We start from the raw sequence: 260,188 nt of genomic DNA, 5'->3' as shown, positions 1-260,188 counted from the left end.
AGCTCAAGGACAACATTCGTGAAGAAATAGCCGCTATTCCGGCCGAAATGTTGGCAAAAACGATGGAAAATGCAGCAAAAAGGGCACAATACGTCATCAACGCCAGAGGCGGCCATTTGAGAGATATCATATTCAAAAATTGATGTAAACAAATCTACTTGGAACAAATAAAATGATGAACATTGCCGCCAAATTTTTATTTTTTTCTTTGATTAAAAAAAAAATATGGGTCCGTCGAATATATATACCTGTATATACCTTCTATAGCCATATGACTGAGGATATAATCAAAATTTGTTAGCCAAAAAGTTGTTGAATAACCTTAGAGTCGCGATTCTTTGAAAGAGAGAGAACAAAAAAAATTTACCTGAAACAAATCAAAGACTGTGAACCATCTGGCGATCAATGTTATTGAAAAATATTACGATGTACCAAGATTCGTCCAAAATCGTATACTCCCTTATTTAAGTTATCGTGCCCCTGACATACGGATATAACGACATCGACTCCAAAGTCCTGAAACAGATTTCATATAAAGAGACCGAGGTCCGAGGACTTCTCAAATTTTATATTCTTTGTTGCTAAAGGCTGGAAGTATAGAATATGTCTACAATTTTTTACCCACTGAAAAACTAAGGTGTTAAAATTGAGCCAGATAAGAAATTCGTACTTTACATTTCTACTTTGCAAGGACTAATTTACTCGCTGACGGTTGCTTTCCTTTGAAAGTTTTCAAAAATTGTCCTCCCCGTCTATACTCTAGTTCAACCATGTTTGTATGATGAACCTAATATGCCATCCAGTTTATTAAAGAAAAACAAAACGGCTCACAGACAGACAACAGAGTGCGATGCACTTTCATATTTTGTGTTTCTCGAGCGAAGCGATTTTATGTAAATTTTGAATGAATGCCTTTCATGTTTTTTTGTTTTCATTTGGTTTAATGCAGATGTGTGATGTCAATGTGCGGCGCTGCGCTGCAAAGACACAACTTTCAAGAAGACAATTATTTTTATGTTCAAAATCGTTGTTTGTGTGTGAGCGCGCGTCCTTGCATGCGTCTGTCAGTCTGGCGAGTTCAGATCAGTTTGCATTCGCTTTTTCTTTTTCTTCTCTTTTTTTTAATAATTTAAGCATATTTGGTTTTGTGCCATCACAAATTATGACAATGCATTTTTTCGTAGCATTTTTTTGTCTTTACATTCTTTGGGAGTCAAGTAGACAAAAACAAAAAAAAAAAAACAACAGAGACAAACAAGAAAACAAAATAAAACGTCATGAATTCGCTTGTCGTTATGTTTTACAACTTCTTTCTGCCAAATCGGTTACATCAGCAGCCAAAGCAGTTCATCCACTTCAAACGTGGCAAGGATGAAGCGATGCTATACGATTTCTGTGCTCTGCAGTAATGATTGACACGATGTTCCCAGCTAGAGCTGCAATTTAAATTAATGACAACTCCATGAAATGACAAAAAAGAGAGACAGGGTGTTAAAACTACTAGCTTAATGAAGGAATGAGCGTTTTACTATTGCGTCCCATTAGAATACAATGTTTTGTTTGTGGTATGCAAAATATGCGGATATGAGCAGAAATATAATAAAAATTAACACTACATTTAATGTGAAGAGAAAAATTATATTTTTTAATTTTATAGGTTTTAACAATAATGATATGCTTCAATAGTAATCTACTCGTATCTCGTTAAAAAGGCTTTAATTCGAACTAGAAACAAAAATTTTGAAATGAAGAAAAAAACTAGAATATGAGTCAATTTGGAGGCAGATATATAACCCCAACCTTTCACAATTTATGCAAGTATTTTGAATACTCTTAAATAAAACAAGGACTTGTTACCGAGCTGGCCTTAAAGAAGTTTCAATAAAAAAACTTCTCAATTTAAGGTCAAAAATTTTTTTTGAATTAATTTAGGCTTATGTTTTTTAGAAACATCCTTATCCCGGAATTTTCTAAAATTCGAAAATTTTCTGCATATATACAAGACTTCTTGCCATAAAGTTCTTCCGAAAATTTGTGAAAAATTCACACGGCTTTTGCCTGAAAGTCGTTGTAAATATGTTTTTAAAAACGTCCATATTTTTTTAATTAAGTCCCTGAAATATCCACTATTTTTGGCAAGAAAAGCATAACAATTTTGTTAAGAAATTTACGACGTTCGGTCAGAAAGTCCTTGAAAATTTTTTCTTAAAAAAGGAACGATAATTGGTCCAGAAAGGCCTTGTTAGAAATATCATGGATATCGTGGATCGGGAATATTTAAAAAAAATTGAAAATTTTCATTCTTGACCAGCAGGTCCTTGCAGAATATTTTACAAACGTACTTTCTATGATTATTTTGATAATTTGTTTAAGTATTGTGAGAAAACTACCCAAAGAAGTGAATAGTTATTGTTCATCCTTGAAGTCGATATAATTTTGATATATACGTTAGGAAATGTTAAATTTGGACTAAAGTGAATCCTTTCTTCGCGAATTTTTTGTGATCACCAGCCTAACGCATGGAAGGATGGACAGATATTGCTAAATCCACTATAAATTCCTGAATTAGTTTTCCTCCAAACTGTAAGACCGTTATTTCGATGAGGTACATTTTGATTTATATGATACTAGCTGGCCCGGTCCGCGTTGCCGGCCCGTAGTTTTAGTCTTTAATGCAAATTTTGCATAGCATAATATTTCACAAATCTAGCTCATAAAGGTGAACAAATTTTAATATAAATATTGATTCGACTAAATAGAAATAAATAACTATGGAAGGAGGGCAAAATAATTTCTGAATAGTCAAAGTTAATTACGCTTTTACACCCATTACCATAGCACCTCAAATTGCGCATTAGAGTCCCCAAAAGTCTATGTTCTTGTTCATGGTAAAATTCAATAACGATTAAACAATACCCGCGTTGTTATCCGCCAATCGGTAAACATCACTATAGATCGGCGGGCCTGGGGACTATATGGTGACTGTACCAAAATATTTACGTATGTTGACATTTTTCTGTAAGATGGTTCTCTACTCACAAAGTAGCCTAAATACAGCAAATAATGGCCAAATCAGTTGAAAAACGTGGCCAAGACCACGGTCACAGCTGTCAGGTCAGGGATACATTTATATAAGGGTTATACCAAAACGTGGCCCAACCAATATTCTCTTGGGGGTTACAAATTCAATAGAAAACAACATTTTTTTTCTGACCACCAATTAGATGTGAAAGTGGACTTGGGAATACGCCAATGTGGGGACTTTACTTAAATAAATTCCTATGTGGCAATTATCTGTATGATGGTTCCCTACCCAAGAGTAGCATAAATACAACCTTTAGCCAAGTCAATTAATGAATGTGGTCAAGACCAAAATGGGCCCTACTCTGAAAATTTCAAACTTTATGCGAATAGGTTCTCTACCTCCTTAGAAACAAAAATGCCAAATAATGGCTAAAATATTAAAAAAGTGACCAAGACACCAAAAATAGCTTAAATCATACGATGGTCATATAAATATGAAATCGGGTTGTCCCTTATCCGTGAGTTATGATCGATATCATGACCTATCTTGAATGTTTGGGAAGAATTTCTGGAAGGATAGAAATCTTTATCTTACTAAAAGTCCCATTCGCTCTACTATTTTCCACCCTTTATATTTGGTATTTTTCTGATTGTACATTGGACGGATTATTGTGACAGGAAAGAAGTAGTTCCACGCTTTGAAATGATCCCCATTAGGCTTTTTCGGCAATTTTTGTTTGTTCAAATGTGTTCGCATCTTCCAGCTGAACCACGATGTCGGCCCTGGAGTTGAAAGGTAGATGTCAGTTGACATCGTATTTCCCACTTATTTCATTTTTTGGTGAAAATTTGTATATAGTGAAAAATTATTCTTTATTTTGTTCGCAAAAAATTTACTGAATTCAATTAGATAATACAAATTGAAAAAAAAATTGACAAAAGAAGAATAACACATTGAAAAAATCTTCAACTTGTTCGCTGATTTTTTTACAGCAAATGTTTAAAGATCCTTATATAGTTTGTCAATAGAATGTACTTCTATTTTAAAATTCGATTCCATTAAATTATTTCGACATCATCTATTCCGTTTCGCCACCACATAATTCGGTACTACGCTTCCATGTAACTCGCCATCAATTTCATTTCTCAAGAAATCAAGTCAATTAAATAAATTGGTATTAATATTTGAATTAAAAAAAAAAAATATATAAAAAACACTACAAATGTACATTAGAAAAAAGTAAGTAAAAATGGAAAAAAATCATGCAAAATAAAACATTACTATTGTACATTTCAAAAGTCAAAATGAAAATGTTAAAATATCACATTTTTACGCGATTTTTTGGATATTATCCTTTTCGGAGAGGAGAAAATTCCGAATTTGTTTGAATCGTTAAAATCAGTCCAGCGGTTCTTAAGTTATAAGCGTAGTAACTAACACAACTTTCTTTTATATATATAGATAGATATAAAGTCAGGAATATGTGCAAACAAATATGGGGTGCCCTGAAGACATGTTGATTAAGGACCAAGATTTTTGTTCAGTAAGACTTAGCAAAAATTTCTTTTCAAAAGTCCGTAATTCTAGGAATTTACGAAAATATTTATAAACCACGATTTTTGGCATGGAAGTCCTGGCACCTTTTTTAAAATCTACGATTTTTTAGTGGGAAATATACTTTTTGTGAATTCCACGATTCTTTAATCCAAATTCTGAAAATATTATTTTAAAAATCTGCGATTCTTGACTCTTAGCTAGGAATTCCTGAAAAAAAAAAACACTTTACTTTGACCACGAAACCCTGCGAATTTTAGATTTTTAAATCCACGATTCTTGGCCGGAAAGTCTTGTAAAATATAAATATAAAGTCCAGAAATATATAAAGTCCAGAAATCTTTATCAGAAACTCATCTACATTTTTTTTTGAAAAACCTATAAAACACCAGGCAGTCCGGAAAGAATGGCTTGGAATATATTTAACAAAAAATTCACGATTATTATTACAATTATTATCAAAAAATCTTATAAAATATTTTTCAAAAATACCACGATTCATGGCAAGGATGCTATTCTCCTGAAAATCATTGAATATTTTTTAAAATACTTTATATTACGTCCTTCAAAATATTTTTTTAAATCAAAAATTCTTCGCCAAGAAATCCTAGATGAAGAAATTCACGATTGTTGTACAGAAACCTACAGGAAATATATTTTTAAGAAACCCATGATTTTTGGCCAGATTGTCCCGGAAAGTATAGTTTAAAAATTTCCTATTTATGACCAGGAAATTTCTGAATTAAATAAAACTAAAATTCTTTTGGAAAGTCTTCTATTCTACTTCGTTCAGGTTGAACGAAAGCATAACCAGTGGAGAAAGATGTATATGTTTATAAGTGCGGTTGTAAGATTTAGAAGACTTTCCAAAAGAATTTTAGTTTTATTTAATTCTTTGGTTCCTCTTCTATTGAGCTTACGATCTCGTCACTTGGGTAAAAAATGCTTTTTGTCATAGAAGTTATTTTTAAAATAACTTCTGGGGAGAATATCCCAGACAAAAAACAAGGGAACTGATGAGGATTGGTGGCTCTTTCCGAAACCTAGGTATTCCCTGCCTTACCCCCTGGTAAACATTACCATCGTTCTCCACTAATAAACAAACGTTGTTTTATAAAAACAACAAAAAAGGGATAAAGCCTGACCATTTTGCAACAACAAAATACTGCGGTATCCCGAACAAACAAGCCACGCTGTTCTTTCTTAATTCCTATTTTTTGTTTTTGTCAAAAAGGCTGAAAACTTTTTCTAAAAAAATGAATGATTCTTGACTAGGGAAGTTCCGGAAAAAATATACTTAAAATTCCATGAAAAATATTTTTTTAAACCATGGCATGGAAGTCCTTGAAAACATTTTTAAACAAATTCACAATTCTTGGTCCTGACTTGAAAAATACCTTTTTTTCAAATCACCTTTTCCTGAACAGGAAGTCCTGGAAATTGAAAAAATCAGGATAAAGAAAGTCTTGAAAAGTATTATTTAAAAAATTCAAGATTCCTGGCCAGAAACCACTTGGTTTGGTTTGACTTAAGGATGCCCAGTTACACAGGAGTCGGCAACTGTTTCACTCGAACCTTTGATACCAAGAAGAATAAAGTTGTTTTGTGACCGGAGCGATAATGACAGAGAAGTAAGAGTTTATAGAGAAGAGTATAGTAAGCAGGGTGGTCTGCTTAGTCAGAGAATACTTTTAGCGATCTTGTAGGTGATTATGGGATCTAAGTTTTATTGAAGTGGTAGAGTGGGCGAAAACTTCCATTTTTACATGATATAGTTGAGAGAAATAGTTGGATATACCAAGTTTAAAAAAATCGCTGAATCGCAAGTATGAAAGAAAAAAAATTTAAAATTACGATACTTCGTGGGGCAGGTATCAGATGGTGGGCGGATAACAATTATCTTCAAACCAGATCTTATTATGACGTGTTAAATTTAAAGAGAATCGGATGTTTGTTTCGCATTTTATGGCCGTTGACCCCTTGTGGGAGAGGTACCAGAAGGAGGGAACCAATATATTCCACTTTTACGCCAGACCATGTTTTAGTAGAAATATTGGGACGTGCGACATTTGAAGAGAATCCGATGCTTATTTTGCATTTTATGTGAGAGGTAATTATTTAAAATTTTGACCCGTTGTGGGGAAAGTACCTAAAGGACTAGTCCGACATATTCCATCTTCATAGCAGATCTTGTGTTGATAGAAAAGCTGAGATGTGCCAAATTTGAAAATAATCGGATGCGTTTAATGAGCTTCATGGTTATTCAAAAGGTTGAGGCTTTATGGGGGAGGTACAAGAAGGAGTAGATCGTTATCTACCACCTTCACACCAGATTATGTTAGTAGTAATATTGGTATGTATGAAATTTGAAGAAAATCGGGTGCTTATTTCGCATTCTATGTGAGATATAATTATTTAAAATTTATACTCTTTGTGGGGGAGTTACATGATTGAGTGGACCAGATAAAATAAAATGGGGACTTTAATAATCTTGTTGGTAATGGTAAACTATAATTCTACACCAAAATTCCACTTGTCGTTTTTGACAGGAATAAATTGAGTGGCACAAAGTGAATGAGAATTATTCCTTGTAAATAAAATAATTTTTGCCTAGTAATCTGACTCAATGGCTATTATTATTACATTCTGAAATTGTTGTTGATGTAATTTGAAGAGGTAACATTTATAAAACATTAATAAAAACACACGACACAATGACACAAAGTAAATGAGAATTATTCCCTGCAAATTAAGTATTAACAGTCTCATAATCTACATAAATTACTTATAGCAATTAGGGTAAATGTACCAGTAGTCGGCACTTTTAGAATTTTCGCTTTTTCAATCTTTCAATATTCTGAGTAAAATCTTTCAATTGCAGAAAACTAAAGTTGTTTGGATTCCAAATTTTGTTTAGTTTTGGAAATAATAAACAAAAATTTAATTTGTTTTTAGTAAATTGGTAAAATTTGCAATTTTACTAAAACAGTGGTTTTTTGCCAGTAGTCGGCACCATTTTCCAATGCTCGGCATGTCTATTTGCCAGTAGTCGGCATATTGTATTTCAATAAAGAAAATATTATTTTTTATATTATTTTTTATTTCAAATAGTACAAAACAATTATATATTACTAATTCACAGTTTAATCTAGAATTTGAAATAGTATGGTTACCTTTAGTAAATGGATTTTTAATTAAAATAAAAATGAGATAAAAGAAAAAAAGAATAAATTTAATATTTGGAGTTTATTTTGTCTTTTAACCTAGTTACTGTTTTTAATTCATTTTGGTTTAACTTAAACTTAAACATTAGGAATAAAATAAGTTAATTCACAGGTGCATTGGTATCAGTCTTCCACATCACTGTCAAGTTCTTCGTTGAAAGAACTACGCTTTTCCCTTTTCTTTCCTCTTTTATTTTTTCTTATTTTTTCTAATTTCTCCAATTTTCGTTTCTGGCGTTCCAGTTTTCGCTCTTGTACTGCGTTTGCCTTGGCAATTTTTTCATTTTCTACTGCTTGAATATGCTCCCTCCATGCAAGTGCAGAAATTGCACTTGGAGGCTTGATTCTCGAGTTGGGTTTTACTGCTGATGTCAATCTAGGGAATTGAATATGGCTTTTAAACGATTTTGACACAGACCCTTCTTCGTTTTGTAAAAACTTGGAAGAACCTAGTTAGAAAAAGAAAAAGTGTATACTGGCATTATACCTGGGCACTACAGAATATATGCACGTTTGTATAGATTACCTGGTTTGGATAAGTTAACGGGACTTAAAACATTTCTAATAAGTGCGCTAGTTACTGATGATTTAGGTGAATCTTTCGTTGGTTTTAACGACAATTCTACATTTCTGGATGTAGTGGGAGACGAACAAAAAGTCAATATCGGTGCATTATTTTCATTTAATGGAGATGAAGAGCGTAGCCGGGTTTCTTTTTCCAAAATCCAGTCTTTATTGACTATACATGAACTGGGCTGCACGGTTACGTTGGCTAATAATTCAATATCTTGTTCGCCTTCAGAGTTTTTCAGAGACTCAATCTCTTCAACAACTATGTTAGCGTCAATTCCCCGAGAATTAAGCCTTGAACTTATTAGGTTTATTACTTGAATTGCTTTGTCGAAGTCCATTAAATGTAAACCATTATTTGCATCGCTCCTATTTGTCATTCTTTCCAAATTGTTTCTTACACACTTTGTATAATCGACGTTCTCAGGGTTAAACGGATAAAGTCCACATTTCCGGAACCCATTCTTAATGGTGTCTTCCAAATCTATTGCTGACAGCACGGAATGCAACAGAGGACAAAAAGTGCATTTTGAAAGGACTTTGTTAATATTTTCCGTTTTATTTTGCCATTCCCTCAATGTATTTTTCCACTCAGATTTCAACGGCTTAAAAACACTGACGTCCGCTGGTTGCATTATATGTGTTGTATTGGGAGGAAGTGCGTACAATATAATTTTATTATTCTCACAGAATTCACTAAGTTCCATAGTCATATGAGACTTATGACCGTCGACAAATAGCAAAACTGGCCTAGGGACTTGATTTCTTCTAACCATTTATGGACACAATTAGCAATGTATTCAAAGAACACGTCACTGATCATCCATCCGGTTTCCGATTTTCCGAGGAACCAGGTCTCCGGGAGACTGTTCACTACATCCTTGGGAACTCTTTTAAATGGAAAAACAACCATTGGATTAACAGTTTTACCATTAGCGGAAAAGACTAATAGTACTGTCACTGTTTCTTTTTCGTTTCCTTTTTGTATTGAATACACATTTCTGTAACCCTTTGGCGCTAAAACTTTTCCAGTTTTCGGGCACATAGAAAAACTGGTTTCATCCCCATTAAAAATCCTGGATGGATCCTCCAAGATATCTGTAGCATTCTGCTCTTCTAAAAACGTTTTTAAATCGGAAAACCATTTTCTTATAGTCTCCTCCGTTACTATGGCTCTCCCCTTTGTAATTCCCTCGGACTCCCGAATGCTTAAATCAGGATGTCGTCTTAAAAATGCGTTAAACCATTTTCTGCCAGGTCGACTGTCTTTAAAAGGAGTAACTCTTTTATCCTCATTTAAAATTTTTTGTACGGTGTTTAACAATTCGTCAATTTTTATCGGAAATCCACATTTGGCCAAATCTAGACACCACTTTTTTAAATGCTCTTCTTCGGCAGTTGTTAATATTGTAGGAGGTCCCATCTTTCTTGGGCCTTCAGGAGCTCTACCAGACAGTTTGTCCTGCAAAGTTGCCCTGGGAACACCATACTTTTTACTGGCACCCAAAATTGATATATCGCCTCTTCTTATGGCATTTAGTGCGTCGTTCAGGGCGTTTTCCGTATATTTGTGAAATGATCTTTTTCCTTTTGGAGGCATCTTTGAAAAAAAATGTTGGCTATCTGAAACGTCAAATAGCTTCTTTAAAAAACCTACTTAACTTAGAAAAGTTGGTCAAAAAACACAAATAAAAGCGACTGCCGACTTAAGGACCATAGTTATGTCGAATACTGTGTAAATCCACTCAAAAATATTTTTTTTATTTGAGTAGTTTTTGGATTATTTTTTAATACTTCTCTCAAATTTTGGTGAAATTTGTCAAAAATGATATTTTTCTAGTAATTGGCAACCCCTGCCGACTATTGGCAAATCTCTTTTTTTCCTGTCCCTAATGTCGGCATTAAAAATATAACAGAAAAATGATTAATTTGTATTTTTTAAAGTTATAAAATGATCTTTAGACTGTTATTTACTATTATAAAATATTTCTGATTTCAAAAGTATTAATTTTAATATACTTACATAGATTATTAAGTTGACGCCACCACTAATTTTTTCTTTACAAACAGCACTATCGCACGTGTTGGAAGACACTCACTGACAAAAACCGTTATTCTCTCGTAATAAATGATCGATGCTCATTGTTTTTTTTTTACAGAAAGAGAGCAGAGATCAGTGTTGATGTTTTTTGCAATTATTTCATTATTTGGTCACTTCTATTCTTAGTTATTTAAGTTTATATTTCAAAACTGCCGACTACTGGGACATGCCGAACTTAGGCGCACTTACCCTATATTCTCGATTTTTTTTGTTGTTATCACTGGGTGAAACATGCCTAACAAATATCAAATCTTACCTGTTCCCAAAATGACTTCATCAAGAAAAAAAAAATTGATGAGAATCCGAATCCCATCTGAAATAATTAATAGACCCCATGATAGATTTATTACAATTGACGATAAATGAGATTTCCATTCCATGCGTTGGAAATTTTTATTAGAACAACAATTTTCTGATATCAAAAGGAAACATCAAATAAAACTGCTCATAAACAATCCAATAAAGCAACGATAATTCCTCACTGTCACATCTGCCGCTGCTGCTGCTGCAGCCATTGAATCAAGTCAAGGTCAACACAGAACTACTGAAGTCGGCACAGCCATTCCATTAGAAATCGATTGAAATAATTAATTTAAATTTTTTGTTTATCGATTCCCGCTCTCATCGCAATCCAGCCATAAATCATGCTCGTCTTTCGGCAGCTATGCCATGATTGTTCGTGTGGTGCAACATCAAAGGAGCACGACCTTGAAGTGTTTCTGAAGTGTGCGAGCGAGCGATGGAATGTGTGTGTGTATGTTTCGTATTTATTCCCCCAATAGATTTTCAAATATTTTGAACTTCATTTCATTAAAAAAAGAATAAAACAATAACCACAAATGCATAAACATTTGTATGAATATTATGGAGTGACCTCCCTCCCCACTTAAACACTGCCCCCGCCCCATGGTAATTTGGAACAAAAAACCATTAAAAATGTTGCTTGGGAAAATTTAATGTTTTGTAAATAATTTCAAATTCTTGTGCATGTAAATGATCTCAAATCGGAACACATGTGGGAATTTATTGAGATTTTTTTTTTTTTTTTGGAAATTTATTTCTGGAAATCCACACTGCAATGCCTGACTGGAACTGGCATAGAATTATTCATTTTTTGAAGGCCATCGAACAAATCGAGTGTGGGTTACTAAATTTTTATGTTTTCTGTTTTCGAGGAGAATTTCTACAAAATTTTGAAAACATTTGTGAAGTGTTCGTTCTTTGCTTCGTTTAAGAATTTAATTTTAGTTCTGTGTAGTCTTAATTTCAGCATATCCAAAATAAAAAAAAAAAACATTTTTTGTTGCTACTACATCTCCCCCACCCCCACATGGAACTGCCACCACTGGCCCGCCTATGCCGCCTGTGTAAATCGCCTGGGCATATCTTTATGATTTAAAATCGCCTATTTCATGAGGCGCAAAAATGTGCAAACCATTTGTTGCACGCTCTCCCGCAATAATAGCATAATTTCGGAAGCATGTTTTCGCTCAATTAGCAACAACATTTGTGAAATTCCAATCCATTTCCTTTGGAGGAATTCCTTTGAACACTGGAGGAATTTGCTTCAACTATTTTTTCGGCCTAAAAAATATTAAAATAATTGAAACTATTAACAAAAAGAATTTGAGAGAGTGAGAAATATTTCAAATGAAATTTTCGAAACAGATTTATGGCTAATCAGATTTTTAAAAATCTGACTCATTTTATGTGATTCATAGCGGGGAGAAAGATGTGTATTGGTTACATTTTCCAAGCGAAGTGATTATTTCGATTCGATGGAATCTCAAACATTATATACTGAACAAAAATGGAAACATTTTTGGAAAAAAAATCTTTAAAATCCAAAATTTGGTTAAATACACATACATATTAAAAATCGGCGGGTCTACATTGGCAATTGTTTACAAGAAGGATTAACTAAGAAACGCCAAACTACTGTAGACATTGTTGAAAATGCAACTGAACCCTTCTATATCCTTTTAATTACGATCGCAGCTCCGAAATGTTCGGTCCGAGTCGAGAGTGAAAATCCCTCGAATTCGAGCTGGAGTTTTCCTGAGGGTAAACAAGTAAAAACGCAGCCTTTAAAGGAACTTGAAAAATTTCAAAATAATTCCGTAAAAGAATACCTCTCAAATGGTACCCCCTATATGGAGGCTATACGAAGATGTGCTCCATCATAAGTAATTTTTTGTCATAGGCTGTAGTACCAATTACGAACTTCAATTACGAAATTCGAAACAATTGTGGTGAATTATGTTCTTAAAATCATCAAATATTAGGAGCTATGGAGATATACGAAAACGTGGACCTGCATACTCGATTTTTTGTTACAGGTTGTAGTACTCATTACGAACTTTAAATACAAAATTTAAAAAAAAGGTAAAAATGTCCTAAAAATCATCGAAATTCCGAATTTTGGGAGGTACCGTTATATGGGTGGGCTACACGAAGAAGTGGACCTGCATAGACACATTTATGTCATACATTGTTGCCCATATTCGACGGACCCATCTGGCAACGCCATTACTTTTGACAGAGATGTCACATCGCTTAATGACATACCGCGTTTGAAGCGTCAGTCCAAGCAGATTTTAAAACATTAAAATATGTGAGAAGTGCGCCTTTTAAGAACACCATTAAGCGCTTATACGAAAAATTTTCGACTGGTAAGGCTCTTTCTAATCCGAAGAGGCCATATAAAAGTCGACCAAGGCGATCGGCCGAGAATATCGCTGCCGTAGGAGTCAGTGTTGAGAGGTCCTCAAGAACATCCCAAAAACGCCGTTCTAGGCAGTTGGGCATGGCTCGGTCAACTTTACAACGGATTATTTGCATTGATTTGCATTTGATCCAGTACAAAATTCAATTGATGCAAAGAATGTTGCCTGCGGACAAGCCTCGTCGATTGGAATGGGCCCAAAGGGCCCTAAAGTCCGTCGAATATGGGCAACCCTGTAGTACCCATAACGAACGGGAACTACGAAATTTGAAACAATTCCGGTTAATAATGTTGCTAAAATCATCAAATTATCGAATATGGAGAAGTATCATTATATGTGGGCTTTACGAAGACGTGGACCTGCATACGCGATTACTTGTCATTGGTTGTAGTACTCATTACGAAGTTTAAATACGAAAAATAATTCCGGTAAAAAATATCGCTAAATTAATCATCAAATGCCGAATATTGGGAGATACCGTTGTATGGGGGCTATATGAAAACGTGAATCTGCATGACCCATTTACGAACTTAATGTAAATTTTAGCCTTCTATCTCAATTCGCTTGTAAAAAAGGATGATCAAAAATATAACAGGGTGAAATAAAACACTGCAACAAAGTCAAACGCCAGTATTTTTACTTTTTTTTTAAATTATTTTGAACGGAAGCAAAAAAAAATCGGAAATAGCATGAAATTTTAGAATAAGTTTAGATTTGTTCGAATAGGTCACATTTGCCACCAATTATGGCCTTCAAACGGCCAATGAAACCATCACACGCTGTCCGAATGGTGCTCCGCGGTATTTTGGTCCATTCCCGGCGAAGCGCTTGCTTGAGGTGATCGACACTTTGGTATTTTTTAGTGCCAACCTAGCTTTCCAAAATACACCAGACACAATAGTCCAACGAATTGGTATCCGAAGATTTTGGTGGCCATTGTGCGGTGGCAATGAAGGGAGGAACCTCATTTTGTAACCATTCTTGGATGGCGCGTGCTTAGTGCGATGGTGCTGAGTCCTGTTGGAATGTCCTTGGTCTGCGGCCAAAATATTTGCGTGCCCATGGCATTAATACACCCTCCAGAATATTTTCGCAATAATATTCGGCATTTTTTCTGATGTCACGGTCGATTAATACGAGCGGAGAGCGACCATCGGCTGTTATGGCGGCCCACACCATCACCATGGCCGCCGCTTGAGTTCAGCTGATCTCTTTGGCAAGTAAACACGGTAATTTTGTTTGTTTACGAATTACTGGACAACGAATGTTTTTCCATCGGAGACGGAGAAAACCAAATTCGTCAGTTCACCACTTTCGGCCAAGCGAAGCAACTCCTTAGCTCTTTTGAGTCTATTTTCTTTCTGCTGCGGTGTAAGTTCTTGCACTTTTTGGAATTTCAGTGGCTTTACCCCGAGCTCATTTTTCAATATTTGCCGAATGGGGAATATTGCGATATGTTCCGAGCCATTTTTAGGCCACTGCGAAGCGGTTTTCTATCAAGTCACTTCTTTACTTTTCGAACCATTTCTGCTGATGTTGCTGTTTTCTTCCGTCCAATTCCTTGACGTCGAGCTACACTACCAGTCTCACGGTAACGAGCGATGGTACGAGACACCAAAGATTTATTCACATTTAAATGCTGGAGTGCTCTATCTGTAGCCACCTGTGGTTTTCCAGCCAAATATAAAGAAATCACACTATCACGCTTGAATTCCATCACGAATAACTTTTTTTCTGGGAGATTCTCACTAAAAAGCTTTTGTACGCGTGTAAACAATATAGTGAGTTGTCACTGGAATAATTTTAACAGCTGTCGAACGAGTGGCTTGGAAATGACTGTAGGTCTGAAGTTGGTTCCAGTTTTTTTCATCTCACCCTGTATATGCACAAAAATGTACTATATAAAGTACAATTTATATTTGGGCGAACCAACCCTAAAATTTGGAATTGGGATTACTGTGTAGAGTGTAAAATTGGGGTATGTAGGAAGCTTTGGAAGTTCGTACTTATGTGTACTAAATGGTACTAAATTTGGTACAAATTGGAATTGTAATGAACCGATTGAGCTGGAAATGTGTACTACAAGTGCACGAAAAGTCTTAATAGTACTACGTTTGGTACAGTTTAGCTTTGGGTGAACAGATAGTGCTTGAAATCTGAAATTTCGCATTCGGATTGCTGTTCATGTGTAGCCTGGGCATATGGAAGTGATTGTGGAAATGTGTATGTTAATTGTACGAAAAATACAGGATGGTGCTACATTTGGTATTGGGTGAAGGTATAGAGAAATTTGATATCTAGATTGCTGATGGAATTTGTGTTCAAAATTTGGCGATGGCTTGACAATTCGGCCTAAATTTGTACGAAAAATACTAAATGGTACTAAATTTGATTTTGAAGTATCTGTTGGTATCTGAGATTGAGATACGGAGGTGGTTGTCGAAGTATGTACTATAATTGCACGAAAAGTACTAAATAGTACTAAATTTTGTATTGGGTGAAGGAATAGATCTGAAATCCTAAAATTTGAAATGGATGTCACTGTTGGCGTCCTATATTCGTACTAAATGAAACAAAATTTGGTATTGGGATAGGGTGGGAATTCTCAAATTTGATATTGAGGATGGGCTTTGGAAATGTGTACTATTATTATTTTAAATTATTTGGTATTCGGTAAAGAGGATAGGGCTGCAAACTCGAAATTTGATATTAAGGTCTCTGTTGGTTTCTGAGATTGAGATATGGAGGTGGTTGTGGAAACATTTGCTATAATTATACTAAAAGAACTACATTGTACCTAACTTGGTATTGTCTGAAGGAATAGAGCTAAAATTCTAAAATTTGATATAAATGTCACTATTGGGGCCTATTGTTCAGGTATGGAGGTGGGTTTGGAAATGCTTACTATATTTGTTCCAAAAGTTCTAAATTGAAATAAATTTTGTAATGGGGGAAGTTAAAGAACTGAAATCCTGAAGTTTGAAATGGTTGTCACTCTTGGTGTCTGTACTAAAGTTAGTACTAAATGTTACTAAATTTGTAACTGAGACAGAGGTGAAATTCTGAAATTTGCTATTGAGACGTTGAAATAGTTTTGGACAGAAAAAATGGATGTGGGTCTATTCTGCAATGGTTTGACTACTATCCGACTCGGTCAACTTTAAAATGAAAGATTTTGAAGACCTTTGGGGAAAAAGGTGAACATATCCTTTAAGTCTTTCTTAGAAAGGAAAAAATGGATTTAGTACGGTTTATGAAGTATGATTAAGAAATGTTGTTAAACTGAATAAATTCTGCATTTTGAGTACTGAACAGACCTTGTTAAGGTGGACTTTTCGCTGAAGAAGTAGCGATCACTTTCTAGTTAAAATATATACAGGATGAGATGAAAAAACTGCAACCAACTTCAGACTGCTGTCATTTCTAAGCCACCACGCTTCATTTCCAGCGCACAATGGCCACCAGAATCACCGGATATCAATCCGTTGGACTATTGCATCTGGGGTATTTTGGAAAGCAAGGTTGGCACTAAAAAATACCAAAGAGTCACCTCAAGCAAGCGCTTCGCCGGGAATGGGCCAAAATACCGCAGAGCAACATTCGGGCAGCGTGTGACGGTTTTATTGGCCATAATTCGTGCCAAAGGTGGCCAATTCGAACAAATTTAAACTTATTTAAAATTTGATGCTATTTCCGACATTTTTTGCTTTCATTCAATAAAATTTAAAAAAAAATGTAAAAATTATGCATATATACCCTCAGTAGCCACAAGAATGAGTGTACACAGTATGCACATTTTGGCATACATCAGCACCCTTCAGAACCATTTGTCTTTTTCCTCGATTTTAAATATTGCAAATTCATCGAACGTCCCGTTAATATAAACCTCATAAAAGTACTGTTGGTTGAAAAAACGTACTTTACCTGCTATAGAAATTCGGTTTCCCATTCGGTGTTAAAAATTGGAATATGTGTATCTAGATCACTCCATTTGATACGAAATCTGAAATAAAAATAAAACATGATTAATCCTTATATGGATGAGCAACATATTGGGGGCTCTTCATCTCAGGTTCATATGCTAAGGGTTATAAAAAGTTTGGTCCGATAACTCAAAAACCTTTTGAGATCTTCTCCTCGAACCTATTAGCATCAGCCAAAATTAGAATTTCTGGACTCAGGCCGCACCTAAATCTAAACCTTTTTTTTAGATCTCAAATTTAACCTTAGAACCTTTTCTTATCCTTTCCTTATTATATTTCCATTATTTTCTCATTATCTCATTTTGCCTTTTCTTTTAAAGGCCCCCAGATTTATTTCACGCCTAATCTCCCTCCTTCATCACAAAAATTAATAAAACAGAATTTAATGACTCGTTTAGTTGAAATTCTTTTGTAATATGACATTGCAATTATCTTGTCGTTGTCATTAACAAAAACCATATCAAAAAGACATTCCTCTCACTTCAATTGTCCACAACAGCAAAAAAAAATCAAAAGAAAACTTCAAATTTCAAAATTCGAAAAAAAAACCAAAGGAGTATATTTTTGTCTGCAAATGAAGAGACAAACCCGGAAAACAAAGTTCTGTCTATTTTGGAAAATGACCGACAATCGTGCCACCGTTATGAGCACTCTTTGCAAACATCCATTCTGTTCACAGGCCGACGCTTCGGCTGATTATCTTCAACGATATTGGCATCCAACGCCCAGCATAAAAGCCAAAATGGCAGCCAGTTGGCCAGACAGAAATGCCAAAACTTGCTGGTGTTGTTGTGGCGTCTGTCACTGCCAACGCTGCTGCTGCCGTTGGAAGACTCCACACTAGACGAGGTCACACTGTTGGTCTTGTTGTTGTGCCTGATATTCATACCCCAGTCAAGTGGTTACAATAACAACAACAAACCGCAGCAGCCCAAAAAAAATGTTGCTCCATCACATGGCCACTACCACGGAAGGAGCATTGCAGCGCATTAGGTGTTGGATTATCTGCCCAAAAAAAATTGAAATGAAAAAAATTAACAAAAGCAGAGCAACAAAACAGCCATTGAAGTGTTTTCTTTGTAGGTCCCCTCTTTTGCCAGAGATAAAAATCAGATTTTTTACACTTTTTTTTTTTTGAAAAAAGGCCAAACCGCTTGCACGCACTCCTCCGTGTCGGAACCACAATGCCGCAAGTCAGTACACTCTTTTTGGGCGATGCACTTGCATTGATGAAGTTATAAGGCGGAGCACTGTGGGTGCGTACAAATATTTTTGATAATTGGAGGATTATTGAAGGACTTTATCCGAAGATTTTTAAAGTATATTTTTGAAGAGCAAAAAGAGTCCTTAATCGCGTAAAATACACATTAAGGACTATCAAACGATTATATTTAAAAACTATTACTATTTTAAATATTTCTATAATAGCCTTTTATTAGAAAGGTTCTAAAAGAAATCTCGTGAATTAAAAGAAAAAATAATTTAAGGACAATGAGAGGTCTTCTGTCTTGGACTCTTAAAAATACTACAAGAATTGGAGATTTTTTTTCAAGGACCTATCAGGCAGCTTTGATAGATGGATTTTCAATATATTTTTAAAGGACCTGCTAAAGACTACATGCCTGGAATTTATCCATTTTAAACTATCATGGCAAGAATAAATCGTTGATTTTTATATATTTTTTCAAGGATCCTACAGGATAACAAATGAGGATTTTTGAACAATTTTTTCAAGGACTAAATAATAAAAACAAATTTCTAGGACAATCAAAAGACCATCAAAGGACTTTAAACGTGGATTTTTAAATAATTTTACAAGGTCTAACAAAGGAATTTAAACGTGGTTTTTTTCAAGGACCATCAAAGGACTTTAGACGTGGATTTTTAAATAATTTTTCAAGGACCATCAAAGGCTTTAGACGTGGATTTTTAAATAAATTTTCAAGGACCACCAAAGGACTTTAGACATTGATTTTTAAATCATTTTCCAGTACTTTTAGCGTGGATTTTTTAAATAAATTTTCAAGCATTATCAAAGGACTTTAGACGTGAATTTTTAAATCAGTTTTCAAGGACCATAGGCGTAGATTTTTAAATCAGTTTTCAAGGACCATAGGCGTAGATTTTTAAATTATTTTTCAAGGACCATCAAATTACTTTAGACGTGGATTTTTGAATAATTTTTCAAGGACCAACGATTTTAGGACTGGATTTTTAAATTAAATATTTTTTCAAGGACTATCAGAAGACCTTAGGAGTGGAATATTAAATAATTTTTCGAGGACTATCAAAGGACTTTAGATGTGGATTTTTAAATAATTTTCTCTGTACCATCAAACGATTTTAGGCGTGGATTTTTAAATCATTCTTTAAACAATTTCTCAAGACCATCAAAGGATTTTAGGCGTGAACTTTTAAATCATTTTTTCAGGACAATCAAAGGAATTTAGAATGGATTTTTAAAACCCTTAGACGCGGACTTTTAAATAATTTTTCAAGGACCGTCAAAGGACTTTAGAAGGGATTTTTAAAGTCCTTAGACGTGGACTTTAAAATCATTTTTCAAGGACCGCCAAAGGACTTTAGAAGGGATTTTTAAAGTCCTTAAACGTGGATTTTTAAATCATTTTTCAAGGACCGCCAAAGGACTTTAGAAGGGATTTTTAAAGTCCTCAAACGTGGATTTTTAAATCATTTTTCAAGGACCATCCAAGGTTTTTAGAACGGATTTTAAAAGTCCTTAGACGTGGACTTTTATATCATTTTTCTTTTTCACTTTAGATGTGGAGTTATAAATCATTTTTCACGGACCTTAGTCATGTATTTTAAGATTGAATCTTCAAGGACTTCCAAGATGAAACTTTAAAGAAGTTTTCTAGGACTTCAAGGATGAATTTTTAAAGAAATGTTCAAGGACTTCCACAGTGAATCTTAAAGAAATATAAAAGGACTTTCAGGGTGAATATTTAAGGACATTTTCAAGGACGTTCAGAGTGAATCCCTAAGGTAATATTAAGGGCCCTCCAGGGTGAATCTTTAAGGAAATATTAATGGAATTCCACGGTGTATTTTTAAAGACATTTTCAAGGACTTTTAGAGTGAAGTGGTATTAGAGGCGTGAATCTTTAAGGTTATGTTAAAGGGCTTTAAAGGTGAATCTTAAAGGAGTTCTATCTTTAGGAAAATGTTAAAGGGCTTCGAGAGTGAATCTGAAAGGATTTACAGTGCAAATCTTTAGGGAAGCCTTCCAGGACTTCCAGAGAGAATTTTTAAGCAAATGTTCAAGGACATCCAGAGCAAAACTTTAAGGAAACGTTCCAGGACTTCGAGAGTGAATTTTTAAGTGATAACTTGTAATTTTTTATTTATCAAGGGCACCCAACGTGGACTATAGGAAATTTTTAAGGACTCAACGTAATTTTTGAGAATATTAGAAGAAAAAAAGATTAAAATATGAAATAAATGTGGAATTTTTTTTTGTTTTCTTTTGAGAATACCAACTTTAATTTTTAAAGAAAATTTCCAGGACTAGCAGTGTGTATTTTCTATTTCTATAAAATTAAGAAATGTGTTCAAGATTTTCTGGGATCTGAGGATTTATAGAATCCTTCGAGGATCAACGTATGGTTTTATTTAAAAATATTTTCGAGAACTTAAAACTTGGTACTTTGGAGTCTGGGATTTTTAAAAAATTCTTCAAAGACTAAAATTTAGTATTTTAAAGAAAGGACCATCAGAAGACTAAAATTCTGCCACAATCGTCGCATTTTCAAGAGTTTTTTTTTTTTTTTTTTTGATTTATAAAGAATTTTTCAAAGACAATCAAAAGACCACATTTGTGAATTAAAATAAATTTGGATTATTTTCAAGGACAAATTTGTGGATTTAATAATGGAAACTACATAAGTTATATTAACTTTTGGCTTTTGAAGGATTTTTAAATGTTTTAAATCATTATTCATTTAAAATATTTTTCAAAATTCGATGAGACAAAATGAAATTTCTCAAAATTTCAACCCATTTCGGATAAACATGATACACAAATACGAAATTCTCCCATACATATGTATGTATATGCAAGTACAGGAATTTCAGGAATTCAGCATAATTTGCATTTGAGATTTTCCGCAGACAAATTTAGAATTCCGATTTTCTAGCAAAGCGTAAAGAAATATCTTAATATGCAATAATTATCAACACGAGTCGTCTACAACCAGCGGCAACGATGGGGGCGGGGTGCTTAGAATAATTTCTTTTCATTTTGAAATTCATGCCACACAGCCTTCAAAATATTACAGACACTTGTTGCTCCATTGTGGGATCGCGCTTTAATCAAAATGTTATTGATAGGCTGCCTGCTGGCTAGGCAGCAGTCAACGTAGAGCTACGACGACGACGACGAATGACTGGGTTACTAGTTCGTCGATGATTTTTTCATCATTATTTTTATTTGAATTTTGTTTTTCATTTTGCTTAAGCATTTATGACATCATCATCGTTTTGTTGGTCCTATGGCGTAACTGAAACTTACAGCTATAATTAAAATATACAATTTGCAGTGTTTGTCTGTATGTCTGTATGTATGTTGGATGTACATTGGGTAAGTGGCTAGTATGGCTAGCACTTTGCATACAAGCAAGATGTTTACCACCCATAGATAACGTCATCATCGTCATCATTGCCATTCAACAACATCACAGCCACAACAACAGCTACAATAGCCATTGATTGTTAATTTCGATTCAGTCTACAACGATTTAGTCATTCATTCTTGCATTTCAGAACACTTGATTGTCGACAGACAGCTAATTCAGTTGGTTATCAAACAGTTGACTGGTATTCCATATTTCTTAACTGGCATTCAGTCGTTCAGTCATCCATCCATTCATTTTTTTTTATTCATTCACTTACACCTGAAGTGACGTATTATTAATACTGCCAAGGCAACAACTTTGCTTTAGATAAGTAACATATGGTAAATTTGAAACACTTTTTGCCATTTATGGCTGAGGTTGGTGTTTTTGGGTCAGAACTGGTTAATTGAAAAATAAAGCTAATTATACGCTCAGCCAAATGGATACAGAGGATATAAATCATTTCATATGGCCAAAACGTGCCTTGTCGAAATAACGGTTCTAGACCCTAGGACTCTTTGGACCAAATCCCTTTCAGGATATTTGGAATAGAGATAGGGGTGTCCTTCTATCTGCCCGGCTGGCCAGCAGATGCGCACGTTAAGTAAGTATTGGATTTGGTTCAAACTTAGTGAATCGTAATATTATTATCAAACATAGATCTAGTTCGGAGATAGGCAGTTTCGGTCCACTCCTTCTGGTACCTCCCCCACAAAAGGCCTAAAATGTCAAAGAAAATAATTTTCCTTAAAGGACTATCCAATTTTGTGCAATCCTCATATTTTCATCATTGCAAGGTTAGGTGCGAAAATAGACAATATCGCCAAACTCCTACAAGTACCTTCTCCACAAAGGGTTAAAATGTTAAATAATTAAGACGCCCATACTATGTGAAACGTTTCTTGCTACTTTTGATTACTCTAGTTCAGGTTTCCTTAATAAATTATTTCGATTGGTGGGAAGGACAGATGAAATTTTAAATTAGGACAGTTATGAAAATAAATTCAAGGATTATTGAGAGAAGTTCTAGAGGGATCGAGGATTTTTTAAAATATTTTTCAAAGACTTACGGAGGATGAAAATAAGTTTTATGAAGTACTAGCAAATGCTCGATACTTCGTCAGCGAAAAGACCAACTTAACATTTTAGATTCATTCCAACAGTTCGTGTTAGGCCTTCTTAGTACTCAAAATACACAATTTGTTCAGTTTGATGAGATTTTGAAATCAAAACATCATACATCGTACTAAATTTTCAGACTTCCAAAATTTTGTATATTGTTCAAGTTTTTGTTTGTTCGGAAAGAGTAACAGGAAAATGTTTACCTTTTAAATTTAAAAATCTTCAAAATCTATATTTGTATGCCTACCGAGGAGGATATTAGTAAAACCATTGCACAAATGACCCACATCCTCTTTTTTTTGCCCATAACTATTTTAACATCTCCATAAGTAAACAAAACCACCTCCATATCTCAATTCCAGACACCAACGAAGTCATCAATGCCAAATTTCAGGCTTCCTGTACCCAATACCAAATTTAGGACTTTTCGTACAAATTTAGGACGAATTAGCAAAACCACCACCAGATACCAACAGAGACCTCAATATCACATTTAAGAACCCCAGTTCTATTCCTTCACCCTATACCGAATTCAGTACCATATAGCACAATTATAGTACGCATATACCCAACTAGCTCCTTCTCTCTACCACAGCACCAACAGTGACATCCATACATATAAAATTTCAGGATTTTAGCTATATTCCTTCACCAAATACCAGAATAATTACTATATAGTACTTTTCGTACAATTACAGTACAAATCTCTAAAACCAACTCCATATCTCAGTCCCAGAAATCTTTGGGGTTTAGTTTATTATCATTTGGTACTTTTCGAGAAATATAGAACGCATTTCCAAACCTTTGCCAATTTTAAAAATTCAGATACAATCAGTAATCTAAATATCAAATTTCATAATTGTATCTCTATCCCTTCACCCAAAATCAAAATAGTACCCAAAATAGTACCATCCAGTACTTTTCGTACAATTATAGTACACATTTCTGAAACCATCCCACATTTCCAGGCTACACATGAACAACGACTCTAATAGCAAATTTTCAGGCACGTTCTGTTTACCTAACACCAAATTGTACCTTATATAGTACCATTTTGAACTTTTCGTGCACTAGTACTAATCATTTCCAAAACTGCTTCTTTATCACAAACCTACCACCAACAGGGACCCAAATACAAAATTTTAAAATTCTACCATCATCCGTTAAACCTAAGCCAAAACTGTTCCGAATTTAGTACAGTTCGCACACTTAGTACACATTTCCAAAACCACTCATTTCCAACCTTCATTCTCACACCAAATTTCAAGTTTTTAGTTCTATCCGTCCACAGAATATAAAATGGCCCTATTTTAGAAGTCTAGTACCATTTCAGAACTTTTCGTAACCTTAAAGTTGGAATTTGTAAAAACCCTTTGGTACATCTATCCTGTTCATTCTCCAAACGTTTCAATATGGATCAGATTGCAGCCATATATGATACGGATGTCTGGACGGTCTGGGTAAAAGATGGATGGCATATTCTGTGTTAACCAAATTATTAAACTCCCTCTTATATATTTTCCATCATCACTAATACTTTCTAGGGCGAACACAATGGACCAATGGTCTCCAAGTAAAGCTGCTGCTGACTCCAGTGTAACTGCGCATCCTGTAACCTAACCTAACAATAATGGATTTTTTTAAATAAATGACAGACCTGCAATTTCAAGGAGTAGCTGAAGACTATAATAATACTACTTATGAGGATTTGGACCAACATGACGAATTTTTGCGAACGAATCAGTGCTGAAGTGTAATGCAAACTTCCAATATACGATTGAAATATCCTACAGATCTTTAAGATCTTCAGTGTGTCAATGCATTAAACTTCTCTGTGAAATTACCCAAGCAAAGCCCACATCCCAAAACCCATTTTTTGCATTTCAAAAGTACTAAAAAAATAATTGCAACACAAACTTCCCATCCCTGGCATAGGGCATCACTTAAATGTTTCCACTGCCTAACATAGCATATTTTTATTTGAAATCCAAAAAATTTCTTATTATCAAAAATCCATAAAAATATTTAACTGCATATTAATTTTTTTATTATTAACATTTTTTTAAATATTTTAATTATTATTGTCTGCGAAATGGCAGCAGCATGCCGTTGCTTTTTTTAATAAGCCTTCATATTCGAATAAACTGTGAACAATTTATGTCGGAATATCAACTAGAATGGGGTAGCAATAACTGCCACCCACTGCTGCTCAGATGAGAATCAAGGTGTTGGCTGGCTGCCTTGGTGGCTGATTGGCTGGCTGACGTACCCTGCCGACGACCTGGGTGGCTAATAACTAAAGACCCAAAGGTGGAAAATTAGCAAAAACAAAAAATTGAATATCAACAAAAAAATAGACTGTGAAACAAAATTCTTAAAAAACAAATAATAATGAGCTGCATGAAATAATCCACCAGACAGACGGCGGTACCTCCCACACATGATAACGCACTTGAAGATGATCTCAGTTCGACAGAAGTATAATAACATGTTCTATGTTGCGGTATAGTGTCGTTTTCGTATTCAAATTGTAATGCCGCCAGATCACTGATCTCTTCCTTAGAAACAATTGTCTTACATTGAATTGCAGAATGATGTATGGAAATTATCTGATAATGTTACAAGGTAATTTTACAGAGGTTGTTGAAATTCAAGAGGGTGGAAATTTATTGAAAAATCTCAAAATATACAACAGAATGGAAAATTGTGAAACTTGCAAATGCAATTTTAGGTTAAAGTTCTTTTGCCTAGGTTGTCATCTCAATGGTACGAAGTAACATGTCGTTCCTACTTTTCTTTTTTCCAGAATACTGTTATCTGTCTTTTTATACCCTCCACCATAGTATGTTTGCCGTTTGAACACCTTGAAATATACATTTTAGACCCCACAAAGTGTATATATTCTTGATCAGCATAAAATTCTATGTCGATTTAGCCATGTCAGCCCGTTTGTCCGTCTGTGGAAATCACTCTAGCTTTCGAACGAAATGAAGTAGGTTGATAAAATTTCACTCAAATGTGTATTATGTCTGCAGGACTTTTGGTATTGAAAATGAGCCATGTAGGTCCACGTCTTCGTATAGCCCCCATATAACGGTACCTCCCGATATGCGGTATTTTGATGATTTTAGCGACATTATTTACCGGAACTATTTCAAATTTGGTATTTGAATTTCGTAATGAATACCGCAGCCTATAACAGAAATTGTCTGTGCAGGTCCACGTCTTCGTATATCCCCCATATAACGGTACCCCCCGATATTCGGTATTTTGATGATTTTAGCGACATTATCCACAGAATTATTTCAAATTTTGTATTGGAAGTTCGTAATGGATACTACAGCCTATGACAGAGAATTGTCTGTGCAGGTCCACGTCTTCGTATATCCCCCATATAACGGTACCCCCAGATATTCGGTATTTTGATGATTTTAGCGACATTATCCACAGAATTATTTCAAATTTTGTATTGGAAGTTCGTAATGGATGCTACAGCCTATGGCAGAGAATTGTCTGTACAGCTCCAGGTTTTATAACCCCCATGGTACCTCCCTCTATTCGGTGTTTTGATGATTTTAGCTACATTATAAACAGATTTTTTCAAGTTTCGCGTTTGAATATTGTAATAGCTTGGGACAATAGTTGCCTATGCACGTCCACGTCGTCGTATAGTCCCTAATATATGGCTACATTCGGTATTTTTTTAGATTTTAATAGAATTTTTAACGGATTTTTTTTTTTTTTTTTTTTTTTTTTTGAAAATTGCCAAATTTGTAACAAGTGCAGGAGGGTATTAAAGGAACGGCCTGGCCAAACTTACAGCTTTTTTTACTTGTTATGAATTAATAGTTCACCTATTCCATGCCAATTAAAACGATTTTCATTTTAAATAATTCAAATTGAAGATAACAAATTTTACCCTCCTCTTCCCTACCTTGATTTTGATTTGCTGACATTCTATTATTATGACTTTCAGCGGCGATTTGATATATCAATTTCTGGCATTACAAACATTTACAAATATTTTTCAATAATTTATTCCATTTTTTTTTTTTTTTTGTTTGATTCATGTCTCAAAACACTTGAAGTGCAACTTGCAGAGTTGCGAAAGGAAATTTTGATTAATTGCAACAATTGAATCGTAGCCGCCACAAAGTGTGTCGTCGTTTTGCCAAGATTTATGTAGATTTGTCAGTTTTTGTAATGGCTGTCATTAAAAAATCATTAACAAATTAATGGCAACCTTATCGACAGCGTAATTGTTTTAAATAAATCAGAAGTATGTCTGTCCGCTTAAAAATTGAGGCGTGCGATCGTTTAAATTAAAAAAAAATGATAAAATGCATAATTTGCAGTATTGATTTGCTATTTATTTTAATTTTTAAATTAATTTACATTCAAAATCAATTATATGTGTAAATGCCGGTCGCACGAAGAATTCCGGAAAAATAAACTTAAGTCCCATTGAGCAAATCTTTGAGCTTCCCAAAAGTCTGGTGATATCTCGAAACAACATAAATAGTGAGCATATAAAGCCAATAAAGCAGGTCTAAAAGGTATTCACACTGGTGTAGGTAAGATCACAAATTGGTTCCCCAACACAATGTCCTCCTCCCAAAATGTAGTTAGGTAATCTACCAGAACTTAGGATTTTTTCACACAAATTCGATTCTTAAGCCACCAACATTGTCGCAGGAATAGATAATTAGTGAAGAAAGATAGTAATGTTTACCAGGTCGTAAGACAGGGAATACTATAGTATCGGAATGAGCCGCAAATGTTCATCAGTTGCCTCGTTTCTTGTCCAGGGACTTTCCCCTAATATGGCTTGGGTTTGGCTCAAAAGACTTCTAGATCTTATCTGAGAAGATCGGAAAATCTTCTTTCAAAAGAATTCCTTACCTTTACTCAGAAGATCTTTAGATATTCTCTCTGAGAAAATCTGTAGACCTTCCATAGAAGATGTTCGACCTTCTCTCAGAAGATCAGTAGATCTTCTCTCAGAAGATCAGTAGATCTTCTCTCAGAAGATCAGTAGATCTTCTCTCAGAAGATCAGTAGATCTTCTCATAGAAGATCTGTAGATCTTCTCGTAGAAGATCTGTAGATCTTCTCCTAGAAGATCTGTAGATCTCCTATCTGAAAATCTGTAGATCTTTTCTTAGAAGATCTGTAGATCTTTTCTTAGAAGATCAGTAGATCTTCTCATAGAAGATCTGTAGACTTCTCATAGAAGATCTGTAGATCTTCTCATAGAAGATCTGTAGATCTTCTCATAGAAGATCTGTAGATCTTCTCATAGAAGATCTGTAGATCTTCTCTTAGAAAATCTATAGATCTTCTCCTAGATAATATATAGACCTTCTGTTAGAAGATATGTAGATCTTCTCTTAGAAGGTCTGTAGATTTTCTCATAGAAGACCTGTAGATCTTCTCATAGAAGTTCTGTAGATCTTCTCATAGAAGTTCTGTAGATCTTCTCATACAAGATTTGTAGACCTTCTCATATAAGATTTGTAGATCTTCTCTCAGAAGATCTCTGGAATTTCTCATAGAAGATCTGTAGATCTTCTCATGGAAGATCTATAGATCTTCTCATAGAAGATCTGTAGATCTTCTCATAGAAGATCTGTAGATCTTCTCATGGAAGATCTATAGATCTTCTCATAGAAGATCTGTAGATCTTCTCATAGAAGATCTGTAGACCTTCTCATAGAAGATCTGTAGATCTTCTCCTAGAAAATCTATAGATCTTCTCCTGGATAATCTATAGAGATTCTCTTAGAAGATCTGTAGATCTTCTCTTAGAAGTTCTGTAGATTTTCTCTCAGAGGATCTTTGATCTTTTTTCAGAAAATCGGTGACCTTCTTTCACAAGAGAACATCTGCAGATCTTCTCTTAGAAGATCTGTTGATCTTCTTTTAGATCTTCTAGTAGAAGATCAGTAATCAGTAGATCTTCCCTTACAACTTTTTTTCAGAGGTCTGCAAAAATTCTTACAGAAGATCCGAAGATTTTCTCAACGAATACGTGTAGATCTTCCTATAAAATTTGTGCATAAACTCTCCAGATCATCTTAAAATCATCTAAGAAATGATATCAAGATCGGTAGATCTTCTAATAGAAGACCGATTGATTTTCTTATAGACTATCTCTAGATCTTCTCACAATCTTCTCACAAGATTATTGATCTCCTATTGGACGGAGACCTGGAAATTTTCCCTTCTTTTAAAAATTAGAGATACATCAGTGCAAAAAATTGGCATTGAAAATAATATTAGCTAGAACCAATATCATAATAATTAATAAAATACTTGCCACCGCCCTACATTTATATAGTACCTCATCCGAAAAATATGTTAGCCTGTGATAAATGTACCATTCCTCTAAACATCTCATAAACCTAACTAACACTCGAATGCCAAAAAAAAGAACAAATGAAAAATCTGTTTACTCTAACATGGTGTTGGCTGTTCCAAGTTTATTTTTCTCCGACTTTTCGCCTTACTATTGCAAAGCAAAACCAAATCACAACCACAATCAGCCATAGGAATGCGTACGAATGTATCTGGAACTACAGCGGAACATTCATCAGATATGGAAAATGTATGGCAGTTGGACAAACTGAATATTGAAATAAATGGAAAACCACCATCGCCATCATTGGGCGAAACTAGAAAATTTCCAAACGTGCAACAATAACATCGCCACACGAAAAACATAAAAAACATCGTTTTCATAGTTTGCAATGGGAAAATGTGTGTGTGCGTATGTGGGTGGCTGGGTGGTGGAGAAGAGGGAAACGTATAATTTGGGGTAAAACAAGTAGAACACATGTGGACCATGTGCCCCACAAGTTGTTATGATTTTGCATTTCGGACCATGTTCTCTACTCGACCGGACCGAGGCATAAATGCAAACATTTACAGTGAATGTCGAATGTTTGCAATCGCAGGCAAAAAAAAAAAAACAACCGGACTTTTTTCCTCTCTTTTGTTTCGAATTTCACACCACACAAGATACAACATCTTTGCAGGCATATTAAAATCCACAAAACTATTCCATGACACCCACAATTTCGACGATCAAACATGTCTACTATTTCTCATTTGATGATGTAAAGGCAGTCCAGGGAAAGAGGGCTCTGAAAATGTTTGAAGATTATTAAATAATGTCAAAATGAAGATATTAACATTTTAATTTCGAAATTTCACAACACAGTTATTAACATGTTGTTTATTCCGCAACAGTCCTTATTGGGTTAGCAGATGTGTATGCCTTTAGTTTTAATGGTTATGATTTCTTTATTTCAATATTTACAACATTCATAATTTGCCAAAAGGCCAACAAGCCAGCGAGCCAGCCAGCGAGCCAGCCAACATCTCCCAACCAATTCAATTCATGAACAAATAATAGTTTTCAAAATTTGCCAATAATTTGGTTCAATTAAAAGTCTGTTGTACGAGTTTTGTGTTTTGAAAAAAAAACTGCAGAAATAAATGAAATTGTTCATAAATTCATTAACGGGGGAAAACACACAACAGCCCCAACAACAGAAAAAAAAAAAAACAAATATATTTTATGACATTTTTAGGAAGTAAACACAAAACTAAAATCTATTTTGTTAATTGATGATGCCATGGTCTTTCAATTATTATTTAGTTTCCGAAAAATTGGTGCAGATAATAGATCTGCTTATTTATTTAGGTAATACATTTTAATTCCAAATTTTAAGATAAATATGCAGGAGAAATTGGGTCATTGTTTTCAAAGTATCTCATTACCAGACAATCCGTTTTTATACCCTCAGCCATATGGCTAGAGAGGGCTATGCCATTTGATACGCCAAACTGTGTCTCATGGAAATAACGGTTTTATACCCTAGGTTTCTTTTTACCAAATCAGTTTCAGGACATTTGGATTCGATCTAGCGATGTCCGTCCATCTGTCCGTCTATCTGGCTGATGCGCACGATAACTCTCGAAAGAAGTACCCGAATTGGTCCAAACTTAGTATCACGTAATATTATTATCAAATTTAGATCAAATTCGGAGATGGGCAATGTAGGTCCGCTCCTTCGGGTACCTCCCCCACAAAAGATCGAAATTTTCAAAGAAAGTGAAAGGATGATCCGATTTTGCTCCAACTTTGCACATCCTAATATTTGCAAGAGTGCTAGGTCACTGAGGGTCAACATTTTGAATAATTAAAATTTTCTTAAAAACTAGGGTGTAAGTGTTCGATTGTCTTCGAATTTCACACACCAATATTTTTATTAGCCCCTGGTCTGGAGTGAAGATGGAATACATCGGTCCACTTCCTCTGGTACCTCCCCTCATAAAGGGTCAACTTTTTGAACAGTTACAACTCTTATAAAATAGGTTATCAAAGTCCGATTGTCTTTAAATTTCACATGTCTCAATATTTATATTAACCCAAGGTCTGGTGTGAAACCTGGATATATCGGTCCACTCCTTCTAGTACCTCCCCACAAAAGGTCAACATATTGAATATCCAGGAAGCTCAAAAAACGAGAAATTAACATCCGATTTCATTTAGACTTGGCACATCTCAATTTTTCTATCAACACAGGACCTGTTATAAAGATGGTAGAGATCGAATTATTCCTTCTGGTACCTCCCCCACAAAGCGTCAATGTTTCTAATAACTAAAACGTTTATAAAATCCGAAATAAACATCCGGTTCTCTTCATATTTCATACATCACATTATTTCTACAAACACAAGATCAGCTGTGAGGATGGGATATATCGGTCCACTCCTTCTGGTACCTCCCCCACCAAGGGTCAACATTTTGAATATCAATGAAGCTCATAAAACGCGAAATTAACATCCAATTCTATTCAGATTTCACACATCCAAATATTTCCATCAACGCAAGATCTGTCATAAAGGTGGTAGAGATGGGACCATTTCTCCTGTTACCTCCCCCACATAAGGTTCAAGATTTTCAAAAACAAAACGCTCAAAGCGAAATAAACATCCAACTCTTTTCAAATTTCAAACATCCTAATAATAGTGCTAACGCAGGATGTGTTGTGAAGATGACATATACAGGGTGGGATGATAAAACTGCAAACGAAATTCAGACTGCTGTCATTACTAAGCCACTGGTCCGACAGCTGTTAAAATTATTCCAATGACAGCTCATCATATTGTATACAAGAGTACAAAAGCAATTTGGTGAGAATTTTCCAGAAAAAAGTTATTCGTGATGGAATTCAAGCGTGATTGTGTGATTTCTTAATATTTGGCTGGAAAATCACAAGTGACTATCGTTAGAGAACTCCGGCATTTAAATGTGAATAAATCTTTTGTGTCTCGTACCATTGCTCGTTACCGCGACACTGGTCCGACGCCAAGAAAGCGGACGGAAGAAAACAACAATATCAGCAGAAATGGTTCGAAAAATAAAGAAGCGAAATAAAGAAGCGAAAGAAGCAAAATGGCTAGTGAGCTAAACATATCGCAATATTCCATTCGGCAAATATTGAAAAATGAGCTCGGGGTAAAGCCATTGAAATTCCAAAAGTACGAGAACTTACACCGCAACAGAAAGAAAATAGACTCAAAAGAGCTAAAGAGTTGCTTCGCTTGGCCGAAAGTGGTGAACTGCCGAATTTGGTTTTCTCCGATGAGAAAACATTCGTTGTCCAGCAGTTTGTAAACGAACAAAATGATCGTGTTTACTTGCCAAAGAGGTCAGCTGAAAGTGTGCACCTTCGGTTGGCCACCAGAACTCAAGCGCCGGTCATGGTGATGGTGTGGTCCGCCATAACAGCCGATGGTCGCTCTCCGCTCGTATTAATTGACCGTGGCATCAGAATAAATGCCGAATATTATCAAACATTATTAGCAAACATTTTGGCCGCAAACCTTGAACATTTCAACAGGACTCAGCACCACCGCACTCAGCACGAGCCACCCAAGAATGGTTACAAAATGAGGTTCCTCACTTCATTTTCAACGCACAATGGCCACCAGATACCAATCCGTTGGACTATTGTGTTTGAAGTATTTTGGAAAGCAATGTTGGCACTAAAAAATACCCAAGTGTCGATCACCTCAAGCAAGTGCTTCGCCGTGAATGGGCCAAAATACCGCAGAGCAACATTCGGGCAGGGTGTGACGGTTTCATTGGCCGTTTGAAGGCCATAATTCGTGCCAAAGGTGACCAACTCGAACAAATCTAAACTTATTCTAAAATTTGATGCTATTTCCGACATTTTTTGCTTTCATTCAAAATAATTTAAAACAAGTTAAACAGCAGTAAGTTCGGCCGGTCCGAACTTTGAACACCCTCCACCATTTGGAACGAATTTGGAAATTTTCAAAAAAATAAAATCCTTAAAGAATTCTATTAAAATGTTAAAAATACCGAATATAGCCGTTATATTGGGGTCTATACAACGTGGACCTACGTAGGCATTGTTTGTCATGAGCCATTACCATATTAAAATTCAAAACTTGAAATAAACGGTGAATCATCAAAAGTATCGTATATAGAGAGGTACCGTTATATCGGAGCTTTGCGAAGACCTGGACCAGCATAGACAATTTTTTGTCACAGGCTGTAGCATCCATTACGAACTAAAAATACGACATCTCAAACAATTTGTACCTAAACTCGTCAAAATACCGAATATAGGGAGGTACTGATATATGAGGCCTATACGAAGAATTGGACCTGCATAGACAATTTTCTGCCACAGATTGTAGTTCTCATTAAGAACTCTAAATACGTAATTTGAAACAATTCACCGAATTCACCAAAATACCGGATATTGGGAGGTACCGTTATATGGGGGCTATACGAAGACGTGGACCTGCACAGACAAATTTCTGTCTTAGGCTGTAGTATCTATTACGAACTTTAAATACCAATTTTGAAACAATTCCGGTAAATAATGTCGCTAAAATCATCGAATATCGGAGGGTACCGTTATATGGGGGCTATACGAAGACGTGGACTTACATGGCCCATTTTCAATACCAAAAGTCCTGCAGACATAATATACATTTGAGTAAAGTTTTATCAATCTACTTCAATTTGTTCGGAAGCTAGAGTGATTTTTACAGACCGACGGACATTGCCAAATTGACATAGAATTTTATGCTGATCAATAATATATTTACTTTGTAGGGTCTAAAATGTAAATTTCGATGTGTTACTAACGGAGTGACAAACTTAATATAACCTCCATACTATGTTGGAGAGTATACAAATTTCGTAAGCAGGTCCACGTCTTCGTGTAGCCTCCATATAACAGTTTTCATGTGAGTGGTAGCTTCCGGAAGTTTTTTTGAAAAATTTTCAAGTTCCTTCCAAATGGTGAAGGGTATTTAAAGTTCGGCCCGACCGAACTAAACTGCTTTTTTACTCTTTTTAATTTTTAGATTTTTTTAAGAAAAATGTTGAATTCCCAGTAAAGAATTTGGAGCGCAATGTCATTTAAGAATTCTCTAGCCAAAGAGTCAAGGACTTTTTATTGTCAAAAATTTATTTGACAAAAATTTATGGACATTTGTATGCTGAGGGTATATATCTGTCGGCAAATTGATTGATACTTTTTAATTAGTTTTATTTGCATTTAAATGCTTAAATTAAGTGGCACCGAAGAAAGTGACAAACTGCAAATTTATGTTATTGCATCATATTTGAGCGACCAATTAAACATCTGGCATTGGGAATACCATAGAAACATGTGTTTGTAACATATGTACAATTCATACTAAAGCATTCAAGAAAAATTCAAAATAATATTAATACCCGTAATTTAGGAATTTTGGCAATCTTCAAAACTAGGTTAACTCTAGGTGGAACATAATTTAAGGATGCAAGGATTAACAGCTGTTTTACAAAAATTTTCTCTCTCTCTCTTACGATTTTTTCTCGAATTAACACTTTAGCAACCCATTATGTCTTTGCTTTCATAATACGCTTTGGCCCCCATGTGATGATAAATTTCACAAAAATTATTAATATCATTATTTCCTGTCACACAAAAATTGTCAGAAAATTAGTCACAAAGGCGACTGACCGAATACGTTTTCTGCATCTGCTTTTTTCTTTTTTTGTTTCTAGATCTATATCAAATATATATTTCAAAAATGTTTGGTTTTTTGCAAATATATTTCGACTATTTAAAAACTAATAATGAATGCTTGTTAAATAGTTCTGACAATCCGTGTGTGAAATATTTGTTTTCATTTCAAATTTACCGGCACGAAGAAGTGTGTCAAAACAAAACAGAGATGTCTGCCAATTTCTGTTGATCAAAAGATTTTTGAGATGGCAAAACACACAGACACCGCTCACCGCACCCAGCCAGCATCGCATCACATGGCTCATGACAATTTATGGCCAATCATTAACCCAAGTGAATATATATTTATTTTCTATTGTGTGGTTCTAATTTAGCAGCTAATAGTAAATATATTATTAGGAGGTGGTTGGTATTATCGCAGGCAACAAAATAAATTTTTTGAAATAGTGCCAAGTTCACTAATAGAAATATATATTTAAAGCATTCTCCATATTCGAGTCATTTGAAATTTATTTCGGATGATCTGCAAAATAATATTATATGCAACAATTTGTTGAAATAATTTGCACCAAATCTAGATATGAATAATGATTGGAATATGTCTGAATAAACCTTATTTAGGGAGAAATGTGAAAATGTCCCCTCAGTTTCGGGGATTTCCAATTTTATAGAGTTCAGAACGTGTTGTTTTGGGAATTTCGTGTTCTTACAAAAATTTCGTTAAAAATATAATTTAATGGAATAATTATATGTGTTGTTTCCATGATTGATACTTGATTCCATTATTCTTCTTTGGAAATAGAGATTAATTCACCACCAACTAAAAAAAATTCTGAGTAAATACACACACCCAAACAATTGAGAACATTTTCCAAAAAATGAAATTTTAAAATGAAAATAGAATAATTTTAGGAAATTTTAAAACTCTTCCGGAAAAATAGAAATTATGAATGAAAAACAAAACAAATTGAAAAGTATCAATCGGGTTTTGCCGTTTTTGTATAAATGGCTCCAATTTCCTCTTGAGGTTTGGGTCGTCATCGGCTTTTTCGCGTAAACCATCGACTTTAAAAACTATCTAAACCTAAAAGTGTTAACGAATTTGGAACGAATTTCAAATGGAATAAAGGGTGAATAATTTAACAAAAATCATCAAAATATCGTATATAGGGAGGTACCGTTATATCGGAGCCGTGCGAAGGCCTGGACCAGCATAGACACATTTCTGTCATAGGCTGTAGCACCCATTACGAACTTCAAATACGACATCTCAAACAATTCCGTTGAGTATTGCACCTACAATCGTCAAAATACCGGATATACCGGTACTGATATATGAGGACTATACGAGAACCTGGACCTACATAGACAATTTTCTGTCACAGACTGTAGTTCCCATTGCGAACTTCAAATACGACACCTCAAACAATTTTGGTGATTATTGTACCTAAACTCGTCAAAATACCGAATATAGGGAGGTACTGGTATATGGGGCCTATACGAAGACCTGGACCTGCATAGACAATTTTCTGTCTTAGGCTGTAGTATCCATTTCGAACTTCAAATACCAAATTTGAAACAATTCCAGTGAATAATGTCGCTAAAATCATCAAAATACCGAATATCGGGAGGTACCGTTATATGGGGCTATATGAAAACGTGGACCTACATGGTCCATTTTTTGTTTTATATTGCAGTATCTATTGCGAACTTCAAATACCAAATTTGGATCGATTCACTTAAATAATGTCGCTAAAATCATCGAAATACCGAATATCGGGGGGTACGGTATATGTGGGCTATACGAAGACGTGGACCTACATGGCCCATTTTCTGTTTTGTGCTGCAGTATCTATTACGAACTTCAAATACCAAATTTGGAACGATTCAGTTAAATAATGTCGCTAAAATCATCAAAATACCGAATATGGTTGGGGGGGGCTCCGTTATATGGGGGCTAAATGAAGACGTGGACATACATGGCTCATTTTTTGACTTAGGATGTAGTATCCATTACGAACTTCAAATACCAAATTTGAAACAATTCCGGTTAATAATGTCGCTAAAATCATCAAATGTTATATGGGGGCTATACGAAGACGTGGACCTGTACAGGCAATTTTCTGTCTTAGGCTGTTGTAACCATTTCGAACTTCAAATACCAAATTTGAAACAATTCCATTGAATAATGTCGCTAAATTAATCAAAATACCGAATATCGGAAGGTACCTTTTTATGGGAGCTATAAACGTGCACATACATAGCCCATTTATGAACTTAACCTGCCTACTGGAAAAATAAACATGTGTGCAAAATTTTAGCCATCTATCTCAATTCATTCGAAAGATAGCGTGATTACAACAGATAGACGGACATCGCTAAATCGACTTAGAATTTTACGCTGATCACGAATATATATACTTTGTTGAGTCTCACATGAGTATTTCGAGGAGTTACAAACGGAATGACAAAGTATGGTGGAGGGTATAAAAATGTCGGAAATAGCATCAAATTTTAGAATAAGTTTTGAATGGTTCGAACTGATCACGTTTGACACGAATTATGGCCTTCAAACGGCCAATGACACCTTCACACGCTGCCCGAATATTGCTCTGAGGTATTTTGGCCCATTGCCGGCGAAGCGCATGCTTGAGGTGATTGTCACTTAGGTATTTTTAAGTGCCAACCTTGCTTTCCAAAATACTCCAGACACAATAGTCCAACGGATTGGTATCCGGAGATTTTGGTGGCCATTGTGCGCTGGAAATGAAGCGAGGAAGCTCATTTTGTAACCATTCTTGGGAGGCGCGTGCTGAGTGCGATGGTTCTGAGTCCTGCTGGAATGTACAAGGTCTGCGGCCTAAAATTTTTGCGTGCCCAAAGCTATAATACACCCTCAAGAATATTTTCGCGATAATATTCGGCATTTATTCTGATGCCACGATCGATTAATACGAGCGGAGAGCGACCATCGGCTGTTATGGTGGCTCACACCATCGCCATGGCCGGCGCTTGAATTCTGGAGGCCAACCGAAGGTGCACATTTTCAGCTGACCTCTTTGGTATGTCAACACGATCATTTTGTTTGTTTACAAACTGCTGGACAACGAATGTTTTCTCATCGGAGACGGAGAAAACCTCATTCGACAGTTCACCACTTTCGGCCAAGCGAAGCAACTCTTTAGCTCTTTTGAGTCCATTTTCTTTCTGTTAAGGTATAAGTTCTTGCTCTTTTTGGAATATCAATGGCTTTACCGAGCTCATTTTTCAATATTTGCCGAATGGAATATTGCATTATGTTCAGCTCACGAACCATTTTTCGGCAACTGCGACGAGGGTTTCGATCAAGCCCCCTTTAGTTCTTTTCGAACCATTTCTGCTGATGTTGCTAATGTTTCGTTCCGTCCACTTCCTTGACGTCGGGCTACGCTACCAGTATCACAGTAACGAGCGATGGTACGAGGCACAAAAGTTTTATTCACATTTTAATGCTGGAGTGCCCTGACGGTTTTCTTGTGGTTTTCCAGCCAAATATAAAGAAATCACACCATCACGCCGGAATTCCATCACGAAAACTTTTTTTCTGGAAAATTCTCCCCTAAATGCTTTTGTACGCTTGTAAACAATATAATGAGCTGTCAATGGAATAATTTTAACAGCTGCCGGACGAGTGGCTTCGAAATGACAGCAGAGTGAAGTTGGTTGCAGTTTTTCATCTCACCCTGTAATTTATATCTGACCTAGTATAAAATAATACGTTGTGCCATCATGTCTTATGATAACATCATTTGAGGCTAAGGCTAAATTTTTCCAAACATGGAAATGACATCACGTTTTGAATTTAGAACTTCAACAGTTATGTTACTATGCGGTAGAACCCTGTTCCAATTTCTAATGGCACATCATTAAATTCATATGCATGCCAAGATTCAATAGAAAATTTAAAAATTGCCAATAATTGAAGAGACAGACATACACGTACGGAAAGGTCCACTTTTTGGTTTGTCAATTTAATTGAGTAATATTGATTGAAAAACATTTCCAAAATGCTTTGCCTAATGGACAATCCATCATAATAACAATAGCAATTTCATTTTTTATTATTGGCAATAAATAGATTGACAAACAAACGGAATTTAAAAAATAAAATAAATATTGAATGGCAACTGTTTTAATCAAAAGTAGATTCTGTGACAGATATGTCTACGGAAATTTTATTTATTTTCTGCTCTCTTCTCTCGCCTGAAATAGTCACAAATCATCATTAATGAAACTTTGATGAAGATAAAATGCCAGTGTTTTAATGTTTTTCGTTTGTTTTATTTTTCGTTTCGACGTTTTATTTTCGGATCATCGCGCTACACACCTCAGTCGTCATCGCGTTAAAAATGACAATGAACATCAACACTTTTCAATTTGCGGACAGCAGCAGCCTGTCACTGCCTTGACAATATCAAATTGTTGAAATTGTTTTACAGTTTTCGATTTTGTTTTGCTTTTTCACTTTCTTTTATTTTCATTTTCTTTTTGCACTTTTCCCACTTTTGCATGTGACTTTTCCCCCATTATCTTTCACTCCTACATTCAATATGTGTTGTTTTTCTTGGGTGCCACATAAGAAACGTGAGCTGTGTATTTTTGGTGATATTTGTAACCACCGGTGGACAGTCCGTCGGTCCCTCTGTCTGATGGCGTCATTTTTATTAATTTTATTCGTATTTTTCGGTATCCAAATTAATTGGCAGACATAAAGAAAGCGACAAGATGCCAATTTACGGTTATTGCATCACACATTTAAGGAGGCAATTAAACAGTTGGCAATGACAAGACCTTGGATACATGTGTGAGTACATACATAAACATGTATGTGTGCGGTATTGAATTTAATTTTCAAAGCTGTAAAAATAAGTGAAAACAATTTATGGATACTAAAAAAAATTGGTATTGGAGGGTTTTAAAATGGATCTAGGCCTCAGAGATTTCCCGAACCTTTACACCACGGATAGTACACAAAATAGTGAATAATATAATTTTCGAAACGCAGAGATTCAGATTCCATAGGTCCATGTTAATTAAAGTCAAGTCGATAGGAAAACATGCTAGTGGTTTAATACCCTTTTATACACCGAAATTACAGTTTTCGACCCTAGGTCTCTTTGGGCCAAATCCGTTTCAGTACATTTAGAGTCGATCTAGGGGTGTCCTTCCGTCCGCCTGTCTATCAGTTCTTTTTTATCTCATCCTATATCGGAAAAAGAAAAACCCAGAAATAGTATACCGAAAAAAACTTAGAAACCCATAACTCAAAAAATCTAAAATAGTGCATGACACCAACGATTTAGAGCTTTCGTCAAAAGATGTGGAGGGATATTGTCCATCTTTCAACAATATAACATTGTGCTAAAAATGTTGCTATGAGAAATAATTAATCCAAATCGGAAATTCCTATCGAATTTATGAGATTTATGATTTCTGTCAATTGATACTTTGCTGCATTCAAAAATATTAACTAAAAATTATTTCCTCTTTAGAAAAACGATTTTCACACCATATGGCAACGGAAACCTAATTCCTGGTGAAAAATGGTTTCCTTACAAAAATTTTACAAGTTGTGAAAAATTCGATTAATTCATCATCTATTTTACAAATGTATGACCGGCAAGTGATCTGCTTTTCGTGTTTTTCTTTTCTAGCATCCATCATTGTCACTTGCATCATTTCTAACATCTTGTTCTCGGTGCCGGTTGGCGCTCAATGATTAATAAAATAAATAAATAAAACAAAAATAAAAAACACCATCTCTCCATCAACATTTAATAACAATTAAAAAAAAAAACACAAGTATAAAATTTTATTGTATTTCCTGTTAAAAAAGATATAAAGACCACAACAGCAGCAACAATAAAAATGAAGTACAGAATTCCTAGAAAATAAACAAATTTTCATTAAATAAAAAAAACTAAGGCAGATTCAGCAGCAACAATTTGATCAGCAATAAAATTGCCGACCTTAATGCAATCTTCTCGGCTCACCAACTGAATGTCCCAAAGACACAGAAATAAAAACTGCGAGAGAGAGAGAGAGAGAGAGAGAGAGAGAGAGGGAAGGAGAGAAAAGAGTGATGAGCTATGATAAATGAAAACTAAAATAAATGAATGAACCGACGGATGGATGGATGGCTGGCTAGCTTGCGGGCGTTGGGATCGATGGGTGTTAAATGAATGAAAGATGCCACACACTTTTGTGACAGCGCCGATGCTCCCGCTACAACTGCTGCCAATGATGTTGTTGCTAACGACGATGACAAACAACAATACAAACGACGGCTGCCTGCCAGCCAACCAAAGAAATGATATCATTTATTTGCGAAAAAAAAACTAAAACTATGTGAATTGAATGAAATTGGTTTATAAATGAAATTGATTAAAAATGATGAATGAATGATCAACAACAACAACAAGAGCAAAAGCATCGAGAAACTATTTTGAGGAAAAAAAAAATGCAACAAAGTGTTTAAGAAAAAGTTGCTACATTCAATTAAAAACGTCATTAGTGCAAACTTTTAAATGTCGATAATGGGAACGAAAAGAGTATTTGGTTTTTCTATCAGTTTGACAAACCCCCCCCCCCCCCCCACACACACACACACACCTCCGTTATTAATTTTTTTACTAACATACTCTTATATTAGAAGACATCTGCACATCTTAACCACAGACACCAAAGGAGATACCTAACTAACAAATTTCGGGATTCCAGCCTTATTCCTTTACCCAATACCAAACTCAGTATCACTTAGTAGTTTTCGTAGAAATATGAGACACACTTCCAAAACCAGCTTCAGATCTTATCCACAGACACAAACAGAGACCTAAATAATAAATTTCGGAATTTCAGCCTTATTCGTTCCTTCCATATCAAATTTTGTATCATTTAGTAGTTTTTGTACAAATATTGGACGCATTTCCAAAACAAGTCTCACATCTTAACCGCAGACACCAAATACACCTAAATAACAGATTTCGGAATTCCAGACTTATTCCTTCACCCAATACCAAATTAAGTATCATATTTAGTATGATTTAGTAGTTTTCGTAGAAATATAGACGCACTTCCAAACCAAGCTCCAGGTCTTAAACACAGACACAAACAGAGTCATCTAAAATGTGTTATTTGTTATTTGAGCCTTTAAAGTCATCAAATACCTCCAATAGATATGTGGCTCGTCCGTAGGTTTGGGCCACAAAGTAATTCGCAGTTATATTTCCCTCCATAGAAAGTCCCAATTTTGTAACAATTATCTCTAAAATTTTGGTAGGACTCCAAAATATGTCAATTTTAAAAATTCGGGAGTGGTTGCTAATTTAATTTCTTATCTAAAAAATATGTTTTTTTATTAATTTCTGGAGAAAGTAAGAGGTATGTTTAGGAAACTATTATGCCTATATGATAACACTGTGCAACATAAAAAATAATTATGGGAAAACTCATTCGATTACGAAAGTAAGACCAACAAGTTAAAAAGTATCAGTCGGTTTTGCCGATAGATGTATACCCTCCGCCAATATTCGATTATTGAGATATATTTTGACTTATGTTATGATTATTCAAACTGTTGACCGTCTATGGAGTGGGTTCTGAAGGAATGGGCCAATAATGTCCATTTCTTATCGGACCTAAATAAATATGATAAATATTGTGACGTGCCAGATTTGGACTATATCGACTACATCCTTCACTTAACATGAAAATATGCGCACGTTTTGCGTGAGGAAATATTTCATTTTCATATATTATCTACGGCAGAAAATATAATGGTATAGGCAAAATTACAAAAAAATCGAACATTTATATCTAATTTGATGAGAAATCGAAAATTCCATATTCATCTTAGGTTTTTGTTTGAGAAAAAAAATAAGTTCGAAAGAATCGCTGACTTGTTTCGCTATTTATGACAGATAAAAATATTGACAACTGTGACCATTTATGGGTTTGATCTACAAACAGAATGCCGTCAAGTTGACTTGGTGGAATTTTAAGATAAATTTCATACCCTAATCCATATGGCTAGGGGGGATATATATCATTTGATACGGCCAAAACGTGACTCATCGAAATAAGAGACCTTTGGTCTCTTTGGATCAAATCCAAACAGATCTTGCGTTGATGGAAGTAATGAGATGTGCCAAGTCTGAATGGAATCGGATGTTAATTTCGTTTTATGCTCTTCATGAATATTCAAAAATTTGACCCCTTGTGGGGGAACGATATTGCCCATGTTCGTACCTAACCTAGCACTGATGCAAATATTAGGATTAGTTGGAGCATAATCGGATTAACGTTTCACTTTCTGTGCAGACAACATTTTTTGAAAATTTCGATTTTTTATGGAGAAGGTACCAGAAGGAGTGGACTCGATCTAAGTTTGACAATAATATTACGACGAACCTAGTTGTTCCCTTTCGCTGAGGGAAATATTCGGCTTATTTGGGTGTTTCAGCATGACAATGATCCCAAACATGTATCAAAACTTGTCAAAGATTGGTTGCGGGAGTCAAAAATCTGTGTTTTATCATGGCCGGCACAATCACCTGACCTAAACCCCATAGAAAACCTTTAGAGTATCGTAGACAGAAGGATGAACAACAAACTTCTGAAATGCGAAAAGTTCATCGGATTACCACGAGCCAACAACACTTCCGAGACGCGAGAAAACCACTCGAATACATCCCAACCGATAAAAACTCAAATAAATATATTTTATAGTCTTACGGTCTGTTATCTCAAAAAGACCTATTAAATGTCTTCTATATGAGAACTTTAAACAAATTTCTACCAATATAAGAGATGTTTAACGTGTTCTATCCAAAGAAGACCCTTCAAAAATATTGTATCACCTTAGAAATCCTCTTAAAATAGTCTAGCCACAGGAGACCTTTTAACCATATATGGTTTTTTAACAGTATTTCATCCCTGGAGGACTTACAAAAGGTATGCTATCTAAATATAGTGCCCGTGAAGGTTAATTTTAAAATATAATAGCAAAGACACAAACCACTTGAATTTTGTGTTGGTACACAATGGGTTAATTAAACCAGTAAGGAAAAGTCAAAAGTCAGGCGGCCTAATATATATAATACCCTACACCACTATTTATGTTTGGTAGATCATACCATCTATCAACCTTTGGTTTTAGAGCAGTTACAATTTGGTTTGGTTTGGCATATCCAATTCTGAATCGATTTTCACTACATCTGACTGAGATATTTTTATCTTCTAAACCAAATAACATTGCTATAGAGTGATATCACTTCGAGAATGATTATATTAAAAAATATAAAAAAATATATACAAAACGGATGAAACGTGTATACATACATGACACATATATATGGGAGCTATAGCTATATCTGAACCGATTTTCATCAAATTTGATGTACTTGCTTTTGCACTGAATTCGGTCGGATGTGCCATCTATATCTAAATTTGAACCAATTCTCACAATTTCATTTGGGTTCTTTCTTGGGCCAAAGAAATATTGTTCGGGAAATTTCATCTCAAAGATAATAAATGCGACTTGCATTTTGTTAACAAGAATGAAAGAAGAAATCGAGTCAGAAAGTAATTCTATGAAGATCCTCAAAAGTAACTATGGGTCTATCCGGCTTTCTTTTCCATATTACGAACAAATGCACAAAGACATAATACCCTCGCCACTATGTGGTGTGTAAATAGTTTTTTTAATAGCTGCTTTATTGAGGCGAGCCTCAAGTGAGAGGTCTCGAAGAGTACTTTCTGTGTATATAAATGGCTTATATTCCCAAATGATTTCAGATAATCGAGTTTTTCAGATTTAGTAACGGTTGGCGGTAGGGAAACTGCACGGGAAATGCTCAACGGGTCCCTAGCCCTTGCAATAGCAATAACACCCAAAACAGCAGATAAATATTTTTTTCGATTACACTCTTAGAGTAAACTTTTACCCTATTTGGAACATTTCGACACCCACTCTAATTTTTCAAACAGAAGTAACTCGCGAGAGCTCTCACATTAAACAAAAGAATCAAGCTAATTCAAGCTAATTATTCTCGCCAGTAAAATGAAGCAAATCTGAGCCCTGCATAAGAGTAGATGGTCATCTTTCTACTTGCACAGGAGATTATATTGGTAGGATATCGCTTAAGTGAAATGTATCTGCATAATAATTCCCATACGTTACATAAAAGACCTTTTAGATATCATCCATCCACAGATGGCCTCTTAAACTTAAGTATACAGAAAAAAAACTCTTAAAGGCCTCCTTGAGATCTTCACTCAATATTGCATATCTTTAAAATATTTTACTTTCATATTTAGCTTTTGTCCATTAGAATGTGGGGTGATTATGATTCGAATCGACCAGATCTTTCTCCAGTGACAATTAATTGAATAGTTTTAGAATAATATATAATTGTTTTTATATTGTTTGTTTTTATAAAAACAACAATAATGGGATTTTGCCTGACGATTTTGCAACAACAAAATACTATGGTATCCCAAACAAGCAAGCCAAACACTGTTCTATTAATAGACACAGGCACGGTCGACGAAGGGGTTTTTGTTGTAACAGACAAAACAAACTTACATGGTTATGTTACTTCGTTCAGGTTGAACGAAAGCATAACAAGTGGAGAAAGATGTAAATGTTTATAAGTGCGGTTGTAAGATTTAGAAGATTTTCCAAAAGAATTTTAGTTTTATGTAATTCTTTTGTTCCTCTTCTATTGAGCTTACGATCTCGTCACTTGGGTAAAAAATGTTTTTTGTCATAGAAGTTATTTTTTAAAATAACTTCTGGGGAGAGTATCCCAGACAAGAAACAAGGGAACTGATGAGGATTGGTGGCTCTTTCCGAAACCTAGGTATTCCCTGCCTTACCCCCTGGTAAACATTACCATCGTTCTCCACTCATAAACAAACGTTGTTTTTATAAAAACAGCAATAATGGGATTTTGCCTGACGACTTTGCAACAACAAAAAAAGTTTTAGAATAATTTAAAAAGTCTTTTGCCAAGGCACGTTTCCCAATTCTCAAGTTTTATTCCCAGAAAAAAAAAATTCTGGACATTTTGGCACCCATGCGAGACTAGGAGAAAAAGAAGCCATTAATGAAAATCATCCTCAAAGCAAGTGATTCCATCAACGAGCAGACATAAAGACAAATTTATATTCATTTTAAATCAATTAAGAATCTCTCAAGGAGTCAACAGATCATTAGATGGAGACTTCTTCTTATTTTTTTTTTCTTTCAGTTGAACTTCAAAGGTTCTGATGTTTGGCAACTCATAAAAATGTTTCTTAAATAAACCACAAAAAAATCATAGATTGTTTTTTAAGCAATAATTAGGTGGCATAGTTTTTAGATCAAGCTGTTTTATTTAATTTGTTTTTTTTTTTCTTTCGTGGAGGCTATTTGTTTGCTTTCCACTCTTTGTTATTAGTTTCTTTACACATTTAGCCAATAGTTTTGGTTTTTTTTTCTCTCAGTTTTTCTTTTATTTCTTCGCACTTGAAACGAGCTGTTGAGTTGTTAACATTTGATTGGCATCGCCATCAAAAGGTTACACTGTCAGCACGGCTATCATTCGAAGAACAGTGCGGTAAAATTAAATAGTGAAAATGTTTTGTGAAAAAAAAACAATTGAATTGATTATATAGCAAATTTGTTTCTCCTTCAGCTATTTTGCTGTTTTAGCTAATTATCACCTTCGTTTTCAAAGAGATTTTTTTGCTATGAGAGTCATTATTATTTCCAAGGTATGAAAATGGATTTTTATTAATAGATTTGTTATATTTAAGAATATTTGAATAAATAAAAATAAAATATTATTCAAGAATTTATCATTAAATTTTAAATCATTACTTTAATTTAAACAAATTAAAAAAATTATTTTTATTCGAATTTGAAAAATTTACGCAGCTATGACTTTTTCATTGACTTAGCACTTGATTTCTTACACCATCAACAATATGGCTACAGAGGAAATACAGGGTAAGATAAAAAAATACTGCAACAAAATCAAACACCATAATTTTATTTTTTTTTTTTTTTTTAATTTTATTGAATGAAAGCAAAATATGTCGGAAATAGCATCAAATTTTAGAATAATATTTGATTTGTTCGAATTGGTCACCTTAGGCACGAATTATGGCCTTCAAACGTTCAATGAAACCGTCTCACGCTGCCCGAATGTTGTTCTGCGGTATTTTGGCCCATTCCCGGCGAAGCACTTGCTTGAGTTCATCGACACTTTGGTATTTTTTAGTGCCAACCTTGCTTTTCAAAATACTCCAGACACAATAGTCCAACGGATTGGTATCCGTAGATTTTGATGGCCATTGTGCGCTGGAAATGAAGCGAGGAACCTAGGAAACACCCCATTCTTGGGTGGCGCGTGCTGAGTGCGATGGTGCTGAGTCCTGTTGGAATGTGCAGGATCTGCGGCCAAAATGTTTGCGTGCCCGATTCGCGATAATATTCGGCATTTATTCTGATGCCACGGTCGATTAATACGAGCGGAGAGCGATCATCGGCTGTTATGGCGGCCCACACCATCGCTTGAGCGCTTGAGTTTTGGTGGCCAACCGAAGGTGCACACTTTCAGCCGACCTCTTTGGCAAGTAAACACGATAATTTTGTTTTTTTTTTTACAAACTCCTCGAGAAAGAATGTTTTCTCATCGGAGACGGAGAAACCCAAATTCGGCAGTTCACCACTTTCGGCCAAACGTCTATTTTTTCCTGTTGCGGTGTAAGTTCTTGAACTTTTTGGAATTTCAATGGATTTACCCCGAGCTCATTTTTCAATATTTGCCGAATGGAATATTGCGATATGTTCAGCTCACGAGCCACGAGCCGAAAGGCCAATGCGACGCGGGTATCGATCAAATCGCTGCTTAACTTTTCGAACCATTTCTGATGATGTTGCTGTTTTCTTCCGTCCACTTCCTTGACGTCGGACTACGATACCAGTATTACGGTAACGAGACACAAAAGATTTATTCACATTTAAATGCTGGAGTGCTCAAACAATAGCCACGCTTGAATTGCATCACGAGAAAAATTCTCACCACAACGCACTGTTGGTTCTCACAAAAGAAACTATTGAAAAAACTCCAAGTTCGCAAATCTTTTAATCCCTGAAAAAAAATCGTTCAAAATCCACGTTTGGTTCTTGAAAAAGTATTTCTAAGCTATTTACTTTCACATCTTTTTGGTTTTTGAAAAAATCTTCTGTTCCTAGCTCAGTAAGTTCTTGGAAAAAATATACTGAAAAGAAAAAAATTTACATTTCTCTGCGCTTTTAAGAAAAAATTTTAAAGTAGCCCTGGTGGTCCTTTAAAAAATTTTAAAATATTCCTGTAATATTTAGTTTTGGTATTAAGAATATATTTCTGAAAAGCAGCTCATTTTAAGAAAATATATCTCCAAACAGGTGTAGCTTTCTTAACCCCCTTTTTCAAGTAAACAATTGTTATTTCAATGCAATTAAATATTTATTAGTTTCTGCCTTACTTTGTATTGACTTATTTGCCAGCCATTGTTTATATTTGTTTTAGGCCAAACTGTGTGAATACAGAAAACAAAAACGAAAAAAATAACACAAATAAATATTTTATTGTTTTAGACACATTTTCCGCCAGTTTTTACGAGAATTGAAAATAGCCGGCAAATGCACATTTGTTTTCCCACTCTCGCGACGGGTGGTGAGTCAGTCTTGTTAATGCAGTCATCATCAAATGTTTATATGCGAATATCCAAATGTGGGCCTATAGAACCTTTTTCGTTTTGTTTTGAAATTTGACATTTATTTTTATTTCTATGAAAATCGCATGACTCGCTTGGATATTTTCTGCTAAATGAAAGATTTCGAACAAATGTCATACAACATTTTGTGTGTGGTTTTTATTTGCAACATGTTGCGCATAAATATCTATAATTTATTTATATTTTACAAAAATAATTTTGAAACATAAATAAAAAACAATTTAAAAGTTATGCGAGAAATCAAATAAAATATTTAAAAGTAAGGATATTTTTAGATCACTTTTATACTACAATAATGTTTTATACCAAAAAATAATGTTTGGTACCATTTTCAAAATACGTGTCAATTTCTTTTTACTTTAAAAAAAATCGGAACCAATCAAAATCTATAAATTTGAATTTTCGTGAATATTCTTCAAATCGATATCCGAAATATCAAGGTGTAAATTTAATAAATATTTGCTATGAATGGGGTTGTTTTGGGAATATTTTTGAGGGACTAAACGAAAGTTGTACGTGGATGTTAAAAAAATATAGATCAACAGAGTAATGTACCTGGATTTTTTTTGAACAAAAAAATTAATTGAAATTCTTTTCTTGAAAATTGTTCAAGGATGTTTTTTTTATTAAAGACCACCTAAGCCGAAGACGTTCATTTTTAAAAATAAGGTCTAATTAAGCTACGATCGAGAAATGATTAAGGGTATTTTCTATCATTAATTAACATGGATGATTGATTTGTGAGTATTTCTTAAAGACTAACGGGACTCTGAACGTGGATTCTTGAAAACAATTTTGTTCAAGAACAAATTAAATTTTTTAAAACGAAATTTCCAAGACCTGAAAAAATATGAACCTAGATTTTTAATAAGAAAGCTATTATCTTAAATATTTTGAAAATAATTTCCATGATCCCAAAGATTGTATCGTGGATTTTCGAGGATATTTTTCAAGGATAAACAAAGCTTGTTCTTAGCTAGAGACTTTTAAAATAGTTTTTCAAGAACCAACAGATTCTTAGAAAAGTTTTGAGGGACCATAACGGATATAAAAAAATAATGGGACCAGCAGAGTTGGCTCTTTATAGAATAGATTTTCAAAGACCCACAGAACTTTGAACAACGTGGATTAAGGAATAACTGAGCTGAAACTATTTTTTTAGGAATATTATTTTTTGGAAATTATTTGAAGGACCCACCGAAGTAACAGTGTGGACTATTAAGACGATTTTTAATGGACTTACTCATATACGAACGTGATTTTTTTTAAATTTCTTTCAAGGACCATCAAAGGGTGTTATTTTAAGATATCTCAAAACCCAAAAACTTGGATTATAAAGAATATTTTTCAAAAACCAACAGAGCTAGATAATGTTTTGAAAATATTGGTTTGGGGACCAAGTTGACTGTTTTAATTTTTTTTAGTATTTTTAAATTTTTAAAGAATTTTTTTCTGGGTCTAATAGAGCTATCAACGAGAATTTTAGGAACATTTTTTCCAAAACTAGTGAAGTTATAAAAATGGATTTTAAGAATATTTTTCAAAAATCCGCAGGGCTATAAATTAAAATTTATAAAAATATATAAGCACTGACAGAGCTAAAGTTTACTTAATTTTTTTTTTCAAGCACCCAAAGAGGTGACAACTTAGGGTTTTTAGAAACAAGTTTTTAATCAACACAAAGTTATCGACGTGAATTTTCAAATAATATTTTTAAGGACCTACAGCGCCATTTTTAAAGAACATTTTCTTAAGGACCAATGAGAATTTTGGAACTGGATTTCGTAAGAACACATTTAAGAACTGATCCTTGATTTTCCAAATAAGTTTTTTTTGAGGGACAAACTGAGACATCGACTGGGGATTTTTGAATGTTTTTAAAAAGCCAACTGAGCTATCAGTGGCAATTTTTTGAAATATTTTGGAAGTACTAACTGAGCTTCCGAACTGGCTTTTGTAAAATATTTTTTCTACAATGTAGATTTTTATAAAAAAATTAAGACCCTATTTCACTTTGGACCAGATTCCTTTCAAATCATTTTGATCCAGGGTTGTTAGTCCTCCCGTCCGTCTGTCTGGGTAGCCAGTGCGCACGATAACTCTCGAAGGGTGTATCCAATTCAATTCTAACTTGGGACGACGTTACCACATACATAATATCCTTAGATCGAGTTCGGAGATGGGCGATATATGTTCCTGGTACCATCCCCAAAAAATGTCAAAATTCTAGATCAGGGGCGAATATGGACAATATCGGCCCACTCCATCAGGTTCCTCTCCTACAAATGGTCAAAATTTTGAATAATTTAAATTATTATAAATGTAAAATAAGAGTCCGATTGTCTTCGAATTTAGCACATCTCAACATTTCTACCAACACAAGATCTGGTGTAAAGAATGTATAGAACGGACCACTCTCTCTGGCACCTCACCAACAATGGGTCATAATTTTGGAAAAACGACAAAACTCAAAAAATGCGAAAAAAAAAACATCTGATTCTCTTCAAATTTCCCACACATCAATGTTAATCCTAACACATAACAGTGAAAGGATATTGGTCCACAGCTAGATCCATCAATTATGGTACATCCCCCACAAAGGGTCACAATTTCCAATTCTATTAACAATTATTCGCATAAAATTGGAAATAAATGTTCGATTAACGTGGATTTTTTTCAATATCGACGTAGATCTCTTTGAACACACTTCATTAGTACGTCACACGTTGCATAATGGCCTTCTGTTTGAAAATTCCAAATATTTTCCCCCAAAATTAGTTTTCTGTCAAATTAAAACATTTTTGTGTTTTGTTGGTAAATTTGTTTAACCCTGCCTTTTTTTTATTATTGAACTATGTTTCTTTCTGTGTTTGACAAACCCTCCAAACAATGTGTCAACATTGTCATTGTTTTTTTGGTGTCGACAATTGAAATTTCATCGACCATGACCTGTTTGTTCGGCACAGTGCTGTAACAATGACATTCATGACCACAGACCATGGACAGACTCTGTGTTTCAGAATTAAATCAAATTAACACCAGAATTGCTATAAAACAAGACACCAATGATGAACCACTCACTGTGTGAAATATTCTCTGCCTCGCTGGTGGGGAGGGGTCATTAATTGACTTAATTAAAAATAAAATATTACAAAGAAAATAAAGTTCTTAAAAATTGTACGAATGTCTGTTTGTGTGTCTGAATTTGTTGTAATTAATTGAGTCAATTTGAGTTTCCATTGTGATTGACGCAAAGACATCTTGAGTGGCACTTATTTGCTGAAGGGGTTCTTTCGTGAGGGATTCTGTGAAAGAGTGACACTATAGGAGTTGGATATGTCAGAGATATGATGCATGTAAGGAATGAAGAATTATTAATATTTCAGATATCTTTAGGAATGCTTTAAAATAATTTCATAAGAATTTGCGTCCATAAGTCCGACAGTCCAAGGTAGTCAGTCGGCGTATCAGTGTTTGTTCATTAAAATATATTTTGACTTCCTATTCAAAATATTGACCCTTCAAGGAAAAGGTTTCGAAGGACTGGGCCAATATTCTCCATTCGTAAATAAATTCCATATTCACATTAGACCTCAGGTTGAAATAATTATTTACCTAAACCACATTATAATATATTCGTTAAATATTGTACATTGTCTCCTTTTGTGCGGGAGTTACCAAGGCGTGCGTTTAAATCTCATCACCAGAAGCAGATTATGCGTTAGTTAAATTATTAGGATGTATGAAGTTTGTAGAGAGCCTGATGTATACAGGTTGAGATGAAAAAACTGCAACCAACTTCAGACTGCTGTCATTTCTAGGCCACTCGTCCTGCAGCTGTTAAAATTATTCCAGTGATAACTAAATATATTCTTTACAAACGTTCAAAAGCATTTTGGTGAGAATTTTTATAGAAAAAAAGTTATTCCTGATGGAATTCAAGCGTGATAGTGTGATTTCTTTATATTTGGCTGGAAAACCACAAGTGGCTATCGTTAGAGCCTTCTAGCATTTGAATGTGAATAAATCTTTTGTGTCTCGTACCATCGCTCGTTACCGTGATACTGGTAGCGTAACCCGACGAAAAGGAAGTGGACGGAAGAAAACAACAACATCAGCAGAAATGGTTCGAAAAGTAAAAAAGCGACTTGATCGAAATCCGCGTCGCAGTGGCCGAAAAATGCCTCGTGAGCTGAACATATCAAAATATTCCATTCGGCAAATATTGAAAAATGAGCTCGGGGTAAAGCCATAGAAATTCCAAAAAGTGCAAGCACTTACACCGCAACAGAATGTAAATAGACTCAAAGAGCTAAAGAGTTGCTTCGCTTGGCCGAAGGTGGTGAACTGGCGAATTTGGTTTTATCCGTCTGCTATGAGAAAACATTCGTTGTCCAGCAGTTTGTAAACAAACAAAATTATCGTGTTTAGAAGCAATAGAGGTCAGCTGAAAATTTGCACCTTCGGTTGGCGACCCGAACTCAAGCGCCGGCCATGGTGATGGTGTGGGGCCGCAATAACAGCCGATGGTCGCTCTCCGCTCGTATTAATCAACCTTGGCATCAGAATAAACGCCGAATATTATCGCTAAAATATTCTGGAGGGTGTATTTGGCGGCAGACCTTGGACATTCCAACAGCACTCAGCACCATCGCACTCAGCTCGCGCCATCCATGAATGTATACAAAATGAGGTTCCTCGCTTCATTTCCATCGCACAATGTCCACCAAAATCTCGGGATACCAATCCGTTGGACTATTGTGTCTGGAGTATTTTGAAAAGCAAGCTTGGCACTAAGAAATACCAAAGTGTCGATCACCTCAAGCTATTGCTTCGCGGGGAAAAGGCCAAAATATCGCAGAGCAACATTCGGGGCAGCGTATGACAGTTTCATTGGCCGTTTGAAGGCCATAATTCGTGCCAAAGTTGACCGATTTGAACAAATCTAAACTTAAAAAGTTGATGCTTTTTCCGACATTTTTTGCTTCATTCAATAAAATTTAACAAGTTAAAAAGTAGTAAGTTCGGCCGGGTCGAAGTTTGAATACCCTCCACCATTTAGAACGAATTTGGAAATAAAATCCTTAAAAAATTCTGTTAAAATTTTAAAAATACTGAATATAGCCGTTATATTGGTGTCTATACGACGTGGACCTACATGGGCTTTGTTTGTCATAAGTCATTACGATATTCAAATTCAAAACATAAAATAAACGGTGAATAACGTAGCTAAAATAATAAATCAAAATATCGTATATAGGGAGGTAGCGTTATATCGGAGCTGTGCGAAGACCTGAACCAGCATAGACAATTTTCTGCCATAAGCTGTAGCATCCATTACGAACTTCAAATTCGCGTCTCAAACAATTTCGGTGGGTATTGTACCTAAACTCGTCAAAATACCGAATATAGGGAGGTACTGGTATGTGGGGCCTATACGAAGACCTGGACTTGCATAGACAATTTTCTGTCACAGACTGTAGTTCCCATTACGAGCTCTAAATACGTCATTTGAAACAATTCTGGAGAATAATGACGCTAAAATCATCACAATACCGAATAGAGGGAGGTACCGTTATATGGTGGCTATACGAAGACGTGGACCTACACAGACAATTTTATGTCTTAGGGTGTAAAATCTATTACGAACTTCAAATACCAAATTTGGAACAATTCCGGTTAATAATGTCGCTAAAATCATCAAAATACCGAATATAGGGAGGTACTGTGACATGGCCCATTTACGAACTTATCCTGCCTACTGGAAAAATAAACATGTGTGCAAAATTTTAGTCTCCTATCTCTATTCGTTCGCAAGATAGCGTGATTACTACAGACGGACGGACATGGCTAAATCGACTTAGAAATTTACGCTGATCAAGAATATATATACTTTGTTGGGTCTGACATGAGTATTTCCAGGAGTTACAAACGGAATGACAAAGTTAATATACCCTCCATACTTTGGTGAAGGGTATAGAAATAATGTAAAAATTATGTCGTTTCACTTTGTTGCAGTTTTTTTATCTCACCCTGTACATCAATCCAGTTCTTTGGCACCAGTCCCACTAACAGGCACTTTTGGCCCAACTTTAATACCAAAATTTCCACATTGCAATTTTAGAAAAATAAAGTCAACTTATTCTTTTTAAGGGCTGGAGCCATGGGTTCTAAAGACGCTTTCATAAAGGAATGCCAAGCAAGTGCACTTCTTATCCCCTATTCTAGGTGTAAAGAAAATTACATGCCATTTGTTTCAATATTTAAATAATTATGACATGTTAACACACGGCTCATCATCGGTTATTGTTGTACCTGAAGCACTCAATTTATTTAACACCGAAATAAAAAAAAAACGCTTACATCAATTTGTAAATAACTCTTGTTTATATGGAAATTCGTCTTCTGCCTAATGAACACTTTACATTGTTTATTGTTGCTTTTGTTGTTAAATTATACAATAACAAACAATCACACGCACTCACTCACTCAAAACAATATCATAAATTTCAATTTCAATGAGGCACAGACTGGCGGTAAGTGCCGTCAGCAGTCGCTTTGAATTGAACGGCTAACCCAGTGTTTTAAGCAAATCGACTTGGAAAGAGAAGAAAAAAACTGCATAAATCAACGCCATAACAAATTGGCAAAAACGGTTATTTGGTGGCGTCGGAGGTGGTGTTGGATGTGTGGCCCATAGTCAAACAGACAGTCGGAACGGCAATAGAAGTGTAACCGATTAATAAAAACTCCAACAAATTTAACTTAAATGTTCGACAACAAAATGCAATTAAATTTTAAAACAATATTTGTTATTGTTTTTGTAATCTGTATAAAGCGCATGCGTGGCACATTACACTAAAAAAACACGAATAGTTAAACAGTCAATCAGAATCGACTTTAATCTTGAGTACAGATGATGCCGCCATCAATCAGTTAGCCTGTCTGGCAGATAGATACTTTAATCGCCTAAAACCATCACCACCACCGACATCAACAGCCGTACCGACTGATAATGATCGCCCAAAAGCGTAGTTGATGAAAGACGTTATCATTAAATTCGATTTCAACCGCAAATGATTAGCTTGAAATGTCATTTCCGCTGTTATTCAACTCAGCGTCTTGCTCTTGGGAATTTTTTTTCAATAGGCCAGTGTTCTTAGGTTATTTTGCCAAGCGAGTGCAATATTTTCCTTACCCCTTATTGTTTGTTGCAATATTTGCGTTGCAATCATACCAAAAACGTGATAATTTTACCGAACGCATTGTTGTTGGCGTTGTTTTTTTGGGTGAACTCACCCATGTAATTTTTTGTTAATCTATTTTCACCATAAATGCAAACGAAACGGCTGGCATTAGTCATTTACAATAAATTGGGTTAAACACTTGTGCAGGATGACTTGCAAAGATGGGAAGTGTAAATGTAAAATTATATATTTCAGGGTTAAATTTTTATGTAGATAAGGTATATATACTGAAAGAGTAGATCGACGTAATCCCTATTTTCATTAAATAGACCAGAAATACATGCAGGGTGAGATAAAAAAAACTGCAACAAAGTCAAACGCCATAATTTTTAAATTTTATTGAATGAAAGCAAAAAAGGTCGGAAATAGCATCAAATTTTAGAATAAGTTTAGATTTGTTCGAATTGGTCACCTTTGGCACGAATTGTGGCCTTCAAACGGCCAATGAAACCGTCACAAGCTGCCCGAATGTTGCTCTGCGGTATTTTGGCCCATTCCTGTAAAAGCGCTTGCTTGAGGTGATCGACACTTTGGTATTTTTTAGTGCCAACCTTGGAAGTTGAAGACAGTTTTTTCATCTCACCGTATCATTTGATACGTCCAAAGCGAGCCTCATCGAAATAGCGATTCTAGTTCCTAAATCTCTTTTTAAGCCAAATCCGTTTCAGGACATTTGGGGTAGCTCTAGCGATGTCCGTCCGTCCGTCTATCTGGTTGGTGCTCACGATAACTGTCGAAGGGAGTATCCAATTTGGCCCAAACTTGATCGTAATATTATTATCAAACTTAGATCGAGTTCAAAGTTGGGGAATATCGGTCCACTCCCTCTGGCACCTCTCCCACAAAAGGTCAACATTTTCATAGAAAATAATTTGCCTCATAGAACAAGAAAAGATCATTCAATTTATTTTGAAATTTTGCAGATCTTAATATATGTACCAATTTTATGTCATGTGCGAAAATGGAGAATATCTACCCACTCCATCATGCACCTCCCACACAAAAGGTCTAAAATTTGAATAATTATAACTCTTATAAAATACGAAATAAGCAACCGATGCTCTTCAAATTTCACACACCCCAATATTTTTATTAACACAAGATAAGGCGTGAAGATGGGATAAACTGGTTCTCTCCTTCTGGTACCTCCCCCACAAAGAGGTCAGCATTTGGAATAACTATGTAGCTCATAAAACGCGAAAGGAGCATCCGATTCATTCTTAACTTCACACTGTCTGACATTTCTGCAAATAGAAGATATTTTGCGAAGATGGAATATACTCTCAATCCTTCTGGCACCTCCCTTACAACGGGTTAAAATTTTGAATAATTATTACCCTTATAAAATTTGACGTAAGAGTCCGATTGTCTTCAAATTACATACGTCACAATATTTTTATTAACCCAAAATATGATGTGAAGATGGAGATCGGTGCCACTCCTTCCGGTACCTCCTCCACAAAAAGATCAACATTTTCAATATCCTTGAAGCTCAAAACCTAAAATTAACATTCAATTTCATTTAGACTTGGCACATCTAAATATTATATAAAGGGTCAAGTTTGAAACACCAAAACGATTATAAAATCTTCTCTTCATATTTCACACATCCCATTATTTCTAGTATCACAAGATCTGCTGTGAACATTAGATATATCGGTCCACGCCTTCTGGTTAAAATTTTGAATATCCACGACGCTTATGATAGCAAAATTAACACCCGAATCCATTCAGACTTGTACATCTCATTATCACAATCACAATTTTTTCTGGTACCTCCCCCACATAGGGTTCAAGATTTTGAAAAACAAAATGCTTAAAGAAAGCGAAATAAGCATCCAACTCTCTTCAAATTGCACAGATCCAAATATTTTTGCTAACACAAAGTCTGTTGTGAAGATGATTTATATCTCCGAAACCCTTCTGGTAGCTCATCCACAAAGGGTCACAATTTTCAATACTTTTATCTTTCATAGCTTGCGAAACGAGTCACCGATTATTGTAATTTTGCCCATACCAATATTTTATCTGTATTAGATGAAGTGTGAAAATGGAATACTTCGGTCGACTATATCTGGTACCTCACGCACATTTTAACATCTAAAAATTATCAGATATCTCATATAAAGTGCGACGTGTTAGCACGTCGCAATATTTATATCATATTTATGTAGGTCCGATAAGAAATGAACAATATTGGCCCATTCCTTCGGAACCTACTCCATAGAAGGTTAAAGATTTAAATAATCATAACAGAAGTCAAAATATATTTAAATAATCGAACATTAGATATACATTTGTCGGGAAACCGACTCTTAACCTGTTTTTACATAGATAAGAAATATATACTCTAAGTTTGAAAAAAATTGCTGATTTGTTTTGTATGTTTTAAGGTTTGTAATTATTCAAAATCCAAATTTTGTTCCCTTGTGAGGGAGGTACGAGAAGGAGTGGATGCGCGAAAGTTAAGTTATTTCACATTTTATAAGATTTATAATTATCAAATGTGTTTTCTCTTTGTAGGGGAAATACTTGATGCAGAAGGCCGATTTTGTCCATTTTTGCACTAGGCCTAGCACTGATACCAATATTGAAGCTTGCAAAGTTTAAACAAAATCAAATGGTCCTTTCTTATTCTATGAAGTAAATAATAAACTGTAAAACTCCCCCCAATAATGATTAATTGAACTAACCACAAACTACAAATAACACAAAATGACTCTAATGGGGGAATAACAACAACAAACTTACCTTGAATTGTTTTGATGCTCCAACATATAAACGCTTTTTCTCAGTAGGCATCGAGAGAATCGAGAGTAATGAGCGCAATGAGATAAACAGAGAGAGAGAATCACAAACACTGACTTTGAGGACGTCGGCAGAGAAATTGCCAAACAAACAACGCTTTCAACAAACATCAAAGAATATCACATTTTTTCACAAATAAGAACACAAAAACACAAAAGAATTAACTAAATACGCCACGAAAGTTTAAAATTTACACTTTTTAATGTTTTTTGGTCAAATTGTTTCTGTTTTATTGCAAAAAATATTAACTGAAGGTTAAATTCGCGACGCGTTTACCCGAATAAACGAAAGCACGGCCGACGACAAGGAAACCACAAAACAAACTAAAGAAAAACAAGGAGCAGAGTTGCCAATTGGAAGTTAATTAGATGTTCTTTTTGAAGTGATTGACAAAGAAATAAAAAAAATTGGAAATATTAGTAAAATTGGTAGGAAATGTGACAGAAGCTTTTAACATAGTGAATAGTAACGTTTTATGGGGTTTTATATTTTGAGACATGTTACAGAAGAATGCCAGAGCCGCACTCGAATCCTGCGTCGTTTTCCCTTATAATTTGACACTTATAATTTGACACCCACACCTTTAAACACTTTTTTGAATGGTTCAAGTCCCCGGATGGAGACAAAGGAGAGTAGGTTGAACAACACCTTTGTTCTCCTGCGAAGAAGACAGCCGATGTCTTACTATGTTGTTATGATATCGTAATGCAAGCCACACACGATACAACTGGTTGTACAACTCGGAGATGTTGTATTCAAGATTGTATCGTTGGTGGGCCGGTTGTATGAAGTTGTGTCTCTGTTGAAAAAAATATCAACATTTTTTTGATATTTGGTGTGTTTTTGTACCGTTTGTGGGCATGTCGCATACAATTTCATTTTGTATTTATTTTCGAAGAGACACCATTGTTTCGGACATCAAAACAATACGAAATTCCATCAAATATGTTATTTAAAAGATTATTTTAATAAATTAAAATAAAATGGAAATTGCAAAAATTAATAATAAATAAGAGCTATTGAGTCAATTATGGAACATGAACGGTGCCATCTTAACTCAAATAAACTATACGAAAAGTGAAGTTGTACATAAAAGTTGTATATAAAGTTGTATCGTTTGTGGCAGAAGCATACAATTTGGCTACCCTTCAAGTTGTACCAACGGTTTTATCGTGTGTGGCTTGCATTACAACAGAGGTATTTTCACAGGGTTGCCATATGTTGACTATGTCTTGTCCTATCTTCTTTGCCTGGAGTCAACATTGTGGTAGAAACCCAACATTGCTGTAATGTTTTATGTTTTTTTTCTCAATATAAGAATTTTGTGCTTTTAAATCAGCACTCCCACCCTTGCAATTGTTAATAATTTCTTCGACTAACATGTTCTACAATTCTTCGGAAGAAAATTACACATCGAATGGACGCATTCATCATTATTCGAATAAACAAACGAATAAACGAAATTTACATGGAAAAAGTCTTGTGGTTTTTTAGAAATAACAAAATTATTTCATGTTTTATTTCCATATTCAACTCAGGTTTCTGGTTGAAAGAAATATTATGTTTGAAATTTAAGAATCGTTGACTTGTTTGAAAAGTTATGACAGATAAAAGTATTGAAAATTGTGACCCTTTGTGGGTGAGGTAACAGAAGGGGTTGGCAGATATATATATAACCTTCACAACAGATCTTATGTGTGTGTCTGAAATTTGAAGAGAGTTGGAAGCTTATTTCGCTCTCTTTCAGCGTTTTAGCCTATGTGGAGTATGTACCAGAAGAAATGGTCCGATCTCTGCTATCTTTATAACAGATCTTGTATTGTTAAAAATATTAAGATGAACCAAGTTTGAATGGAATCGGATGTTAACTTCGCGTTTTTGACCTTCATGCGTATTTAAAATTTTGAAGCTTTGTGGGGAGGTACCAGAATGAGTAAGCCGATATATCCCATCTTCACACCAAACCTTGTGTTGGTAGATGTAATGGAATATGTTAAGTATGAAGAGAACCGGATGCTTATTTCAAATTTTATTATCGTTTTGGTTATTCGAAACTTTGACCATTTTTCGGGGGAGGTATCAGAAGGAATGGTCCGATCTCTACCATCTTTATAAAAGGTCTTGTGTTGATAGAAATATTGAGATATGCCAAATCTGAATGGAATCGGATGTTAATTTCGCTTTCTATGACCTTCATGGGTATTCAACATTTTTACCCGTTGTGGAGGAAGTACCAAAGAAGTTGACCTATATATTCCATCTTCACCCCAGACCTTAAGTTAATAAAAAATATTGTGACATGTGTGATTTGGAGACTATCGGACTCTTAAGGTGCAAGTACATAAAAAGCTTGAAGTCATGGCTAGGCATATTAATATCAAATTATATTGGACAACGACGGCTGGATTTTAGTGCGGCTCTATAATCCCTTTATAAAATGTCACAAAATATGTCTTGCCATTACTTCAAGCTTTTTATGTACTTCCACCTTTACATCACATTTTAAAAGAGTCATAATTATTCCAAATTGTAACCCTTTGTGGGGGAGGTACTTGTTGCACTGGACATATATTGTCCATTACACACCTAACCTACAACTGATGGGAATATTAGAATTTGGAAATTTGGAGCAAAATTGGATCATTCTTTCTGATCATGGGATCATCTGTGTAGTAAAATATTTTGTTGAAAATTTCGATCTTTTGTTGGGGTGGTACCAGAAGGAGTGGACAGATATTGTCCATCTCCGAACTCGATCTAAGTTAGATAATAATAATATTACGATGTACCAAGTTTGGAATAAATCGGTTAATCCCTTCGAGAGTTTTCGTGTGCACTAGCCAGCCAGCAAGACAGACGGACATCGCTAGATCGACTCCAAATGTCCTGGAACAGATTTGCTCCAAAAAGACCTAGGGTCTAAAAATTGTTATTTCGATGAGGCACATTTTGGCCGATCTCTAGCCATATGGCTGAGGGTATAAAAAACGTGAAATTTCCATAAAACCATTATGAGGAGTGCATGCAACGTGTCTGTCACCGCGTTGTGTATACAAACGTCTATAAAATTAGTCAGCAATTGTAGGATGATGATAGGTCTCCAAGTACTTATGCAAATTTCAATATTTCTTATTCACCGTTAGCTATGCATGTTCGTGTGTTCAACAACTTGTTTGCCGGTAATTTAATCAAATGCACAGCATTTTTTATTATTCATATATATTTTTTTTTTGTAATGGAACTGCGCCAAACCAATGTTAACATTATTGGCATTTACGGTAATACCAGTTGATGATGATGGTGATCACTCCATGAATGATGACGAAATTTGAAGGAATTTGATGATGGGACAAAAAAAATGGAAAATGGTGATAACTACATGACATCATAATAAATATTTAATTAAATAACTCGTCAATGCAATTTTATGACTAACCAATGCCATGGAGAGTACTGCTACTATTTTTACGACCATTTAGAGAATGACTTGTAGGAAAGACGGATGAAAAGTATTTTTTTTCATTTTCTGACAACAGAATATTAAACGGACATGAATAAGCAGCATGTATCATAATTTGCAATATTTAAGATTGAAGTTTCAAATCTCAAAATAAAATGTTAATTATATGAGTTCTTAATTGTATACCAAAACGGTATTACATTAAAGGCATTGCAGTACAGTAACAATTCCATTCCCCATGCCACCATTGCACAGTGGTCGCTGCCATTGGCATAAATTCAAAAAATGAAAATCAGATATTTATTGTCAAATTTGTACACATGGACTCTTAAGAGGTTAAGCTTTTTAGAAAACATAATAATCTTGGCTTCATTCTAACTGGACACTTTGAAAATAGCATCAAAAAGAGAAAATGTAGTTAGTTGCTTTATTCAGTGAGATCAGTGAAAAAAAAGAGTAAAAATAGATCTGTTTTACAAAATTAAATACATTTTAAAATGACAATTCTTGGCATAATTATTGAAAAGCAAGGTATTGACTTATTTTTAGTGCAGTAATTTGTGTGTTTAGTAGTTGTGTATAATATAGACGATGTGAGTGTTCTGAGCTGCCTTTAAGATTAATTTTGAAGATAAAATTGGATTTCAGTTAAAGTTTTAATTGTTTTCCCCCCTGAATCCTCCAATGTGATTTTTTTCACGCCATTAGTAATGGTCCTAAGATTCTAGAAGTGCTAATTTAACTTTCAGATTTTGTCAGATTTGTATGTTATGCCCAATATACTGAAGTGACTTCGCTCCAATTTTGTCAGTTCTATGGTGCGAGTGACATAGAATATGTTTTTGTTGTTTGGGATTGATAAGGATATAATTGAGGGGTGTTCAATAATGTTGCCTGCATTGTCTTCTGGGCATAATATTAATGTCGAAAAATTTAAGGCCTTTGCACTGGAAACGGCTAAAGAGTTAACAAATAGATATCCATGGCACTATCTTCCACCCGCAGCTCATAAAATTTTAATACACGCACCCGACATTATAATTTTGTCATTGTATCGATTGGAGAATTATAGAAGGTGGCCGTGGAGTCTAGAAACAAAGATATAAAAAGTTTCGACTAAATCATACCCGAAAAAATTCTCGTGTTTCAACAAACACAGATCTTATTAACCCGAGCTCTGACCCTTTTATAACGGGACAGCGAACGTTACCAAACAAAAAAATCTATATTATTAAAGTCTGCATTTGATTTACTTGAATAACACTGAAATTTATAAATATCCATTAGTAACTTTGATTAAATTTTATATTGAATTGTTTATTTTGTTTACAAAAAAAATTGTCGATTTTATTTACAAAAAAAAATAATCAAATTTTTAATTTATTTGTATAAAAATACTTCAATTTTTGGAGGTACCTGTACAGGGGGTCTCTACCTGAAGGCGGGTCGTTCCAAATAATTTAAGTAAGACTATTTTTCAGCTCTTTAGAACGTAAAATGTCAAATAACAGAACAATCTAGTGTAGAAATGTGACAAAAATTGGGCAAATATCCCTTATTCGGGAGGTACGTTGTAAGGGGACCATGCCAAAACATGCATCGATCATATCCATTTTGTCACATTTTTTATTTTTATTCCATCAAGGTACCATAACCAAAGAATCATATTGATATCTGCACTGAAAGTGTTTTTGGCCGCTGTTCCCATGCGACCTCGACCCGTGTGCATTGTAGCCAAGACCATGGTACAATAAAAAGGTAAGGTAGAGATACCAGCTGATTTAAATTTTTTTCCCGACTGTGCCCGACTTCTGCCAATTTTGTGTATATATTTATTGTTTTGAAAAATAAAAAACAGAATATTTTCAAAATCAATGATTGGAAGACGCGTAATATGCGAGACACGCATTAACACTTGTCGCCAGTTTTGCTGTGGAATTGAAAGATAGAACTGTTTCGATCATATTTTTGATAGAAAATCCAAGCATTCATTTTTTCCCGCTCTTTAACTAATTTTAAAAATGAAGAAAAATATTAAATAAATGAAAACAACTTGTTGCATGCAAATTTGACAGGAAGCGGGCATAGCCTGAAGGGCTGAATTTCTATTGTTTTACGAAGCTGTTCTACCTCCTTATTGTACCATGGCCAAGACGGCAATCATATTTTGGCTAAGTTATTTTATACAAAATTTATTTCCTGTTTTTTTTTTTTTTTTTTTTTTTTGATATCAAATTTTACACTACTGTTTACATAAGAAACTACCGCCAAAACGATCCATCTTCCTGATACCACAACAAAGTTTCCGAGCGATGGTAAACAAATGAAAAACAATTAATTGGGAAATTTTCAATATATATTTTATTTATTTTTTTTTTTCATGGCGAATATCATTCGCCACCATGGCTGGCAGCCAATAATGGACATATTAGCCAATTTATCACTGATAGCCGGCCAATAATGACGATGGCCGCGGTGGTGGCGGTTGGTGGCTGTTCAAACAGAATGATTTCGCTTAAGTACTTTATTTCTTGGCTAGTAGCCGGAGGTTTCGTTTTTGTGTTTCAAACATTGAGAAATAAATATGCCGCTAAAACAGTCATACCAAGAGTGATGACGTCAAGTTGGAATATTGAGTTCGAAATTGATTTTATGCGTTGTTTATGTAGTAAAGACCCAGCGAACCAAACTATCCGAGTTAGATTTGTCTTAGAATTATAATTTTTTAACCGACTTTCCAACTTTGCAAATCCTAATATTTGAATCAGTGCTAGGTCAGGTGCGAAAATGGACAATATCCGTTCACTCCATCAAGTACCTCCCCCACAAAGTTTCAAAATTTTGCATAATTATAACTCATATAAGATGTGATGTAAGATTCCGATTGTCCTCAAATTACACCCCTCACAATATTTTTATTAATCCAAGGTCTGGTGTGAAGATGGAAAATATCGGAACACTCCTTCTGGTACCTTCCCCCACAAAGGGTCCACATTTTGAATTCCCATGGAGCTCATAAAACACGAAATTGACATTCAATTCCATTCAGACTTGGCATAGCTCAATATTTCTATTAACACAAGATCTTTTATGGAGAGAGTAGAAATCGGACCATTCTTTCTGGTACCTCCCCCACAAAGGGTCAAAATTTCGAATAACCAAAAAAATTATAAAATCCGAAACAAGCATTCGGTTCTCTTCATATTTCACATATCCCATTATTCCTAACTCAAGATCTGCTGTGAAGAAGAAATATATAGATCCACTACTTCTGGTACCTCCCCCACGAAGGATCAAAATTTTGAGTATCTATGAAGCTCAGAAAAAGCGAATTTAACATTCGACTCCATTCAGACTTGGCACCTCCCAAAATGTCCACCAACACCAGATCTGTTATGAAGATGGAATATATCGGTCCACTGCTTCTGGTACCTCCCCCCACAAAGGGTTAACATTTTGAATTCCCATGAAGCTCATAAAACGCGAAATTGACATCCGATTCCATTCAGGCTTGGCATAGCTCAATATTTCTATTAACACAAGACCTGTTATAAAGATGATAGAGATCAGACCATACTTTCCAGTACCTCCCCCACATAGGGTTCACAATAAAAAAAAACAAAACGCTCAAAGAAAGCGAAATCTGCATTCGGTTCTCTTCATATTTCAAACATCGTATTATTTCTACTAACACAAGATCTGCTGTGAAGTTGGGATGTATCGGCTCACTCCTTCTGGTACCTCCCCCACAAAGGGTCAAAATTTTGAATTCCCATGAAACTCATAAAACGCGGCATTATAATCGGATTCCATTCAGACTTGGCACATCTCAATATTTCTATCAACACAAGAACTGTTATGAATATGGTATAGATTAGACCATTTCTTCTGGTACCTCCCCCACATAGGATTCAAGTATGAAATATGAAAATAGAGTATTTCGGTCGACTTTGTCAGGTCCCTCACGCACATTTTAATATTTTCTAAAAATTATCAGATATCTCATGGCAGGTCACTATATTTATATCATATTTATTTAGGTCCGATACGAAATAAGCAATATTGCCTCATTTCTTCGGATTCTACTCCATAGAGGCTCAACAATTTGAATATTCATAACAGAAGTCAAAATATATTCAAATAATCGAACATTGGCTCAAGGTATGCATCTGTCGGCAAAACCGACTGATACTTTTTAACTTGTTTTTATCCACGACTTTTGAGCACAAAAAAAAAACTTCTCAAAGAGCGAGAGAGAAAGAGAAACGCACTCCAACTCTACTTCAAGAAAAACAGGCACCATTCGGAAGGACCTTGAAAATTTTCAAAAAAAAAAATCCGTCGAAAAATACCGCTCAAATGAAAACCTTTATATGGGGGCTAAATGAAGACGTGGTGCTGGATAAGTATTTTTTTTTTTTGTCATAGGCTGTAGTAAAGAACTTCTCTTCCAGGGGGTAAAGTACTCAGGGGGAAGTCCTTGTGTGGATTATATGGGGGCTATACGATATCGGGAACCTATATAGACAATTCTCTTTCAGACAATTCTCGCAGAGAACTCCTTGTGTTCAGACAATTCCATTAAAAAATGTGGCTAAATTCATAAAAATATCGAATATAGGGAGTTACAGTTATATGGGGGATATACGATATCGTGGTCCCATATAGACAATTATTTTTCAGGAGGCAAAGTAGTCACGAAGAACTTCTTTTGTCGAATTTCAGACAATTCCATTGAAAATTGTGGTTAAAATCATCAAAATACCCAATATCGGGGAGCACCGTTATATGGGGGCTATACGATATCTTGGACCGATAAAGTCCATCTTCGATCTTGACCTGCCTGCAGACAAAAGACAGATCTGTGCAAAATTGTAGCTTCCTATCTTAATTCATTTCGACTCTAGCGTAAATATAACTGACGGACAAGCGGACGAACGGACATGGCTAAATCGTCTTAGAATACATATACTTTAGTATGTCTAAAATTATTATTTCGAGTAGCTACAAACGGAATGTTGAACTTAATGTACCCTCCATACTATGGAGGTGGTGGAGGGTATAAAAATCTTCAGACAAATTGCTCAGAACTACGTTGGTCACACGCGTCTGAAAAATATTTGAGCAGACTCGACGGACTTCCGACATTTGGTTTGCTGGGTTATACCATTATATTAGGTTTGTCCAATGTGTGCGGCAATCTTTTGGGGTTTTTGTTAGTTCATTCATCTAACTTATCGGTCCAGCTGGAAGCATAAAATGTTGGCAAACACATGGTCTCTGGACAGTGAGCGGTGACACACATTTGTGTCGCCCCAAAAAAAAGATAAATGTTCTCGAAACCTTGACTTAATATTGTCATCATCATTATTGTTATTATCATTGTGCTAATGGATTTAGGTTTATTAATTATTTTTAATAGATGAAATATGGGAAATTTGTAAATCCATGTCGATTTTAATAGGATTTAATAATGTATTAATTTTTAAAAAAATATGATAGAATTTAAAGAATTCCTGTAGGTCCTGGAAATTTAATCAGAAACTTATAACTAAATACATATAATTTTGGTATACCAAGAAAACGCTTTTGGAATTTAGTTCCTGAGGTATTTTCAATTGGTGAGGGTTTGAATTCTTTTCATCGAACATCCATTGCTGCTGTATACATTTAAACAACAAACACAAACAAATTGATTATAAACAAATGAAAAGATGCCATGAGTCACTCGAACAAGACATAGGCCTACTTTTTATGGAATTTATTGTTGTTGTCGTTTTTTTTTTTTCAAAATTTGCATACGGTTGGCACAAATACTCACCCGCACACACACACGTACATACACACACTTGCTGAAATCATCATCAATGAAAATACAACAAATTGCCAACATCGACATGTTGTTCAGGCCTCATAATCAAACAACCCAACCACCGAACAGTTATCGTCGTATTTGGAATAGATCCATAAATTTTAATTGTCTAAACGCCTCGTTTTGGCTGTTGTTTTTCTTGGCATTGCCCGCCAAGAGAGGACTGCTCCTCCTTCTTGTCGTCGTTATGATATGTTTTTGTTGTTGCTTGACGATCGTGTGGCTCAATTAGATTGTCAATATATTTTTTTGAGGCGAAACAAATATGATTTACACGATATTGTTTTAATTGCAATTAATTTTGTAAGATTTTCATGTTTGTTGGTTTTTCTTAACTTTATTCCAGCGTTGAATTACAATTTTCCAATTCATTTGTTGTTGAGTTAAATTGAAATTATGATGGGATCACTAAAAAGAAAGGAATGATATAGGAATTGTAAGGTTTTGTGAAGAAAACTTAATACAGAGGATGATATAAGCTGTGGGTACGAAGCATACTTCTAAAAAAAATGTGAAGATCACTCTTGTATGGGATAAGGCGGAATTTGTGGAAACTCGTTATCTAAAGATACAAAAAGTATTGTAAAAAACCACGACTATTGTTTGCTCTTCCAAAAATATTTCTAAAAAATCTATGCCTTTTGATGGGCTTTGCAAAAATATTTCTTAAAATCTACGCCTATTATTTGACCTTGCAAAAATATTTCTAAAAAACCCGCCTTTTATGTAATCTCACCTTAAGAGGTACATAACGGCACAGCATTTTTATTGAAAGATTGACAAGACAAGATTAAAAAACTGCAACCAACTTCAGACTGCTGTCATTTCTAAGCCACTCGTTCGACAGCTGTTAAAATTATTTCAGTGACAGCTCATTATATTGTTTACAAGCGTACAAAAGCATTTTGGTGAGAATTTTCCGAAAAAAAAAAAACTTATTCGTGATGGAGTTCAAGCGTGATAGTGTGATTTCTTTATTTTTGGCTTGAAACCCACAAGCGGCTATCGTTAGAGCACTCCAGCATTATAATGTGAATAAATCGTTTGTGTCTTGTACCATCGCTCGTTACCGTGATAATGGTAGCATAGCCCGACGTCAAGGAAGTGGACGGAAGAAAACAGCAACATCAGCAGAAATGGTTCGAAAAGTAAAAAAACGACTTGGTCGAAACCCGCGTCGCAGTGGCCAAAAAATGGTTCGCGAGCTGAACATATCGCAATATTTCATTCGGCAAATATTAAAAAATGAGCTCGGTGTAAAGCCATTGAAATTCCAAAAAGTGCAAGAACTAACACCACAACAGAAAGAAAATAGACTCAAAAGAGCTAAAGAGTTGCTTCGCTTGGCCGAAAGTGGTGAACTGCCGAATTTGGTTTTCTCCGTCTTCGATGATAAAACATTCGTTGTCCTGCAGTTTGTAATCAAACAAAATGATCGTGTTTACTTGCCAAAGAGGTCAGCTGAAAATGTGCACCTTCGGTTGGCCACCAGAACTCTAGCGCCGGCCATGGTGATGGTGTGGGCCGCCATAACAGCCGATGGTCGCTCACCGCTCGTATTAATCAATCGAATCGGCATCACAATAAATACCGAATATTATCGCTAAAATATTTTGGAGGGTGTATTAAAGCCTTGGGCACGCAAACATTTTGGCCGCAGATCTTGGACATTCCAACAGGAGTCAGCACCATCGCACTCAGCACGCGCCTCCCAATAATGGTTACAAAATGAGTTCCTCGCTTTATTTCCAGCTCACCATGGTCACCAAAATCTCCGGATACAAACCGTTGAACTACGGTGTCTGGAGTATTTTGGAAAACAACGCTGGTACTAAAAAATACCAAACGGTTTCGTTGGCCGTTTGAAGGTCATAATTCGTGGCAAAGGTGACCAATTCGAACAAATCAAAAGTTATTCGAAAATTTGATGCTATTTCCGACATTTTTTTGCTTTCATTCAAAAAAATTTTAATGCCATTTGATTTTGTTGAAGGTTTTTTTATCTCACCCTGTAAATACATGTGGGGAAAAACGTCGAATTTTAGGTAACACTGTAAAATCGAAATCATTAAAAATAGCAAATATCGGTAGATACCGTTATATGGGAGGTATACGAAGACGTGGATCTGTATAGGAAATTGTAGTACCCATTAATTTCTTCCAATACGAAATTTGAAACGATTCTCGTGAATAATGTTGTTGAAATCATGAATATATCGGGAGGTAGCGTTATATGGGGGCTATACAAAGACGTCGACGTCGTCAAAAAAATTGTCATAGGCTTTAAATATGAAATAATTCCGGTAAATACTGTCGCTAAAATACGGAATATCGGGAGGTACCGTTATAACGTGGACCGACGAATTTTGAGCTGCCTACTGGCAAACTATGCATGTATGCAAAGTTTTAGCCTTCTATCTCAATTCGTTGCAAAGAGAGCGTGATTACAACAGAGAGACGGACAGACAGATAGACAGACGGACATCACTAGATCGACGGACATCGCTAGATCGGCCGGGCCGAACTTTTAATACCCTCCACCATTTGGTACAAATTTGGCAATTTCAAAAAACAAAAAAATAAAATCCGTTAAAAATTCTGTTAAAATCTTAAAAATGCCGAATGCCTTTACGACGACGTGGACCTGCATAGGCAACTTTTGTCATAAGTTATTACAATATTTAAATGCGAAACTGGAAGAAAAATCTGTTTATAAAATCATCAAAATACCGAATATCGGGTGTACCGTTATATGGGGGCTATACGAAGACGTGGACCTGCACAGATAATTTTCTGTCTTAGGCTGTAGTATCCATTACGAACTTCAAATGCCAAATTTGAAACAATTCCGGTGAATAATGTAGCTAAAAACATCAAAATACCGAATATCGGGAGGTACCGTTATATGGGGGCTATATGATAACTTGGACCTACATAGCCCATTTACGAACTTAACCTGCCTACTGGCAAAATATACATGTGTGCAAAATTTTATCCTTCTATCTCAATTTGTTCGAAAGATAGCGTGATTACAACAGACAGACAGACGGACGGACAGACCCACAGACAGACGGACATAGCTAAATCGTCTTAGAATTTTACGCTGATCAAGAATATATATACTTTGTGGAGTCTGACATGAGTATTTCGAGGAGGGTCAAACGGAATGACAAAATTAATATACCCACCATAGTATGGTGGAGGGTATAAAAAGGTAAAATTTGTTTATAATCGTAATCGTAATTTTGGTAATAGTAATTTTGGTTATTAGATAGATCGTCAGTTTAGGCTACACGATTGAGTTAAGAATTCTCCATGCACTATTAAGTGTTTCTATGATAACCTCCGAATATTTCTATACTCATATACCACTCTACATCGAACGAAGAATATTCACCTGAAATACCTTTGTAAACACCCTTTAAAAAAGTACTGGAACATGGCTTACAATTAAAAAATAGCAAATCCGAAATCAATGTCATTTTTAATTTTCAATATTTGTTTTTAATTTTTTTTTTTCAAATGGATATTGAAAAATTGTCAAGGTATATGATTTAAAAAAATCTATATTTAAAGCTTATTTTCTCTATTTCGCTGCAGATCTTTTAGTTCCCGCATCAAGGCCGTTAAGGAAAATTCAAAATTGCATTTGTCCATTTTTCGTTTGGGTTTCGTTAAGCGGAAACTTCTGAAAGCTCTGACTGTGTACGTGGTCACCGCTTCCATTTGTCAAATGGCTTCCAAGTGCAAGTGAAATATGGATACCCATTTAAAATTTTTTAGTAATTAAGTTTCTTATGCAAAGTTAGGAATTTTATTTATCTATACGAATGTATTATACATAATTAAGGAAATATGTTGACTATAAGGAGATTGCAGGACAAGTATAAATATCATAAAAAATTCCCAAAAATATGCTTTTATACGTTTTTGTTTTTAATATAAAATATTGGCTTTAAACCGCCATATTTTTGTCACTCTTCTATTTGGCTTCAAATATAACAGACCAGGATTTTTCGGCGTGTTGCAGCTTCTTGGGGGCATTTAAGGATTGCGTTTTTCTGGAAGAGGGAAGAAAGTATGATTACCTTATAGATTAAATTATTTGGGAGATTTTCGTGTATATATGGGAAACTGAATGCATTTCCAGATACAGCAATGTAATATCCTTGGCCTTGGTAATGCCCTAAATCTGCATATATTTTCACTTTTTATTCAATCAACCATAATCGAAGATTTTTCAACATTGCATTGTTACGTTGATGTGTATTTTACCTCAAATCATTCACAGCCCTTCGACAATCTTCAGGAATACACAATAGCTTAGGTTTGGGCCTCAGTTCAAATAATTCGTTGTTCAGATTGTGAGGAGTCACCGCATCGCTATTACGATCCCCAGCTGTGGATTGTGAAGATCGTATTTTTGGTACAGCCCCGTTTGACATTTTTTTCCAAATTTTTAAAAATCAAAATAACAAAATAATATGAAATGAAAAATATATTTTCCAAATGTGTATAATATTGAACATTCCTTTCGCCTTATATACAGTAAAATACGGATACATGAAATATGGTCCATTGTAGAATTAAGAAGGTAAAGTCATGAACAAATCAGATAAGGGAATCCGTTTTCTTTACAGTGAAATATGTGAAAATAAATTATAGAAATGGAAGAGATGTATATGCTTATTTAAAATAACTTTAACTTTTTAATTCGACCATGATGCAGTCCATGGTACAATGAAGAGAAGGTAGGCCAACTTTAAAAAATTTGCATGTATAGAGGTCTACCTGTTTGGCTTGTAATGTCAGAATTAGTATCAAAACAATAAAAAATCAAACAACTTGTTGAATTTATTTTAAATAAATAATTGAAAAACGCGATAACTGAATGAAAGGTCGACACTTCTTTTCAAAATCATGTACTATATATCTCTAAAGCATTATTTCGCTACAAAAACTCTAGATTTTGTCGATGCATACGTTGAAATAAACATTTTGAAAACACCCGAATTTGAATATTTTCTGAACAATTTTTTTGTTATTGAAAATAAAACACATACATAAAAAAATAAAGATGACATATTAAGCCGAGAAAATAAAAAAAATTAAAATCACATGGTATCATAGCCCTACCTTGATATCATTGTACCATGATGCAGTCTTTTTATATAAGAGATTTTTAAAGCGTAATCTGTATAGGAAAGATCCTTAAAGTGATTTTCGGACTGTAGAAAACCCTTAAATGGAACTCCCTCTCATTATAGAAAATCCCTATATGAACTTTTTCACGAAAGTCTTTCTATAGAAGAAGCTTAAAGATTTTTTCAAAGTATAGTAGAGCCTGTCTGTTTTCTACCCATTGGATATCTCACAAAGGTTTTCCGTCTATAGAAAAAATTAGTTACCGTATTCAGAAGAACCTTAAATAGGTCTTTTGTCGATCCAAGGACCTGTCGATGGCGAACCACTAACACATCTTCTGTTTCTAACGTATTTTGTTTTGAACAGGTCTTTGTTCTATAGAAGGTTCTATAAAAAAAATCTTAAAATCTTTTTTGGGTGTCGGGTATACCCTTAAAAGATAATCTGTCGATAGAAGACCAATTCTTGATAGAAACATTTTTAATGTAAGGAAGATACATTAAAAATGTAAAGCTTCAAAAATTAATTTTCTTGATAAAATATTTCTGAAAGGTTTTTTTTTTTTCACTTAAGACAACTTCCTACAGTTATTTTCTATCTAGAAGATAGGTATATTCTTTATAGAAGAACTTTGGGAGGTCCATTTTCTATGGAAGACCTTTCAAAGGTATTTAATGTATTTTGCTTATAAAAGTCCGTTAACGGTTGCCTTCTCCATGGAGCAGGTTAGTTAGAAAAGCTTTCGAATGTCTTTCTCAATATAAAATCAATCAAAAGTCAATCCTCTGTAGAAGGCCTTTAATTTTTTTTATCTTTAAAAGTCATTTATCTGCAGAAGACCTGAAAGGGGTATTTTCTCTTTGGAAGACTTTAAAGAGGGTTTCTATCAAAAGAAGTCTTTCCAGATGAGTTCTTTCACAGAAGAATGTTTTAGGGCTTTTGGAGTCGATCTAGCGATGTTCGTCCGTCCGTCTGTCTATCTGTCTGGCTGGCTGGTTCACACAATAACTCTCAAAGGAAGTTTCTGTTTTGATCCAAACTTGGTACATCGTAATAGTATTATCAAACATAGATCGAGTTCGGAGATGGGCAATATCGGTCCACTAATGGTACAATAAGAAATACAGCTCTGAGGCTATGCCCGCTTCCTGTCGGAATTATTCAAAATTATATGAAACCAGTTGTTTTTTTATTTATTTCAATTTTTTTTCTTATTTTCAAAATGATCTTATTTCAAAATGAATGATGAATAATGCGAAGAATTAATGATGTGCCTAGATTTTAGGTAAAAAATATGATCCAGAGTGTCCAATCTTTCAATTCCATTGCAAAACTGTTTAATATCTTTAAAGCGCGGCCAACAATCTACGTTCCTTCCAATAATTTTTTTTTTTTTGTTTGAAAATATTTTGTTTTTATTTTTTCAAAACAATAAATACATACACAAAATTGGCAGAAGTTGGGCACACTCAGAAAAAATTGTAATCAGGTGGTAGCTCTACCTTACCTTTTTATTGTACCATGGGTCCACTCCTTCTGGTACATGCCCCACAAAAGTTCGAAATTTTCAAAAAAAAAAATGTGTTACTTCACAGAAAGAGAAAGGATGATCCGACTTTTCTCCACCTTTGCAAATCCTAATATTTCCATCAATGCTACTTTAGAGGCGAAAATGGGCAGAATCGCTCCACTCCATCAAGTACCTCCCCCACAAGGGCTTATATTTTGAATAATTATAACTCTTATAAAATATGTTGTAAGAGTCTGATTGTCTCCAAATTACACAGATCACAATATTTTTATTAACCCAAGGTCTGGTGTAAAGATGGAATATGTCGGTTCACTCCATCTGGTAACTCACCCACAAAGGGTCAAAAATTGAAATATCCACGTAACTCATAAATCGCGAAATTAACATCCTATTCCTTTCAGACTCGGCACATCTCAATATGCTCATCAACACAAGATATTTTATAAATATGGTAGAGATCAGACCATTTATTCTCGAACCTCACCCACAAAGTGTCAAAGTTTTGAATAACCGAAACGATTATAAAATCCGAAATAAGCACCCGGTTCTCTACATATTTCACACATCCCGTTATTACTACTAACACAAGATCTGCTATGAAGATGGGATATATCGATCCACTCTTTCTGGTCAAAATCCGAAATAAGCATCCAGTTCTCTTCAAATGTTACACACACAAACATTTTGCTAACACAAGGTCTGTTATGGAGATGATAGATATCAGGGAACCACTTCTGATACCTCACCCACAAAAGGTCACAATTTTCAATACCTGCGAAGCAATTAAGCGATTCTTTACAACTTGCTATATCTTAATATTTCTCTCAAGCAGAAACCTGAGATGAATATGGAATTTATTTTATTCTCATAAAATTGGATTCAAATGTTCGATTTTCTTGTGAATGAAATACTTATTCGACTACATCGCGCCCATTTCAAAATTTTCTTAAAATTATAAAGTGAATATAGTCCAAACCTGGAACGTCCTTTAAGTCCGATACGAAATGGACAATATTGGCCCATGCCTTCGGTACCTACTCAAAAATACCTTGTCAAAAATTTGAATAATCATAACAGAAGTCAAAATACACATATTTAAATAATCGAACATTGGATGAGGGTATACATCTGTCAGCAAAACCGACTGGTAATTTTTAACTTCTTTCATTGGACAATCACTTTTAATTCACAGTGTGTTTTTTGGAAGTTTGGAAAATTTTCAAAAATATTTCCCCCTATCGAAACTTCAAAATACATTTAATTTTTTTGCCTGTCAAACTGAAGAAACTCTCTCAAAAAGAAAAAAAATACAATTAATTGAAAATTTCCTTGAAAATGGCCCGTTCCAGCCAAGTTGTTGCAGGAATCCTTTTAACACCCTATGTGGCATGTGGTGTGGCTTTGTGCCTACTGATCTTGGATAGGCCACATTGTGATTCGACCTATTATTTCTCGGGCAGTGCAGATCCTGAAGGTGGCGGTGGTGGTGGCGATGCTGCAGCACCTGCAGATGAAGCGGGTTTGGTAGCTGACAATAATGCCGCTATTCTCCCACCGCAAAAATATCTCGATCAGCGTTACTGTGCTGGTGGCTATCATGGATTGTTGTGTGTCATTGGAACCCTTCTGATGGGATTTAGTGAGCCCACAATTTTTAAGAAATAATTGTATTTCTCAATTTTTTCAAAATCTTTTAGCCATCATAATCTATCGCCTATTGATTGGGACACGCACCCGAACCGTGAAATACATCCATTTGCTGCTGCACTTGATCACCCTGTCGCTGTTCGTTGCCAGTTTCTGGTGTGTTGAGTATCACATGCACAACATTTTCTATTACAGATTTGAAATTCACACCGTAACCTCGTTGGTGGTCTTTCTCATATTTCTCATTCAGGTTGGGGAGGACGTTCTCATTGAGATTTTTAATAATTTTGTAATAAGTTCTCCCTTTTACAGTTCATTGTTGCTGCCATGATCTTCACCTATTTGTATCCGAATACCAAATTGCGTCTATACTTCGCGCCCTTCCATGATATTCTTGGCATTTGGCTGTTCATTTGTTTTGTGTCCTGTCTTATCTCGGGCAAACGATATGCCCAAATGGATTATGTCGCCTCCAATCAGATCCTGTTCTATGGCTTGTCTTATACAGCATTTACTTTCATTCTCATTGTCATTCTGAGTCCTTTCTTTGAATGGGATATGGTGAGTAGGATAAGAGGATTTTGAGTTAAAATAATTTAATATCAATTTTTTCTAATGCAGGTCGGCCCTTTGTAAACATCATATTGTATAGCAAGTAGTTTTTTTTAATGAGTTAATTATATTTTTCAATAAATGATAGATTTTTTATATAAATTGTTTTAAAATTTTTAATAGGATTTATAGTTTGGGTTGTCTGGGATACCATAGTTTGGGTTGATGACCCACAACCCAAAATATTGTTGTTTCTTAGAAAAAAAATTAAAGACAAAAAATTATGAAAATTGGCAATAGATTTAGGAAAAGGTATGGAAAAGGAACAAGGTCGTTTTACCCCTCCTGGTACTTCCTCTCTCCAATTCACTCTCATAAACCACGTACTATTTCACCGATCGTCTCCAAACTTCGTACATCTCAATATTTTATTAAAAAAAGATATGATATAAAGATAGAATATATCGGTCTACTTCTTTTTAAGAAATCTACTATCTCGTAAAAAGTGGGTTTAGATCGGGTGCGGAAACAGACAATATCGATCCAATCCTTCCGATATCTCCTTCCTTTTGGTTTCTCATAAATTTCCTCAAATGTTGTAAAATATACCAAAAAGGGAAAGATGACATATATCAGTCCACAGCCCGATTTCAAGAAAAGCGATAAATTAAAAAAAAACATTAAATTATTTTTTAAATTTCGTTGCATTAGATTTTTTTTTTGAAAATAGAAACTCTTGTGGTCCTCCCTTACAGAATTATTATTATTTTTTTTTATTTTATTTTTATTTATTTATTTTATTATTATTAGTATTATTATTATTATTTATTTATTATTATTATTATTATTTTTTTTTTTTTTTGATTATTTAAGGCCCTTTGGAACCATTTATGGCATTTTTGTCGGCTTTAAAATTTTTATTAACAATTACGTAGAATATGGGAAACATTAATAGCCATAACAATCCGTCCAACATAAAATTCATTGGCAGTCATGTTGGTATTCAACATTAAACTAGTTGTTCTATTTTGTGGCATACTTTTAGGCGATTTATTAAAATCAATCTCTTTCAACAGTATTGTACATAATTGTTCAAATTATATACTCGAAATTGATGTAAGTAAAATTTGTTGATAGAAAAAATAGAACCTGCACCCGTCTATACAAATTAAAAGGAAGAAAATATTTGGAGGGAATGGAATGGAGTTATGCTATGTAAAATGTACATCTTCAATTGTATGAATCGACAGCGAAGAGTTCCGATGATATTTTTATACCCTCCACCATTCTATGGAGGGTCTGTCTTTTGTAATCACGCTATATTTCGAACGAATTGAGATAGAAAGCTAAAATTTTGCACACATATTTAGTCAAGTTCGTTAATGGGCCATTTAGGTCCACGCTTTTATATAGCCCCCATATAACGGTAACTTCCTATATTCGGCTTTTGATGATTTCAGCGACATTACTGACCGTAGTAGTTTCAAATTACGTATTTAGAGTTCTTAATGGGAACTACAGTCTGTCTTCGTTTAGGCCCTATATATCAGTACCTCCCTTCATTCGGTATATTGACGATTTTAGGTACAATACTCACCGAAATTGTTTGAGATGTCGTATTTAAAGTTCGTTATGGAAGCTACAGCCTGTGACAGAAAATTGTGTATGCAGGTCTAGGTCTTTGTTTAGCTCTGATATAACCATACCTGCCTATATACGGTATTTTGATGATTTTAGCTACATTAATCACCGTTTATTTCAAGTTTCGAATTTGAATATGGCAATGGCTTATAAGCCACGTCGTATAGACCCCAATATAACGGCTGTATTCGGTATTTTTAAGATTATAACAGAATTTTTAAAGGATTTTATTTTTTGAAAATGTCCAGATTCGTTCAAAATGGTGGAGGTTATTCAAAGTTCGGCCCGGCCGAACATACTGCTTTTTAACTTGTTTAAGAGTTGTAATTATTCCACGTCTTGAAAAATTATATTTTTTTGAAAATGTTGACCTTTTGTGGGTGACGTACCAGAAGGAGTGGGCCAATGTTGACCATTTCCGAACTTGATCTAAGTGTAACAAAAAAATTCCGATATACCAAGTTTGGACCAAATCATATATTCCCTTAGAAAGTTATCGCGCGCACCATCCAGACAGACAGACGGAAAATAACGAAGACGAGGACCTGCATTCGCAATTTTTTGTCATAGGTACATTAGGATCTTCAAATACGAAATTTAAAACAATTCCGTTGAATAATGTCGTTAATATCATCAAAATACCGAACAAGGGAGGTACCGTTATATGAGAGTATACGAAAACGTGTAGAATTTTTTGTCATAGGGTGAAGCATCCATTACGAACTTGAAATACCAAAAATTTGAAACCATCCGGTCTATAATATCGCTAATATCATCAAAATACCGAATATTGAGAGGTACCATTATATGGGGGCTAAACGAAAACATGGACCGACATGATACATTTACGAACTTAACCTGCCTGCTGAACAAAATACATATGTGAACAAAATTGTAGTCTTCTATCTCAATTTGTTCCAAAGATAGCGTGATTTGCGACAGACGGACAGAACGGTGGAAATCGAAGAATTTTAGAATTAGATTAGAATTTTACGCTGATCAAGGATATATATATATACTTTGTTGGATCTAGCATGAGTATTTCGAGGAGTTACAAACGAAATTACGAAGTTAATACACCCTCCATAGTATGGTGGAGGGTATACAAACTTAATTTCCGAATTTTCACTATGCTTTTGCACTAAATACGATGAGGCAGCATAAAATATCTTTTAGTACTTTTAGTGCCCCTTTTGTACGATTTTTTACAAAACAGGACATTTTTTGCTCTCACGTACCTAAAGTGACCAACATGTCAAATTGGAGGTTTCTAGCTTTACCCGATCGCCAAATACCATAACTCACATTTAGAACCATATCCTACCCCTATATACTAAGACGATCTAACATGATATCATTCAAAATTCCAATTTTATTTGGTACGGCAATAAGTACATTCTACTCGTTATTTTGATAGCCTTTCATTTCGGTGTTCCAAAATTCAGCCATATTTCACAGCAACAGTAACCCATGTTCAAAATTCCTAATTTCTAGATTTGTTCCTTCGCTTAGTACCAGTTATGTAACTTTAAGCCTCATTAGTATGATCTTATATCGAATTTCCATAAACTCAGGTTTATCCCCCTATCTATACAAGAAATGTAACCCCCAACCTTTAAGTTTCTATCTTTACCTGATCTCATATTACTAAATCACAGGATTTAGTACTATTTTAATGGAAATTCCAGATAAGCGAACTTATCTCAGTCTTCCATAGAAAATTTTAAAATTCTAATCTCATCCATTCGTAAGTCATGGCACCACATTTAGTACCTCTCAGTACTGTTGGTAAGCTTTTACTTCAACTTTTCCCAAAAAAATAACCCGTTCTTGTAAAGAACCATTTTTTTCCTTTGAAACGAAAATCCCAATTTGTCACACCAACCTACCGCAGACAAAATGTCACCATGCAGTTGATGTTGATTTAGCCATTTCAGCTACCCATAATTCAATGGATAAACAAATAACAAACACACCACACAATCAGTCGGCCAGTCAGTCAGCCCTCGACAAGAGACAAATTATTTCTGGCGGCAGCAGTTTCCAAGTGTTTTTATAGCCATTTGTCATACAAATCTAAATGTCGAGCAAGTCAAACAAATCGTATCAAACGAAATCGAAGTAAATCATTCGTTCAATCGCGTTTTAATGACCCGAAACAAAAAAAACATCACTACCATGAAGTGTACTTCAAAAAAAAAAAAAAAAAACACAAATTAATTGTAAATAAATCAAATTTACACACACACACACATAGTGCCAATATTACCTTGATTTTGCCGATATTTTTGGCAAATTGAATTAAAATCCGTCGCATTTTTTTTTGTTTATTTTGCCGAACAATTGAGTCACAAAGCTCAGTTGTATTTTTTTACGGATGTCCAATTTGTGAACTGCTAATGATGACCGCCAATTTTTTTTTTTTTTGCGGCAACCTTGCCTTAAGCACCACATCTGCTAGTGTTGCTGTTCTTCTTGTGGTTGCTGGTGCTACTCCAATTCCAAGATGAAACAATGAACGGACATACACACATGTCAATGATATAGCCTAAATCGCAATGTATCACTTACGCAGTTCACCGTTAAATGATTTTTAATAAAACCCCAAGAAGGCGACAGACCATTGAGAAGAATCAGGAAAATACCCCCATGACAATCAGCTGAAGTTTGTTGTCCATCAAAATTTGTTATGGCCATTATTCACTTCAAAATAAAATTTAAACTACTTATTGAACACTTGAACATTCCAATACCACCAAATTCAGAACATTTACTTGGTCATGGTAGGAAATACACAGCGACATTTTTATGCCCTACAGTCAAACATTTGGAAAATATGATTTCCTCACAGGTCGTGGACATTACTTGAGGGTCCTTAGGGGAATTCGCTGATATTTTGAGATTTCAATCATACCTCCCAAAAAGCTCACTCGAATTCGAGTGAAGTGAGAAACTCACTTCTAACATTTCCTCTCGCGAGAACGAATCGCTGCCGTGCGAGCAAATATGTGCTCTGATTTTAATAGACCTCCAAATGGACAAGAAGTCCATTTGAAGTTTATACAGATGTGACTGGCAGTCTTTTTGGCTGGCAGAATGGCCTTCCAAGAGAGCTCCCGATTTTGGCCAAATTTTTAACTTTGCAATAATTTTATCAACCGTAGAACGAAAGTCCTTAAAGAATGTATTAAAACAGGTTATATAGTATCAGTCGAATAGATGTATACCCCCAGCATTGAGTTATGATTATTCTAAACGTTGACTCTTTTATGGGGGAGGTTCGGAAGCAGTTGGCCAGTAATTTCCAATTCGTATCTGACCTAAGTCTGATATAAATATTACAAAGTGCGATACTTGGACTATATCTTATACTTCCTATACTTTATATGAGATATGTGAAAATTTTTGGACATTTGCGTGAGGTATCTACCGATTTTTGCCAAATTTTGAACTTTGCAATAATTGTATCAACCGTAAAACGAACGTCTTTACAAAATGTATTCAAATAGGTTATATACACTATCAGTCGGATAGATGTATACCCCCAGCCTTGAGTTATGATTATTCTAAACGTTGACCCTTTTATGGCGGAGATTCGGAAGCCAATTGGCCAATATTATCCAATTCGACCTAAATCTGATATAAATATTACAACGTGCCATATTTGTACTATATTGTCTACTCTCTATACTTTATATGAGATATGTGCAAATTTTTGGAAAAGTGGACATTTGCATCAGGTATCTGCAGGATGAGATAAAAAACTGCAACAAAGTCAAACGCCATAATTTTTATTTTTTTTTTTAAATTTCATTGAATAAAAGCAAAAAATATCGGAAAATTTTAGAATAAGTTTAGATTGGTTCGAATTGGTCACCTTTGGCACGAATTATGGCCTTCAAACGGCCAATGAAACCGTCACACGCTGCCCGAATGTTGCTCTGCGGTATTTTGGCCCAATCCCGGCGAAGCGCTTGCTTGAGGTGATCGACACTTTGGTATTTTTTAGTGCCAACCTTGCTCTCAAAAATACTCTAAACACAATAGTCCAACGGATTGGTATCCGGAGATTTTGGTGGCCATTGTACGCTTGAAATGAAGCGAGGGACCTTATTTTGTAGATTTTTTAGATTTTTTTGAATTGGTCACCTTTGACACGAATTATGGCCTTCGAACGGTCAATGAAACCGCCACACGCTGCCCGAATGTTGCTCTGTGGTATTTTGGCCAATTCCCAGCGAAACGCTTGCTTGAGTTGATCGACACTTTGGTATGTTTTAGTGCCAACCCTGCTTTCCAAAATACTCAAGAGTCCAACGGATTGGTATCCGGAGATTTTAGTGGACATTGTGCGCTGGAATGAAGCGAGTAACCTCATTTTGTGACCATTCTAGGGTGGCGCGTGCTGAGTGTGACGGTGCTGAGCCTTGTTGGAATGTCCAAGGACTGCGGCCAAAATATTTGTCATCCCAAGGCTTTAATACACCCTCCAGAATATTTTCGCGATAATATTCGGCATTTATTCTGATGTCACGGTCGATTAATACGAGCGGAGAGCGACCATCGGCTGTTATAGCGGCCCACACCATCACCATGGCCGGCACTTGAGTTCTGGTGGCCAACCGAAGGTGCACATTTTCAGTTGACCTCTTTGGCAAGTAAACACGATTATCAAACAACTGGACAACGAATGTTTTGTCACCGGAGACGGAGAAAACCAAATTCGGCAGTTCACCACTTTCGGCCAAGCGAAGCAACTCTTTAGCTCTTTTGAGTCTATTTTCTTTCTGTTGCGGTGTAAGTTCTTGGAGTTTTTGGAATTTCAATGGCTTTACCCCGATCTCATTTTTCAATATTTGCCGAATGGAATATTGCGATATGTTCAGCTAATGAACCATTTTTCGGCCACTGCGACGCGGGTTTCGATCAATTCGCTTCTTCACTTTTCGAACCATTTCTGCTGATGTTTCTGTTTTCTTCCGTCCACTTCCTTGACGTCGGGCTACGCCACCAGTATCACGGTAATGAGCGATGGTACGAGACACAAAAGATTTATTCACATTTAAATTCTGGAGTGCTCTAACGATAGCCACTTGTGGTTTTACAGCCAAATATAAAGAGATCACACTATCACGCTTGAACTTCATCACGAATAATTTTTTTCTTGAAAAATTTCGCCAAATTGCTTGTGTACGCTTGTAAAGTATGCAATGAGCTGTCATTGGAATAATTTTAACAGCTGTCGGACGAGTGGCTTAGAAATGACAGCAGTCTGAAGTTGGTTGCAGTTTTTCAGCTCACCCTGTATATATCTTAAATGCACGGATTCCGAAGAATCTAATCGGAAAATTTCCAAAAGTGTGGAAGAGAGAGGAACTTGACCCCGTCTATTTAGGTTGCTGTGCGATGTATACTTGTCGATACACTTGTTTTCTTTTTTTAGCTCTACTTTAATAATCTGCTGAATTTTCGCCATATTTATTGAAAATTTTGAATTTTGCCGCACAGTGTAATTACTTCTGTTTCGATTTATCAAAATTATTGGTGAAATGCTGCAACGATTTTAAAATTAAGGATTTTAACTTTTTTCTAATGTCTGTCATAGACCGTATTATACGGTAAAAACATAAAAATACTACACAGGGCTAGGCATTTCAAAGGTCTGTCTATAACGTGGCAAAAATTTTTATTTATTAAATTTTTTTAACTCTTAAGGTTTTTTTTTTAAATTCTCACATAACCCTAATTCTCATTCTTACAAAAATATTCCCCAGTAAACATCCACTTATAACTATCGACATTGCTATGTTTCGACAATTAATTCTGAGATGTCATTGACATGTCATTTTTTCAAGTGCTCGAAGAAGAACCTCACAACCTACATCAACGCGTTTCAAATTGAAGAACTAGAAGTGAACTTTGTCCTAACCTCACCAATTGTAGGGCATTCCCAATGATAAGTTGTTTTGCTGGCTTAGCACACCAAAAACCGCTTAGTAATAAATAATAATATTTAATAGCAACATCATTTGAATATTCCGACACTTGTCCAAGAGGTAAAAAATAATTGACAAACACGAATTAAATGCTGACATTAACGGAGCGATCAAGAAAACCATTTATGTGCAAAAACATCGAAGACACACTTATCATTGTGTTCAAATAACAACTGCGATGTTAACAATTGTTTCATTGCTGCACAGTGGGAGATTTTGTGAAAAGTTGGTTTTGTTGAGGGAGGGTTGTAAAAATAAGATCATATTGGTGGTGAATGATCAAATCGAAATCAATCTAAGTCAAAATTTTCCTCATTGTGCATACTTTACATTATGCTTACATAAAATACCATCTGTCGGGAGGTTTTCCACCCCCGGAGAAATGAAAAAAAATGTTCAGCCAAATCGAATGGAATCAGGGGTTCATTTATATTATAGCTTTAAAAAGATCTGGGCCTATAATTATAACTCTGTGCAACTAAAAAATAATCACGAGGAAAATCGGCGTTTTGAAAGTTTACATCGAAAAGGTACCTAAATAGAGGGGGCAAGTTCCCCTTTCCAACACTTTTATAAATTTTCGCATTAAGATTCCTCGGAATCCGTGCATTCTAGATATTCGTGCATTCTAAATATTCAGGGAATATTTTGCCCTCAAGCGAAAATGTTTAAAACCACCCTTTAAACGTGATCGTACCAAGATAAAATATTCCACAAAATGATTTATCACGAAGACGTTGACCTGCATGAGGAATTTTCCATTATAGGCTGTAGTACCCATTAGGAACTTTAAGATCCAATTTCGAAACATTTCCCGTGAGAAATGCGACACAAATCATCAAAATACCGAATATCTGGAGGTACAGTTGTATGGGGGCTATATGCAAGGATGTTTCTTAAATAATGGGAACACATGCTGCCAATTTACAGCAAAATAGGGTTCAAATTGTGACGTAAACACCCCAAACAAAAACCTTGAATCTTTCGGTAGTTATATTGTGGATATAGCATAACGTGGAGATATATAGCCTATATTATATGTCAAAAGTCCTGCAAACCTAACACACATGTGAGTAAAATTTTATCAAAATACTTCACCTCGTTCGGAAGCTAGAGTGATTTCTACAGACGAACAGGCAAATAGTCGGACGGGCATCGGTAAATCGACACATAATTCTATGCTGAATATATGGATACCATGTGTGGTCAAAAATTTGTTCGAATCGGTCACCTTTGCCACGAATTATGGCCTTTAACCGGCCAATGAAACCATCACAGCGCTTGCTTAAGGTGATCGACACTTTGGTATTTTTTAGTGCCAACCTTGATTTCCAAAATATTCCTGACACAATAGTCCAACGGATTGGTATCCGGAGATTTTGGTGATACTTGAAATGAATCGAGGAACCTCATATTTTCTTCCGTCCACTTCCTTGACGTCGGGCTACGCTACCAGTATCACGGTAACAAGCAATGGTACGAGACACAAAAGACTTATTCACATTTAAATGCTGGAATGCTCTAACGATAGCCACTTGCGGTTTTCCAACCAAATATAAAGAAATCACTCTATCACGCTTGAATTTCATCACAAATTACTTTTTTCTGGAAAATTCTCACCAAAATGCTTTTTTACGCGTGTAAACAATATAATGAGCTGTCGCTGGAATAATTTTAACAGCTGTCGGACGAATGGCTTAGAAATGACAGCAGTCTGAAGTTGGTAGCAGTTTTTCATCACATCCTGCATTTCGGGGTTTTACAAACGGAATTAGAAATTTATAGCCTGTTCAGCAAACTTATTTTTCTTCCAATTGCTCGGCAAATGGCAGACGATTAGAATTTTTGGTTTTTGTATGTAAGTAAACAAAAAGAGCTTTTTTCAATAGGCAATTTTTGGTTCACCAAACTCCAACACAAACAAACGAAATGTCAAAGTAGGCAATCAAAAAATACCAATCTATTCACAAAAGTTTTAAAAATTGAAGATATTGGGTGTAAAATGGATATTTATACTAAAAAAATGTAAGTATTTAAACATTAATTTATAAGGAAATTTCAATCTTTTAGAATTAAAAAAACAACTCCTGGTCAGTTTCGGATCTTGGGGGAATCTATTGACGAATTCCCAGAGCTAGCAACTTCAAGCCCGATATTTGGGAAGTCGAAAGTCGAAATTGAATCCAAATGGGATGTTGTGGCACAAAAAATAAATTCGGTTGGACCTCCAATGCGAAGTGAATCTGATTGGAAAAGGGTACACTAACAGCCATTTGTTTTACAACAGTATTTAAAACGCTTAGGTTTTAGATATGGGCAGATATGAAATGTAGAACGAAGGCCAAAATAACTGAAAATATAAAGCAAATGAAAGGCACAGGCGGAGGACCTTCCTATCAAAATTCGTTGACAGATATCGAAAGGGATATCGATAGGATATGCCAGCTATCAAAAGCCGCATCACCTGATGGAATAACCTTCGGTACAAATAGGAAAGAGCCTCTTGTTTTGGAACTTACGCCACCCAAACCTTCAACTATCGTTGCTGTTGTTACTCCCACAACTTCAGACCAATATTCAAATACAGCACAAGCGACATCAACCCCTATCAAAGTTATGCCGAAAGCAAACCTTTGCAAAAACCAACAGAAACGAAAGATCGCAGAAAAAGAACAAGGGGCAGAAATAAAACTTTTAAAATTACAATTGGAGCAGAATAATGCTTTGGTAGAAGAGATGAAGGTGCAAACAAAAACACTCAACTCGCTGGCCAATTCTCTCCAAGGCATTCAACATGTCTTGCAACATTTTTAAAAACTGAATGAAAATAATTGTGTTAAGACATTTTTTAATCAACTAATCAATTTTATTGTTTCCCTATTAATTTAATTTTAATAAAAAAAGAGCTTAATTACATTTTATTATTTCTGTTTATTTATTTAATTATTTTTAACTATTTAATTTAACAGATTTAAAGCTATTTCGTCTCTAATTGTAATAGCTGCCGTTTCATCGCCAGAGGAAAAACTACCTAAATCTTCATTTTCATTTTGGAACATAGCATCACTTGGTAACAAATGGTTCTTATAAAATATACATATGTTGTGCAAAGCACAACACGTGTTTATAATTTGTGTTGCTTTGGCGGGACTGTAATGCAACCCTCTCGATCCTATGATGCACCTAAACCTATTCTTTAGAACACCAAAACACCGTTCTACAACATTTCGAGTTTTTGAATGTTTCTTGTTGTAGTTCCTTTCGGTGGCATTTGAAGGATTCCGTCATATAGGGCTGAAGTTTGTATACAGAGTCCCCTTCAAGTGAATTTTAGGAAAGAATTTATTTTGGTGTATGTGTGTATTAAAAAAGGCAACTATAAATACCTAACAGCCATGTATTCCTCTTGCCTCGAATAAAATTATTTTTAAAATGATCATGTGCATCGCTCTGGTCCCACACAAATGCATCGTGATTTGCACCTGGATGTCTAGCATCTACGTAATTTATTACCATATTATGATCGCATATCTGTAATGAATAATACAAATTAATAGCATATTTTCATTACATAGCTTTGAAAAAAACTTACCACCATTACATTTATGCTGTAGTAACCTTTACGGTAATAATATAAATGCTGTTGTTGTTGCCCAGGGGACTTTATTCGAACATGGGAGCCGTCTATGCATCCTACAACTCCTGGTACACCAGCGCTGTTGAAAAAGCTTTGTTTACATTCGTCTTCCTCACCTAATGTTTTTTGTAAACGAATCCATTTAGCACATATGTGCTGCTCCACAATGTTCAAGCATTCGCTTACCACCTCCGAAACTTTGGCCTTTGACATATATGAGACACTCTCATTTCCAACACAAAATTGGTAGCCACCACTTGCCAAAAATTTTAAAAATGTTGAAACTTTTACGATTGGTGGAACACTGCTGCTCCTGGTATTCCGTTTCATTTGTGGCTCCATTTCACCCAACAGCATCAAAAACACATCCTTACTTACTCGAAAATTGGCAATAAATCTGAAACAAACAACAAAAGTTATGGTCCATTTCATCCGCTTTCCTGGATCCATCCAAACACTTACCTTTCTTCTGGAAGTTCCAATACGTTTGTGGCATCGAGCAATTGACGAAAAAGATTGATATTTCCGTCACCCCTATTCATACTTTATTTAAAATGGAAAGTCCAAAACCAACGGAGGCAATCATTTTTAAAAAATATAAACAAATTTTCTTTTTGGAAACATAAACAAATTTTTGACAGAAGGGCAATAAGTAAAAGAGCTTTTTTCCCAGACGAAAAAAGTAAATGAACTAAAATAAAAACTTTATTGTCTGGGTAGCAATTGTTTGTCTGCCTTACACAAAAGTTCTGTGAACAGGCTATTAATATACCCTCCATGCTGAATATGAAAATGGTCCTAATCCCAAAGTCAATTGTTTTTTTCCCCTACTTTTAAATAGGGAGAACTAATTTTTTATACCCTCTGCGTATAGCTAGAGAGGGTATATATACGTAAAAAGGTGTCTCATTGAAATAACGGTTTTAGACCCTAGGTCTCTTTGTACCAAATCCAGGACATTTGGAGTCGATCAAGCAATGTCCGTCTGTTTGCTGGCTGGCTGTTGCGTACAATAACTCTCGAAGAGAGTATCCAATTGGGTCCAAACTTGGTACATAGCTAGATTATTATCTAGATCGAGTTCGGTTCGGGGGCAATATCGGTCCACACGGAGAAATTTTCAAAAAAAAAATTATTTTACTGCACAGAAAAAGAAGGATAATCCGATTTTTCTCCAACTTCGAAAATCCTAATATTTGCAGCAGTACTAGGATAATATCGGTACACTCCAACAAGTACCTCCCCCAAATGGTCAAAATTTTAAGTAATTATAACACTTATAAAATGTTAAAAGTCCGATTGTTTTCTAGTTACACGCATCACAATATTTTTATTAACCCCAGGCCTTTCTGTAAAGATGGAATATATCAGTCAACTGTTTCAGGTACCTCCCCCACAAAAGGTTCCAAATTTTAGATATACATGAAGCTCATAAAAGCGAAATTAACATCCAATTTTATCCAGACTTGGTACATATTTCCATTAACACAAGATCTGTTTAAATATGGTAGATATCGGACCATTCCTTCTGGTACGTCCCCCACAAAGGGTCAATGTTTTGAAAACCCAAAAATTTCATAAAATATAAAATAAGCCTCCGGTTCTCTTCAAATTTTCCACACCTCAATATTTCTACTAACACGAGATCTGCTGTTAAGATGGGTTATATCTGTCCACTCCTTCTAGTACCTCCCCAATGAAGGGTCATAATTTTCAATATCCATGAAGCTCATAAAACGCGAACTTTACATCCGTTTCCATTCAGACTTGGTACATCTCAATATTTCTGTCAGCACAAGATCTGTTATAAAAAAGGTAAAGATCGGACCATTTCTTCTAGTACCTCCCCCACATAGGGTTCAAGATTTGGAAAAACAAAACGTTAAAAAAAGGAAATAAGCATCTAACTCTCTTCAAATTTCACACACACAACATTTGTGCTAACACAAGATCTGCTGTGAAGATGAGAGATATCAACCAAGCCCTTCTGGTACCTTACCCACAAAGGTTCATAATTTTCAATACTTTTCGTCTATCATAATTTGCGAAACAAGTGAGCGATGCTTTACAACTTGCTATATATAAATATTTATCTCAACCAGAAACCTGAGATGAAGGTGGAGTTTATGATTTCGCAAAAAATTGGATATAAATGTTCGATTTTCTTGTAATTCGGTCCATACCAATATTTTTATCTGTATTAGATGAAGTGGTACAATACTTCGGGCGAATATATCTGGTAACTCACGTACTCTTTAAAATTTTCTAAAAATTGTCATATATCTCATATAAAGTGAAGGATGTTACCAACCTAGCACGTCGCAATACTTTTACGATATTTATTTAGCTCCGATACGAAATGGACAATATTGACCCATTTTTTTGAAACCTACTCCATGGAGGATCAACAATTGTAATAATCATAACATAAGTCAAAATATATTTAAATAATGGAACAATGGCTGAGGGTATACTTCTGTGGGAAAAAGACCGACTGATACTTTTTAATTAGTTTTCTCCTAAATTTACTTCGGTTGTATGAAGGGGTCTCTAGCGTATCAGTCAATCACTTAGATAACTTGAATGAATTTTACAGAATTCAAAAAAAAAAAAAAACAGTAAAGAAAGTCTTAAAATCGGGCGGGGCCGACTTTATCATACCCTACACCACTTTGCTAATTTAGTAGAGCTGCGCATAACAATTAAAAGTTTTTATGGGAGAATTCAATTATACACGCTATGATTATAATTATAATTTAAAATTCAAAGTAATAAATATGCCGAAGCATTCATATCTTTTAAATTCGGACTTGTATTGCCCATTTGGTGCACAATTAATTTGAAATCGGATAAAGATATAAATGGGAGCTATATCCAAATCTGAACCGATCTCGAAAAAATTTGGCAAAGATATTTCTGAGCTGTATTTTCTATATTTCCCCAAATATTGTTGTTACGAAGTGCATATTACGGCTGCGGAGGACAAAAATAACAAATCGGACGAACAACATATATTGGAGCTATAGCTATATCTGAACCGATTTCGATCAAATTTGGTATACTTATTTTCAGGCCTTATTTGGTTGTATGTACACGTTTGGTGCACAATAAAAGGCAAATCGGACGAACATATATATGGGAGCTATATCTAAATTTTCAATAGGGTTCGTCCTTGGGCCCAACAAATGATTTGTGCAAAATTTCATCTGGATCGGGCCATAAATGCGAACTGTACTTTATGTACAAAAATACATGGACAGACGGACGGACATGCATAAATCGACTCAGAATGTGATTCTATGCAGATCATCAAAAGGATGTATGGGTCGATCTCGTTTCCTTTTGCCTGTTACAAACAAATGCACAAAGACATAATACCCTGACCACTTTGTGGTGTAGGGTATAAAAAATCACCCACTGTGTTAGGCAAATATTTTTTATGAATGAATGAGTGTCTTAAACACAAGCATCAGACACACACACACACGAAACTATGCTGTACTATCAAAGAACAATTAACTGGTAGTAATCGCCGTAGTAGGGTAGTGGGGCCAATGATTCAGCGAATTGAGGTGGGAGAATTGTCTACAGAAAAAAAAGGTACAAAACGAAACACACACTGACTGATAACCATCTAACCAGATCACAACACACAAATCATTTGACAATTGAAATCAACAGCAACAACAACAGAGACAATAGAAATAGAAGCAAAAATAGAAGAAATATTTTAAGTATTCAATTCAATTCAAAAAAAATATTCAATTTTTAATAACTCATTATGGCTGTGATTTACGGGCAGCATTCATATGCACATGGAGACTTAAAAAAACGACAACAACAACAGCAACAATTAAAGTATCTTAAACTAAGCTGTAATTTGTATGCTTTTAATTTTCTATTATTCGTTTGATTTGATTTTGTTTTGATTGTTGTTGTAATCGTTTTATTGTTTATTAAGCGTTGTTTCCGCCAATTTGTTCTGTTTTTTTTTTTCGAAAAAAAAAAAATTGTGTGGCCGATATATGTGTCCGGCGTGTTAATGGAATGTTTAAATTTGGTGCTTGTCCACTTGAAACGAGTAGAAGAAGAAGAAAAAAAGCAACGATTTGAACCGAATCTAAAGTCAATGACGGACGGGGGATGTTTGTTGGCCTGTGTATCGATCGATCGATAGATGCTTAGATGGATGCTTAAGATCTGAAGGCCTCTGTTTGGCCTTTTCTTAGCCACCACCACCACGAGGTACTTGTTTTTTCACTGGGCTTTTAATTTGATTGTATAAATAGTCAACGATGTTCTTTATTTGACAACAGTTCCCATTACAAACTCCACGAATTAACAGAGCTTTTCTTTTGTCTTGTCGCGAAGCATCGATCGGGTGGTAGTGAAATTAAACACGGAAAAAACGGAAGTAATCTTTTTCATAAATAAAAATGGTAAGTTCTAAGGAATTTGAGGCAAAAAATATTTGGATTACAGTGTAAAAAGTGTTGAATTGAAAGATTATATGAAAATTTATGGTGAAATAATGGACCTAATGTGAATCCCTCAAAACCATTAGAATATTGAATTAAATGCGTGCAAAAAAGTGTTAAAAATTGAGAATTATTTGATGGATTTTAAGCTGCAGTATTTACAGTCATTCAACAGTGGAGTAGAATATTTTTTTAAATGAAAAACGAAAAAAATTGCGAAATTATCTTAGGCTGAAGTCCATTCAAGAATCGTTCGTCGAACACATAAAAATTAAAAAAATAATAATAAATTAATTTAAAAAAAAATAAAAAAAATTAAAAAACATTTTTGAAATTCACATTCATTTTAAGGTATAATGCTCATAAATGTGTCGGAAAAGTTTAAAATAATTGAAATAGAACTATTATAAAATAAAAATCTAAAGAAATATTCTGAGAAGGCGAGCTGAAATCACACAAAATTCAATGTTTGAAAACTGTGAAAAAAATTATAAAATCTCCAAATACTGTAGTAGACTATGGGAAATTTTGTAATTTTGATTAAAATTTATGTCAAAATTACAAAATTTTCGAAAATTGACTTATTATACCCTCCACCCTGGAAAGGAGGGTATATTAACTTTGTCATCCGTTTGTAACATCCTTAAATATTCGTCGTAGACCCCATAAAGTATATATATTTATAATCAGCATAAAATTCTAAGTCGATTTAACGATGTCCGTCCGTCTGTCTGTCTGTCCGTCCGTCTGTTGAAATCACGGTACAGCCCATATTATTTGACGTAGAGCGCCAAAATTTTGCAGAACAATTTGTATTGTGTCTAGGATGGTTGGTATTGAAAATGAGATATATCGGTCCACGTTCTGGTATAGTCCCCATATAACGGTACCTCCCGATATTCGGTATTTTGATGATTTATGCCACATTTTTTCACTGATTTGTTTGAAAATTGGTATTTATAGGTCATAACGGGTCCCAGTTCGTGTGGCAAAACATTATATGTATAGATCAACGCTTTGGTATAGCCCTCATATAATGGTACCTCCCGATATTCGGTAATTTGATGATTTTTGCCACATTTTTTCAGGGATTTGTCTGAAAATTGGTATTTCTAGGTCATAATGGGTTCTAGCTCCTTTGGCGAAACATTGCATATGTAGGTCCACGATTTGGTATAGCCCCCATATAAGGGCACTTCTTTTCTAATGTTTCCTTTACTCTAAGGTGGAGAGTATTAAAAGTTTGGCCAGGCCGAACTAAATGTTTTTTTTAACTTGTTATACCCTACACCACAGGGTGTTCAAGGTATTATGTCTTTGTGCATATGTTTGTAACAGGCAAAAGGAAACGAGATAGACCCATAGTTCCTTTTGATGATCTGCATGGAATCACATTCTGAGTCGATTTATGTATGTTCGTCCGTCTGTCCATGTATTTTTGTAAACAAAGTACAGTTCGCATTTATTGCCCGATCCAGATGAAATTTTGCACAAATCATTTGTTTGGCCCAAGGACGAACCCTATTGAAATTGGAGATAATCGATCAAAATTTAGATATAGCTCCCATATATATCTTCGTCCGATTTGCATTTTATTGTGCACCAAACGTGTAATATCAGCCCGAATAGTATGGACTTTTGCACATACAACCAAATTAGACCTGAAAATAAGTATGCCAAATGTGATCAAAATCGGTTCAGATATAGCTATAGCTCCCATATATATTATGCATCCGCTTTGTTATTTTTGTCCTCCGCTGCCGTAATATGCACACTGTGACAACAATATTTGGGGAAATATATCAAATACAGCTCAGAAATACCTTTGCTAAATTTTATCGAGATCGGTTCAGATTTGAAAATAGCTCCCATATAACTTCGTCCGATTTACCTTTTATTGTGCACCAAACATCTAATATTTTTCCCAAATGGGATGGAATTTGGCACTAATGACCGAATTGAGTCAAAAAGCTACAGTATTTTTTGCTTACCTGCACAATCAAAAATTGCATGACATCTTGTGCAACAATGCCCAAAATGCAGGTAGCTTCATTGCACTTATCTGCACAATGAAGCAGGTATCTTTAATTTTACTTACGTGCACAAAAAGTGCAGGTATCTTTAATTTTCTATTCGTATGCATTTGAGCATCAGTGGTGTTTTATCCAGCATAACCATATTTTAGTGTGGGAGAGGAAGCGAGAATATGTTTTTAATGCATGCTCTTTTCTTGTGTTGTTATTGTTTTTGCGAATACAAAAACAAAAACGAAGTGGTAGTTTTTAGTGTCTTTTTTGAGTTTGCAAAAATTTTCTTGTGCAGATAAATACAACTTTTGTAACCAAATTAAAAAAAAATTACCAAATTTTCGAGGCAGGAATGTCCAATGTGCAGCTATCGATTGGGCACTTAAATACAATTCAAATAAAAAAAATAAAAAATGGCATAACAAAAGGTTTTTGGTCTGCAAAGGCCAATGCGCAGCTAATGTTGATGCAGGTAAATAGAAACCACTGTAGTATGTCAAATTTGGTGAAGATCGGTTCAGATATAGCTATACCTCCCTTATATATTGTGCATCCGATTTGTTGTATTTGTTACCCACAGCCATACTATGCACTCCGTAACAACGATATTCAGGGAAATATATTAAATACAGCTCAGAAATATCTTTGCCAAATTTTATCGAGATCGGTTCAGATTTAGATATAGCTCCCATATATATCTTTATCCGATTTCAAATTAATTCTGCACCAAATGGGCAATACAAGTCCGAATTTAAAAGATACAAATGCTTCGGCATATTTAGTCCTTTGAACTTTAAATTGTACTTATAATCATAGCGTGTAAGATTGAATTCTCCCATAAAAACTTGTAATTGTTATATGGAGCTCAACTAAATTAGTAAAGTGGTGTAGGGTATCGCAAAGTCGGCCCGCCCCATTTTAAGACTTTCTTTACTGGTTTAGTACGTGTTTCCAAAACCAACTTCAAATCTTAACCGTAGACGCCTAATGAAAAATTGCAAATTTCAAGCACTACTCTTTCACCCATTGATGTCACATTCAATTCTAGGTCAATAAAATCAAACAATAAAAACTTCATTTCCTCCTCCTCCTTTAACCTTGACCCAATATTAGCCATTATACAGTAACAATATTTACTCATGCCTCTCCTTCTCTTTTCTCCACTCTCTCTCTCTCCCTCTCTCTTTTCAGAAAACACTTCTGGTATCATTAGCAATTATTGCTGTTGCCACAGCTGATGTTTCCCATTTAACAAATCGTTATTTGCCACCAAATCATCAGCATCATCAGCAGCAACACCAGCCCCGCCACCAAAGACCTTCAAACGAACGTGTCGAAACGACCATCGAACAACATGAAGTCATTGAATTGCCGACACAAATTGAAATTGTCAAGGATGGCCAACCTATCTATGGCATCCAATCGATGCCCAGTCGCATTGAAACAGCGCCTGAAGTGAGGAGCCGTTATTTGCCTCCTCCACCCCCACCACAAGAAATTGAAAATCTCCAGCCACCACCCAGCACAGTCGAGACACGGGAACAAGAAGTGCCATATGAAATGCCCATGAGAACATATTTGCCACCCGTCGAAACAACTACGGCTCCAGAGACAACCACCACCACAGATGTGCCTACAACAACAACAGAAATGATGTCCACTACAACAACTGACATGACCCCTGACACCACCACCACCACCTTTACCACTGAGGACACAACTACAACGGAACAGATGAGTACAATGGCCATGTCCACCACCACGGAGCAAGAGAATTTCGAAAGCACCACCACCAACACAGAGGCAGCTGAAACTACAGCCATGCCAAGCAATCCTTATTTGCCGCCCACTGCAATGCCCAAGAATCACTATCTGCCACCTCAAATGCCCCAGAACCACTATCTACCTCCCCCTGAGAACAAATATCTTCCTCCCTCACAAACTCCCGAAAAGCAGTATCTGCCACCCACAAATCACTACCTTCCACCTGGTATGCCTGAAAACCAATACCTGCCACCCACTGGCGAACCAGAAAAACAATATCTTCCTCCCGTTGCCGTGCCTCAGTCACAATTTTTGCCACCTGAAGTTCCCGAGAATCACTATCTCCCCCCGGCCAATGCTGTGCCCGAAAACCAATATTTTCCACCCATGGATGTAATGATGCCCCCAGCCGAGGCCATGCCCCAGCCCAGCTATCAGGAGTACCAGGAACAATTGTTGCGCGAACAACAGCAACAACAGGCCTATCGCGAGGAACAGATGTCCGACATGATTGATGCCATCGCCCAAATGGAAGAGCAAAATATGATTGCTTTCGATGAGGCGAATCAAGATGACCAGCAACAACAGCCACAGCCACAAATGCAACCTGTGGCCCCCGTCGAGCCCGGCCATGTTCTAAGGGAAGATGGTTATCATTACAAAACAGGCGATGATAATTTGAGACGTTTCCGTTATCGTCATTGAATTGACGTTCTGTAAATGGAAGAGTCATGTTTGATTATATTTTTGTTGTTATTGTTTTTGTGCATATGTACCATTTAGTTGTTAAATGTTTTTTTTTGTTCTTGTTGTAATAGTTTATAAAGAAAACGACTGTTAATTTTATTAAAAAAAAGAAAGAATGAAATTTAAAACGAACGGAGTGGATTTTCTTCAATTGTATAACAGTGTTCTGATCTGATTAGGTTATTTTTGGAAGAAAACAAATTTAAGGGTACAAAAGTACCAAAAGGTACAAAATAGTACCGTATTGTTAATAAGTGATTAGTAAGAGGTGACCCTTTGAAAGTTGTTCACCATTTATGTAACAGATTGTCATAGGGATGACCATTGGGAAAAGGTAACCAGTAAAGAAAGACTTAGAAGAAAGGCGGGATCGACTTTATGATACCCTACACCACTTTGCTAATTTAGTAGAGCTCCACATAACAATTAAAAGTTTTTATGGGAGAATTCAATCATACACGCTATGATTATAATTATAATTTAAAGTTCAAAGGACTAAATGTGCCGAAGCGTTTGTATCATTTAAATTCGGACTTTTATTGACCATTTGGTGCAGAATTAATTTGAAATCGGATAAATATATATATATATGGGAGCTATAACCAAATCGGAACCGATCTCGATAAAATTTAGCAAAGATATTTCTGAGCTGTATTTGATATATCTCCCTGAATATCGTTGTTACGGTGTGCATATTACGGCTGTGAGTAACAAATATAACAAATCGGATGAACGGTATATATGGGAGCTATAGCTATATCTCAACCGATCTTCATCAAATTTGACATACTAGCTTCTGGACTCAATTCGGTCGTAAGGGCCCAATTCCATCCCATTTGGACAAATATTAGACGTTTGGTGCACAATAAAAGGTAAATCGGGCGAAGTTATATATGGGAGCTATATCCAAATCTGAACCCAACTCGATAAAATTTAGCAAAGGTATTTCTGAGCTGTATTTGATATATTTCCCCAAATATTGTTGTTACAGAGTGCATATTACGGCTGCGAAGGACAAAAATAACAAATCGGATGAAACAAATATATGGGAGCTATAGCTATATCTGAACCGATTTTGATCACATTTGGCATACTTATTTTCAGGTCTAATTTGATTGTATGTGCAAAATTCCATACTATTCGGGCTGATATTACACGTTTGGTGCACAATAAAAGGCAAATCGGACGAAGATATATATGGGAGCTATATCTAAATTTTGATCGATTATCTCCAATTTCAATAGGGTTCGTCCTTGGGCCAAACAAATGATTTGTGCAAAATTTCATCTCAATCGGATAATAAATGCGACCTGCATTTTGTTCACAAGAATACATGGACAGACAGACGGACGGACGGCCAGACGGACTGACATGGATAAATCAACTCAGAAAGTGATTGTATGGAGATCCTCAAAAGTAATTATGGGTCTATCTCGCTTCCTTTTCCATGTTACAAACAAATGCACAAAGTACCCTTACCACTATGTGGTGTAGGGTATAAAAATGGAATTTTTGCTACTTTAAAGTTGCGAAAGTTCCAAAAGGTACAAAATTGCACTACATTATTATTGATCAATTGAAAAGACGTAGAACTTTAAAATTTGGTATGAGGGTAACTCATTACGCAAAGGGGTATGGGAAATGAGTACTTTAAGAGTACGAAACGCACTAAAGGGAATAACATTGTAAAGATTGGTTATTGGGTGATTGGTAACAGCCAAAGTTTTGAAAAGGCAACGGGATGGGATAAGGGGTAATTTTTGAAAATTCGCACTCTAGGAATACAAAAAGCTGCGAATGGTACAAAACGATACGACATAATTGTTTAGAGACTGCTAAGAGGTAGAGCATTGAAATATCTGATTTTCGAGAAATTCGTACTTTATGGACACTTATATTACAAGGTAAGAATTTGAATTCTAAAATTTGGTACGAAGTTATGTCGTAGGTAAATCTTATAAAAAGTTGATTTAAAATATTATATATTTTTCGTACTAAAAGGTACTAAGTGCGAAGAAGAGGAGATGAAAGTCTGAATTTTGGCAAGAAGGTAACTTCTGGTGTAAAGAAGCATGAATTACTGGATATATGTATATATTTTAAAAAATTACCAACCCTCCACCATTCTATGGAGGGTATATTAACTTTGTCATTCCGTTTGTAACTCCTCGAAATATTCATAATAGACCCCACAAAGTATATATATTCTGCATCAGCGTAAAATTCTAAGACGGTCCAGCTATGTCCGCCTGTCTGCCTGTTATAATCACGCAATTTTTCGAACGAATTGAGATAGAAGGCTAAAATTTTGCATACATGCATAGTTTACCAGTAGGCAGGTTAAATTCGTAACTGGGCCATATCGGTTCCCGTTTTCGTATAGCCCCCATATAACGGTACCTCCCGATATTCGGTATTTTCAAGATTTTAGCGACACTATTTGCCGGAATTATTTAGAATTTCGTATTTGTAGTTCGTAATGGGTACTACAACCTATGACAAACATTTTTATATGCAGGTCCACGTCTTTGTATAGCCCCCATATAGCGGTACCGCCCTATAGTCGGTATTTTGACGATTTCAGCAAAATTAGTCACCGAAATCGTTTCAAATTTTGTACTGGAAGATCCTAATGGGTACTACAGCCTATGACAAAAATTGTTGAATGCAAGTCCAATTCTTCGTATAGCCCCCATATAAAGATACCTCCCTATATTCGGTATTTTGATGATTTCAGCAACATTATTCACCGAAATCGTTTCAAATTTTGTACTGGAAGATCCTAATGGATGCTACAAACTAATTGTTTGTGCAGGTCCACGTCTTCGTATAGCCTCCATATCACGGTTTTCATATTCTGATGCGATATCCAATAAATTTTATTTCAACACACAATTTTCTCACAATTCACACATTCGATATAACCCCTCATTGGCTAGCCCTTGAGCTACCTCGTCCATCGTCATCCTCCACAGAGGCATTCTCCGGCAGGGTCTCAACTCTGTGCAGCATAAATTGGACATTGTAATAGGGAATATTCAGAGTGACCACAAGGCAATAGAGTAAAATTTGTAAATATTTTGTACGCAAAACATAGGCGGCCCCTTGGCCCTTGGGAAACAGCGGATGTTCACGACTCTGACAATCGAACATAAAATAGCCACCATCATGACCGGGCAGGCGACCAAAAGCCAGACATTTCCTCGAGCATTGTAACAAACCAAATTGCTGATGGGTGTTGAAGAAGTACATCAGGGCCTCGGCTAAATTCATACGATTGAAATTGGGTCGGCAGTACAATTGGCCATAGCACAGTGGCTCAATGTGAACCGAAAATTTCACATTATCCAGTCGGCATTCTACATCCAGATCTTCGGCCCGCATTTCATAGTCACGTATTTTAATGTCGGCAATACTCTGCTCGTGATACCCGTCTCCATTGATGATAATCGCATCCATAAGTTGAGAACTCCAATCGGCCAGGCGATATAATCGAGCCGCACACAAAGCCATAACACAGCAGGCCAAATATTGTTTGCCACGATTTTTACTATCAAACACCGGGGCTTGAGGATGTAAATTACCCCAGAGGGACCACAGGCGATTTTCAATTTCAATATCAAATTTCTTATATTTCGATACGGCTGTTCCGCGATATATCCCTGCGGCATTTCTTCGATTCAAACGACTCCAAATGGGTAGGCAATGTTCCAGCCAGGCAGGGGTTTCGTTGTGGGCACATATTGCCGCTTCCTCCTCGCCGGGAATGTTACAGGCATCAACTCCTGTTAGCAGTTGAAGGATGTTGGCCGTGAGAGGAGATTTCTTGTAGGAAATGATGTCGACAACCTGAAAAAATCAAAAGTTTTTATGAATTGTGATATCTGAATAGATCGGCAGGGGACCTGTGAAAGGCAACTACCTGTCCACAGAAGAGCTGTTAAAGGTCTTCTGTCCATAGGAGAGCTGTTAAAGGCCTTTTGTCCACGGAAGACCATTTAAAGACCGTACGATCCTAAAAGGCCTTCTGTCCCAGAAACACAGTTAGAGGAGTCTGCCCAATGGAAAACCTGCTAAAAAGCTTCTGTCTACAGGAGATCTCTTAAAGGCTTTTTGTGTATAGCAGAACTTTTAAGGGTCTCCTACTGACAGAAAGACCTGTTAATGGACTTCTGTCCACAGAAAACAAGTTAGGGGCCTGTAGAGATCTATTTAAGGCCTTCCGTCATCCAAAATCCTATTAATCGACCTCTGTCCACAGAAGACACAGAAGACTTGCTAAAAGCTTTCTTTCCACAGAAGGCTTGCTGAAAATCTCTGGCCAACGGAAGACCTATTTGTGGTCTTCTATCCACAGAAAACGTTTTAAAGGACTTCTGTCCCCAGAAGACCTTTTAAAGGACTTCTGTCCCAGAAGACCTCTGAGAGGACTATCCCCAGAAGTTCGTTTAAAGGACAGAAGTCCCCAGAAAAAAAGAACTTCTGTCCCCAGAAGACCTTTTCAAGGACTTCCGTTCAAAGGACAGAAGTCCCCAGAAAAAAAGGACTTCTGTCTTCTGGGAACAGAAGTCCTTCAACTGGTCCTCTAAAAGGACTTCTGTCCCCAGAAAAAAAGGACTTCTGTCCCAAGAAGACGTTTTGAAGGAGGCTTGCTGAAACTCTCTGGCCAGAGTATCCGCTCCCAGCAGATACTGATAAGCCTGTTAAAGGACTTCTGTTCCCAGAAGACCTTTTATAGGACTTCTGTCCACAAAAGATCTGTTAGAAGCCTTCTGTCCACAGAAGACCTGTTAGAGGCTTTTGTCCTGTTGTGGGTCTCTGATCAAAAGTAGACTTGTTAGAGGCCTAATGTCCCCAGAAGATCTGTTAAAGGCCTTTTGTTCCCAGAAGACCTGTTAAATATCATAACCTTTTAGAGACCTTCTACCCTTTTAGAGACCCCAAAAATCATTTAAAGGTCCCAATAGATCTGTGTAGGCCCAGAAGACCCTCAAAGATCTCTTGTCTATAGAAAATATTTCCGATTGAATATAACTTACAAAAAATGAATACTCCCCGTCCTCTTTCCACGTCGGACTGCAGGCCCTTTGATCCATATAATGCACCAGGGACTTGATATCGGCAAATAGAATCCACGAAGCAGTATTACGTTCCGGATAACGTTTAACACCTTTCATCGCCTTGAATCTCTTTCGCCTACTACGTTCCTCCCCCTCTCCATCCTCCTCATCCACGATGTCACTTCGTGGCATATTATCCAGGACATGCATTGAGGAATACGAATCAAATAAATGAAAATGGACATCGCGACATATGGCATAGCTAGAATTTGCAGTGTGGATCAGTAGATACTTCCGCGCTTTGGTGGCTCTCTCAATTTGCTGCCCGAGGTCTCCAATAAGACCTAGAGGTTCAAAAATCTTTATCCATATGTCAAAGGTGTAATCATCGACGGAGATATTTTTGACAATTCTCTCCGAAGAATTGGAGAAATCGTCAATGGCATCACAAAGAATCCGCGTGGAATCGATTACTTGATCTATGCGCTGTGCGGTCCATTGATTGTGGGGCTTGAGAATGGCGTAGAGTATGGACAGGGTGCTGGCAAAGAAACAGGGTTTTATTTGATCCCAAAGACATTCGTCACGACCCTCCAGGAATTTACTGCCCTGTATTTTGAAGAGATAATCTATGTGACGCAGGTGGTAGCCATAGAGTAGGGGTTGAGGGAGAGATTCCTCACGTTGTTGTGGAAGTTTGGAGCCGAACTGGTGTTTGGGTGGTAAATCTGTAGGGGTTTCATCGTCATATTCATTATCTGCCACCACAGTGTGATCATCTTCCGAAGATGCTTCAGCAGAGGTTTCTTTGTTTCGAGGCCATTTGACTTTATTTTGTTGGGCTTGGGCCTTGGCCTCTTGGAACTCTTCCAAACGTTCCCTCTCCACGAGCAATTCATTTTCCAAAAATTCCAATTTGGACTTTTTACTTTGCTCTCGGCGTTGTTGTTCCTTCAATGCCTGGCGATACATACGCTGCTCCACATTGGCTGGCCATGGCCGATAGCGCCCAATTTCCTCGGGCGTGATGTCATATACCTTAAAAGGGATGACCACATAATTGTTTACATCGCAGCCCAGGGGATTACAGCCGAATTCTATGCGCCTTATTAGCGAGTCCAGCTCCACGGATCTTAGCAAACATGCCGGCCCCCTCTTGAATTGGCGATTGCCAACCTGGGTGACGGGATAACCGATAAACATGTAAAGAAAGTTGTAGCGTTTTATCAGGACACAGCTGAATTGCTGGCATATGACCAGGATCCGATTATAGTTTATCAAACAATCGAGCAGGACCTGCCGAAGGGGTTTGCTGAGGTCGGATTTAATTATTTTCTCCACCTTTAGTTCATAGCTACGCTGGCCCAAACTCAGCGAGGGCACTTTCATTGATAAAACCGCTCCCAGCAGATACTGATAGGTTTGTAGATCTTCCTCAAACTTCTCCGTGGCCCTGAGGGCATAATCTATTAGCTCCGCTGTCCAGGAGGATATTTTATAGCGTGCCGTAAGACCAAGGGTCACAAGGCAGGACAACAACCCCTTCACCTTGGCCTGTTCTTCATGCAAACGTGGCTGCTTTTGGGAACCCAGAATTATCCAGGTACCTTCGGGCAGGCTGTGGAAATTACTGGGACTGGCCAATTCCTCTTCCAGGGTTATGGTGGGGCTTTCAGCGGGTGGTTGTGTGGGAAAAGCTGCATTGACATTATCATAATCCTGATCATGTCTTACCATGTATTCCAATTGTTCCAGGTACTGTTTGTCAGACCTCAAGAGGACCTGGGCAGCCGGTTTATACAATTTAGGTCTATCTACTGCGGATTCGGGTAGGGAGTCAACTATTTCACACACAATTCGCTGGGCCAGGCTTTCAATGATTTCATTATCATCCATTAGGGGTAGGCGTTCCTGCTCCTTCAGCGATTCAATGCTGCAGACCTTTTCCAACTTCTTTTTGTCCTTCTTATCCTTTTTGGATTTTTTGGGTTTCTTGGTTTTCTTCTCGCCTCCCTCCTCTCCCCCGGTTTGGTTGTCTACTTGGGCCAATTGATCTCCGGCCGCCCCTTCTGCTTCATTGCCCTCCCTCCCATTTTCCTTGGCATAGGTTTCGGGAGTCAATTTAAGTTTTGGATATCTCAGCTTCCGCACCTTGCCATCCATTATGGGCTTGATGCAACCCACATTGATGGCATGCAGAAACAATTTTCCACCATTGCGCATTTTCAAAGACTTTTCATGGAGGTTTTTCAAAAAGGAGTCCTTATTTGAGTACATTTGCAGGACGGCATAACCTTTGGACATGTAGTCCTCGGGATCCAAAACATGGCCCACCTTGTCGCGACGAAATGGATCATAGACATAAAATAGCTCGCCATCCCGCCAAGCTGCCACCACGCAATTGTCGATTTGTATTAAAGCTGCCTCCCACTGGGCCCCAAATAAAGCCTCAAGGCCACAAGCCAGCAGGGAATCCTGAAACTTTTTGCAATAATCCGAAACTGTGCCGGTGTAGAAAAATGGAGCCTTCTTTAGCGAGGCCTTAAATGTGCCCAAGACATATTTATCTGGCAAATCGGTGACATTTATCTGTTGATTATCCTTTAGCTTTAGTTTTCTCCTCAAACTTTTGTAATAAGCCGTCCCAAGGCGTATCAGCTCATCCACTGAGTCCGAGGTCCAGTCCATGGGTCGCTCAATCAGGGCATACAATATGGCCATAACGGAAATCAACATTGAGGCATTCGGTATCACACCCGAGGTGGGTGGAAACAGTCCATTGTTACAGCCCGGTATTAGGGCATAGCTCTCATTCACCACAGTCCACATTTTGTGGAACCTCTTGGGAAAGGGTCGCCGGGCCAAAGGTTCACTAATCTTGCCAAAATTTACTAAATTTATTTCATACAAATGAAACTCCTCGCCCATACTGGCAGCCTCACTGAGGTTCACCACCAAATGGACCAAATGTTCGACAAAGTTGGTCAACATCAGAGCACATCTGCCCCCAACGGAATCTCTTGCACAATCCTCTCCCCTGCCATTGGGATCGAAAATGTAATAGGAGTTCTTACATCTCTTGCGTATCAGCAGATATAAGTTCGAGCAACATAACACACAGGCATTGTATTTGTTGAAATATAAACTCAAGGCCTTGTAGATATTCGGTTCACCCTTCAGCGTCCCATTGAAATGCAGTTTTAGACCAACTTCTGCCTGGCGCTCCACCACTTGCGGTATTATATCGTAATCACTGTTGGCGCTTCTGTAGTTCATTTTGTGACTCTTGGCAATTAGCTTTTCGCCCATTTTCAAAATGTAGTCCAACGTTTCACAGGTCCAGAAGTCCGAGTTTAAACGGAAACTTTCCACAAAGGCCACATAGAGACATGCCATTTCTTTGGGGCGATTGAATGTTCTGAAGTGGAAAAGAAAGATTTTTTAATAAAGTTTTGAATTTGGAAACCAAAAATGTTACTATCCCAGAAAAATTTTAAAGTTACATGGGCCACTCAGCAAAATAATATTATTACCTAGTAATGTGTTTAGTAAGTACCCTATGGTATTGGTAACTATGTACCTTCTAAACCCTCATTTGGTAATGTCATTATTTTTGGGCGTATTGGTAGTTCAGATGGTATGTTGTTGTCATTATTTTATAGCATCCTGGTAATGCAGAAGGTAAGTGGTCATTATCATTCTGTTGTCAATTTTTAAGTAAGGGGTTAGTAGGCGGATACCTAAGTAGTTGCTGGCACCAAAAGGTAATTAGGGGACCCATTGTCTGATAATGACATATTTTCTTTTCAGGGACGTATTCTGGGTGGGAACCCAGAGCTTGGAACTTTTTCGAAATGTTATTTTTTTAATATTTTTTATATCCTCCACCCCACTATTGAGGGTATATTAACTTTGTCATTCCGTTTGTAACTCCTCGAAATACTCATGTCAGACCCAACACATTATCTTTCCAACGAATTGAGATAGAAGACTAAAATTTTGCACATATGTGTATTTTGCTAGTAGACAGGTTATGTTCGGTGTCAGTCCACGTTTTCGTATAGCCCCCAAAAGCGGTACCTCTCAATATTCGGTATTTTGATGATTTTGGCTGCATTATTTACCAGAATTGTTTAAAAATTCGTATTTGAAGTTCGTATTGGGTACTACAGCCTCTGACGGAAAATTGCCTATGCAGGTCCACGTTTTCGTATGGAACGATACCTCCAGATATTCGGTATTTTGATGATTTTTGCGCCATTATTCATCTGAATTGTTTCAATTTTTTTATTTAAAGTTCGCAATAGGTACTACAAAATCGCGTGTGCAGGTCTTCATATAACCCCCATATGTTACCTCCGATATTCGGCATTTGGTGGTTTTTGCGGCATTATTTCAAAATTCGTAGTTGAAGTTCGTAATGAGTACTACAACCAACTGCAACAAAAACTTGTCAATGCAGGTCTACGTCTTCGCATAGCCCCCATAAAACGATACCTCCTGAAATCCGGTATTTTGATGATTTTAGCGACACTTTTTACCGGAATTGTGTTAGCAGTCAGATAGCTTCTTGAATAAAAGACAAGTTGTGTAATTGATAGAAAGTAATCTTTACTGAACAAAGGTTTAAAGAGAAGTAGTTAGGTTACAATGAGATGATAGTTATAAAACCTAACGGAATACAACTTTAGTAAACTAGTACTAAAAGTATGAAGTAGTAAATGGGTTGTGAAACAAAACAGGGTGAATCTTCAGATGTATTTTACATACCCTACCTCAACCCATATACTATTTCCATAAACAGATAATTCGTTCAATTAATTTTCAGTTTGAAATAACATTTTCGAAAACTTGACATGTTTCTCTTTGGTCAAGCATTTAGTAAACATATCAGCTATATTAGTATCACTTGACACATATTCTAAAACAATGTCCTTATTTTCAAACTTTTCACGTATGTAGTGATATCTAATATCTATATGCTTGCTCCTTTTGTGAGCAACTGGATTTTCAACCATAAACTGGGCACTTTGGTTATCGCATCTTATTGTAGTCGCTGACTGGATAAATTCATGAAGTCCTATTTCAGCAAGTAGGCTTCTGATATAAACCACTTCTTTGGTGCCTTGACACATGGCAATATACTCGGCTTCCATGGAACTTAGTGCAACGATCTTTTGTTTCTTCGATTCCCAAGTTATTGGACCTCCAGCAAGAAAAATTACAAATCCACTAAATGATTTGCGGTCCACCACATTTGAGCCCCAGTCTGCATCTGTGTAACATACCAAATCATTAGAAGAACTGAATGATAACGTACCTTTTGGATTTTGCTTCAGGTATCGCAAAACATTTTTGGCTGCAACAAAATGCTCCTTGTGTGGATGACTATTAAACTGCGAGAGCTTTGACACGATGTGTGATATGTCAGGACGTGAGGCAGCAGATAAATATGTCAGCGATCCTATTAACGACTGGTATATTTTTACATCAAATCCATGACAGTTATCTTCTTTACAAGCTTCCAAGACCGTTCCAGCCACAAAAGGGGTAAACAATGGCTTACATTGTTCCATATTCCATTCTCGAATCAATTCTTCTGTATACGATAACTGATGTACTGATATATTTCCTCGAGGACCGTCTCTTTTTATCTCCATCCCCAAATAGTAATTGACCGGACCTCTGTCAATCGCATCCACATACTTATTCAAGCTCAGTACCACCTCGCTTAATGTGTTCTCCTCTGAACATGCGAGTAAAATATCGTCGACATAAATAGCCAACATTACCAATTCTCCCTCCTTATGCAACACGTACAAGCAACTATCAGTCTTGCAGCGAACAAAATTTAAATCGAGCAATATTTGGTTTATTTTGCGATACCAATCTCGGCCAGCCTGTTTGAGACCATAAATAGATTTTTTTAGCTTGCAAACTCCATTTGGGATATTTTTGTCAATAAACATAGGCGGCTGCCGCATATAAACCTCTTCTTTCAATTCACCATTAAGGTATGCAGAAACAATATCGATATGGTTGACAAGCATCTTCCGACCAGCAGCAACAGCAAACAACATTCTAATAGCAGTAAATCTCACAACTGGGGAGTACGTTTCATTATAGTCAATTCGGAACTTTTGAGAGAATCCCTGAGCAACAAGTCGTGCCTTGTGTTTAACAATATTTCCAGAAGGGTCTCTCTTGGTGACAAACACCCACTTACAACCAACAGTATTCTTTCCATCTGGTCTCTCCACAAGTTCCCATGTGCTTTTTCTCATCAGTGACTCATATTCCTCTCTCATTGCCTTTCTCCAGTCATTTGCGTTGGAAGATTGCATCGCCTCCTCAACCGTACTCGGATCTTTATTAATTTCTTCGACTTTATTTACAATTTGAGTAGGTTCCACAACGAATATTTTTTTTGGTCGTCCTTTTCTTCCCGTTTTCACTATTTTCGGCCTACCTCTTTTTCTTTTCTCACCAACTTGCGCGTTGACTGATCCATCCGTTGAGAATTCACTATGGTTGTCATCCGATTCATTTGCATTGTTGCTCTCTTGAATTCCTCTTTCGGGTTGACATTCGCTATCGGGAAAAGGTTGAAGATTTAATTCAACATTAAACCAATCATCTTTGTTCCGCTTTATTCCATCATCCGTATCGACTGTATTTGTAAATTTCTTTTCAAAGAAAACAATATCACGAGCAATAACAATATTTCTGCATTCTTTGTTGTATAATCGGTAGGCCTTCGACTGGTGTGCATAACCAACAAAAACATATGGCTTTCCTTTGGGTTGTAGCTTAGACCGACCTGGCTTTTTGTCCAAGGCAACAACGTCGCATCCAAAACATCGAAGATGAGCCACTGTAGGTTTCTACCAAACCAACATTCATAGGGCGTCTTGTTTTTCAAAACCTTTGATGGGCAACGATTCCTTACGTATGTGGCTGTGTTGACGGCTTCGGACCACAAAGAATGAGGAAGGTTAGAGTCACATAACATACACCGCGCCATCTCAACTACGGTTCTGTTTAATCTTTCGGCAACTCCGTTCTGCTGCGGGGTGTATTTTACTGTAGTCTGGTGTTCTATGCCTGCCGACGATAAATACAGTTGAAATTCGTTAGACAAATACTCACTCCCGTTATCGCTTCTTAGAATTTTCATTTTACAACCAGTCTGTCTTTCTGACATCGTACAGAAATCTTTGAAAACTTTAAGGGCGTCTGATTTTTTTCTCAAAAAATAGATTGTCGCGAAGCGTGAGTAGTCGTCAATAAAAGATATGAAATATCTGGAACCACCTTCGCTTACAACTCGCATTGGACCGCATATATCCGAATGCACTACCTCTAATGGCTTCTTACTGAAACGTTCTCCATATTTAGTAAACGGCTTAACAGTCATCTTGCACATAGCACATGTCACACAATCGATTTCAGCTTTTGGGTCTATGGCCAGTCCTCTCACCATTTCCAGATTCTGTAACTTTTCCATATCTTTGCAATTTAAGTGGCCCAGCCTACGATGCCACAGCGCATTATCAGCTTTCTCGTTCACCATCATCAATTCCTCTTTCACATAAAATGTTGTGGTAAATATTCCACCTTTAGGCTGAGCTTCGAAAATCAAATGATTGTTTTTATTTTTTGCGCACACATTCTCTTTCGTAAATCGCACGTTATGTCCATGCTCAATTATTTTGTGAACAGACAAAAATTTGCATTTAACATTGGCACGAAGAGTACATTGCATAGAGTAATGTCGGTAAACTCCGATTTCAAATTTACATTGCCTATGCCCTCAGCAAATACACAATCACCTGATGCCAGCATTACCTTTTGCCTAAGTTCTCTTAATGAAGAGAACACACATTTATTTCCACTCATATGTGATGATGCGCCACTGTCTACAATCCACTCATTTGAGTTTAAGCTGCTCGATTCTCTGGCTGTCATTATCATCGCTTTGCTATTGCAATTCGCCTTAATGTGACCTCTCTTTCCGCATGAGTAACATCGAATATTTTTGTGCCTGTGCTGCTCACCGCTCTCTTTTTCATGTTTGCCTTTCTTCTTATTCGCCCGCCTTGAATTCGCCGCAAACACGTGTTCATCACCATTTACTATTTTCTCTCCTCGACGTTGATGCTCTTCCAACACTTTGACCTTCAACTGATCCCAACTAGGCAGAATGTCTCTACTCTCCATCGCCACTATGAAGCTTTCATATTCGTCGGGGAGACTGCACAACAACAATAAACTTACAAAATCCTCTGGTAGTGAAACGTCAATTTCTCTTAATGATTCCACCATTGAGCTGAACTCATTTATTTGTTGTTGGTATCCAATCGAATCTTGAATTTTAAATCTAACCAACCTTTTGAACAAATTTACCTTCCTGGCGGGAGTTTTGCCAACATATGTGGAACTTAATTTGTTCCAAGCTTCCTTAGCATTTTTGCACGACTTCACGTGTATTAATTCCGACGGCTTTATACAAAGCGTGATTGTTGCTAGCGCCTTAGAATCAATCACTTTCCAAGCAGCCTTTTCCTCTGCGGTTGCTGTTATTGGACATGTCCCATCTATGACACTCCAATAGTCCAAAGTGATTAACAAGCTCTTCATATGGACCGACCAACTTGAATAGTTATCTCCACACAGCTTTTCTATTTGCGCCGAACTTGCCATAATTTTCAATTTCTAAACAATCCGCGAATTAATACTTCTTTTACTTCTTTCTTATGACTTTGAACTTTTATTCTTGAAGCAATAACACGTGGGCAGTGCCTGGGCCCATAACCTATGTTAGCAGTCAGATAGCTTCTTGAATAAAAGACAAGTTGTGTAATTGATAGAAAGTAATCTTTACTGAACAAAGGTTTAAAGAGAAGTAGTTAGGTTACAATGAGATGATAGTTATAAAACCTAACGGAATACAACTTTAGTAAACTAGTACTAAAAGTATGAAGTAGTAAATGGGTTGTGAAACAAAACAGGGTGAATCTTCAGATGTATTTTACAAATTGTTTTAAATTTCGTATTTTAAGTTCGAAATCGGTACTACGGCCTATGACAAAAAATTACTTATGAAGGACTATAGCCCCCATATAAGGGGTTTCATTTAAAAGGTATTTTTCTACGGATTTTTTATTTTCTAAAAATTTTAACGTTTCTTAAAAATGGTGGAGGGTATTTAAAGTTCGGCCCGGCCAGTTAGTCGACTTCTGTCCACAGAAGACCCGTTACAGGCCTTTTGTCCTCAGAAGACCTATTAAAGGATTTCTGTCCAAAGAAAGCCAACAGAAGACTTTTTGAAGGACTTCTGTCCCCAGATGTACTGCTACTGCTTTTGTCCTCAGAAGACCTGTTAAAGGCCTGTAGTCCTAAGAAGACCTGTTAAAGGACTTTTGTTCAAAGAAGGCTTTAAAAGCTTTCTTTCCACAGAAGACTTGTTGAAGATCTCTAGCCAACAGAAAATATTTTGAAGGACTTCTGTCCCCAGAAGACCTTTCTGTTCACAGTAGATTTTTTAGAGGCTTTCTGTCCACAGAAGACCTGTCGAGGGACTTCTTTCAAAAAATTACCAGTTAGAGACCTTCTGTCTACAGAAGACCTGTTGAAGAACTTCTGTCAACAGAATACCTTTTAAAGGAAATCTGTCCAGATAAGGCCTGTTAGAGGCTTTCTGTCCCTAGAAGACCCGTTAGAGGAATTCTGTTCTCAGAAGACCTGTTATAGAACTTCTGTACCCAGAAAACCTTTTAAAGATCTGTTAATCGATATTTGGTATTTTGATGATTTTACCACCATTAACTACCGGAATTGTTTCAAATTTCGGACTTGAAGTTCGGAATCGGCACTACAGCCTGTGACAAAATATTAAGAAGGACAGCGTCTTCGTGTAGCCCCCAAAATAATGTAATTTGAGAGGTATTTATCTAAAGATTTTTTTTGGAAAATTTTCATGTAACTTCACAATGGTGAAGGGTATTAAATGTTCGGCCCGACCGAATTCAGACGCATTTTTATTTTAAAGTTTTATATTACAGTTAACCCCAAAATGGCCTCTACCCGTATTTCCAGGTACTTTGCTACCCCTTACTTACTGTTTCTTTGCTGGTTGTGCCTCCATCTTGAGAGCCCTTGAGCCAAATACAACTTGGGCTCTAAATGTCTTTTCCAAATCATCGGGTATCTTATAGACCAGCAGTTCCAACTTATCACAATCTGCAAAACGAAATATTATGGATTTTAGGTATTTAAATAAAATTTCCATAATACTACCGAATTTTTGCACTGCTGCCTCTATAAAACGCCTATCCAAATCACTTTCTCGCTGTTGCAGTCCCAAATTCCAAGTCCACAAGTCTTGTGTAGTTTTGCCCGGTATGATGTCGATCTTTTTCAACTGCTGCCCATCGAATTGATTTTGTAGCACTCGCGGATTATATGTACTGTAGGGTATACCATCGGTGGGATAAAAATTTGGCGGTTCACTTTCGTTGAGGTAGACACCAGTCTTGGGGCGCTGCAATTCGAGCTGAAGGAAAATAGGAAAGAAAATATTGAAAAATTACACTGTTCGAAAAATGTAATTTTTAATAATTATGGGGAAAATCCAGCAGATTATGAAAGTGGAACTAAAAATAGGAAACATGCATTGGGTATAAAAATTGTTGAAGATCTTCCGCATATTCAATAACTACAACAATTCCATAAAAGAAGAAGTCCTACCCATTTCAATAATCTGTAATCGTTATTGTTACAAGGCTCCTCTTAAGCACTTTTATGTACATTTAAAGTTTTGAGAGTTATACATTTATACACAACATACATACATACATACATGCGTGTGTGTATGCATGCACATGAGTCATTATATTCCAACATAACCTAAATCGGTTACTATGGCTTCCACAGTTGAGCCACTAAATCATAACAACAATTGCAAGTAGTAACCTCTCAAACGTAACGTAACTTATTATATCACTCTTGTGTGCGTATGCATGTACATATGTATCGATGTAGTTATGTTACTGTATTTGTGTTTACCCTGAGTTCATATGAAAAAAGTTTAGCAAAACTACTTCACCACCCCCTCTTAACATTGTTCATATAGGTTTAACATTGTACAATACCAATACATTTATACATACATGTTTAGGAAGCTACCCAACATACCAAAAACATAATACAGCTTGAGAATAATATTATGAAAATAGTTTATCGTAAGAATTCCTCAACAATGCTAGAGAAAAACTTTTTTGCACAAACTTTTCTCAAATCTGTCCTTTGTTGACAAATTTGTTTTAATTTTTTTTCTGAAAATTGTTGACAAAAAAATATTTTCTTTGGTTAAAATCAAAATCACGCGAATTTAAGACCCATTTCTGGACGAAATTCTAAGGTAATGATGAATAATAAATCTGGGAATCTGTAGTGTATATTATTTCAATCTCATTCCAGAATAGAGGCGTCAAAAAGTTGCAAGAATTCAAGAGAAGTGAAGAATTAGTGGAGGAGATGCGGAAGGCAGCGACAGCTAGGATGGCGATCAATGAATGAAATGTGTAAAATAATTAAAAAAAATAAAAAATAAATATTTTATACCATTGAAAATATATTACTTTCGTAAGCTTATTCTGCAATTACAAGAATAAGCTTATGAGTAAGGGTTCCCTTTCGATTTTTCTATAATTGTTAAACAAGCATTTCTCAATACATTCTCAAGATTTTCTCAAGCTTAAGGCTTATGTGTGAAAGCTTATTAAAATATTATTCTCAAGTCAATTTGGTATGCTGGGTATACTCTTCTGTAAAGTGTATCATAAGGCATTGTTTGAATGGCATATCTGAAATACAAACAAACATACATGGAGAACATATTTTACATATTTACACAAAAAAAACATATAGACATCAGACCAAACTGAAGCCATATGTATGTATGAACTTTGGAGTGATGGTTTGGGCTCGTCATGTCATTAATTTTGTCATTGCAGTAAAAAGAAAGGGCTAACGAGAGAGAGTCAAATGTTAACATATCAAGCACGGATTTCGGTGGAATAAAATAAGAAATTTGGGAATATAACCGTTATTTATTAAAACAATATACCTAGCCCTCATTAATGTTCACAAAGGTATCATAAACTATTAATAGACATACATCAGCAATTTTTTAAAATAAACATAACCAGGACTATTCTATTACAAACCAGTAAAGAAAGTCTTAAAGTCGGGCGGGGCCGACTTTATGATACCCTACGTCACTTTGCTAATTAAGTAGAGCTCCATTTAACAATTAAAAGTTTTTATGGGAGAATTCAATCATACACGCTGTGATTATAATTATAATTTATAGTTCAAAGGACTAAATATGCCGAAGCATTTGTATCTTTTAAATTCGGACTTGTATTGCACATTTGGTGCACAATTAATTTGAAATCGTATAAAGATATATATGGGAGCTATATCCAAATCTGAACCGATCTCGATAAAATTTAGCAAATGTATTTCTGAGCTATATTTGCTATATTTCCCCAAATATTGTTGTTGCAGAGTGCATATTACGGCAGCGGAGGACAAAAATAACAAATCGGATGAACAATATATATGGGAGCTATAGGTATATTTGAACCGATTTCGATCAATACTTATCATTAGGCCTATTTTTAGGCCTTATTTGGTTATATGTGCAAAAATTTCATACTATTCGCGCTGATATTACACGCTTGGTGCACAACAAAAGCCAAATCGGACGAAGATATATATGGGAGCTATATCTACATTTTTACCGATTATCTCCAATTTCAATAGGGTTCGTCCTTGGGCCAAACAAATGATTTGTGCAAAATTTCATCTGGATAGGGCAATAAATGCGAACTATACTTTGTTCTCAAAAATACATGGACAGACGGACGGACGGACATGCATAAATCGACTCAGAATGTTATTATATGCAGATCATCAAAAGGAACTATGGGTCTATCTCGTTTCCATTTGCCTGTTACAAACAAATGCACAAGGACATAATACCCTGACCACTTTGTGGTGTAGGGTGTAAAAAGACTATTCTATTACAAAAGACATATTTGATGACGCTTATCCTCTTATGTATGCCTGCCTCACACACATGTGCACATACAAAGCTACAGATGAACATTATTTACTCTGAACCAAAATGCAAGTCAACTTCTTTCATACCATAATGGGTCATGTACATTATATGTTATATTTGTATTCTGTACATTTGTTCAGATGAAAAATACTTGAATAAAACTGTACATAGAAAAGAATTATTGTTATACACTCCACCGCATATAATAATATGGAGGGTATATTAGGTTTGTCATTCCGAAATAAGCATTCTAGACCCCACAAATGATATATTTTCTTGATGAATTAATATTCTATGCCGATTTGTCATGTCCGTCCGGCTGTCTGCCCATCTGTGGAAATCACTCTAGGTTCCGAACGGAATAATGCATTATAAGTTCCTAGAATAGTTATACCCTCAGCCATTTGACTAGAGAAGGTACATATCATTTGATACGGCCAAATTTTTAGACCCTAGGTCTCTTTGGGCTAAATCCGTTTCAGAACATTTGGAGTTGATCTAGCAATGTCCGTACTCCGTCCGTCTGACTGGCTGGAGCGCATGATAATTCTTTAAGGGAGAATCCTATTTGGTCCATCAAACCTCAAACTTAGATCGAGTTTCGAGATGGGAAATATCGATCCACTCCTTCTGGTACGTCCCCAAATAAAATCGAAATTAAAAAAAATACTTTTCTGCACAGAGAGAAAAAAATAAAACGATTTTGCTCCAACTTAACAAATCCTAATATTTGCATCAGTGCTAGATCTGGTGCGAACATTAACAATACCGGGTCCCTCCATTAAGTACCTCCTTCACAAAGGGTCAAACTGTTGAATAATTATAACTCTTATAAAATGTGAAGTAAAAGTCCGATTTTTACACACATCACAATTTTTCTATTAAGCCAAGGTACAGTGGAATACATCGGTCGACTCCTTCTAGTACCTCGCCCACAAAAGGTCAAATTTCTGAATATCCATGGAGCTCATAAACCGCCAAAACTACATCCGATTCCATTTAGACTTGACACATCTCAAAATTTCCATCAACACAAGAGCTGTTAAAAAGGTGGTAGAGATCGGACCCTTTCTTCTGGTACTTCCACCACAATAGGTCAAAGTTTTGAATAACCAAAACGATTATGAAATTCGAAATAAGTATCCGGTTCTCTTCATATTTCAACAAATATGGGATATATCGGTCTACTCTTCTTGTACCTTCCCCACAAAAAGTCAAATTTTGTCATAAATCGAGAAATGAACATCCAAGTCCATGCAGACTTGGTACATCTTAATACTTTCAACAACACAAGATCTGTTATAAAGGTGGAAGAGATCGGACCATTTCTTATGGTACCTCTAAATCCATATATGTAAAAGTGTAGTATAACAACCGACCGAGCAAGAATCAACGTCCAGACGAAACACTGGAATCTTGAAATTTAAGTCTGACTTTTTTGTACTTTTGTACTTTGTACTAAAAGGTAGGAAAAGTACTAAAATGTACTAAAATTGAATATTTTGTACTGGACAAACGGAATAATCTAGAATTCTTTGGAATGAGGAGTGCAGGATAGATGTACCAAAGGAAGGAGTATACAATATATGACTAAGTGTGCGATCTGTACCAAATGGTACTAAATTCGGAACAGTTTAGTTTAGGATGAAGCTGGAATTTTAAAAATTTTTATTTGAGTCCTTTTTAATGGTAGGTTTGTGATAAAAAGGTGGTTTTGGAAATGTGTACTACAAGTGCAAAAAAAAGTACTAAATAGTACTATATTTAGTACAATTTTTCATTGGGTGAATATGAAATATGGTATTAGGTTAGCTGTTCATGTGTAGCCTGGAAATATGGAGGCGGATTCGGAATTGTATAAAAAAATAATTGTATAAAAGTCCTGTATGGTTCTGTATTTGGTATTGGGTGAAGGGATAGAGAAAAAATTCTAAAATTTAATATTCAGATTATTGATGGTATCTGTATTTGAAATTTGGCGTACGTTTGAAAATACGTCTTATATTTGGTAGTGGGTGAGGGCATGGACTGGAATCCTTAAATTTGATATTGAGGTCTCTTTTGGTATCTGGAATTGAGATATGGAAGTTGTTTTGGAAATTTTTACTAAAATTGTATGAAAAGTACTAAATTTGGATCACTGTTGGTATCTAGGATGGAGAGATGTAGATTGCATATCCTAAGCGTATGTACTATATGTTACAACATTTGATATTGGGTGAAGGGATAGCTTTAGAATCCTGAAAATTGATTTTGAGATCACTATTAGTTGCTAGGGTTTACACATGGAGACGTTGAAATAGTTTTGAACAGAAAAATGGATGTGGGGGTATTGTGCTATGGTTTTACTAATATACTCCTCGGTAAACTTCAAAAATGTATATGCTTAGGGTCAAAATTCAGATCAAAACTGTTAATGCCTGGCACACATTTTGTATTGTAACGTTATCAAACACTGCACTTAGCTCATATATGATGTGTATTCCCTCTTGAAAATTCCAAAATAAGTTAATATTTCTCATTGAACAAAATATAAAATTGATTTTCTGTTCAATTCAACTATTTGTCATAAAACAGATCTAATCCTAAGTGCCTTACAATTTTTATAACATCAGTCATTATTGTGATGACATTATAAACATTTTTACAAATTTCAAAAAAAAAAAAAATAGATAACAACAACCAGTAACATACACTTGTCATTCCGTCTGAATGACAATAGTTTCAGAGAGCCAGCCAAGTAAGCAAATAAATAAAGAACAGATACCCACTGAATACACACACACATACTTTGCTTTGTGTAGCTGGCGTAATACTACCATATCACACACACACACACTGAGAGACAGACTGATAATAAACAATGAAATATTGAGGGTACGTTATGGATACTCACTCACTCACCTGTTTGTTCTGATTGGATTGTTTACACCCCCCACCCCCAACTCCCTCCACCAACATGAAATTATGGCTGGATGAGTGTGTGTGTGTGTGTATGTTCACCTGCTACAAAGTGTAACTGAACAAGTATTGTGTTAGGAAGTCTACAAAACGTGTAGATCTGTGGAATGTGAATAAAATCGTATGTATGTATGACAAAAATGTAAATAGTCATAGAGAGAGCTACAAAATGCAATTTAAACCTATATAAGTCCTATAAATGACATTGACAATATATATATATATTTTTATAGTGATCGGCTAAATGTATAAAAAAGTAAATCTACCATCTATAGAAGATCTAGAACCTACTTAAGAGTGTTCCCTTCTCTCAAGAATAAAAACTTAAGATGGTTCTTGCAAAAGAGGAGTGTTGGCGATTTGTCTATAGAAAATTAAATGCCTCTTCGCCTATATAAAGTTACTATATCAACTCACGATATCAAGGAAAACTGTTTCCCTGCCTTCAAATAAACGCAAGATTCTGAAATCTTGAAATTCTGAAAGGATTTTCTTATTCATTCAAAAGGACCCTAAAAAATCTTCTGTCTACAGGAGCTTTCTGGCTTAATAAGTTGTCTAACACAATACTTTTACCAATAATTTTGACCAAGTTTCTCTTTGGAAGATCTTCTAAGAAGTTTTAAAAAAGGAAGATCTTGAAAGATCTTCTTCCGCATAAAAACTCTAAAAGGATCCTTACCTACTCCTACTCCTTAATTATTGACATTTCGGGGATGTTCGGCTATGTTTTCTAATCAGTTTTTTAAAAAAGGAAAATGAAAAAAAAATGATCATAACTCCTTAAATATTTCGGGGTTTTTAGCTATAATTTGTGATCAGATTTTTAGAGAGGAGAAGTAGCTTACTTTAAAATGGCCATAACTCTTAAAATAATGGCATTTCCGTGTTTTTAGCTACAGTTTCTTTTGAGTTCTTTAAATAGGATACGCACCCTGCATGGAGAAGGCTTTTATAAGGGTTTTCATTTATAGAACTTCTTTAAGGGGTCTTCTATTTTCACTTTAAGGAGGAATTTAAGGGGTCCTCAGAGGCCATGTCTTTTGCCCTTTATAAAATATGAAATTTATTTTTGCTTTTGAATAGATTTTAAATATATTATTTAAAAAAAAAAAAAACTTTTGAAAGTCCTCTCTTTATAGAATAGATTGCGAAGATATTTTGAAGATCTTCTCTCTATAGAGTACATTTCGAAATATATATTTAGAGGATAATTCACACAAATAATGTTTTTCCAGGTCTTCTCTAAAGAAGTCTTTTAAAAGTTCCTTCTTTTGAAGACATTAAGAAGACATTTTGAGATGAAGTTTTCTTTTAATAGAAGATCTCTTGAAGATCCGCTCTCTATACAACACCTGTTAAAGGCCAATATTTGAGGATTCCTCTCTTTATAAAATCCTTTTTTAAGACTAACATACATAAGAGATTTTTAAGGTCCACTCTTTTGAAGAACTCTTAGAGGTCTTTTCTGTATAGACGACTTTTTTTTGGATATATTTTTTTATAGGAGGTGCTTTTAAATCCATTTCCTCTATAAAAAATTATTGAAAGGTCATATGTCAAAAAAATCTCTAGTAAGGTCGTTATATTTATATTTACTTTCTGTATATTGGAACCTAAAACAGTGTACAGCTAGCATAGGGCATAATATACATAGATCTTTGAAAGTTCTCCTTTTTATACCCTCAGCCATATGGCTACAGAATGTATACATCAATTGATACTACCATGCCGTTATTGAAATAACGGTTTTAGACCCTTGGTCTCTTTGGACAGAATCCGTTTTTGAACATTTGAAGTCTCCAACGGATTATCTGACTTGATCAAAACATGGATCATTTTAATATTATTATCCAACTTAAATCTAGTTGAAATGAGCTTTACTCCCCACAAAGGGTCAAAATTTTGAATAATTATAAATTTTATAAAAGGTGAAATGAGGTCTTCGATTTTCACGAATCTCAATATTTTTATCTACACAAGAATTGTTATGAAGATCAAATATATAGACCCATTCTTTCTGGTACCTCATCTCATAGAATGCGAAATAAGCATCCTATTCCTTCTAAACTCCGCACATTGCAAAATTTATACTAACATAAGATCTGGTGTGAAGATTGTAGATATCGGCCCATCCTTTCTGGTACCTTGGCACACTAAGGGTCAAAATGTTTAATGCTTATATTTCTTATAACTTGCGAAACAAGTCAACGATTTCTTTTTGGCAATCGTCTTCGCGTCCCTCCTCCACCAAAATGTCAACATTTTGATTGTACACATTAAATTGGATATATGGGTTCGATTTTCTTTAAATTTTACCAATATTTCTATCAGTATTAGCTGGAGTGTAAAAATTCGGTCCCCATATATTCAGTACCTCACGCAAATTTTCCAAAAATTATTATATATCTGGTGTAAAGTGAGTGTAATATTAATATCGGACTTACGGGTGATACGAAATGGAAATTATCGGAACCTCCTCATAGACAAAGGGTATACATCTGTCGGCAATATCGACTGATGCATTTTAACTTGTTATATATATAGATCTTTGATCTTTCTTTGCTCTTATTCTATAAAAAATTTTTAGTATGTTCTTTGTAAAATACCATTTTAGAGATACCCCCATGTTGTTAAACCCTATTTCTATGTGAAATATTTTGAGAAGATTATTTTGAATATCCATCCATGAATATCCGTCTATTTATCCTTTCAAATCCTTAAAAATCGTGTGTCTATTGAAGACTTCTTCTGTCTATAGAATAATTTCCAAATGCCTTCTATAGGTGGTCTTATAGGATATCCACAGAATGTTGTTGATATAGTATATAAATATGTATAATATATCCAAAAACTGATTCAATATAAATACAAATAAAAATAATTCCGCTTCATAAGATCCGAATAACCAGATGTTATTTAATAAACATTAGCATCGATATTTTTTAAACCCTATTTATGCTAAAAACAATATTTTAAAAACACATGTATTTAGGTATGTAAACAATAACACTACAGCTTAGCAAAAAATAAAAACAAACCATAAAACAACAAGAACAAGCAGCTATGTATCATTTGCTAAATATGCGGAACGCGGACGCTATCTAAATCACCCCCACAACTATGTTGACGACTCTATTATCTAGCGCCAAGTAGTTACCCACTTTAATGGAGCTGACTGATATTCCGACTTCGGTTCTGTTAGAGCTGCTATCGGAGCTATCAACACACATCAACGAACACACAGTAATTCATGCATAGTTCCATCCATTGATTCTGACACGAAATATTCGGCCACAACTGGCGTTGAACTAGTGCTTGTTTTAGCTATTATTTTAACTACCATTTGGTGAGCGTAAAATAGTGAAATGCTCGCACACTGCTTTGTTGTTGTTCTTGTTGGCAAGTGAGCTTTATTCTACTCACCATTGGCAAATACAGAAAGATCACCTGTTTGCGTTTCAGAGCATTGTTAAACAAGAACGCGACGTAGTACGATCTGGCAAATTGTTTTATATTGTTTAATCAAATGGATGGATGTATGTATGAGTGTGTGTGTGAGTGTATGTACATGTGTAGGTAAGGGTAGTCATAAAAACTCCGCTCTTGATTTTATAGATCGAGATAGATGTAGAATATGTTTTTTTTAATTTTCATGACATACTAGTTTAAATGACTATTGGACATGGTATTATATTTTGTAAAAATCGTTGTTGGATATAACTTGAGCGGATTCATTGATCAACATGGTTCAATAAAATGGAAATATACATACACATTCATACATACCAATGTAATTATAATTCGAATTATGGTTTATAGAAGTCTTTTACGAGGTCAAGTGTATAAGTTCTATTTGTAGAGGATCTGTCTACTTGCATAATACCTATGGTATGTTGAATTTTCAGTAGGCCCATATAGGTATTTATATGTTTCAAAGACTTATAGATGGTATTATATCTGTAAAAAGACTTGTAAAAGGTCTGCTATTTACAGAGATAGAAGTCGCTTGGGCGCCAGTAATTGATAGCCGCAAGTTTATTCAAAAATTTCCTACAAAGCATCATTGTAGAAGGATAGCGTCAAAGACAAAAGTATTCCAAATCAAATTTTGCTGAGGATTACCAAAGAAAAGATATATCTATTTCCAAAGCGTATCAAAAAAAATATTCGCATCAATGTTCCCAAAAAAACGCCCAAAAAATATTTTCTAATTTTAACTATAAAGTTTTCCCTGACATTTTTTTGAGTTGACCCCTCAAAGTGACATAAAATTTTATTTTAGACGGATGTTGTCAAAAGAAGAACTATTCTATACAAAATTTCATTATAAATCTTAGAATAAACTATATATCTAGGTATAATAGTTTTTAAGAAAATTACATTCCAAGTTTATGTATTACTAGTGAAAATTATGTGGTTTGCTTTTTTATACCCTCAGCCATTGGGCTAGAGAGGGTATATATCGTTTGATACGGTCAAAACGTGCCTAGTCCAAATAACGGTTATAGACTCTAGGTCACTTTGGACCAAACCGGTTTTAGGACATTTGGAGTCGATCTAACGATGTCCGTCCGTCCGTCTGTCTTATGAACACTATAACTCTCGAAGGGAGTATCCGATTTGGTCCAAACTTGGTACATCGTTATATTATTATCAATCTTAGATCGAATTCGGAGATGGGCAATATCGGTCCACTCTTTCTGGTACCTCCCCCACAAAAGGTCGACATTTTCAAAAAAAATATTTTCTGTACAGAAAGAGAAAAGATAATCCGATTTTGCTCCGACTTTGCAAATCCTAATATTTGCGTCAGTTCTAGGTCAAGTGCGAAAATGGACAATATCGGTCCACTCCATCATGTAGGGGAGGTACAAAGGGTCAAAATTGTGAATAATTTCAACCCTTATAAAATGTGATGTAAGAGTCCGATTATCTTGAAATTTCACACACCCAAATAATTATTATTAACCCAATCGGTCTTCTAAATCTGGTACCTCCCCCATAAAAGGTCGAAACTTTGAATACTCATTAAGCTCATAAAATGCGAAATAAACATCCGATTCCATTTAAACTTGGCACATATGCATATTTCTATCAACAAAGGATCTGTTATAAAGGCGATAGAGATCGGAACAACCTTCTGGTACATCGACCACAAATGGTTAAAGCTTTGAATAACCTAAAAGTTTATATTTCAAACATTCCATTATTTCTACTAACATAAGATGTGTTGTGAAGCTGACATATATCGGTCCTCTCCTTCTGGTACCTCCCCCATAAAGGATCCAAAATTTGAATACCCATGGAGCTCATAAAACGCGAAATTACATCCGATTCCATTTAGGCTTGGCACATCTCAATATTTCCATCAACCCAAGATCTCTTATAAATATGGTATAGATCGGACCATTTCTTCTGGTACAAGCTGCGAACCCATTCTGGTACCTCACCCATAAAAGGTCACGATTTTCAATACTTTTTTTTTGTCATAACGTACGAAACAAGTCAGCAATTCTTTACAATTTGCTATATCTAAACATTCCCTCAACAAGAAACTTGGGATGAATATGGATTTTATGATGAAGACCAAACGTGGCACGTCGCAATATTTATATCGTATTTATTTAAGTCCGATATGAAATGGACAATATTGTCCCATTCCTTCAGAACCCATTCCATAGAGGGTCAAGAGTTTGAATAATCATAAGAAAATTCAAACTATATTTAAATAATCTAACAGTGTCTGAGGGTTTACGTCTGTCGGCAGAACCGACTGATACTTTTTAACTTGTTTTAAACCAATTTTCCATATCTTCGAATTTTTTACTACTAGCGTTAAGTGTACCCAAAGATAAGAGTCCGATATATCCCATTTCCATTTTTGATTTTTTATTGACAATATATGTATATAAATTCTTTAAATCTTGAAGGAGAATTTTGAAGGATGAAATTATTATAGCGATCCTCATATAAATATTTGCATGTTTCAAGTTCAAACTGTTTGGGGGATTCCCTTATCTCTACTCTTCGAACACGTAACTACAGCCTTAGAAGACCTATAATCCTTCATACAATAAATAAATTCTATAGTTCGTTTGTACGCATTAAAATTTCAATGAGACGTCTCATAACCCCCAAGTACTGACTTTTATAATATGAAAAATGTCATATGTATGTAGGTATACTCATTATACATATATACACAATTCGGTATATCCCAATGATTTTTTGTTGCATCATTGTACCCATACATGAGTAAAAAACATGCCATTGATAAGATTACGAGAGCAATGAGAAATAGGTAGGTATGTTGGAATGTATCAAACACGTATGGTTTGTATATCACAAATACCTTAATCACTATATCACACTGTGTTTGTTTGTGTGTGTGTTTGTGCAACAGCTTATTCAGATGCCTGAAATCCATACATCCATTCGAATGGATACTTCATTAGCCGATTAAGTACACGACGCAACGTCTCGCCTTCGTCTCGCATTTTAAAGAAGACAGCAGCAGCACTAGTGCACTCAGATCTTCTGCTACCCGCATTGAACAACAAACGTGTCTAAATGTCTGTTCTTGTTTGCCATTCACTTGCACGTTTCACAGTGTGAGTGTGTGCGTGTGCATGTTTATTTAGACAACAATGGGTTGTGCCGAAAAAGGAAATGCAAATTTTTACAAGTTTTAAAGATTATTGATTTCTTAATAATTTGTTACGAATCCTACGTTATATTTTATTTAGGATCTAAAATGTATCACAAAAGGAAGAGGTGACAATAAAAATTGACACTTAAATGACGTATTTTAAAGAGATAATCTACTTAAATGTTATAGAACCGAAGAAATCTTATTGGCACATCTTATAAAAACAGTTGCATCTCACTCTCTCTCTCCCTAGAGAGTAACTAACTAACATTCTCATAAATTTTCTGTTCCTTACTCTCCGGTTAGAGTACGGGATACAACTTGGTTATTCTATTGAAAAACCAAACTATTTTCTGGACACCCAATTATCTTTTAAATAACATATCGCTGCTATTGCTGTCGTATCTGCTTAGAGCTCTGTAGTAACACGCGCATATTCATCACGAGCGCATGTTAAGTGAGAACATTTTCAGGTATTTGTGTATGTGTGTACTCTTCCTATATTAAAAAATGAGCGCATTGCGTCGAAGTTTACTAACCTTTTTCTCAGACCGTCAGTCAGTCAGCCAGCCTGCTGTTGGCTTTGTTGTTAATTTTTGCGTTGTATGTCGTTTTCTCTTATCGGTTGTTGGGTTTTTCTACAATTTACTACCCACATGGTTGGGTTGTCTCATACCACTGCAGCCAGCCACCAACAAAATACCATTTCAATATTTATATAGTATAAAAATATAGCGTTCACTGATGAGAATGAATAACAAAGGCAGTTTCTGTCATACAATATTTGAATTTGCTCACTCATACACATACAGAGTCGAGTGAGCATAAGAGCACGACGTTGTGCCATCGTCTTATCGTGTTGGTGTGAACACGATGAGAATAGCTTGTAGTTTTTTGACAACAGGAATACAATGTGCAAAGATAAGGTATTAATGGATAGATCTAAAAATGTATAAAAATAAAGTTCCAATAAAATATGGAATATCAGTAGAACTATACTGTAAATTTAACTGGATCCTCGAGTTAAATATAAGGAGAACTTCAAAAAGTTTTCTTAATTGAGAATTACTTCATTCTATGTTAGTCAAATTAAATACGGATTTTTATATTCTCAACCTTACGGCTGTAATTTAAGGCGACCAAAATTTGATTTTTTTCAAAAATATTTTTTAAAATTTTTTGCAATTTTGTTCATTTTTTAAAAATATTTTTTCACGAATTTCGTGGATTTTTTACATTTTTTCAAAGACTTCAATAACAAAAATTTTTGATTTTTTTTTAATATTTTTCAACGACTTCAAGACAAAAAATCGTGATTTTTTAATATTTTGCAAGGACCAAAACTGCCGAGAAACTTAGATTAAAAAAAATCTTTTCAAGAACTTTTTAGTACAAGGATCGAGGATTCTTTAAAAATATTTCCAATGACTTCAAAAAAAAATGTAAATTCTTCATTAAAACTATTTTCCAAGAACCAAAACTGCCAAGAATCTTAAATTAAAAATAAAATAAAATAAAATAAAATAAAATAAAATAAAATAGAACAGTGTTGGCTTTTTTGTTCGGGATACCATAGTATTTTCTTGTTGCAAAATGGTCAGGCTTAATCCCTTTATTGTTGTTTTTATAAAACAACGTTTGTTTATTAGGATTGGTGGCTCTTTCCGAAACGAAGCTATTCTCTGCCTACCCCCTGGTAAACATTACCATCGTTCTCCACTAATAAACAAACATTGTTTTTATAAAAAGAACAATAAAGGTATTAAGCCTGACATTTTGCAACAACAAAAAAAAAATAAAACAAAAAAATAAATTGATGAATTTTCTGGACAAGAATCGTGGATTATTTAAAACTATTTTCTAAGGATTTTAAAAAATCGTTGATTTTAAGAAAAAAATATTTTTGAAAAAATTTCTTCCCAAAAACAGTGGATTTGTTCAAAGATATGTTGCAAGGATTCCAAGACCAAAAATCATGCTGGATTTTTCAAAGACTTCAAGGCCAAACATAATATATTGTTTAAACATTTTTTTCAAAGACGAACGAACTAACGAAAATTGTGGATTTTTAAGAATATTTTTCAAGGACATTAGGATTTTTAAAAATATTTGGGTAGGACTTTAGTCAACAAATCGTGTTTTTCATTCAAAGTCTTTCTGTCCAAAAATCGTAGATATTTAAAAAAAGGGCCTTTTGGCTTAAATGTTTTAAAAACTTTTTTGAAGATTTTTTAAAAATATGTTTGAATAATTTCCTAATTTTTCTATTTAATATTTTGAAATTACTTTCTATTTTTTTAATATTTGTTCATAGACTCACGGACAAGAAACGAGTTTTTTTTTAATATTCTTTAATGACTTAATGGCCAAGAATAGTGGGTTCTAAGGACTTCCTGAAAAAAATCGATATTATTTTGATTAAAAGGCCAGTCGGCTATAGTAAGTTTGTTTGATTTAGATGAGTGTCCTGCTACGCAAAATATCTTTAATTGGGCGTCATTTTCTTCTTTTCCAATTTTTGCACAACTTTTCACCCTAAAGACCAAGGAATGTTAAAGTAATGGAAAATAAGTCGCATATGAAAAGGTAATATGCTTTCTATATGCCCATTTATATTTCGAGAAAGTGGTCATCTAAATGAGGTCCATTTTGTTCTCCCCCATGGAAAGATTTTTTAAAAAATTATTTTTAGGACTTTCCCAATTTGTAATAAAACATCGTGGATTTTTTTAAGGACATTTCGCGGATACTTTAAGGTAATTGGATTTTTACATTTTTTAAGACTTTCTGTGGATTTTTATAATTTTTTACCAAGGACAAGATTTGTGGATTTTTAGGAAATATATTTCAAAGACCACCGAAAATCATGTATTCCTTTTGAATATTTTTATATTGGGGCTATACCAATTAGTGGATCTGTATCGAAAATGTTTTTGCAAGGAGAGAACAGACCTACCAAGAACCCCAACATTCAAGTTTCATTTAATTTGGTTGAAAAATGTGGTAGAAACCATCAAAATACCTAAAATCGTGAGGTACTGTTATAAGGGGGCTATACCTAAACGTGGATCATACCAATACCAGCCTGCAATTAATATAAACCTATGTGTCAAATTTCAAAGCTCTTGATTAAAAAATGTCTACTCTATCGTGTTTCAATAGACGCCTGCTTGTCTATGGAAACACGATAGAGACATCGCTAGATCGCCTTACATTTTTTCTGATCAGGAATTTTATACTCTTTAGGGTCTCCGACGAATATTTCGAGGTATTGCGGAATGACAAATTTAATATAACAATCGTAGAAATTCTTTAAGGTCTTCTCGAATTTTGCACAAAGTAGATAATAGAATAGATAGGCGTAATTAAAGATGGACCAAGGATAATTATTTATTGGAAAACCGACTGATATTTCCAAACCACTTCTTTGGTCTAATCAACTTTGAGAGACTAATTTTTCAAGAATTATTTAGGACCGACATGATCAGCTATTCCTATACTTTTTTTTAGAAAAATTTTACTTTGACCATATTTACTTTAGAAAAACACTCCAATATTTTTTATACAAATTCAAAAAAACCAACGCTCATACCCACATCCTTAAAAATAATTGACTTACAAAGTTTACCACTTCATTCAAAACAAAAGATTTTCTTACAAAAAAATGAGGTTTTTTAAATGAATTTTAGTGCCAAAGCCGGTTTTTTTTATTTGTAAGGACAAATGTGTTCCTTATGGCTACAACAAATTTAAATATTCTTAAATTGTTAATGTTAATTTATTTTTGTTTTCATAGGTTAAAAATAACATCTTCAATGGCAACACTTGTTATGAAAGTTTATGCATCACACGATCATCTCAGTGGCAGCATCATCAACTCTCACGACATTCATGCAGTTATCGAAAACTTCAAAACATCAAAAATCTCATCTTCAAATGACAACAAACACACCTGAGAACAGTGGAGTTAATGAGAACGAGAGTTGAGAATGCACTCTCCTCGCCGTTATTGTCACCGTCACCAACAACAACAACAAAACAAGTGAAGTGCAGAAAACAATAATAACCAATGCTAAATGCTAATGTTATGAAAAAGGTAAGTAACAAAATAAAAATAAAAAATAAATAAGCAATACTCCACTGCTGGTACTCTCAACACAACTCGCATGAACAAGTGCAGTTCGTGCGAATAAATGTAAGTAGTCACAATTGTACGAATGTACATATGCAGAGATATAGAAATAAAACATACAGTCATATGTGATATGCAGTAGAAACGAATAGGTTCGTGTGTATGTTAAGCTTCGCTTCTGTATGATATGCATAACGAATGTAGTCATCATAAATAGGAATAGCCAGTTGACTAACAACAACTGACTAGTCACCAACCAAGCAACCAGCCAGCTAAACAGCTACATGCATTCATACATACATATTTACGTTGCTACAGTCAGTAGGAATTGAAAAAAACGAGCATTGCAGTTTCTTCATTTGTAACAAAGCGTCCGTCTCTCTCACAATGTATATATTTGATGGGGGTGATTAAAAGGTGGGTTGGGTGGGGAGGGTGGGTTTTGTTATGCACAACACCAGCAGCAGCCGCCTTTAACGTCGTCGTCACCAACGAAAACAACAGCAACAATTGCAAATATACCACTATGAATAATACTCATTTTTTTATGTAGAAATGTTATGCACAGTGACAGCCAGCCAGGCTGTTGGCTTTTTAACTAGCCGGTAAGTGGTGGTGCATAAACTGAGAAAAGAAAAATACACTGCACTAACATTAAGCTTAACTTTGAAAGACATGAACGGGTAACTGAAATGTGGGTGTTTATTAAATGCAATTTATTAGGGTGGGTACGAATATTTTTAAACATGTGACTATAAAGATTAGTGTTGTTTGTTAACATAGACTAAAGTTTCACTCCAGAACATGTAAGCTTCTACTTCTTTTTTGCAACTTTTACCAGAAAATCGTCCCCGCTCTGGAAATAATAGTAAGACTAGGGTAGATCATTTTAAGTGAGAAAGCTGCGTTAAACGATATTCTCTTTAGAATTTTATTTTTGCGCGAGTTAAAAGTGGTAGATTTATTGTCAGCATCTGATTGACTGAAATGTGGATTTTGAAGGTTTGCTATCTAATTATAAAATTTTCTAGGTCTTTAGGAACGAATATCGCATTTCTCTCTTTTACTAGGTTTGCCATGACAGAAGAATACAGATCGATGTATTTAAAAATATCTGCAAAAATAAATGAATTTGGATGCCTTTCAAAGGCTGGTGTGATTTGTGATTTTGAACAAATTTTAATAATTGAAATAATTTATCATTCACTCATTCTGAATTCTAAAATTGGTTTGACAGCTCATTTTAGCTGCTGATGCGTCTACCTGTATCTTTTTATCATGAGTTTTGCCAATAAGCAAGTAAGGGAACCAGTGTGGCCACCAGGATAAACATTTTACACATTTGGGAAAATAAAAATCACACTGCAACAAAGTCAAAATAATTTGTACATTTTTTTTAATTTTATTGAATGGAAACAAAAAAATGTCCGAACTAGCATCAACTTTTAGAATAAGTTTAGATTTGTTCGAATTGGCACGAATTATGGCCTCCAAACGGCCAATGAAACCGTCACACGCTGCCCGAATGTTGTTCTGCGGTATTTTGGATCATTCCCGGCAAAGCGCTTGCTTGAGGTGATCCACACTTTGGTACTTTTTAGTGCCAACCTTGCTTTCCAAAATACCCCAGACACAATAGTCCAACGGATTGGTATACGGAGATTTTGGTGGCCATTGTGCGCTGGAAATGAAGCGAGGAACTCATTTTGTAACCAGACACAATAGTCCAACTGATTAGTATCCCAAGATTTTGGTGGCCATTGTGTGGTGGAAATGAAGCGAGGAACTCATTTTGTAACCATTCTTGGAAAAAAGCGTGCTGAGTCCTGTTGGAATGTCTAAGGTCTTCGGTCAAAATGTTTTCGTGCCCAAGGCTTTAACATACCCTCCAGAATATTTTCACGATAAAGGAAGAAGTCGATATAGTCCAAATCTGGCACGTTGTAATATTTATACCAGTCTTAGATCAGATACGATTTGGTCAATATTGACCAACTACTTCGGAGGGTCAACAGTTTGAATAATCATAACTCAAGGCTGGGGGTGTACAACTGTCGGCAAAACCGACTGCTACTATTTTACTTGTTGGGTAGCCAAACCACAAGTTTTAATATTAAATGCAAAAATATTAAATGTGAAGTAATATTATATGTAAAATAAAATTGCAGCATTAATATCCGTAATTCATGGTTCTCATTAAGAAGTGATAAAACTTCTAGGTAATAAATTGGTGAAGCCATGACATACTTCTTTGTTAGGTACTTCTTTTTAATTAAAATCTTATTATTACTTGATTCGAAATCATTAAAAAGGCATTGGTGATTAATGTAAACGCTATTACTCTACAAATGCATAGTGTAAACGCAATTATCGCATCAGTAACCGTTATCCAAAATGTAATTCCTTAAACGTCATGTTCTCACTTTTACATATCTATTATAATGAGAGTGATGCTCACAAGAGAGTAATACTAAAGTACCATTCGATAAAGAAGTGGAGACATGACATTGAGAATAGGAATTATTACTTCCATTTTATTGCAAAGATCTTTCTCTGGTTAATAACAAGAGAATAGAATAATATATTGTTAGAATACTAGTAAACATTGTTATTGGTTTCATCGTCAAGGCCACATGTGCTGGGTGAGTGTGTCTGTGTATGTGTGTGTTGTTTATTATTTGCAAGCCCTACAGTGTGAGCAAAATAAGCATTACTTTAGCACGGAGCAAAAGCGCAAATAGAATCGTCGTTGCTAACTTTCATGTCTTGTTCTACGACACGAAGTACGAATTCGACATTAGTACCTTATTCTTATTGAGTTATGTTCTGTTCTCCGTGTTCTTATTTCCCAGCCGTAGACGTGTGTGCGTGTTGTTATTGTTTTTGCATCACATATTTAATACCCACACACACATGCACACAACCAGTCCACAAAACACACACTCTTTCTTCTTTACTATAGGCAACGAACGCGAAACAGGCGGCAGTTGAAAACAACAGAATTTCATACAAATAGCAACAACACACCACAGTGACATATACCAGGCAGCACACAACAAAGCAAGCGAGCGCACTACTGGAGAAGCAAAACAAACAACATACGCTCAGACATACGTTCGTTCCCAGCAAGCATTTTTTGTCGCTGACATAACTAAAAAGTCACCAACAGGCGATGAAAACCCTCGCCGGCGATCTCGAATCTTTAACCAAAAAGTTAAACCGTTCGGGAAGAAATGAACCACGCACTCGTTACTTCTTAACATTAACTTTTTAGTGGCAGATTAAATTGACGGCTAAGTAACGTTCAGTCGTTACAATAAAGGTAATTTAAGGAAGTAACGAGAGCGTGGTTCATTTCTTCCCGAATGGTTTACCTTTTTAGTTAAAGATTCGAGATTGAGGGCGTGGGTTTTCATCGACTGTTGGTGACTTTTTGATTTGTATGCGATATGCAATGCCTTCAGAAAGTAAAAAAGAGCTGGAAGTCATTAAAATAAAATTATTATTTGTTTAACTTTATTGATATAATTTTAAATAAATAAGCGTAATTAAACAATAGGTAAAACGCATACAAAAAGCATAAGTAAAACACAGTTATTAACACAAAATTTAATTTTATTTTTTCACTAAATAATATTAATTTTTTTATTATTGTATATCACTTTTTTTTAATTTTTAAAATATTATTTGAACACATACACTAAAAAATACTGAAAAAGGCACAATTATTTTTCACTAAATAATTTAAATATATTTTTTCATTTAATAGTTTTTTTACTCGTGCACCAATGCCGATCTCCGACAAACTGAACTCGTTTAATTTTGTTCTCCGTTTTGGGAGTAAAACAAAACAATCGCTCTTTAATCTACGGGAAGTGCCAAAAAGTTACTATTGGAGATGAAAATTAGTTGACTGTAGTGGGGCAATAGATTTGTTATTGTAAATCGACCAACTATCGACGTTTCACAAGCAGGAAGTGACAAAATAGTGTAATATTAGGTGATGGAGTTAAAAACTCACATCAAAATGCTTGCAGGGTTGTGCGACTCGAGCGCGCGAACACAACACAGAACACCACTACCAGTGCATTTAATACCGTTTTTATTTCATACGGGGCGGTAAACGTAACGACGCGACGACGAGTATTTTTATTTCGTTTTTGGTGTGTGGTGCTGTTTCTGCTGCTGCCGCTGTTGTTCAGTATTAAAGTGTTACTCAGCATATAAACAAGCACACACAGAACACGGAGCAGGAGGACCGAACAAGCGAGAATTCTAACCGAAAAGTCTATGGAATAAATGTTGAAAAACAAAACAACGAAGTGCTATTGTGATAAAACAGTAGTGTGGTCTCTTGATTCGATGTTATAATTAAAATTGAGCAGTCAAAACTACTACCCAAAAACTAAAGAATATTTGCCAAAAAAAAAACAACAACAAGCTGGCAGATAAGGCAAAAACACATTTTGTTTTGGATCACAATCATTTGGCAGAGAACAACAAACCAAGCAACTAACCGAACGAATTGTATAATCATCTGACAGAAGCAAAAGTGAACAAGAGAGAGAGAGAGAAAACTATAAAAACAAAGCAAAAGCGTAATAAATGTCAGAACTTTTAGTGTTCAATTGCTGCTGCTACTGATATTGTTGTTGTTATTATAGTGAGTTTGGCATCAACTCCTTGTGGCATTAACATAACCTCAACACACGCAAACCCACACACATACACACACAGAGGGAGCAATATAACAAAAAGCTATTTGGCTGATGTTTTTACCAACACATTAACACGTTATTGTGGCATTTATTCTAGCCCAGAGTGTGCGGATAAACAACAAAAGTTTTCAGACTTTATTTTATATGGGAACACACACACATTCACGTTTAAGTAAATGCATCATTGTGTGTAAGCGATTGAAGGGAATAAGACCTAAGCAGCCGTAGTTGTGCTTTTTAACAGCGCTTGAAAACTATTGTGACATTTGGTATCCATGTGACATATCACTCACGCTCTCTTTTCAAAGCAGAGTTGTATTTTCTTGGGAATTAACATAAATTGAGACATTTCCAAAACATATCAAGGGACCAACAAAGAGTGTGATTTAGCAGAAAGAGAGAGAGAATGAAATTAGCAACAATGCCGAGACGATCATCAGGTGGAATTTCAAAATTGATGGCTCCAAAGGCAACAGAAACAGATGCTGCTGACACGGCAGTTCCCACAAAGAAGGTAAGTTTTTAAAATTTTATTTAGTTAAAAATGTAGCTTTGTATGTGTATAGGTATGAATTACCTACGACTAAAAAATAATAAGTAGTTATAGCAATGGTAATTCTTAATATGTCGTTTGTTCTTTTGAACATCGTTCTCCTTAAAGTGAAAAGTTTTAAACCAATTGCATAGGTGTGTATAATAACAATTTTGACAGTCTGACTGAGTGTTAGCAAATTCTTGTTGAGGATATTTCTCGGTAAGGGTTTTAGAACGTGAGAGAGAATATTCTCTCAGTACGATTTACTGATTAATTTTACTGGAAAAGTTAACGAACCTACCTATTACTGACAGTGGTTAGAATTTTGAACCACGATTATCGATAACTTATTGCTTGTGACGAGATCGGAACAAAAACACACTATTATAACGAGTTTTGAGGATTAACCCACTGAGTTTAATAAATATGCTGTGTTAAACTTGTATGTTTAGGTCGGCGATGTTCAAGAACAAGAGTCCGCTTACCAGGCAATTTCTCAACGTTAAAATGTTTTTTTTTTTATTTTGGTAGAGGAATACAGGTAGATATATCAACGCTTGGGAACATTGATATATCCAGAATTTTTAAATGTTTCTCCAAACATAAGTTGCTTTGTATGTTATGTTATGATAAACAATTTTTACAAATTTAAATAATTTTTTTATCCAAAAATCCAAAAATTTCAATTCCAAACCAAAAGTTTGGTCTTCGTATAGTTCCCATATAACGATACCTCCCAATATTCGGTATTTTGATGATTTTAGCGACATTTTTAACTGGAATTGTTTCAAATTTCGTATTTGAATCGGTACTAAAGCCTTTGACTTCAATTACTTCATTTGAGAGGTATTTTTCTGCGAATTTTTTGTTTGTTTTTGAAATGTATAAAATTTCTTGAAAGTGGTGGAGGGTATTAAAAGTTCGCCCCGGCCGAACTTAGCTACTTTTTTGCTTGTTTATTATTATACCCTCAGCCATATAGTTACAGAGGGTATATATCATTTGATAGGCCAAAACGTGCCTTATCGAAATAATGGTTTTAGACACTCGGTCTCTTTTGACCAAATCCGTTCAGGACATTTGGAGTCGATCTAGCGATATCCGTGAGTCCGCCCGTCCGTCTGGCTGGTGCGCACGATAACTCTCGAAGGGAGTATCCGATTTGGTCCACACTTGGTACATCGTAATATTTTTGTCAAACTTAGATGGAGTTCGGAGATGGGCAATATTGGCCCACTCCTTCTGGTAAGTCCCCCACAAAAGTTCGAAATGTTCAAAAAATATATATTTTCTGCACAGAAATAGAAACAATAATCCAAGTACCACCCCCACAAAGGGTCAAAATTTAGAAAAATTATAACGCTTATAAAATGTGAAGTAAGAGTCTGATTGCCCTCAACACATACAAATATTTTTAATAACCCAAGATCTGGTGTAAATATGGAATATATCGGTCCATTCCTTCTGGTACCTCCCGCACAAAACTTCGAAATTTTCAAAAAAAAAAAAAATATTTTCCGCACAAAAAGAGAAAGGATAATCCAACTTTGCAAATCCTAATATTAGCATCAGTGCTAGATTCAAAATTTTGAATATCCATGAAGCTCATAAAACGCCAAATTATCATCCGATTCCATTCAGACTTGGTAAATATCAATATTTCTATCAACTCAAGATCTGTTCTTAAGATGGTAGACCATTTTTTCTGGTACCTCCCCCATAAAGGTGAAAATTTTAAATATCCATGAAGCTCATAAAAAGCCATATTAATATCTGATTCCATTTAGACTTGGTAAGTCTCAATATTTCCATCAACACAATATCTAATAAAGATTTTAGAAATCAGATAATTTTTTCTGGTACCTCTCCCCGCCCAGGGTTCAAGATTTTGAAAAACAAAAAGCTCAAGGAAGCGGAATAACCAGAAACCTCATATTAATATGGAATCTATGATTTCGCATAAAATTGGATATAAATGATTGATTTTCTTATCATTTTGGCCATACCAATATTTTTATCTGTATTAGATGAAGTATGAACGACCTGGTACCTCAGTCACATTTTCAAAATGTTCTAACATCTTCTAAAAATGATTCCATATATCATATAAATAACCAATATAGTCCAAACCTGGCACGTTGCAATATTTATATCCTATTTATTTAGGTCCGATACGAAATGAATGATCATAACAGGAATCAAAATATGTTGCATTTTATCCAATTGCTGCTCCTAAGTTTCTAAAGTATTGCCATGCAGTTTTTAATGTTTTTCTAGTTTTCAATTGGGATATAAGGACATCAAGAACCGCTGTATGCGATGTTCTATTCATCTCGCCATCATTTTAAAGATCATTTTTCAAAATATAAATTTCGAAGGATCACCACAATATATACTTCTCCTTTACAATTTCATAACCTATTTGTGGAAATGTATTAATTACTTTAGGCAAACAAAGAATATCTTACGAACTACTAGCACTACCATCATCAAACACTTGCACATACAACTAAACATAAATAAGACAATGGTGTCATTGAACAACATTGAATAGTTGTAGGAGGTATTAACCCTTATAATCGAACGTATGTACTCTCACATTCGAACAAACATAAAGAAGCCTTGGAAGAGGAACATCCAAGTGGACAGTCAACAAGAATGTGCCATTAGGTTAGGTTAGGTTAAAGGACGCGCAGCTGCATTTAGCAACTGCTCCACTCGGAGACCTATAGGTCCATTGTGTTCATCCTAGGAAAGAGTTAGAGCGAAAGATAGAGAAAGTATAAGAATTGACAGTAGGAAATAGATAGTACGTAGTCTACGGCTGAGTTTGCCGTGTCGTCTTTAGCCACTTGAACCTTCTGGCTAATTGAAGGATCACTGCAGGGTCCGTGGTAGAAAAAGAGGACAAATCACGTGACACTAGTTCTCCCACTAGTTTATGTCTCACGTTAATGAGCGCTGGGCAGTGGCAGAGCAAGTGTTCGATTGTCTCAATTTCTTCTTCATCTTGACAGATCCTGCAGTAATCAATATCATCGCTGTCCCATTTTGAGGTCATAGCCCTCACCTTACAGTGACCTGTGATGATGCCCACCACAAGTTTTAAATCTGGTTTAGACAATGACATCAGCGATCTTGTTCTCTTCTCTGAGAGCACAGGCCAGATTCTTTTGGAGATGGTACATCCCGTTTCATCCAGCCATTTTTGTTGTGTCTTTTCCTGGTAGTGTTTGCGAACGATCTGTAGGAAGTGGCACAGTGGTGGTTTGACCGAATTATCTATTTCTATTGTAGTTGATTCGGATCCTAGCCTGGCCAATTCATCTGCAGTTTCGTTACCTGTGATATTGTAATGGCCGGGAACCCAACAAAGCTTGATTGACAACCTAGAGTGTTCCAAGGCTTCCCTGCAGCTTAAAACAGCCCTAGACTTGATAGTAAAGGAATTTAGTGCTTTCCGTGCCGCCTGACTATCGACATATATAGTCACCGGACTTCCGACCTCTATGTTCCTCGTGACTAGCAGGTCTATGGCCTTTTTGACCGCCAGGATTTCTGCCTGAAAAACGCTACAGTTGTTTCTGAGCTTGTAGGATTCACGGATATTAAGGGTGTCACAGAAGACACCTGCTCCCGTACCGCATTCCATCTTTGAGCCGTCGGTATATACAGATATGCCGCGGAAAGGTGGGCTGTTTTGGGACCAGGCTTCTCTGTCAGGTATGTGTATTTCAGGTGGGCAGAAGCTTAATCGTGGTGAAATATAATCACTTGCATAGGCTATCTCTCCCACAGTCCTTACACGCCTTAGAATCGTAGAGTGACCAAATGGTTGACTACGCCATTCACCTAATTCCCTGAGCCGAAGAGCACACCTGAATGCCAGTTCCTCTACATGTATGGCCAGCGGGCTTAAACCCAGTAGAGTATCTAGCGCAGCTTGAGGCGTGCTCCTAAAGGCACCCGTTATTAGTAAGGATGCGGCTCTTTGGACTTTGTTAATGTTGCGTGAGTAAGTTGGCTTCTTTAGAGAATGCCACCATACTAGAGATCCATAGGTTAGAATGGGGCGAACGATTGACTCATACAACCATTTAATGATGTAAGGTTTGAGGCCCCAGCTTTTACCTATGGAGTTCTTGCAAGAATAGAGTGCGATAAAACCTATTTTGGCTCGTTCCTCAATATTCCTCTTCCAACTTAATTGTCGGTCAAGGATTGTACCAAGGTATTTGGCCTCTGGTGAGAGGTTTAGAGTGACTCCATCTAGTCTTGGTAGTGTAAATAACGGATATTTACGCTTCTTAGTGAAAAGTACGAGCTCTGTCTTTGCTGGGTTCACGCCTAGCCCGTTTTGACGCGCCCACCGTGATAAAGTGACTAGAGCTCCTTGCCATTAAGAACTGTCATTATGGCATACTCTCTGTTCATTGTTGCAAACTACACTGGCATAAAAATGTTTTTTAGTACCACACGTGTATCAACCCACACAGACGTGCGTGCATGTGGTGGTAGAATATAATATTAGTGTACGCGTAGTACATTGGACGGTACGAACGAACGAAAATAAACAGAAAATACGCTGTTTTTGCTGTGTTGTGGCGTTGTCAAGTAAATGAATGCCAAAACAAGCACCGTCACCACTACTACCAAGACGCCGCCAGACTTGAGCAAAAAGCCCCTGCTGCTGCTGCTATAACATCTGCGAGCCAGCTAGCTCTACAATGAGCGAGGAAATGAAAGGGGTGAAATGAAATGTCGTCGTCATCATCATCATGCACTTGGCATCGATGGCTTAAATGCGCACTTATACAATGTTTACACACACACACATAGAGACACATCGATACATGCTTGCATGACTCTCCGGGTACTTTATGGCATTGTGAATAATCTTATGCTCTCTAGTTTTGCTGATTTTATTTAAGTTGTAACCCCCCTTTACAAAACCCCTCAGACTTGTTCCAACCGATGGAGCAATGAAATAAACATTCACACAACGACCAACCCATACAGCAACACCTTTTGACTTTCATGGCGGTTCCATAAGAATTAAAATTAAATGCCAGCTAAAAGCGATGTAAAGAAACGAACTCAACTTGGCCAGAATGTGAAGTAAGGAATAACAATGACAGGTGATAGGAAAAAATAGGTGTACATGGAGCAGAATTTAACCGTCGATTCTCAAAGCCCTCCATTTGTAGTGAAAAGTTTTTATTTCTGCAGCGGATTTGTAGAAAGAACTTCTATATTTGAAACATTTATAGAAGGTATTCAATAGTATTGTGTTTATGAGGTGTCTATAACACTATTCTATCCATAAAGATGGGCAAAGGACTTCTTATGCAGAGACATATAACGGTAATTTAAAGTAAATTAAAGGTATTATTTCTCAGCCATGTAGCTACGGAGTGAGTATATCATTTGATACGGTAAAAATGGTGTATGTCTGGCTGGGTGGTCGTTGGTCACGATAACTCTCGATAGAAGTATCCGATTTGGTCCAAACTTGACACATCTTAATATTTTTGGCAAACTTAGATTAACTTTGAAGATGAATAATATTGGTCTACTCCTTCTCCTTCTGGGGAAGGAATACCACACAGAGGGCGATATACCCTTCGCTCTCTGTTGTATGTTCAATTTCGTTCAAACTTAAAATAGCGCAATATTTTTGTCAGGTTAGTGGGAAAAACGGTCAATAGCGGTGTAGTCCTAGGTCGAAGAGTATGAATTTAAGCTTAAAAATACAATTATGTATCTGTTATGGATTTAGTGCTTTTTAGAATCATTATGATACCAATTTCTACAAACTTTGATTATTTCGAACTCTATACAAGAGAAGTACGAAGTACGAATTTCCAGACTCCCACTTTATTTTGACCCGTTGGTATATTTGTACCTTTAAAGTACGAATTTCCAAAAATTCGAATTATTTTATCGTTTATACGAAATAACGGACGTTTTTGTACCTTTTTATCTAAAAATATTTCACCGCTCTAAGTTCAACTTTTCTCAATTTTATGGATTGTTCACCACCGATGTTAGACTTTCCTGATCTCATGGATCACCACCCTTATTTCACTCAAAGATGACCGTCACGCAAAATTTCGATGGCACACATTTATTTGTACCATTTTGTGCCTTTTCGTACCCTAAAGGAAGGATTTCAAAAATTCTCGGTCTATATTTTCTACTTTTTAGTTCTTTTTGTATTCTTTGAAACAAATTTCCAAACATGCTACATTACCCCCTGTCTCTACAGAAAGATCGATCCTAATACAAAAGTTTCAAATTCTAACCTTTTATTGTCAGTCAAAATCATTCCAGTAGCATTTCGTACATTTTAGTACTTTTTGTACGCTTAAACCACGAATTTCTAAACAGTAGAAATTAATTATAAACAAGTATGAAAGCTGTAAGTTCGACCGGGCCGAACTTTGAATACCCTCCACCATTTAAAACGAATTTTGCAATTCTCAAAAACAATAAAATCCGTTAAAATCTTAAAAATACCGAATGTAGCTGTTATATTAGGGTCTATTCGACATAGCATAGGTAACTTTTGTCATAAGCCATTAAAATATTTAAATGCGAAACTTAAAAAAAATCGGTGAATAATGTAGCTAAAATCATAAAAATACCGAATATCGGGAGGTAGCGTTATATGTGGGCTATACAAAGACACAGACCTGCACAGACAATTGTCTGTCTTAGGCTATAGTATCCATTTCGAACTTCAAATACCAAATTTGAAACAATTCCGGTGAATAATGTCGCTAAAATTATCAAAATACGGAATATAGGGAGGTACCGTTATATGGGGGCTATACAAGATGTGGACCTGCACTGACAATTTACTGTCTTAGGCTATAGTATCGATTTCGAACTTCAAATACCAAATTTGAAGCATTTCCGGTAAAAAATGTCGCTAAAATCATCAAAATAACAAATATCGGTAGGTACTGTTATATGGGGGCTATATCAAAACGAGCATCTACATGGCCCATGGTTCTGCAGACATAATATAAATTTGAGTAAAATTTTATCAATCTACTTCATTCATTTTATTTCGTTCGGAAGCTAGAGTGATTTCCACAGACGGACAGGTGGACGGACATCTCTAAATCGACATAGCATTTTATGCTGATCAAGAATATATATACTTATATATATACAAACTTAATATACCCTCCATACTATGGCTTTTTTACTTGTTATTTATAAAAGGTTTGATCAGGTCCACTCTGAAGTCTTCTATACATAAATTCATCTGTGGAGACCTATAGAAGGCCAATCAATCATATTCTAACAATAAAAAGCATGTGTCAGTTTTTTTGTTCAGATATCTACTTAAACTCTTCTTTCCCCCGACATAAAATACCCCCCTCGTTATCCAACTTGTGGTGGGTGTATGTTGATTTAGTTGGTTAACTCAGCCAACAAGCATTTCATAGTTAATAGTGAAATATGTATGTACACACACATGTGTATGTACGTATGTATGTTACAAACAAACGTATCGCCTCATCGTTGCTACGGTCACGACACACTAGAATATAACACGCACGCATACTTACAAATGCAGGCATGCCATAAGCGATGGTTGCTATTGTCTTTATTCGGTTTTTGTTTTTTTCATGTAGGCACACCAAGAACCACCGCCACATGTTGGATATGAGCGGCCAGAGAAACCCGGCAATGTTCATGCACTTCAGTTGGATGGCTTAGCCTCAGCAGACAGTAGACAAATGCAATGATACATTTGTAGCTACATGTGCATGTAGGACGTGTTTTATGCATTTTGCGGGAAGGAATTATGGACAAGGTAACATATGCACATTTTTGTGTGTGTGTGTGTTTATTCGTATGTGTAAATGTCGAATGAATTAAATGCACCCAATTGGAACGGGTGTGTGGATATAGGAACTCAAGCTATTGCTGAATAACCTCGTTTGTAAGAGGATTAAAAATATTTTCAAGTACTTATTCTTATACTGTGTGATAAGACTGGTTTCTTTGAGATTTCGTACTTAAATGGTACGAAAAGTACTAAATTGTATTAATAATGTAATAATTTGTATTTGACAAAAGGAATGAGATGGAATTCGAAAAATTTGGAATGACGGTGACTGATGGAGTGCTGGATACATGTACCAAATGGTTTTTCGAAATTCTATCTTGAAGGTCACGAATAGTTCTTAAATGGTACTAAACGTCTATAATGGTACCATTTGGTATTGTGTGAACGGATAGAGCTAAAAACTTAAAATTTTGATATAAGAGTCATAATTGGAAAGAAAGGTTGATATATGAAGATGGTTTTGGAAATGCGTCCTATATTTGTACGAAAAGTACTAAATGGTACTAAATTTGGTATTTGGGATTGATATATAGAAATGGTTTTGGAAATATGTACTATAATTGTACGAAAAGTACTAAATAGTACTAAATTTTGTATTGGGTGAGCGGTTAGGGCTGAAATCTTTAAATTTGATATTGAGCATCTGGAATTGAGATGTGGGGGTGGTTTTGGAAATTTGTACTATAGTTGTACGAAATGTACTAAATAGTACTAAATTTTGTATTGGGTGAAAGGTTAGGGTTGGAATCCTTAAATTTGATATTAAGATCTCTGTTGGCATCTGGAATTGAGACAAAGAGACGGTTTTGGAAATATGTGCTATAATTGTAGGAAAAGTTCTAAATTTTGTATTGGGTGAGGGGATGGAGCTGAAATTTGATATTGAGGTCTCTGTATTTGGGATTGATGTTAGGTGGTGGTTTTGGAAATGTGTCCATAACTGCACGAAAAGTAAAATTTGGTGTTGGGTGAAGAAATAGAGCAGGAATATCGATGTCACTGTTGGTGTCTGTGGCTGAGAAAAGGAGCTGGTTCTAAATTTGTACTAAATAGTACCAAATTTGCTAATGGGAGAAATTGCAGAGCTGAAATTCTGAATTTTAATATTGAGGTCATTGTTAGGCGTTAGGGTTTACATTTGGAAACGTTGAAATAGTTTTGGACACAATAATTGGATGTGGGTCTATTATGCAATGATTTTACTAATATTTTTAAGACTCTTTGGTGTATAAGGTTAACATTTTCCTATTTTTCTTTCCGAAAAAGGAAAAACTTGATTAATATATAAAACCTAGAAAGACTGAAAATTTAGTAAGATTTATGAAGTTCTGATTAGAAAATTTTGGCAAATTGTAAATTTTGAGTACTAACAAGTAAAAAGGCTGTAAGTTCGGCCAGGTCGAACTTTGAATGTGGAGGGTATTCATTTACAACGAATTTGGCAATTTTCAAAAAAAAATCTGTTAAAATCTTAAATGTAGCCGTTATATTAGGGTCTATACGACGGCGTGGACGGCGTGCAAAGGCAACTTTTGTCATAAGCCATTACAATATTGAAATGCGGAACCTGAAGAAAAAAATCGGTGAATAATGTAGCTAAAATCATATAAATATTGAATTTTGGGGGCTATACGAAAACGTGGACTTGCACAGACAATTTTCTGTCTTATGCTGTAGTATTTATTGCGAACTTCAAATACCAAATTTGAAACAATTCCGGTGAATAAATTCGCTAAAATCATCAAAATACCGAATATCGGAAGGTACCGTCATAGGCTGTAATATCCATTTCGACCTTCAAATGCCATATTTGAAACAATTCCGGTGAATAAATTCGCGAAAATCATCAAAATACCGAATATCGGAAGGTACCCTTATATGGGGGCTATACGAAGGCGTGGACTTCCAATTTTCTGTCATATGCTGCAGTATCCATTACGAACTTCAAATACCAAACTTGGAACAATTCCGATGAATAATATCGCTTAAATCGCCAAAATACAGAAAATATAAAGGTACCATTATATGGGGGCTATACCAAAACGTGGACCTACATAGCCCATTTTATATAACAAAACTCCTACAGACATGATATACATTTGAGTAAAATTTTATTAACCTACTTTATTTCGTTCGGAAGCTGGAGTGATTTCCACAGACGGACGGACGGACATCGCTAAATCGACATAGAATTTTAAGGTGATCAGGAATACTTTGTGGGGTCTAAAATGTATATTTCGAGGTGTTACAAACGGAATGACAAACTTAATATTCCCTTTATACTATGGTGGAGGGTATAAAAAGGCCTAATATGAACTGTTGGAACTAACCTGAAATTTTAAGTTTCGAAATTTCGAAAATTTCGCTGACGAAGTAGCTGTCTCCTGCTAGTAAACAGATAATTGAATGTAGTTTGGCGATATGAACAGACGTATAACAGCAGTCCTCATTTAATGGTTGCTCCCAATTTTCAGTATTTTGAATTTTTCAGGATTTTCAACCAAATTAAATGTTGTTTTCCCCTTCCTACGAAAAAAATATTCAGTGTATTTCTAATAATGTATGTTCATATTTGAAAGGTTTCAGCTCCCAATTATCAACAGAATTAGGTGTAATTTAGCAATTATGCCCCTCATTACTAAAAACTTTTCAAAATTTGTAAGTACTGCTTCACATTTCGACATAAGGCCCACATAGCGGTAACGACCAATTCCAGGTGTTTTGAAGGTCCTGGTCATATGTTCCAGTCAAGATTTTAAGATTATTATGTATTAGAACGGTATTCCCCACTTAATTGGTATTTAGAAATCTCTAGTCACACTTTTTAACTTAATGGACTTTGATTTGATATCAGACGCGAAGTCTAAAAAAGTCGAATTTTAAACTTTTCAATTTTGGCTTTTAACAAAAAAGTCGATCTTTCGATTTTGTCTTATTTTAATTTAGATTTCTCTAACAAAGTTCGATTTTTTTAAGTTTAGTAGTTAAGTAATGCAGAAATAATTTGTTTAATGGGGTATTTGGCTCATACAACTTTACTGTACAATTCGCAACATTTTCCAACCGGGTCTTCCACACAAAATATTATTCCACAACTGTATGGCTGCCGTATTCGCTGTTCATTTGTGTTGTAGCCACTGCTATGCACGCGGCAATACAATAGCTGCGTGAAACATATTCTTTTTGTTGGTATTTCGTTTTTTAAGCACTATTTGTAATTGTTGTAGTTGGTATTTGTAACACAAAGTACCTATCGTGTATTATGGGCATCCATTATTTCTTCACACACACATATATGCAGCACATCCATACACCGGTATGGACAAACATTGAAAAAGTGAAACAAAGCCACAAATAAGTCCCTGTGCGCGTACACACAGCTAAACAAATACACAACGAGACAGAATAATGTTTGTTTAGGAGACTTTATTTAGTCATGGATCTCGTTGGTTAAACGCATAAGTTACAAGATAATTATAAATGACATGTAATACATGTATATATGCATTTGTATTGGTATTTTCAGTTTGCTATGTTTTTCCACCATGTTTCTTTAATTATCAGATTTTCCTAGGCCGATTTCATTTCTGGATGCAACAAAAACTACTCATTATAACCTCAGCCATATGGCTACAAAGGCTATATATCATTTGATACGACTAAAATGTGCCTCATCGAAATAACGGTTTTAGACCCTAGGTCCAAATCTGTTTTAGGACATTTGGAGTCGATCTAGCGATGTCCGTCCGTCTGGCTGGCTAGTGCTCACGATAAATTCCGAAGGGAGTATCCAATTTAATTCAAACTTGGTACATCGTAATATTATTGTCAAATTTAGATCGAGTTCGGAGATGGGCAAAATCGAACGACTCCTTCTGGTACCTCCTCCTAATATTTGCATCAGTGCTAGGCTAGGTGCGAAAATGGGCAATATCGGTCCACTCCATCCAGTACTTCACCCACAAAGGGTCAACATTTTTTAATAATTATAACTATTATAAAATGTGAAGTGAGAGTCCGATTATAAATTTTGCACATCACAATATTTGTAGGAACACAAGACATGGTGTGAATATGGAAAGTTTCGGATCACTCCTTCTGGTACCTCCCCCACAATAGTTCGGAATTTTCAAAGCAAATAATTTATTGCACAGAAAGAGAAGAAACGATCCGATTTTGCTCCAACTTTGCAAATCCTAATATTGGCATCAGTGCTAGGCCAGGTGCGAAAATGGACAATATCGGCCCACTCCATAAAGTACCTCCCCCACAAAGAGTCAAAATTTGGAATAATGACTCTTTTAAAATGTGAAATAAGAGTCCGATTGTCTTCAAACTTCACACACTTCAATATTTGTATTAACACTAAGTCTGATCTGAAGGTAGAATATATATATCCACTCCTTCTGATAACTCCACCACAATGGATCAAAATTTTGAATAAATATATCTTTCATAAAACGCGAAATAAGTATCAGATTCTCTTTACATTTCACATATACTATGGAATATGCTGGACCACTCCTTCCGGTACATCCCCTACAAAGGGTCAAAATTTCGAATAGTTATATCTCACATTAAAAGCGAAATAAGCATTAAATTCTCTTTAAATTTCATGTATTAAAATATTTTTACTAATACAAGTTCCGGTGTGAAAATGATAGTCATACCCCTTCTGGTACCTCTCCAATGTGCATAACACCAGATTATTCCCAAAAAATGGTTATATATGTCTGGTTTGCATCAAATGTTGCACATCCTCATATTGCAGGGTGAAATGAAAAAAACTGCAACCAAATTCAGACTGCTGTCATCTCTAAGCCACTCGTCCGACAGCTGTTCAAATTATTCCAGTTACAGCTCATTATATTGTTTACAAGCGGACAAAAGCATTTTGGTGAGAATTTTCCAGAAAAAAAGTTATTCGCGATGGAATTCAAGCGTGATAGTGTGATTTCTTTATATTTGGCTGGAAAACCACAAGTGGCTACCGTTAGAGCATTCCAGCATTTAAATGTGAATAAATCTTTTGTGTCATCGCTCGTTACCGTGATACTGATAGCGTAGCTCAACTTCAAGGAAGTGGACGGAAGAAAACCGCAACATCAGCAGAAATGATTCGAAACCCGCGTCGCAGTGGCCCAAAAAATGGCTCGTGAGCTGAACATATCGCAATATTTCATTCGGCAAATATTGAAAAATGACCTCGGGGTAAAGTCATTGAAATTCCAAAAAGTGCAAGAACTTACATCGCAATAGAAAGAAAATAGACTAAAAAAGCTAAAGAGTTGCTTCGCTTAGGCGAAAGTGGTGAACTGCCGAATTTGGTTTTCTCCGTCTCCGATGAGAAAACCTTTGTTGTCCAGCAGTTTGTGAACAAACAAAATGATCGTGTTTCCTTTCCAAAGAGGTCAGCTGAAAATGTGCACCTTCGATTGGCCACCAGAACTCAAACGCCGGCCATGGTGATAGTGTGGGCCGGTCGCCATAAGAGCCGATGGTCGCTCTCCGCTCGTATTACTCGACCGTGGCATCAGAATAAACGCCGAATATATTCTGGAGGGTGTATTAAAGCCTTGGGCACGCAAACATTTTGGCCGCAGACCTTGGACATTTCAACAGGACTCAGCACCATCTATCGCGCTCAGCACGCGCCACCCAAGAATGGTTTCAAAATGAGGTTCCTTGCTTCATTTCCAGCGCACAATGGCCACCAAAATCCCCGGATACCAATCCGTTGAACTATTGTGTCTGGAGTATTTTGGAAAGCAAAGTTGGCACTAAAAAATACCAAAGTGTCGATCACCTCAAGCAAGCGCTTTGCCGGGAATGGACCAAAATACCGCAGAGCAACATTCAGGCAGCGTGTGACGGTTTCATTGACCTTCAGGCCATAATTCATGCTAAAGGTCACCAATTCGAACAAATCTAAACTTATTCTAAAATTTTATGCTATTTCCGACATTTTTTGCTTTCATTCAATAAAATTTAAAAAAAAAATAAAATTATAACGTTTGACTTTATTTCAGTTTTTTTATCTCACCCTGTATGGTCAGTATTAGATGAGCTGGAATTCGATGGTCAAATATATCTGGTATCTCACGCATATTTCAATATTTGAAAGTCGTAAAGTCTAAATCGGGCAAGTTGTAATATTTACATCAGAGTTTAGATGAGAAGTGGATAATATAGATCCACTCCTTATCTCCTCCATAAAGAATCAACATTTGTAATAAACATAATATAAACATAATCGAATGAAACTTTTTAACAAATTTTTAATATATTTATTATTTTTTATATCATAAAAATCTTCCTAAATTCACATCTAATAATTCCAAATTCGATTTCCACTTTCAGCCGAAACGACGCAATGAACGCAACATTCTCACGTTCTATGAAAAAATTGCCGTTATACGCTACTATGACGAGACGAACATATCACGCAACAGTTTGGCCAAAATGTTCCATTGTTGTGCGACACAAATACGAAGGATACTGGAACGCAAACAGGAATTGCTACAACAACTGGCCACACTGAGTGAGGCGGATGCTTCGATAATTATCGAAGAAATGACACGAAAACGTCGAAAATTCGAAATGAGTGCCATTAGTTTTATTCTACATCAATGGGTGGAACGTTGTAGGCAAATGCGTCTGCGCAAAAGCATTACCAATGAAACGCTAAAGGACACGGCTGTCAAAATGGCAGCCATTCTCAATTTACCCGCATTTAGACCGTCGTACAGATGGTTGAATCGTTTCCGTGGCAAATACAAGTACAACGATGAAGATTTGGGAGCTGGGAAAGGTGCCGATACGGTGCCAGGTGAATTGGCCGTTGAGGATATTATTATAGAATTTAAGGATTCCCTGCCTAGTTTTATGCAAAAGGAAATCTCGGCAATAACATCGACAGCCAACGAGTCGCTACTCAACACATCCCCGTCGGCGACGGTAAGTGAAATACAAAAGTCCCTGAGTACTTCACCCAAAACCAAAGAAACAAATCTCCGGGAGAGTATGGATGAATTTGAAATATCCGAAGATGATGAGGATGATGATATGAATGACAGCACGGAAAAGCAAAGTGATGAGGAAGTAATTGAAATTAACACAGCTCCAAATGCCAGTGAAAATGCTGCAACAAAATCCGTAATGGATGAAACGAATAATAACACAATTCCGCCTGAAACTGAAGAGGAGAATAAGATCCCCGATGCAGCCACTCATGAATTTCCCATGATGACAGCTGGATCTGCTGCTCTATTGCATAGTATTTTCCCCCATCTGGCTGTTATACACCAGTTTGCCTTACTCAACTCTGATGTCAAAGCGTTGGAACTCATTTCCCAGCTGGGCGTGCATATGCAAACTCGTGCGGAGGAAGGTGCCTACAAACAACTGTCGCTGGCGACAACCTCAACTAGTGGTGGTGATGGTGCTGACGATGATGATGCCGCCGTGGCCGATGTAGATCTCAATGGAGATATGATATATCCCGATATTGATGATATTGTTCTAATTGAATAGAATGTACAAATCTATGATTCCGTTTTTTTGTTAATTTTCAAATTAGTTTAAGGAACCACATGAAATCTACCAAATCGTTTTAATATGCCACCGCTGCCGTTTTTTATACCTAAAATCGTGATGTATTTATTAAAAATAATAATGAATAGTCTTAGAGCTAAGTTAGCCTTAAATAGACAGTTTTACTGTAAGAAATACAACTTTTGATTTTTTTTTTTTTTTTTCAATATATTATTGAAGTGAATTGAATTCAAGATCACAAACCTGTCACCATTTTTAAAGACATCTATAGTTAAGATGAATAAATGTAATTTATGTGAAATAAAAATGTATTTGAGTTTTGCCTTGTTAAGGCGAAGATCATATGTTTTATGATTTAAGTGTTTGTTTTCTCTTTCGAGACGAGCTTAATGATCTGAAATTTGCAGTGAAAAGGAAAGTCAGATAGACGCTATCACACACTCACCACTATGCGACGCGTTTCGCCGTTGGTTAAGCGGCTCATCAGGCATATTTGATGTGGATGATGGCTTACAAGGGCCGTTCTCTGGAAAGTAGTATATATTTCGAACTTATTGCAAATTAGCATATGCGAATTATACAATAGAAACTCTCCAGGTTCGACTCAAGTTCTATTGGCAGATCTTTTTCACAGCAACGTTTTGTTTTTGTAGTGATGGATTTTTTGTCCACAACAACTACATTGCTTCCAATTGTCAAGTTAAAAGTAGTAGTAGATACCTTTTGTTGCATACATGTGAAAATATACGATTACATGCAACCCGGATACAACCCTGAATTTTAAAAATGTAACGAGTTGAAGATACGAAGCCAACCTGACAAGGCGTACTAGTTTAAGCTCGTATAATTGATTTTAATAAACGTTTGTGAATTCTTAATTTAATATAAAAACGGTCGTTGTATTTCATTTGAGTATACGGAAACCAACAGACTTCAATCGATCACTTGACATTTTTCTCAGAAGTGGGATACGACAAGTCTTATTGGAAGAAGCGTCTACCAACAAGAAATATGGAGAATTTGCACAAATGCACGGTTAAGCAGTTGCAAGCGAAATGCAGAGAAATTGGTGTTTCTCAAAGTGGTAACAAAAAGCAATTGATCGAACGACTTGAAGTCAACAACGAAAGCGAGCTGCACGGATTCGCATCTCCTCATGATATGCAGGAGCGAATTTCGCATTTGGAAGATATGGTAACTGAATTGCGTTCATCTATGGAGCAACGTGGACAATCAGAATTTGAGCCGAACAACGCATCATCCCCTTTGAACACGTTTTCGACACCGGATGGTAATATGTCCCTGCAAGGCACACGGCCTAGCTTGCCAAACGTGGCAAACGTTGTGACAATATTACCGGAATCACGTTCGATTCCATCGTATGTTCAAACGAATACTTCTTTTGGTGCATTTCAGACTACGTCAACAATTCCAACGGTCCACACGTGTGCTTCTGCTGGTTTACCAACGTTTACACCTTCATTGCACGGACATGCTCAACTTCCACGAAATACAACGCAAAATGTAGCGACGTCATGCTACAACGTACCAACACATATAACGACACATTCGAATTTTACAACAGCAACACCGACAGGAGTGTTCACGCAGCCGAACAATGGATATGTTCAATCAACGCAGCCCTACAACGCATATCTACAACCGCCGATATTTGCAACAAGTGTCTATTCAGCGCCGCCGCAGTCAGAAATAGTTATGCAGCCTTCACAACGTTATGTTCAGCACAACCCCTTTGGGAACGTTAAGGAAATAATTCAACTTTTGCCAGAGTTTAATCCGTCATCTGAAGAATCGATTAATCCTTCACAATTCGTGCGACGTGTGGAATTATTGAAGACAGCTTATAACTGGGACGACGCATCAGTTATATTTGCAGTGCAACAGAAAATGGCTGGCCCAGCCAAGTATTGGGTTGACTCACTGCAAGAGGTATTTCTGTCTTGGCCTCAGTTTGTTAACAAATTTCTTTTAGATTTCCCTCAAAATGTAAATGCAGCCGATGTACACATTAGAATGGCACAGACAAAACGGCAGTTCGACGAAACGCCGCAGGAATATTATTACAGAATGTATGCTATTGGAAAACGGGGCAATATAAATGAATCATCCATAGCACGGCATATAGTCAACGGAATTAATGATCAAGGATTGAAGCAGAAAATATCTAACGAGTATATTACCTGTAATCAACTTTTGAGTGACATCAACGCATACTGTAGTTATAACGAGGTAAGAAGAGTGCTGAACCCGATATCGAATAAGACGAAACGTAGCAATGAAAATAGAACTGCCCCAGAAAGGAAAAGCGATGAAAGAGTGAATAAATTCAAATGTTTTAATTGTGGTAATACTGGTCACAAAGCCGTAGACTGCCCAGATCCACAGAAGAAGAATAGATGTACGATATGCAAACGGACTTCACACGGTGCAAGTGAATGTCCAACAAAAACCCTGAACACAAATGTCAACAATATAAGGGACAGCGTAAAGTCCAACGAAATACTATGTAAACGTGTCAAAGTAAAGGACAAGGAGTTTGAGGCATTTATTGATTCGGGAAGTGATCGGAGTCTGATCAGACGAAGTTTTGCAATGATAATTGGCGAAACGGAAAATTGCAGTATGGTTTTAAATGGCTTTGCTGGTGGCAAATACGAGTGCACAAAGGTGGTTAAAGTGCCAATTGACATTGATGAGACGAGTTACGACGTGAACCTTTATGTTGTGGAAAATTCTATGATCCCGAATGATGTTCTTTTAGGTCGAGATGTTTTATGCCAAAAAGGTCGACGCACCATTATTGAAGGAGATGAGTGTTGGATGCAAAACGTAAATGCGATTAGTATCAACGAAGGCTTAACATCTGAAGAGCATAAGAAGTTGCAGTTGAACATTCAAGAAAACCGACAATGTTTTTCAGAAAAGTCAAGCGAATTGGGTAAGTGTAACTTAGTGAAGATGGAAATCGAAGTTACTACTCCAGAACCAATACGATGCAAGCCATATCGACTAGCATTTGCCAAACGTCCTATTGTGGCAAATATTGTGAAAGACTTACTGGATAACGAAATCATAAGGAAATCGAATTCTCCGTATGCATCGGGAATTGTTTTGGTCGAGAAGAGAAATGGTGAACACCGTTTATGTATAGATTATAGACAGTTGAATCGAATAACCGTACGTATAGCGCATCCTATGCCTGTACTGGATGAACAGATTGCACAACTCGCCGGAAATCGTTATTTCACCACACTCGACTTACGTATGGGTTACCACCAAATTGAAGTAGAGGAAGAATCGAAAAAGTTCACAGCTTTCGTGACTTCAGATGGTCATTATGAATTCAACCGGATGCCATTTGGTTTGGTAAACGCACCTGCAGTTTTTCAGGCAACGATGAACCGAGTTATAAGCTTTATGAAACCAGGAGAAGTTTTAGCGTATCTGGATGACGTCATAATTCCCAGTAAAACAGTCGATGAAGGTCTGGACCGAATAAAAAGATTTTTGGATATCCTTAAGAAATGTGGTCTCACGTTACGATTGGCGAAATGTTCGTTCCTAGCCGAAAAGATTTCTTATTTGGGACACATAGTTACACGTGACGGAATTTTACCTGGAGAAGAAAAAGTAAAAGCGATTAGAAATTTTAAGGTACCAACGAATGTAACAGAAGTACGACGATTCCTTGGCCTAACTAACTTCTTCCGAAAATTTGTAAAGGATTATGCAGCCATTACGAAACCTCTTGCGATGTTGACACGAAAGAGCGAAGAGAATAAATTTCGTTGGGACGTACACCATGAAAACGCATTCAGAAGTTTAATCCAAATTTTGTGTAGTGAACCAGTTTTAGCAATCTACGATATGAAAGCAGATCACGAGGTGCACACGGACGCTAGCAGTCTCGGATTAGCAGGAGTGTTATTACAGTCCGATGGTAATGGTAATTGGCAACCAGTGTTTTATTTTAGCCGCCACTGTTCTGAAACGGAATCGAAATATCACAGTTACGAGCTGGAAGTTTTAGCTGTGGTTGAAACGGTGCAGCGTTTCCGTATATATTTACTTGGAAAGCCATTCCGAATCGTCACTGATTGTGCCGCAATTACTAATGTGAAGACAACGAAGGAATTACAACCTCGAGTAGCACGATGGCTGATGAAATTACTTGAATTTGATTGTGAGTATGTACACCGACAAGGGTCACGTATGGCTCACGTTGATGCTCTCAGCCGTTCACCGGATCAGCCACAGACGGAGATTGAACCAGCAGGGTTCATAATGAATATTGATAGCGATGATTGGATTCTCACGATGCAGCTAAACGACGACCACATAAAGAATATTATGAGAGTACTGCGAAATGAATTGAAATCTGAGCAAGAGAAACAGATAAAATCTGAATACTTATTGGAAAAACATCGACTATACCGGAAAACGAAAAATGGACTACGATTGGTCATACCGAAGGCTATACGATGGCGCATAGCTAAATACTGTCATGATGATATTGGCCATTACGGGTTGGAGAAAAGCCTCTCACGAGTCGAACAAACGTTTTGGTTCCCCCGCATGAGGAAATATATGAAGGAGTACATTGCAGCGTGTGTAGAGTGTTGCTACAACAAGGCAAAAGGTGGTAAACACGAAGGAGCTCTACATTTTAGTAATGTCGAACCGCTACCATTTAGGCAAGTACATATTGATCACTTGGGACCGTTTATAAGAAGCAAGCATGGTCATACACATATAGTGGCAATCGCCGATTCCTTTACGAAATTTGTGGTTATTAAAGCTGTAAGGAATACGAAGACATTGCCCGTCATCAACGTTTTAAATGAGGTTAGTGGATACTTTGGTTTACCTCGAAGAATAATTTCGGACCGTGGGACAGCTTTTACGTCAAAAATGTTTGAGGAATATTGCGATCGAAACAATATTCAACACATTAAGAATGCCGTTCGTACACCAAGAGCCAATGGACAAGTTGAGAGGGTCAATCAACTTATCCTGTCTTATTTACGAACTACCACTGAAGAACCGAAGGATTGGGACTCGGCACTTCACGTTTTACAATGGTCAATCAATTCAACCAAAAATTCGACAACAGGTTACAGTCCGAATGAGTTGATTTTCGATTACAAGCCCACCGACTTAATACAAAACCGATTGTTAGCAGCTGTACAAGATGATGTACAAAACGAAGAAATTTCCATCAACGAAAAACGTATCATGGCCGCAGAAAACATCAAAAGCGAACGAGAACGATGGAAGAAAAGATTTGACAGCAAGCATTCGAATCCGAAATTGTATGTGGAAGGTGACTTGATCCTTATACAGAATGAACCACCAGCGACAGGTGAATCCCGGAAGTTAGAACCTAAATACAAAGGTCCATACATAATAGCACGAGTATTGGGCAACGACAGGTACCTGATAGAGGACATTCCTGGAATAAACATCACGAATAGGAAATTCTGTTCCGTATTCAGTTCCGACAAGTTGAAGAAATGGTGTGAATGTTCCCCCGAATTGGATGTTTCAAGCGAAGATGAAGCCGAGGACGACTTCAGGTCAGGAAAGGCCGAGTTGTCAAGTTAAAAGTAGTAGTAGATACCTTTTGTTGCATACATGTGAAAATATACGATTACATGCAACCCGGATACAACCCTGAATTTTAAAAATGTAACGAGTTGAAGATACGAAGCCAACCTGACAAGGCGTACTAGTTTAAGCTCGTATAATTGATTTAATAAACGTTGTGAATTCTTAATTTAATATAAAAACGGTCGTTGTATTTCATTTGAGTATACGGAAACCAACAGACTTCAATCGATCACTTGACACAATGCATACACTTTTTTAGTGCTGCTTTAGGAAGACGGGTTAATGGCTCAGAACGTAGAGACGGCAACTTCTAGTTGGCTGCACACAGAGGTCCGCGGTTCAAATCCCACAGCCAGGCTCAGCTGAATTTTTGAGTTTTGCCTTGTTAAGGCGAAGATCATATGTTTTATGATTTAAGTGTTTGTTTTCTCTTTCGAGACGAGCTTAATGATCTGAAATTTGCAGTGAAAAGGAAAGTCAGATAGACGCTATCACACACTCACCACTATGCGACGCGTTTCGCCGTTGGTTAAGCGGCTCATCAGGCATATTTGATGTGGATGATGGCTTACAAGGGCCGTTCTCTGGAAAGTAGTATATATTTCGAACTTATTGCAAATTAGCATATGCGAATTATACAATAACAAAACGTTGCTGTGAAAAAGATCTGCCAATAGAACTTGAGTCGAACCTGGAGAGTTTCTATTGTATAATTCGCATATGCTAATTTGCAATAAGTTCGAAATATATACTACTTTCCAGAGAACGGCCCTTGTAAGCCATCATCCACATCAAATATGCCTGATGAGCCGCTTAACCAACGGCGAAACGCGTCGCATAGTGGTGAGTGTGTGATAGCGTCTATCTGACTTTCCTTTTCACTGCAAATTTCAGATCATTAAGCTCGTCTCGAAAGAGAAAACAAACAAAAATGTATTTTGTTTAACAATTTAATTATTTTTAGTAATTATTTGGAAAAAAAAACCGGTAGTCCTATTTATGATTTGTTAAAAATAATTTAAGAATAATTTAAGGCCTAAGACTTCTGCTGATTAAGATTCCTTTTAGGAAAGAAGTTACACTTCAATAACTAACGTTTTTTATTATAACCTTTACCATGGAGTATATTAAATTTTTTAGACCCCCTTTGTCAGACCCCATAAAGTAAATATTCCTTAATTCAATTTAGATTGAGCTGCGACCGCCTTTCTATAGAAATTAAGATAGAGACTACATCAATGTATGGTTGTCTTTGATATTTGTCAAATAAGTTTATATTATGTTGAGGTGTTTTGGCATATGCCTACCCACGTTTAAATAGACCCCGTATTACAAAGAGTAAATCCCCTTTTTATACCCTCCACACAAAGTATGCAGGGTAAGATAAAAAACTGCAACTAACTTTAGACTGTTGTCATTTCTATCTAAGCCAGCTGTTAAAATTATTCTAGTGATAGCTCATTATATTGTTTACAAGCGTACAAAAGCATTTTGTTGAAAATTTATTCGTAATGGAATTCAAGCGTGATAGTGTGATTTCTTTATGTCTGGCTGGAAACCCACAAGTGGCTCCAGCATTTAAATGTGAATAAATCTTTTGCGTCTTGTAACATCGCTCGTTACCGTGGTTACCTGGTAGCGTAGCCGACGTCAAGGAAGTGGACAGAAGAAAACAGCAACATCAGCAGAAATGGTTCGAAAAGTATAGAAGCGACTTGAACCCGCGTCGCAGTGACCGAAAAATGGCTCGTGAGCTGAACATATCGCAATATTCCATTCGCAAATATCGAAAAATGAGCACGGGGTAAAAGCATTGAAATTTCAAAAAGTGCAGTTCGAAGACGAGCCATTTCGGTCCACGATATCTATAGCCCCTATGCAACGGTACCCCCCGATATTCGGTATTATGATGATTTTAGCCAAATTTGCCAACGGAATTGTCTGAAAATACACACAAGGTGTTATTTCTGATAACGTAACACCCTGGAAGAGAATTGTCTTTATAGATCCACGATATCGTATGGCCCCCATGCAACGGTTCCCCCATAAATGTGGTATTTTGATGAATTTAGCCAAATTTTAAATGAGATTGTGTGAAAACCCGCATAAGGAGTTCTGAGTGACTACATTAGCCCCTAATAGAAATTTCTTATAGCCCCCACGATATCTTATAGCCCCCACACAATGGTACCCCTGATATTCGGTATTTTGATGTTTTTATGGACATTATTCACCAGTATTGTTGCAAATTTGGTATTTGAAGTTCGTAATGAATACTACAGACTATGACGGATAATTGTCTGTAAAGGTCCACGTCTTCGTATAACCCCCCATAAAACGGCACCTCCGATATTCGGTATTTTGATGATTTTAGGAGAATTATTCACCGGAGTTGTTTCAAATTTCGTATTTAGAGTTCGTAATGGGAAGCACAGTCTATGACAGAAAATTGTATATGCAGGTCGAGGTCTTCGTATAGGCGCCATATATCAGTACCTCCCTATATTCGGTATTTTTACGATTTTAGGTACTATATTCACCGAAAATGTTTGAAATTTCGTATATGAAGTTCCTAATAGGTATTACATCCTCTAACAGAAAATTGTCGGTATTTTGATGATATTAGCAAAATTATTCACTGGCTTTTTTTAAGTTCCGTATTTGTATATTGTAATGGCTTATGCAAAAGCTGCCTATGCAGGTCCACATCTTCGTATAGACCCCAATATAACGGCTACATTCGGTATTTTTGAGAGTTTAACAGAATTTTAAATGGTTTTTATTTTTTTGCAAAATTTCCAAATTTGTTCCAAATGGTGGAAGCTTTTCAGTTTAGTTCGGCCGGCTGAACTTACTGTTTTTTTTTTACTTGTTAGTATTATAATTTTGACGTATTGGGTTCACGTATAATCTCGTGTTTCTTTTCTGTGTATATACAATCGGTTTATAGACATGTTTTACACATCATGTTAGATTCACATGTATATGACTTTTTTCCAGATTTATATTTAGCTTTGTTATAGGTCCCTTACCCCTAGTCCCAAGTTTAATCTCATTTTAATCATTCAACTCTCTCATAGAAAACAACTTTTTTACTTACAATTCTTGGCGTTGGAACATATAGCATTTCCATGCTACATTCTGGGCTGGCCAATTGAGGTCTAACATTATTCTTGACAGCTTCCTGTTCCTGTTCTTCGGCATCCTCCTCATCCGATTCCCCAGGTGGACTTTCTAATTCAACGTTATTTGCATGAACCGCATATACATTTTTCATATCATGAACATATTCTCCCATATTCCGTTGAAGATTCAAATATTTCTCGCGCAACACGGCATGACGTTTTAAATCTTTTGGCGAACGCTGTGGCACTACACAACTTAGATATGGATCTGTTTCTTTACATTTGGCATTGCGACAACGTTTGGTATAGATATTTGTCTGGGTTCGCCGATGTATTTTACGTATTTCATCTTCCAGTGTCAGGGGTCTGCGATTATCGGACATTTGTGGATTATCACAATATCGATCGTAACCACAATTTTCGGTACGCCATTCAGGATGCTGCGGCTTTAGAGGCTCTCCCAAAAATGTCCTCACTTCATGAGGATTTTAGTGGGACTCTGGCTGGCATTGAGCGGAACGAATTGTTTGTACATTGTAATTTGGGAATTTCAAAATCACTTGTAAAACAAAATTTAAATAAAATTTTATAGAAAAAATATTTTTAATAATTCTTTAATGATGGGAATTTCAAATGTGTTGTGATTAAAATAATAATGATGAGTGATAAAGACTGATATGTTTAGAAGTTACAAATTTTAAACTTATTGCACCGTTCCAGAACCTGTAAACATTTACCCATTACGAACTTCAAATACGAAATTTTTAATAATTCCGGTAAATACTGTCGCTAGAATCATAAAAATACCGAATATCAGGAGGTACCGTTATATGGGAACTCTACGAAAACATGAACCGACATCGCCCATCTACGAACTTAACCTGCCTACTGGTAAACTATATATGTATGCGAAATTTTCCTTTTTTTTATTTATTTATATTTATATTCAAAATTTAGAATTTTTAATTTCTTAGATAATTATTTATTTTGTTATCTTTTATAATCGAAATAATTCATCTGTATTGATTCACGACCGAAAAGTCGATAGCAAACAACATCGATTGCAATGTTTCATCGATAGTCGTCGAGAAAACAAAACAAAAATAAAGTAAAAAGAACAACACAAAGAAAAGGAAGTCGCAAAACGAGCAGTTTGCAAAAACAAGTTAAATTACTAATATTCGCAATATTTATTCAATATTAATCAATAATATTACTACTGAAGTATTAACAAATTAGTTGATAAAAGAAAATGGTTTGTGATATTTCCATGCATCGGAATGTAAACAGAAAACAAAGTGTAGGCAAAATAAATCAACTCCAAGTTACATAGAATCGGACAGTGGATCAAAACGAAATTTGGGAAAACTATTCGAAGAGAAAACAACACAAAGAGGAGTCTTTTCAAAAAATCAGTCTTTGGAGTGTGTTAAATGAATCAGAATTTTCTCATCGTTGTGGTGTTTTAACGTGGTACTTTGCTTTTCCATGGCATTGTAGTTTTAATTAAGCCACCACAACTTCGAACCACTGTGTGTATTTGACTTTTTTAAAGTAATAAAGCAACAACTAAAAAAGTGTTGGGAAAGAACAATACCCCAATTCTAAAGTTAGTTTTGCACATAAAATAAAGAAAATCAAAATAGTGCGTGAAATAAAATACACAAATAGCTCCAAATACAAAAGAAATTCTGAGCGATTCACAAAACAATAACAACAACAACGACAATTGCAAATTAATTGGAACTAATTGTTGGAGAGCAGACAATTTCCAGCCATCTATTTGCTTGTTTGTGCAAGTTACTTGGCTACTGTGATTTCTGAATTCCATAACATCATCATCAACCCGAGGGACGTACATGCGGCAACATAATGTGGATAGAACCTAAAGAACTTCTATTACCTTCGGCATTTTGGTAAGTTGGGCAATACTTTAATCTGGTGGGTAGGCGTACATGCAAAATATAAACAATAAAATGTAAACCCCCCATTATTGATAAGAAAAATTCTAACGAAAATTTTCAAAGAGGGGAGTAAGAGTGCTAAGGGATGCAAATAAATTCACAAGTGTTTTATAAGTTGTAAAACAGATTTGTTATTTGGGCACGAGTCGAATGACATTTGTTTATATTTTCTATGGATCTCACATTTATTTTGCTGAAGTCAGAGGTAGCACCAAACATGGAGCCAAGTGAATAAAATCGTCATTGCGTTTTGCTGTGTTGTACTTACTCTGTAATTTGCGAACATTATGAAATTATCAATTACCCACAACTGTTTGTTAAACTCTAATTTATTTAAATGTCATTTCCGTTCATCAGTTTAAGGTTTCCAATTAGAATGCGATAAGAAATACAGCTCAGTCCAATGATGGTCCCTACAGTTGTTTCTAAAAAAAAATGAAATGAGCCTTTAAACGATTTTACTTTGCCTACACCAATGCTTTAGAAATGTTATTTGCAATGCAATAGTTTTGCTCTACACAACACTGCAGTAACTAATTGGAAAAGGATATTCCATTGATTAATCACTTTCAGCCTTATGTAAACGATAAGACGTTTCCATTCCATTTAAAATATACCAATATAGGCGGGACTCTCATCCAAGTATAAAAAGTTCTAGGTCGATTAGAAATGTTCATTTTTTTGTCTGTCCGATGAATTTACAATGCCATAGTCGACTAGACAAGCAAAAAAAACATTAAGTTCGCCCGAGCCGAACTTTTAATACCATCCACCTTTGGGTAAAGAAAACATTTTTATATAAAAGTATCTGAATTCAAACGTTTTAGATAATCCTGTTGAACTTTTCAAAAAACCATAAAGTGGGTGAGGCCGTTATATGGGGCCATACCAAAACGGGAACCTCTATGGGCAATTTTATACTTCGAGGATTATCATCTACCAAATCTTCTTAAATTCCAAATTTGAAACAATTTCGTGGGTAAATGTTAATAGGATTATCAAAATACCGAATATTGATGGGTATTGTTATATGTGCGCAATAATATTCTGCCACCGAAGCTAGAACCCATTACGGAATACAAATTTTTAGACAAATCCGTGGAAAATTGTGGCGAAAATCATCAAATCACCGAATATCGGCAGGTAACGTTATATGGCGGCTATATCAAAACGTAGACCGATATATCCCATTTTTAATACCAACCATCCTGCACAGAATACAAATTCTTGCGCCAAATTTTGAAGCTCTACGTCAAATAATGTGGGCTGTATCGTAATTTCAACAGACAGACAGACGAAAATCCTTAAGTCGACTTAGAATTTTTTGCTGATTATGAATGTACAGGGTGAGTTGAGAAAACTGCAACCAACTTCAGACTGCTGTCATTTCTAAGCCACTCGTCCGTGACAGCTCATTATATTGTTCACAAGCGTACAAAAGCATTTTGGTGAGAATTTTCCAGAAAAAAAGTTATTCGTGTTATTCGCCATTCAAGCGTGTTAGTGTGATTTCTTTATATTTGGCTGGAAAATTGCAAGTGACTATCGTTAAAACACTCCAGCATTTAAATGTGAATAAATCTTTTGTGTTTCGTACCATCTCTCGTTACCGTGATACTGGTAGCGTAGCCCGACGTCAAGGAAGTGGACGGAAGAAAACAGCAACATCAGCAGAAATGGTTCGAAAAGTAAAGAAGCAACTTGATCGAAACTCGCGTCGCTGTGGCCGAAAAATGCCTCGCGAGCTGAACATATCGCAATATTCCATTCGGCGAATATTGAAAAATGAGCTTGAGTAAAGGCATTAAAATTCCAAAAAGTGGAAGAACTTACACCACAACAGAAAGAAAATAAACTCAAAAAAGCTAAAGAGTTGCTTTGCTTGGCGGAAAGTGATGATCTGCCGAATTTGGTTTTTTCCGTCTCCGATGAGAAAACATTCGTTGTCAGCAGTTTGTAAACAAACAAAATTATAGTGTTTACTTGCCAAAGAGGTCAGCTGAAAATGCCGATGGTCGCTCTCCGATCGTATTAATCGATCGCGAAAATATTCTGTAGGGTGTATTAAAGCCTTGGGCACGCAAACATTTTGGCCACAGACCTTGGACATAACAACAGGAGGTTTCTTGCTTCATTTCCAGCGCACACTGACTACCAAAGTATCCGTATACCAATCCATTGGACTATTATGTTTGGAGTATTTTGGAAAGCAAGGTTGGCACTAAAAAATACCAAAGTGTCGATCACCTCAAGCAAGCTCTTCGCCGGGTATGGGCCAAAATACCGCTGAGCAACATTCGGGCAGCGTGTGACGGTTTCATTGGCCGTTTGAAGGTCATAATTCGTGCCAAAGACAAACAATTCGAACAAATCTAAACGTATTCTAAAATTTGATGCTATATCCGACATTTTTGCCTTCATTCAAAAAAAAATTTAAAAAAAAATTAAAAATAATGGCGTTTGACTTTGTTGCAGTTTTTTTATCTCACCCTGTATGTGCAAATTTTTGGAAAATGTGGAAATATGCGTGTGGTACCAGATATAGCGGACCGAAATATTCCATTCCCCTTTATGATATCGTAGAGAATTGTAAAACTAGTATATTCTTGCAGGTACTCGAACAGAGCATAAGTTCATTGTCAAATTCTTGTCAAAAAGTAGTCTTCTTGTCCGATCTTTTACAGACCTTGGGCCAACTCATAAATATTGTAAATAAAATTAAATAAATCTGAAAGAAAAATTGTTCTTAAAATTTACAACAATTTTGTGTTGTTTTGTCTGCTTAAATTGTATAGAAGTCAACGGGAAAACATGTCCTCATCACAGGGAATGCTTTGTCCGCTGGGTGACGACGAACACCTTTTGCGGGGACCCGGTGTTTACATTACAAATTCCCGCCACATCAGCTTTGTTAAGAAAATGTTTCCAAATTTTAGGCCACGTGAAAAAGTCTGTCAAGAATGTAAAGCCATGGTTGAGAAAATTTACAAAATTAAATATAAAAGAGCAATGGAATTGCGTAAAAGTCATTCATCTACATCTTCCTTGCCAAATGTCTCGGATGTTTCCAAAGAAACAATTACAGAAACATCTACTGAGGATAGTGATCAACCGACAACTAGTCGTGAAGCTGCCGAAAGGCAAAGAAGACGTGAAGAGGCAAAAAATAATGAAGAAAACATGCCTGGCATTAATGTTTTGCGTGGAAGACGTTTGCCTCACATTCAACCGGCACCTAGACGACAACAGGCTGTGTATTTAAATCCTGATATAATGAATATACTGCTAACAGATATACATGGCGGATGAGTACATACTATAGAGGATTTTAAATTGTATAAGTCTTTTTGATATTTTAAATGTTTTTAAGCATTAAATAAAATTTACCAAAATCTTTAATGACTTCTTTCCAATTCTTTTTTCAGGATTGCCGAAAAACATTCCAAATATTTTGTGCTGCAAAAACGCCGAGGCCATGGCGAATCACGTGGTTTGGGATCAATATTGGTTGGAACATTTGACAGTGTGTTTGACACCAAACCGGCACCGTATCGAATTCTTCACCAAACACCAAATTCTGAAGTTTCATATGGTGAGTACCATGTTGGATCTGATCTTCCTTGAAGAAAATATGTATTGAAGTACTCAAAGAATAGTTATTTTCATTTCGAGTACAACTGTTATCAGATGGGAGAATTTTTATCATTTTACCTATAACTCACATAAACACATGCACCACCGACGTAGCTGAGGACGGCCTGCGGTACTTCCTCCGAATTGGTTGATTTTTAAACATTTTTTAAAAATTTTGGTTGAAGTGTTCTTTCTTCCTAGAAAGCAAAAATGAAAGGAAATCCCAATTATGAAATTGTCCGTATTGCTTTCGAGATATTGCAGTCATTCCCTTGTTTCTATTATTACCGTGTCTTTCTAAGGAAGTTACCCTTAAACCGAAGAAGTTACTTAGCATAGGCTTCACCAAGAGTTTAATTTTAATTGAGAATCCTTGACTACGTTGGAGAGAGACACTGTGCAACTTTTTAAAGGTAATGGCTGTAATCATTTCCATTAAATGACACTCTAAGGGTTTCACCGAGAGATCCATAGAAATGACAATGGGATAGAACTGAAATATATAACCCTTTCGTCTTAGCCAAATCAGTATCTGTTCTGTATATGTCTGCAATCAAATTAAATTAATTGAAACATTTTCAGACTTTATATGCCATTTTGCGGTAACCAAATATTATTCTTTTGTTCGTTCAATAAAGTCAATGTTCGTTAATAGATATCTTTTTAAAACAGCTATATCACCAAATACGTTATGTGTATCGTTGTATGACATTTTTGGTTAAATTAAATAGAATGATATCGTTAAAAATATATCAGGCTTATGGAAAATGAGTAAAAAACAATAAATACGCAATACTATACCGAAAATATAAGGTAAATAGCTCGAAACTCTCAAACGTACAGTGAGCAGTTTCAATTCCAATTTCGGGCTCATCAAAAGTATACCCCAAGTATCCTTAAATGTAATGCAAAAGTTCTTTTCGTTAGCACAAAGTGCGTTGAGACTGTCAGAATAGAATATGCTGCATACTACACCTACAACTTGTATAGAAAGTGTAGTGTAGTTTTCCAGACAGAGATCTTTGCTATGATGAAAACGGCAGAATTGATTAAAATCATGGAGAATTAAATAACTGAACCGGTGACTATATATGTGGATGTGGTCATGTGGCTCTTAAAGATATTGAATCTTCTACAATCAATTCCGATACAGTTCTGAGGTGTGGAATGGCACACTACCATCTGGCCTTGCTGGGTGTCTGGTAATTGTAATATTGAGGGAAGTGTCATTAGACATCTTAAAAACTCTTCTTTGTCATTTTACCAGAGCATTGCAACTTCTCTTCAGGGAGAAAGCCAAAGCGAGCTGGTACAACGAACCATGGTGCAAGTCATCGAAACATCAGTTTCTATCAATGTTGCCGATAACAATATGGATATTACTCTACTGCAATATCCGATCAAGAACATCCAAATAGAATAATTCTAACGTCTAATACTACAGTCAGTGTGAAGATGAGGAGGAGAGTGAAACGATTGAACACCTATTATGCCACTGACCTGCTCTATCAAGGGAAATACTACGAGCCATGAGGGAAAATTCGATTCATGATGTCAGTGTGCATTCAGATACTACCGGATTTTAAACTCGACTATTCAGCTCTTTTCCCCATCATTTTATACCCTCATTCGTATGGCTAGACATCATATGATATGGTCAAAACGAGCCTCATCGAAAAAACGGTTTTAGACCCTAGGTCTCTTTGGAGCAAATCCGCAAAAAGAGAAATGATAATCCGATTTTGCTCCTACTTTGCAAATCCTAATATTTGCATCAGTGTTAGGTCAGGTGCGAAAATGGGCAATATCGGTCCACTCCATCAAGTACTTGCTCCACAAGGGGTCAAAATTTGGATTAATTATAACTCTTATAAAATGTGATGTAAGAGTCCGATTGTCTTCAAGGTCACCTGGTGTGAAGATGGGATATATCGATCCACTCCTTCTGGTACCTCACCTACAAAGGGTCAACATTTTGAAAATTCATGAAGCTCATAAAACACGATATTAACATCCGATTTCATTCAGACTTGGCACATCTCCATATCATATCATATTTTTTAATCGAATATTGGCTGAGGGTATACATCTTTCAGATAAACCGACAGATACTTTTTTACTTGTTACTAACCATCATCTATCCTCTTTCATCTCTCTCAACTTTTATTTCTCATTCCGGTTGTGTTAGTTACAATTTCAATTGTTACCTAACCTACCATAAATTAATTCAGCTTGTAAATGAAATACAAAAAAATAAGTTCAAGAGGGGAAGCGGTGGAGAAACTATAAAATTTCCCATTAATCTCCTCGTTTCACTTTCACAGGCCAACAAAAATGTTTTTTAAATAATATTTTTAATTGCCACTACTAGTCTGTATCACCTAATCTCTACGAGATAATGCGATTGTTTTTTTTTTTTTTTTTTCATGATCAAAGACAGATGTTCGCCCTCACCGAAATACCTTGGTCCAAGTTAAAATGTATATTTCACATATTTATTTTACTACGCACTTTTTTCATTTATTTTTTAATCATTTACTTTCCATTCTCACTTCTATAGAAAAAAGCGTTCTACTTTGATAAGACTTTACAATATGTAATGCTAGGAACACAATTGGAGCGAACGACGAATTTCGCCCTACGCGGCGACAAAATGAGCCGCGAAAATTCGTCGTATGGAACACAATACCGACGAAATTATAAAACAGCTGATGAAGTTGTTTACTTTTTGCTCATTTGTTGACTACAATGAATTATACAAGAACACATAATTCTTTACGTTCTCTATTATAATTTCACTTATGTCCATCTTCTCTATTATAAATTCACTGATATCCATCTTCACTCAGGCGCAAGTACACAAATAAATAAACAAATTAATTATGTTTTTTTTTATACGAGTAACAGATAGTAGAGTGACCATAACAAATTTTAAAGTAAAAAGTAACTTTATTTACTAAAACACATAAAATTCGTACAAGTATGGCCACCTTGTACTGTTTTGTTCGCCGGTCGCCGGCGTATGAAATAGAAATAAAGCTAATTGAGTTCGCGGCGACCGACGAAATTTTCGCCGGTGCCGTGATTGTGTGCACTTCCATATACACATATGTGTTTTATTTTTGAAGACGAACATACGCCGCGAAAAAATTCGTCGTTCGCTCCAATTGTGTTCCTAGCATAAGCTGTGTTTTTGTTCTTGTTACTATTGTCAAGTTAAAAGTAGTAGTAGATACCTTTTGTTGCATACATGTGAAAATATACGATTACATGCAACCCGGATACAACCCTGAATTTTAAAAATGTAACGAGTTGAAGATACGAAGCCAACCTGACAAGGCGTACTAGTTTAAGCTCGTATAATTGATTTTAATAAACGTTTGTGAATTCTTAATTTAATATAAAAACGGTCGTTGTATTTCATTTGAGTATACGGAAACCAACAGACTTCAATCGATCACTTGACATTTTTCTCAGAAGTGGGATACGACAAGTCTTATTGGAAGAAGCGTCTACCAACAAGAAATATGGAGAATTTGCACAAATGCACGGTTAAGCAGTTGCAAGCGAAATGCAGAGAAATTGGTGTTTCTCAAAGTGGTAACAAAAAGCAATTGATCGAACGACTTGAAGTCAACAACGAAAGCGAGCTGCACGGATTCGCATCTCCTCATGATATGCAGGAGCGAATTTCGCATTTGGAAGATATGGTAACTGAATTGCGTTCATCTATGGAGCAACGTGGAAATCAGAATTTGAGCCGAACAACGCATCATCCCCTTTGAACACGTTTTCGACACCGGATGGTAATATGTCCCTGCAAGGCACACGGCCTAGCTTGCCAAACGTGGCAAACGTTGTGACAATATTACCGGAATCACGTTCGATTCCATCGTATGTTCAAACGAATACTTCTTTTGGTGCATTTCAGACTACGTCAACAATTCCAACGGTCCACACGTGTGCTTCTGCTGGTTTACCAACGTTTACACCTTCATTGCACGGACATGCTCAACTTCCACGAAATACAACGCAAAATGTAGCGACGTCATGCTACAACGTACCAACACATATAACGACACATTCGAATTTTACAACAGCAACACCGACAGGAGTGTTCACGCAGCCGAACAATGGATATGTTCAATCAACGCAGCCCTACAACGCATATCTACAACCGCCGATATTTGCAACAAGTGTCTATTCAGCGCCGCCGCAGTCAGAAATAGTTATGCAGCCTTCACAACGTTATGTTCAGCACAACCCCTTTGGGAACGTTAAGGAAATAATTCAACTTTTGCCAGAGTTTAATCCGTCATCTGAAGAATCGATTAATCCTTCACAATTCGTGCGACGTGTGGAATTATTGAAGACAGCTTATAACTGGGACGACGCATCAGTTATATTTGCAGTGCAACAGAAAATGGCTGGCCCAGCCAAGTATTGGGTTGACTCACTGCAAGAGGTATTTCTGTCTTGGCCTCAGTTTGTTAACAAATTTCTTTTAGATTTCCCTCAAAATGTAAATGCAGCCGATGTACACATTAGAATGGCACAGACAAAACGGCAGTTCGACGAAACGCCGCAGGAATATTATTACAGAATGTATGCTATTGGAAAACGGGGCAATATAAATGAATCATCCATAGCACGGCATATAGTCAACGGAATTAATGATCAAGGATTGAAGCAGAAAATATCTAACGAGTATATTACCTGTAATCAACTTTTGAGTGACATCAACGCATACTGTAGTTATAACGAGGTAAGAAGAGTGCTGAACCCGATATCGAATAAGACGAAACGTAGCAATGAAAATAGAACTGCCCCAGAAAGGAAAAGCGATGAAAGAGTGAATAAATTCAAATGTTTTAATTGTGGTAATACTGGTCACAAAGCCGTAGACTGCCCAGATCCACAGAAGAAGAATAGATGTACGATATGCAAACGGACTTCACACGGTGCAAGTGAATGTCCAACAAAAACCCTGAACACAAATGTCAACAATATAAGGGACAGCGTAAAGTCCAACGAAATACTATGTAAACGTGTCAAAGTAAAGGACAAGGAGTTTGAGGCATTTATTGATTCGGGAAGTGATCGGAGTCTGATCAGACGAAGTTTTGCAATGATAATTGGCGAAACGGAAAATTGCAGTATGGTTTTAAATGGCTTTGCTGGTGGCAAATACGAGTGCACAAAGGTGGTTAAAGTGCCAATTGACATTGATGAGACGAGTTACGACGTGAACCTTTATGTTGTGGAAAATTCTATGATCCCGAATGATGTTCTTTTAGGTCGAGATGTTTTATGCCAAAAAAGGTCGACGCACCATTATTGAAGGAGATGAGTGTTGGATGCAAAACGTAAATGCGATTAGTATCAACGAAGGCTTAACATCTGAAGAGCATAAGAAGTTGCAGTTGAACATTCAAGAAAACCGACAATGTTTTTCAGAAAAGTCAAGCGAATTGGGTAAGTGTAACTTAGTGAAGATGGAAATCGAAGTTACTACTCCAGAACCAATACGATGCAAGCCATATCGACTAGCATTTGCCAAACGTCCTATTGTGGCAAATATTGTGAAAGACTTACTGGATAACGAAATCATAAGGAAATCGAATTCTCCGTATGCATCGGGAATTGTTTTGGTCGAGAAGAGAAATGGTGAACACCGTTTATGTATAGATTATAGACAGTTGAATCGAATAACCGTACGTATAGCGCATCCTATGCCTGTACTGGATGAACAGATTGCACAACTCGCCGGAAATCGTTATTTCACCACACTCGACTTACGTATGGGTTACCACCAAATTGAAGTAGAGGAAGAATCGAAAAAGTTCACAGCTTTCGTGACTTCAGATGGTCATTATGAATTCAACCGGATGCCATTTGGTTTGGTAAACGCACCTGCAGTTTTTCAGGCAACGATGAACCGAGTTATAAGCTTTATGAAACCAGGAGAAGTTTTAGCGTATCTGGATGACGTCATAATTCCCAGTAAAACAGTCGATGAAGGTCTGGACCGAATAAAAAGATTTTTGGATATCCTTAAGAAATGTGGTCTCACGTTACGATTGGCGAAATGTTCGTTCCTAGCCGAAAAGATTTCTTATTTGGGACACATAGTTACACGTGACGGAATTTTACCTGGAGAAGAAAAAGTAAAAGCGATTAGAAATTTTAAGGTACCAACGAATGTAACAGAAGTACGACGATTCCTTGGCCTAACTAACTTCTTCCGAAAATTTGTAAAGGATTATGCAGCCATTACGAAACCTCTTGCGATGTTGACACGAAAGAGCGAAGAGAATAAATTTCGTTGGGACGTACACCATGAAAACGCATTCAGAAGTTTAATCCAAATTTTGTGTAGTGAACCAGTTTTAGCAATCTACGATATGAAAGCAGATCACGAGGTGCACACGGACGCTAGCAGTCTCGGATTAGCAGGAGTGTTACTACAGTCCGATGGTAATGGTAATTGGCAACCAGTGTTTTATTTTAGCCGCCACTGTTCTGAAACGGAATCGAAATATCACAGTTACGAGCTGGAAGTTTTAGCTGTGGTTGAAACGGTGCAGCGTTTCCGTATATATTTACTTGGAAAGCCATTCCGAATCGTCACTGATTGTGCCGCAATTACTAATGTGAAGACAACGAAGGAATTACAACCTCGAGTAGCACGATGGCTGATGAAATTACTTGAATTTGATTGTGAGTATGTACACCGACAAGGGTCACGTATGGCTCACGTTGATGCTCTCAGCCGTTCACCGGATCAGCCACAGACGGAGATTGAACCAGCAGGGTTCATAATGAATATTGATAGCGATGATTGGATTCTCACGATGCAGCTAAACGACGACCACATAAAGAATATTATGAGAGTACTGCGAAATGAATTGAAATCTGAGCAAGAGAAACAGATAAAATCTGAATACTTATTGGAAAAACATCGACTATACCGGAAAACGAAAAATGGACTACGATTGGTCATACCGAAGGCTATACGATGGCGCATAGCTAAATACTGTCATGATGATATTGGCCATTACGGGTTGGAGAAAAGCCTCTCACGAGTCGAACAAACGTTTTGGTTCCCCCGCATGAGGAAATATATGAAGGAGTACATTGCAGCGTGTGTAGAGTGTTGCTACAACAAGGCAAAAGGTGGTAAACACGAAGGAGCTCTACATTTTAGTAATGTCGAACCGCTACCATTTAGGCAAGTACATATTGATCACTTGGGACCGTTTATAAGAAGCAAGCATGGTCATACACATATAGTGGCAATCGCCGATTCCTTTACGAAATTTGTGGTTATTAAAGCTGTAAGGAATACGAAGACATTGCCCGTCATCAACGTTTTAAATGAGGTTAGTGGATACTTTGGTTTACCTCGAAGAATAATTTCGGACCGTGGGACAGCTTTTACGTCAAAAATGTTTGAGGAATATTGCGATCGAAACAATATTCAACACATTAAGAATGCCGTTCGTACACCAAGAGCCAATGGACAAGTTGAGAGGGTCAATCAACTTATCCTGTCTTATTTACGAACTACCACTGAAGAACCGAAGGATTGGGACTCGGCACTTCACGTTTTACAATGGTCAATCAATTCAACCAAAAATTCGACAACAGGTTACAGTCCGAATGAGTTGATTTTCGATTACAAGCCCACCGACTTAATACAAAACCGATTGTTAGCAGCTGTACAAGATGATGTACAAAACGAAGAAATTTCCATCAACGAAAAACGTATCATGGCCGCAGAAAACATCAAAAGCGAACGAGAACGATGGAAGAAAAGATTTGACAGCAAGCATTCGAATCCGAAATTGTATGTGGAAGGTGACTTGATCCTTATACAGAATGAACCACCAGCGACAGGTGAATCCCGGAAGTTAGAACCTAAATACAAAGGTCCATACATAATAGCACGAGTATTGGGCAACGACAGGTACCTGATAGAGGACATTCCTGGAATAAACATCACGAATAGGAAATTCTGTTCCGTATTCAGTTCCGACAAGTTGAAGAAATGGTGTGAATGTTCCCCCGAATTGGATGTTTCAAGCGAAGATGAAGCCGAGGACGACTTCAGGTCAGGAAAGGCCGAGTTGTCAAGTTAAAAGTAGTAGTAGATACCTTTTGTTGCATACATGTGAAAATATACGATTACATGCAACCCGGATACAACCCTGAATTTTAAAAATGTAACGAGTTGAAGATACGAAGCCAACCTGACAAGGCGTACTAGTTTAAGCTCGTATAATTGATTTTAATAAACGTTTGTGAATTCTTAATTTAATATAAAAACGGTCGTTGTATTTCATTTGAGTATACGGAAACCAACAGACTTCAATCGATCACTTGACACTATATTCTATTGATTTCAAAACAAAATTATATTTCACTTTCAAGTTACAGATGAAAAACAAAGAAGAACAGAATGATTAGAATTTTCATGATCATAGTGCTTATACTAATAGATGAATTACAAGCATATGAACAGTGGTGTTCAAAAGTACTCAACAAAAATTAAATCACTTTTTGTCATAAGATCACCAAAATTGTAAGGAAAAATTCACTTAAATCGTGATAATGCACTCAAATTTTTATGGAGATGTTTTTTCTTTCTTTAGATATTTTATATTTAGAAAATACCTTTTGTTAAAAAATGGTTTACGCAAATCTTAATAAATTCACAAAAAAATGATAAAAATATAATCAATATTTTTACAATCAAAAAACAATTCTAAAATATCTCATTTTTTTGCAGAAATCGCCATTGGTGTCAACCAAGAAGAAATCTACAAAGACTGGGATTGGTTATCCAAAAATCTTTTCAAAGTCCTAAATGAAATGGAATGCGAAGAGGAGATAACAAATTTTACCATATGTAAAATTAAATCCCTGTACACGCAAAACAATCAGGATGAAACAGGAGATTCGGCTGATTTCAAAGTAAATCAATCGAAATTTCGACAGTATTTCAATATGCCCGAAGAGGAACAATTGGTTAACTATTATTCGTGCACGTACGTATGGGATTATATTTTTTTTTTGGACGTGAGAATCCTGTAATTCTTTAATTTCTATTTCAGTTACATTAAAAATAAAATACCACGCCAAGGCCACCTGTACATCTCCCTAAATCATGTGAGTTTCTATTCATATATGTTGGGTCAAGAAACCAAACGAAGTATACGTTTTACGGAACTTGAAGAATTGTCGCACTATGGCAATACAATTTATTTGAAAACCAACAATAAAATGCAATATAATTTTACCATACTATTTGATCATGTGGAAGCCTATGAGCTTATAGAGCAATTAAATAAAATGGCCATACAACGCATTATACAGGTGCGTGGCATTTTTGTATTACTTATCCAATTGACAGTATAATAAGGGAAATTGTATTCACTTTTATTGCTAGGATCCTGATAGTCCAATTATCGACCAAGAATCCTCATTGCTGCAACGATTTGGTCGCAGATCTTCGAAGAAGCCAGCATTGTGTAGTGATTTGACTGCCAGACAAAAATCAGAAGAGTATCGTATGTATTTCCGTTTGCCACAGAGGGAGATAATAGATGGTACCATAAAAGGTTGGTATTTGACACTACGTTTCTTTTCAATAAAATACCACAAAAAAATTATATTTTTAGCAAACTTATTTACACCCTACTCGAAGCGTTATGTGCCCGGTAATATTTATCTTTCGACGAATTTTATTTGCTTCACAAGTGATACCAAGGGATTTGTCAGTGTCGTTATACCCTTAAAGGTTATTAAGGTAAATACCCCCGATATCTTGTTAAGTAAACATTGATTTGATTAATATCTTAATTTTCTTTCCCCGAAGAGTGTTGAAAAGAAAGATGATGGCGGCCATCGCTATGAAAATCAAATTGTTATAACCTCCTCGGAAAATGTGCCCTTTGTCTTTGCTCAAATCGTAGATCGTGATGTTTTAATAACAAAAATCACCAATTTGCTTTCAAAATTCCATGTGTAAGTTTAAAAGCAACTCAAAGAAGAAGTCTTATTAATTTAATATTGATTCTTTACAGTCCCGCCAGAAATGAACGTCCCAAATACGATATCTCCTGGAGCAAACAATCGGCTCTGATCAACACCTTCAAAACACAATTTTCCCCAGCCATGCAGGAGAAACAAAATCAAAAAATTGCCCGCTGGGAATCACATTTCCGTGACTATGGTCGTGGCATTTCAATGTTTCGCACTACCGATGTTATAAATCTCATTGCCGAGGGTGTTCCCGATCATTTGCGTCAAGAAGTTTGGCTAATATTTTCCGGAGCCATACACGAGAAAGATATGCATCCGGGTTTGTATGAGGACTTGGTCGAAAAGGCTGCATGCATCAAACAATCATCGACTCATGACGAAATCGAAAGAGATCTACGTCGTTCACTGCCCGAACATCTTGCCTTTCAGAGTGAAGATGGCCTGGGGGCATTGAAACGCGTCCTGCAAGCCTATGCCTTGCGAAATCCCCAAGTGGGCTATACCCAAGGTTTGAATATAATCACATCTGTATTTTTGCTGTTTTGCGATGAAGAAAATGCCTTTTGGTTGTTGGCCAGTTTATGTGAAAATCTACTACCTGACTATTATAAGGATAAAGTTGTAGGAGCTCAGGTGGGTGAATGTCATATTTTTATATAAAAAGCCTCTATATCCTTTGATTTCCAGATTGACCAAGGAGTTCTCAATGAGCTAATTAAAATGTACCTACCCGAATTGCACGAACATTTGGATTCACTGGGTACCATCAAGATGATAACAATATCCTGGTTCCTAACGATATTTATCAGTGTGATTTCCTATGAGAGTGCTCTACACATTATAGACTGCTTCTTTGTTGACGGTGCAAAGATTATTTTCATAATTGCCCTGCAAATTCTCGAATGGAACAAGGAACAACTGTTGAAATGTCAGGATGATGGTGAATCAATGATGTTGCTGTCAACATTTTTACAGGGTATTTATAATCCAGATTATCCTTCTCCGCTGGAAAATGAAAAAAGGAAATTCAGACGCACACAAACCGTTCAAACGCTCATCCATGAAGCCTACACGAAATTTAGCCACATTACGCTGCAGAAGATCGAAGAGTTGCGCAACAAACATCGTCGCCTGACCATGCGTAAATTCGATTTGGACAATGAGGAGACAATTGTGAAATTCCATGCAGAAAATCCATACTTCGACAAGGATGAACTGCGACTGCTGCTGTCCATAATACGCGAAGAGAAGAATGCTTTTCGCAAAGCTCATTTGCAAAAGATACAGGCTCAGGTCGGTGAATCTCCCATTTTAGTGCCATCCCCATCAACAAGCCGTCCAAAATGGGGCTTTAATGAGGGCAACTGTAGCCGGGCCGAGGCCTATGGTGTAGACTTTGATACATTCCGTGTGTTGTTCTATGAACTGATGCCTTGGAAATCATGTGTTACCATCGATTTGGCTGAAAAAATATTTAGGGTATGAAAAATCGCAGAAAAGAATTTACCTTTATTCACTTTGTTTTATTTTGCAGCTAACGGATAAGAAAAGTACCGGAACTTTGGAATTTGCCCAGCTCATAAACGCGTTTGGTTTGCTGTGCTCCAAGAAATACACCGAGAAACTTAAACTTTTATATATTTTGCATTTACCGCCTCTGTTGTCCAAGGCGGAAATTGAACAGGTACGTAGACCCAAGACAAAGACCAAAGATGATGCCGAGGAGGCCATTGAGGCGGAAGACTTCTTTGAGGAAGAAGCTTCTGAGTCGATTGAGGCCTTGCCCTCGCCCACGGACAACAACTTTGACGAAGACGATTATGCTCTGATAACGGCCACAAGAAGGCTGCACGATTTGGCCGGTATATCGGGTAGTACGTTTATGGATATACTGAGACCACCGAACAATCAAGCGGGTAATTCAAACGCCTCATCGATGGCAGTAAATGCAAGAACATCAACATTTTATGTAGATCTTTCAGAAGATGAAATAAGCATGCCTGGCACCAGCGGAGGAGCAATGGGTGGTGGTGGTGGTGGCGAGGGCAGTGCCCTTGTTGGCGGTGGCTCAAATTCCCATAACGGCTCAGCAGCAGCCGCCCTATCTCCACTGCGGCAGCAAGGTCGTTTCGAGTCCATTGATACCTTTTCGGACATTTCCGATTTGGGTGTGACCAAGGTAACACCTCCCCAACTCAATGTTGAAACAATTTCGAATTTCTCACAAATCAGTGATCTGGTAATGGCCACAAATGTCAAAATGGAACGAAACGATTCGAATACGGACACCAAAAGTTTGGGTAGTCTGAGAGCTCTGTTCGATCAGCCCGATGGTAGTGGTTCGCCCAATAAGCAAATACCTAATATGAAAAAGGCCAATTTTCAAATATTATGGAGAAGTATTCATGAGATATTGGGAGCATCTGATGCTGATATGAATAATGCCTGTAAGTAGATGCAAATTTAGATCTATCGTTGGAATCATCACTCGATATTTTTTGTTGTTGTTTTTAGATAAAAATCTCATTGAAATGGGAAATTGTAATTTGAAAAAAGAATCCAGTCTGGAGAGTTTTACACAACTGAATTTAGGTGGAAATGAAGAGGTATGTAAAGAGGGTGAACGCTGCAAGTTTCCATTTATGGTTGATGTTTAAAATATCAAGTTCAAATTGGATGCTGTATCAAATTCCAATTGGATTTGGTCAATTTTGTGTATCTTATTGAAAACATATATATATATATATTTCAATCTTTATAGCCCGACTCAAATGGCAACCCAACCACACCATGTGAACCGCCCGGTACTACGAAACTTTTCATGGATTTGGAAGAAGAGTTGAGACAAGCACGCGGAGAATCAAATTCATCCTCAAATCAAAAGTCCAGCAAAAATACAAGCAGCAGTAATAGTTCCATTGACTATGATTATTGGGAGATATCCATTAATCAATTCATTGCCACAGTTTTAAATGTTAAGTCCATAGTAAAGGGTTTCTACACACGAACGCCCATCAAGGAGAATATAGAGAAAATGCAAAAGAACCGACGCAAGTGTATACCAACGAGCTACTAAATGTATCTACTATGCGAAAAAAATATAGTTGGATGAACAAAAAACTGCTGGCAAACTCATTATGTTTGGAAAACAAAAAAACATTTAGTTTTATAAGGATTTCAAAAATTTCGTTTTTGCAAATATCTTGTGTTTTATATAGACGTATTTGATAAACAACAATTATTTAGCTTTAAATTTTCTCAAATGTTATTGCTAAACGAATAGTTCATGTGATCAATATTATTTTCTCATACACAAATGTATTTATATATAATTTTTTTTTTTTTATTATAACATTTTTCTATTTTACTTTCCACACTATTTTGGCATGAAGTGTCACACAATATGAGTAGATGTTAGGTGATCCTTACTGGGCATTGCTGTGTAAATTTTGAAATAGATTGACTTTCAAAACTTAACACAATTTTTGCTAGCCATTCGAAAAGTTTGGATTATCCAAATATTATGGCCTCATTTAGTATTGAAGATAAAGAAATTGAACTGAATTAATGATTTTTTGTTGGATTTTTTTTTTTTTTTTTTTTTTTTCAAAAAGTGTGAAAAGTTTAAAATAATTGATATTTATTTGAAGAGAACTCAAAAAAAGGAAACAAAATATATTTCATAAATTATATAGATACATATACACAATATTCAATATTATTATCTAAATATTATTATATAATAAACTAACTAATTACAAAATAATCATATTCAAGTGAACTCAGTGGACGAGCACAAACATCTGGACAATTAAATGGAGCTCAGTAAGTATCGAAATGTTAATCGACAGATATCATCTAAATGTTTATTAGAGCGTCAAGTTTGAAAAATCAGTCACTACAATTTAGTGGCTGAAAAATTATAATAAACCTTATTGCGGGGAGAAGTATGAAGAGGCGAAACGGCAAGCACTCAAGACGGCCAACCAGAATTTTAGAAAAGAAAAAGAAAGACAGGAGACGATCTCTATTGAATTGAATCTTTATTAAATGTTGTTGACTATATCCATTCTTCTTAATAACATGTTTTGCACCAAATACAGGGTGAGATAAAAAGACATTCCCAAAATACTCCAGGCACAATAGTCCAACAGATTCGTATCCGGAGATTTTGGTGGCCATAGTGAGGTGGAAATGAAGCGAGGAATAATATTCGGCATCTATTCTCATGCCACGGTCGATTAATACGAGCGAAGAGCGACCATCGGCTGTTATGGCGGCCCACACAATCACCATGGCCGGCGCTTGAGTTCTGAAGCCCACCGAAGGTACACATTTTCGGCTGACCTCTTTGGCAAGTAAACACGATCATTTTGTTTGTTTACAAACAACGAATGTTTTCTCATCGAAGACGGAGAAAACCAAATTCGACAGTTCACCACTTTTGGCCAAGCGGAGATTCTTCGCTTTTCAGTCTATTTTCTTTCTGTAGCGGTGTATGTACTTGCCCTTTTTAGAATTTCAATGTCTTTGCCACGAACTCATTTTGCAATATTTGCCGATTGGAATATTGCGATATGTTCAGTTTACGAGCCATTTTTCGGTCACTGGGTTTCGATCAAGTCACTTCTTTACTTTTCGAACCATTTCTGCTGATGTTACTGTTTTCTTCCGTCCACTTTCTTGACGTCGGGCTACGCTACCAGTATCACGGTAACGAGCGATGGTTCGAGACACATACGATTTATTCATATTTAAATGCTGGAGTTCTCTAACGATATCAACTTGTGGTTCCAGACAAATATAAAGAAATCACACTATCACGCTTGAATTCCATCACGAATAACTTTTTTTCTGAAAAATTCTCACCAAATTACTGTCGGAAATGACAGCAGTCTGAAGTTGGTTGCAGTTTTTTCATCTCACCCTGTACACTATTGATAAATTTTAATTGACATGGCACTAGCATCATAACACAGTAACTATTTAAAGATTTTAACTACTTGGAGGATAGGTACTAATTTCGCATCGGAGTAGTAATTAGACATTGATTCAGTAGTGGCGCAGCAAATGTTCATGATTTTTTTACTATCATGGAGGTCATGTCCATGTATTGCAGTATACTGTTGTTATTGCAACAGCTTTGCATGGTTTGTTTTGTTTCTCCTAATTTGGTTTTGCTCCAGGATAAAAAAAATTCGGCTACTTTCACGCTGTCGCAGTTCTCGGGACAGCATTCTGACATGTCTAGATTTAGTCCTTCATATTTCGTTATCAAGGGTAAGTCGTTTTATGCTCTTTTCGAAGGAGCCGAGTACTGGTTATTCATGTCCCCTGGCACAGATTCACGTCTACCGCTACGTTTGTATTTTCAAAACTGGCATAGATTTGATGGTATCGGATAAACGTGCTCTTAGCATACAGTATCCTTAAAGACTGGTTCATAAGACAAAAACATTGATTGGTTTGAAACGCACTACCACTCCTGTACTGATCTTCATCTCTAATGTAAATTGCTATACCATACTGAAGAAATTTATTAAGAATCGGGACGTTCTGTCGAGAATCCATACAAAGTTCATTTGGTGAGCGGTATTTATGTGACATCGGTGTCTGCATCAGTAGGAATGTTAACAGGTCCTTTCTGACAGGCTTTTTGATCTAGAGGTATTTTCTTAAAACATTGGAGTTCCCTCTCAAGCGCATGTATGAAACAGCGACACAATTGTACAATCATCTGCATAAATAAAAAGCTCGCAATATTACTTGTAGTTCCCCTTTTTCTATATCATAAAAATGGAAACAGATTTATGAAAATAGCTTTTCCTCTTTTCCGACAGCAAAAAACCGCTTCTTTTTCTGAGAACATTATGTTTTTGTCTAAAGAACACATCATTTAAATAAGTATTTCCAGCCCAATGGGATTAATATTTATTATTAATACATGTATACATACATATATATAAATCATGCATACAAATGTGTTTAATTTCTACAAACGTTTATCTAAAAATAGCAAATAAATACTTTCCAAAAGTTAATATTTCTTTAAACCGTACAGATAATGATTAATGTATCCCTAATGACACACTTTTTCACATCGAAGTGTCACATTTGAAACAACAGCTAACTCAAAATAGAACATAAATAATGAGTCATTACTGGCAATCGAATCATGAAATTGAGATTATTTGCTATTTTTTGTGTTTTTGGTGATAATGAAAATAGCTCACCACCAACGATTTAGCTCTTCACTATCGTCTACATACATAGGCATTTGTAATTAAACGTTAGTAAGATATTACATTGTAATAGAGTTACAATAATGTATTAACAATCAGATCTCCTCAGATGGTTTCGTTTTAATCTGGTTTCCCAGAAAACAAATACTATCTGAATAATACATGAATACATTCACTGGCTTAGTATACACTACAAACATACACACACAAATGGTAAATTCATATAATATGGTTCATAAATACACGGATAAATAGATGTACACAACATTTACAGTTTTAAATAATAATAATAATCGTAATAACCAAATCACCACTACTTGCGTTAATTACAAACATAAATTACGGGAGATCTGACCATGGAATGATGAATATCTTTACATTTAATAAAAAGGCTAAGTGAGGAATATTTGTTTGTTATTTGTAGCAATATCTCATTTTGTTAGGTACTGTTGTTTGATTTTGTCTAGAGCTGCACGAGAAGCACACAGGAATGTAAATATTGTGCCGCATTTCTGTTATTTTTTTGTTTTATATGCACCGTTCGAGATAACACCCGGTCCTTCTCCGCACCCAATGTAAATGCTATTTACATATCGGTAGGAAGTATATCGGGTATCAAGTATTTACACAAGTCGGTCTCGTCATTGACGAATACCACCTTCTTTGCGGTATTGTCGTCGATCAATTGACGTATGAGGGGCCATACTGTTGAAAACAGACCCGGAGAATTGATGATTAGACAAACGCCCAAGCGTTCGGGATAGTGTCGCGATAATAGCCATATCAAATTCTTAACCAGCTGCATGTCCAGGCAGTTCATATTAAAATCGGCCAAATCAAAAACAATGCAAAGGCGGTCTGTCACTTCCTCGAAACATTTGCCGCAAGCTTCCTCCAGGCATTTAACAATGAATTTGGTCAACTCATCAATATCACGTTCACTGCTGTGGTTCTTTGCTGGTATATATATTACCGGTCTGCCCAGGCAATCTCTATGCCGCAGTACTCTGGCCTTATCCTTATATTGCTCAAGTTCCGTATTGTTTTGCAAAGCCTCGACACCGTACTGCTCCCGCCATTTGTTCGTCTTCAATATAGCCTACAAGAAAACGGCAATGTCACCTAATGATAGTTCAAGAACAATGCAATGCATTGATTGCCCTGATAAACTTACCTGGAAGGCGTCATCAACAGTTTTGAATGCCCTTAAATAACGTTTCAGGGAGAAATCATTATGATATTGCTTGGGGTCTGCTTGGGCAATTAAATTCATACGCTCCTTCAAGTCTTTCAAATCATTGGGATTGACAGGTGTTACTTCCTCCATATTCATATTGATGACGAGTAATTTGATGTGTTTATGTCGTTTGTGATACTATCAGCCGTCTTATCTCTTCTTATCGTTGAGAAAATAAAAAATTAAAAACTTTTTTCTTTTTCCACGTACCGAACGAATAGAGGAATAGAGTCCAAATCAAGGCCCGTTTATTAGGTCGACAAGTAAGACCAGCTGATACCTACATTTTCTGTCAACATAATGTGAATCCGCCTGACAACTAATATATACGCCTGACAACTGCAAAAGATGTAAATAATTACTTGTCCGTTATTTATTGCCCGTTAATTTCAAATTTTAAAAACAAATAGAAAGATATTTTTTTAAATTGGTTTCTTCTCTTTTTTAACTTGAGTGCGTGAATTAACAATGAGAATTTGCGAAAAGAAGAGCCTGGAAAGGCACTGAACTTTTTCTCTGTTCCCAGAGATGAAAACACCAGAGTGGAGTCAAATGTGCCAAATCAAATTTGCAGCTACATCAAAAGTTTACACAGACCATTTCAAAAAGGCATATGTGGTGCAGTCAGGAAGTAAATTGAGACTTCTGCCAATGGCTATGCCAGAACTCGGACCACCGCAATTGAGCCCGTAAGCAATGGTAGAGAATAAAATTCAAATATATTCCTATTAAAAACATTATAGATATATGAAGTCTGACGATACACGTGTAAAGACATATGGGAGCTATATCCAAATCGGAACCAAATTCGATAAAACTTGAGCTGTATTTGATATATATCCCTGAATATGGTTGTTACGGAGTGCATATTACGGCAGCGGAGGACAAAAATAACAAATCGGATGAACAATATATATGGGAGCTATAGCTATATCTGAACCGATCTTCACTAAATTTGACATACTAGCTTCTAGACTCAATTCGGTCGTAAGTGCCAAATTTCATCCAATTTGGGCAAATATTAGACGTTTGGTGCACAATCCAACGTAAATCGGACGAAGTTATATGTGGGAGCTATATCCAAATCTGAACCGATCTCGATAAAATTTAGCAAATGTATTTCTGAGCTGTATTTGATAAATTTGACCAAATATTGTTGTTACAAAGTGCATATTACGGCTGCGGAGGACAAAAATAACAAATCGGATGAACAATATATATGGGAGCTATACCTATATCTGAACCGATTTCGATGAAATTTGGCACACTTACTTTGAGGTCCAATCTGATCGTACATGCGAAATACCACACTATTCGGACTGATATTACACGTTTGGTGCACAATAAAAGGCAAATCGGACGAAGATATATATGGGAGCTATATCTAAATTTTGACCGATTATCTCCAATTTCAATAGGGTTCGTCCTTGGGCCAAACAAATGTTTTGTGCAAAATTTCATCTGGATAGGGCAATAAATGCGAACTATACTTTGTTTACAAAAATACATGGACAGACGGACGGACGGACATGCATAAATCGACTCAGAATGTGATTCTATGCGGATCATCAAAAGGAATTATGGATCTCCTCGTTTGTTCCTTTTGTACCTAATTACCCTTCTCCTTTCACAAATTTCCAATTTCCGATATTTGAATTCAAATGTGCTGATGGTATTGCGTATTCAATGCGATAGGAATTTGCTCTGGAACAGAACCTGCAGATCCGGTTCTAACCCGGATCTTAAACCCGGCGTTTGGGAGTCAATATCCGTGCCCGGGAATCCGTCCCCAAGAAAAATACTTTCCTGGAATCAGGGTACAAATAAATACAGCTGGAAAAATATCCTCGAGTTACCGCTGGAGACACATTATGGCTTTTCTATGGACAATGAACCTTTAATGTTTTATCCACGAATTGGAGGTTATGTTGGCGGTCGGCTTTGTTTTATTGTTTTTTAAATCACGCACAATCTCAAATCACACATATACACATTTGTTCCATTTGTTTCTAGATATTTATGATATTTATATATTAATTTTTATACGAATGATTAACTAATTAAATAATTAAAAAAATAAAAAATTTAAATGAATTACCTCCAACCGACGCCACCGAGAGAAAAAAGTGAAGTTTCATGGCAACACTGAAAAGAAAGAAATCAAAAGGAATCAAAACAAAACGGCCGACAACATAAGTGGTTTGAACACATTCACCAAAAGGAGCACGGAACCAGTTCGAAGAATGCCAAAGCAAAGTTTTGAAGCGAATTCAGATCTAATTGACAGATCGTGTGGTAATCAGCTGAGTTGGAAGGGGGGCCTTATACTTGGATCATGGTCCAATGAATAAAGTACAAACTGATATCCGAAAACTGTCGCCGTGAGAAAAGAAACAAAGACTACAGGGACAATGTGCGATAAAAGTAGCCAAAACCATGGTACAAATAAAAAGGTAAGGTAGCGCTACCAGCTGATTACAATTTTTTTCTAAGTATGCCCGACTTCTGCCAATTTTGTATATATATATATATATATATATATATATATATATATTAAAGCAATTCGCCTTTTTACCATAGAATTGAAAGATAGAACTGTTTAGATCATAATTTTGAAAGAAAATCCGGGCATTTCTTTTATTTTCATAATGTGGCGTTTCCACTGCACTTGATTCGCTCTCTATTCGTTGTTTGACCCTTAACAATGAAAAAACTACCTAATTCTTCACACAAAATTTCCTGAGCGAACACTCATATTTGTACGTTGTTCAAATCAAATCACTCTCAGAACAACGAAAAAATATGTCCCATCCCTAACAAATGAGAGCATTTATCGAAAAAATAAATTATGGCATTTAAAAATGAAAAACAGAAAAATTTAATGAAATTTTAAAAATTTTTGGGAAGACTGAAAATACTGAAAATTATGAATGAAAACTACAATGTTGAATGGCGTATGTACATTCAAACGAAAGTAAATTTTGTTTTCTCTCTCATTCGAGGTACGCATTTGGTCCACGAGTTGAAATTTCCACAGAAAACTGCAAATTAATGATGTAATAAATCTACGGAAGGAAAACAATAATTTCTTCTATTTATATTAGTGAGAATTTCATGTATTTTAGTATAAATTCCCATTAAAATCAACAAACAAAAATTTTGTAAAAAGGAATTATTTTACTATGAATTACGAACCGTCCCGTATGAACGGGTTATTTCGTGTACCTAATTCTGAGAACGAACAACGTTGTTCGGTTTCCAATGGAAACATGCTATAACAGTCATGGTCGAATTATCGGTCGGTAACAAACTCGATTATGCAATCACAGATAATCGATTAAGCGATTAGTCGACAATCGACGTACATATCCCTAGTTTCCTCGTGTTTCGTCGTCGTAGTTTGTCATCATTGTCTGAATTTATTTATAAAACAACACAAAAATATTAAATTTTTACACTATACGTGGAAGAAAACTGATTCGTTCTTCTCGAAAACCCTACGACAATTGTTAATTGTGCAAGGGAAACCACTCTGGACATTGCATACGGATTTCCAATTGTGCAAAATCGCGTGTATACGGGCTGATTTTAGTGTGTATTGTGTGTTTGTATGTAGTGTGCTGGACAGAGCCATCCAATCCATCTCGATGTAAATTACAATCAGCAGCTAACACTGATTGATTGGTAGTGCTCTACCGCTGCTCCTGCTGCAAAAAAGCAAACTTTCTGAATTATCGGATCCACATAAAAACAATTGACTTCCTCCTAAACTGTTTCAGTGTGGTGCTGGTGTAGTTCCGCGTCAACGCATAATTGTTGAATAGAAAATTCAGAGGTGATACCAATTCTCAAGGTCTCTGAGGCAGCTTTTTAGCTGCGCACGCATTTAGAAAAATAAATTTGGTTGTGTTTGGATCACACTGGCGACGGACTATCAATAAACTTAACAACAAAATAAGTGAAAAATATAAGGAAGACAAAAGCAAGAAAGAAAAAAAATATACGAAAAAATAATTGTCACTGTTCTTTGTTGAGGTGTGTGTGATTGCCGTGCTTGCTTGCTGCTGTCATCATCAACATCGACCGAGACCGACCATAGCAGCACGAATTCAACGTGAATTCGATTCTTGCCCTGCTCCTCCACGTTTTATTACTCTTAACAAAATATCTGGTGCAACAATTGCATTATGGCTGACGTGAGTGACGCCAGTGAACTCTTTGTTCTCGAACTCCACGAGGACGAAAATCCCCGTGATTCAGATGATGATAAAATCGAATTGGACGATGTAAGTAGCAAACAAATAAAGCATTCATAAATTGTCTCCTCTCATCTAACCCCTAACCAATAACATCAACAACAGCAGCAACGCAACAACTATTGTCCGAACAAGACACAACGACGGAACGACCTGTCAAGACCAAGAAGAGCAGCAGAGCTAATGAAAAACATGCTGCTCTTGTCAATTCTTAATTACGTATTTACACAGACACACCACACCGTACGAACGAAACTGCTGAGTAACAACAACAACGACTGCGACGACGACAAGACGACAATACACGCTCGCTTGCCCGTTGATTAGACGAAAAACAAAAACAAAAAAAGAATTAATAACCAAAACTTGGTCAATTTGTGATTGTCGTCTTCGCATAAATATTTATAGAAAACGCATTGGAATAATAATATTCCATTTAAAATGAATTTGTGGGACAAAAGGGAACCGAAATTGTTCAATTGGAATGTGTGTAATAACCCAATAAGAAAAGAGAAGCATCAGGTGTAGCTCTGTTACTGTAGTATTTGTGTGCAGTAAATAGAACGCTAAAAACACAAAAACACACTTGATCTGATCTGAGCTAAAAAAAACAACAACAAAATAATATAGAAATTTTGATTTGCCTTGAAACTGTTTTAATAGAAAAATTTTGTCACCAAAAAATGTTGTGGGTTATGGAAAACAAATAGGATTTTTGGGCAACATTTCAATTCATCTATCGGAATGATAATGGCCATGGGGATGAAAATTAAATTAAATGCTGCTCTTCCTTATAGCTATTTAGGCGATTTAAAAACGGTTAAGAAAGCATTGAATGCAGTATCACAATTTTGTGTTATTAAACGTTCAATAATTAGCACATCTAAAGACGCTACATTTTAGGAAGCAATCGTAGAATGTCTCATTAGGCTCTAGTTTAGTAAAACTCCCAATTTTTTTTTTTTGGTAGAGGACGGACCCTTATGCCCCAAAAGTCAGGGTTCAAATCTCGGTATAGAATACGGGTTATTTGAGGGCCTACAAGAATACTTATCCAACAAGTTATCACAAGTATACAGGGTAAGATAAAGAACTGCAACAAAGTCATACAACATCTTTTTACATTTTTTTTTGACTGTAAGCAAATAAGGTCGGAAACATCATCAATTTTTAGAATAAGTTTAGATTTGTTCAAATTGGTCACCTCACAATCTACACGAGGAGTCCTTTGTGGATACTTTACCGCCTGTAAGAGAATAGTCTATATAGGTTTATATAGGTTTACAAAATAGTATATCAACCATGTAACGGTACCTCCCGATATTCGGTATTTTACTGATTTTAGACTCATTTTTTTTAACAGAATTGTCTAAAAATCCACACAAGGAATTCCTTCTGAACACTTTACCCCATGGAAGAATTGTCTACATAGGTCTACGATATCGTATAGCCCCCATATAACGGTACCTCCCGATATTCGGTATTTTCATGATTTTAGCCACATTTTTTAATGGAATTATCTAAAAATCCACACAAGGAGTTCTTTCTGAGTACTTTACCCCCTGGAAAAGAATTGTCTATATAGGTCCACGATATCGCATAGCCCCCATATAGCGGTAACCCCTGATATTCTGTATTTGGATTATTTAAGATATACTTTTGACCTGAATTGTTTCAAATTTCGTATTTGAAACTTCTATTGAATACCACAACCGGAAAATTGTCTATATATCCACGTATTTATTTAGCCCACATACAACAGCAAATCCCAAATTATTCGGTATTTTGATCATTTTAGCGATATTTTTTACCGATTTTTTTCTCAAATTTCGTATTTAAAGTTTGAAGCTTGTAATGAGTACTCCTATGATGGAAATTTGTCTATGTAGGTCCACGTCTTCGTGTAGCCCCCATTTAACATTTTTCATTTAAGTTCTATTTTTCGACGGATTATTTGTTAATTGTGAAGATCCTTCAAAATGGTGTAGAGGGTATTAAAAGTTCGGCCCGGTCGGACTTAGCTCCTTTTTTACTAGTTTGAATTACACTTGAATTGATAGTATGGCCGATATAATTTAATGCCTGAAGGTTATTGTTTTGTGCAAATTTTGACCACGACTGGGCCTCAAATGATCCATCCGCTCAGTCCAATTTTTGCATAAACTTTCGAAGATCTCACAAAATTTTCTACCTGATCAAATTCAAAACAAATTAGTTTTAATATTGTACACATGGTACAATGAAGAGAAGGTAGGTCAACTTTGAAAAAAGATATAGAGGTCTACCTGTTTGGCTTGTAATGTCAGAATTACTATCAAAACAATAAAAAAGCAAACAACTTGTTGCATTGATTTTGAATAAATAATTTAAAATCGCGAAAACTGAATGAATGGTCAAAATTTCTTTTCAATATCATGTTCTATATATCTTTTATGGTTTATTTCGCGACAAAAACTGTAAATTTTGTCGATGCATTCGTTGCAATAAGCATTTTGAAAACACCCGAATTTGAATATTTTCTGAACATTTTTTTATTATTGAAAAGAAAACACACACATAAGCAAATGAAGTTGACATATTAAGCCAGAAAAATAAAAAAATTTAAATCATATGGTAGTTCTGCCCTACCTTGAATTCATTGTACCATGATTGTACACATATTTCTCAATCGAATCTAAATTGGCTTACTTAAATGGCGTCAAAAATTCCCATAAAAATTGTATTAAATGTTTCTTGTCTGTTCAAAAAAGTATCGAGGTTTGTCAGAAAATCCAGATTATCTTAAACACCTTAATTAAATATTTTAATATGTTTGTTTATAATGCTAAATTGTTAATCACACTACTAATGAAATATGTTTATTAATATTATTCTTAGTACTATAAACATGTTTGGTATTTTTGAAACTCGGATGAGCTTGATGGAAATATGCTAAATAACGCTGGACAAGTCAATATTTCGGTTTCGACTTTTTTCTAAAAATAACTTAAAGCTATCGACCCAAAATATTTTTTTGTATTTTATATTTAATCCCATTACAAAAATTTATGTCAGCGCCACATCCAAAAACATTGTCCATAATCAACATAATCAATTTAACAAGTTTTACTATTATCAAAGAAAAACTAACTCTATAAAAAAAAGATGACCCAAATTCGTATTTTTTTTCCTGAGAACTGATATAATTTAGCAAATTGTTTTTATTTATTTCGTTATATACCTTTATTTTTTGATAAAGACACACTATTACTAGGTGTTACTAAATATAATTTCTATTTCATAATTACAGTTATCTTCGTGCCCCCGCTCCTCGCTATGACAGACATATCATTATCATGTCTATCTCTAATTAAATTGTGATTTTTCGCAGTCTTTTTTATTTCAATTTTCTAGGGTTGATAACATTTACATTTCCTCTGGGGGAAGAAGAGGATTATTGCCATAAATCGCTCAGCATTATCAATTGTGTGTATTTTCTCGCGAAATAATTACCATTTCATATGTTCTACTCGACATAACATTTGTAAAACATCTGATATTGGGTTTGATTTTCGTTGGAATCCTTTCGCTGCAGAATTGATAAGAGCCAGTAAATGAATGTTATCGCGATAAACATTTATCTCCGCTGCCCACGGGTATCACTCTGTTTTTATCTATCTTTTTTGTTTTGTTTGTAGATAGATCCCGGTGTGGTAAGCAAGGCAAGGCAAGTCAAGGCAAAGCAGACATAATGGAGCGCTTATTAGAAATGTAAATAAAAAAAAAAAAATATTGTGTGTGAACGCTCACACCAGCACTTCCAGTGGTTCAAAACCCTCCTGAATCTAATGTCTACGATCAGCAAAAAGAAAATGGTCTCGCATATAAAACACAATATCAGTCTAAATGTGATTATTGTTCGTCTGACTGGCAATTATGCACTTCACTCTACGCAAATACTAGGTCTGGTTGGGTATGCCACTCTCAAATCTATAGTTGGTTCAGCTAAATACAAAACAGTAAAAAAACAAATAAATAAAAATAGTATTTTCACATTGCTCAAAATCTTATCAAATTGTTCTCTCTTATTGTGGAACATTTTGTTAGGCAATAATTGATAAGAATTTGTTATTTTTTCTAAATTAATTGCTTCCATTTTTTTTTGTGCCGTACTAAAATGTCTAGACCACCCGGTAAAGTTTAGTTGCAATAGCAAGGTGGAGGGTTTTTGTTGTTGAACTAACTATTTACTTAACAAATTCTAATGTTTGTTGCTTTTATTTTCATAGAAAATGAAAAGTATTAAAGTTTTCAATTTTTGATTGCAGTTCCCCTGTATCAAATACATTTAAATAACTTTGGTAGATCCGAATGCCATTAGCTCTAGAATTTGTGTCCCAAAACTCCACATTTGACATCACAACTTTTAAGAAGATAAATTTCCAGCCGATCTTGCCAGTTTTGCCTGACCCATGATTTCTGTCCCATTAGCATGCCAGACCAATTCTGATCAGTCTACATTATGTGACTCTGCTGCTGTTTACTCAATGGGAAATGAAATTCAATCCATCTCAGATCAAATGCCAGGTTTCCTCCGCGACTTGAGTTAATTCTGCGTGTCAATGTTAATATAGACCTTGAATTGATGACTTCGATTCTCTGTATGGAAATTAATAAACTCCAGGCATCCTACTTAACTTAAGCTGCCAGGTGAGAACTTGAACAATCGTTTAGTCAGTCTTTTGGACATTCTGTTATTTTAAGGAATGTGGAGAACAAAAGAGTTGCGGTCATTGCCAGTGAATATATATCTCACCTAGACTGGAACAGCTCACCTTTCAACAGTATAGCCGTCGACAATACCTATGCTTCAAAAATTGAGAGTGGAAGGGGTGTTGGGGTCTTCTGCGAAAGCCTGAACATCAGAAACTCCTTCCAACCAGACCACGACCTATTCCAGGCAGATATCTTTGTTTAAAGAAAGCAATATATCTGCTGGCAAACCGGAATACTGAAATAAACGGACCAGTGACGATTTGTGTCGATATTCAAGTTGCCCCGAATGCACTAAATTAATTTACTATTAAATTTATGGCAGATTTGGATTGTAGAAAAGCACTGGAAAAGTCTTCATTTAACCTTTGTTGTAGGGATTCAGGCCATTGTAACATTTCTGGCAATGAATCTGCAGATGAATTGGCACGGCATAGATTTGAGTCAATCGATTTGGAGATCGAGAGCTCGATGAAGCCTCCCTTGGGCCACTTCTTACGAGTGATGCATAAACATTACTTCGGGAGATTTCCACAAAACTGGCTAAATAGAAGGGAATGAATGTCTCTAAGAAAATATGGCCGGTGCTCTCTTGTCTGAAAAGAGATCAAGGTCGTTCATATCCATGGCAAAATCAGACCTAAAAATCATTGTAGCATAAGGGTCATGACTTCTAAGTGGGGTGACGACGACACTGAGTACTGCAGGCTTTGTCAAGAGGAGGATGAAATTGAAACGGCAGAGCACTTGCTTTGTAGCAGCCCAACTCTTTTCGGTTGTTGTTGTTGTAGTAGTAGTACATATGAATGTTTGTATTCTGCTAATCTGGTTCAAGCTACAGTTTTAACAATTCGGCTACTTTAACGGGCTGTAGCCAGAGATCTTCCGGAGTGAGTTGGGTAGGTTTGCCCGCCCAATTAAAGAGGTGTAGCGTATTGTGGGGCCTGTATCACACGCCGGGCAGACGTGACGCACATCTTCATCAATTCGTGCCCAATACGAATTGAGACGACTACACCATCCTGAAGGTAATTGCGCCAAAACTACCCTGGTTTGTCTAGGTTGCTGTCGTTCTTCAGCTGCAACAGACGGAGATGGACTCCGATGACGGCATTCATCCTATAAATTGCTGATGGCATCTGCGACTGCATCGTTATGAGTGCCACTCAGACCTGCCTGATAGACTTCTTGATCTAGAGGTTCTCACTTATAGCGTAGGTCCTACCTATCTAGATTGTGCATGTCCTTCCTGACACGCTTGGGTTGGGGAGTTGTATTCACCATATGATGGTCCGGATGACTCTCACCGTAACACCTTAGCAGATACTGCAACGAAAGCATATGATTATGCTGACGTAAGGGAAGGACTTTCGCCTCCTCGTTTGGATGGTCCGCAGACCACACTGGAGCCTCATAGCTGAGGAGTATGAAAAACTCTTTTCGGTGTTAGATATAAGCGAATGGAGACGCAGTTAGCCAGAAAACTTTATTTTTCTGTTCTTCTCTTTCTCTCTTCTCTTGGTATTAGGATGAACATAATAGACTAGCAGGTGTCCGAGTGGAGTGATTATTATAGGGCAATTGCGCGTCCTTTAACCTAACCGTACCCAAATTACCTCCAAAATTAATAGGTCTTCCGATTACATTTAAATAGTATTCTTAGCCTCTTGACCACCAATAAGTATACATTGCATCAGAGGATAAGCCGCGAGTGGATAAGCAAATATCAGATTAAGATGGTGCTGCCAGCTCAGTTCACATTGAGTTTGATTGAGTAGATACAATCATTTGACTGAAAAATTACTCATATCGTTCCTTAATCATGAACCCGAACCAATTTAAATTTTGGGCTTTTGGCAGAAAATAGTCAATGGTTATTTTGAAATCGATTTTTATGATACAACAATATATTATTGGAATATCTAAAAGGTGAAGTTTTTAAAAAAAACATAGTCTAGTCACACAACTATGCCTTTCTCGGATCTGGAGACTGATCCAATTCAAATTCTGGGCTTTTGACTAAAAATGGTCAAGTATTGTTTTATTATTTAAAAATTTTACAGGTATTTTGTTCCCCTTTCTAACAACGCATAGTTTAGTAATGCACTCACTGCATTCCAAGCCCCTGGGTCTGAACCAATTTCAATTCAAAATTTCTGACTGGAAAATTGTTTGTTTCGTTTAAACCTATTATTGTGATGTACCCATATATTATTGGAACATATAAGAGCGTGTCCTAGAATCGTTTTGATGTTCTTTCCTCAGAGGATTTTAATAAAATATGGTAAACGTACTAATATATTTTTGGAACACATAATAACGTGATCGCGTGGCATGTTGTAGTATAGTGACCCGCGGATAACCGAAAAATATCCTAAAAATGGTTCCAAACCATCTCTACTTTTAGGCTGTTGACCAAACTTGATCAAGTTAAATTTTTAACCATTATTTTCCGATATGCCAATAGAACATATAATTGCATGGTCTGTGAGCATATTTGATTGTTCTTTTCAAAAATGCAACAGTATTAGTGGTTAATCCTTACGACAATAAAATGTATCCCAATATGCTGTTGTAATGACATATGTTTTTCTAATGCAATGTTAATCTGTCTGATATTTTTCTATTTTTGCAATACTTTGTTGGAATGAATTATGACACCCACCTACCTACGATTTCAATGTATCGATATACAAATTCCATAAATAACTCGACAAATTTGTCTATGGATTAGAATGTGATTTAAATATGGTCGATGAACAGCACAGTTTTTTAATATTGGAGATTATTACTGCTGATATCAGTCGACACGACGATATAATGTTACCTCACATCGATTGGTGGGTCTAAAATCGTATTTAGATTGTAAATACTATAAATTATGATTGGTATGTTAATAAGAGTTTTTGTTTATCATCTTGATGAGTGGGGGACAGGCAGCCACCAGCTTGGTACATCAGCACCGCTGTTACCATTCGGAATACACGATTAGAGTATTGGATTTCATTTGAAAAAAAAATCCAATCATAATATGGATTGGTTTTTTATCTCGCAATTTATTTATTTTTTGTTAATATATTTAACAATAAATTATTGTTAAATTAATGTTTTCTTATCACTGGCACTTAGATAATATTTATAATACAGCCCTTAGCTGGCATTTACTTATATTTAATACGCAAATCTTTATATTGTAACACACGCGCGTATAAATATTGAAATTTACAATTTGTAATGTGTCTGGTCTGGACTTATTTACATGCATACATGCATACCTTGGACATACAAAAGTTTTTTTTTTTTTAATATTAATAATTATTTCCCACACCATTCCTTTAGTCTCTAATTAAATTAATTAATAAACAAAGACGGCAGCATACTAATGGAATTTATTTTGCTTTGTTTTTTTGTCTTTCTTTCAGGTTGATCTAGAACCGGAATTAAGCATAAATTTACAACAAGAGTAAGTGCACTATATTAGACTTATACAAACACACCGACTCGCATACAGATAACATTTACGAATGGCAATTAAAAATAACATTTATTGATTATGACTGCATGATTTAAATCCGGAGCTTTGTGGTATAGGTATTCATTTCGTGAACAATTTATTTGTCTACAAAAATAAATTAAGATTTAGATTGTGTAGATTTTTCTTATAAGCTATGTGGAATGGATCGTTTAAGCTTGAATAATGGATGTACACTTTTCTCGAAGATTTTGGAATTGGTCCTACTAGTTTCCATTTTGGGAACGAATATTCAGTAATAAATCAATGATAAAAATCTATTTCTAAGCTTCCAGATAACTGAACTGGTGGATTCGCCCAGAATACGATGCAATAGTAACTTTTGATCCGTAATTTAAGCGACAGCCCGAAACGTTGTATGCCAATGAATTGAAGTCATTCTGCCTCTGGTCGAAATGCACACCATCAAATGGTGGAAGATGTTACGGTAGTTCGAGCGTATTCTCCTCATACAAGATTGACAGCAATTGCAACGTAATCCAAGCAGAGATTTTGTTATCGCGAAGCCTGTGTAGTTGTTCATCTTGAATGCAGGGATAAATGTTGATATGGATAATCAAACCATGTTAAAACTGATCTGAAGCTTGTGGTTACACTTAATCCTTCTCACCATTAGATCGATATGTTCGTTCTTTAAATGAAAAACGTATGCAAACTAGGTTCCAGTAAGCCATCGGAAGATATTAAGGTTTTTTCTGTAAATCAGCAATATGTTGCCTCTCAAGAGGTCCTCTCTTTGCAAAAATAACTTAGTATCCTTGAAAAAAATTACTAATATATCTGAGGGTCGTTGTATACAGGCTGAGATAAAAGAACTGCAACAAAGTCAAACGCCATAATTTTTGCATTTGTTCTTAAATTTTATTGAATGAAAACAAAAAATGCCGGAAATAGCATCAAATTTTAGAATAAGTTTAGATTTGTTCGAATTGGTCACCTTTGGTACGAATTATGGCCTTCAAACGGCCAATGAAACCGTCACATGCTGCCCGATTGTTGCTCCGCGGTATTTTGGCCCATTCCCGGCGAAGCGCTTACCTGAGGAGATCGACACTTTGGTATTTTTTAGTGCAAACCTTGCTTTCCGAAATACTCCACACACAATAGTCCAACGGATTGGTATCCGGAGATTTTGTTGGCCATTGTGAGCTGGAAATGAAGCGAGGAACCTCATTTTCTAACCATTCTTGGGTATCGCGTGCTGAGTACGATGGTGCTGAGTCCTGTTGGAATGTCCAAAGTCTGCGGCCAAAATGTTTGGGTGCCCAAGGCTTTAAAACACTCTCCAGAATATTTTCGCGATATTCGGAATTTATTAATACGAGCAGAGAGCGACCATCGGCTGTTCTGGTGGCCCACACCATCACCATGGGCGGCGCTTAAGTTCTGGTGGCCAACCGAAGGTCCACATTTTCAGCTGACCTCTTTGGCAAGTAAACACGATCATTTTGTTTGTTTACAAACTGCTGAACAACGAATGTTTTCTCAGCGGAGATGGAGAAACCTAAATTCGGCAGTTCATCACTTTCGCCCAAGCGAAGCAACTCTTTAGCTCTTTTGAGTCTATTTTCTATCTGTTGCGGTGTAAGTTCTTGCACTTTTTGGAATTTCAATGGCTTTACCCCGAGCTCAGCTTTCAATGTTTGCCGTATGGAATATTGCGATATGTTCAGCTCACGAGCCATTTTTCAGCCACTGTGACGCGGGTTTCGATCAAGTCGATTCTTTACTTCCGAATCATTTGGATGGTACGAGGCACAAAATATTTATTCATATTTAAATGCTGGAGTGCGCTAGCCAATTGTGGTTTTCTAGCCAAATATAAAGAAATCACACTATCACGCTTGAATTCCATCACGAATAACTTTTTTCTGGTTGCAGTTTTTTCATCTCACCCTGTAGTTAGGATAGTAGAAGAAAGTTACAACAAGACTAGGAGAAGAGTTGAATTTCATTAAAAAAATCATGAATCGACAAAACGAAATGAATCAGAAACGAAGTTAATTGGAACCAAAGGACTTTGAGACAAAATTAAATGTGACATCACTCTCTTCCCACGGATAGTCTTTGTCCCTCATTCCTTTGTCAGCACATCTGCTGAATATATTGTCATTCTTTTCTATCTCTTCTTCACCTTCACATTATCTTCGATGGATAATGTAATATAAGTTTGGATGTCAGTGGTACGTTAAATTCTGACATAGAAAGTTCAACCCCCCAAGAAGAAGATTTCCGAAACTCTTTAACAATGACTTTTTTCTTTTCTACACAATTTCTACACAAATTGTGAACGATTTTTTACCACAGTCCATTCATATAAATGAATTTTTAAATTTGGAGCTCGGGCATGTACCAGGTCGATCGAGGGCCATACGTACTTATTCATAAGTCAGTTCATGGATTTCTAAATTATCTATGTCCTCTTTTTCATCAGACATTGATTGCTAGGCATTATGTCCCGATTCAGCTTTAACGGTCCGATATCCGCAATGATTTGTCGGATTGTCATCCGCTGTCTGGCTACATCATCGCTTATACAGTGTCAGTTCATTGCAGACGACGCTGAATGTCCGAGTTCGGTCTAAGAGTCATTCTTGTTGAGGTGGAAGTAAACTTCGCACTTGTGTCTTTATTGACTGAGGGTGCCAAGTCGTCCACACCAGCGTCAACTGAAGAAGGATTTGTTTTTTTTTTTTAGCAAGAACTCAGTAACTATACCTGACATTCCGTTGACGCGCAACGAATCTACATTAGAATACAGTCGGTATCCTGGCAACCTGCAACACTGATGGGCACGTGGTCACATAACCCCCAGGATTGGCTATTTTAGGCGCGCCGAAACATCGCCTCATCAATCTTAGGATCATTGCGACTCGGGTATTTAAGACCCACTGACTGTCCGCGACCGCTTCAAGTCGCAGCTAACCTGGCTTTCCACAACCTGCGTACGTGTCCGGGACCTCATTTGTCATCTATGCGTCTTTGATAAATAGGCCAAATACCATGTGCCTGGCAATTTGATTAAGGTCAAAGAGACCAACGCAAAATTATGTTTAGAGGTTTCTGAAATACGTTCTAGATGGGTACCAACTATTTTACAAGCGTCAACTATGCTTCAATTTTGATTACATATTTTATTAAGGTTTTTGTTGCATACTTTTGGTCCGATTTCTTTTAGTAAGGGTTTAGGGAAGGACTGCTATCAAAATCTCTAAGGAAAGCTTAAGTTTAAGGTGGTGAATTTGTAAAGAGATAGGGACGTAGACAACATAACTTTGTAAAGAAATACGGAACACATATAAAACACAACAAATTTCTTTCTATTGCAGAACCGAGGGACAAGAGACTATACAACTATCTGAAGAAAATGTAAATCCCGGCAAAATAAAACTCGGACCAAAAGATTTTGAGCTGAAAAAAGTTTTGGGAAAAGGTGGCTATGGCAAAGTGTTTCAAGTAAGTATCAACTAACATCGATATCTGATATTCGGTCGTATGCAAAAGAAAGAAACTAACATTTTTGTCTCACAGGTCCGTAAAACATCTGGTCGTGATGCTAACAAATATTTCGCCATGAAAGTCTTGAAAAAAGCATCCATAGTCACAAATCAAAAGGATACGGCACACACGCGTGCCGAACGCAATATCCTTGAGGCTGTCAAACATCCATTTATTGTCGAATTAGTCTATGCTTTCCAAACAGACGGCAAATTATATTTGATTCTAGAATATTTAAGCGGTGGCGAATTATTTATGCATTTAGAACGTGAGGGTATTTTCCTAGAAGATACCACATGGTAAGCAACAATTCAATTGCATTTTCAATGTTCTCTAGTAACGCTTTTTGATTTTTTTACAGCTTTTATTTAAGTGAAATCATTATGGCTTTGGGTCATTTGCATAAATTGGGAATTATATATCGTGACTTAAAACCTGAAAACATTCTGTTGGATGCCCAAGGTCATGTGAAATTAACAGATTTTGGCCTTTGTAAAGAGCACATTCAAGAGGGCATTGTAACACACACATTCTGTGGCACCATTGAATACATGTAAGTGGATCTACATTGAGAGAGAGACAGAGAAAAATGTTTTTATTTCTTATATTTCATTTTAAATTTGTCAAATTGTAGGGCACCAGAAATTCTGACTCGCCGAGGTCATGGCAAAGCTGTCGATTGGTGGTCATTGGGTGCTCTTATGTTTGATATGTTAACTGGTGTTGTAAGTATTTTTTATCTAGACAATGGCTAGAACTTAATGAGAATATTCTTAACAAATTCAATCTACACAATCATGCCTTCTGTGTGATTTTATTGATAAATTTGAGGCATCAAAATGCGTTCAAATGTTTTTCATATCTTTCTTTTATGTTTATTAATAATGGATTTTATTCACCTACTTTACAGCCACCCTTCACAGCTGAGGATCGCAAGAAGACAATAGAGACTATTTTAAAAGCCAAACTAAATTTGCCTGCTTATCTAACGCCAGAAGCTAGAGATTTAGTGCGTCGTTTGATGAAACGACAAGAGTCACAACGTTTGGGCAGTGGACCCGAAGATGCTGCTGCCGTCCAAGCACATCCCTTCTTCAAACATGTCAACTGGGATGATGTATTGGCTAGACGTTTAGACCCTCCAATTAAACCATTATTGGTATGTTTTTGTCATAGATGAGATGAGTAATTCAAGAAATATTGAAATTTTTATGTATTTTTTCTTTTTTTCACAAAAACAGCGCAGCGAAGACGATGTGTCACAATTTGATACCAGATTTACAAAACAAATACCAGTTGATTCTCCAGATGAAACAACCCTTAGTGAAAGTGTCAATTTAATTTTCCAAGTAAGTGCAGTTCGACTTGTTTACATTTATTAAGAAGGGCTTCATTTCGTGCATTCTTCTGCCCTAAAAAGGTCAACTGATCTTACATTGGCATGAAATTGTAAACTCTAGATCAGAGAAAAATTCTAAGACGATTAAAAATCTCTGTTGGTAGCATGATAATAGAGCTGTCAACATTTGTGTTGCCAAAGTATGCTGTTACTTTTCAGTAACGCTCCAATGTAACGATACTGTTACATTTGAAGTATATTGAAATAATCTACAGTTGTCTAAGTTTGGATGCCAGTGGCGCGTTTAATTCTGATATAGAAAGTTCAAACCCCAAGAAGGGTAGTTGATATTTCCGAGACTGTTTAACATCTGCCTTTTATCTTGGTTGGGGCTGATATGGTAGATAGACTATACTATCCATATACTGAATCATTTAATAGTTCTGCCAAACCTACCCAAATTCGGATGATTCATTACTACAGTCTATTCAGATGACTGATTTTTTTAATTTGGTGCTAGATAATGTACCAGATCGATAGAGAGCCATACGTACTTATTTATCAGTCAGATCATGAACTACCATGTTATCAGCTTTAACGGTCGATATCCGTAATGATTTGTCGGATTGTTATCCGCTGTCTGTTTACACTATCGCCTATTAGATTCAGTCTCAGAGCATTGCAGACGACTCTGAATATCCGAGTTCGATCTAAAAATTATTTTTGTTGAGGTGGAAGTAAACTTCGTACTTGTGTCTGACTGAGGATGCCAAGTTGTCCTCACCAGCACCAGCTGAAAGATGATTTGTTTTTTCTTTTTTTTTTTTTGGCAAGATCTACTATTTGACTTCAATTCTTACATTTGAGGGAGTTAAGAGTAAACTTTCGTAGCTTTCTCATATAAAACTCAAACGATTTTATATTACCCTACCTAAATTCGATCTAGTAATGGCGAATATGTCTCTCGATATTCCAATATGTCAACGTTTTGACATATGCCCATAGAGTGACTTCGAACTAAAGAGTAGTTACGTTAACTTAAAATATTTCAGCTAAATTTTTAAACCATTTGTGTAAAATTTCAGTTTTCCAAATGGCAAACGTTAAAGAAAGTTTAGTTCGGTCAGCTTAACGATATTTCAAATTGTTTATTTGAATTACTTACCTTGACGACTATATTCTCTTGATTCCCAAGGCTATACTAAAATAAATAGCATTGTCCAGAGCGTAACTAAGAATAGAGAGTGATTTCACTTCAGCGTAATTGTTGGCTACCAAAGAACTGAAGTGAAATGCAAATGATTTGTCAGTCATAATCTCTTTTCATCACTTCTTGTATAAAGTCGGTAATCAATTATACATTTATGGAAAACTTCAATTCACTGTACACTTCAAAACTTCTTAAAATAATGATCCTTTATAATTTATAAAAAATGTATAAAAATAGTGTTTTTATTATCAACAATTTTCCAAATAACAGAACAGTTGAACAATATAATAGTAATTGTCTAGAGTAAATAAATACCACCCAAAACTTATGCAGTAACAAATTGAAATACTGTTATACTCCTTAAAACATAAACTTCATGTCGTTATCGTCTATAGGAGGCACCGCATTGAAAATGTGGCTCCTTCAATGGTATACCAGTGGGTCCGTCTGTGTACTCGCAAAAGTTCAAACCAATACGTCTCAAGGGATGACATTTACTCTTTGGATTACCCCACTTGCCTTTGAATGAAAGCCAAGTGGGAGCCAACGAACGTCCTAAAAAAATCGAAAGTAATAATCATAAACCATTATACAAAGATCATGAGCATACCATATGATTTCAAATTTTCATAGGTGATTGTTACACTTTTCCATGTATTCCAAGGTGTACCAAAGCCATTTATGTCATACAAACGAGCCACCTTGACAAAGCGATGTTTGCCTGGCGCAGTCCATAGACCATGAGAACCCTACGGAATGGAATTAGATTTTACAATAATTATTTTATCCAAATTGTCTCATTTTACCTTTGCGGCAAACAGCACAGGATGATCATTAAAAGTTGTCACCGTTTTGGGAAAATTCGGCCTTTGCAAGATACCCTTTCTCGTCTCTTGTCTTTTGAATTCAAACGAACCTGTCAGACGATTATATGTGTAGTAGGCCCCTGCATCATGAGCCGAGACATACATGGCCTCAGGCTCCGCAGCTCCCGTAAAATACAACGTCATATGCTCCCAGTCCCCAATGTGACTGCCAATATCCTTTTTGCGTCCCAAACAATAGCCATAGACGGCCGGAAATGGTATACGACCAAATGGTCCCAATTTCAAGGTGCACATATTTTTCCCCTGGCTATATGGATAAAACATCCAGTATGTAACATGAAAGGATGGCACCGGTGTACCTTCCCTATAGGCAAATGTTTGTTGCTTATTTTCATTGTCCAAAATATTCTCCTGGTCATTAAAGGGTATGCTGAATTTAACATTATCCGATAAATTGGCAATAAAATTGTTAACATTCTCTGTGTCATCAGTGGTATCGGAATCTCTTGTTGGCGGCATTGTGGCTGTTAATAGTTCTGGTACTGGTGCACTTTCTCCCATTACCAAATCAAATGGTGTAATTGGTAACTGCGGTGTGGCCAAATTGTTGGGATATACCGGAGTAATATTACGCCTTGTCCGCTTGAAAAGGGGATAGAGACGGGAAGAACGCCTTATGGTGTTATTAAATTGATCTTGTGGTCCCAAGGTAACGGGGATATAAGGTCCACGTGTGGCTTTAGTTATTTCTAGGGGATGTGGTGGAGCATATCTTTGTTGTTGTTGTTGCACTACAGCTAAGGGAACCGAGGGTGGTCCCGGAGGAAGAACTGGCGGAGCATAGTTTATGGGTAGCTGTTGTACATTTATGTTTTGATTGTTATTGGGTGATTGCGGCAAAGGCAATTGTTCCGTATTGCACAATGTGACCACAGCATATATGGGTACTGGTGATACATTTGGATTACGTCCATATATAAATGATGTTTCATTTTCCAGCAGTTGATCTGAAAATGGGGAATGTAATGAGTGTTGGATATTTATTGTAATGTTGCCGCTGTTTAATACCCACCAATTTCTGCATTTGTCACCAAATATGATTTCTCAGAATTCTCTCCAAATGATATACCCGGTGTGAATGAGTTGTCCTTGCTCTCGGGATGCACATGGGCCAAGAATTCCTCTACTCCCAGCGGCATGAATTTCTCTTCAGGCGCCAGCCATACCACAGGTGCCCATTGCCTGATAAGGCGTTCCACTAATGAAGGGAATAAAATTGAAAGATATATGTATTTTTTAATTTATGGTCCATAACGTCTATCTTTTTAAATAGTCGTGCCTCATTAAAAATGCATAACATTCTAAGAAGCTTTAACCAGGTCTGACCCTTGAAAATATTTTATTTGTATCTCAAAAAAATTGCATCTCTTCGGATTTAGCTACAGTTTGCCGAGCTAAAAATTGAATGTAGTTCACCGTTTTGACAAAGCCCTGAAGTCCTTGATGCATTTTCCCAGCGAAGTTATTGTAACTTCATATTTTGAAGTCTTTTTTGGATTTTAACTCCTGTTTTTGGAATATTTGGTATTTTGTAGGACCCTAGACACATTCTCATGTCAAATGGTCTGAAATATTGAATTAAAAAAATATATTATTGCCTGTTTTATCATTTTTAAATATCTGCCGTCATATGAGGGTATATTAATCTGAATCTCCCGAAATATTTATGGAACTCACTCTCTCTGTTGTAATCACGCTATCGTCTTTAGAAATTGTGATAGGGAACTAAAATTTATATTAAATTCGAAGATGAGTCGTATGGTCTTAACTTTTTCGTATAGCTCTCACACAACGGTACCAGCCTTTATTTGGTATTTGGGTGATTTTTTATACCCTCCACCTTTAACTTTGTCATTCCTTTTGTAACGCCCCTAGAAATTCGTCATAGGTCCCATAAAGTATATTCATATCAGCATAAAATTCTAAGTCTATTTAACGACGTCCGTCTGTCTGTTAAAATCGCGATACAGTCCACATTATTTGACGTAGATCCTAAAAATTGGGCAGAACAATTTGTATTGTGTCCAGGATGGTTGGTATTGAAAATGACCTATATCAGTCTACATTTTAGTATAGTCGCCATATAACGGAACATCCCGATATTCGTTATTTTTATGAAAAAAGTGGACCAATGTATACTATGTTCCGCCACTGGAGCTAGAATCTATTGCGAACTATAAATACCAATTTCTAGACAAATTCTTAAAAAATGTGTCGAAAACATTTTATTACATAGTATATATAGGCCCACTTTTATGTATAGCCCCCATATAACGTTACCTCCTGAAATTTGGTATTTTGATTATTTTTTCCACGGTAAAAATTGGTATATGTAGGTCATAATGGGTTCTAGCTCCGGTGGCAGAAAATTGAATATTTAGGTCTACCACCGATATTCGGTATTTTCCTAATTCTAGTCATATTTGCAAACGAAATTGTTTTAAACTTGGTATTAAAGAGATTTGGTAGGTGATAATCCTTGAAATATAAAAATGTCTATTGAGGCTCCCGTTTTGGTGTGGCCCTCAAACAACGGGCTCACCTACATTAGGGGTTTTTTTTAAGTTGACCACCATTATCCAAGCGTTGTTACTGGTATGTGTAGTTTAAAGTGGAACACGTTTGAATTCACATACTTTTATATTACAACGTTTTCTTTACCCAAAGGTGGAGGGTATTTAAAGTTCGGCCCGGCCAATCTTAATGTTTTTCACTTGTTTTTGCTCTAAATTTGGCGTTGAAATAGCTGAAATTTATATTTGATCTCACCTGAAATCAAATTCGAAGACAAATCAATCGGTCCACCTTTTATATAAGAGTATCTTTCAATATTTTAAACATGTTATATAACCTCCTGATATTCGGTATTTTTAGCGTTTCAAGACATTCCTATTTACTTGTGAGAAGCCCTAGCTAAGGAAGTTCTGATTGGCTATTAATTGAATCATTCATAGATCCTGCACTTAGAATACAGTTTTGGTCAATGAAAGGATTAATATGTAAACGTAGAAGGATATATGCTCCCCTTTTCAAATGTCTGATAAATTTGAAGATGTCTGAATGGGCGCAATTTTTTACATTGTCAAGTTTCGTTTTACAAATTCAAGTAGTTGCAACAGCTTTTTCGAAATGTACGACTCACGGTCTCTGTGACTAATGCTTTGTAATTTATGCATCACATAGCATTTTTAATTGCTTTAATATTTTAATGGACGAGAGGCCGTTTAAGAAGACTATCATACCAACTCCTCACAGTAGAGTGTAAAAAGTTGCTAAAGATATCCTGTTGTTGTGGAACTTTGCAAAAGTACTAATGTTGAGTTTCCAAAAGGATAATGTTAACATTTGATCTCCCCATGATAAAAGATAAAAGTTTAAGGTCTTGCATTGGGGCCAAAGATAATTGATAATTTTAATTAAATCTTATTTCTTTCATTAAATCCAAACAATTGGTAATTAAAGTTGCAATTATTTAATAATACATTTCATAATTATTTTTTTTTTTACTTGTTTGGGTCAACATTGTTTGTTTCTTAAATACGATTACAGCACATATGTATGTACATTTGGAAACGTTTGCTTGACCTATTTTCAATTTCACACTGCACAACTTGAAAGAAGAAACAATATTTGAAAAAGAAACAAAACTTGTTTCTAAATTATAATTTACTTGGTCTGATTTTGTGTTTAGCTCTATTTATGGACATCAATTAACAAGTCGTTGTATTTGTAATGTGAAAAAAAGAGCACCTCAAATAAAACCCGAAAAATAATCATAATAAAAATACTGTCATGCATATTGTGTGGACGGATGACTGAGTGACTGGTTGGTTGGTGGTTAGTTGGCCTGCTGGCTAACTGAATGGTCAACAGAAGAGTAACGACGACGAAAATCAAAATAAATTTCACTTTCACGCAATGCTTTTTTGTGTTATTTCTTTCTTGTTGTTGTTGTTGCTTTGCAGATTAATGTATTTAAATTAAAATTTTGTTCATAAACACTTGAATGCATGGATACCGAATCATACCTACTTCTTTATCATTATCTTGCAATGCTGCCGCATATTGTCGACGTCCTTTATTTTGTGGTGATGTTAGATTTTCGTTGGCCAAGTTTTCAGTGGATTGTTGGACAATTGTATCTCTGTTATAGATCTTGTAAATGTTATTGGCATTGGTGAGCTGCGGCTGCTGCTGCTGATGCTGATTTTGCTGCTGCTGCAGATATAGACCCTCCTCAAGAGGTGTTGGTGGTGGTGGCGGCTGTGCAAACGCTGGATTGGCAATGAACAAGTGTGTGGCTAATAGACACCACCAACCCAAGCACCATCTAATGTTGTTGCCGTTTCTTTTGCTATTACTGCTGTTGTCATAACTTTTACCATTTCTTGCAAACCGAACAGCATTGCTGCATATTTGTTGTTGGCATGAAAGTAGTGGAAACTGGTGGCAATATTGAAGGCGTTTTTTCTTTTTGTTGTTGCTGCTGTTGTTGTTATTAGTGTTAAAGCAAAGACTTCGTTGACAAGTGTCGTCTGATATTGCAGACATATTTTGCTTGATAATATCCTTTTTTATGGGGTTTTGTAAAACGTAATCAACTATGCATTGCTGGCAATTGCTTTTTATAGTTAATTATTGGCACGGAACTGTTAAAAATCATATATTTTTAGTTATTAGGTTTTAAATCATTTCGTTTTACTGGTTTACAAAATAAGATTTGGGCCTATTTCTTTTGAGCGGCATTACATTTTATATATGGTTTAATATCCTATACCGTACGTAGTACAGAAGGTGTAAGTTTTCGTAAAGCCTTCATAGAAAAGTGCACCCCGATATTCAATATTTTAATGATTTAAGACAAATTTTTTAACAGAATTGTTTAAAATTTGGTCTTCCAGAAAAGTTTTATAGCGTCTATGGTTTCTTATAGCCCTCCATATAAGGGTACATTCCGATATTCGGTATTTGGATGATTTTCGGCACATTTTCAAACGGAATTATTTGAAGTTTGATAGTTAATTTCTAAACTAACACTGCAATATTTGGCAAAAAAGTTTCTACGTGAGTTCACATTTTTCTGTAGCCCCCATATAATTATGGTACTTTCAGACATTCCGCATTTTGACAATTTAAACCACATTTTTCAATCGAATTGATTTAGATTTGAAATTTAGAGTTGTTAATGGATAAACATGCCTCATTACAGGAGACTTTCCAATCAGACCTACGTTTTGGCAAAGCCTCATGTAACGGAAACTCCAGATATATTGAATTTTTATAATTTTATACACATATTTGAGTATCATAATAGGAAGCATCCCCTCTGGTCGTAAACTGACCTAGTGATTAATAGAGATATTTTCAGAAGTGTAACTTTCTAAATAGCGTAATTCGGCGTGGCCGAATTCAACAGTGTTTATATGTTTATTCTGGTAGGAAACCTCCTCCTGTAAGAAGAGGTCAATAGATCTGTTGGGAAACAGAAATAGTGAACTTAATGATAAGGTGACTATATACATCGATAGTCAAGCGGCCCTGAAGTCGGTATATGCATTTACCATTCAATCTGTGGCAACTTTGGAGTGGAATGCATTGGTAAAAGTTATGTCGCCATCAAGCTTTGTTGGGCTCATTAACATTTCTGGGAATAATGGGAAATTGGCAAGGCATGGAGTCAGTCGGTCGACAACTCGTTGAGGCCACTCCTGTGCCACTTCTTTCGAGTGTATACATTATTCAGGAAGATTAAAAAATGGCTAAATGAAAGGGGGATGTAATGTCTCGAATGTTTGCTCATCTTCAAAACTACCTAGGACTTGTGGTGGGAACCATCACAGGGCACTGGGGAAGCAAATTATACACGGTCTGTCCTCATTCTCCGATACAGAACTAACAGTTATTCTTTAGTTGGCCAGAAGACAAAATTACTTTTCCTTTTCTTTTTATACCCTCCCCCATACATAGTATGGAGGGTATATTAAGTTCGTCATTTCGTTTGTAACTCATCGAAGCAATAAAGATAGGAAGCTAATATTTTGCACAGATCACTCTTTTGTCAGCATGCAGGTCAAGTTCGAAGATGTAACGGTACCCCCGATATTCGGTATTTTTAACCACATTTTTCAATGGAATTGTCTGGAGTCAAGGGGTTCTTTGTGCCTACTTTACCTCCTGAGAAAGAATTGTATTTATAGATCCACTATATCGAATATCTCCCATGTAACGGTAGCTCCCAATATTCGGTATTTTCATGATTTTAGCCACATTTTTTCAATGAAATTGTCTGAAGTTCTACAAAAGGAGTTCTTCGAGACTCCTTAGAATGAATTGTTTATAGATGTCCAAAATATCGTATATCCCCCATATAACGGTACCTTCCGATATTCGGTATTTTATAATTGTAGCCACGTTTTTCAATAGAATTGTCTGAAAATTCACACAAGGAGTTCTCTGTGAGTACTTTACCCCCTGAAAGAGAATTTTCTTTATATGTTCACGATATAGTGTAGCCCCCATGTAATGGTGCAATGGAATAGTTTGAAAATCCACACAAGGAGTTCCCTCTGAATACTTGACCCCCTGGAAGAGAATTGTCTATATAGGTCGACGTTTTGGTATAGCTCCCATATAACGATACCCCAAGATATTCGGTATTTCCAGGATTTTCGCGACATTATTCACCGGCATTGCGTTAAATTTCGTATTTGAAGTTCGTAGTGGGTACTACAATCTATGACGGAAAATTGTCTATGCCGGCCCACGTCTTGGTATAGCACCCATACAACGGGTACCTCCCTTTATTCGATATTTTGATGATATTAGCGACTTTATTCACCGGAATTGTTTCGAATTTCGTATTTGAAATTCGGAATCGCTACTTCCGTCTAGGACAAAAAATTACTTATTCACCACCACTACTTCGCATAGCACTTATATGAATGTTTTTTCTTTGAGCGGTATTTTTAGAACCTTTTTTTCTTGAAAAATTTCAAGATCCTTCCGAATGGTGGAGGGTATAAAAAGTCCGGTCCGGCCGAACTTAATTGCTTTTTTACTTGTTTCTGTTTTTCTCTTTCCTTAATTTTAGAATGAACACATTGGATTATCAGGTCTCCGAGGTCTCAGACAACTGCGAGTCATTTAACGTAACCTAGGTCATTTTTTCAGTATCGTCGCTATGTGATTATATCGTTATCATTATCTCCAACGAGTTTCAAGCATTCATCTAACAAATTTCAATAAGGCTAGGACGCCTAATTGCATCATATGGCAACTACTCCCCTTAGAGACCCATTGTGTCCATTCTGAAAGAGAGGGCTTTGAAGAGAGAAGAAAATATTAGATTGAAGAAAGCCAAACAGAAAGGAGTTCAGATCGTGGATTCTTTGCTCTCCCCTTAGCCTAAGTCTTCTATTGAAAATCATTGGACACTCGCATAGCGAGTGCTCGTTTCTGTTTCTTCTTCTGTAAATCTATGGCTGCATTGTACAAGTACCTAAAATTTCGTATCAGATTAAAAATCTAATCTAATCAAGAAGGTCGGCTGTTTTCTTCTCTAATCCAACAACATAAAACGAGACATAGGTGTATTTTTATATTTCTTTAAAAGTGCCGAAAACAAATTTCCCGTTTTTTTGTTTGTTTTATAATAATTTTATGTTGATGATGATTATGATCTTTAACCAAAAAACAAATGATTTGTTTATGTGACCATTTGTTGCTGTAAGACGATTATATAATAGATGTCTTCATTAACATCGAATGATGCCTATTTTGTCATAACATCCGAAAATCATCAAAGAAACAGCTCTGTTCCATTGTTTATTTGAAATCAAATCACCGCCAGCTGAAATAATGCCATCCAATTTATTTGTGGTGATCCGGCTTGAAAATAAAAACAAGACCCCTTGATTTTGTCTGTGTTTCAGCCAAGAAAAATAAAAAAAAAAACAAGAAGCAGTAGGTGTGGTGGTGGTGGTTATGAGGTTTAGATCTTGTCTGAGTTTTGCTCGGGTGTTTTTTTTTTTGGTTGTGTGAAAAGAAATTGCACTTTCGAATAAACTTGTTATAGGCCATTTTTTTGTTTTGTTACCAAAAGCTAAAAATACAACAAAAATTCTTTTGTTGGCTTTTGTTTAGCTTGTCCCATATTGTGGAAAGTTTTTTCTTTCAGCTCGATTATGGTGGCGCATATTCTTAAACTCACGTTCCAAGACGACCTCTTTCTTTGCAGTTGTTGTTTTTTGGCCAAAAAGAAAAATCGCTCTCTGTTACACTCTTCTGACTCCCTCTCTCTTTCTCTTGTTCTCTTATTGATTAAAATGATTATTTTTTGCTCAAAAAGTCCAGGTTTTTACCCTCTTCAACAGCACATGCTAGTTTGTTAAGTTTTGTTTTCTTTTAAAGCTTTTGGTGTTGCTGTTGTTGTTGTTGCAATATTTGAGCGGTAGCTTGCTGCGAACCTTCGTGTCTTTTCTTAATATTTTTGTTTATTATTTATTTATCAATGGAAGTTAATCCGTTATATTTTGTAAATTGTCTATTACAGCTCATGCGCGCACTGCTACCGATTTATTGAACGCACGTATCCGACACGAACCGACCACCTTGAAAACAAATGCCCAACTAAAGTGATGGATCGGATTTTATTAGCCATGAACCTCTTTCTCTCTCGTGTTTCGAAAACAAAAATTAACAGCATTTTTTTTGTTTGTTTCTTTCAAAGCCGTCTTCGGCGTTTATGTTGTGACAACGTTTTCGTTGGTAGTACTACCATATTTTCTTTTGAGCCACACCGTTGGTTGCATTTCACACAAAAGCCGTTAAAGAAAAACAGATAAATTCCATTGTCTAACTGAAGAAACACACCATCATGGCTGGTTAATGGATCGTTGGCTGGATGAATGGTTGTTGCATTGCACTAGGCTATCATTCATGTCTTTCTCTCTCTGCCTCTTTTTGCAAAAAAAGTGTTTCGAATGTGAAACCCAATTGGAATGAGTGTTCTTTTTATTTTTTTTTTCCAAATCATGGGAATTTATTTGATTGCCACTGGGTTTTTGGTTGCCAATTGTCGGTGCTTTGGTTTATAACACTTCCATGCCTCACGATTATGTAAATTATTTGTGTATATTACCCATTTCGGTTAAACTTTTCGTCTAGTTTTTTTTTTTGTGTTTTTTTTTTTTTTTGTTTAATTTCTTCTTTCGATGATTGTTATTCAGGTTTAGCACCGTTAATTAAAATTGTGGCTATGCACCCAGAGCAACACTTGTCTGTTAGTCAGCCTTTGTGCGACTGAATTTAATTTCTTTACACGCTTTTTACACCAATGAAGGATGGTAATTTATTATCTCTGGGAATAGTAGCTCACATAACAAATGAAGAGTTTCTCAACAGGTGACATCTTTTTATTGTTATTGTTATGAATAAAAATTAATGTGGAATTTTGTGTACCAGGAACTTATTAAAATTGGTATGAACTTCAACTCGTCATAATTTAGTTATGTGGGTCAATTTAAAACGTTAGGGAAAGGAGAAATAAAAAATCCACAAATGACCTGCAATTTTTTCTATAAATAAATCTAAATCTATAATCTTAAATATTGTTATTTTTTAAATAATACTGGTTATAGATTTTTTTCAAAGGAAGGCTTGATTCGTGGTATAAAATGCTTTTTGAATTTTTCTATGTTTAGATGGTCTTTAATATATAGAAACACGTCCAACTTTTCTTTAACCAGGAAAGATGTTTACGAATAATTTTAACTTTATAAAACCCCCAGATAAATTCCATTAATAGCAGTCCCATCAATTTCATGTTTCTCAATACCTGTAAAATTTAATCCATAAATGTAGTTTTTATTTTGTATTGTAATGTAGTTTTTATCATTACTTTTTCCAATTTATAAATCCTCCCCTCCACAAATTATAGAGGTTATTAACATATTATTGATTGATACAAGTACGACGACATTTTTTTACGGAATTGCCTGAACCTGCATATTCAACTTTTGTCATAAAAGCTATTACAATATTCAAATGCGAAATTTGAAAAAAATTTTGTTTATAATGTGGCTAAAATCATGAAAATACCAAATATATGGAGGTACCATGGGGGTTATACCAAAACGTGGACCCGCACAGAAAAATTTTTCATAGGCTGTAGCATCCATTACGAACTTCAGATACCAAATTTGAAACAATTCCGTTAAATAATGTCGCTAAAATCAACAAATACCGAATATCGGGGGGTAACGTTATATGGACACTATACGAAGACGTGGACCTGCACAGACAATTTTCTGTCAAAGGCTGTAGCATCCATTACGAACTTCAGATACCAAATTTGAAACAATTCCGTTAAATAATGTCGCTAAAATCAACAAAATACCGAATATCGGGGGTAACGTTATATGGACACTATACGAAGACGTGGACCTGCACAGACAATTTTCTGTCAAAGGCTGTAGTATCCATTACGAACTTCAAATACCAAATTTGAAACAATTCCGTTTAATAATGTCGCTAAAATCATCAAAATACCTAATATAGGGAGGTACCGTTATATGAGGCTATATGAAAACGTGGACTTACATGGCCCATTTACAAATTTAACCTGCGTACTGGTAAAATAAACATATGTGCAAAATTTAGCCTTCTATCTGTATTCACTCGAAAGATAGCGTGTTTACAACAGGCAGACAGGCGGACATCGCTAAATCGACTTACGCTGATCAAGAATATATACACTTTGTTGAGTCTGAAGAGTTACAAACGGAATGACAAAGTTAATATACACTCCATAGTATGGTGGAGGGTATAAAAACTGCAACAAAGTCAAATGCAATAATTTTTTTTTAATTTTATTGAATCAATGCAAAAGATGTCGGAAATAGCATAAAATTTTAGAATAAGTTTAAGTTAAGTTTTAAGTTAGATTTGTTCGAATTGGTCACCTTTGGCACGAATTATGGCCTTAAAACGGCCAATGAAACCGTCACGCGCTACCCGAATGTTGCTCTGCGGGATTATGGTCCATACCCGGCGAAGCGCTTGCTTGAAGTGATCGACACTTTGGTATTTTTAGTGCCAACCTTGCTTTCCAAATTACTCCAGACACAATAGTCCAACGGATTGGTATCCGGAGATTTTGGTGGCCATTGTGCGCTGGAAATGAAGCAAAGAACCTCATTTCGCAACCATTCTTATGTGGCGCGTGCTGAGTGCGATGGTGCTGAGTCCTGTTGGAATGTCCAAAGTCTGTGGCCAAAATGTTTGCATGCCCAAGGCGATAATATTCGGCATTTATTCTGATGCCACGGTCGATTAATACGAGCGGAGAGCGACCATCGGCTGTTATGGCGGCCCACACCATCACAATGGCCGGCGCTTGAGTTCTGGTGGCCAACCGAAGGTGCATATTTTCAGCTGACCTCTTTGGCAAGTAAACACGATTATTTTGTTTGTTTACAAACTGCTGGACAACGAATGTTTTCTCATCGGAAGAAACCAAATTCGTCAGTTCGCCACTTTCGGCCAAGCGAAGCAACTCTTTAGCTCTTTTGAGTCTATTTTCTTTCTGTTGCGGTGTAAGTTCTTGCACTTTTTGGAATTTCAATGGCTTTACCCCGAGCTCATTTTTCAATAATTGTCAAATGGAATATTGTGATATGCTCACGCTCACGAGCCATTTTTCGGCCACTGCGACTCGGGTTTCGATCAAGTCGCTTCTTTACTTCTTGAACCATTTCTGCTGATGTTGCTGTTTTCTTCCGCCCACTTCCTTGACGTCGGGCTACACTGCCAGTATCACGGTAACAATCGATGATACGAGACACAATAGACTTATTCACATTTAAAGGCTGGAGTGCTCTAACGATAGTCACTTGTGGTTTTCCAACCGAATATAAAGAAATCACACTAACACGCTTGAATGACGAATAACACGAATAACTTTTTTCTGGAAAATTCTCATCAAAATACTTTTGTACGCTTGCAAACAATATAATGAGCTGTCACTGGAATAATTTTAAGAGCTGTCGGACGAGTGGCTAAGAAATGAGAGCAGTCTGAAGTTGGTTGCAGTTTTTTAATCTCACCCTGTACATCTCAGTATTGGGTATTTTGATGTTTCCTTCCACGTTTTAAGCGGCTTTGGTTTTTTATACTAACTTTATACTAATACTAATTTTTATACTAATTTTAGGACCGATTTGTTCTGGTCAACCCTGAGCTTTGTTCTAGTCAACCCCTGACAGAATATCAGCCTGATACACCTTATATATAATATATATACTGAGTTGCAGTCCATTCATGTGGTACATGAGTTTATGACTAATAAGAACCCGAAGTGCCAAACTATATCCAATTACGTTTTACAATATAGTGGGTCAATATTGAAACCCTGAATTATCAGTTATGGAGAATGAGTCTACAACCTACAAAATACTTTTTCTTTATCAGCTGCTCGATGCACTCTTTCCAGTTAATTGATGGGTTCCTCCGAGCTTTCTAGGATTATTTCTAGTTCTAGTTATTAACCCATCAAATTATTGCAGAGTTTTATTGTTGTTTTTAAAATCGATTTTTAAATCCAAAACGAGCTAGGCAATCAAGTGTGTTATTCGCCAAGCCTCCGAGGTTTACGCAAGGCTTCGTTGCAAACTGCAAAACTTGAGCAGTGATCGTCGCAATATACCCCAGTGTTGGATAGTCTCCAGACATGTATATAAATTATAATTTAGGGTTCCATACTAGTCGCCTCGCTAATTTAGAAATTACTGGTATTGGACTATTTTCTTTAAAAGTGTTCAAATGTTGAAATTAAATAGGCGACATAGGGCCTTATTAATTCCAAAATTTCAAAATGTCTTTATTTTCGATATTATTTTCGAAGTTCTCTAAATGAGTATTTTAATAAAGAAGAACAATACAAGACCTTCTACTGAGAGAAGATCTTTGAGATGACCGCGCAGGAAGTCGTCCAAAAAGAAAGACTATACTAAAGACACTAGAAATTTCATTTGTCTATAAGAATCTTAAAAAGGACCTCCATTTTTTAAAGCATTTTGCCTCCAAAAAATCAATTAATATTTCTAAAATAACAAGACCTTCGTGTTAACTACAAAATTACATTTGTAATTTTTCTGTTATACATTGAAACCATAATAATTTAAGTGTCTTATCAGTTTTCCTCTTCTTTTTTGATCTTTGTTAAGCCCTGGCTATTGGTTGACTTTATTTCTATTTTTGTTTTTTGTGTTGGGGTTAGGTTTTAATTACCTTGAGTTAAAAACTTTGGTTGTAGCTGCGTGGAGCGATTGTTCAAGTGTGTTTGTTTTTGGGGGTTTTTGAATTAATAACTCAAGGCTTACGCTTGAGTTGAAATTTCGATACTCGCAGACAAAAAAACAATAGCGCACATACACGTTCATACACATAAAAACTACTTCAGCAATTGAGAGCTGATATATCATGTAATTATTAATTTAGTATTAATAATTGGTCAATTTGTTATATCAAATGTGTGATTAATTAAGAAGAATATATAATTTTGTTTTGTTTTTCCTAAAATGAATAGAATTATAAAGGTTTATATGGGGATTTGGAACAAGTTATTAAATTTTTAATCAATAAATAGTACAGGGTGAGATAAAAAAAAACTGCAACCAACTTCAGACTGCTGTCATCATCGTCATCGTCCGACAACTGTTAAAATTATTCCAGTGACAGCTCATTATATTGTTACCAAGCATACAAAAGCATTTTGTTGAGAATTTTCCAGAAAAAAAGTTATTCGTGATGGAATTCAAGCGTGATAGTGTGATTACTCTATATTTGGCTGGAAAACCATAAGTGGCTATCGTTAGAACAATCCAGTATTTAAATGTGAATAAATCTTTTGTGTCTCGTACCATTGCTCGTTGCCGTGACACTGGTCCGACGTCAAGAAAGCGGACGGAAAAAAACTGCAACATCAGCAGAAATGGTTCGAAAAGTGAAGAAGCGACTTGAACGAAATCCGCGTCGCAGTGGCCGAAAAATGGCTCGTGTGCTGAACATATCGCATTATTCCATTCGGCAAATATTAAAAAAATGAGCTCGGGGAAAAGCCATTGAAATTCCAAAAAGTGCAAGCACTCACAACGCAACAGAAAGAAAATAGACTCAGAAGAGCTAAAAAGTTGTTTCTCTTAACCGAAAGTGGTGAACTGCCGAATTTGGTTTGCTCCGTCTCCGATGAGAAAACATTCGTTGTCCAGCAGTTTGTAAACAAACAAAATGATCCTTTTTACTTGCCAAAGAGGTCAGCTGAAAAAGTGCACTTTCGGTTGGCCACCAGAACTCAAGCGCCGGCCATGGCGATGGTGTGGACCGCCATAACAGCCGATGATCGCTTTCCGCTCGTATTAATCGACCGTGGCATCAGAATAAATTACGAATATTATCGCGAAAATATTCTGGAGGACGTATTAAAGCCATGGGTACACAAACATTTTGGCCGCAGACCTTGGATATTTCAACAGGACTCAGCACCATCGCACTAAGCACGCGCCACCCAAGAATGGTTACAAAATGAGGTTCCTGGATTCATTTCCAACGCACAATGGCCACCAAAATCTCCGGATACCAATGCGTTGGACTATTGTGTCTGGAGTATTTTGATAAGCAAGTTTGGCACTAAAAAATACCAAAGTGTCGAACACTTCAAGCAAGCCCCTTCGCCGGGAATGGGCCAAAATACCGCAGAGCAACATTCGGGCAGCGTGTGACGGTTTCATTGGCCGTTTGAAGGCCATAATTCATGCCAAAGGTGACCAATTCGAATAAATCTAAACTTATTCTAAAATAAAATAAAAAAAAATTTAAATTATGGCATTTGACTTTGTTGCAGTTTTTTTATCACACCCTGTATCTTGAATATTGCAAAAAAATTTATTAATTAATTAAAAATTATCAAAAAATAATACCATTTCTTGTATTCTCTCTCATCTACAGGGTTTTACTTATGTAGCGCCATCTATATTAGAAGAAATGCACAGAGCTAATCGTATGCCGGCCCGTTCACCTAGACGTACTCCAAGACAAACACATGATGGTTCCTATCGTTTCCAATATCCCATGGCAGCTGCTGCCGCCCAGCGGGGCATGTATGCCCGGGCGACACCACCCCATCTGCAGGCTTTCCCACCACGTCCATCGCCCCAGGACGAAATGATGGATGTGCAGGGTTTGCCAATGTCGTAGTGCAAACATAAAGGCAGCTGTAACTGCAATTCCCCTGCAACCAGCAACAACAATAACAAAAGCCGCAACAACGGCAGCCATCATAATAACATTATCAAAGGCAAGGGTTAGGAGGAAAGGAAGGAGGACCGAAAATAAAAACACAACAAAAAACTATTAACAAAATTGAAAATTATTATATAAAAAGGAAAAGTAATGATGATAAAAGAAATGGCGTTTGAAATGCCAATCGACCACACACACATACATACATTTAAAAAAAAAACTAGATTTAGAAGATGAAAGTAAAGAAAAACAACAACAAGAAAAAATTATACTAAAAGTAATGTTAACTATTGTCAGAATGCTAAAGAATATTAGGAAAAGAAAAGTCAACAACAACATTTAATAATAACTTTAGAATTGATTTCATAAAGAATCAGAGGAGGAAAAGCCAATGTTATTATCATTGTCCGAAACAAGAGTAACAACAATGGAGCAGCAACCACAGGTGGTGATTGGACGGATGGATAGGCTATTTGAGATGTTAAATATTTTGAAAATATGTTATTAAAAAAAAAAAAACAAACCAGGAACGTTATGTCAAAGAAGCAGAGGTGCTTGCGCCTTGTTTCTTTAGAAAATTGCTATGGAACGCCACTCACGACGCCACATTAAATTTTTTCCATAAAAATTTACATTACCAAAATACAAACGTAAAAGAAAATCAACTCCTAAACTGCTGTTAAATATTAAATAAAAATAATGATGAACTATGAATAAAATTAAAACAAAATAACCTGTAATATACAATCAAATAACAAAAGAATCAACCATAGAAATTTCATAGATGGGTGAAAATTGAAAAAGGAAAATGTTTCGATATATTTTTTTCAAGTGTTTTGGATTTTTATACCCTATTTTTCCATAGATACGTTAAGGGCGAAAACATGCAAAAATTTTATTTGTAATCTTATTTCCCCCTGTTATACAATCAACTGACATTGTGAGATATATGAAAAATCATTTTTTGAAAATCTTAAAGATTTTGTTAATTTAATTTAAAACTCCTCAAAAGATATGACACACAATTTTGTAAATACTCTTAGAAAGAAAACGTAGCTCTGCTCGAGAAACTGTAAAAATGTAATAGCTCTGCTAGTATCATAAAGGAAAAATCAGGATAACATTTATATGTTCTTGAAGGTTTTCGAACAGAGCACCCATTACATTTGAAAGAAAATATGTCAACATTATTTTTCAATATTCACCCACAGACATACATACATATATTTCATACATAGAATAGTAATGATAAAACAAAAATAGTAAAATTTTCTTAACTAAATACTAAATACAAAACAATATCAACAACAATAAATAATACAAAAAAAGTTTAAATAAAACCCAACAAACAAACAGTTACAATTCTAAAGTAAACTAAAAAAATAATACAAAAAAAAAAAAAAACTTAAAAAAACAAACCTTAAATTCATCCAATGTATGTTTAAGTGAATATTTATATTATAGAAAAACAAAAAACCGAAAAAGGAAGAAAACAATACGGAATGTAATTTCAAAATATAACATTTTGTTTATTATTATTTTTTATGTTAAATTTTTATCAAATTTTCTTATTGTTAAAAGTAAATACAAAAAAATATGTTATCTTTATAAGTTATACAACAACAAAAACGTAAAAAAAGGAACTCATAAATTGTGCGAAACAAAAATCATTTATTTTTCTGTAAAAAAAAACAACAAACAACATTATATAAAGATTTTGTTTTCTTCAGTACATACATATATTTACATACAATCGAGAAAGAAAAAAAAAAGAACTTAAAACCATAACAAATATTTAATATATTTTTTCTTCTTTCTTTTTTTAATTTCTTAAAGTGTTTCTTTTTAATTTACTTTTGTTTTTTTCTCTCTCTCTCTCTTTTTTGATAAGGATAAAAATATTTTCTACTTTAAATTGTTTGTTATTATAAAAAAAACATATTAAAAATTAAAATTGCCTTTTGTTTTTTATTTCCCTCAATTGGAGAATTGTAAATTGGTTAAACGAAAGGGTAATAATTACGAAATTCATATATTTCTCTGTGGTAGAATCTTTCAGAATCCATTTGCTCTGTAGCCTCCTACAGCTAATTTAATTAAAAAAAAATCCAAGTATTTCCCATTTATTTTGAAATTGAATGGCAAACTATTATAAACTTTATTCAGAAATTTTCCAGGAGTAACGTGGAAGACCAATAAGTAGCATGTCAAAGCTTGACGCTATAGCATGATACAATTTGTGGCAAAAGAGTAACAAAATTCAAAGTCAAATTTGATGGTGGCTATAGTGCAGATTTTTTTGCACCCCTCAATCTTGGTCCATATTCAGTAAAATTTGGCTATGTCTAATAAAACTTTTGAGAAATCAGCGTAAAATGTAAATGATGTTTGATGTTGAAAGTAGGCTAATCGAGTCCAGTCATTTTTTATGCCCCACCAGATTAGAGAAATTTTTAAGTTATTGAGTTTATCTGTTGGTATTTCATGTTTGTAAAATACACAGGTTAGGTAAAAAAAACTGCAGCAAAGTCAAACGCCATTTTTTATACATTTTTCTTTAAATTTTATCGAATGAAAGCCAAAAATATCGGAAATAGCATCAAATTTTAAAATAAGTTTAGATTTGTTCGAATTGATCACCTTTGACAGGAATTATGGCCTTCAAACGGCTAATGAAATCGTCACAACCTGCCATTCAGGTATTTGCGGTATTTTGGCCCATTCTCGGCGAAGCGCTTGCTTGGGGTGATCGACACTTTGGTATTTTTTAGTGCCAACCTTGCTTTTCAAAATACTCCAGACACAATAGTCCAACGGATTGGTATCCAGAAATTTTGGTGGCCACTGGGCGCTGGAAATAAAGGGCGGAACCTCATTTTTGTAACCATTCTTGGGTGGCGCGTGCTGAGTCCTGTTGAAATGTCCAAGGTTTGCGTGACCAAGGCTTTAATAAATACACCCTCCATAATATTTTCGCGATAATATTCGGCATTTATTCTGATGGCACGCTCGATTAATACGAGCGTAGAGCGACCATCGGGTGTTATGGCTATCCACGCCAACACCATGGCCTATGCTTGAGTTCTGGTGGCCAACCGAAGGTGCACATTTTCAGCTGAACTCTTTGGCAAGTAAACACGATGATTTTGTTCGTTTACAAACTGCTAGACAACGAATGTCTTCTCATCGGAGACGGAGAAAACCAAATTCGGCAGTTCACCACTTTTGGCCAAGCGAAGCAATTCTTTAGCTCTTCTGAGTCTATTTTCTTTCTGTTGTGGTGTAAGTACTTGCACTTTTTGGAATTTCTATGGTTTTACCCCGAGCTCATTTTTCAATATTTGCCGAATGGAATATTGCGATATGTTCAGCTCACGAGCCATTTTTCGGCCACTGCGACGCGGGTTTCGAGCAAGTCGCTCCTTTACTTTTCGAACCATTTCTGCTGATGTTGCTGTTTTCTTCCGTCCATTTCCGTGACGTCGGACCAGTATCACGGTAACGAGCAATGGTACGAGACACAAAAGATTTATTCACATTTAAATACTGGACTGCTCTAAGAATAGCGACTTTGGTTTTCCAGCCAAATATAAAAAATCGCACGCTTGAATTCCATCACGAATATTTTTTTTTTCCGAAAATTCTCACCAAAATGTTTTTTTACGCTTGTAAACAATATACTGAGATGTCACTGGAATAATTTTAAAAACTGTCGGACGAGTGGCTTAGAAATGACAGCAGTCTGAAGTTGGTTACAGTTTTTTCACCTCACTTTGTATATCCTTAATCAGATTTCAGGTTTAATGTGTAAAAAATGGACGTGCGTTTCCATTTGGTGGAACTCGGCTTCACTCCAACTGAGCTGATATTGTCCATTTAGTGAAAATAAACGTGAAATCGGATAAATATATATGTTCTGTTCCAGTACCTTCAAGAATTTACTAGTCATAAAGGGAAAATCGTTTATCTTAGTGAAAACTTTGACATTCTTGCAGTTCTGGAATAGGCCAATATATGAGAGATATCATAGTCGATAATCGAAAAAAATATATATCTTAAAAAATTTTCACCAAATTTGAAGTACATGCTTCTAGGCTGAATTTAACCGGATATAGCGAAATCCATCCCATTTTGACAAATATTTCACATATGGCGAAAGTTTGGTAAAAAAAAACTCTTTCGACATCCGCTGAGAGACTGTGGGATATTTTGCTCTAGAATTAAAAAAAAACTTTTTTTTTTGTACTTTTAATTCAAATCTCTCTTAAACAGTACCGGACTTTATAATACATTTTGGATTTTCAATGTCCATTTTTTACGAATTTAAAAACATGTTTACATTTGCCGGTTTCGTTCACACAATTAAAATTCTTCCAGATAATTAAATTTCTAAGGTTTTGAAGACACTCCGCTTTGATATGCTTTTTAATGATTTGAATTAAGCAAGATTTTGGAAAGAATGTAATTTTTTCTTTTCATTTTACTCCTGTGTGAATCGTTCGTACTCAGACCTGTGGAGGTTGCCACCAAAACGCTTGAATTTGCCTTGTTTCTTACCCTCTGGAAGATGTATTTTTTTCTTTCGGGTAGGTTTCGTGTTCATAAAAATTTCAAAAATCTTATTTCGTAAAGGAAAACCCCAAAATCTTTCCTAAAACTAAGCGCTAAATAACTATTTAATTTTCAATATTTTTTATTTGGATATTTTTTATTTACATTACAAAAACAAAAATTAACAAACAAATTAAGCAAAATCATGCAACAGCTTGTGTACCTTGAAACTCACTGCAAAGAGAAAGAAGATCTAGGAGCAATATCTTATTTTTGGTTCCATGGCCAATGAAAAATAAAAAACTAAAAAAAACACAATATTATCACAACCACCAAATAATAATTTTTTTGCTACCGAATAATATACATATATATCTCAATTATGTTTAATTTTGAACAAACAAAAGAAAAACAAAAAAGAAACAACTTAAGGGACTGAAATACACTTTTTTATGATGTTCTACAAACCGAATTAAAAAACTAAAAAAAATTAAATTAACAAAATAAAAAGTACTAGAGAAATAAAAGCCCGGGACTTGAAAAAAACAACAACAACAACTTAATTTAAACGAAGAAATGTAACCAAAAACAAAAAGACAACAAAGCAAGCTACTACTGTTAAAGAAATAAAAAAAAGTAAAAAAATTACCTCAAACAAATTAAGAAAATGAATGAAACAGATACAAAATAGAACAATTTAGCATAACTCATGAAAAGTAAAATAATTCAATATTTTTGTTTTTTATTTTTTTTAATTTTGAGTTTAAACAATTTATTTATTATTTTAAAAGGAAAATTTTAAAAGAAAAATATTGTGGTCTTGGAGTGAGACGAAAATTTTCAAACTTGTTTTCTAAAAACGGAGCTTTAATGATTTAAGGATGTATTGGAATGCTTGTAATAGGGCTTTCTTGATTTGTTTTACGTATATGCAATCATGGTACAATGAAGACGAGGTAGGTAAGAGCCAGCACCTTGGTAGTTTTCCCAACGTACCAAAAATATAATACAGCTTCAGAATAATATTAAAAAAATAGTTTGTCCTAACAATTTTTCAACAATGTTTGAGAAACGCTTATGTCTTTTCTCAAATCCTTTGTTGACAAATTTGTTTTGATTTAAAAATGTTTTCTTTTGGTAAAAAGCAAAATCAGAAGAATTCTTAAGGTAATGATGAATAATAAATCTGTGAATCTGTGATATATATTATTTCAATCTCATTTTTAGACTGAAGGCATGAAAAAAGTAGGAGGAATTCAATAGAAGCGTAGTATTAGTAGAGGAGATGCAGAAGTTCAAATCACTTTTTTGCGATTTTCTCTTAAATTTTATAATTGTGAGAAAAATGTCAAATAAACAAATACAATATGTTGCATTTTTTATACCCTGAGCCACATGGCTAGAGAAGGGCATATATAATTTTATACGGACAAAGCATGCCTTATCGAAATAACGGTTTTAGACACTGTGTCTCTTTGGACCAAATCCGTTTCAGGACATTTGGAGTCGATCTAGCAATGTCCGTCCGTATGTCCGTATGTGCACGATAACTCTCGAAGGGAGCATCCGATTATTCCAAACTTTTTCGAGTTCGGTGATGGGAAATATCTGTCCACTCCTTTCAGTACCTCCCCCACAAAATATCAAAATTTTCAAACAAAAAATTTTACTGCATAGAAAGAGAAAGAATAATCCAATTATGCTCCAACTTTGCAAATACTAATATTTCCATCAGTGCCAACTCAGGTGCGAAAATGGACAATATCGCTCCATTATAAAATGTGATGCAAGTGCCCGATTGTCTTTAAATTACACACATCATAATATTTGTAGTAACCCAAGGTCTGGTGTGAAGATGGAATATATCGGTTCTCTCCTTCTGGTACCTCCCACAAAGGGTCAAAATATTAAATATTCATGAAGCTCATAAACCGCGGTATTCACATCTGATTCCATTCAGACTTGGTACATCTCACATTTCTATCAACAGAAAATATGTTTTAAAGATGGAAGAAATCGAACCATTACTTCTGTTACCTCTCTCGCAAAGGGTCAAACTTTTGAATAATCAAAACGATCAAAAAATCCGAAATAAGCATCCCGTTCTTTTCATATTTCATACATTCCACTATTTCTATTAACACAAGCTCTGCTGTGAAGATGGAATATATCGGTCTACTCTTTTTCTGCTACCTCCCCTACAAAGGGTCAAAATTTTGAATAATTATAACTCTTATAAAATGAGATGTAAAAGTCCGATAGGATGGTTGGTATTGAAAATGAGACATATCGGTTCACGTTCCAAAAATTGGTATTTGTAGGTCATAGTGGGTTCTAGCTGTGGTAGCGCAACATTGTATGTATAGTTCCACGTTTTTGTATAGCCCCCACATATAACGGTACTTCCCGATATTCGGTATTTCGATGATTTTTTTGCCAGATTTTTTTTACGAATTTGTCTAAAACTTGGCGGAACATTGTATGTAAAAGTCTATGTTTTCGCCCACATAATGATACCTCTGGATATTCAGTATTTTGATGATTTTCGCCACATTTTTTCACGGATTTGTCCAAAAATTGGTGTATGTAATTTGTAATATGTTCTAGCTCCGGTGGCGGAACATAATACATATAGGTCCACGTATTGGTATATACTCCATATAACAGTATCTCTCGATATGCGGTATTATGATGATTTTCGCCACAATTTTTTCACCGATTTGTCTAAAAATTGATATTTGTAGGTCATAGTGGGTTCTAGCTCCAGTGGCGGAACATTGTATGTAGATCTCCGTTTTGTATAGCCCCCATATAACGGTATTTCCCCATATTCGGTATTTTAGCTACATTATTCACCGAAATTGTTTTGAGTTTGATATTTGAAGTTCGTAATGGATACTACAGCCTATGACAGAAAATTGTGTGTGCAGGTCCACTTTTTGGTATATCCCCCATATAATGATACCTCCCTATATTCGGTATTTTTGAGAACTTTTGCGACATTATTCGCCGGAATTGTTAAAAATTACGCATTTAAAGTTCGTAACGGGTACTACAGTCCACGTTTTGGTATGTCCCCAATATAATGGCACCTCTCGATATTCGGTATTTTGATGATTTTAGCTACATTATTAACCGATTTTTTTCGAGTTTCGCATTTGAATGTTGTAATGGCTTATGACAAAAGTTGCCTATGCTGATCCACATCGTCCTAAAGACCCTAAAAATACATTCTGTATTTTTAAGATTTTAACATAATTTTTAACGGATTTAATTTTTTTTTTTTTTTTGAAAATTGCCAAATTCTTTTCAAATGGAGAAGAGCCGGGCTGAACTTACAGCTTTGTTACTTGTTATTAGTAAATTTGAAGAAACAAAACTCTAGATTCTAGATTGATTTTTTTTTTTTTCATATTTAATCATCTGCCCTACCTTGTAATTATTGTACCATGGTTCTTTGATATTGGAATTTGTTTTTAAGAATTTCTGAAAAGATGGATTCATTTGAAGCCCAATTCTATGTCAAGCACTCCATTTCCACAACATTTAACAGTTTATTAATAAAAACATTTTTTTTTCTCTTTTTATTTAACTATTTTGTTTTAATCATTTTCTGTTCTCCCAAAAGAAATGAACTGATTAAGTAAAATTTAAAACTGAAACAAATGAAAACAAATAAAAAGGAAAAAATAACAATTGTAAAAAATTTACACTGCCTAAATGAAAAAAACCAAAACTAAAATATATAGGTGACAAAATGTATCCCCTCTTCCCCCTAGAACAAAAGAAAAATCAACCACAAACCGAAATGTTAAAGCAAAAACATTATTCTATTGAACACCAATTTATTGAATGAAATAAACTCGAATAAAAAACCCCGAAAAACCAATTTATCAAAACCAACACCAAATTAACAACAACAACAATGAATATAAATTGTAAATTAATAAAAAAACAAGAAATGCCATTTGCTTTGGCCCAGCAAACAATTAAAAACTTCAAATAAAATATCAAAGTATTTAAAACGAATGTGGAAATCCAAAATTGGTTTGAATTCAAATTCTATATAAAGCGATTTTTGGCGTGCATAAGCTAGCTGCCTATGGAAGAAAGATAAGATCAGTCTTACAGTGAATCATAAAATATGGACTTGTTACTTTTCATTATCCACACTCAATATTTACTTCAAATTTATAAGGATAATTCAAAATCCCTCCCGGTCCATACAAATCATAATTATAAAAAAATAAAAACCCTTTGGAACAAATGAAATTTAATCATAAATTCCTAATTATCATCTGGCTATACAGGGTGAGATAAAAAAGCTGCAACAAAGTTAACGCCATAATTTTTACATTTTTTTTTAAATTTTATTGAATTATAGCAAAAAAATTTCGAAAATAGCATCAAATTTTAGAATAGGTTGTTGCAAAATGGTCAGGCTTAATCCCTTTATTGTTGTTTTTATAAAAAACAAAGTTTGTGTATTAGTGGAGAACGATGGTAATGTTTTCCAGGGGGTAAGGCGGGGAATACCTAGGTTTCGGAAAGGTATTCCCTGCCTTAAAGGGATTAAGCCTGACCATTTTGCAATAACAAAATACTATGGTATCGCGAACAAACAGGCCAAACATTGTTCTATTTTAGAATAAGTTTAGATTTGTTCGAATTGATCACCTTTGGCACGAATTATGGCATTCAAACGGCCAATGAAACTGTCACATGCTGCCCAAATGTTGCTATGCGGTATCTTGGCCCACTCCAGGCGAAGCGTTTGCTTGGGGTGATCGACACTTTAGTATTTTTAAGTGCCAACCTTGTTTTCCAAAATACTCCAGACACAATAGTCCAACGGATTTATATCCGGAGATTTTGGTGGCCATTGTGTGCTGGAAATGAAGCGAGGAACCTCATTTTGTAACCACTCTTGGCGTGGCGCGTGCTGAGTGTGATGGTGCTGAGGCCTGTTGGAATGTCCAAGGTCTGCGGCCAAAATGTTTGCATGCCCAAGCCTTTAATACACCCTCCAGAATATTTTCGCGGTAATATTCGACAATTATTCTAATGCGAGCGGAGAGCAATCATTGGCTGTTATGGCGGCCCACACCATCACCATGGCCGGCGGTTGAGTTCTGGTGGCCAACCGAAGGTGCACATTTTCAGCTGAGCTATTTGGCAAGTAAACACGATTATTTTGTTTGTTTACAAACTGCTGGACAACGGATGTTTTCTCATCGGAGACGGAGAAAACCAAATTCGGCAGTTCACCACTTTCGAAGCAACTATTTACCTCTTTTGAGTCTATTTTCTTTCTGTTGCGGTGTAAGTTCTTGAACTTTTTGGAATTTCAATGGCTTTACCCCGAGCTCATTTTTCAATATTTGTCGAATGGAATATTGCGATATGTTCAGCTCACGAGCCATTTTCGGCCACTGCGACGCGGGCGGTGATCGATCAAGTCGCTTCTCTACTTCTGCTGATGTTGCTGTTTTCTTCCGTCCACTTCCTTGACGTCGCCGGCTACGCTACCAGTATCACGGTAACGAGCGATGGTAGAGACACAAAAGATTTATTCACATTTAAATGCTGGAGTGCTCTAACGATAGCCATTTGTGGTTTTCCAGCCAAATATAAAGAGATCACAAAATCACGCTTGAATTCCATCACGAAGAACTTTTTTTCTGGAAAATTCTCACCAAAATGCTTTTGAGCGCTTGTAAACAATATAATGAGCTGTCTCTTGAATAATTTTAGCAGCTGTCGGACGAGTTGCTTATAAATGAAAGCAGTCTGAAGTTAGTTGCAGTTTTCCGTCTCACCCTGTACAGATATATTGTACATTTTTATACACATACATAATCTTAATTATCAAATATTTAATAATAATTAACAATATTATTATTAACAGAAACCCAATGCTACGCATATTGATGTTGGTTTATTCCCTTGGTTTCGTCACAATGACAAGAACGGGAAAATGTTGCAAATGTTGAGAAAAGTATAACTGTTCGGTATTAAAATAAATTTAAATTTTGAATGAAAATGAAAGTGGAAATCGAAAAAAACACACACACAAAAAACCTAAACAAACCCTATGTATGTAATTTTAAATATAAGCTGATGTAACAAAAAACCAAACTATAAGTTTAAATTTAAGTTCAATTTGAAACATGAAAACAAATATACGATGATATTTAAAGATTAATACAAGAATAATGAATAAGAATGAGAGAAAAAAAATGTTGAAAAAATATAAAATTGTGTGGTCTTGTGCGGTTGAATTAAAGATAATGATGTATTCTTTTAGGAAACCCCCTATTTGGCACGCACGCATACCTGGAAATCGCATGGGTTTTGTTGGGGCAGGACGGACGACGAACATTCACCGAATGTCACCCAATAACGGAAACGTGAAGGCATGTTTCATTATGATAACCATAACAATGCGAACATTCCAGCATAAACAAAACATAGCTTATCCTGGCAACCAAATGCATAGTTATGTTGTATAATCAATACAACATGTATTAACCCATTGGTATGCAGGCATGTTGGAGTGGTTTACATTTCATGCGACTAAACGCCTTTCGACATAAAACTTGGCTATAGATGTTTATGCTCAGCCAATGGGAGAAGTATCAAAAGGGGTGGCCCCATATCCGCCTTCTTTACCCCAGATCTTGTTTTAATAAAAATATTGAGATGCGTGAAATTAGAAAATAATCGAATTCTTATTTCGATATTTTTAAGAGAGTAATATGGTCCGTTCCAGAACTGCAAGAATCTAAAAGTTCTTACTACGATGACCTTTTATGATATTGAAGAAAATTGCAAACTAGTAGATTCTTGCAGGTTCTGGAACGTGGCAATAATTATTCAAAATTTTGACCCGTTGTGACGGAGGTACCAGAAGGAAGGGTCCATATATTCCTTCTTCATAGAAATAGAATCGAAAGAATATTGTAATATGTTGAGCTTGAAAGTGATCGGAGACGATTTAGCCCTGTCTGTCCGTCCATATGTTGTAATCACGCTACAGTCAAAACAAATTAAGATAAGAAGTTAAATTTTTGCACAGATCTGTCTTTTGTCTGCAGGCAGGTCAAGTTCGAAGGTGGGTCCACGATATCGTACAGTCCCCATATAACGGTACCCCCCCGATATTTGGTATTTAGATTATTTTAGCTACATTTTCCAATGGAATTGTCTAAAAATCCACACAAGGAGTTCCTTGTAAGTACTTTATACCCTGGAAGATAATTTCCTATCGTATAGCCCCCATATAACGCAACCCCCCTATATTTGGTATTTTGATGATTTTAGCCGCATTTTTCAACGGAATTGTCTGAAATTCTACACATGGATTTTATTTTTTTGAAAATTTCCTAATTCGTTCCAAATGGTGGAGGGTATTGAAAGTTCGGCCCGGCCAAACTTACTGCTTTTTTACTTGTTCATACTAGATCTTGCGATGGTAGAAATATTGAGATTTGTGAAATTCGAAGACAATGGGACTTTTATTCCACATTTTCTAAGAGTTATAATTATTCCAAATGTTGACCCTTGGTGAGGGAGGTACTCTATGGATTGAGCTTATATTGTCCATTTTCACACCTGACATAGCACTGACAAAAAAAAATTGGGATTTGCAAAGTTTGCACAAAATCGCGATTTTTTTGGCAAAATTTTTACATTTTGTGAGGGAGGCCCCAGAAGGAGCGTACCGATATTGCCCACCCCCAAACTCGATCTAAGTTTGATAATATTATTACAATGTACCAAGTTTTAACCAAATCGGATACTCCCTTCTAGAGTTTTAGTGCGCACCAGCCGGTCAGACAGACGCACTGACAATCCTAGATCGATTCCAAATGTCTTGAAACGCCATTTGGAAGGATTTTGAGAAATAAAAAAAAATCCAAAAACTACCACTTTAATGAAAAGCGTTATATGAGGACTATACGAAGACGAAATTATACGAATTTTTTTTTCATAGGATGTAGTACCCATTACGAACTGCAAATACGAATTTTGAAACAATTCGGGTAAATGATGTCGTTGAATCATCAAAATATCGAATATCGGGAGGTAACGTTATATGGGGGACATACGAAAACGTGAACCGTGCATACGAAATTTTTTGTCATGGCCCATTACAAACTTCGAATACGAAATTTGAAACAATTCGGGTGAACAATATCGCTAAAATCATCAAAATTCCGAATACTAAGACTTCATACGAAGTTTTTAAGCACAGGCTGCAGTACCCATTACGAACTTCCAATACGAAATTTGAAATAATTCCAGTAAATAATGTCGCTAAAATCATGAAAATACCGAATATCAGTACCGTTATATGAGGGCTATGCGAAGACGTGAGCCTGCATAGACAATTTTTTGTCGAAGGTTGTAGAACGCGTTACGAACTTCAAGTACGAATTCAAAACAATTCTGCTGAATAATGCCGCTAAAATCACCAAAATACCGAATATCGGGGGCTATACGAAGACGTGGACCTGCATAGACAATTTTCCATCATAGTCTGTAGTTCCCATTACAAACTTCGAAATTTGAAACAATTCGGAAATATGTCGATAAAATCATCAAAATACCGAATATCGAGAGGTACCGTTATATGGGTGCTATACGAAGACGTGGACCTGCACTTGGGTCGTTCCGGAATTAACTAGTTCAAACGAGTCACTCCGCAGAAGGAACGATACGAACTATATGCATCTCGGTCGTTCATCTTCATCTACTACAGTTAGTTCACACATTGCTTTACTATTTAGGAAGAAGGAACGATAAAGTTGGATGGGACAATTGATCTGAATGGAAAGACCGGATCAAAAAGGAACTTAAGGACCTAACTCCTCCTGAGGAAAGAAAGGAATGAGTAAACTAGATTACCAAACTCTAATTCTGAATACTTTTGCACTGCATAGCACAGTGCAAGGAGGCGGCAAGTTCTGTGAGGCAACACGTCCAATTAACCCAATGGAACCGGACACCTTGACTGTATAATCTATCTTTTGGGAGCGGAATTTAGATTTCGACGTCTGAATGGCGCCCAAACACTTGGTGGATGTGTTTGGGCGGCAGTCAGGAGTCTTCATCAATTTCCTCGGTTTTGTGGAGAGAGATGAAAATGTCTAAAAAAAAATGTGGAAAAAATTTTGCAGGCATTCCCATGAGAGAAATCCTAGGTGAGAGTACATAAAACTTTTCTGACTGGCTTAAGTCATCGGCTGGCTTCTTCGTAGAGGAACAATGGAGTTTTAGTTTGACTTAGTTCGATTTTGGCCCTTCGCTCCTTTGATCTTTTCCGAAGAAGCCAGCCGATGACTTAAGCCATTCAAAAAAGCGTTTTATGTATTATCACCTTTATCCTCGCTCATTCCATTCCAAATCTTAAACAGTTTTCTTTTATCATCGTAAGACCTTTGAAATGTTACTTTGTTCGCCGCCCAAAGGGTTAAGACTACTCCTCTTTTTTTTTTGCAAATATTCATGCACAATTCATACCTTTCACCTACAACCACAGGAAAAGGGAAAGCCAAATTAACCAACACCACCACCACTTCCAATAGCAGCAGCATAAATTGCTCTATTTATAGATTGTTGACAGAGAGGGGGGAGTTGCAAGCAGCCCAAGTGTTTTGTAGTTATGGTGACATTATGAAAATTGAATACCAAACAAAACCTTGATTTGAATTTTTTGATTTTTCTGGATTCAAGAAAAGTCGTTCGAATAGATAACTTCGTATCCTCAATCACTCGCAAATTTCCTTAAAGCAAATTATTAAGAAAATGTTGAACAGTATGCGAACAAAACGCTTAAATGGTCTCCACTTGACCGGTTGCAATGCAGGACCCATGGCTAGGCTTCCACCCAAATACTCGGATGAGGACTGGGATTTTAATAATAAGGTTAAGCTGCGTATAACCTGTGATCAGGAACGTTTGGCGGAACGTATTATGGAGTGAGTTAGGGTGGCTATGAAATCTATTGGAAATGGTGAAAATTATTGTTCTTCCAGGGAATCTCGTCGGGTCATGGACGATGTGAATGACACCACCCGAAACTGGCAACGCGAAGTGGAACATCAAATGCGGGAGAGGGCCAGTGAAATTCGTTTCCTCTGTGACGAGTTGAATAAACAGAAGAAGACAGCTCTGCTGGAGGATGAGGCATTGAATACCTATCGGATGCGTATTTTAAATGCCATTGGATTTTTGAAGGAGAAATCCTTGGCGATTTGTCAGCGCTGTTTGGTATTGCGTGAGGGACGTTTGGGAGTGGATCTGTGTGAAGATGAAGTGGATCGTTCGTTGCGCTGCGAGCTGAAGGTTATCAAGGGCTGTCAGTGTCTCATGGATAAGGCACTGAAGGAGACCAATGAACAGCTGCGTAGATTGCGTGCCACAATGTATTCATTGGATAAAGATCTCTCGCAGAAGGATAAGTCCCTGATGATTGATGAGAAAAATTTGACGCTGCGTGGAAGTCAGAGGGAGATGGGAGCTAGTGATTTGGCCCATCATCATTGGTAAATATATTTTGAAATATTGTGGAGAATTTATGGAAATCGAACATTTACATCTAATTTTATGCGAAATCTCAAATTTCCATAAAATACATATTCATATCAGATTTCTGGTCAAGACAAATATTTAGATATAGCAAGTTGTAGAGAAGGACTGCTCCGATATATACCTTTTTCACACCAGGCTTGGGTTAATAAAAATATTGCGATGTGTGTAATTTGAAGGGAACCGGATGCTTACTACAGATTTTACGATCGTTTTGGTTTTTCAAAAATTTGACTCTTTGTGTGGGAGTTACGAAGGAATGGGCCGATCTCTACCATCTTTATAACAAATTTTGTGTTGATAGAAATATTGAGATGTGCCAAATCTGAATAGAATCCGATGCTAATTTCGTGTTTTATGAGCTTCATGAATATTCAAAATTTTGGACCAATGTGAGGGGTACCAGAAGGATTGGACCGATATATCTCATCTTCACATCAGATCTTGTGTTAGTAGAAATAATGGGATGTATGAAATATAAAGAGAGCCCGATGCTTATTTCGGATTTTATGATCGTTTTGGCTATTCGAAATTTTGACCCTTTGTGGGGGAGGTACCAGAAGGAATGGTCCGACCCCTAACATCTTTATTCCAGATCTTGCGTTGACAGAAATGTTGATATGTGCAAAGTCTGAATAGAATCGGATGTTAATTTCGTGTTTTATCTTAATCTTAATGAATATTCAAAATCTTGATCCCTTTGTGGGGGGGTGGTACCCGAAGGAGTGGACTGACATATTCCATCTTTACACCAGACCTTGGAGTAACAAAAATATTGCGATGTGTGTAATTTGAAGAAACCGGATGCTTATTCGGATTTTATGATCGTTTAGATTATTCAAAACTTTGACCCTTTCCCACGAGGTGCAAAAAAATTGCTCTATTTCTCTAACTTTTCTCTTTTCAGCCAATATTCTCTGAGTGAATGGCAGCATACAACCTATAAAAATCTGGAAACCAATGCCCGAGAACTAAACTCCGCAGCTCAACTGCGAGCCTATGTTGATTTGCTGCTGAAACAAGTCTGCGAAGATATGCAAAATCAAACGGATCGCACAAATGAGGCCTTCGCCCATCGCATAGCCGAACAGAGACATGTTAAAGCATGCCTGGAGAATAAACACAACGACACCATGAATCACATACATGAAGTTCAGCAAAATCTTCAACTGCTCGAAAAGGAAATATGCGATAAAAATCGTGCTCAACAGTTGTGTTTAACGCGTCTGGGTAATCGTGCTACACGCCCGGGTGTTGAATTGACATGCGACGAAGTACAAGATGCTCTCTATCACGAGTTGGAAGCCTTGAAGGCATCTCTGTGTAAACTGAACGCCAAGGTGCAGGAGAATAAGGCATCGTTGCGTTACTTGATGCATGTCCAAGTGATGCAGGAAGAAGAAATCAATATTAAAGCAAATTCGATTAAAATAGATGAAGTCGATTGCATGACAATACGTCAAGCTTTGAAATATCAATCTTTTTAAACATGCACCTTTGATATTAATAAACTGTGTAGTTTCCGATTTCAGTTACGTAAATAAATATGCAAAATTTATTTCAGTGTAGCAAAATATATGCGTATTTTTATTTATAGGGGTTCAATGGGTAATTAAATGCTGGTGGCGCATAATCGAGAAAAAATCACAGGGACGAAGTGTCGATAAACGTGTGTCCGAAAATAATATCCTGTCACCAAATCACCCCTATTACAGAATAAATGGGAGTTCCCATTCACAAAATAGAAAGTCGTGGGAATTCCCATTCACATTGATTTTTGCTAATACCGAATTATGAGAACAATTAAAATCAGCTGTTATTTTCGAACATTAAAGTATTGATCGGTTCCAGAACTGCTAGAATGTAAAAGTTTGTACTACGATAACCGATTTCCCTTTATGATATCAAAGAAAATTTCAAAACTAGTAGATTCTTGCAGGTTCTGGAGCATATTATATATTTGCTGATAACTGTGAAATTGTTTTCATATGTCATTTTAGACATCTTCCACTTTTTTTTCAAAAACAAAAAAAAATCCCATGCAATTTCAAAGGGAATAAATGTTACGAAATGTGGAAAAAAATTATTAACATTTCGTATTAAAATACGGAAATTTACATTCGAACATTGCCATTTGGGGAAAACAAAAATCATAATTATTATTAATTATTGTTATTTTTACATAATAGGGGTGAATGCGAAGTTAAACCAGATTCATAAAATTTCCGAAATACAGCCCTGAAACTATACCCGCATTCTGTCAGAGTAATATTTTTTTTTTTAAATTTTTTTAGTTGTCATATTTTTGGCAGCTCTGGTTTAAACGCGTTTCGTTTAACTGTCAAACATCTTCAGTTTGGTCTTAAGTTTAACCATGAATCGTCTTATAAACGAACAACTCTTGGAAATCATTGAATTTTTTGATCAAAATGCGTACTCTGTTAAAAAGAAAAATTCATTGCTCGCTCCTTTTATTTTACGTCGAAGCTCATTTTTGGTTCAATGGGTACGTAAATAAGCAGGAATGTCGATATTGGAGTGAAGATCAGCTACCAATGCATCCAGAAAAAGTCAATTTTGTTCCCTACAAAAACATGCTAGGATAAATAAGCAGCTTAATGTCTTTGCATGACATATTTTGCGCAAGAAAATCTAAATTTGGCACCAATTTATAAAAAGAATAATAATAAAAACAACGTAGTAGTGATTACACAATTGTGGTTTAACTTTGACTCGTTTTTAAATCGCAATTATGTATTTTGACAGCAAACGTAGTTGTTAGATAGGCTTACGGACCTTTATCTTTGTCAAGTTCTCAAATAAATGAAAACATATTTCAAATGGAATATGATTGAGAAATTATCATAGCAATTCAAAATAGCAATTCCATTGTGTATACCATGGTAGAAGAATACGGGTGGTTGCATTGACACAGCTGCTGGGACAATGAACTGTCAAACTAATTTTGGAATTGAATTTTTTTAATCGACGTATTTGAATTGATATTTATCAAATTTTGACATATCAATGTTCCCAAGCGCTGATGCATCTACCTGTATTCTTCTACCATAGGATTTAAACTTAAGGTGAAAATACATATAACGCTTTTTAGACTGACTTCTTCGTAAAAAACAAAAGAAGTTTTAGGTTTTCAGACTCAGTTCGATTTTCGCCCTACGCTCCTTTGTTTTTTTTTTTAAGAAGCCAGCAGATGACTTATGCCTGTCAAAAAAACGTTTTCCACCTTTAGTGGATTTTATTTGACGTATACGCATGAAGTAAATAATGACTCATTTACTCTCAAATTTGTCAACAAATGCCGCCTAAAGCAAATTCTTTGCAGATTTTTATGTATTCCTTTCCTTTGTAGCACATTTTCATTTATCTTTTTATAAAAATCCGTATTTTTTAAGCATTTCCTCGTTTTAAAGACGCTAGCCGCAATACGCCTTACGTCGCCATTCTTATTGAGTTTAAATATCCGTGTAAGAACGTCGGGCAATGTAAAAACGCCTCATTCTTAATGTCAAAACAACTCACACATATACATATTTTTTCGGCATATTTCTTGATAGACATTTACAATTTTTATTATTTTAATAAATAAGAGATAATTAAACATTTGATTACAACAAATGTAAGTATATTATACAATTTACACATATTTAATATTATATAGAACACGGCGTACGAAAAAATACACAAAACACCACTTCATATAAAAACTCATTACGTTTCAACATGTTTATTTGATAAAATTGAGAAAAACTTATGCATTTTTTATTTCCCTTGCCTTTTTAAAGATATTTTCCAAATTGTGGTAATGTTTTACACCTTTTCCACTAATTTTTACTAAATGCTCTACTTTTATCCTCTTTTCCTGCAGCATTATGTCGAAACGTGCTGCTGACGACACCAGCGGTGGTGGTGGCTCTGCAGGCTCCGCTGCCAGCTCAAATCTTGGCCAGCCACCAATTAAAAAGGTTCACTTCGAGCCTCACTTGATTGGCCCCGTGTCCACTTTGGAAGAAATGGACATCAAAGTACTAGAATTTCAAAATAAAAAGCTAGCCCAACGCATAGAGCAACGTATGCGTACAGAAGCTGAGCTAAGGCATCGCATAGAACAGCTTGAGAAGCGACAAACCCAAGATGATGCCGTACTGAATGTCGTCAATCGTTATTGGAATCAGTTGAATGAAGACATACGCGTTTTATTGCAAAGATTCGATGCCGAAACGGCAGATGAATTGGAAAATCGAAATGAAAATGAGGTCACCACTTCATTCCTGACCCAATTGTCAACATGGGACAAGGAAGAATTGGATGATAAATTGGCAAATCGTGTACAAGTCTCAAAGCGAGCTGTGGCCAAAATTGTCCAGGTCATCGATCGTGTTATGCAAAGAAATGAAAAAATAACAATGGCCTTGAAGGGAGAACCCCAACCGCCGGCTTCTGCCGCTGGTGCTGCGGCCGAAAGTGCAGGCGAAGAATCACAAACCGACCCTGCCACCAACAATGCTTTGCCCAATATCGAGGAAACCCTCAAGCAGCATCACATTGAAATTATGACCGAAAATCGTAGTTTACAAAACCTAAATACATCGCTTCATGAAAAATTCCATACAATGTCACTAAAAATGAAGGAATATCAAGATGCTCTGACGGCAAAAGAAACAGAAAATGCCGAACTTAAAAATCAAATTGATGAATTGCAATATGATCTGGAGAAAATCCATTGTCGTAATGATAAATTGGAAAATCATTTGGCAGAGGCTATAGAAAAGCTAAAAGCTTATCATCAAATGCATGGTGATCCCAACAAGAGTTCCTCTTCGTCGAAAGGTTCGGGGCATGCCCATGTCAGTAGCCATCAGGTTGAGGATCTACAAAAGGAGTTGGAGGAATATCGTGAATTGGCCAATAATCGACTGCAGGAGTTGGATAAATTGCATGCCACACATCGAGAAACTCTGAAGGAAGTGGAGAAGCTAAAAATGGATGTGAGTATATGGGAAGAATTGAGAAATGTTAATTAACTTTCAGTAGAGGAAAACAAAGAGACTGTTAAATAAAGCTTCAAAAATTAATTACAGAAGCTAAATACTGTGACATATTTTTATTCAGCCACAACTGACCTAAAAAATGTCAATGTAATAATCCCGCCCTTAACACTGTTCTAAAAATTTCAACAATAAGTTTCTAAAACTATAGTAAAAATCACGATTATGGTTCTATTAGATTATGGTTCTATTAGATCCTGAAATGCTTTTAAAAACCTTCGGTTAAAAGCCACAATAGCCCTTAAAAACTGTTCTTGGGCAATCCACGTTTAAGGAAAAGCTTGTCCCTGAAAACAGGCCTAAAAAATTCCCCCCAACGAATTTCAATAAATTCTGAAAAATAATAAGTGAAAACTCTTCTTAAAAAATGAAATATGTTCTTGAGAATTCAATGATCGAGTCCCCTTAAGTTTCTGCAAATGGATCCTAAAATATGCAGAACTGAGACGTAAATAGTCTCTGGAAACTGTTTTTAAAACCATGAATCAAAAGATAAATGTTACGTTAGAAATATACGCTTAAAGCGCCAATAGCCCTTGAACTACTGAGATTCAGATTATGCCTATGATAGTTCTTAAATAAGGATATATGAACGTTCATAATTCTTAAAAAAATATCCTTAAGTTAAAACTTTTTTATTCTTTTATCTCTCAACAGATTCGTCAACTTCCCGAGTCGGTTATTGTCGAAACAACCGAATACAAATGTCTACAATCTCAATTCTCTGTTCTGTACAATGAATCCATGCAAATCAAGACTATGCTGGACGAGACCCGTAATCAATTGCAGACCAGTAAGAATCAACATCTGAGGCAAATTGAGGTAATGGAAAGTGAAGAGCTGATTGCCCAGAAAAAGGTACGCAGTGAAATGATACAAATGGAAGATGTATTGGCACAGATACGCAAGGAATACGAAGCCTTACGCATTGAATATGAACAAAACATGGCGGCGAACGAACAAACGGCCCCCATTAATCGGGAGATGCGTCATCTGATTACGTCGTTGCAAAATCACAATGCCCAGTTGAAGGGTGAGGGATATCGTTACAAACGTAAGTATAAAGATGCATCTGCTGATAATGTGAAATTGCGTAGAGAGTTGGAGGAAGCTTTGGCCAAGTTGGAGGGCACTAAACAGAATACTCCCAGCCAGGGATCCAATGGGGATGATGTCAAGCAAGAGGGTGCAGCAACAGTCAAAGATGAATTTGCTGGGTCCTCTGGTGGTTCGGGCAGTAATACCAGTGCCTCGAACGAGGGTCTTAATGTGAAAGAGGAGGGAAGTGCCAATATAAAGTCGGAAGATGAAACAATGGATGATGATCTGAGCAAAGATCAAAAGGATGGCATTAAGAAAGAACAATCCTCACCAGGTGGACCGGAAAAGAAAGATGCCGCAGCGGCAAATGCAGCCGGTTCCACGCCCACCGGGGCCTCTGGAACAGGTGCTGCTGTCATCAAGCAGGAAAAGGACGCCAAGGATGCCCAGAAAGCGAAGGATATTAAAACTCAAGAGTCTGAATTGGTGCGCGATCTGAAAGCCCAGCTAAAGTAAGTTGTTTTGATTCACTAGTCGATTGTTTTATTTACTCAAATCTAACGCCTTTCCAGGAAAGCTCTAAACGATCAAAAGGAAATGAAACTACTACTCGACATGTACAAAGGTGTTTCCAAGGATCAACGCGACAAAGTCCAACTGATGGCTACAGAGAAAAAGTTGAAATCCGAAATCGAAGAGCTACGCCAACAATTGAAAAAGCTACAGGAAAGCAAACGCGAGGAACGCAAAAAACTTGCCGATGAAGAAGCCCTACGCAAAATCAAGCAACTGGAAGAACAGAAATATGAACTGCAGAAACAGGTGGCCAGTCAAAAACCTCCAGACAATGCCTGGGGTCCGGGTGGGCCAAACTATGCACGACCGTTTGTGGGCTCCCATGAGGAGGAGGCCCTGCTCAACGAGATGGAAGTCACTGGCCAAGCCTTTGAAGATATGCAGGAACAAAACTCAAGACTTATACAACAGCTGCGCGAGAAGGACGATGCCAATTTTAAATTGATGTCGGAGCGCATTAAGGCCAATCAAATGCACAAGTTATTGCGTGAAGAAAAACAAATTCTGGAAGATCAAATGGCTACCAGAGATACTCAAATAGAAGCCATGCACATAGTTCTGCGGAAGCTGGAGGAGAAAGAACGTAGTCTGCAAGCCACTGTTGCGGCTATTGAAAAGGAACTTGTGCTGCGGCAGCAGGCCATGGAAATGCATAAGCGCAAGGCAATTGAGTCGGCACAATCGGCGGCAGATCTCAAACTGCATTTAGAGAAGTATCATGCCCAAATGAAGGAGGCTCAACAGGTGGTGGCCGAAAAGACCAGCTCTCTGGAAGCGGAGGCGTACAAAACGAAACGGCTTCAAGAAGAACTAGCCCAATTCAAACGCAAAGCAGAGCGTATGAAGAAAATTGAAATGGCCGGTACCACAATCGACGAAGTTATGCTCGAAGAGATTAGAGAATACAAGGAGACGCTCACGTGTCCCTCCTGCAAGGTTAAGCGCAAGGATGCTGTGCTGTCGAAATGTTTCCATGTCTTTTGTTACGATTGTTTGCGTACACGCTATGAGACGAGACAGCGTAAATGTCCCAAATGTAATTGTGCATTTGGTGCCAATGACTATCATCGTTTATATTTAACTTAAGTTGCATACATCCCAACACACATCCCAACATTCACACTTCCCCCACACTCAACAGACAGCAAGCAGAAGGAAAAGTGGCCCGAACCAGGGTACTTTTAATTCATTATACTTCCATTACAGCGTCTTTGTTTACTTTGTATTTAGTGAATTTAGTACTAAATGTTAGTGAACACAATTATTTTTTAATCCTAGAGGATAAAATATTTTCCTTTCAAAATTTAGTTTCACTTCAATTTAATAATCTATGTGTATATCCATTGATGGAGAAAAACATAAATGCAAGAAAACACACATAATAATAATAATAATGATAAAAATAAATATTATATATTTAGAGTATATAAAAAAACATTAATAATATTAAAAAACGTTGATTTTTTTATTCATGAGGGGGGAGCTAAAATGAGATGGGTTTCAGGGATTTAGTTTTGAATAGTAACAGGCATAGTGGGGTGTTGCATGAAACACTGAACTGAACGAATAGCACCGATGTTGAAGCTTCAACAGAAAAAGTTGAACCGAATTCACTGAAGAAACGATGTGAAAATAACAAGCGCCGCCTCGAATCAGATGATAGCTTATTACGTGAAAATAGCGTTTGGCTGAGCCAGACTTACACATAAACCCAAGTAACAAAATTTCGTCAGATTCATGGGTAAATCCCTTCAAAACCCCATATATACCAAAAACAAGTAAAAATGGCGTTAAGATAGAATGAGAGTATAGAAAATATATGATAGCTTAAAGTATAGCTAATTCGTACTAGAACGGTTCGAAAAGTATTAAAAGGTACTACATATGGTACCCTTGGTATTTGACGTAGCAGTAGAGCTAGAACACTTAAATTTGGAGTGAGTGTCATTGATGGAGTGTATGATGGATGTACTGAAGGGTTTTGGAAATGCGTACGTAAGTGTACGAAATGTACCGCATTTGGTATTAATTAGTATCATGTGAACGCTTAGAGCTAAAAACTTGAAATTCGGAATGGGAATTAAGGAGTAGAGTCGATGTAAGGAGGTATTTTTGGAAGTGTGTGCTTATGTATACGAAAAGTACTAAACGGTACTAAATTTAGTACAACTTGAATTTAGAGGAACGGGAGGAGCTGGAATCTTGAATTTTGAAATTAACATTATTGGCGGAGTGTAGGATTGGGATATGGAGAACGTTTTCGAAATGTTTGCGTATGTGCACGAAAAGTACCAAATGGTACTAAATATGGTACAATTCCGATTTGGGTGCAATAGAGCTGAAATTTTGAAATTGAGAAATAGGGTTACTATTGCATTCTCTGACTGAGGAATGTAGTTAGTTTTGGGAATTCGTACTTATTTGTACTACATGGTACTAAATTTAGTACAATTTTGATTTTGGGGGAACCAATCGAGTTAGAATCCTGAAATTTGGAAATAAAATTACCATTGCATTGTAGGACTAATGTACTAAATGGTACTAAATTTGGTACAATTTAAATGGTGGTTAAACCGAAAGAGATTGAATTCTGAAATTTGAAAATAAGATTTCATTGGACTATATGATGTATGTAATTATGAAATATTGTACTTAAGTGTACTAAACGGTACTAAATTTGGGACAATTCGGTTAAGGGTGAACGGATGAAGCTGGAATTGTAAAATGTTGTATTGGGATGCCTGCTGGTGGTAGGTTTGTGATAAAGAGGTGGGTGTGGGAATGTGTACTACAAGTGCACACAAAAGTACAAAATATTTGGTACAATTTGGTATTGCGTAAATAGTGCTTGAAATCTGAAATTTGGTATTAGGGTCACTATTCATGTCTGAGCCTGGACTTATGGAGGTGGTTTCGGAAATGTGTACTATAATTGTACGAAAAGTACTGAATGGTACTATATTTGGCATTGATTGAGTGAGGGATAGAGATAAACTTCAAAAAAAATTGCATTTCTGATGGTATCATTGTTTGAGACTTGGCCGTGATTTGGTAATACGACCTATGTGTGTACGGAAAGTACTAAATTTGGTATTGGGTGAAGAGATGAAGCTAGAATCACAAAATCAGATTTTTAGAGTCTGTTGGATTGAGATAGTTTTAGAAAATAATACTAAAATTATACGATAAGTATTAACTGTACTCAATTTGGTATTGGGTGAAGGGATAGAGCTGAAATCCTGAAATTTATATTAAAGTCACTGTTGATATCTTTGGTTAAGATATGGAGGTGGTTTTTGAAACGCCTCTTATTTTTGTACGAAAAGTACTAAATGGTATTAAATTTGGTATTGGGTGAAGGGATGGAGCTGGAATCCCGAAATCTGCTATAGAGGTCTTGGTCTCTGAAAATTTAGTACGATGTATAAAGTTTTGTTTTAAAAGTATTGTCAAACTTAACACATTGTGTAGTTTGGGTACTTAAAAAGCTTAACACGAACTGTTATAAAGAATCTAAAATTTTAAGTGAAATTTTCGCCGACGAAGTGGCGGGTATATGATAGTATTGAATATTTTGTAAACTAACCGAAGTGTATAGTAGCCGATTGAATACTGTTTGCGAGTATTTTGTTGGAAATTAGGTCAAAACTCTGAATATCAACAGGTATTATTATATGGGGATTTTTACCTAACAGATGGACATGGCTAAATCGACATTGAATTTTACTCTGAGATCCTATGGGGTCTACGAAATTTTGGTGTGTTGCAAACTGAATGACAAATTTAATATATCCTACTTAGCTGAAATTTTCAAAATGTTTAACACTCACCTCTAGTACGGCTGGGGTTCTCGTTAAACGATTCTTTTCGCACTCGTTGTTGAAAATCAAATGTTTTAATCCAATTATATTTTGTTTCAGACTTTTAGTCTGCACTGCCTTACCACTGCCATAAAATTTCTTTAACGCACACACACGTCGGTATTGCCGTATCAACATTACCGTTCACTGGATAAAACTGTTTATTATTGTTGTTGTGTTGCGGTTTATATTAACGTTTCATTCGCATAACTTCAACTGGAAGGTTGGCATCTTCTGTAATCGTGCTTCTGCGAGGTTGGATTGTGGGATGGTCTGAGGCTGGGGGTTCTGTGTGGTGGATTTCCCCATGTTGACGGAACGTCCGCACTAAGCTTGCCGTCAATATGGGTGCCATGGAGGAGTCCGAGGCATTCAGGTTGGCTAAGGAGGGGTGTACCGGGCCAGGGGTGAAAACCAGCAGCCAAGAGTCCCCGCGGTAAGCAGTAGTGGGATAGCGTACCGGAGTGGGGTGCCGTCGCCAGCCCAGCCAATATGATTGGACCACATTCTTTTTGCTGGAAATTTTGAAAAAAAAAAAACAATATTTTAAGATATTAATATGAGTATTCGGAAATATCTTCACTAGGACGTGGGTTCGAATCCCAGCAGAAGCAAAGTTTTATTTTTTTTTGTAGTTTAAATTTTTAAATTAAATATTTTGAACAGCTATCACTTATGGAGTTAATTTTAAAGAAAAAAAAAATTTTTTTTGTTTTTCAAAATATTGAGTGGTGTACACTGGTGGCCAAAACTAAAGCAACTGAAATTACAAGGAGAATGAATACCCTGTAACTTTTTTAAGAATTGAGAAAATGAGAAAGTTTTTCTTGTTTTAAATTAGGTACTTTATGCACTTTCTAAAAACCTAAAACAAAATACCAAAATTCATTTTTATATAAAAAATAATGTACGGTAAAGTCAATTAACCCGATTTTGGCGTGGACAAAACAAAAGCAACTCTGTTGTATATTCATATAACCGCTGCAATTTCAGTTGTTTTCACTGTGATATTTATCGCTTTTTGCTTCGCTTGTCATAAATCCTTTTTGAGAAGTTTTTTACAACAGTATGTGTTTTTCTCTTCGTTTTTTAAGTACTGCCCAAAAAAATTTAAAAAATGGCTAAAAGCAAATACAGTACCTGAATAAAACAGCAAATTATCAGTGACTTTCAAAACAACATATCACAGAAACGATTTCCGAGAAATATTTTGTAAATATTTCTGTATACTAAGTCGGTTTTATGAAACTGGATCAGTAGTAACAGTCTTTAACGGATGAAGGCCGTGAAAAACTTCAGCCCATACTGATCAACAAATTGCGAGAGAAATAAAAAAACAACCATTTAAGAGTTCAACTGGATTAGTGAGAGAGCAATCATTGGATGTAAGCTCGAGATCAGTGCGTAGACTAGTAGTGGTAGGTGGTCTGCATGCCCGTAAGCCATCAAAAAAGCCATTTATATCTGAAAAAATTAGAAAGGCTTTCGGAAACGATAATATTAAGTGTAATCCAGCTCAATGGAAAAACATTATTTCTGGGATGAGTCTACGTTTAATATTAAAGGCTCAGACGTGAAAAACTTTACGGTGAGAAGACCAAAAAATGAAAGACTCAAGCCGCAGTGTTGCAAAAGTACACTGAAGCATGAGGGAGTGTCAAAAATGGCGTGGTGCTATTTTTATTTCTATGGACTTGGGCCTATCCATGAAATAAAGGAAGTTATGGATCGGTTTGTTAACAAAGATGTGTTGGACATCACGTTGTTCCCATACGCTGAGTAAAATATTCGGCTCATTTGGGTGTTTCAGCATGACAATGATCCCAAACTTGCATCAAAACTTGTCAAATATTGGTTGCGGGAGTCAAAAATCGATGTTTTGTCATGTCCGGCACATTTACCTGACCTAAACTCTATAGAAAACCTTTGGAGTATCGTAGACAGGAAGATCAAGCGAGATTCGGAAACAAATAAGCACAACATTTTCCCAAGAATTCGGGGTGCCTGGGAAAGCATACCCAAGGATCAAATTGAGCGTATTATAGATTCAATGCCTCGTAGATGTGTAGCTGCTATCAAAAATGATGGATGCTATCGACTACTAGCCAAAATTTAATTATTTTAAAATAAAAATTAAAATGTTGCTTTAGTTTTGACCAAGCAAAAATTAGGTCATTTTAGTTTACCATGTATTATTTTTTGTTCAAAATTATTTTTGTATTTTTATTTTTAGTTTCTTAAAAGTGAATTAAAGACCTCATTTAAAACTGGAAAAATAATTACGTTTTGTTTATTTTTGTAAAAGTTACAGGACGTTTATTGTCTTTGCGATTTTAGTTGCTTTAGTTTTGGCCACCAGTGTATGTTTTCTTTAGGCCAAAAGAAAATGCATGCAAAAGAAAAATGCAAATTCTAGGAATATTTTTCAAAAACTTTAAAAGCAACAAACAGAGAATTTTTTTTCGCATTTATTTATGACCGACATCACAAACAGGTCCTAAGACTCTTTTAGGGGTAAAGGTGCCGTTACTATTCCAACTACTATTATGGAACCACACTTTTTTTGCTACAAAAAAAAATATTTTTTTTCTTCACAAAAATTGGTGAAACAAATGGGACTCAATTCTTATTCTATGAAGAAAACTTATAAAAGAAAATAGTTGTCATTTCACAGAAGTACAATCCAGCCCGTTTACTTCCATATTGGAGGTTGAGTACAATTCCGAACAGTCATTTTGAATATTATTAATTTATTTACTATTATTTTATTATTATAGTATTTAAAATCCTTTTCTAATACTATTTTCGTTTCTTTAAAATACAAATTTATATAAAAGTCAAAAAAAAATTACGTTTGCTGGGATTTGAACTCGCGCTCCAATTAATTTCCTTGCTGGAAGGAATTTTTATTTCACAAGTACGACTTACCAACTCCATTTTTGACTAAAACCTCCATTTTTAAGATATTAATTCAGCAAAAAGAATGTGGTCCAATCATATTGGCTGGGCTGGCGACGGCACCCCACTCCGGTACGCTATCCCACTACTGCTTACCGCGGGGACTCTTGGCTGCTGGTTTTCACCCCTGGCCCGGTACACCCCTCCTTAGCCAACCTGAATGCCTCGGACTCCTCCATGGCACCCATATTGACGGCAAGCTTAGTGCGGACGTTCCGTCAACATGAGGAAATCCACCACACAGAACCCCCAGCCTCAGACCATCCCACAATCCGACCTCGCAGAAGCACGATTACAGAAGATGCCAACCTTCCAGTCGAGGCGAGTCTTACAAATCGTTAATGTTAGCACTTCACATTGCGTTTGAAATTCAACACGTATACTTGTTCACTTTGGCGTGGGTATCGTATGACAATTTTGCTTGGCATTGCCAGATGCAAGTACTTTCTATAAATAGATAAACTTATACGGAATTGCCATAGTAGTAAAAGGGTTTATGTCATGCGCTGCATATACGGCGGCTGCAGTTGTAATTTGTACTAAAACTAAATTAGAATTTAAGAAAAATTCTAAAATTAAAACTAATTAAAATAAAAACATGAAAAATAATAATTTAAATAAAAGACAAAAAACAAATATATGAGTGTTAGGAGTTACCGTGGAGTAAACGTGGAAATTATAGGAAAAAAATGATTTAAATGGGAATGGCATGTATAGACGCGCAAGCAAAAAAAAGAAAAAAGACCGGGTCGAACTTTTATACCCTCCACGATTCGGAAGGAACTTCAAATTTTCAAAAAAAAAAAAAAAAAAAAAAAAAAAAAAACAAAAAAAAAAAGTTTAAATGAGAACATATATATGGAAGCTATACAAAGACGTGGTGCTGCATAAGTATTTTTTTGTCATAGGCCGTAGTCAAGATTCTGAACTTTAAACACGAAATTTGAAACAGTTCAGGTGAATAATGGCGCTAATATTATCAAAATACAGAATATATGGGGCTATATGAAGATGTGTACCTGCACAGACAATTTTCTGTCTTAGGCTGTAGTTGTCATTACGAATTTCAAATACCAAATTTGAAACATTTCCGGTGAATAATGTCGCTTAAATCATCAAAATACCGAATATCGGGAGATGCCTTTGTATGGGGGCTATACGAGGGCGTAGACCTGACAATTTTCTGTCATAGGCTGTAGTATCTATTACGAACTTCAAATACCAAATTTAAAAAAAATCTCCGGAGAATAATGTCGCTTAAATCACCAAATACCGAAAATAGGGAAGCACCATTATATGGGGTCTATGCCAAAACGTGGACCTACATATCCCATTTTCAATACCAAAAGTCCTGCAGACATAATAAACATTTGAGTAAAATTCTGTCAACATACTTCATTTCGTTCGGAAGCTACAGTGATTTCCACAGGCGGACGGAAATCGCTAAATCGATATAGAATTTTTTGCTGCTCAAGAATATATATACTTTGTGGGGTCTAAAATGTATATTTCGAGGTGTTACAAACTGAATGACAAACTTAATATACCCTCCATATTTTGGTGAAGGGTATACATATGGCCTAATGCAATCAATTAAAATCACTTGCATTTTAGCCGTTAACAACAAAAAATTAAGTATTTCAACACTTACCCATTGCAATTTTCCTAATATATGTCATAAAACAGATGTTACACCTTAATCCCACCAATAAAACCCAAACTACCTGTTATTTTTGTTTTATAAATACCTCTAGAGCACATGCGGTCATGCTTGTATTGAAAAAGGTACAATTTAGTACGTTTTCATCAACAGTGTTTGCCATCTCTGCCTCTGTGTGTTGGGCAGCAGAGCAGCTGTTATGGTTTTGCCTCAGTGGTTTGTTTTAGTAGTGAGACGAAGTTGGCCGAAGCCGCGCGAGTTTTTGATACGTACGGAAAACGGAAACAAGTCAACAAAAGAAAAAGCATAGCAAAAATTTATTTTGCTGTCATTTAAATGTTTTGTTTTGCGGAAATGCAGTGAAGTAGTTAAAGTTAGAGCAAGAAAAGAAGTAAAAAAAAAACGAAGAAGGAAAAGAATATAGCAATTGTGGAATAATAATTTGTGTGATTTAAAATTGTTTATTTGTGAATAAAAAGGGAGAATACCAGAAAGAAAATAAAAGCCAGAAAGTGCAAAATTATTCCAGGCGAAAATTGATTTTTCCCCAAGAGAGAAAAAGAGATTTTTTTTTATGTGCGTGTGTGTGAGTGTTGCTGACTTAAACGGCAAAGAACCCAGCAAGCATTTTTTGTCGCTGACATAACTAAAAAGTCACCAACATGCGATGAAAACCCTCGCCGGCGATCTCGAATCTTTAACCAAAAAGTTAAACCGTTCGGGAAGAAATGAACCACGCACTCGTTACTTCTTAACATTGACTTTTTAGTGGCAGATGAAATTGACGACTAAGTAACGTTCAGTCGTTACAATAAGGGCAATTTAAGGTAGTAACGAGAGCGAGGTTCATTTCTTCCCGAACGGTTTACCTTTTTGGTTAAAGATTCGAGATTGAGGGCGTGGGTTTTCATCGACTGTTGGTGACTTTATTGATTTTTATGCGATATGCAATGCCTTCAGAAAGTAAAAAAGAGCTGGAAGTCTTTAAATTAAAATTATTATTTGTTCAACTTTATTAATATAATTTCAAATATATAAGCGTAATTAAACAATAGGTTAAGCGCATACAAAAATCATAAGTAAAACACAGTTATTAACACAGAATTTAATTTTATTTTTTCACTAAATAATTTTAATTTTTTCTATTTTTGAATATCACTTCATTTTTAATTTTTAAAAAATTATTTGAACACATACAATAAAAAATACTGAAAAAAGTCACAAGTATTTTTCACTAAATAATTTAAATATATTTTTTTCATTTAATAGTTTTTTTTTTTCACTCGTGCACCAATGCTGATCTCCGACAAACTGAACTCGTTTAATTTTGTTCTTCGTTTTGGGAGTAAAACAATACAATCGCTCTTTAATCTACGGGAAGTGCCAAAAAAGTTACTATTGGAGATGAAAATTAGTTGACTGTAGTGGGGCAATAGAATTGTTATTGCAAATCGACCAACCATCGACGTTTCACAAGCAGGAAGCGACAAAGTAGTGTAATATTAGGTGATGGAGTTAAAAACTCACATCCAAATGCTTGCAGGGAAGAGGAAGAATAACATCTACGAAAAGGCTTTTGCAGTGGCAGCATAACATTGACACCCGAACAAAGGAAAACAGCAAAAAAGGAAGACACATCTCATGCGTCTCAATCACAAAACCAAAGAGGAATAACAAATTACAAAAAACAAGTAAGAAGCAGCATAATTGCAGGGAATAGTTAAAGAAATAAAGTCCTTTTAAGCTACACAACAATTGTTGAAGTGTGTCAGTGTTTGTGTTGAAAGCAAACAGGATCAAGTTCAGGATCAGCAGCAACAGCCTCATTCATGCCCTGCCATATTTATGAGCAGCTGTCAGTGTTATGTGTTCGTTTTGCTCCTTTGTTTAGGTTTCAGTTGTCATTTGCTCTCGAATCGTTACCCCTCTTGAAAAATTCCAGAAACCCAGCCGTGGTGCGTGTTCAAGTAACGTTGCCTATTCTGTTGTGTGGCCCAACTGCCTACCGGCCAGCATGAATATGGTCCCAGGCAAATACATGCGTTGTAGGGATTTTTAAAATAGGATATGTACATGTGTCCACAAGTGTGTCCGCGAGACTATGTGTGTGTGTTAGTTAATTGTTTTAATGTTATAACAATCTAAAAATGACATGCAGTGTTGTTGTCCTTGCCACCACACAAAACAAAAGGAGAGAAAAAAAATCGCACATATTTTTGCTTGCCGTTCGTTCATAATGACAATGGACGACCCTCATTATTTTTCCACCACAGAGGGAATATTTTCAAAAGGACTAACACAGCATCCTGCCTTTGGCATGGCAGAACGTGTCAGTATGTCGTAATAAAAGAGATTTCGTTAAAAATCATCATTAATACATACGTATTATATATAAATATCCTCCTTTTATATTGTGTTCACATTAAGGGTGGCAAAGGTACATCATCATCAATGCAAGAGAACAAAATCCAATAAAATCGACAAATTTCCCGAAGGACATTGACTGACTGCTTTTGCCAGTGCAGCGGGTTGGGTTGTGTCCATTAAATTCTGAATTTTTATAGATTTGGGATAATCCCCCGTTTTTTTCCACAGCGCCAGAGTGGCGTTGCATATTTTAATTTGTGTCTATCTATCTATACATCCTTCTTCCATCCATCCTTCCACCTGCCCACCATATTCTTGCCTTCATCATTCCCAATTCATCCCCAATTTATAATTCTTCTTCTTGTTTGTCTATTTATTTTTCTCCCCTCCCTATTTCTCCCAAAAAAACAACAAAATTATTATTATTTGTTGTGAGCAAGAGCGAGGGAGACCATGTCGAAGAGTAAGAGAGGGAGTCGACAAGTGGAGTTGTGTTCGTGTCTATACTCCAGAAAAATATTGCCTCTTTATAATATCTTATCACGGGTTGTTGTTGTTTTTGTCGGTGTTGTTGTTCTGCAGACAAGTCAATTAATTTTCATTGAATTTCGTCGGCTGCGGTGGTAATCAAACACTTTTTTTCTGCTTTTTTATTGCCATGTTTTTGTTGATGGGGTTAAGATTTCGAGTTCTTGCTAGGTAGCTAGTCGCTTTGGGGGTTTTTATTTCTGTTTTTATGTTCCTTCTTGTTTGATAAATATTTGTCTATTATTTATTTTTAAAGTTGACCTTAAATGGGAAGTGAACAAAATACCTTCTTAGCTTTACTCTATTTGTATCGACAATTTGATGAAGTAATCCGGAATTGTCTGGGGATTAGTTATCATGTTTGGTTTGAAAGGCTTAAATATCAAATCGGATGAAACAAATATACCCATCATTAAAAATTAGCTTAGTTAGGATGTTTGGAATTCAAAAATAATATATTGGTCCTCTTTAAGATTTACACCTCATATAAGTGAAATTTCGGGGATTTTGTGTGTAGATAAACTCTTCTCATAAAATATTCAATGCATTATTCTGACTTTTTGAAATTTTGAAGGTTTTGGTTCTACTTTCCAGTAAAATCTACTGTAATTTAATATTTTTGGTTCATCATAGGTAGTTTAACTCCTCCCTAAAATTAGTCTAGATACTGGTTAAGGTTTTAGATACATTTTCAAACTTAATTAAGAGAAATTCGTTGATACTGAGATAAAAAACTGCAAAAAAGTCAAAAGCCATAATTTTACATTATTTTTTAAATTTGATTGAATGAAAGCTAAAAATGTCGGAAATAGCATCAAATTTTAGAATAAGTTAGGATTTTTTCGAATTGTTCACTTTTGGCACGAATTATGGCCTTCAAAGGGCCAATGAAACCGTCACACTCTGCCCAAATGTTGCTCTGCGGTATTTTGGCCCATTCCAGGCGAAGCGCTTGATTGAGGTGATCGATCGATACTTTGGTATTTTTTAGTGCCAACCTTGCTTTCCAAAATACTCCAGACACAATAGTCCAACGGATTGATATTCGGAGATTTTGGTGGCCATTGTGCTCTGGAAATGAAGCGAAGAACCTTATTTTATAACCATTCTTGGGTGGCGCCGTTGGAATGTCCGAAGTCTGCGGCCAAAAAGTTTGCGTGCCCAAGTCTTTAATACACCCTCCAGAGTATTTTCGCGATAATTTTCGGTATTTATTCTGATGCCACGGTAGATTAATACGAGCAGAGAGCGACCATTGGCTGTTATGGCGGCCCACACCATCACCATGGCCGGCGTTTGAGTTCTGGTGGCCAACCGAAGGTGCACATTTTCAGCTGACTTCTTTGGCAAGTAAACACGATCAGTTTGTTTGTTTACTGGACAACGAATGTTTTCTCATCGGAGACGGAGAAAACCAAATTCGGCAGCTCACAACTTTCGGCCAAGCGAAGCTACTATTTAGCTCTTTTGAGTCTATTTTCTTTCCGTTGCGGTGTAAGTTCTTGCACTTTTTGGAATTTCAATGGTTTTACCCCGAGCTCATTTTTCAATATTTACCGAATTAAGTATTGCGAGATTTTCAGTTCACGAGTCATTTTTCTGCTACTGCGACGCAGGTTTCGATCAAGTCGCTTTTTTACTTTTCGAACCATTTCTGTTGATGTTGCTGTTTTCTTCCGTCCACTTCCTTGACGTCGCCGGCTACGCTACCAGTATCACGGTAACGAGACATAAAAGATTTATTCACATTTAAATGCTTGAGTGCTCTAACGATAGCCACTTGTGGTTTTCTAGCCAAATATAAAGAAATCACACTATCACGATGGAGTTCTATCAGGAATACCTTTTTTCTGGAAAATTCTCACCAAATGCTTTTGTACGCTTGTAAACAATATAATGAGCTGTCACTGTAATAATTTTAACAGCTGTCGGACGAGTGGCTTAAAAATTACAGCAGTCTGAAATTGGTTGCAGTTTTTCCATCTCACCTTGTAAGTGCATGACATTATCTTCTAAATTCTACCATATTGCAAGTATGTGCAATATTGAAATCTAAAATTTGTGAAATGTTGTTTTGAATTTTCCTCCATGATGGAATCCATCAATTCCACATTGGAAACCCATCAAAAAACATTGGACAACAGGAGAAGATTAAGACCGTATTTCGCCTCCCCTGTGACCTTATTAAACAGGCCTTGGCCAAAATACCTTTGTTTCCATTCTTCAAAAAAATTCCCATCATTTTGTCTAACAGTTAGAAAAAATAAAACTAGAACATCAACTTTGCAAAATTCAAATGTGTGGCAAATTTTCAAAACACGAAATTGAAATTTTAACCTTCCCAAGATGAGAAATGCCGACAAATAAAAATCTATTCAAATTTGTCACCTTTTTTGTCTCTTTTTGGCTATTCAAAATTCTAACAATAGCTAATTAAATAAAATCAGCACAGATTTAACATTGACGCAGAAGAATGAAATAGATTTGTTTCTTCTCCTTTTTGGGGTTTGGCAATCATGAATAAAACATTTTTATGCTAATTATAACAATATTTTTAACTATCTTGTCTTAATACAATACAATACGCATAACAGTTAATGTAAAAAACTATGTTTCAAAAGAAACGCTGCCGTTGGTTGGGATTGTGTTTTTCATGGTTTCAGTAGTTTTTTTTTTTGTTTTGAAAGAAAAAAATATATGTGAATTTTGACAATCATAAATCTAGCTTAACTGAATTGTTCTTTATTTGCAAATTGTATTGAATTTTGCTAAACTAGTTTCCATAGCAAAGTTAATGGTATTCTATTTAGCATTATGTCGAGACAATGGCCATTCATATTTACACCTGGGGTAATTTTTCCCAAAAAAAAGAAGACTGACAGATGGCATTGTTGTTTTGAAAATTAAACAAAAGTCAAACAAATTATGTACCTTTGTTATGGTGTTACAAAAGATCTAGATCTCAAATTTTTGCAAAATTTTAAAAATTAGCGTGGGTTTCAAACATGGCAAAATTGAATGCTACAGGTTCAATGATTCTATTTAAAGCCAAAACTAAAGATTCACCACAAAAATCTTTAAAAAATCCACGTTTATTTGTCTTTTGGTCCTTGAAAAAAGTAATTTTTAAAGAATCCACGTTTATTTGTCCTTTGGTCCCTGAGAAAAGTAATCTTTAAAAAATCCACGATTATTTGTCCTTTGGTCCTTGAAAAAGTAATTTTTAAAAAATCCACGTTTATTTGTCTTTTGGTCCTTGAAAAAGTAATTTTAAAAAATCCACGTTTATTTGTCTTTTGGTCCTTGAAAAAGTAATTTTTAAAAAATCCACGTTTATTTGTCTTTTGGTCCTTGAAAAAGTAATTTTTAAAAAATCCACGTTTATTTGCCTATTGGTCCTTGAAAAAGTAATTTTAAAAAAATTCACGTTTATTTGTCTATTGGTCCTTGAAAAAGTAATTTTTAAAAAATTCACGTTTATTTGGTCCTTGAAAAAGTAATTTTTAAAAATTCACGTTTATTTGGTCCTTGAAAAAGTAATTTTTAAAAAATCCACGTTTATTTGGTCCTTGAAAAAGGTAATCTTTAAAAAATCCACGTTTATTTGGTCCTTGAAAAAAGGAATCTTTAAAAAATCCACGTTTATTTGGTCCTTGAAAAAAGTAACCTTTAAAAAATCCACGTTTATTTGGTCCTTGAAAAAAGTAATCTTTAAAAAATCCACGTTTATTTGTCTTTGGTGCTTGAAAAAGTAATTTTTAAAAAATCCACGTTTATTTGTCTTTGGTTCTTGAAAAAGTAATTTTTAAAAAATCCACGTTTATTTGTCTTTTGGTCCTTGAAAAAAGTAATTTTTAAAAAATCCACGTTTATTTTTCATTTTTTTCCTTGAAAAAAGTAATCTTTAAAAAATCCACCTTTATTTGTCCTTTGGTCCTTGAAAAAAGTAATCTTTAAAAAATCCACGTTTATTTGCTCTAAAAATGTAAGAACTCGAAAGAGATATAAACACATAAAAAACATATTTGAAAATTTTCTGAAGAAATTAAGGAATTGGACGAACAATAGATCACAAAAGTTTGAAGTTATGGTGTATTTGAGAAGGCTAAAGTCGAACGTGGGAAAGACCACAATATTGTTAAGGTGGGATGTTCAATTTTGATTTCGAGAAAAACTTCTAATAAAAAACAAAACAAATAAAAAAACATTCTACCTAAGTAGAATTCAATTAGCACAATGTATTTCTTAGGAATTGCAAACCATAAGCCTTAACTCTAAATTTCTCCATGCATCTGCTCTTTAAGATTTATATAATCTTTGGGATTTCCCTAAATCCAAATCCGCACACACACAAAGCACATGCTTGCAGGTATTTATTTTTACACTTGTGGTTAGAGTAATCGCAACGTTTAGCACAGTATTGCAAGATTACAAGTAAACCATAAGCTTGTGAGATTAAAAGACTTCCATTATTTCTAAGAAATTCTAAAAATGTCTTTAATTTATTTAAAAGTAAATACCTGACCAGTTTAGGTTAAACATTGTTCAAAAATTTCAAAAGTAATCGAATGCACTTTGACGTGGATAATACAAACCTGTAAGGAAAAGTAAAAAATCGGGTGAGGCAAACTATATGATACCCTACACCACTATGCATATTTAATAGAGCCTCCTTAACAAAAGAATTTATTTGAAGTGGATCATACCATCTATCAATTTTTGACTTTAGAGCAGCTATGATTTGGTTTCAGAGGGACCTAAGACATTGTGAGGCATATCCAATTCTGAATCGATTTTCACCAAATTTGACTGAGACATTTTTATCTTTTATACCAAAAAACATTGCTACGGAGTGCTTAAGATCACTTCGAGAAGGATTATATTAAACTAATATATATATATATATCGGAACCGAGTTTCGCCAAATGGAAACGTACGTTCCGGAATTCAATTAATTTGGGCTGATATTAGCCATTATTTGAAATCGGATTAAGGATATACAAATTTTATCGAGATCGGCTAAGATTTGCATATATCTCCCATATCCAAATCTTAGCCGATCTTGATAAAATTTGACAAAGGTATTTCCGAGGTCTATAAGATATCTGATACCAAATATCATTGTTGTCGGATGCATATTATGGATGTGAAGGATTTAAAGATCAAATCGGAAACATAAACATATATATGGGTGATTTTCACCAAATTTGATGTACCTGCTTCTAGACTGCATTCGGTCGGTTGTGCCAAAATTCAGGCCATTTCGATTGATATTGGCCATTTGGTACACAACCCGAAATTGGTTGAAGATATATGTATGGAAGCTATATCCAAATCTGAACCGATTTTGATATCATTTGGCAAAGGTATTTCTGGGCTGTATCTGATATCTGGTACCAAATATAATTCTTTTGGGGTGCATATTATGAATATGAGGGACTTAAACACCAAATCGAATGAAACATATATATGGGAGTAATAGCTACATCTGAACCGATTTTCTCCAAATTTGATGTACTTGCTTCTCGGCTGAATTCGGTCAGATGACCCGAAATCGGTTGAAGATATATTTGGGAGATGTATCTAATTTTGAACCAATTCTCACCAATTTCAATAGGGTTCGTCCTTGGGCCAAATAATATTTGTTTGGAGAGTTTCATTGCAATTGGATAATAAATGCGACCTTCATTTTGTTCACAAGAATACATGGACAGACGGACGGACATGCATAAACCGACTCAGAAAGTGATTCTATAGGGTTCGCAGATGTATCACAACTGATCTCGTGTCAGCAAAAATTTTTGTATGTTTAAAATTTGAAGAGAGTTGGATGCTTATTTCGTTTTCTTTGAACATTTTGTTTGTCAAGATCAGGATGTGTGAAATTTTAAGACTATCGGACTATTACATCACATTTTATAAGAGGTATAGTTGTTTAAAATTTTGACCCTTTGTAGGGGGGGGGATACTTGATGGAGTGATATTATCCATTTTCGCACCTGACCCAGAACTGACGCAAATATTAGGATGTGCAAAGTTGGAGCAAAACCAGATTATTTCTTGTATTTTTTGAAAAAAAAAAAATTGTTTTTGAAAAATTTGACCTTTTGTGGGCAAGGTACCAGAAGGAGTGAACCGATATATTCCATCTTAACACCAGTCCTTGGGTTAATAAAAATATTGGAATGTGTGAAATTTGAAGACAATCGGACTTTGCATCACATTTTATAAGAGTTGTAAATATTTAAAATTTTGACCCTTTGTAGGGGGTGTAAACCAATGTTTATTTTCGCACGTGACCTTGCACTATAGCATATATTAGGATTTGCAAAGTTGGAGCACAATGGGATTATCTTTTTTCTTTGAAAATTTCGACTTTTGTGGGGGAGGTACCAGAAGGAGTGGATCGATATTGCCCATCTACGAACTCGATCTAAGTTTGACAAAAATATTACGATGTACTAAGTTTGGTCCAAATCGGAAACTCTCTTCGAGAGTTATCGGGCACAACAGCCAGCCAGACAGACAGACGTACCTCGCTAGATCGACTCCAAATGTCCTGAATGTCCGTTATTGCGACTAGGCACGTTTTGGCCGTACAAATGATATATACTCTCTCTAGCCATATGGCTGAGGATATAAAAATACCCTCTGATATTTTGTATTAATCCAATATCAAAGTAGAAGAAGCCCTGTAATGATTCATTCTTTCTACATTGAAAAAATTAGGCCAATTCGAAAATGAAAGATTAAAAATGTGTTTATTGGTGTTAACGTTTTTTGTTTGTTCAATCAGCTGTTAATTTCATTTGCGATAATAAATCATTAAAAGAGTTTTTTTTATCGACTCAAACGTTTTCTGCGAAAATAAATCTTATCAAATGAAAATGTGTCACTTCAAGTCATAAACGTCACGAACTCTTTCATTAGAACTTTGACAAGTTTTTTGCGAATTTGATAAGAACCGAAGACACATGTTAGTATTAGTTTCGAAAATTCAATAAAAACGCATGCATGTGTACAAATGTATGAGAAAAATGACAGCAGCTATGTTGAAATAATTTGTAGCACTTTAAGTGACATTATCGATGAAAAAAATTAATAAAAACAACTGAATTCTAAAAAAATATACAGGGTGAGATGAAAAAACTGCAACCAACTTCAGACTGCTATCATTTCTAAGCCACTCGTCCCGACAGCTGTTAAATTATTCCAGTGACAGACTCTTATATGGTTTACAAGCGTACAAAAGCGTTTTGGTGAGAATTTCCAGAATGAAAGTTCTTCGTGATGGAATTCAAGCGTGATAGTGTAATTTCCTTATATTTGACTGAAAAACCACAAGTGGCTCTCGGTTAAAGCACTCCAGCTATTTAAATGCGAATAAATCTTTTGTGTCTCGTACCATCGCTCGTTACCGGATACTGGTAGCGTAGCCCGACATCAAGGAAGTGGAACGGAAGAAAACAGCAACATCAGCAGAAAATGGTTCGAAAAAATAAAGAAGCGACTTGATCGAAACCCGCTTCGCAGTGGCCGAAAAATGGCTCGTGAGCTGAACTATCGCAATATTCCATTCGGGCAAATATTGGAAAAATTGAAATTCAAAAAGTGCAAGAACTTAAACCGCGACAGAAGAAATAGACTCAAAAGAGCTAAAGAGTTGGCTTCACTTGGCCGAAAGTGTGAACTGCAGAATTTGGTTTTCTCTGAAGAGAAAACATTCGTCGTCCAGCAGTTTGTAAACAAACAAAATGATCGTGTTTTACTTGCCAAGAGGTCCATCTCAAAATGTACACCTTCGTTGGCCAGCAGAACTCATGCGCCGGCCATTGTGAGCTGTTGGGCCGCTATAACAGCCGATAGTAGCTCTCCACTCGTATTAATCGACCGTGACATCAGAATAAATGTCGAATATATCGCGAAAATATTCTGTAGGGTGTAATAAAGCCTTGGGCACGCAAACATTTTGGCCGCAGACCTTAACATTCCAACAGGACTCAGTCACCATCGCACTCAGCACGCGCCACCCAAGAATGGTTACAAAATGAGATTCCTCGCTTATGGCCACCAAAATCTCCGGTTACCAATCCGTTGGACTATTGTGTCTTGAGTATTTTGGAAAGAGGTTGGCACAAAAAATACCAAAGTGTCGATCACCTCAAGCAAGCGCTTCCACGGGAATGGGTCAAAATACCGCAGAGCAACATTCGGGCAGCGTGTAACGGTTTCATTGGCCGTTTGTAGGCCATAATTCGTGCCAAAGGCGACCAATTGGAAGAAATCTAAACTTTATCTAAAATTTGATGCTATTTCTGACATTTTTAGCTTCATTCAATAAAATTTGAAAAAAATGTAAAAATTATGGCCTTTGACTTTGTTGCAGTTTTTTTTATCTCATCCTGTGATATTCCTAACCTAGTAAGAATAAATTATGTTCCAATATGCAATAATATTTTAATGCTAAGTTTTCAAATTCTAATTGCGAATTGGTAATTTATAAATTAAACTGATATATCCTTGAACTGCAATCAAGAATATATTCACTTTGCCAGACAATGCAAATGTGTCACCACCACGCCGTGATCACCTATCCCACGTCACAAAAATGGTTTTAGAAGAGTAAAGTGTGTTTTTTTAAATTATTTGTTCTTTTATTTTATGAGAACACAGACAATGAGTGGTGAGCACTCAGCCGGTGTGCCTATCAGAAACGTGTTTCCAATTAGAATTCAAATGCATGGATGGAAAAGATTAAACGTTTAGCCAGGATGGGCAGTTAAAATGTTTCGAATTCGGGAATATTTGGGAATTTTTTTAAATTTTTATCAAACTTAGTTTTGTTTTATTGGCTGAAATGAGAACCTTAAAAAGGAGGAGAAGATTAAACGTTTAACCAGGGATGGGCAGTCGAAAATGTTACAAATTCGGCAGTATTTGGGTATTTTTTTTAAATTTTTTTTATCAAATTTATTTTTGTTTTATTGGCTGAAGAACCCCAAAAAGGTTCCCTTGTTTTACATATGTACGATTATGTACATTCAAAAGTATTAATACATTCCATACCATCTCACTACTGCTAACCACAGAGTGGTGAACCTCTTTCTGGTTCGCGATTATTTTTTTGATTAGTAGCCCACCATTTAGCTGAGTTATTGTTGTTGGATACCAACAAGATAAGCAAACATTAATAAAGTGCAAAAATAAAAATGAAAATGAAAGGAGAACAAGAATCACAAATGATAAAAAACGGCAAATAAATGTTTACAAGCAAGCCCACCAGTTAACCTGCCAGGCCAGCCAGCCAACAATCCAAATAACAGGCAAAAATAAATGGAAACTGCACGACTACTACAATGTGGTAATATGTCAATGTGAAATGATTTGGAATTGTAATCAGCAAAAGTCAATTCGTGCATTCGAATCTACATAGATTAAAATTAAATGTTTGTGGGTAGGTGGGTGGTTGGATGTTAGAGGCATAGAAGAGGTATTATTGTGTGGCCATAATGTTATGTGGGGGATAGTAATTAAACATTTTTATGGAGCATAAATATTGATTGATAATCTGTGTGAATTAAAAAAAAAAACAACATAAATGTTACATCGAGTGCAGTAAAAAAACATTAAGTTCGGCAGGGCCGAACTTTTATACCTCTAACCATCGGCTAAAGAAAACATTTTATATAAAAGTACCTAAATTCAACGAGTTCCTTTTAAACTACAAATACCACGCAAGGTCGTTTAGATAATGCTTTTTAACTTTTCCATAACCATTAAGTGGGTGAGGCCTTTATATGAGGGCCTTACCAAAACGGGGACCTCTATAGACAAATACTTCAAGGTTGTCATCTACCAAATCTTCTTGAATACCAATTTGAAACAATTTCGTCGTAATGTGATTAGGATTATCAAATACCGAATTTCGGTCGGTATCGTTATATGTGCGCTATATGAACCTACACATACAATGTTTTCGCCACAGGAGATAGAACCCATTATGATTACAAATACAAATTTTTAGACAAATCCGTGGATAAATATGGCAAAAATCATCAAAATACCGAATATTGGGAGTACTGTTATATGACGGCTATACCAAACGTGGACCGATATATTAAATTTCAATACCAACTATCCTAGACACAATACAATTGTTGTGGCAAATAATGTGGCTGTATCTTGATTTAACAGACCGGCAGACGGACATCGTTAAATAGACTTAGAATTTTATGCTGATCATGAATATAATAATAACTTTATGGGTCTACGACGTTACAACGGAATGACATGTTAATATAGCCTCCTTTTCAAGGTGAAGGTATAAAAATGTAAGATCAATCGAAGGACCGAAAGTAGAAA

At 35.9% G+C, this 260,188-nt stretch overlaps 13 protein-coding genes across 16 annotated transcripts; 7 read left to right on the top strand and 6 right to left on the bottom strand.

Moving 5' to 3' along the window:
- Positions 1-7,421: 7,421 nt before the first annotated feature.
- LOC131806369 (uncharacterized) lies at positions 7,422-10,221 on the bottom strand. The gene is given in 3 exon segments (XM_059130402.1): positions 7,422-8,252; positions 8,330-9,136; positions 9,139-10,221. Coding segments are annotated over 3 exon segments (1,968 nt in total). The 5' UTR covers positions 9,974-10,221; the 3' UTR covers positions 7,422-7,926.
- A 61,765-nt stretch (positions 10,222-71,986) lies between these two features.
- On the bottom strand, positions 71,987-72,726 carry LOC131806363 (uncharacterized). Its single transcript, XM_059130394.1, has 2 exons — positions 72,476-72,726; positions 71,987-72,261 (listed from the first exon to the last, which is right to left on the bottom strand). Exons 1-2 carry the CDS (start codon positions 72,643-72,645, stop codon positions 72,183-72,185), a joined length of 249 nt encoding a protein of 82 aa, XP_058986377.1. The 5' UTR covers positions 72,646-72,726; the 3' UTR covers positions 71,987-72,182.
- Positions 72,727-76,211: 3,485 nt separating this feature from the next.
- On the top strand, positions 76,212-77,237 carry LOC131806362 (uncharacterized). Its single transcript, XM_059130393.1, has 4 exons — positions 76,212-76,515; positions 76,574-76,773; positions 76,836-77,084; positions 77,145-77,237. The coding sequence occupies exons 1-4, from the start codon at positions 76,212-76,214 to the stop codon at positions 77,157-77,159; spliced, it is 768 nt and encodes a 255-aa protein (XP_058986376.1). The 3' UTR covers positions 77,160-77,237.
- A 3,483-nt stretch (positions 77,238-80,720) lies between these two features.
- Positions 80,721-97,323, top strand: LOC131806361 (mucin-2-like). Its single transcript, XM_059130392.1, has 2 exons — positions 80,721-80,837; positions 96,046-97,323. Exon 2 carries the CDS (start codon positions 96,280-96,282, stop codon positions 97,321-97,323), a length of 1,044 nt encoding a protein of 347 aa, XP_058986375.1. The 5' UTR covers positions 80,721-80,837; positions 96,046-96,279.
- Positions 88,036-88,894, bottom strand: LOC131806379 (putative nuclease HARBI1). Its single transcript, XM_059130415.1, has 3 exons — positions 88,812-88,894; positions 88,305-88,746; positions 88,036-88,243 (listed from the first exon to the last, which is right to left on the bottom strand). The coding sequence occupies exons 1-3, from the start codon at positions 88,889-88,891 to the stop codon at positions 88,076-88,078; spliced, it is 690 nt and encodes a 229-aa protein (XP_058986398.1). The 5' UTR covers positions 88,892-88,894; the 3' UTR covers positions 88,036-88,075.
- Positions 97,324-100,278: 2,955 nt separating the features above from the next.
- On the bottom strand, positions 100,279-159,355 carry LOC131806380 (uncharacterized). Its single transcript, XM_059130416.1, has 5 exons — positions 158,708-159,355; positions 112,725-112,980; positions 112,547-112,667; positions 102,405-105,843; positions 100,279-101,214 (listed from the first exon to the last, which is right to left on the bottom strand). Exons 1-5 carry the CDS (start codon positions 159,113-159,115, stop codon positions 100,294-100,296), a joined length of 5,145 nt encoding a protein of 1,714 aa, XP_058986399.1. The 5' UTR covers positions 159,116-159,355; the 3' UTR covers positions 100,279-100,293.
- LOC131806381 (uncharacterized) lies at positions 133,458-150,283 on the top strand. Its single transcript, XM_059130418.1, has 2 exons — positions 133,458-134,534; positions 148,783-150,283. The coding sequence occupies exons 1-2, from the start codon at positions 134,427-134,429 to the stop codon at positions 149,953-149,955; spliced, it is 1,281 nt and encodes a 426-aa protein (XP_058986401.1). The 5' UTR covers positions 133,458-134,426; the 3' UTR covers positions 149,956-150,283.
- A 484-nt stretch (positions 159,356-159,839) lies between the features above and the next one.
- LOC101896657 (TBC1 domain family member 8) lies at positions 159,840-178,142 on the top strand. 3 transcript variants are annotated; one of them, XM_005188397.4, is made up of 13 exons: positions 159,840-160,648; positions 164,122-164,288; positions 173,121-173,379; positions 173,446-173,707; positions 173,781-173,952; positions 174,013-174,140; positions 174,210-174,358; positions 174,418-175,009; positions 175,064-175,855; positions 175,911-176,292; positions 176,359-176,823; positions 176,891-176,982; positions 177,138-178,142. In XM_005188397.4, the coding sequence occupies exons 1-13, from the start codon at positions 160,605-160,607 to the stop codon at positions 177,450-177,452; spliced, it is 3,819 nt and encodes a 1,272-aa protein (XP_005188454.2). In that variant the 5' UTR covers positions 159,840-160,604; the 3' UTR covers positions 177,453-178,142. The 3 variants fall into 3 exon arrangements, with proteins under 3 accessions (XP_005188454.2, XP_005188453.2, XP_005188452.2); XM_005188396.4 differs by having other exon boundaries at positions 176,350-176,823; XM_005188395.4 differs by having other exon boundaries at positions 175,911-176,823.
- A 2,129-nt stretch (positions 178,143-180,271) lies between these two features.
- Positions 180,272-182,142, bottom strand: LOC131806375 (uncharacterized). The gene is made up of 2 exons (XM_059130407.1): positions 181,793-182,142; positions 180,272-181,717 (listed from the first exon to the last, which is right to left on the bottom strand). Exons 1-2 carry the CDS (start codon positions 181,949-181,951, stop codon positions 181,205-181,207), a joined length of 672 nt encoding a protein of 223 aa, XP_058986390.1. The 5' UTR covers positions 181,952-182,142; the 3' UTR covers positions 180,272-181,204.
- A 3,070-nt stretch (positions 182,143-185,212) lies between these two features.
- Positions 185,213-217,389, top strand: LOC101896302 (ribosomal protein S6 kinase beta-2). The gene is made up of 9 exons (XM_005188393.4): positions 185,213-186,141; positions 194,286-194,326; positions 197,725-197,851; positions 197,927-198,192; positions 198,255-198,446; positions 198,528-198,618; positions 198,804-199,052; positions 199,135-199,242; positions 216,333-217,389. Exons 1-9 carry the CDS (start codon positions 186,043-186,045, stop codon positions 216,579-216,581), a joined length of 1,422 nt encoding a protein of 473 aa, XP_005188450.1. The 5' UTR covers positions 185,213-186,042; the 3' UTR covers positions 216,582-217,389.
- LOC131800408 (uncharacterized) lies at positions 200,656-209,952 on the bottom strand. 2 transcript variants are annotated; one of them, XM_059130384.1, is made up of 6 exons: positions 209,539-209,952; positions 205,358-205,978; positions 202,342-202,527; positions 201,249-202,276; positions 201,053-201,191; positions 200,656-200,997 (listed from the first exon to the last, which is right to left on the bottom strand). In XM_059130384.1, exons 2-6 carry the CDS (start codon positions 205,878-205,880, stop codon positions 200,825-200,827), a joined length of 2,049 nt encoding a protein of 682 aa, XP_058986367.1. In that variant the 5' UTR covers positions 205,881-205,978; positions 209,539-209,952; the 3' UTR covers positions 200,656-200,824. The 2 variants fall into 2 exon arrangements, with proteins under 2 accessions (XP_058986367.1, XP_058986366.1); XM_059130383.1 differs by having other exon boundaries at positions 209,690-209,952.
- Positions 217,390-230,686: 13,297 nt separating the features above from the next.
- Positions 230,687-233,318, top strand: LOC101895500 (tektin-1). Its single transcript, XM_005188387.3, has 3 exons — positions 230,687-231,160; positions 231,218-231,727; positions 232,678-233,318. Exons 1-3 carry the CDS (start codon positions 230,988-230,990, stop codon positions 233,255-233,257), a joined length of 1,263 nt encoding a protein of 420 aa, XP_005188444.1. The 5' UTR covers positions 230,687-230,987; the 3' UTR covers positions 233,258-233,318.
- Positions 233,319-235,322: 2,004 nt separating this feature from the next.
- LOC131806357 (E3 ubiquitin-protein ligase Bre1-like) lies at positions 235,323-239,742 on the top strand. Its single transcript, XM_059130382.1, has 4 exons — positions 235,323-235,407; positions 235,657-236,776; positions 237,494-238,389; positions 238,450-239,742. Exons 2-4 carry the CDS (start codon positions 235,661-235,663, stop codon positions 239,537-239,539), a joined length of 3,102 nt encoding a protein of 1,033 aa, XP_058986365.1. The 5' UTR covers positions 235,323-235,407; positions 235,657-235,660; the 3' UTR covers positions 239,540-239,742.
- The last annotated feature ends 20,446 nt before the right edge of the window (positions 239,743-260,188 follow it).

The sequence above is a fragment of the Musca domestica genome, unplaced genomic scaffold, assembly GCF_030504385.1.
Source record: "Musca domestica strain aabys unplaced genomic scaffold, Musca_domestica.polishedcontigs.V.1.1 74, whole genome shotgun sequence".
In the NCBI taxonomy this organism is placed as follows: domain Eukaryota; kingdom Metazoa; phylum Arthropoda; class Insecta; order Diptera; family Muscidae; genus Musca; species Musca domestica.
Note: the sequence above shows the minus strand (reverse complement) of the source record. Positions and strands in the feature narration are given on the sequence as shown.

Excerpts from the sequence above, each read along its gene's own strand:
- LOC131806363 (XM_059130394.1), bottom strand. The coding sequence starts at position 72,645 with ATGTCAAACGGGGCTGTACCAAAAATACGATCTTCACAATCCACAGCT. Across the intron at positions 72,262-72,475 it reads AGGGCTGTGAATGATTTGAG|AAAAACGCAATCCTTAAATG; the intron begins GTAAAATACACA and ends TCCCTCTTCCAG.
- LOC131806362 (XM_059130393.1), top strand. The coding sequence starts at position 76,212 with ATGGCCCGTTCCAGCCAAGTTGTTGCAGGAATCCTTTTAACACCCTAT. Across the intron at positions 76,516-76,573 it reads AACCCTTCTGATGGGATTTA|CCATCATAATCTATCGCCTA; the intron begins GTGAGCCCACAA and ends AAAATCTTTTAG. Across the intron at positions 76,774-76,835 it reads TTCTCATATTTCTCATTCAG|TTCATTGTTGCTGCCATGAT; the intron begins GTTGGGGAGGAC and ends TCCCTTTTACAG.
- LOC131806379 (XM_059130415.1), bottom strand. The coding sequence starts at position 88,891 with ATGAATAGGGGTGACGGAAATATCAATCTTTTTCGTCAATTGCTCGAT. Across the intron at positions 88,747-88,811 it reads TTGGAACTTCCAGAAGAAAG|ATTTATTGCCAATTTTCGAG; the intron begins GTAAGTGTTTGG and ends TGTTTGTTTCAG. Across the intron at positions 88,244-88,304 it reads ACAGCATAAATGTAATGGTG|ATATGCGATCATAATATGGT; the intron begins GTAAGTTTTTTT and ends TATTCATTACAG.
- LOC131806361 (XM_059130392.1), top strand. The coding sequence starts at position 96,280 with ATGCCCAGTCGCATTGAAACAGCGCCTGAAGTGAGGAGCCGTTATTTG.
- LOC131806381 (XM_059130418.1), top strand. The coding sequence starts at position 134,427 with ATGAAATTAGCAACAATGCCGAGACGATCATCAGGTGGAATTTCAAAA. Across the intron at positions 134,535-148,782 it reads CGGCAGTTCCCACAAAGAAG|CCGAAACGACGCAATGAACG; the intron begins GTAAGTTTTTAA and ends TTCCACTTTCAG.
- LOC131806380 (XM_059130416.1), bottom strand. The coding sequence starts at position 159,115 with ATGTCCGATAATCGCAGACCCCTGACACTGGAAGATGAAATACGTAAA. Across the intron at positions 112,668-112,724 it reads GGCAGCAGTGCAAAAATTCG|ATTGTGATAAGTTGGAACTG; the intron begins GTAGTATTATGG and ends TTCGTTTTGCAG. Across the intron at positions 101,215-102,404 it reads ACGGGGAGTATTCATTTTTT|GTTGTCGACATCATTTCCTA; the intron begins GTAAGTTATATT and ends TGATTTTTTCAG.
- LOC101896657 (XM_005188395.4), top strand. The coding sequence starts at position 160,605 with ATGTGGATAGAACCTAAAGAACTTCTATTACCTTCGGCATTTTG. Across the intron at positions 164,289-173,120 it reads AAATTCTGAAGTTTCATATG|AAATCGCCATTGGTGTCAAC; the intron begins GTGAGTACCATG and ends ATTTTTTTGCAG. Across the intron at positions 175,010-175,063 it reads ATAAAGTTGTAGGAGCTCAG|ATTGACCAAGGAGTTCTCAA; the intron begins GTGGGTGAATGT and ends TTTGATTTCCAG.
- LOC131806375 (XM_059130407.1), bottom strand. The coding sequence starts at position 181,951 with ATGAATATGGAGGAAGTAACACCTGTCAATCCCAATGATTTGAAAGAC. Across the intron at positions 181,718-181,792 it reads CTGTTGATGACGCCTTCCAG|GCTATATTGAAGACGAACAA; the intron begins GTAAGTTTATCA and ends GTTTTCTTGTAG.
- LOC101896302 (XM_005188393.4), top strand. The coding sequence starts at position 186,043 with ATGGCTGACGTGAGTGACGCCAGTGAACTCTTTGTTCTCGAACTCCAC. Across the intron at positions 194,327-197,724 it reads AGCATAAATTTACAACAAGA|AACCGAGGGACAAGAGACTA; the intron begins GTAAGTGCACTA and ends TTTCTATTGCAG. Across the intron at positions 198,193-198,254 it reads TTCCTAGAAGATACCACATG|CTTTTATTTAAGTGAAATCA; the intron begins GTAAGCAACAAT and ends ATTTTTTTACAG.
- LOC131800408 (XM_059130384.1), bottom strand. The coding sequence starts at position 205,880 with ATGTCTGCAATATCAGACGACACTTGTCAACGAAGTCTTTGCTTTAAC. Across the intron at positions 202,277-202,341 it reads GGTGACAAATGCAGAAATTG|ATCAACTGCTGGAAAATGAA; the intron begins GTGGGTATTAAA and ends CCCCATTTTCAG. Across the intron at positions 201,192-201,248 it reads CTGTGCTGTTTGCCGCAAAG|GGTTCTCATGGTCTATGGAC; the intron begins GTAAAATGAGAC and ends TCCATTCCGTAG.
- LOC101895500 (XM_005188387.3), top strand. The coding sequence starts at position 230,988 with ATGTTGAACAGTATGCGAACAAAACGCTTAAATGGTCTCCACTTGACC. Across the intron at positions 231,161-231,217 it reads TTGGCGGAACGTATTATGGA|GGAATCTCGTCGGGTCATGG; the intron begins GTGAGTTAGGGT and ends TTGTTCTTCCAG. Across the intron at positions 231,728-232,677 it reads GATTTGGCCCATCATCATTG|CCAATATTCTCTGAGTGAAT; the intron begins GTAAATATATTT and ends TTCTCTTTTCAG.
- LOC131806357 (XM_059130382.1), top strand. The coding sequence starts at position 235,661 with ATGTCGAAACGTGCTGCTGACGACACCAGCGGTGGTGGTGGCTCTGCA. Across the intron at positions 236,777-237,493 it reads TGGAGAAGCTAAAAATGGAT|ATTCGTCAACTTCCCGAGTC; the intron begins GTGAGTATATGG and ends ATCTCTCAACAG. Across the intron at positions 238,390-238,449 it reads GATCTGAAAGCCCAGCTAAA|GAAAGCTCTAAACGATCAAA; the intron begins GTAAGTTGTTTT and ends ACGCCTTTCCAG.